Source organism: Condylostylus longicornis, unplaced genomic scaffold (genome assembly GCF_029603195.1).
Source record: "Condylostylus longicornis isolate FDR11 unplaced genomic scaffold, ASM2960319v2 ptg000038l, whole genome shotgun sequence".
Taxonomy (NCBI): Eukaryota; Metazoa; Arthropoda; class Insecta; order Diptera; family Dolichopodidae; genus Condylostylus; species Condylostylus longicornis.
This window is the reverse complement of record NW_026578007.1, coordinates 16,406,671-16,639,239: the sequence shown is the minus strand read 5'-3', so window position 1 is coordinate 16,639,239 and position 232,569 is coordinate 16,406,671. Positions and strand designations below refer to the sequence as shown.

Below are 232,569 nucleotides of genomic sequence, written 5' to 3'. Positions count from 1 at the left end.
TCAATAGTTTCTAATAAGAATAAGTGTTATATATAATATTTTAAAATTTTGAACTGTTATACAAAAGCTAATTTTAATCTTGACCTTTTCCCAATGAGAGCTTTTTCGCACACTTACAAATTTCCTTTATTCAGCTGGTAAGTTATAACGTGAAAAGAAAAAAAATTATATTGACCCTGAAAGTATGCAATTTTTCTTATTTAAATCAAAATAGAAGTTTTAAAGTTAGAATTGTTATTAGCTACGTTATTTTGTTAAGTTCAACTGTTATACTGGAAATTTCCTTATTCTTTTTGCTTATGCATTAACTCTAAGCAATATTTTGCAATAAAAAATTTGGTTCTCCAAGAAATATGCAATTTTCTTAATAATTTTCTTTCTTTCCTTCTTTCTTAGTATTTTCATATTTTTCTGTCATTTTTTCAACATGTTTGCAATTGTTTTTTTTTTTTTGATATTTGAATTTACTCTAAAAGTATATCTTGATATTCCATTTATAACTTTGAAACGTACACACATGTGTGCACTACATTTGAAGCTATTAAGGTTCTGAAGATCTAATAATTATGATAAAACCGCAACATCTTAACATTATTAATTTTTGAAAGCGCAAAATATTCCTCTATACTTTGCCCCCAAATCACATAACGATAAATATCAAAAATTACTGATTATCTTCAAAATTTTCTGAACTCAGATTTTTCGGCCAATATTTCGTTTCATATATTTTTTTTATTTTACATTACTTTAAAAATAATACTGGTATAAAACAAAATATTTTGGTCTTTAAATTCCCAAATAAAAATAACGTAATTTTGAGCTCACGAACGGAAGCCGATGTTTGAATAAAATCTGGTTTTGACGCTAGCCAAAAATATAATAATTATTTTCATGTCCTTATTTTAGAACATTATTTTTTAGCATTAGATACTAAAGCGTTCACATGGCTATAATAAAACCATTTTATGACCTCTCTGGTTTCTCTTTTTCATACAAAAATAGCGTAACTTTGAATTCAATTTACTCAAAATTATAAATTTGGAGATGCTGGCGTATTATTTTTAAGATGTAATAACATAGGCTTGTAAATTTGCAACACAACAACATTATTTTGGCAATATTTTTAACATTTTGTGTCTGGTTTGTAAACTAATTCTTAAATCTAAAAATATACATAATTGCACTTGAAAAGAATCAGAATTTTCTTCCAGATTATGAAGCAAGTAACATTAAAAAAAAATGCCGAAACTTTTAATGCAATTGTGCTTAAAAATTTAGCACAAAAATTTGTTTAACAAAATAAAATTATTAAAGCCTTTAATTTTTGCTAATTAAAAGAAGTTCTGCTATATTCCAAAATTTTTCCAGATTAAATTGATTTTATTCAATTAAATTAACCAATGGACAAAGATCTTTTCAATTCAAATTCAATTTCAAATCAATTATTATAGCAATCAACATTTTAAAACTTTAAAACACATTTGAAAAGATTTTCTTTTTTCTTCTATTCAAAAATAAAAAACTAGAAGTCCAAAATTTTTTAAAGATTTCTAAATTTTATTTTTAAAAATTTTTTCCTCTTTTCAATTCTTAAATAAAAAAAACAGAAGAAAATCTACATTTTTAAATCTTTATTTTCTACAATAAAAAATCAAATAATAATAAAAATGTCTAATGTCCTTTTTTTTTATATTTTTCAATTCTTATTCTTGTCTTTGCCACTTTGTCCATAAGTTTCATTGCAAAACTGAAAATATCAAGTGAAAAAAGAGAGAACAAATGTTTTTTTTTTTTAAATTTTGTACAAAATATCATCCTCTTCTTTCCTTAACGTACCCAAGTTTCATTTCAATTTAAAATGAACGTCTATTTAGAGCAAAGAAACAGAAAAAATGTAAAGGATTCTTTCGGTATTTCTAATAGCTAATATAAAATGATTTCAAATTGGCTATATTTTTTGTATGTATTTTGATTTTAATACATACAAACAAAACACGCAATGCATATTATGTGTACAAAAAAAAGAAAGGACATCAGTTTAAGTTTTAATATTGAAAAATTCTAATAAAAATTTATAAAGGATTTTTCTCTACCATAATGATATAGAAATAAAAAATCTAAAATTTTAGAATTGACTCGAATAAAGAAAATTTAAAAATACGATTCGAAATTCATTAGTATGGGTGAAAAATTTTGAGCAGAATGTGTACAATTTCTTAATGTACTCAGTCACTTTATTCATATTGGGTTCGGAAAAATTAAAGAGTTGGACCGGTTGCTACCAAAATACCGGTTTTTATCAAATGAAACCGGTTTGATTTAAAAGAAAATTTGTATTGGAATCAGTGAACGTTTTCCTACCAAAAAAAAAATTGTCTCGGTTTTGTTTTTACCATTCCTCATTAAATTAATATTAAAGACGAAAAGAGTTTTGAAATCACTAATGCGAAAAAATGACAATTATTTTACAAAATTAATGATTTTCCACTGCATCATAATATTTTAATTAAAATTCAGAATTCCCTCATAGCTTTATATTTATTCTAACATTACGATTACTTCATCACCAGAAAGTGGGAAAGGAAAATCTAAAATCTTCCATTTCAAAATTAAAAGCAAGACAAAACCCCTACTCTCCAAAGCCGTTGTACAGTTTTAAAACTGATTTGAAACTGATCAAGAGCCCCTATAATTAATTCATTTTCATCAGGACGAGTATTGTATTTTATACAGAACTTCCCATAGTATTCTAAAAATATCCTTAAATTTCACTTTTAAAAAAAAAATTAATTATTTAATTTAAAATAAAAGAATTGAAAATGGCTAATCTTTTATAATATTCTAACTTACAAACTTAAATTACAAGAGTGGCACAAGGCGCTTGTGTACAATTATAATAGAGTAACAAAATGAGAGAAAAGAAAATTAAAACAAAAATCGCATATACACAAGATTTTACTTCGAATTTAACATTCCAAGAAAAAGAAAACGACAAAAACAAGATGATGTTGGTTTCCTTATGTTTGGAGGAAATGGTCAGCCATTAATCGCAATCTAAATTGCATCAACTTTGTTATAATAGAAAAAAAGAAAATCTTATTTCTCCTTCTTCTTCCTCTTCTTCTTCTTCTTACATACAGAAATCTAATGTAAAATTTTTAAAATTTCTAGTGTATTTTATTTGTTCATGTGCACATACAATAATTGTGTGAACAAGTTTTTAAGATTTTTTATTTTTCTGCTCTCTTTGTTAGCAATTTGAAATTCCATTTCTTGCTTTCATAGAACAAACTATATACACAAAAACACACACATATGATAAATTTATACAACACATTATTTATGTATGAACATACATACGTACGTATATACCATACATAATTCAGTAGGTAGCTTATTGTTCATTTGTGACATTGATATAGAACCGCAATGGGATAATACGGAGAGTATACAGAGAACATTCATTTTCTATTCTTAAAAGTGCAATAATTCAAAGTGAAAGATTTTCTTATTTTGTTCTCTTTTTTGCTTTTTCACTTCTCATTCTCATTCTCGAATAGTTTTACATTTTTTTTTTTTTTTGTGCTACTCTACTTTAATTTTCATTTCCTGTTCAAATGTAAAAATCTATTTAAAAAAATAAAAATGAAGGAATTTGTAGAGAATGGGTTCTTTTTCCTCTCTTACGTTTTTTGTTTTTTTGCTCTTTTCAAAATTAAGACAAACTTTTTTTCATTTTTAAATAAAAAATTATTTTTATCTTGCATTTTTTTTTTTGTTCCTGTTGTAAGGAAAATGAAAATTTATATTATCCTTTTTGTTAAAAGCAATTTTAATTTATACTTTTAAAGAAAAAAAAATTAGAAAAAGTAGAGAATAATTTAGAAGGAAAAAAAACAAGAATTTTAACAAAAAATTATTAAAAATTCTAGTGATAAGAAAATTTTCTTATAATTCTTTCATTCTTCATTCTATTTTTTTATTGTATGTGATAAAATTGCATATATTACGGCGTAATTAACAATTTTAAATTATTTCTGCATGTAAAATAGAAAAAATGTGCTGTTTTCATACCAAAAATGTTGGAATTTAAAAAAAAAAACAAAAACCAATACAGAAAATTAATTTTAATTGAATATTTAATCTTTATTTGCCGAAGATGTGTGAATTTTGTCAAAATTAGACATTTAATCTTTATCATCAAAATTAGGACCCCTTATGATTTTCACTTAGATTTTGTAACATAAAGTTAATTAAGAGCAGATATTTGACAGTGGTTCTAGGACTGATACTCTGTTAGTGATTGGTACTGATCAAAGTGTTTCGATGTCCGAGTATACTTGTAATAAAGAATAAACTAATGTTCAGAGCAGAAGAAGTAAAATATTCTAAAATAATTGAAAAGTAATAATGGAATAATAATGTAAAAATTTGGAAAAATAAAATTCCACTACCAGAACCACTACTCATTCTGTAACAACAAAAAATATACAAATTGGCAATTAATTTTATTGAAAATATTGGAGTGATCGGTTATTTTTTAATAAAATAATTGTGCTGTGGCCTGTGTTAAATCATTTAATTTTGATTTATTAATTATTCATTTATTGCAAGACTGTCTTAGTTGCATTCTGTAAAAATACTTCAATTTTGCCCTTAGTTAGACGAGGGTTAAACATTTTTAAAATTTCATTTAAATTAACTTAGAAATGTTGTTGCTACATTATTATTTTAACGACTTTACTTTTAATTGTTCAAAAGAAAATAATTTTATTCTAGTAGACTCGGATCCTTACCTTAGAAACTGTATCATATTGCTAGTCACAGTTTCTGTTCTATATTATGTATGTAATATAGTGATGTTCAAGAAGTTATTGTTCTAGTTACTCACATGTAAATTATTAATTATAAAATTAAATAAAATTTTTGGAATTCACATTTATAATTATTAGAAATTAGAATGTGTGCTCATTGAATTTAAGCTGAAACTATAAAAATTTAATCTCTTACTAACAGATATTTATGATCTAACCTTAACATATCTTTTATCTCATTAACACAATCCCAACAATTCTTATATTATTTTTATAAAAAAAAAATATTGTTTTTCAAATCTCCCTGCCAACGCTATACAAAAGGATTAACAAAATGAATTTTCCTATTATAAAAAAAAAAAAATTTTCATACATTTTTTTTTGTTTCTATTAAATTTATTAAACCACTAAAATTCCAATTAATCAGATTTTTAATTTACAATTAGGTTTTCCAATTACAAACCCAGTTACAAAAAAAATATTATTAAAATTAAAATAGAAAAAAATACACAAAGAGAAATTTTTTAATCATTTCTATTTAGAGAAGAGAAAAAAAATATATAGAAAAAATTTTTTTATTATTTTAACCACGTAGACCACATTTTTATCAGTAAAATAAAAAAAATATAAAAAAATTATTATTATAAATCAAAATAAAGTAATTAAATTAATTAATAAAAGGAAAATATTAAAATATCACCATCAATACAACAAAATTCAATGAAAAATAGAAATTGATTGGATTGAAAATTAAATTTTATTAAAATCAGACCATAAAATAAAGTTAGACATGATAAAATTCCAAAATTGTGATATTAGGTAAGTCTTATAGGAGCACTTTTTCGACAGAAATTCAGTCAAACAAATATAAGTTGACGAAGAATACTGAACAACTATGAAATTGGCTGAAGAATAACAAAGAATGCTTGAATTTCCAAAATTATAATGAAATTTACCAGAAAAAGATTAAGATCTATAAAATATAAATTAATGCTTTTCGTCTTTATAAATTGAAAAATGAAGTCTACCTTAATAACTTGAGAAATTTAAAATTTTAGAAATGCGAGATTTATCAATGAAAATACAAAATTTAAAATTGAATATTTAAAATTTTATGTGCATCAGTTTAATTCATTAAATTTTAGTTATAGTCCTTGAAAATTAAACTTTATGATTAAAAATTAATTGTCGCTCAGTTTATACCGGGAACTTAGTCTATGCTATTTTAAGAATTTTCATTCTCTAACTATAATTCTATTTTAAATAGGTAATACATGACTCAATTTCAGACCCTATCGGTAAATTATAAAATTATCGAAATTTCAGAAATCAATAAGTGGAATTTTCCAAATTTTTTTTCCTGCTGATAATATTAAAATAATTTTCATCCTTGTTTCTGTTTTTTTTTTTTTGTTTCTCTTATAATAAAATTAATATTGTATGCATATTAATATGTGGTTAATAATAATAAATTATTTATGTAAATATTATGATTAAATATTTTGTAAAAAAAATTTTTTTTTCCCCAAATTGAATATAATATGGTAAAAATGGAATTTCAAATAAAATATTTAATTATTTTTAATTGAAAAACAAATATTTTTGCAAAACAATTATTATACGACAAGTACGAAATTTCTACTTTGCGTTCATGATAACATGAAAAAAATTTTTGTGATTTCAAGCAAGAATTGGCTAGTTCATATTCGCTAGTTTCAACATAAATCATAATTTTGATATTAAAATATTAATTAAATTTTAAGTACATATAGTTTCGAACACATTAATGCAAATGTAGTAAAAGATATCAAAAATTTCAAATGCAATTGCAATTAATTATTAAAAATTCAATTTAATTTTGCAAATGTAGTTGCAATTCATGCAATCAATTATTTCAATTTAATAAGTTCTTGTATAAAAATTTCTAGAATACCTTCATATAGCTAACAATATTTGTTATTAATATATATGAAAATTTATATGCAAACAATCTTTATAGGAGTTGCTATAACGAGGAGGAGGAGGAGGAAATAGTGATCCATCTGCTTTGCTCGTGTCCGATGTTGGTGAACTCCAGGCGGAGATTTCTTGGGTCCCACTTTTTTGGGCGAGCTACGGACGTAGCGAATGTAAATGCTAATTATATTGGCCGGTTTCTGAGGAACTCGGGCCGGTTCTAATGAGGGGGAAGGGGAGAATTCGGTGGCATCACAATGGGCTTTAGTGGCCTAAGTGTACCCTTCGGGGTGCCGTGCAACCTTACCTATACGAAAATTCAATTAAATTTTTATAAAACAAAATTCATCATATAGTTAAAGACTAGGTTTTTGAATAAGATTCCATATGACTTATAACATGCTCATGAAAAACAAAGAATGTAAAAAAGTAGAGTTAAAATTCTAAAAGTTACTAAAATGCGATGATTAATATATACGAATTGCGGTTAGATATAATTCTATATAGTTAATATTTGCCTCGAAACACATGAGTCAAAACTAGAAACAATTAAGATGAGAAGGATAGACTGAAATCTACAATATTATTTTCAATATCGTAAAATCGAATATACCAAAACAATAATATTGCAATTCAGAGAAATGAAAAATTTAATTTGAAATTAATAATAAATTTTCAAAATAAATGACAACAGCTAGGCTATATCCAAAATTCTTTTCTTAAAAAAAATATTCGAATATAATATTGAAAAATATTAAAAATAAATTCACCATTTTTTAAATATTGTTAATATTTTTTAGTAAAAATCATCAAGTTGACACCATAAAGTTTAATTATGTTATGATAAATAATTGACCCTAAAATAAAAATTAATATAAATATGGTAAAACCGATTGCCACTTCGGCAAAAAAAATTCTTTGGGGTTTTATTGCAAAAATTTTCATTTTTTTTCATATAATGATTACATACTGACCGCAGTTAAAATTTACAACCAAGTTCAAAACAAATCGGAAAAAAATTAACACTTAATTTTTAAAAAATATGAAATTTTAATAATTTGAATAATAGAGGCATAAATTTTTAGCTTAGAATATTAATGGTGTCATTAATTTTAATTTCGTACATGATTCTATAATTCAGAATACTGGTGGTAGAAACAGAATGATAACTAGAATTTGTTAGAAAAGTACACATTAACAGAATACCCTACTAAACTATTTTTACCATTAAGATTTTCATTAACCGGATACTTAAGAATAAAATTCAGGATATTTTATTTAAAATACGGGAAAATTGATTTATATCAAATATATGGAAAATTGAAGTATTTTCTTTTTTGTTTCCTGAATGTTCGACGCACAAAAATTCGATGTCAGACATAGAATAAGATTAAAATTACAGATAAAATTGAAAAACACTATTTAAATGTAAAATTTTCTGAGTGAAGATAATTTTCACATCAAAAGGTTAAAATTGGATTAGATTTGGAAGTTTCCTTGAAACAAAATTACAGTCAATATTATGTGCAAGAAAAGGAGTAACTTGAAAATCAATTGCTTTCATGGAATACAAAATATTTTTTACATATACAGAAACACTCGCAGAAAAAGGGTTCATTCAGCTTTACCTTAAACAGAATTTTATCGTAAACTTTGAATTTGAGCAATATTTCATTTTCAGAAGTTCAAGAATTCTATCCCGCACTGTATTTCTATTTCAGAGTCTATTAAATCATTAAAATATTCAAATAAATTTTAAATAATATTAATGTCAATTTCATGGAATTAAAATGATTTTGTCCTTATAAAATTATATTGGGATCCAATTATTATGGATCAGTAATTTTTATTTTTTGAAAATATAATTGAGAAGGTTCGAAAATCAAAATAATAGACCATGACTTTTAATTACAAATTATGTTTTTTTTTGGTGCCAAAAACCATTTTAATAAAAATCACCATTTTATATAATAATTGCAATCCAATTAAGTTTACAAACAATATTCTCATACTATAACATGTTGCTCTTGACAACATTAAATTTATAACATAATTTTTATTATAATACCGGCGATGCAATAATATTTATGGTTGCTTCCATGAATAACAATAAATTATGGTAGAATATTATTACATAATGTATTGTCCAATTGGTAAAATAATGGTGTAAGTCAAAAAAAAAGGTGATTTCTGAGGTCAAGATTTTGCGAGAATAAAAAATTTTCAAAGATTTTCAGTGATTTACTCAGAAAAATTTATGTCCCTCACTGTAAAAAAAAGAGACAAATAATGATATTCTAGTTCTATTCGTACAAGTTTCCACCTCTGGTTTGAAAGGTTATTAATTTTACTCAAAAAATTTTGTAATTTTTCCCTTTAAAAATTTCGAATTATAAGACATATTGTGATATTTTGTTTCAGTTCCCATGTATACCATATTTTTTATTTCTAACTGATAACTTTCAGCTCTTATTTAAGATATTCAGGTCTTATTTAAGATATAGATTCTTGTTAGAAAAATCATTTGAAAAATTGTTATAATTTTTTGATTAAAAACTGAGTTAAGCCTAAATTTATGCAAATTTTGCATATAATATAAGATAAAGACAATATTCCAAGAAAGACATCATAAAATTTAGTAGCGCGACAGTATTAAATTTGGGGTTATTGCAAAAATATCGCATTTAACTTAAGTTTTTAATTGCGGCAATATTTGAGTTAAAGAAGTTTAAGAATTACATACCGTATTGTAGTCAAAAATTCTGTATTTCGGTTAAGACCACTCTTAGGTTCATGCCTCTGAAATCAGGGATGAGGGAGTAGGGGGCACAATAGATAACAAGGTCGTAATGCGCTACTACCCTGGCTTTAAAAATTTACAAATTTCCAATCTAGAAGAACGTTCTTTATACCACTGCTTTCACACCATAGTGCGCGAAACTTTTTTTCAACAAAACTGTGAAAAAAAAATGTTAATTGTATTTGAATCAATGCATTTAATATTGCCTGTTAGCACTTTAATAGTCTCCTAACACTTAATAATCTCTAATTACAATTTATTATCGAAATTTGTTTTTTCCAGAAAATTCTATTTTTTGAGTTGTACCGTTAGGCTTTCCAATGTACAATGTACTGAGATTTTTAAATAAAATTTTAACTTTCATAATTAAAATTGAATCGAAAAATTTTTATTACAATTTTTTTTTGAATTGTTTTGCTTACCTTCTTACTCACATGCATAATTTATTTTGTATGTGTATTTGTATGTGTATTCCAAATAGCTTTTGTGTATTTTGCCTTTATTTTTTTGTGGTTAAATTTACACAATTTTTTAGCAATATTAATTTTTAATATTTAATTTTTGGTTATGGTTAATGAACCGACCACAAAAATTGAATTTTTTTTTATTTCTCTTTAATTTTATATCGTCCTGTGTTTTTCTTTTATTTCCTTTCGGTTTTGTTTTTCTTGTTTTCATTACGGTTATCAATTATTACATAAATATTACAATATAATTTTTACCGATCGTATTGTGTGTACAATAGGTAGGTTATGTAATGGCAACAAATTTTGCATATCGAGTTTTCGGTGGGAATGCACTTTTCCATAGTAGGGAAGTGTAAGTAAACTATTTTTAGCAATCTGTCGGTCTGTGTGTACACGCGTGTATCTCAAGTTCGGCTGTACCGATTTCATTGAAATTTAATATTTAAAATCTTCGCACTAGAACAATGAATATGAAAATTTGGAAAAATCAGGACTCGGAAACTGATTTGCGAGCCGATTTTACATTTTTCACCATATCTATGGAACGAATTGATGGAATTTCTACAACTTGGAAATTTGAGTTCTGGTTGTTACCGAAACTAACTGGCGAGCATTTCAGGGAATTCGGGAAGCACAAATCGAAATTCTACTAAGAGCCAAATTTACATTTTTCTAGGTATGTTAACTATAAGCTTACTAATGTCCTAAGAATTGGAAAGAAGTATTTAACAGACATTTTAATAATATTCTGTAACACTTTCACTTAACTAGAAAATACAAATTGCGGTCGGTTATGTGCTAATCACATCAGATTTCTTTTTTTATTTAATATTTAATATTTTTATTGTAATTAAAAATCGTTCAACAGTTTATTTATAATTCAATGATTTTAAGATTGAAATATTTTAACATTATTGTGAATAGTAGTGTGATGGAAATAAATTTAATTTAGTAAATAATATTGGTAAATTATTAAAAATTAAACAAGTTACAGACAGAATAATTGTAATATTGAAATGAGGTTAAGTACAATTGGAAACTTCGACATATCACTCAATAATTTACGTTTATTTATATATTAGCTTATATAATTAATATTGAAGGACAATATTTCATTCTATAGCATCAGTTTCATAATTAAATTTAGTACAATTTGAGACAAGGATACTCATAAGTCCATTAAATATCAAATACAAACTAGGTTTTCATAAAATTCCGTATTCGAAATTGAAATTGCAAAACTAAACCTCAATTAATTAGATTTCAGAATTTATAATCTCAGAATTTATAATATGAGTTTTTAAGAAATTCCTACTTATTTTCAAAATATAATCAACATTAAGAGCTTAGGTTAGACATTGAAAATTATAAAGTAAATATTATTTCATAAAATATTATTCCTAATTTTACTTTAAAATATAATAAATTACCAGGAGCTTAGCCATTTTATAATCAGAATTCTAAAAATTTTTTAAAATTCAATTAATTTCTTTAGAGCCTATAATATTATAAATTGTAGATTTCTAAGGGAACTGAATGGGGCAGGTGTATTCCCTCGGGCCACCACAGTCATTCACGACTTATTGTAGCCTTCCAAAATCAGAGTCTTATATACATTAAATTAATGATAACAGAAATTTTATAAAACCAACATTTGAAAAATTCAATTTAATTTAAAAAATTTTCATTTTTCTTTAAAGAATTTTTATTTTTAAAAAAGTTTTAAAATATTCCAATTAACGGGATACCACCATCCTTAACTGTGTTCTAACCTTCATTTAATTCATATAGAAAATTTTTGAAGGTTATAAGATAAATTTCCTTTTACTTTCGAATCTCGTTCGAGTAATAGACAGCTATGTATAATTTTGAGTTATTACATAATGCCACCCAAAAGTATGCAATTTAATATATTTTATTTTAAACTTAATGACAATAATTCAGGAAATAATTGAAATCGAAATATTTATTGGAACAAGAATAAAATAAAATTTTGATCAAAATATTGGCGTGTAATTTTTGTCCTTGTTGCGAAATGTTTAAGGATTAATAAAAAATGTATAATCCTTTTGATTTGCTAAAAATGTATTGAATCTGAATTTAAGTTACATAAAATATGTTGAGTGAAAATTTTCATATCACAGGAATTGATTTTAATTTCAATTTTACTTTTAATAATTTTGGTATTCTACTAGAAATTCTGTCGTAATTAGAAATGCTGAGTTGGACTATTATGAAAATAATCTTTAATTTTTATAAAATAGCTTTGACATGCTGCATATTATATTTCAGAATTTTAATGGAATTTTTTAAAATTTTTTAATATTTTCATATTTTTGAGAAGTTTACGCTAGATCTTACTCATGAAGATCACTTTTTAATAATAATTAGCTTCAGACAGAGAAATTACATATGTTGTTCGTTTCCTCTCCACTTGAATACGAAATTCTACTTTCAGTTTACTTATTATTAGAAACTATTGATCATAATTTTTCAAAAATAATTTTAAATTTCCTCATATTATATTTTAAATAGATTTTTATTCTTAAATATTATTAAACAAAATGTTATCATTCAAAAATTAATATCTAGGGCACAAAACACATATCTAAATTTAAAATTAACCCAAAAAAAAAAAAAAAAATTAAAAAACATAAAATATATAAAAAATATTAAAACAAAAAATTATTTTTTCATCCAAGTATAAATTTAAATAAAATTAATTAATTAATATTAAAATTTCTTATAATAAAAAATTTATTTTGTAATTAATTCTGTAGAAATTTACCAAAATCTAAGAACCAAAAATTCAGAATGCCATTTAAATTGTAATTTTTCAGGATGACAATTTGAAAATTTTTGAAAAATCCTCTTTAAATATTTTAAAGAAAACTGGTTTGAGAATTTTTAATTCGAAATTTTGTAAGCATACCATCCTGTATAAAAAAATATTAAGTTCTTAAAAATCATATTTTGCTCTTAATTTCCAGCATTAATAAAAATATCGGCCAATCAATCAATGGAGTATTGGTGAATCTCTACAGAAAACAATTTGTGTACATTTCAATATTTTAGTTTATTTGAAAATCTTATAATATTTTCACTTTTATTAAAATATAATTCTAATTATAAAATAATTGAACAGAAAAAATTAAACTATTGTAGAAAATATTTTTTTATTAGAATATTTTGAATTTGAATTGAACCAAGAAAATGATTTTATATATTAATATTACGCCATTCAATCGTAGAATAAAATTTTCATTTATAAAAAACCGATCAATATTAAATTCCGATCGGAATTCCAATTGGAAAATGCGATTAAAATTAAAGAGCAAAAAAGGGCAAATTTAAAATTCATTTAAATTAATTTAATAGTAAAAACAGACAGAGTTTTCAACTGAGCAATCATATTACAAATTTCCATATAACAATTTTTCCACACAATTTCTAATTTCTAATAATATTTTTATACTAAATTACATCAAATTAAATTTAAATTAATTATAATATTAATTTAATGCAGACAGATGCAAATCGGTACTAAAAAATTATTGAAAATCGGCGAAATTTCAGCAATTAATGGCAAAATTATTAAGATAATATTTTCAGCTCTGCCATGAATATTGCGTTCGTACTTCTGAAATTTTTGGGAAAATTACGAAATGTCATATTGTTAATTTCGAATTACTAAAATTCTGCTCCAATAATAGTAGTATAGCAGAGTAATCATAAATATTAAATTCGTAAGTAAAAATAAATTTCAAATAAGTTTACGAAACAACAATAAAATTAACAATGGCCATTTTATATTTTGAGCTTTTTATGTTTTCTGCTTCCTGAAGAGAAAAACAGCTCTCTGATAGGAGATTAATTTATATTTGATAAATTTTTTCTTACCAAGTGTTTGAAAATATTCAAATGTGAAAAAAAAACCACAAAATCCCCCTTCTAAAAAAATATCCTTTTGGAAAATGAAATTTGTTTACTTAAAACAAATAAAACTGTGAAAATAAAATACTGATTTTAACACTCCAAAAAATAGTGCTGTCATTACTAATTCATAAACTCTACAAAACACTCTATAACACTCTACATCTTAGCTAATTTCTAGGATTCTTTGAGTCCAATTCATTATAATGCTCTTTATGTATGAAATCTGAAGCTGAACATTAAGTACCAAGAGGCTCTTCATAGGAAATTTTTAACTTTTTCCAAAAAATATGCATTACCTGCAATTATTTATTCAATCCATCATAGGCGAGAAATCAGAACAGAACAAATTTTACATTATTTTACAAAATCTAATCTCAAAAAAAATTTTATCAGAGTATTGTTCTCAAAAAATATTTTCTACAGTACGATAAGTCCCAATTAATTTATCACTGTTTTCTCTCTCTCAATATCGAATTCATTTAATTTCAATAATTTTCCATATTTTCAATAATTTCCCTTTGTTTATTAAGGTGGTATATCCTTTATTTAAATTATTAAATAAAATTGTAAATTTAAATTAAAAATAATTATTTTAATTAAAATTTAATTAATATTATTCTTACGGTATCATCATCATTTATAAAACTTTATTAACTTTAAGGAAAATGGAAAAATCTAAAAAAAAAATTAAATTGCATAATAGTTATAATTAGAAATTAAGGACATTTAAAATTAAGTTAAATAATTAAATATTAAAATTAATTACAAAGTAAATTATATGAAATAAAGAAAAAGAGGAACGATAAAAGACAAAGGAAAAATTTATGAAAATTTAAAAAAAAAAAAAAATGTAAAATTATTTTGTAAAATATATTGAAAAAGGATATCAATATAAGAATAAAGACATATTCATTAATGGAAAAATACAAAATTTTATCTTTTCTTTTTTGGAATTAGTTAGAATTATTGCAGATTAGGTAAGTAAATTCATTGAACGGCAATAGTCAACAGATGGCTATAGTCATATCGAATATGAAGGCATATTTTATCACACATTGTCAGACAAAATACTTCGGATGTGGCTATAATTTCAAATATGAGATAAGACACCGTAAGGATTATGATATTAAATTATCGAGAATATCTATACTGAGTACATCACTTCTGAATAATTTTAATCGTATTTCTGTTCGATTATATGATCAATAAACTGTACATCTTATATTGTCTTAGAAGTTTACAAAATTATAAAAATAGAGGCAGAAAATTTTAGATTTTTGATACAACCACTTTTGCGATATTTAAATTTCTGAATTTTACACACAAAATACAATATTTAATCTTAAATTTTCCCAGAAAATAATTTGAAAATTCTCAATACATATTCTAAGATTTATGAAACATGAAGTGCCACACTTTTTTCAAAATTGGATAATGAAAATAAAATGTGAATAATCATAGGATTATTCAGCCTAATTAACAGCCTAATTTTAGTATTTTATAAAGTTGGGTCAAACCAATGGTTTGTATTGTAGCACTTTTCCCTTCAACAAGTGAAAATTCTGCTTTTAAATACAGTCTATGTATACCTATCACACTGTTAAAATTATTTTCATTCATATACAAAACTATTTCTAGGATTGCATATATTTAGGATGAACGATTTATGCAGTCTTTGAAATAAAGCAAAAATTAATATAAAAAGGGGTTAACATAATGCTCGATTTTAAGGGTTAATTGTATGAGTTAAGAAAAATAATTATATTTTTTAATATTATGTAATTTACCGTTAACTTTTTGCGTTTATAGAAATTTGAAAAAGCTTCCGGTTTCGGAAATATAAGGTGTCAAAAATTCAAATTTTACAAATTTCAAGAGGCGATAACTTGAGAGGGGATGGAAATGGAAATAATTTTTCTTCTTAAAAAATTAACTATTTGTTAATGTCTAAAAGCCCTTAAAATTTCAAGCTTCTACAGGGTGGGGTCTAGAAGAAAAATAAAATCAAAAATTTGGAAAAAAATGATTTTATATAACGGTAAATTCGAGCGGCAATTTTGTTTTTCTAAGGTTTATCTATAGTATATCGCGCTAGGGGAAGCAAGCCACTGCCTTTCTGCGTTTGCAAAATTTCAAAAATGCTTATGGTTTCATTGCAACAAGTATGTAGTTAAAAAAGGCCATTTTTTGGGTTTTTGGCGGTATAGCTCCTAAAGGGGGGGAGATATTTTAAATAGACCCATTTTCGATCCTCTAACCAATGCAATATGTTGTTGTATATATTTCAAAATAACCCTGTATACACTTAAAGAGAGCACACATAAAATCACGAATGAAAATATTTCGATTAGGTAATTGAACCTGTTCATTCAAAAATATTTTTCTAAAAAAATCAACTCCATTTAAAATTTTTCTAAATTCTAAAATTTTATTTTCATTTTGAATTTTTCTTCTTTTCAATTCAAATACTATTCACCTTACACAAGATAGGAAACCGTTTCTGTTCTATATTAAGGTTCTTACTAAACCATTATGCATTGGTTTCATTTCAATAGTTTAAGTGTACGATAAAATCTTTTTAAAATACTTTTCTCATCCTTGTAATTTTAGCATCCTTTTTGTGCATCACCAAAAAATCATTATGAAAACAACAAAGAACGTGCAACATTATTGAAGATAACATGACAAAATTTGAATAGAGCATTAATGTTAAAACGATTAATGAACATTATATGAGCGCATAACAACAATATGTGAACATTAAAAATGCACAAAAAATAACAGGGAAGCTGAGTTTTTTGTTTTTGGTAAAACATTCAAGAGGTAAGTTTTCGAATTTTAAATTTTTAGAATTTGGTTTTCTTCTGTATAAATAGGAGAAGTTTAATTGAATTAAATCTTTCCGGAAAATTTAAATTATTGGCAATAATGCGAAAATATTGCATTGGGCAATATCCGCTGAGAATTTTGAACCGCACCGCAGACTATTAAATTAGTCAAATTGCTTGTCAAATAGGTTTTGTCACAAGTTGATTTATAGAGAATTTAATGATCCTTTTCGTGAGACCAGTTTTAGAGTACGCATGTCGGACTTGGTCTCCTCTTCGTAATGTTAATATTGATCGTATTGAAACTATGCAGAGGCGTTTCCTTGGTTTCGCTACTCATGCAGTGGTCACTTCGTAGGATGGTTTTCGATATAGTTTTCATTCATGAACTTGTGGTGGATAACGTGGTTGCTCCGGCTTTATTGAGTCAAGTTTACTGCAGATAGAATCCCTGTAACTGAAAGACTGGTCAAGGTTTTCTTTATTGAAAGTGTTAGATTAATTTATTTAAATGGAAGCAAGAATAATTCTAAATTAAAAGAGTAATTTGTAAGTAACGAGTACATTATTTATTTTAATTCATTTCGTTCTTTTTCCCATTCTGGAGTCGTTTATCTAAATTTTTAGAACTACATATTTTTCTAATTTATTCTATATTATACTTGATTTTCACCATTAAACCAGAAGAAAATTCGATCAAATTTCGTTCAAACAAATTCCATTCGATTAAATGTTCTTTTTGACCCTGTAACAAATATATCAGGAAGAAAATACCTTACGATAACAATTTTCCTTACAAAAGAAAATATTGTCACTCACTTTATCCCATTAAATTACTTTATTTTTTTTTTGGATGAGAACAATGAACACATTATTAGCAGCTAGATTTTTAACGTTCTCATAACAATACGTAATCAAAGAAAATACCGAAAAAAAAACAAAAAAGAGAAAAAATGAATGTTAACAAATTCCTAAAAAGGATGTAATCTTTTTGTTTTTCATCTCTTCTATATATAATAGCTTGTATAATAAATTGGCATACAAATAATGTTATACGTAATCATAAAAGTTGTACTAATTAATGAAGATTTTGAAAAATAAAACTCAATTTTATATAAAGAAGATTGTAACATAAAATTTTTGTGTTCTTACAATCTGTTATACAAATACAATAATATACAAAAATGCTATAAATAATAATGTATTTTTAACTGATATACTGATGTGCTTTAAGTTATCGAACAATAAAAATGACAATAATAACGTACATATGTGTATGAACAATGTTAATGACGCTATAGTGAAAAATCTGTTTCTGATGTTAAAAAATTTATTTTCCTTTGATATTTGACCGTAAATATAAGGTTTTGATAACAAAATGTTTTAATCCTTATTTCGTAATCAATATAGGATCTATGTCAATAATAATTACTATTCGAAAAAAAAATCATGAATTAAAAAATCATTATTTAAGGTTATAAAGCTTCTTGCATGCTATATTAAAGTATTGATTAGGATTCCTAGCAGGTTGTTGTTAAAAAATTAAAGATTTTGGCCTGCTAAATGTGTCGATTTATAAATGCAATTCAGTAGTCTCCATATATCTCCATTCACTATGGTTCTTAAAATATTCCAAAATCAATAAAAATTTTCATTTATTCCGTCGAGATTTTGTATGAAAGAGTCAAAGCTCTAATATTGTATTGTCATTACAAGCCGAGTTCAACACATAGGTAATAGTGAGTATTCTTATCATTGAAATTTACAGCTTTAGAATATTGGCAGAAATGTTAAGCATTAAAGATTTTGAATTGCATGGCAGCTACTATCTATTAAATCATTTCCCTGAGATTTTTTAAGGTATATATCAGAATTATAAATGGATACAAGATTTTGTTCAGTTTTATGGTTGCTAATCGAACTAGTTGTCGAATTCAATTGTATATTTTCATTGGCAATATTTAATTTATTATAGTAAACAGTTCCAAAAATTGACAATCACTATAAAAGAATGTAATTTAGAGTTCTTATTCTATATCGTTGTAATAAAATTATTACAAGAAATCATTTAAATATTATACAAAAATATATTCCAAAAAATTGCATATTCAGAGGCAATATTAATATATCAATTAAAAAACTAGTTTAATTTATGTGTAATTTCCATATAAAAAATTTTTATAGAAATTTAATTACAATTTTTTAAAGAGCTCCCACTTAAATGACTCAATTACAAAAGACCTTGAAAATGTAAAATTTCAGAAGATAATTAAGAAAAACAAGAAAAAAAACTTAATATATAGAAAATATTCAAACACACTACACAGATCTCTTAAACCAATTCATGATTTTAATTGAAAATGATAACAAAATGAGAAAACCTTTTGAGACCCCATAAAAAAAAAAAAAAAACACAATTCGTAATAGATAGTAAACATTCGCACGTGTCCAATCGCTAGATAAAATATATAAATCTAATTATCTCATACTAATTTTCTATATAGAAGACAAGGTAATCAACAATAAATGTCTTAGAAAAAATAAAGACATATACAAGTCCTTTAAATAAAAATTTCATCTTCCCAAATAGAATTTATTGCAAAAAATGAAGAAAAAGAAAAAACAAAATTCTATGATAATCCCACAAAAATAAAAAGAAAATTTTAAAAGATTTTCTTGAAATAAAATTTTCTTCCTTATACTGGTACAAGTATGGTATGGTTTAGTATATACGGAAGGAAATTTTTGTGACGGAACACACACACACACAACACTTAATGCAAAATAAAAAAAAATTTTTTTATTACAATCACATTTTCCATTTTGAGGTAAAAAGTCAATCTCAAAAAAAAAAAGGAAAATTTTTCCCATTTTTCCTATTTTCAATTTTTTCTTTCTCATCCGAAAAATTAGATTAACGCTTTTGCCTATGTTGTCGGGGACAAGAAATGATATTGCAAAATTAAAAATGACTTCCGTTTTTTTTTTTTTTTTTTTTTGGGTTGGGAAAATTGGACGAATAGTCTCAACCATTAAATTAAATTTTTTGTTAACATCAACAAGTTTTGAATATTCTTTCTTCATTTTTATTTCTTTTTCTGGATTCAACCACAATTTACACACATAATATATTTACAGTTTGGATAAATATGTTAATATATTTGTATTATATACAATAACAGATGGATTGGGCGATAAGAGATCTCCCAGTAAGATATTGTGAATAAAGGATATAAAATTTTCCTATCAAAGTAATTTATAAAAATATTAAGTACGCTATTTTAATTCTGTGATAAATATACGAACAGCTTAGATAACAACGGCCCACACTAATTTACTAAGTTGTTTATTATATAACAGTATCTTAACTCGAATTAATAATGGATCGAATTACTGAAATTGTTTAAGTTGTATGACCACTAATCCGAGTTTTATCGTCATTATTTTGAATAAAGAGTTGACGAGAGTTGTCTAAATTGTAAATTTTTAGATTATTGAAAATAAATATGGACAAAGTAATTCCTCCTCTCCAATCAGCTATAGCTTGTTGTAACAAGAGCATTATAACGCCAGTCTCAAACAAATACCCAGATGTATCCTTTAGGGTGTTGAACGAGAGCCCCCAATACTGAGAAAATTCTGCCCAAAGCATCTGCACCTCCTGACGACCATACAAAAGAAAAGTCAAACAGAATATGTATGGCAATTTTTTCATCGTCCCGACAGAATCTACACGATCTATTAGATCCAGAATTCAATGTTGATGTATTTATATTTAATATATGTAAAAATATTACTGGCACTATTTTCTTTTTCTTTTCCCCCACTGAATTTGGACATGTTTTTTTCTGGTATAATTTTCTGACATAATTTTGTGGCTCAAGTCAAAATATTTTTTTTGTTTTTGTATTACAAATATCTGGCATTACTTTTGTCTGTAAAACTAAACTTGTTTCTTAGTATGACAAGGTATAAATTAGATAAATTCATCTTATATTCGCGTAGATCTGCGGTGTTGCGAAAAAATTTGAAAATTTCCCATTAAATACAATAAGATCCTTAATTCAAATACACTAAATCAAGATATCCGAAATTTTATTTTAGAAGAATAATCTTCTCATTCTTAGCTTTAGTGTAAAATTTTTCGAAAGTGAACCATTTCTTTTGATTACTACCAAAAATTTTAATCTACAATCCATATTCCATAAGAATTTCTGCAGAGATGGTGTCATTGTAATTGTACAGAAAATTCTTGTACAATAACAATGACACAAAAGGCTGATTGGGTAAGTTTTCATATGTAATACTTACATAGATCCTTGAATTTAGATTTTATTATCACATTATTGTTGTTTGGTATATCAACTTTATCCAATTTTCCTGTAATGTTTTCATTTTCTTTTTCTTATTCATTTCCCTATTTTTTGTTTAATTTTCTCACTTTCTAAGAAGATGAAAAAACTGTATAGATTTTTTTGTTTATGAAGCGTTTTCTGTTTATTTTGTTGTTGTTCTCGTAACAATAATCACCTTTTTCCATCTTTTGCTCAAATTATAATTTAAGCAAAAGTTAAAGATCATCACTTTTCTATCCAAATGATTTAAATGATTTCATTTGTTTTTCTCTTGGTTCTCATAACTAATGGGGATTTCATATTCTTATATAAACCTTAATAGCAATTATATAAAAGGTTTGCTAAAAAGGATTTACTATAATAGAACTGTAATGAAAAAATTAAAATTATAAAAAAAAAACGCAAAAATTTCGGATTAGAATGTAAAATTCATACTGAAATATAAAATGTGAACAAGGAAATGAGAAGTAGACAACGTCAAAATTTTCATTTTTAGATTTATAAGGTAAGTTATTTTCTATTAAATTGAAAAATAATAAAAAAAAAACTCAATGGAATCCCGATTGCACTCAAATTAATAGAAAAATTTGCATTTAATTGAAAACTTAAAGGATTAAATTAAATTAAATTAATTTTTTCTTTCCAAAATTTCAGCGAACTTAACTTAGCGAATATAAGATTAGCCAATATAATTTTTATTTGAATATAAATATTATAAATGTTTACCCCTAAAAGTATGCAATGTATTCGTAAGGTAAATACGAAACAAAAGTATGCAATGCATTTGTAATGTAAGTGCAATGTAAGTATGCAAAAATCATAGATAGCATGTTTTCAAGTCAACTCTCAGTATAGGATACATGAGGGCTTTACTAATATAACCATCGTCGAGTAATGAATTGCAAAAATATTGAGCGTAAAATATTAATCAATGTAAACCTATTCAAATATGATAATCTAAACAGTAAAAGCAGAAAATTAAATGTAAAATTTTATTGAAAAATACAAAAAAAATTTTTGAAGCAAAATATACATTTAATTTTCATTTAAACCCCATAAGGAACTCAAAATTTCAATAGTACAAAATGTTGCAAACCAAATACCATAATTTCGAATCCTTAACTTTAAAACATTTTGGAAATTATGAAAATGAAAGGAAACACAAACCATCCACACAAAAATCTATTATTAATAATAATTGAAAAATTTTCTGCATCTGTGGTAGCTAATCTAAAATCAAATGAAAAATAAAAAGAAAAAGATAAAATAAAAAATAATTTATCACAAAATTTAGTTCACACAATTTACTTACATTTTAATGCAATTTCATTTTCCAAATTCGTATTTTACCTCTTTATTATTTCCGACTTATCCTTCCTATCCAAAATAATTACAATATAAATTCAAATGAACTGAAAATTTATACACTCTATAAGAAAACACCAATACTACTCTACATATACGAGTAGATATATAAATATAGTAGTGGTAATAAAAATAGAAATTTATAATTATTTGCTTAACACAATATTTCTACAACAGAGGGGAAAACAATTTTCACTGTAAATAATTCAAAATTTCTGTTAATGGTTTAATACAAGAGCATCGTTGAAAACTTAAAGAGAAGAGAGTGGGTTGAGAATGAGACAGAGAGAGGCAGAGGAAGACAGAGTGAATTTATTAACACGAAAACAGCAAATTATACTTAATATCCTTTAAGAGAATTTATAGAAGGTGTTATAGGTACCATAGATCCGGTTAATTTTTTATCAATGATAATAAATATTAGATTGTGTTATAATTATTATAAAAATAATATAACAAAAATTATGATAAGGCGGTAATTTGTATATTTTGTTGAATGTTATTAAAATTAGATTCTTTAATAAATTTAAAAATATTTTCATTTTAAGAGGAAATTAAATTATTATTTGGAATTCTGATAAAATCTGTTATAAAATTGGAGTGATAAAATTTTGAATATGCCACACAAATTAAATTATACAGTTAAATAATTTTGAAAATTTTTGAAAATTTTATTTATAAAAAAACTAAAAAATTGGTAAGGATTCAACCATTCTATACTCTTATAATTTAAAGTTTTCGAATTATTATTAAAAATAATCGAAATTTTAAAATATTTACACTTGTCCGCTCTATAATAGGAGAAGTCTAGTCTGTTATTTTCATCAATGAGAGAGAAGATTCGAAATAGGCAAATTTTAAATATAAACAATATTTCACAAAGAAAATACCAAGCTCTGTAAATTACTGTAAAATTTTTTTCGTTTGGCAACATATCATTATTGTATTTTAATTTGCATAATTTTAGGAGGAGTTTGTTTGAATTTTAGAGTTTCCATACTTTTAGGAGAAACTCTATGGCGATTAACTTCGACAACTATGTAGTTTAATATCATTTGGCATTAAAATTAGAGGCGTTTTACATTTTCATAATTTTTACTATTCGGAAAATATTCAAAATGGCCGGTTATACTCGTAAGCTGTTAACACTCCTTTACAAAGCATAAAATAGTCTCAAAAAATGAAAAAAATAAATTTTTTAATATTATCAATTTTTTCACAAAAAAAAAATTTTTCTTTTTTTTTTTTTACTTTACAATTCTTCAGAATATTCTTTAATCATTTCATCAACATAATGATTCCATCTTGCTTCCCACATTGTTTCAGCACTATACAAATCCATATCTTTTAATGTACTATATTTTAATGAATTTATTGCTAATTTTTTTAAAAATCTTAAATCACTATGTGCCGATGATAGACCCATAAATGCAATATAAAAATCATGTGATAATGGTTTTGCATTCCAAAATGATGGATCATCTGATGATACAACAACTGGATAATTATCAGAAAATAAATGTGATGCTGGATGATTACGATTATCATTTACTAATTTTAATACTTGATTTGATATTGCATTTATTTCAATTGCAATATCACGTTTTTTAATTTCTTCCATTACTTTTGGATGTTTTAATATTGCATAACCATGACCGATACGTTTTGTACCCAATAATATTGCATCAATTAAATTTTCATCAGTATCCATACCATTCCAATTTGTTTCACCAGCATGAAAAAAGAAATCAATATCTAAATTACTTTGTTGTAAATCCAATAATGATTGTATATAATCTTTAAGTGGATTGCCTAAATCCTCTTGGGCAACCAAATCAAAACCAGCAATAAAATTTGGAAATTTTTCCTAAAAATAGAATATATATATATACATTATCATGTTAGTATTTATTATAATACATACTTATAATATTATATTGAGTCTTATATAAAACTGGATGATGAAAATAAAAATAAATAAAATATTATTATGTACAAAAATAGTGATATTGAATGGTGATAGCATTATAGATGAAGGAGAAAATATATATAAATCCAAGATAATCCTGATGAATATTGAAAAAGTAATAAATTATATTGAGAGGGTATTTTTCCATATATAATATTTTGTGCACATGCAGAATAGTGTTCAAGAGCAAATTCAAAAAATATTTATATTAAAAAATTCCCTATAAGATTTTAGTGTGATCGTTTCACTTGACATTAACACTCTCGGTGGTATTTAGGGAAAATAATATATCAAAGTAGTTCTAATTACTAGGCCTATCTAAAACTTATGCTTAAAGCTGAATGCAGCAATTCTTGCTAAAATGAATATGTATTCAAAAATACTGTTGATTTATTGATTTATTGTGGAACTAGCAGAATTCTTGTAATATTTTGAAGTATTCAGCTAAATCAACACCATTTTAACATTGATAATGTACCAGCACTGTAATGTTACCATATTAGAATATTAATTTGGCATAAAATACCTAAATTGATTATTTAATACTATGGTTCAAATTAATAAAATAATAAAACTGAAGTACAACTCGATCATCAAATTGCTTAATACTTAATTAGATTGCTGAATTATATTTTGAGTGGTAATTTCTAAATTCATAGTGCTTTGAGGGCCTTGTGCTTATTATGTAGGGTAACCTTATACGGAGTTTCGGGTTATAGTAATGTCAAGGGGAACGAGGTGGTAGACAAACTGCCGAGATTGAGGACAGCGGCCGAAACTGCGGCAATGGACTAGATGGTCGATATCAAAACATCGGAGTGGTGGAGGATTTGTATCGTGTGTTATGTTGGTGGCCCGCTCAGATGCAGAGAAGGGAACGCTTTTTGGGAGGATATCGGTTCGCCGGATCGAATATTACTAAAATTTGAATATTATATGCGATTCGAGATTATTATTTTTAAATACTGAATTTTTGTAATAATTACTGGATAGGTTCTTATTTTCCAATTATAGATACCAACTTAAATGTTACTTAAATATTATAAATTTTACACAATTCAGCTTAGTAGCGTTAGTTGCTGAATTATATAGAAACACATTATCTTTAACTGGAATCAACTTTAATACTAGAAATTCACAGCAAATTATTGTTATAATTTATTAACATTACATTATTGAATTATGTACTTATCGGTTTCGAAATTTTGCTCATTTAGTAATGTTCTAATTTGGTCAGTCGATAATAGAGGCATTCGAAATGTAGATATGCAGAGGAATGTTCAAAATATTATGGATTGAAAATGTATCCAATAATGAGGTTGTGCGAAGACTTACATCAAATTGGCGGGTACCAACGAACATTAAGCACAGAAAAATAGCGTACTTTGGAACTATAATGTGGGGCATGAAATATGAACTTCTACAACTCGTAGTGGAAAAAATCGAAAATAAAAAAGGAATTGGTAGAAAATAGATGTCATGGCTGCGCAACATCAGGTCTTGAACGGGTAAATCAAATTTCGGTGACTTGGTGCATTTAGCAATTGACCGAGTGGAATACAAAAATATGGTAACCAGCGTATTATGAAAACAGATATTATAACCGCTAACATCAAGTAATGGATAGGCAGTACAAGAAGAAGAAGAAGAAGAAGAATATTTTCATTACTTTCTAAGACGGACACTAGCATAACATATGACCTACTTACAACTCGTTAAAATTTAAGGCATTACAACTATTTCAATATTAATTTATACTATAATATTGCCAAATATTTATTTTGCATATATGTAGAGGAATATCTGAAAGTCCAAAATAAATAAAGTTATTTCTTCTGTAACCACAATTTTTTTTTTACCTTGGAAATTTTAATTTTTTTGACAAATCCTAAATAAACGGATTTAGAATGTGACAAAATACAATAATAGCCAGAAAATTCAGCATAAATGTGGTATTTGATTGTTAGTTTGATTTTATTTAATAATAGGATGAAAAAAAAAATGTTGGTTTTATTCGCCAAAAATAAAATTCAGTACCAATTTTACGTTTCTTAATGGTTATTTTTTCAAAATTTTGTTTTAGGATTTTAATAAACCTATACACATATGAATGAATATACTGTATAATATACAAACTTGTATACATATAAAAATGATAATATAACAATTGAATACTCGTAGAGAACACCTACACTGTTTTAATATAGAGAAATGATATGTGATTTTTGATTTTTTCTAAAAATAAAATAAAAAATATTTAATAATAATATACATGAAAATTAAATCAAGGATATGATTGAATAGAATCTTTTTTCTATATAGCGTAACAGGTACAATTATTGACACTCTAAAAATTCAATAGAATTATTGACACCACGCGCATTGGCTTTTCGTTTATTTATAGGGCTTTTCGAGTATTTCAAATTATTAATCAGAACAATATTAATTATGGATTCTAATTATTTGATATTTTCTTCATTCTTTGTTTATTATATAATAAATTTAAATTAATTGGTAGGCCTTTAAATTTTAAAAAATAAAAAAAGGAATATTACAGAATTTATTTAAGGCAAAAAATAGTGAAAATCATTAAGAACTTCAACAAGTATCTTTAGAAATATTTGAGGCCCATGCCTCATATTTTTATTCAAATTGTTGAATTTTTTGAATAAATAAATTTCCAATTTTATACTTATGAGGTAAAAATTAAAAAAAATTATTAAATAGTTATAAAATGGGGGTGTCAATAATTGGTGGAATTTTTAATGAATTCCTGTTATTGAAATGGGGTGTCAATTCCTTTATATTAGGATAATGTACAATCATTGACACCAGAAAAAAAGTTTGCATATTTTGCAAATATTTTAAAAGTTAACTTCGTAAAGGAAAGAGCTACTAACGCTGACACGCTTCTTTAGTAAATTAAAATATATAATTGTTAAAAATTGTAATAACCCCAATATTTGAGAACATATAGAGCACATGCATGCATAATCGTATTTTATAGTTTGTTCAAAATTTCGCCCGTAATAGGGTTTTGCAAGAATTTATGTAAGAATTACTTGTTATACATATAGCCATTATTTAGTAATTATGTAGTAGTATGTTTGATCTTATATCGGTGATTACATAGCAACTTTTGGGTCAGGGCATTTAAAATTAAATTCTCATTCCACATTTTCTTTTTGTGAATTGAGTTTTGGAAAATTTTGGAAAAAAAGTCTTACATATGCGTAAAATTATTATATCACTTCCATACAGATAAAAATAATGTTGCATACCTTCTTGTCCTAGTTGTATAAAATAGCTACAAACGAGCGAATTAGTTTTCAAATGTGATATTTTTTATATTCTCATAAAAATATGTTAATAATTGTACATTTATAAGATGTCAGTAACTATATTTGGGTGTCAATAATTGTACCATTAAGCCACGTCATTAGTTGTAATAGGGTGTCAATAATTGCACTTTTAAAATTTAATTTTTAATATTTGATAAATTTTGGCATATAATTTTGAAAGAGAAATATTCAATTTATATTTTACCATTGCCCAAATTTTTATAATTCTGTATAGAAAAGTTTTATGAGAAATACCGTTTAAGAGTGCCAATAATTGTACCCGGTACATTAAAACACTCAAAAATCAAAAAATAAAAAAAAATCTGTGTTATCCCCGCATAGCTACGAGTAGATATATCGAAATTATTGGAAAAAATTTTTCTAAAAACAGATTTTTGCTTTTGTTTTTTTAAATTAAAAATAAATATTCAATTTAGAATCAAAAAAAAAATTTTATATATTGTGGGTAATAGAATATAGAATATGGAAAATATAAATAAATAAAAATAAAAAATATTTTCAATAATAAATTTCTCAGTCGTATTCATTGACCCATTTTCCGAAAAAACAAAAAAAATTCATAGAAATTTGTGTTTGTGAGTAACAACACTGTCTAATTTGAGTTTGGTAAAATTTTGTTTTTTCTAAATTAGAATTTTTTATAGTCTAGTTTATTTACTGTTGAATTCTAGTTAGTGATCCTTAAAAATTTCCGAAAATTTTGAACAATACTGTAAGTGCAATTAAAACTTTTATCAAAAATTAAAATATTTATTCCGAAACTGAGCCTCACAATTTTTTTCTGAAAATTCATTTGAATTTAAATTTATTTTTATAATTTTATCTTAATCTTAGCAAGACTGGATGCTAATTTAGTTACAAATTGCAAGAATCTACTTTTCTTTTTTATTAAAATTAAATTTTGAACTCAACTATAAAAATATTTTTTTAAGACTTTGACAGTTTTCCCTTTAAACCACAGAAACCAAATCTAATGTTGAAATATAAATTTCTTACTGAATTTTAAGCCCTATGCAAAATCACAATATGAAAATATTAAAATTTCTTTTGAATTTCAAAATTAAAATTGAATTTCCTTTGGAAATCTCTTTTAAATTTTCCTTACAAATAACCTTTAAATCTTAATAATTATTTCTCTTACCTTAAATTTCTTAACTGATTCCATATAATTATTAAATGTTTCATTATCAACACGACGATATGGTGCAAATATAAATTTAGCTCCACTAAAATCAGGATAATCCAATTTAAAACGTTCCAATGTTTTATTATAAATTTCCAATGTATTCATTTGATCATGTTCATTACCATCTAAATCATAAAGCTATAATGAAATTTTTTTTAAACAATAATTCTTAATAATAACAAAAAAAATGCAGTCAAAATATGAATAATTGACAATGAATGATTAAAATTAGCACCTCTAAAAGTAGATAATTTCAATTAATTTTTGGTTTTCTTCTTTATATTGAATTTCTTTTTTTTCTGAATCATCAATAATCGAATCACTAATTCAAGGATATTTTTTTTATTATAATTAAATTTAATCATAAAATATTAATAAAATTTTAAGTCAGTCATTCCCTTAAATTATTGTAAGTCTAATCTCACATAACAATAATCTCAACAGATACATGTTTCAATAATTTTCGGAGTAATTTGAAACATGAAAACTAAATGAGACGAAAACTCATTCACAAGAGTATCCGAACTACTATTTTCATGTTTTTCATATTTTAAATGGTTGGGAAATTTAAATTAATTATTTTTGGCGAGATATCAGTCTGTCCATCTTTCGGTCTGTATGTGAATTCGTATATCATAATTAAATACGAGTTAAGCTAAACCATTTTTTGTTAAAATATATATCTGAACTAGCTTTGATTGTCACTCATTAATTAAATTTTGTCATATATCAGAATCAATTATTTCATACAGGTTTGGAAAATATTATACACAGGTTTGAAAATATGAAAGCAAAATATTTAAAATTTGGCAGTAGTTTTCAGATATTTTAAAAATTTATTATAGCATTTTAATATATAAAATGAAAATAATAACGAAATTGAATGCATAGAAAATAAAAACTTTAAAAAATTGAGTAAATTCTTGAATTAAAAGAATATACATTTGTTAAGGATATGACATTGCCTTTGCAATTCTAAGCAATTATGCAGGCTTCCTTCACGCTCATCTGTTATTCGGTAATTAATTAAAAATTTTCAATTATAAATTCATTCTTTTATTGCTCGTCCTTTTGAGATTCACTATTCTCTTATTAAAATTCACTAATTATTAAAAAATCTGCGAAATTTTCCTTCGAAATCATATAAAATTTAAAATTCAATATCAATTTTAAAATTATCTTCTTTTAGAAATAAAATATTTAAAAAATGCAAAAACTAATTATAAATTAATTAAAAATATTTTATATATAAAACATACCTTCGGTAATAAACCTCTAAATTCAATATATTGTACATTATCATTATAAAATTCCAATAATGATGTATAAAAATAATCTTCCCATACTGGTTCATATAAAACAATACCATCAAGTGTTAAAAATATATTCATAAATTTTTGCCATACATCATTAATATCCTTATAATCAGTAGCCGGATTATCAGTAAATAATGTAAAATGTTTATATAGAAAATCATTAAATATTTTTGGATCATAATTCTTTTTAATATCATTTAATAATTTCCAATCATTAAAATTATCCAATTTTTTTGGTTTTTCTTTTGAAAATAAAAATCGAATATGTTTTATATCTGATATTGATGTTACTGTTTCTGTTACAGTATCTGTTACAGTGTCTGTTACTATTTCTGGTGTTGCTGTTGTTGTTGTTTCAATATCATCTTCATCAATTTTCTTATCATCTTCAATATTAATTCCATCAAGAATTGTTGTTGTTGTTGTATTATCACAATACCATAATATATCTGAATAATTATTATTATTTAATATATTATTAATAACATAATCAATGCTAGCCATTGCTGTATCATGTGCATGTAAAACAGCACCTTTTGGCATTTTTTCAATAATATGAAATAATGTTGAATTTGTTATATTATTAACAACTTCAAAAAAATGTCTTGATGCCTTAAATTCATATGGATTTTTAAAACCATCATTAAATTCTTTTTCTTTTAATTTCATTATTATTTCATTTAATTTGATTTCATTATCATTTAATATTAAATCATTACCTAAATAACGTAATGATTCATTATTTAAAAATTCTTCACGTTGTTTAAAATAATCATCGATATTTGTTATTTTTAATATTGTTGTACTATTATCATTATTATTTTCATTATTATCATTATTATTATCATTATTAATATTATTATTTGTATTTTCTGAATATCTTGTTATTGTAATTGGTGTACTTGTATATGATCTTGGATGACCAATAACTAATTGATTTATTAACAAATTAATTAATAAATATATTATTAAAAATATATAACTACCTGTATTAATTTTATTGCCCATATTAATTATTATTCAATGCATTTATTTTTTTTCAAATTAATAATTTTTATATTTTATTTTGCTTTTTATAAAAATATAAAATTACAATTTTTTATTTTCGTATTTTTTATTTCGTATTAAATAAATTAATTAATTTTTATTTAAATTGTTATTTTAAATTTTAATTATGTTTTAAATCACTAATATCGTTTTTTTTTTTATTTAATAAATATTAATGTTAAAATTACATTTTATGGATAATTCCAAAGGATATGGTAATGTAGGTAGGATATATATGTAGAATGTAAAAAATCTGAAATGTAAAAATAAAATTTAAAAATTTAAAATATAAAAATATTTATTTGGTAATTTTAATTTAATTTAAATGGAATTAAGTTACATTACACTTGCTTTAGTTTTGAAAAAGTGGTAGAGAATAGTGTCTTTGGGGCGAATTACTACTCAAATTAAAATAAATTAGACAATCAACTTGATAGGTTCAAAATGTTCTCCTGAGCTTAAAATAATATGATTTTTGTCATTCTTATTGCAAAAATTCTATTGGTTCTCATTTACTAATTCTATTTTGTACTAATTTTTTATGTTTTTTTTGTAAAAAAATTCGAGTTTTTTACATTTTTGAAATGCAGTACAGAGTTCTTTGCGTTTTTCATGCAAAATATAAGTTTTTGACATTTTTCAGGTAAAATATAAAGTTGTTTACGTTTTTCATGTAAGATATATGGTTGTTGACATTTCTCATACAAAATACATAATTGTTTACGTTTTTCATATAAGATACAGGATTGTTTACATTTTTCAAGCAAAATACACAGTTGTTTACGTTTTTCATGCAAAATATAGAGTTGTTTACGTTTTTAGTGTAAGATACAGGGCTGTTTTCGTTTTCAAGCAAAATACAGAGCTGTTTACGTTTTTCCAGCAAAATACAGAGTTTTTTACGTTTTTTATGCAAAATAGAAAGTTCTTTACGTTTTTCATGTAAGATACAGAATTGTTTATGTTTTCCATGTAAAACACAGCGTTTTTTACATTTTTCATGTAAAATACAGATTCTAAATTTTCTTAAGAAAACATAAGGAACATTATTTATATATATTATTATTAATATTTTTAATAATATTATTTCCGAAAAAGGCAAATTTTTTTAGTTTTTCGCGGAAAATGTCTAAGTCTTAAAACTAAATACAAATATTCAGTTAACAATAATATTAATTTTAATTACACAACCATTTAAAATTTTAATACACAACATTATATTATACCTTATAAAATTAAATCAAAAATTTATTATATTTCATTACAATTTTATTAACACTTACAAATGTTACATTATGCACTACATAAATTTTAACACATTCTATATAACAACGCTAATTGCTGAAATGCATTCTCAATATATTGACTAAATTGTAAAGTCAGTATTTAAATACTGCACTTTGTAATATTAAGTTCGTAAATATGCTGTAGAGATTTTAAAATTAATTTAGTTGAAAATATTAAACAAGATATATTTATATGAGCTCATAGTATATGTAGGTTTCTTAATCGGATTAAAATGCCGTCATAAGATATTTTGTTACTAGAATAATTAAAATGCCTAATGAACTATGAAATATTCATATAGGAAATAACTTTATGATAAATGTATTCCAAGTGGATCTATTTTTAATAAATGAATGCACTTCTTTCTAAATTTAGTTTTAGTCTTCGAATTTACTTAAGGATTTTAAAGGTTTTCAAAACTGTAACATTATTAAATTTGTTGTTCTTTAATTTATTCTGCTACCATTATTGGCCTTTCATTAAATTAATAAGTTCATTATTAGTTGTCACTATTGTTCATTATTGAAATTCATAATAATTGAAATTCCGCTTAAATTCAAATTTTTTTGGGCAAAATGCTTTGAGAATTGAATAAATTTGTTTGAATGCATTTTCAGTATTTAATTGTATCATGATGACAATTAAACAATCATGTGTTTGTTACGCCAAATTATTCTAGACTGTTATATACCAAATTCTGTGCAATAAAAACTAACCTGTGATGCTATCTATACTTAATTAAATTTGTATAATAACTCTTTTTAGCTACTACTAGGGTGTTGTGTCATAGTTGGGAATCTTGTATATATATTGTAAGTTATACTGAATTATAACATAAACCTAACCTTATTTACAATGACCCTGACTTTAATAGGTTCTAAAATTATTCTAAGTGTGCACTCAAAATGATGCAATAAAAAATCTAATAAAATAATAAGAACTAGAATGTTATCTAATATGACCGACCATAGCGCGTTTATTATCAAATTAATATTGAACAGCTAAGTAAATATAATTGAATACGATTGAATACAATATGATTTTTTTTCCATTTTAATTAATATTTTTCAGTGATTTCAAGTGTTTTCTCACAAATATACAAAATTATCTTATCATTTTTCAAGAAGTTCATTGAAATTTTTATTTATTTTATTTATGTATGGTGATAAATTAAAATTTTCTTTTTTAAAAACACTTATAAATAAATTTATAAATAAATAATTTGGAAAGTATGTGTTTTTTTTTCTTTATTTTTAAATTAAATAAATAAATAAATGGAAACTTTAAAAATTTATTGATATTCATAATAATTGAATATTTTTAGCCTATAAATTAATAACATGTTCAAAAACTATTGTGAATTATGTTAGGAAACTTTGAATCTTAGCGCACAATTTTGAATTATTACGGTATCTAATTACAAAATTATTATATAAATGTTGGGATTTATTAAAAGAAACTAAAAAAAAAAATAAGTACCTAGGTAACGGCTACGACTTCTTGGAGAAAGTAAACTATTGATCTACAAAAAAAAAAAAAATATTAGAAGATTACATGCATTCGACAATGGAGTTGCGTTCTGATCGGCCCACAAGTTGTTCAATTTCATCAGGCTCTAGAAAGTGTCATAGGAGAATACCTTAGCGTTGCATGTACGAGGGGGTGCAATAGAGATCTGAATTACCAGATGATTTACACTTTATCTTCAATTCGAATTATAGAGCAAGTGTGATGGAAAAATCATTGCCCGGAAATCAGTATTGCTGTAGTTTGCATGTAGCTTACAGTGTATGAAGTATTTTTAAAAAAAAATATTATAAATTTTTAGAACCAGCATTTTTTTTGTGTACCGTTACTATAGAACCAGTGTCTCCGACAGAACTGCTCTTTGCTATACAGAAATATTTAATGTGAGCAATTGTTTTGAATCCAAAATTTATTTTTTTTTTTCAAAAACCGAAATTCTGTAATTGTGGAACGGTATACCTTGGGTATTTTGGCTCAAATTTTTTTACATGAATTTTAGTTATATTGAGTAATATTTAATTTTTGATACATTATATTATTTTCTCAATTATTTATTTACAGTTTTCTTATCTGGGTTAAATTGATCAAATTTACCTCTCGGGTGGCCCAAGTCTCCGATCCATTCGGAAAACATGCGAATTTGATTTTCTGAAAACGAATTTGCTGATCATACAAAAATGATCAACATATAAAAGGTTTAAATTTTGCATTTTAAATGGTAATAACAAAATCTTTGGTTGTGGCTCTTTTCCGTTTTAAAATAATTTAAGATAATAGAGAAAACTGCAAAAACAAAATATGTGGTCCACGATCACTATACACTTACTTTAGTTTAGTTAATTTTTTTTTTCTTTAAAGTGCCTCACAGTTATAAATAAAATCAACTTATCTTTACATTATGAATTAAAATTATAGTTTAAAATCACTGCAAAACTATGAAAACTATAAATTTTTTGTTATTCACAAGTTGTAGCAATTACCTCACGATAGTATTGTACAATAGTCCCCTTTTACAACTCTGATATTCCACTAATTTCGATCTGATTCAATACTCAAACTCAGTAAAAATCAAACTAACTCAAAAAATTGTAAAACACTCAATTTATTGAAATAAAATAAGCATTTAAAAAAAAATTTTTAATATTTATAATGACAGTATTGATTTGAACAATCTCTTGAACAATGTACTTAACTATAATTGATTATTATTTCAAAAGCAATAATTGATTAATTTTGATTTCAAATTAAAATACTTTATTTTCAACATCTTTTAATTAAAATTTAATTCTGGCACTTTAATACTAATTATTTTAACAATATTATATTCACATATCGCATCCAAAGATAAAACAAATCAAAGATCTGAAATGGGACTGCTTAATGTAAATATAAACTAAATTAATTCAGAAATTGGGTATAGAGCCAAATTCAACTGAGTTAAATAAATTAAAGTAATCTATGTTCTAAAGTGTAATCTACAATATAATTTATGAGTAAAAATAATTTATGATTTATGGAATTTAATGGAATCAAATAATTAATGACTGAATTAAGCAATATTAAAGAAAAAGTAAAGTTTTTACATTATTTAATTAATTTAAAGTAGACTGAAACGGAAATAATTAATATAACAATTCTCAATTACCAACATTTAAAGGTATGAGACCGCGGTAAAGTACAAATTTTATGTAAAATCCAATTGGATATTTTTAGTAATTATTCAAAATTTTATTTACTTATTCCAGAATCTTATTTAAAATTTTAACTCCATCACGATTTTAATGATTCGAACAATGCAATCTTAATTTCTGAATGATCTAGAACTTGTTTATTTACCCTAACTGTTCACAATAAATTCCTGATAAAACCCGATTATATTTTAATGCCAATTATTAATCCATATCATTATCACTTAAAATTGTGAAAATCATCACAAATTATGTTTTCTGTTATATAACATAATGAAAATAAAGTGATAAGTGACACGCACTTTTACAATGTTTTATTATGACGTTATACTGTTATTTTGCTCAACATACTTATCTTTAATAAATTTATATTATAATTAAAGAAAAAAAATATTTCACACTTTTATTTTTAAACACTTACAACAATGGATAATTATTATTAATTAAATATTGATTTTAATTAATGACCATTTACAAAAAAAAAAATAAAATAAATTTAAAAATGATATTTTCAACTTTATGGCTTCACAATCAGAGACTGACAATAGCGTATAAAAGAGGCTTGTCTATATCAACAAAAAAAAAACTGCAAAATCGAACTAAAAATTGCGATTAATCTATTAAAATCAGCTGTTTAAGTTTATAAATATCTGGGATTGAACAAATTTATATAATTGTTATGGAACGATGAATAGTAAAAGAAAGACCGTGTAGCTAAGCAAATCTGTGGTGTTCTAAATTTGACGTACGAAGTTCGTAAAGCATATATTACAAAAAAAGACTAAAAATTATTTTTCGTTCTCCATGTTATACTTGCACTGGATATTGCTCCTTTACCCTTATATTGTTCATCTACCGCTCGTTTTGTGGAAGGGGCGAATATATCGACGAATTTAAAGGTTTTTCTATAGTCTTGTAGTAACTTTAACAAGACCATTTCCGTATAATTGGAACGGTCTTCTTAAAAACGATCTTGAAAACGGCAAAAATTTACCAAATCTCATCTTAATACCAAAAAATTACAGTTTTCAAATATAGGCACATAATTTATTTACAATATCGAATAAAATTCGCAAAATCTTTCGATTTTCTTTATCCTCATTCATTCAAAATAATTTTGAATAAATTTCAACTCATTATGTTCAAACTTAATTCTAAATAATTTCGGTGGCATATTCGAAACATTGAACACAAATTGTCATACAGTATTCGTTCATATTCTTAATTTCTGCTCCACTTTTCTTACATTATAAACGCTTACCCATATTAAATACGAGTCTTAAATTTTATTTGAAAAGAAAAACAAAAGCTTGAGTAGAAAATTTATTAAAACCACACCTATACACAGGTGCAATATTTTAAACTATTTTTTTCCAGTATGGTAAACATTCTTTTTTAAATGATAATTATAAATTTTTCCCTTACACATTAACACATACATATATACTTATATTTAATCAATAAAATTATTTTATGCTCAAAATTAATATTATAAAATTTTTGTTATTTTTCGTCATCTGGAACATAAAACGAATGGTTAAATGTACAATAAGCAATGCAAATACAATATTGTCAAAAAGTTAAATAAATTTTAGAATTTCGAATTCTCATATTTATATACAAAATTGTATACCTACGTTATAATATACGTATATGTATATAAATGTTATACTGCATTAATTTAGGAGAATATTAAACATATTGTGATAAGTCACGATTAATTTATATTTAATTTCATACCAAAAATTTTATTGTTAATAATTTTTGAATTATGCAAAGAATTATGAGATAAATAATAATATAGTAAGGGACTGGATAATGTTAAAAATTTATATTATTAGATACAGAATATTGTTTACTGAAAATTTTCATAATAAAATTGGTTTTTAACCCGTTCCCAGCCCAATTAAATCTAGTAAGAATATAATTTTTTTATTATTCACCATAGTCATTATTCAGATTAGTAACAAAGTCGTTCACTCTCTCTCTAAAATGCTCGCCCTCTAAAAAAATGCTCTCGTCCTCTAAAATGCACACATGTCTTGCAATAATTCAAGGAATTGTATTGTCAATTTAATTATATAATAAAATTTCTTGCAATGTTGCAAGACATCCAAAATAACATCCGCTGCAAAGAGCTCGATTTACAAATTGGTTAAGAAGCGTATTGTGTAATGTCTCAAGTACTAATTTCAAACTCTAATTTTCCCATTAACTTAATAATAATGCGTCCCAAATCATATTTAAATGGAAATAGATTAAAATAACGTCTGCATGTGCAGAAAACTAAGCAAAATAGCAAAAAACGGAGTGCACTTTTTACAAAATCATCTTCGAAGAGCTATGAAAGTGTTCTTATCTAAAGAAGATCTTAAAGAAGTCTATGAAAGTGGAGTATCGATCAGAATTTAGGCGACGAATAATCATAAATAATGGTTCTGATTAAAATATTTTATTATTTTTGTTAAATCATTAATCTCTCTTTCTCTCTCTCTCTTTTTATCTATTTGATTGTGTTGGATGAAAGCAAATACTTTTTCTTTCTCTATTTTCTTGCATTAATGAATGCATATTTTTTTTTAAACAACAATTAATTTGACGGTTATTAAATTCGAGTCTATTAGCTTCTCTTGTTGAGAAGATCCTAATAAAAATCTTAAAGGAAAATAAACGTTACATTCTACTTGAGAAAAAGCTGCTCTTCCATACCACACAGCATTCTAAATTACAAACGATTCTGAACCACATTGCCAAAATTTTGAAGTCTTATCCATTCTATATGTTCCTCCAACTATAACCATATTCCAAACTATTAATAATTGTGGTGCAAAATAAACGTTAAAATTTACCTTAAAATATAATATCGTAAAATTTTTTTCAACAATCTTAAAAATTTAATCAAATTAAATCTAAACTTCAATTCATCTTAGAAGAATTTTAATGAAAATATTTTAATCTTAATAATATTTAAGAAATATTTGAGAATTATAATTTTAAAATAACTTGTTAAACATATTAAAATTTCTCCTTAATAAAAGAAAATATTTTAAGAAGTCAAGGAAAAAGTAAAGATGTTAAATTTCCCCAAATTATACTCTTTGAATTGAATAAAATTTTTAATTTTTACTAAAATCACGTATATACGATTGAATATAAAAAGAGTCAAACCCTTTTAACATAAAAATGCTGATAGCTTTCTTTTTCAGCTTCTTTTCATTTAATTTGAGAAAAAAAAGAAAATGAAAATTTTACAAAGTATGAAAGAAATTAAACTATTCAATTTTAATATTTTATATAAGAAAAACACAAATTAGGTGTTTTAAGCGTACATGTATGAAAATGACATTTGATATAGAGTATTATACAACAAACAACTATATACACATATTATATAATATTCCAATTTCCATCTATATTATAGCACTTATAACAAATTGTATGTACGTGTATATATGAACATTAAAAAGTCATTATAAAGAAATATTCTTGTTTCCATCAATAGATTGTATCAACATAGAAGAGAGAATCCTCTTTTATATAGAAATTCTTCTTCTTTTTCTACAACTTATTACTTTATATGACAAAAACTCAAATTATTAAGCACTTTATAAAGTTATAATGAAAATATTAGTGAAAAAGATGAAGAAGTAGAACGAAAACAACAACAAAAAAAATTTCTTTAAAAAGTTTTACTTAGAAATTTTGATTTTTTCTATTTCTTCTCCTTTTTTTTTTTTTTTATTTTGCATTTCATTTCTTCTTTGGTAGAAATTTCGGGAAAAGGAAGCCGTCATCACATAAAATGACAAACAACTTTTTTAACATCCTTTTTTTGATATAATTTAAAGACAGGTAGGTAATTAATAATTTATGTTAAAATGTTTGTAACATATTTTCACTCATGTTCTGAAAAAAAAGAAAGAAAAAATGAAAACTTTTTATATGTAAGAAATTTCTCGTTTGAATATGAAAGGAATAACATTTAACAAGTCATACTATTCAATATAACAAGATATTAATAAAAGAATACCGAGAAATTCGAATTCTTAATTTGTAAGTACTTTAATATGCATGCACAAGTTTTGAATATAACACAACTATAACACAGCATAGTTATTATTATAGCATTATACACGTCATGTGTAATATACTAAAATTTTGAAGAAGAATATTAGAAAAATTTAACAAACATTGAAACGAAATATTTCAAAAACAAATTGATTGCAATTTATCTGGAACTAGCACAGTTTATTTTACGATAAAAATATCTTTTTATTTGACATAACAACAGGCAATATTTTGTAAAGCGTATCACTAATAATTAATGGCTCTTATTCTGAGTATTGAATCACTAAGTTATCGTAAAAAGTTCGATATTATTATTGAAAACGCAAACCAATTCAAACAAGTGACTCATGTCTATAATAAAGTTTTTGAAATATTTACGATAAATATCACTATCACTTAAAAATTAGATCGATACGTAGAATGAACCCTAATACTAGTATTTTATCGTAAAAATTTAAATGTTATTATTGTAAAAACAAAACCAATGGTTTGTGTCTATAATAAAGGTTTAAATACATTACATATTTACATTTTACGATACTGTAGCTTATTCTGAGGTGTCAAATCACTCACTGTCAAGTTAGTGATAATGATATTTTTCGTTAAAACTAAAATAAAGTTTTTTATTATAGGCACGAGTCATTTGTATGATTTGGTTTGTGTTTAAAACAATGATATCGAAATTTTTACAATAATAATAACTATCAGTTAATAATTTGATGATCAGAAAAAGCCCCTCTATTCTTGCACTGTTATTCTCTTTTCAGAAGAAGGTCCAATGTGTCCAACTAATTTTCATATTACAATTAAAATGTTATGATCAATACTAAATAAGATTTGTAAATATTTCTTAAATTTAATTAAAATTCAAAAGTCTCCACAATTTTATAATAACCTCTTAGCTTTTTTTTTTTGTTTTTTTATAAAAAAATTTATTATTTTTTTTTTCTAATTAAATCTTGTTTATTTTTTTCTTAATTTACTTGTTTTTTTAATTAAATATTATTTAATTTAATTTTTCTGTATAATTTTTTCAGCTTTATTTGTGAATATATTTTACGATAAACTTTTTTGTACTCAAAATTAATATTAGAACCAAAAAAAAAAAACACAAAACAATAATAATTCTAAAAACTACAACACCTCACGCCTCTTTTGTTAATTTAGTTTAAAAAACAAAAAACAAAATTCTCTGCCAAATTAAAAAAATTAGTCTAAAATTGTTTTATTAAAAAAATCCAATTAAATATTAGATATTAAATAAATATTAAAACACTAATTATTATTAAGTATAATGTATATACTTAAAGGAAATATTGAAACAGTCTTATATCGAAAACAGTCGAACTCATCAAACGATGACAACAATAATATGCTTATCTGTAGGATGTTTAACATTCTACAAACTCTTCCTGCCACATTTAAAAACCAGTACAAGTATACAATTGCAAAATATCTAAAATGGACCTGCCTATATATTTGCATTCTTTCATCGTCCTTATTTTCTATTTCGCTCTCCTCAAACCCTCTTTCATCACTAAATATTGGAAAATTACATCAAACAACTGATTTGCAATTAAATAGGTGTGATCCATTGCCGATGGGCATATAAGAACATGCAATTCCACTTTTGAACGAAAAGGATAATTTGTCAAGTTAATTCGACTCTAAATAGTTTTTGAAAATAAAAGGTTCGATAGAAGTTTCTACTAAAAATTTAATTTAAATTCAAAACACCTAATCATACTTAATAGCTTTTTAAACTCTAAGCTGTTATATTTTATCAAATTCACTTAGAATTAATATTACTTATCGCATGTTATTTTTATTTAATAAATTAATGAACTATAAGAAACAAAGAATACCAAAGATGTTTATGAAAAATTTTGTATGTTTGTATGTAAATAAAATAGATCACTGATTCCAGGGAGATTTTGTTTCTAATATAATATTGATATTACGTCAAAATTTTATACCTAAATAATATTTATTTAAAAATATTTGTGATATTTTTATTATTCTCCTGGCATATTGAGAGAAAATTTTCTCATAGTGTAAGGAATTCATTGAACCTTCATATATACTACCCAATTTATACGAAATTTATGAATTTATTATCAAAAACACACCCCATTAATTGAATCGGACCATTTTGTGAAGACACAATGTATAAACTAGAGCAGCACATTCGTAATATTCAAATTTGTGGTTCAAAACTACAATTCTATAAAGGGTGTTATGGCACATAATGTTCTAAAATTTATGAAGACTAAACTTTTGAAATACTCTGCTATTTTGGAGATAATATTTATTAGAGTATGGCATAGTTTATCAGTTGCCCTTCTTGTCAAAATTCTGAATTTATAAATCTGTTCCGCTGTTCTAAACTAAACTCAAGCCCAATACTGACAAAGTACATATTCCTACGTAATACTAGCAGCTCGATTTTTAAACCTTTTTAAAATTCTTCATTATTAAGCATTTATAAATATAAAAATTATTAAATAATTTATCAATATTAATTTTTTTAATACAGATAAACATAAATTATTATTTACGATTCTTAATTATGATTACAAAGATGTTTGATCACGAGAAAGTAACGTAATATGGTAATCTATTTTTTAGCTCACATGTTTCAATATCTATTTACATTAAATGGTTGAACATATGGGCTATTATGAAGAATAAAAAATTTTTTAATGCATACATACGTACATACACAATAAATTATATTAAAAAATCAATAAATTATCAATTAAAAAAATAACTTATTAATATTAAAGAGAACAGCAATGAAAGAAAATAAACACAAGAGCTGATGTTTCCCATCATAAAGCAAATTTACATAACATTATTTAATACTCTTTTAATATTTTTGACTCTCTTAATTTCACTCTCATTTTTTATTCATTTTAACTGTAACCTATATAAGTTAACAATACTAAAATAATTTTATGTCTGCAATTTACTTTTCCGTTTATTATGCTAAAAAATAAGGGGTAAGAGATATAGAAATATTAGATTAGATTAAAGTACAAATGGTAACAACACACCACTACCCAAGAAATCGATTATGATCTATTGTGCCTGCCCCCCTTCCATCTATCACTCTAGTAGCAATCCTTGGATTTTTCCGATAAATTCGAGCTTCTTGTGTGAAATCAATTTCTCGCAGCTCTTTTTCAAGAACGTAACTACGCAAAAACTTTCATCTTTAATGTCTCCTTCTCTTTTCCACAGAACGCGCAAAGTGTCCCGGTCTTCCACAATGCTTTAGGCTAATGAAAATATCAAAAACTGCTTAAATAATTATTGCATGAACCCTTTTTAATTTGGACTCGATATAACAACGGTTTGATTAACAACCATACCAAACACCTCAAACTATAAAAAGTTTGGTGTCACAGTTTACAAAAACGAGTCCGATATAACTAAAATTTTATTGACATTCCGATAATAAAAAATTTACTTATAACTCGAACATTTTTATTTCTACTCATTACACAAAATAGTCGCAAGAACAAGTTTAGTAACAGAGCCGCATTCCTAACTAACAAGAGCTAACTGAATAATTCTTTTATAAGATACTAATATAGGCGTATACCATAGAGTTGACACGATCAACATTATTTTTCATTTTTTAATAATATATTTTGTTACCACTCAAATAAAACGAGTAAGTAACATTTATTTTTCTCTCTAATTCGAAAAAAATTTTTGCCCAAATATATTTTATGCCCTCACGTAGTCTTATATATTTTAACAATTTATTTTATACATAGGCACATATTTATTTATATTACACATTTACAGCTTAACAAAGTAATTAAATAACAAAATTTATAATACCTGCAGTTCGACACTAAAAAAATATTGCAATAAAAATATAACAAGCAAAATTAAAAAAAAACACAAGAAAAACAAACAAACTAATAATCCAAAATATCCCCAGGCGAATACTCTTATACAATAACGGTAAAATACTATACTTGTATACCAGTTAAGTGTACTTAAAAAGATTCACAATTAAATGAGTCGTGAAAAGATATTATGTATTAATGGTAGTTACACGTTTTAATAAAAAAAAAAAAATAAAAAATAAAAAAAGTAAAAGTAAAAACGTTTTGGTAACTCCCAAAGTGGCTGCAAAATTTCAAATAAAAAAAAAAATAAAATTTTTTTTTCGCGAATTTTTTTTTATTTTTTGGTTTTCCGCTTTAATGATATTTTACGAACCGGTGTACGGGAGATACTAAAATTAATATTAATTTTTTTTTGTATGAAAATTTTTTAGAAAAAGAAAAGAACAAAATAAAAATTTTACTTTCATTAAAATCAATATTATTTTTTTTTTTTAAACAATATTAAATAAAATTGTGAATTATAATAATTATTTGTGAACTATTAAAAAATTATATGTATGTAAGAAAATTATTCACAATATTTTATTATTGTATGAAAATTAGATCATTATCAAGAAGCTTAAGGCTGACATATACGAGCTAATCACGTAGTTTAGTAGATTAAAGAACATTAACATTATACTTTCTATGACAAAACACACAGTTGGGAAAAAAGAAAGGGTAAAAGGTTAATAGACTTTCGCAATTAATGCTTTCAATTTGTAATAAAATTTTGTATGATAACTGTTCTTTCTCTTTTTATATTTCTAACACTTAACAAGATTGAAGGCTCTTAAGCTTAATTTGACAAAACGAGTTCAATCATTTGTTTTTTAATTACTTTAAATTAAGTTTCTGAGCGAATTTTGGGAGAATATTTTTCATTAGCTGCTAATAGCTCGGTTATTAAAAAGAACAACAGCTAAGTAGTAATAAATGTATTCATTTTTAAGAGTTAAGTAGTATTAAAAGTATACAAGAATTTTATAAAATATTTAACAAAAAATGTAAGCCAAAGTGTTAAAATTTTCGGTAAACAAAATTAATATTGGAGTGAATCAGAAAAATCGGGAAATTCCTGTGTATAAAATTTTGTCGTCTCATGCCTTTTAATTTAAATATGCATTGATTTTGGGTTCTTCTGTTTATTTTATTTGCTATACTTAATTTTTATTTACATAATATATTGGTTTTTTTTTTGGAATTTTATTAGATATTTTGTACGAATAGTTTAGATTATACTTATTTTAATTGCAATCTTTTTGCAATAGTATTCAAAACTAATAATTTAATAAGTTTAACTAGAACATTTTGTACCTACATATATGTTTAAAATCTGTTCGGTGTTTTAGCACCTACTATAAAAACAAAATTAATTAAAATTAACTTATATGAAATTTAAATAAAGTTTTTATTCGAGTAGCAATCGTTTATTTCGCATAAATTTAAATTACTTGTTATACTGATAAATTTTAAATACTAATCAAAAATTTTGAAAATTATTTCGTCTTCAATAATACAGCAACACCGTGTTAATAAACAATATTCAGCTATTATAAATTAGAATAGTCTTGCATACGTAATATAATATTGTTTGTATTAATATTATATTAAGTACGTAACATACGTACTCAACAGCTGATCTTCTTCTGAATTTTGTATTTATCATTGCCATAGTCATTTTATCGTCAGAAATACTGTTATATTAATATTAATAATGTACAATTTGTTAAATTATTCTTATAATGTATAATAATAATTTATTAAGAACAAATTGTTATACTTTTTATAATTATTATTTCTATTAATAAAATTATTACCTTCTAATGTAAAATTAACAAAAAAAAAACTCATATTTTATAACAATTAATATTCTTATATTATTTATTTACTTATATAAATTATATATTTATTAAATTAATTTAATTATTATTTACACATACAAATTATTTACATATAATATCAAACATATGATCTCAATTTATATTTTTAATCAAATATACACCATATTTATGAATTTTAAATATTCATAAGAATTAAATGGGACAAATTATATTAAAAAATTATATTGCAAAAATTTTTTTGTATAAAATATTACGTTTCAAATTTATTTTCAAATTTATTGTTTATTTGAATATATAGTAATATATACTTGAACTGATAACCACATTATAATATGTAAATTAAGTATATATTAAACGTAAACTTTAAATGTCACAAAATTTCAAAATTATTTATACAAATATTAAATATTTAAATAAAGAACGCGTCAATAACTTTGAATCAATTTCATTGAAAACATTCAACACAACACAAAAAAACAAAAAAAAAACCAAATTCATTAGACTGTTGCTTTACATACCGACACAAGTATTAGAACGGCAATTATAGAAAGACGATGATTCTTTTCTTCTTATTAGAATTTTATTTATTTTTCACAACTTTACACATTTCTAATATTATATTCTAGTCGCATATTATTATAGTAACCATAGTAATAAAGAATAAAACTATAATAAAATATTTTAATAATTTCTTTAAAATTTAAAAAATAAACAAAATTAAATAAACCATAAAATTTTCTAATCACGTTTGACAACAGAACGCGAATTGAAATTTAAAATTTTTAAAGCACACACAAAATGTTAAAAGGTAAAAAAAAAAAAAAAAAAAGTAAAACAAAATATTTGTGCTAACCATTCCAATATTCTCCTATGCATAATATTTTTTTTTAACATTTGCATTTAAAAACGATATTAAATTACGATATTCATAATTAAATACACACAATTACATCTGCATAATGTTCCTTACATCTTTATTTTAATATTATTACTTGCGATTCGACACACAAAAACTTTTGTATACAAAATTGTAAAATAAAAATGCGTACGTATCAAACGATTTCTTAATCTCGACTAAAGAGTCACACAAAAATAAAAATTTTAAAAAATTTTTTCAGCTTATTTTTTAGAGCTTAAAAAAAAAATTTTCAATTCTCACTCAATATTTTTATTACTGTTTTTTTTTTTTTTTTTGTTTTCATATTTATTTTGATTTTTATCTTATACTTTACTGTTTACTATTTATTTTCGTTCTCTCAGATGAGCCACATGTTAACGGTAAGTTCATAGTGTCAATTTTTATCTCAATCAAATTTAAACATTTTAAACATACATATATACATATTTATTTTAGTTTATTAACATTAGTATGATGCAATTGGTATGATCAAATAAATATTTTGAAAATATTTTATTTAATTAAAATTGCAAATATATCAAATAAGTATTGGTCAACAGGTACCGTACACTAAAATATTCTTATTGCAAAAATATAATAATTCATCGATTTACGGTATAGTGGAAAAGTGCTAATTTGTAATAGGAGTAATTTTCCACTCTGTATTAACTTTAAATTAGCAATTGAAAAATTTATAAATTTACGATATAATACGAATTTTCTTATATCGTAAGAAACTTTCTTCAAAAAAAAACTTTGTTTTGATAAAATTCAATTATATATTCTTACGATATAACGATGAATATTAGATTTTTAAGTAGCATAACGTAAATTTTTAATATGGTTACAATTTTATTTTATAGGTACAATATAATGTTACATATACATGCTTTCAAACTAGAAATGTGCCACGTGAATGCCATAGAACTCATGATTTAAAATTTTTAAAATATTAATGATATAACAATTAGCTCTTTCATTACAGATTTTTTAAAATAATAATAATTTCCTGAAGAATTTAAAAAAAAAATTTTTAATATTTTCAATTTTTGTTTAGCAACACTGTTTTGTGTTAATAATATTGAAACTCACTGTATACACATAAATATTTATATTATTTTAGTTAGCAAGTTTCAACTCTAATTTCGTACAATCTCATATTTTATTACAATCTAATAATTTTCCTTTCGAATAATCCTAATATTTTAACCCATAAATCGAAAAAAAAAACTATTATTTCAGTAATAATTTTTTTTTATTAAAAATCTCTTAATTCAATAATTGAAAGATTGAAAAAAATTATAATTGAGAATAAAATATATACAAAAAGATTTACAAATATAACACTTTAAATATTATCCAAGTTGTTCATTGCCACATTGACTGTTAATACGACTGTGTATAAGGTCTATAAATAATATTAACTTCAGATTTGTTGTAATCAACATAAGTTATAATAATGACAATAACCGCATAATATTTTACAATTGAACATAATGTAATACAAATAAAATAAAAAATACCGTCATCATAAAATATTTTTTTTTAAAATACAAAGTACACATTTTTTTTTTGTTATTTTTAAATCAAATATAATTGGTAGGGGGAAGAATTTAAAGAAAAGCGACACTCAGTCAATGAATGATCACTTATTGTACTTATAAATGGGTTCATTTATGTATGGATAATATGTGTAGATCTACCAAATAGTAGATTGTAATAAATTAAGTTGACTCCCATAATATAGATACTCTTAGTAAAATGAACTTAAGAAAAAAAAAAATCATTCATAATTCATTCATTATAAAATTATTATCGGAGTAACAACAAAAAAAAATCAAAATTGGAAATATAAACAAACTTGGAGGTCATTAAAAATTAAAAGAGGGTATAAAAAGATTAAAAGGAGCACGAGTAGAAAAAAGTGTGTAAGACATGTGTATATTAAGTTTTTATTATAAAGGTTAAAATGTCGAAGTTGCACATGTTTTAATTCAAGATCAATTAATTTTCAGAATTTATATTTGAATAAAATAAAAGTTCTTCATAGTCTTTTAATTTACTATATTGTATAGTCAAAAATTTAAGAATACTTAAACTTTAATATGCGGAGTATAACAAAATTTATAAATTTTAATATACAAAGTATAACAATAGGAAAAAAAACGGCGTAACTCAAATATACCACAATTTTCACAACAAACAGACTTTATTTAGTTTTTAAAGACTTTATTTAGTCTGTTTACCCAAAATTACACTGAAATTCACTATTTAAACGTAATGCTACAGAAATGAGCAATCTTTCAATGTTGCTGTAGGATACTATTAAAGAAAAATTCATAATTGAATACTGTTAAAGAAAAAATTAATCTAAAACTAGTAAATTTATGAAAATTTCTGGTCCAAATTTTCGATTTTCGGATTAATTCCAAAATAACTTCAAAAGTTAAACATATTATTGTGGATAACAAAACCATAGGCTTTTTATATAATTTTCAAATAAATAATATTATGTAAGTTACATAGAAAGAAAACAAATTACACTACAAGAACAGTAAAAATCATGAGCTCTGCTTTATTTGGAAGACGGCAAATGAGTTTCTAGGACTGAACAGATATGAAAGTTCTCATCTTCATGCCAATTTTGATGGTATTCTGGAAAATAGTCAGCAATATACCTATTCAATTAAGGTTATTGAAATATTAATCAATATTACATATAAACCTAAATATTATAAAGTATTTTGAATTTAATTTTATAAAATTGGAAAAATTATAAATATTTTCAAAAAATTTTTAAATTGTTCCACTATAATTATTTATTTAACATTTTCCTACCACATTATATCTACATAATCTGTATACATTCGTTCAACACCTAAAACGACGATTTCCATTGCACTATTTTAACCGCACGATTTTCTTTTAAAATCAAAACTGCCATAAATATAATAATAACTTACGCATAATAATAAATAAGTACATATATACAAAGGAATATAGCTAATAGTAAAATATTTAAAATTGCATACTTTTAGGATAAAATAATAAATACTACGGTGTGGTGAATTATAAAATAAATTTATTATTGTTTGAATTTAAGAGCATAAATTTAACGGAATGATTAATAAATGAGCAAGAACATATTTTAGTTGATCACAGACTGTTAACAGTCTATTTATTGTTAACAGTAACAGGTTTTACTGTACATACCATTATTCGGCTATGATAAACCATAATTTTAATATAAAATTTAATTTATTTCAAAATTTTTAATTGATAATGTGAAAAAATTAAACTGAGTTCATCAAAAATTAAATTATAATGCAATTAATTTGTTAAATATATAAAAATGTTATAAATAAAATTAAAATAGTAATAAATATTTTTTAATTGTTTCATTAATTTCAATTTTTTTTATACAATAAAATTGTCAACTAATTTTTTTTTAATAGAAAAAAAAGAACATAAAATTTTCCAATGTTTCAACACAATTTTTCTAAATATTTTTTTTTTTGATGGAATTTAAAAATGCATCATTTATTTGCTTATTTAACACAATTATAAAAATTTAAACGATTTTTTTGGTTATTTAATTTAATTACAAATCAAGTGAAAATTATTATAAATAATTTATTAAATATTACTCATACATATATATGTACATATTATGTAGAATAAATGTATTAAATGAATGTGATCTGCGGTATACTACTATTTTGTTGAGCAAAATTAGGTATAGATACAGGAATTTCATTCTCGTAATAATTGAAACGATTAATGGTATATATAGAATTATTATAAATTTTTCACTGCCCATAAATACTATAAAATATGTGCAATGCAATGATGTAAAAATATCTTTTAAATTGTTTGGAAATGGGCTCTGTAATAGATCGGAAACGGTATTAAGAATTGAATACAAATATTTATTAAAGTTAATAATAACAAATTCGCTTGGATAACAGCCTATTTCAATGAAAAATTTTTAAAATTCGCAAATATGTCCACTTAAAACGAAATTAATATGAAAAAACTTTAAAAGTTGCATATACGCTTGCCTGGAACTCAATTTAAATGAGATATCGTTAAAATTAGCAAATACACTTACCACTCTGAAACATATTTTGAATGATATATCGTTAAAATTTCCGAATACATATTTTGCCTGTCGTTCCAATTAAAATGAAGAAATTAAATTCAAAATTAAATTAAAGTTAAAATTCAAAACTATTTGGAATAAAATTTGTTTATGGTTTAAACGAATTGAATTTAAGAAAGTCATCTTAAATTCCCTGAATTCCAACCGGATGATGAATTCAATTTTTGGAGTCGAATAACTCTAAATTCCTACTCCAGGCTATATTTGTATTTTACCAATATTTTAATAACTAAAACCTGTTAACTTGTTTTAAAAAAACTTATCCTCTTCTTAATTAACTATATAAATTTTTGTTTCAATAAAACAACTTTAAACAAAATATTATATAACAATTTTTATTCAATACAATATAACACAATTTCATATTCTTTTCTTCTTTTATAATAATTCATAATTAATGTTTTCATTACAAAAATTTTTTATGTCCAAATGAAATTTTCAATAAGAGATTTATTATAAATTATTGAAATTTGTCCTAAAAATAAAATTTGTTGAATGCATCTATTGAAAAATTTAAATATAAATTTTCGATTTAATATAAAATTATTTAATATGAAGAAATTTTTATATATAAATTGTTTCCTGTAGATTGCATTTTGTACAATAATCTGAAAATAAAAAAAAAAAAAAAAATTAAATTCAATTAATAAATAGCATATAAGTAAGATGTTTGAAAAAAAAATATTTTATTGAATTTTATGACAATAAAAGTTAAGAGAAATAAAAAATGAAGTAAAAAAATTATTAATATTTTGAAACCCTTATAATGTATAACAGTTAAGTGTTGCACAACATTATTAAAATTTCGTCATTTTATTGGTAATTTTCGTTTTTCAAAAATTTGTCTCATTGGTTAAATAAGTCAAATTTTCTAAGAAAACAAAATTAAAAGTTTTCAATTACAGCAGTTTTTGACATAGCCATATTTAGAACACTGTCAGATTCAGAGAGCGAAACGATACTATAGGCAATCGTACTTTCACTTTCCCATTTATTTTCTTTATACCATTTGCAACATTTCATAAAATTATTAATTTTTTAATACTAACATTAAAACAATCAAGGCGCATGAGGAATAAGATGAAGTGAATTTTGATACTCTTATTGTCTCAATTGTAAATTGAGAGTCCTTAAATTAAAAACAAATTTTTTGTACAATTATCAAAAGACACAAGTAACTTCCTTTCAAACGCAGATTTCTTCTTACTAATTTTTAAATAATAAAATATTTATTGTGAGAATTTAAAATTTTTTTTTCATATTAAATAAAACCGTACGTCTAGGGTCTATAGTAGTGAAATTTATAAACCGAATTATAAATTATTTCACGATTATTCATCATAACATTTAAATTTTTAAAAAATTTTAGTCCGATAGCTCTCATATTATATTATGTATATCAAAATTTATACGATCACGAAAATGCATTTAAATTATTTGGTTTCAATAGAAAGCTCTAATATGACGATATTTTAAAATGGCGGCAACACTACTTACAAATACTATATTACAATTTGCCTTAATATTATTATTCAAGTAAAATGTAAATTTTAAAATAAATATTGTAATTAGATTTTGTAATGGAAATTTTAATACTCAAAATAAAAATAAAATCATCCTAGCTATACAAAACAAAACATTCACTCTTTGAATACAATTTTTTCTCAATAAAAGTTTTAATTAAAATTTTCTAAATTAAATTTTAAACGAAAATTTTACTTACATTTTCATAAGAATTTTCGATAAAATGATTCCATCTTAAAATATTATCATTATATAATTTAACATAAAATAAATTTAATATTAAAATATTTAAAAAAATTATATTTAATACATTGAAAATTTCCCAAAAAAATTCTATTATAAATAAATTATTTTCATTGAAAAACATTACATAAATAAATAGAAATTTTGTAATTGAACACCATTTTACTAATAATCTTAATAAAATTAAAATATTATAAAAAAATAAAATTAAATTAAAATTTTTATTAAATTTTTTTAATAAAATATCAAATTTACGATAATATTTTATAATTTTAATAGATCTCGAAATATTATTATTATTATCATTATTGATATTATCATTTATTTTATTAATTTCAAATAATAATTCAATATAATTAATAAGTAAATTTTTATTATACATTTCAATCCAAATTATACAAAAATGAAAAATTAATTCAATTAAATCATTATCAATTTTATAAAGATTTTTATTTCCTTTTAATAATAATAGTTGTAATTCAATAATTATATATAAAACTTCACTAATAAAATTAATTAATTTTAGACAAACAATCTTATAGTTGCAATTATCATTATTATTATTATTATTATTATTATTATTATTATTATTATTATTATTATTGTTATTATTACTATTATTATTATTACTATTATTATTATTATTATTATTATTATTATTATTATTATTGTTATTATTATTACTATTATTATTATTGCTATTGTTATTAATATTACTATTATTATTAATATTATTACTATTATCGTTATTATTATTATTCTTGTAATAATTATCATTAATTACATTGTTACAATTATTACTGTAATTATTATTGTAATTATTACTGTAATTATAATTGTTATTATTGTAAGTATTATTGTTATTATTACTACTGTAATTATTACCATTAATATAATTGTTATTATTACCATTATTATCATTATTAATATTGTTATTATATTTTTTATTATTATAATTGCTATTATTGCTATTATTACTATTATTATACAATAAATTACTTGATTTCAACAAATTTTTTATATATTTAGTAAATTTAAATAATTTTGAACAATAATAAATTTTTATTATAATTATTATGAAACAAATTAACATTTCTATAGTCCATATTATAATTATAAATTTTGAACCACTATTATATTTATAATGAAATTCTAATATGAATGTATTAAATTTTTCAATATATGTAATTATTAAAATAAAATTTAATATTAATTCAATAAAATAAATCCAAATTTGTATATAAAAATAATTATTAAAATTATAATAATAATTATTATTATTATTTAAAATCATAGATTTTATTAATTTTTTCAATGTAATTTGTGAAAATAATGATAATGGTAATAGAAAAACAATAAAATTTAATATTAATTCAAAAATATTAAAAATATTTGGAAATTTATAATAAATTTTAATTAATTTTTGCATTTTTTTTTCTTCTTAAATTTAAATTAATTTATAAAAATGTAGGAAAAATAATTTTAAAATTTCATAATTTAGCTGAATGAAATTTTTTTAATTTATATTTATTTTTGTATAATTATTATGTAAATTTATTACTGTCTAAATAAAATAAATAAAATTAAATGATTATTGTTGTATAATATTTGAATATTTCTATATTATTTTTAATTTATTTATTTTTTTTTTCATAAATAAATTGCGGTGTTAATCCAATCAATCAAAATTTTAAATGTTAAAATAATAATTATTTTATATAGATCATAATTCCGTTATATGATATTTTAATCCATTAATAATTGATTTTAGAATATTTAAATAAATAAAATTCCAAAATAAAAGGTTTTTCTTTTATTTTATTTCCATAAAAATATTGAAAAACATAATGATAATGTAAGCATATTATTATTTGGATAATAATAACCACCATCACATAATTCTAACAGCAATAATTAAATTGGATTAAATTTTTTAGTTGGTGTGTATACAGAGTGTCTTGTGTCAAAGTGTACTCTTATTTTCCATTGTATAGACCCTTATGAGTTCAATAGTTTGGGAAATACAGTCAATCAATTATTAATTAAAATCAATTTGCTTCTGATTTTTTACTTTCGGAAATTTTAAGTATAACTCTGTGCCTGTGTAAGAGAAGCGCATTATTAAATATGAATTGGAGACCTCACCTTATGCAATTTTTTATGAATTTCTACATTACTTATAATCTGTTCAGATTTCGAAATCATATGACTTTAAAGTTCGCAAAATTTGAAATTTAAACTTTTAATTTTTAAAAAACTTTAATTTTCTAGTTGACGTCATTTTAAATTCCACAATTTTAGCACAGCTGGAAACCATGTATATTGATCTTTAATTTTGTATATGTGTCCTCTTCCTACTTGGTCTAGTTTAGGAGTTATTGAAAAAAATGTTATTTTATACCAAATTTTTATCTTTAATGACTGAGAAAAATGTAAAACATTCGTCCAAAATGGTGTCTCCCTTTAGTTATGAAAATGTTCAACTTTTAGGTTAAATGTTTTAACACAGCTCTTTCTTAAATAATAGAATTAATATTTTCTACAACTAAATGAGTATTTTTGCATTAAGGAACAAAACTTCCATTATCAAAATTAGAACAAATTCGAAATATAACAATATCTTAATTGTTTTTATCAAAATTTAAGATTCAACAAAAGCTATAGCTCAATTCGGACAAAAAATATCCTAAGATATTCAAACTACAGTAAGAAATTATTTTAAAAATTTAAACATGAAAATAATTGCAAACAAATAAATCCATTTAAAAGAAAATTAAAATATTTAAAGGGTCAATAATTTTTAAAAAGGTTTCTAGACGGTATTCTATAAAACTCTTAAATTAAATATCCTAAGGCATTACGAAATAGCGCATAATATAATAAAATAATGTGAATTAATTAATTAAGGATTAAAATATCCTTAAAAAAATTTCAAATAATAGCAATTATGATTATTAAAAATTCAGAAAAAAAAAGATTTATTTTTAGCTCTTTCAAACAATCTGCAATAATTTTAATAAGATTTTTCGCCTAAAGCTATGCAAAAAATTTAATAATTAAAAATTTCAATAAGAGAATTAATAATTTTTATTTCTATAATTCCTATCCAACGTAAAATGAAAACTTATTAATTGGAGATTGTTAGCATCCATTATAAAATTTACGTATGTACATACATGCATACATACATATATATTTTTCATATGAAATTTGAATATTGAAATTATTTTCTTAATTGAGTGCTATCAAATTATATAATGCAAGTATACGTGGTATAGCATTGAAATAAAGCCCTCAAAATCATCATATGGTACAATATTTTTAATGAGTTGAAAAAAAAAATCTATTTATATTTTATATTGATTTCCATTATACATTCACACATACGTGAATAACATTTAGATCAGCTTAGAATTACGTAATAATATTTTCATTATGTAATAAATGAAATATATAATAAATATTTCATATATGTATAACAATTTTTTAATTCATTTATTGTATAATATGAATTTCATATATTGAATCAGGTCATTCCCATTTATAGTCTGTAATATTCTTTGGTTTTTTTTTTTTTTGGGGAGTTTTATTCTATAATAGTTTGCTTTTATATAAAACATAAGCTATTATACAATTCAATGAATTTATAAATTTCATAATAATTTTTTTTTATGTAATTCAAGTATATAATTATAATAATGTGAAAATAATAATGAATATTTACAATATTGTAATGATTACATTCTTTCCAAAATTATTATTTATAGAAAATATTATAGCCTCACGGCATATTGAGGTTTTATTTAGTTACATGGTAGATTCTATTGTAATTGAGTGCTCATATTTATTTGAAAAGTAAGTATTTATTAATATGAAAATACCGATTTTTAATAATAGTATAACTATATATCATATAAATATGAATAATGATGTTATAACGATGTTATTCTATAGTTGGAACAGGGAAACAAATAAAAAATTCAAAGAAAACATGATTTTAGGTGCAATTTTAATTTAGGGACATTGTTTTATTATCAAAAGAGCTTGCTAAAAGAAAAATTTTACAAAATGGAATTATTTTCGAAATTATAACTAAAAATACTTATGTAACGGAGTGAAAAATTAGCATACTAAACATTTTTCTGTTCAAAATTTAGGTTACTTTAGGTGCTTATCGGCCACAAAACCCGGCAATCGTAATTAATTCTGCTGCTCTAGTTTTAATGTTACAAATATAAAAAAATACTACTGATAATAAATTTTTCAATTATTTAAAATTTGAGTATTAAATTGAGTTTAATTTAATCGGATAAAAAAATAAAAGTATAAATAAGTTCGGTTTCTCTATTGAAGAGAGTTTGAAATAAATTTGAAATAACTGTAAATGGACAACGAATTGTAGTACAAAAGTTACAAATTAAAATGATGATTTTCCAGAAGAACAATTTGCTAATTTCGTGACTTAAAACCGTAATTGGCGCTCTAATCACATTTTTATTATTATACCTTAAATTCCTTGTGATATATGGCAATAAATATGAAATTTCCAGAGAATATTGGAAACACTTCGGACTCATTTCATTCACTTTAAATAACAAAATATGTGCCCTCACAAGAATTAGCTTCCAAATTATTTGAATCAATATAAAAATTTATCAATTTAATTATTCTCTAGATTTACCAGGAATTCACAATATTGATTCACAATATTAAAATGCACATTCATTGCCAATCATTCTCACTTTATTTTTATCTCTCTCTATATCTATCTATGAATTTTAAAATTTTTAACAAATTCATCTCACTTATTTTAAAATTATGCACTAAAAAATATTGTTTTATAATTTATTAATAAAGTTTTTTATATATTTTTAAAACTTTGTTTAATTTTCCAATTTAAATACGAAATTTTAAAACTAGAAATTTTTTGTTTTTCAAATGAAAACTCTCTTCAAACAAATTTTTATCTTGTTTTTTTCTTAAGAAAAATGAGAAAAAAACTTTTAAATACACCATAAAACTTAGAATAATAGCCTTAAACCAATTTTATAAGATTTTATCTCTATTGTTTCTAAAATAGATTTTATGTTTCATTTTATTTTATTGTATTTTTTTTGTGTTTTTCTTAAATAAATAATTCATTTAATTTGTATTTAAAAGTTTGTTAATATTTTTTTATTTTTTTCCATTCCATTTCAGGAAAATCTAAACTTGTTTCTTCTTATAAGGTATTTTAAGTTACGCAGCTCTATTTGTACAGGAAATCTTACTTGTCTTTATTCTTTAGAAAATAGAACTGTTTTAAACCAAAATTTTAATACAGTCTGTTCTGGAATTATAGATCTAGATTTAATAATATTATGTGTACTGTATACAGTTACGCAGCTATTTTATATGAACCAAATTTTGTATGCTTAATAATAAGTTTACATAATCTATGGCAACAGTAAATTCGTATGATGCAATTTAATAAAGAAACCTTACAGATATACTGTACAATCTAATAATCTAATCTGATATACTATATAAGATAATTTTAACTATATAAATACGAGTAGTAAAATAGCACAGAGTATATGTCAGGGGCATAGAAGCAGAGTAAAAATATCCCACATTCACATTATTTTCCAGAAAATGCAATTGAAAACAAACGAAATATTAAAGAGCCAGCAAAATTAGTATTACAGCCTGTATTGACTCAAAACAATATGTTGTCAAATTCTCAGTTTTATTCGTACTTTAGCTGGTTTATTACAATTTTTTTATATAACTTTAAAAAATCCAGTTTTTTTGTGAATAACGTCGCTCTGCTCCTGAAACTCTCATAAAAAATTAGGATTACGAATAAAATTCGTATTTTGCATACTTCATCTTTAGTTCAATATCATACCTACTATTATGCTACTAAACTAAGATTAGGAATATAGATTAACACTATAGAGTCGAGCATAAATTCAAATTAAAATTATTTATAATCTCAAAATATTGTATAATGCGATTGGCTAGTAACCCCAAAATTTTCTGTAATGTAAGTGGTAACTGAGTACCATGTCAAAATAATATTAAAAAATTATAAAATAATTTTTTTGTTTTAAATTAAACTTTTAAAACTAAAACTTTTTAAAATCTTTATGTAATTGTTATTATATTAAACACAATAGTATATAACCCTTTCAGACCTGCTTGAATGAAAAATCCTTATATTTCTCTAAATTGAATTCTAACACATTTTTTTTTAAATGTTAACATGAAACTTGAGTTTCATATTGTAATTTTCCCTCAATTTTCAAGGATACTTGGAGTAATGAACTATTTCGTGTGTTGTAATAGCTGTCCAGACGTCACGCTGTGCCAGACGTCACGGCGTCTCAGACTTAAATTCAACAAAAAAGTGTATAGTTACTTTGAAATTTAAAGGTTAATTTCTAAGGTGTTTTATTTTTTAATTTTGAAATGGTATAGAGCAACGGAAAGGCCTCTGTTTTATTAAAAAAAATAAGAGATTTTAGATAAGTCCCGAAATCAGAATAGGGTTTAATATAGAGAATATAAAATGTTTATTTCTTTTCAAAATATTTTAAAATACACTTAAAAATTAAAGTTAAAAAAAATTTTCTTAAAAAACTTGACTCAAAGTCATTGTAAATTTTCAATGATAGTACACATACATGAAAACATTTGTATACACAAAATGTAAGTATTTACACAACATACAATGCACTTAAAAATGTCCACTCCACGTACATAACAAGAAATGTTTAAAAAAAAAATACAAAACTCAACAATTTGTTACTTAAAAATTATCTTTTAAAATTCTTTTAAGATTTAGAAGGAATAAGGATAAATTTTTCTTTTATTTTCGTCCTTTTAAATAGCCTTTTATTCTTTGTTTCAGAATTCAATTTGGATAGAATTAATGGATAGCGAAAACAATGGATTATTTATGGCTATAAAAATTTTATTTTTTCGTATCTCTTATTTTTGTTGTTCTTTTTAAGAAGGATTTGTTTAAATTTTATTTTAAAAATTCACCGCATTACAAAAGGATTTGTGTATAAATTAAAATTTCCGTCGAGTTTCCAAAATTTATTTTTAGTTCAGTTTCAAAACCCCATTTGTTTGTGTTATTTTATAAATAGGGTAATGAAGATAACATTGACATGACATGACAACGTGACGAGATTTTGAAACGCTTTTTTAGAATTTAACCGAACTAGAACTAAATTACTCATAAATGAAAAAAAAAGTAGTAATGCTGGCTATAAATCAATCAAGAAAACCAGCTCATAAACCTTAAAATATCTCGAAATGCTTAAAAGCTTAATTGGTTTATTTGTTATTAATAATTGAGCTCACATAATTAATCTTGGCTTGTTTATTCAATTCATATTTCAATATTTTTAAAAAACCAATTTAAAACTATCAAGTCAAAAGCAGAAAATGAAATCCTCATGCTTAGTACGAGTTAATTTTCATTAATATCATCTTCTTAACTTGATTCTAACCTTTTGATATACGATATTGAGCTTACAGCAATCTTAAGTAAAAATCAAAGAATAATATAAAATTTTCATGCAGATATTAAAATTTAGAAAAGCATCCATTCTAATTTGAATTATCCATTTTTTTAGCACTTTTCCAAAAAATTTTTTGAAAAAAGTGCTTATTAGTTTCACTCTGTCCGTCCGTCCGTCCGTCCGTCCGTCCGTCTGTCCGTGTGTCTGTTTACAAAACTTCTACACCTTTGAAGATAGAAAGCTGAAATTTAATACGTACATAGATCTTCACCAGAAACTTATTTCCGTAGAGTAAAATTTTTACCTATCTCCCCCCCTCTAGAAGTTATACCCCCCCAAAACCCTAAAAATGGCCTTTTTTAAATATTTGTTGCAATGAAACCATAAGCATTTTTGAAATTTTGCAAACGCAGAAAGGCAGTGGCTTGCTTCCCCTTGCGCGGTATACTATAGTTCAACTTAAGAAAAACAAAATGGTCGTTCAAATTTACCGTTATTTAAAGTCCTTTTTTTCCAAATTTTTGATGTCGTTTTTCTTTTAGACCCCAGACTGTAGAAGCTTGAAATTTTAGGAGCTTTTAGACATTAACAAATAGTTTATTTTGTTAGAAGAAAATTTTTTTCCATCTCCACCCCCTCTCAAGTTATCACCTCTTGAAATTCGTAAAATTTGAATTTTTGACACCTTATATTTCCGAAACCGCAAGCTTTTCCAAATTTTTATAAACGCAAAAAGCTAACGGTAAATTCCATGAAATTAAAAAATATAATTATTTTTCTTAACTCACACAATTAACCCTTAAAATCGAGCATTATGTTAACCCCTTTTTATATTAATTTTTGCTTTATTTCAAAGACTGCATAAATGGTTCATCCTAAATATATGCAATCCTAGAAATAGTTTTGTATATGAATGAAAATAATTTTAATAGTGTGATAGGTATGCATAGACTGTATTTAAAAGCAGAATTTTCACTTGTTGAAGGGAAAAGTGCTACAATACAAACCATTGGTTTGACCCAACTTTATTTCTTCTTAACTTCAAAGATATTTATCTCTGTGTGTACATGTCTATTCCACAATATCATAATTTACATCACAATTAATTTTTAATGATTTTAAATTACACTTATGAACACCGCAAAAATTTTCCATTTAACTCGTATTATTTTATAATTCATACACACTTTAATAACTTTATTCTGCTATCAGCCATTTAATTATTATTTTTACAGAGATTTTGATTTGAAGATTAGAAAAACTACAAAATGGCCTCATAAAATTATAGTTAAATTATACTCACGCAATTACTCTTTTAAAATTAAATTAAAACAAAAAAAAAATAAATGTTTTCATTACGAATATTAAACGCTCTCCAGTAATTTATTTATTTAATTTAATATTTGCTATTACTGTAGGCAACAAAATATTTAAATTTAAAGTCATTTAAAGAAAAATTAAATTAACTTCAAAAAAAAAAAAATGCAAATGAAATAAAAATTAAAATAAATCCGAAAAAAAAAAAATATTTTTTTAAACCAAAAAATGTTTGGGTTTCGGATTTTTTACCCAACACAAAAAAAATAAATTTATTTATACCCTACCTTAAAATAAAGTTTTCATGGATTTCATTTTTAAAATCATACCGTGACTGTACAAGCAACAACGAAGTTGATAATTTCCTCTCTACTATTTTATCAGGAACAAAGAAAAACTTTAACAATAGCGGTAAGCCAAAGGAAATACGATAAGTGACCCATGAAGGATCAGTCGTTTTTGCTTAGTCGTGAGCTTTTCTTTCTCGATAATATAGTATCTCTCTCAAACCGTATTGAAATACAATAAAATTCTCCAAACAATTTCTTTTTATCCTATTTCTCTTCTTGGAGGAGTATAGAGTTGACGTATGATAACCATTAACCAGTTTCTTGCGTCATTGAATTTATTAGATAGGTCACGAGTCTACCGTAATATTCAAACAAATAAATTACATAATTAGACTAAAATATGTAGAATTTAAGTAAATTTTCCCTATCTAATTCTAATCGCAAATATTACGAAAATATTGCAGATTGTATTTCTAATGGCAAATGTTCGAAATTATTCAAGTTACAGCTATTGTAAGGTCAAAGTCATTAATTGATCATAAAAACAAGAAAATTGTACTTGAAAATTTAGCCAAATCGAAAATTTAAACAGTTGTACAAATATAAACTAAATTCTAATAATGAAAAACTTAATTTGAATGTTCCAAAAAAAATTTGTTTTTGCAGTCCTTAAGATTTAATAAATAGGCAGCCATTTTTTACCGAATCATGACATTAATTTTTAAATTATCATTCAAATAAATAATAAAGCTTTATAAGCTTGAAGGTGTTTTTGAAACTTTAGAACTACATTATTGTATTATCTTAGTTTAAACGATTATAGGAATGAGATAAGGAATTCAGAAAAATTTTTAAAAGTGGTAGCCCTTTTTCATAAACCCTTCGACAGTCAAATAAAAAAGAAATTATAACTGAATTTCTTACAGTTCTGCCAGTAATAGTACTGATTTTTTAAATACATATTTTTTTGGGAGTTTGACTAGCTCCTTACTCTGAGTTTTTTGTCAATGTACCAGAATGGTATATGATAAGTTAAGGCCACAATTTAAAAATCAGTTAAATATGAACAATGTAGACTGATTACCTTCAACAAGACTATATTGTTTCCTATCCATTATCAAACTTAATTTTCAAGAAAATTTTGGACTACAAGTAAAACTTCTGCTTTTATAACTTTGACTAAAATAAAAATTAATGAAATCAATCCAGAATATATTTTAAAAAAAAAGCTCAAAAGACCACCCGGTGCTCACATATCTCAAATTTACATGTAGGGTATAACAATAATAGTAAAAAGTAAATAATAACCATTTTTATTTACATTATTCTATATACGTAAATGCATTTCATTCGCGGTCAAAGCATATTTACTATGAATAATAAAAACATTATGGCTATACAAAATGGCTATACATACATACAAACAAAAAAAAAAAGAAAACTTTAATTTACCAATTAGTTTTGCATCAATAAATATTAAGGGAACAACAATGTTTTTTTTATTTTTATACTCAACCACTTCTGTTTTATTTGTAATACGAGAATGCTGCATTGTCCATGGTTCAGACTCATAAAAAGTTCAATGTATGTATGTGTATTATAATACTTTAGTGTATACCTACTGGTATATAGCTATAATATGCGTATACAATAATGTGAGCACATAAAGGCCAAAATTATGTTTTTTTTTTGTACGTATGTAGATGGTGCAATAATTTCTCTTTATGGAAACCTTTTGTTTCAAATTGCAGCGCTTTGTTTTCTTCTTTTTTTTTTTACAATTCAATCTTATAAAATTTATCAACCATGACATTATACATAACGTACGTCCACAACACAGGTGATTTCTTTTTCTTTTTTGAATTCAAAACTTTCGTAAAAAAAAAAACTAACAATAAAATGAATTTATAGCCTGAGAAAATCCAATGAATCATAAATATTTTTGTAGATTTTAGGTGTAGCCGCACTTACATATTTCACTAAGACTGTTATACATATATGAAAATAAAATGTGTTCAACAAAAACTAAAATGTGATCGTTATAAAATGTTAACCAGCTGTATGGCATCGAATATTTTGTTTTATTTTGTGTATTTGGTTCATAACTCACCTGTATTTTTTTTTTCAAGGCGATTTCTTTCTCTTGACAAAAATATAAAATTTTAATTTCTAAATTTCTGTTACATAGTTTTGTTGTTATATTCATTTTGAATTCTCAATAGTGGACTAGTTTTGAATTTTTATTTGAATATTTTTCATTTGAATGCTCAAAAGCATCTTCCGCTTTAAAATCCCCTTAAAGCCATCTAAAATGACCAAAATTATGATGGTGTTGCCAATTTAAGCACCTCTTCTTTTAAAAATTCTAAAATATTTATGACATTATACATTGAATAACAATTTGGCAGAGAACATTGAAAACCATGGTTCAAGTATAGAAGGCGAATTTACTGGATTTCTATTCCAATAAATTACTGCAATGGATATTCGCGAGACAGAATTTTTTCAAGCCCATTTTTTTGAACACAACATAACTACCCTTAAATATCAAAGTTCACTTACCGCCATCCACACTATGTTTTTGTTAACAAATTCCAAAGAATCAACCTCCAAGTTCGTTTATATCAGAATCGGACCACAACTATATGTAATATTTTTCAATTATAATATGAAATGAATATATTTGTTTTTTAGTAGTTCTCCGATAAATTAAACAAATTTTTCAATTTTTGCTAACCAATGATACCGTAATAATGGTACCGCTCCTATAACTGATGTGTCTTAGACTCTCAAACTTTTGCCATGAGACTATAAAATTAAATCTTAATATAAAAATAATTACCCATATATCTAGAATATTTTGATATTAAATGCCACCAAAAATAAAAAACTACGGTAAACTATATCCACGCACCTAGTGAGCTCAATGGAAGTCAAATGGAAAAGTCAAGCGAAAGGACCTAATCTTCTCAGCTGGAGTTAGAAAAAAAAAGAAAATATTAAATTTTCATCTTTGAACAAACAATATCTTTAAAAATTATTCTGTATCCTAGGATAGGATTAAGAAATTCCTAGAATAATCGATTAGAAAAATTTCAATACTAGAGTTACAACTCTCATAACTTCATAAATTTATGTAGAAAACAAAAAAAAAATAAAATCTCTTTTGATTTGATTCAATTTTTATTGAATTTGCCTGGCAAAAGAAACGAACCAACCAACCAACTTAAAAAAAAATAAATTCAATTTATTACAAACATGGAAAATCCTTATTGAATTACGTAATAGAACAAGGTAAAATAAATGCAAAATAATAAAATTTTTCAGTAAATAAAACAAAAAAAAGTAACTATGAATTGATTGTTTACCTTTTTAATGTCAATATTTTTTACCAGGAAATTTCTAAAAAGTTTCATCACCACAATGAACCATTATTGGATTGTTTCATTGATTAAAAATGAAAAAAAGAACTAGTAGTTTAAAAAAACATTTTCCAATAAAAATTTTAATGAAAAAATTTAGAAATATTTGAGGTTAACATTTTTCGAATTAACTTTGAAGGTGCACGATCATAAGAATTTAGAAAATTCGAAAATTTTCTAATAAAATTTTATAAATGAAAAACTTACCGAATTTAAAAGCTAACAAGAATTATTATTGGGCAACTAGATATTTTTCTCATAAACATATTTTACATACCCTACAAAAATTTCTCACAATATCTCTGCTAGATAATTTCATTTAGTTCCAGTAATTATTTGAATGAAATGTTGAAAACTACTAAAATTGCATTTCAAAATGCATAACGAAATAATTTTGTGTATTAAACAATTTTCATGGTGTACCAAACAATTTTCCTATAAAATTTCCGATGAACTTCTTGCAGCATATTCTAAAAATAACCAAAAATTAGTCTTTGTTTCAAAGATTTTAAGCAATTTTGTCTTAAAATTTAAAATATATTTTGCACAATGGAATAAGAGACCTAATTACCGAATAATACTTTCTCAGATGAAATAACTATGGCAGTTTATCATGAAAAATCCAATATTTTCCATGGTAAATGAAAAATATTCCGTAAAACTGATTTGTAAATCTTACTGAATCGCAGATTTCAGATGTTAATTTGATTGTTAAATGCGATTATTTAAATTTTCAGTTCTCAATTTAAATATTATGATCTGGTTCAATCGAAAATATTAAAGTTAACTGCTGAACTAATCTGAAGGACACTTTTCATAATTATAGAGAAAATTTCATATAAACGGGATTAAAACTTTAGAATATAATCGCGATTATAATTAGTTAATATTTATCAAAAAGTATGTTATGATTGAGTAACAAAAATTAATTACAAAAAAGATAATGAAAATTATATTGGAACTATTATAATTTGATGAAAAATCGGAGGTATTTTTGATATTTGAATTTTACATTTTTACATCACTTATAAAAAATCTCGTTATAACCACATAATTTATACTATTACCAATTTTAAAATTTTGCTCTCAATCAAATATTTACTTTAATTATGTAACAAAAAATTTTGGTAAAAATTTATTATGCCACCCTCTTTATTTACACACTCAATTACTCATATACTCCCTCACTCGTTTACTCACTCACTATATGGCATATGTTAGTTTTACTGAATTTCACATATTTTTTTTCAACTTGAAATTTGGATTTAATTGTAAAGTTTTTTGCTCTTAATAAAATTTGATGTTATAATGAATGGATAGTTTTTTCAGGCTAGATTCAAATATACAATAGAATTTTTTTTAATGATATGTTATATTTCCGGCTTAATTAAGGAACCAGAAGTTGAACATCAAAAATAATAACTATTCTTATTAATAGTAATTGCCAGGATGTTATATATATGAAATATTTAGGTTCCGAAAGAAACAGCGAGAATGCAGGCGATTGAAATATGTAAGTAGCGTAATATCAAAGATTAGCTGACTGCTTACTACAGATGGTATTCATTTCACAGAACACCATTTTGTCATGACCATCTTCCATTCCTCTACATGATCTACTTCTATAAAAATCAATCGACTGAAACAGAGGAAAATTTATCTCAAATTTTCCATTATCCTTGATTGAATATACATTAACAAATTTACGGTAGGCTGTAATGTGCTTAAAAAATTTTTTTTAACCTTTTATTTTTATTTGTATAAAAAGTTATTAACACCAAATTAATGATTTTAATTTTTTATTATACAAATAAAAAAATATAAATTTGTACATAATTCAATAAATTGTATACATAAATTTTAATTATTCATTATAACAATTGATGCAAGATTGATGGCTATAATTAAAATATCACCATTTAATAATTATGTATTTGAAATCGATAAATTTTTTTTGTTACTTTTTTCGCGACATTTTATATATTGTTATTATGTCCTTTTTCAAGTATTTTTATTTGTATAATAAAAAAAAACAAGGTGATCAAGATATCGAAGTTTTTAGAAGTATAGAGATTAAATTTCACCTTTTTTAAGCTTAAGTCCAAAATTGTTGATATTTCAATACCGTACTATGATAATTCATAATTTGTGTTTGCCATCTCAACATTATGCAGCTTGCTCTGTGAAATATTACTCGCAAATTATTTCAAGAATATTGTTTAGACTTAAGATATATAGATCTTCTAACATATATAGTTTTCTCTAAAGTTCCTTATCTTATTCTTATTCCAAATAAATAGCAGGAAAAATCGTAAACGAGACGAGTATATTAATAATTTAGTCGAAGAAATATCTGAAGGCCCACATCGTATTTCAAAAAAAAATTAAGACAACTTAAATACTAAAAGAATTGAATACCTAATCAGAAATAAAATGCAGAGGTACGAAATTGGAATTGAGGAGTTAGAGTCAATAAGTCGATGTCTATAAGGGAAGACAGAGTATAAGAGACTGATTAGACGAATGGGTGGATAAAATTAAAGAGTGTTTTCTCGAATAATTTTAGTAGAGGAGCCAAAAACGGAAATTCAAAATTAATTAAACCAGATTTTAAGTAAATAATCGGAACTGAAGTGTTAGAGTCAAAGAGTCAAATTAAAGAGTTGAAGTTGAAGAGTTTGAGCCGAACTAAATAATTCGAAGTTGCAGCTGAGAAGTCAGAATTGAAAAACCGTAATCAAGAAATTATAATAACCTAACCATTGGTGCAGTTGTTATAGCACCGGCCCTTTAACCGAAGGATCTCGGGCTCAAACCCCGGTCAGGTTACTATAAAAATTATATTCAATATTATATAACTTATAATATACAATACTAATAACTATTATGCAAGTAATTTTCAAATATTCATAATATTAGATATACTAAAGACTAAGAAAAATAAACAGTAAACATTAATAAACTGAAATATTTAATACAAATAAAAGAAAACTGCGGTAGGCTAGTCGCCTACCTAGCTAACTCTATGACTATATGAAACTAGTACTTGATATCATGCACTAGCCCTATACTCCTCCTAGGAGTGCAGAAACAAAAAAAAAACATAAAAATTGTTCCAATTTTCTTCCGTTCCGGAAGAATCCGAACCGAGGACTCCGAGTTTAGGAAGTGAAGTCACTTATCCGAGTTAAGGCGTTCTTGGTATGGGAATCGAAAACTCGAATTATTAATTTTTCATAGTATTTACAAAAACACAAAGGTATTGGAGTCAAACGTACGAAATTGAATTTTAAATTTAAAATAAGTGCAATCGAACGGGTGTCTTAGTAGTAAAAATTTATTGACAAACTCCACAGTACTGATAAAATATTTGATACATATGATCACTCTATTTTATAATTTCAATTATTAACCGTCAATTAATATCTGATATTTTCAATTTTAATTCCACTAAAAGAAAAAAACCAAAAAAACACAAACAATATTAATAAATGAATGGTCGATAAAAATATTCACAGTTTTAGTAATGAATAATTAACTTCAAAGGACATAATAAAAATAGATTACTAAAATGCTTTTAATGTAATTTAATTTATTGAAAAGAAAAATATTAAAAAAACAAAAAAACTTCATTTAATAAAATATTTTTATAACAAATTGTATATTTTAAGATTTCTGCAAATAAATAAAAATTTTAATTCATTATTTTTCAATTCTTATTCCACAATTTTTTATTAAATTAATTTACCAAAGCATATATATATATTTTTGTCTATATACATATATTGTAATAATTATTTAAGAGCATTAAAAAATTAATTTTATCTCTCATATAATGTCACCGACTTAAAACAAAATTTTTGAATTTTATGAACTTTAACAGTTAGACTCAATAATTCAAGTTAGACTCAATTCTTTAAATACAGCCGCGTTTATTCGAATCAAGAAAATTCGGATTTCAAATTCGGTTGAAATAAATCAACAATGCTTTCTAATCCAGGTTCCAGGTCTATATTTCGGATATCAAATTATTCAGATAAGCACAAAATTTCCCTAAAAAAATATAAAATTTTATTTAAAATTCAGGGAGTTTTTCCAATTGAAGAGAAACTTTAAGGAAATTACACATAGCCTGATATTATTTAAAGTTCAGCTTCGAAGTGATTTAATTTGTAAACAAGACAACACAAAATTTTTATTCGAACTGCATTAAAATCATAATATTCTATACAAATTAGAATACAACGCCATGTGTGTTCCAGAAACAATGAATGTGCTCTTTTGTAAGTATCGAGTTGAGAATACTAAATTATTTTCTTTTTCTTGAAATTATTATTATACTAAATTTTATAATTATTTTCTTATTATACTAACGTAAAACCATAGAAGTACTAGCGTCTACAACAAAATCGTTATTTTATACGTTCTAAACTAACAATTTTTAAAATTTTCATGAAATAAAAAATAATTTTGTATTGTTAACTCAAAATTTAAAAACAAATAAATTTTGGCACACACAAAACTAGTTAGAAAATTAATACCTATTAAAAATTATATTTTTAAAAAAAATTGCATATTTACAGGCTTTAAAACTTTTATGGTAATTGAAAATTAAATAAATATCAAAATTTTTTGGTGATATTATTTTTGTATAACACAATTTCAATTTACATTCATTTGCCAACGACTCCCGGGAATAGTTTTGAGTTAAACACATCTTCAAGAGGAACGCAACGCAACAATTTCAATAAAGTTTAACGAATTTTCTAAGAACAAAATTTTAAAATGAAATTTTTCAATTACAATAAAAATTAAATTAAAATCATTAAAATTAAATAAAAAATAAAACAACAGGAATTTTATTTTCTTTTTTAAACAAATTTTTTAAATTTAAATTAAAAAAGGATTTTCATAGTTTAGTTTGATTGCCATTTTTTTTTTTTGTTTTAAAGGCGACATTTTGTTTTTTTATTAAAACATCGAAATAAAAACTTACCAATGAGTGAATCATTATGAAAATTTCTCATTTTCATTTTAATGACACAAACAAAAAAAAAATTTTTGTTGAAACGAATGACCTTTATTGTTAAAATATTCTAATTTTTACTCATTTTATGTTTTTTAATTTTATTAAGGTAATATTTTTGAAATTAAAGTTACACCCAAAGGAGTAATAAAATTTATTTTACAATCATACAATGGGTATAGTAAATTTTATGTACTTTTAAATAATATGTTTATGTTGGTATATAAATTAACATATTATAATGCTATATACTAAACTATATAGACTTAAAAAATAAAATTAATGTTTAAAATATTTGAAGGAAAATATAGGTCATAAATTAAATTGTCCGATTTGAAGAAAAAAACGAAATTAAATATTTTTTTTTACAAATTTTCCTGTAGTCTTTAAAATTGGGAAAATATTTCGGTTTTTAACATTAAAGAGTGATTCGATACTGTTATATTGACTAAAATAATTTTGAAATTTTGATAGTATTTATACTATCTTCATCACGCTTTACTAAGTGATCTCAGTAGAATGAAAGTGAATTTTTGTTTTCATTATTCGTTCTAGTGCTTTAAAAAACTTCCGGAACGCAGTTTATTTTTAGTACTCCCATACAATTGTACTAAAATTTTCTTCATATTTATGATTTTCAGAGATCCTAAATACTTCTCCATGCTTACGAGTGATCTCCTGATTATCTTTTTCTTAAAACTAGTAAAATCTTAAATATTAATGTTAATAATATATTTTTCTGAATCTGTATTACAAGAATTTTTGCCAGAGAAAGATGATTTCCACTATTTTCTCAAAATAAAAATTGTAAATTTTGCTCAGACATTTTCCACAATATTTTGTAAGTACATATTTTGTCAGATATCAATTTTAGTTTAAGAAATGCTGTAATGTATTTGAAAATATGATTTTATCAATAAAACAGAATTTTGTAAAAAATGTTTACGAAGAATCGGAGTGGAAGAGCCGAAACAAAGAACTCTGACTTTAGGAAATGTAAGTCACGTTTTTCAGGTATTAAATAAAAAATTAACAGTAGAAGAACAAGACTACAAACAGTGCTATATAAGAACAATGAGAAAATATTCAAAATATAGGAGGCAATTTAAGAAAATTCCCTTGTTTTCAAAAGCAAGAAAAGAAAATGTTTTCATCCGGAAAAGGTGTACTAACAGGCACACAATTGTAGAACTCTTCAATGAATATTTATGTGAAACCTATTTTCACCACTTTCATGCTTATCAGCACCACTTTCAACACAATTTTCTCTTAACCACTTTTACTATCTTTATTTTTAATATAAAAGAAATTTCTTTTACATTATAGTTTAATATTTTAAACTTATGCAGCAAATCTTTACCAAATATTTTTTTAGTAAAATTAAAATTACATTAGAATTTCAATTAGCGTTATTACTATAATTGAAATTCACCTTTGATTAAAAATATTTTGATAAAAAACACATACATAAGGTTCTTAATACCATTATACGCCACCATTCCATTATTACAATTTTCTATTTATTATTCTTAATAAAACTATAATATTATTAAAAAAGAATGGAATATGTTACCAACCACTAATATAAACTTACGAATACTTACTATATAATGTTCATTAAAAAGAAATTTTCCAAATTATATTATGAAAAAACAACAGAAGTCTTACTTAAAAATTTTTCGTTCCGAAAACTTTTTTTAAAGAAAAATCATAAAAATAAAATTTAAATTACAAAATTTTTGGAAACTTTTGTAAAAATAAACTATTTAAAAAAAACGAGAATAGATATAGGTAATCGTGTCAACTCTGTGATACCTGTACGAATAACTGATTTTAAATGTCAGAGATAATTAATATAGAATCCCACACAAACTGAAAGAGTTTTACTGAAAATAATGGCACCATCACCATTGTAGCTTTAATAATTTCTAAGCTAAGAACAGACTGCTTATGACATTGTATGGCAGCACTACCAAACATAACAGCTCTAACAACATATTTCCTTGTGCAAATTTTTAAAATTATGAGATGAATAATTTCTGAATATGGAGTTGTATGGCAGCTATATTAAAAGCGCGCATGAAATCTCGAAAACTTTTACCGAATATACCTACCATTTTAACATATTTATTTTTGTAAAATATCAGTACTGTAAGTTGAACAGTTTCAAAGATATAGCCAAATCACTTTTCAATTTGTTAAGCAGTTACCAGAAGGGGTCAAGCAATTTCAATGACTTTTGCCAAACACATTGACCCTACTAATATATTCACTTGTACGAAATTTCAATACAACAGCATCTATAATTTCTGAGATATAGGCAAATAAATTTTTAAATTTTACGGCATCTACTCGATCCAACCAAATTTAAATAGAGTTCTGCCATTTACTATAATAAATCATTTGTGTATTTTGGGTAACTTAGATCAATTGGTTTTTGAGTTATCTTTGATGCAGCCGAACCGACAAGCAGACGGATACACATGATTAAATTGATACAGAATTTGACGCAGATTAAAAACATACACTTATGCCCATACCTCAGGCCATTATTTCTTAGCGTTACAAACGGTAAGTCAAATTTAGTATACCCTTTGAACATACGTTCATACGGGTATAAATATTATGTAAATTTTATGTAAATTTTTCAATTATCCTACATATATATATAAAAAATTTTCAATTAAGAAATCCTAATGTATAAAAAGCCATCTGTTTAAAATCATTGCCACAAACATACAAAACTTTAATTGAACAACAAACTCTATTATCGTAATTAACTTTTTAATAATAAATGAAAAGTATGGGGTTTCCTTTTTTTTTTAAAAAAAGAACAAAATTCTCTCTTAAGGACTAATTTAAAAATTAATAGAGAAAACCAAAAACATAATTATTACAGTAGACCTATATATATGGACTTATTTGTGTAAGATTTGTATGTTTTATATCGTATATATGATTTCGATATGAACAAAATTTTCTTAAAAAATTTTACATTGCAATACAAAATTTTACTTTATTTTTGAATTCAAATATCTAATTTCAAATCAAAAATTTTAATATTACACTAAAAATAATGATCAGTATTGATTTTAAAGGACATTTTGTCATAATAAAGATACAAGAACTCTAGATTTTTTAAATTAATAAACAATATTTACAATTTTCCAAATAATCTCCTTTATTTATTTTATTTGTGTGGCAACAATAATTATTTTTACCAGGGGGTATACATTGGTACATCCAATACTCCTGTGTCTTCTGTATTAATGTGGTAATATTATCTTTCTTGTGGTCATTTATCATTCTTTAAATACTTTTATAGTAATAATTTTAGGTAATAAGGCCTATCACTTAATTAAACCTAATTATAAAAAACAATTCTGTTAATTGTAATGATATTGTAAGAACAGTAATCCGTAAAATTTTATTTTTACCAAATATCTTTTCAAAATCTAAAATTTTCAAGTGAGATTTCTTTTCAGATCATTTAATAAATGCAGCTGAAAATTAATTGTAACGTAACTATTTCAATTATTAACTCGAATTCCGATGAATCTAGTGAATTTTTAAGTTACCACAGGAAACGAGAGTTTATTCCGGAGCGAGTACACTTTCATCAGTTCAGCAATTCGCAGCACATTGACTTAAATTCGCAATATTTCGACATCATACTTAAATAATTAGAATCAAAACCGCCAGACTGATCGTTTTTGCCTGTTCTAAAACCTATTTCAACAAAATTCTCAAATTTTCATTCTATAACTTTTACATTTCTTTCTTTTCTTTCCATTTCTTTCTAAATTACTGTATAAGCACCAAGATACTACCTTATAATATTATAGATTATTCTTGTAGAATAGTTATGTATAATTTTTTTCTAAAACATTAAGAGTTACTAAAACTGTTGGTTATTAGTAAGAGTTTTATTTCTAATTTATAACAATATTTTTTACAGTTATTATCATTTAAGTACATTTACATGATTGTGATAATTACACGCAGAAAAGTACTATATGGATACTAGTGCACTGTATGATGAAAAAGTACATAAAATCCAAAAATCGTAGCTATACAAGTACTCGTATTGTTATTATAGAAAAATAAGTGAAAATTTTAAAAATGATTATATACAATTATTATTCTATCAAACACCTAAAATATAGGATGCAATACACAAGTATACAAAAAAATCTAGTATCTATTATATTTACAATAAATAACAATTGCAAAGTACTAACACTATATAGACTTAGTTAAGGTGCTTGAGATTCCCAAGCATTGTACAAAACAAAAAAAAAATTATAAAGGATAATTTTTAATTGTAGTTTGTAATGTTGTTATTATTGCTGTTATAATGTCTAAAAGATGCAATATTGTAGGTAAATAAGCAGTATAATACCCCAGAAAGCTACATTTCTCTAATGTTATACGAAATGTTAAATAGTCGTATAAGAAGAATACAAATGAAAAATAATAGAAAAATCAGTAAAAAATTTACAATGGGTAATTATAATTCTATATAGAACTACATATTATATCTATACATAATTATTATATATACATATTTATAACTGTTATATTTATACATAGTAATAAAGAATGAAGTAAAAGATTAGTAATAATCATATTGAGTTTAAAAACCCATAAAATCCTTCTTCTTTTTCGAACAATTACAATTATATTTTCATTCTTCAAAATGTATGTGGTTTGTAAGTTTATTTTCCTATATTATACCTATATAGAAAATATTATATATACATAAATGCTTATTATTCTTCCATTGTAGATTGTAGATTGTAGATTCTAAGGGAACTGAGTGGGGACAGGAGCATCCCCCCAAGCCACCGCAGCCATTTTTGACTTATTGTAGCCACCCCACCCTCCCGTCTATAATATCCCCGTCCCAATCACAAAGCCGGAGATATCCCTAAGGGAGTTGGACAATAGTTCCCGAACACTTAGGGACCCATGTCCAAGACAATTGCGGCGCCGAACAGCCAGTGCCGGACAGTCGCAGAGAATGTGCACGGCGGTCTCATCGCCACCCCCACAAAATCTGCACAGGGGGGAGCCCGACTTCCCCAGCCTGTGCAGGTGGTATTTCACCGGGCAGTGCCCCGTGAAGAAATTCGCAATAGTGCGAACCCGGCTCCTGCTCATCCCCAGCAACTCCGCAGCGAATCCGCCGGAGCACGCCGGAACAAACACCTTCGCATGACGGCACCCTTTCGTGTCCCGCCAGTGACGACTGCATTCCGCCGCGAGTAGGCAGGCAAGCCTGGCCCCCACGGCGGAAGAAGGCAGACCACAGAAAGGCAGCGGCTGCACAAAGGCAGCCCCAGATCCCCTCCGCGCCAACTCATCGGCAACTTCGTTGCCCGCATGGCCACTATGGCCCGGCACCCAAATGAGCATCACTCTGTTTTCCGATGCCAATTCCATAAGTGCAGCAAGGCAGCTCCAGACCAGCTTGGATGTAACCTGAGCTGAACGGAGCGCCAGCAGTGCAGCCCTGCTGTCTGAGAACACATAGATGGTGCGGTTTCTATACCGCCTTTCCAAATTGATTCTCAGACAGATCTCTATTGCATGTATTTCGGCCTGGAACACTGTGCAATACGGGTCAAGGGTTGCATATACACGCGTGTCCGGGCGGACACCGTATACGCCCGAGCCCACACCCGACTCCGTTTTGGATCCGTCCGCATACCACACGCTCGAACCCGACCTAAGTACCGGACCACCCCGATCCCACGTCCATCGATCAGGAAACAGAACCCCGTACCTGTGGTCGAAGTTGTACCGCGGCAGACAGGTATCTGACATGGTTATCCTTAGAATCGGATCGCCCTCAATGAAGTCTCTGTGAGTTCTGTGGGCCAACTTTAGCCCTGCCCCGTCCTCGCCAGAGAGAAGTCGGTAAGTCACCAGCCGAGCTTCCTTCAATATATGGAGGTGCAGTGGCGGCAATCCGATCATCACCTCCAATGCAGCGGTGGGAGCCGTCCGAATCGCCCCGGTCACTCCCAGGCAGGCCAGCCTCTGTAGCTTTTCCAGCTTGGCCCGCACACCCGCCTGCTGAGCTTTACGGCACCATACAATCGACGCATAGGTGACGATGGGCCTAGCAAGGGCCGTATATAGCCACAGTTCTATTCTGGGACCAATTCCCCAGGTCCCCCCGATGAAGCTCCTACACGTCCACAAGGCCGCCGTAGCTCTCCCGATAACTCTATCGATATGGGTATTCCAAGAGAGACGATCATCCAGGGTTACCCCCAGATACTTCACCTCCCTCGAGTAACTGATACGTTCACCAAACAGAATTGGGCTCGTTAATCTGTCCCTGCTTCTGCGTCTGGTGAAGGCGACCAAAGTGCTCTTGCTTGGATTTATATTTAACTCAACGCCTTTGCACCACCTTTCCACAACACGTAAATTTTGCTGTAGAAGATCAGAAATAGTGCTCTCAAATTTTCCCCGCACGACGAAGGCCACATCGTCAGCGTATCCCCAGACACGCGCCCCGGAGCCCCTGAGAGCAGCTATTAGATCATCCACTACAATGGACCACAGGAGGGGCGAAAGAACCCCGCCCTGCGGACATCCTTTTGCAGCGGAGATGAAGAGTATATCGTCAGCTATGGTGGACTTAATAATCCTATCCTGTAGCATCCGATTGACCCATCTGCTAGTCGTCGCATCAATCCCTCGTTTGTGCAACGACTCACAGATGACATGATATGGGGTGTTGTCAAAAGCTCCCTCTATATCAAGGAAGCAGCCAACTGCTACCTCCCGCACTTCCAGTGAGTTTTCAAGGACCCCCACCAGACTCTGCAGAGCGAGTACAGTAGACCTTCCCGACTGATAGGCGTATTGAGATTCATGCAAGGGATTGATTCCCAGTGCACCGTCCCGTATAAATCTATCAATCACTTTTTCCATTGCTTTCAATAGAAAAGAAGTAAGGCTGATTGGACGGAAAGACCTTGGGTGGTTGCTTGGTCGCTTACCCACCTTCGGAATATACGTCACTTTAGCCACCCTCCATGCCTGAGGGATGTAACCCCACGCATAGCTGGCGCGAAAAATTCCCAACAGTGCTCTAGCGATATGTTGGAAACCCCTCTGCAAAAATGCAGGATATATCCCGTCATCACCTGGAGATTTGAAGGGCCTGAAAGAGAAAACAGCCCATCTAATCCTGCCCATAGTGAAGACTAGACGGGATCGTTGCCAGTCATCCCTCCTGGGCCAGGGTGCCCCCGGTTCGATGACTGCATTTGAGTGATTCCGAAGAATCTCCGAGTCAGGAAAGTGCGTTGACGCCATAAGCTCCAACGTCTGCCTTCCGTTCTCAGTCATGGAGCCATCAGGACGTTCCATTAGGCCCAACCTACTAGCATACTTTTTGGAAAGCACCCTGTGAAGACGCGCACTGCTGGGGAGTTCATCAATGCCCTTGCAGAACGCCCTCCACGAGATTCTCTTCGCTTTCCTAATTTCTTTATTGTATTTTGTGAGTGAGTCCTTATACTCTTCCCACGAACCTGACGCCTTGGCCTTATTGAATAGCTTTCTGGTCTTTAGTCTAAGCCTTGAAAGCTCTTCATTATTCTTCCATATCCTGTATATAATTCTGATATTTAAAAATTCATAAAATGACACCTTAAAGGAAATGGACTTGGTATTTACAATTTTCGTATTTAACATTTGAATAACTTAATCTATTTTAAAATTTCATATATAGAGAGAGAGAAAGAGAGAGAAAGATGCAAAAAAAATCATAATAATATTATGAATTGGACATTTGGTATATTAGGACGATACACTGTCTAAATTCCAAATTACAATAGAATTTAAGTATACAGAATGTAGATATATGGTCGAAGCATCCTCATATATAAAAATAATAATTAAAAGATTTTAGTTGCATCTTTAAAATTTTATTATTCATAATTATTGTTGGACATTGATTTGAATTTGGAAATATTGAGTTAATTTTCAGGGAGCTCGATAATTGTGTGGTTTTAAATATAAATTGTTTATTTTAACATAACTTTAAGACGATATCTTTAACCAATTAATTGCCACTGTTACGTAAATAAAAAAAATAAATTGATCGTACTAATTTCGCACGAAAAATAACTAGACCAGGCGAGATTGAAAAAACACTCATAAATTAAACAATAATAATATAAATTAATTTATTCAATTCGAAAACTAGACAGTTTATGGTTGCAAAACAGTATAGAAATCTGTATAGAAACTATACATATAAATCGAAATAAGTTAAAAAGCATGGTATAAATTCTGAAATTTTGAACTTTTAAAGCATCATTTTGGAATATCTTTGAATAAACTAAAATTAATTTTTGGCTATGCGCTACAATTACTTGCAGATATCTATTAATAGAACAACAAACACCGTAACCAGAAAACGATAACGATAAATAAGTCTTCTTCGTTTGGGAGATTTTATATCAATACTGCGAGAAGAATTATAGCAATTATAATAGCACATTATCCGATTGATGAACCGTAAAGGACTTAGACTAAGTGGTGGCTCATCTCCACTTCTCATATTTGTTTTTTGATAAAATGCAAGTCTGATGATTTATTTGGTAAAAATTTAAAAACTGTTTATATAAAGGCCTGCATTATAAAATTTCAGGAGTATCAAAATAAATCTAATTTATATCTGGGTTCGCTTCGTTAAACATGCTAATCTATTAAACGTTAAAATAAAATCTGTTGTTTATAATTGTAAAAAGAAAAAAAAAATTTCCAAATTTAAAAAATTTTTTAAAGAATTTTCTAAAAATCTCAAAGTCTGTAAAATACGTGATTTGAATATTTCGTAGTAGTACGGGTTAAAAATAATTGACAAGCTTTTTGTAAATGTTTTGCTTTTGATTCCGAAATCTGACACTATTCGATGAAACACTTTATAGTATTAGAAATGAAATTCTAGAATCAGCATAGCTACAACATATAGAATTTTTCTTTGACATAATAAACATTGTTTTGTTTGTTAAAAGCACTATGTCATGTTTGTTTTCAAAATTTTTCCAATAAATTCGAGGTAGGCATTCATTCACATTATTTACCAATAAAAATATAGATTTAAATCAAAAGACCATAAAAAAACCCAATACATAATTTTTTTCTCCCAATTACAAATTTACTTTAACAAATTACCTTATTTCATGGGTCATAGAATTCACATATGTACACGAACCTTAATTTAATTTCACATAATAAATATTTTAAAATAAAAAAAAAAGATCTAAAATGAATGTTACAACAAAATTTAAACACACCATTGCTAACAATTTGTTTTACATTATTTAATCATTAATCTACTCACACATAGTTAATATACTCAATACACATTTAGTACACATTATTATTTTGTTATATTGTGTAAAAATTTATTACCACCTTTCGATATTCTAAAAATTTAATGGAAAAACAAATTTTTAACATATAAATAAGTATTTGTTCTGCCATATATTAAGGTAATAAGAATTGATTTTAAATTTTGAGGTTATTTTTTCTTTATTGAATGATTTTAAAATTTTAATTAAAAAAAATGCATTTTGAATATGTTTTCAAATAGTTGCTGGATGTAATAGATGTAGTCATTTCTTCCCAAATACACAACCATCTATCGGAATAAATATGTGTTAATGCCTTCCCCAGCTATATCATTATAATTATGATTATAAATTTTCCATTAGTCAATTAATTGGCAAGTCCATTAATTTACACATATATGACATTGTTATTTGATCGGAAGCTTAAATTATTCAATTTTGAAAAAACTTTTTCGAAAATTTCCGAAATAACAGTGTGATGTTTCTATAGATGTCATTCTCTGGTGTGAGTCGTAGTCGGAGTCGGAAGTGGATTTACAATCTGATTCTTAACAACAATAAGAGTGAGGATTGAAATCGGAACCGACATAGCACTCACAGTCGGAGTAAGAGTTGGAATCGAGTCCGTGTCTTAGTAATTAATTCGGAGTGTTAGTCATATTCGGAGTCGTATTAGGAATTAAAATTGGAATTAGAATTGAGATTCGGCATTATATGGCCTCAAATTTCTGTCTCAAAATTTAAAAATTAAATTACTCTGCCATCTGTGAGATTTATTTCAAATTATTTTTCAAAAATAATTGATTTCTCAAATATTATAAATGAAAATTAAAAAATAACACTTGCATTATTTTATATATAGTTTTCAAATTAAAAGATAGATTTAATTTAAATTCAAAAAAGAGAAACCAAAAATATTTTGTATTTTAGATTTTAGGAATATTCACATTTTTTATTTATTTTTTTTTTCGGAGCAAAAATTAATGAGGATTAGTTTCAATATTAATGTTCTTTACAAATTTTTGTGATTATATAATAATTAAAATAATGCTCAGTTCTATACTCTAATTATATTTCATTAATTTACAAAAACCATTATAAATTTTACTGAATAAAAACTAATAATGTTTTACACTATTTTTCAAAGTATACTTAAATTACTATTTTAGTATTAAATTATAGTATATGAATTCAGTAAATAACCGCTTTTTAAATTAACTGTATATTTTAAGAAAACAAATTTAATAAATCCATTATATTTGGGAAAACTGAACTCTTTGAACATAAATCATAAATCGTTGAATTATAAGCAATAAATTCGATATAACAAATTTTATAAGATCCAAAGCAACTTGTTTATTAAAAGAATTTCCATTATAAATTTGAAATCCAAATGTATACATTCCAGTATTTAATAATGCCAATTCAATCTGTAACAAATTTAAATGATTAAATTAAAATTGTTATAAAACGAAAATAATTATTAAAAATTTTATTTTTGAATTTAAACTTGCTCTCATTGTACGGGTATCGATTCAAAAATTAACACATAAATTTATTCTTAAGGACTGAATTAGAAGGGTATTTAGACATATAGTACTCGTATATTATGTATTACAATATAATGCAATAGAAAATAATGTACGGTCTCACTCCATGCGACAGATACATTCTACTAAAGAACCCATATAAATTAAGTTGAGTCAAACCGTGAAAATATTCATTTTAAAAACTGTATTACAATATTAAAATTACTTTCATTCATATTCCAAAATGTTTCAAGGATTGCATACATTTAGGATTAGGCAAAATAAAAAAAATGAAAGAGACGTTAATAAAATGCTAGAATCCTAGAGTAAATTGCGTCAGTTAAGAAAAATAATTTTATTTTTGCACTCTGACATAGAAGTTACCTGTAACTTTTTGCATTTATAAAATTTTGAAAAAGCTTTTACACTTTTGGAAATATAGAGTACCGAAAATTTAAATTTTACAAATTTCGAGAGCCATCTGGTTGTGAAAAGTCAAAGTAGATCTAGCTGTCCTTTATATTCATAAACAATGCATACGTCAGTCATTTCTAATATCCTAAATTACTAATATAAAGTGTAGTTGTTTAATTAATAAGTATTTATAAATTTAATAAGTTTCTAGGAAATATTTAACAATAGGATGAGAATAACAATAATAACAGTTAAATATATAAAAGTCATAACAGAAGGCAATAATTTCTACAAAGAATATTTTTAATATAATAAAGAATTATTTTATAAAAATTATAAAAATTTTTTTACCTTTTTAAAATCAAAATTTTTTTCATATACGAAATTTTCTTGTAAAATATTAAATACTTCCATTTTATATTTGTATATCATTGCCGATGTAAACATTAATAATAATATATCAATTAATATAGCCAAAAGCGACAGGATAAGACATAGAAAATTATATGTATGAGTTAAACTATACAGTACATACCATAAAATCAGGTACGTTAAAAAAAATAATCGTATTAATTGACAAAATAAACATGTTTCGAATAAATTTCTTAAATATTTCCCATAATTTTCAAATAATTTATTATTTAAATAATATTTTCTTAAAAATTTAAATATTTCTTTTGAAATTTTTAATTTTTCACTTTTAAATTCACAATTTTTAATATTATTAAAATATTTCCATTTTAATATTAATTTTTTTAATGAATTTCTTTTAAATTCTAAAATATTATTGAAAAATATTGTTATATTTATAATAAAATTACAGATTTTATTTTCAATAATAATAAGTAAGAATTCAAATATCAAGTTATTTAAAATTTCTTCATATAGCATTGAATATGGCATTCCAGTTATACTTTTTATAACTATTATAATATTTAAAATAATTACTAATATTGTTTTTAAACATAATATTAATAAAAAAAATTTTGATTTTCTACAATTTGTTATTAAATTTATTGATAATTTAAAATAATTAATTAATTTTCTACGAAACTGTGATACATTTCTGACAATTAATAAAAAATATAATAATAAAATTGCAATAAAAAATTTTTCAAAAAAACAAAAAATAAATATTACAAAATTAAAATCAGACACAAAAGTATTAATATTATTAATAAATTTAATATACTTTTTGCGTGTAGCTACAAACGCATTTATAAATAAAAAAAATATTAAAAAATCAATTATAAATTGAATATAAAAATTTAAATTTTGTGAATTTTCATAAATTCCAAAAAAATTTTTTATAATATTTAAAATGATTCCAATAAATAATTTAAAAGCTTTTAATTCTGACATTAAATAAACGTATATAACAGTTCGAAAAGAGCTTAATACTATAATAAAAAATATACTTGTGGAAATTTCAACTATTTTAATTTTTTATTTTCTATATACTTAATTAAAATAAATGATTACCCAAATAATATTCTAAAGGCAATTCAATTTATACCTTCAATTTAATGTTATGAGCGTATTTTAATTTGATGGTTATTTTGAGATATCCACCTATGAGACATTATGTTTTATAAGTATAATATTATAATTGAGAATTAGAAAATTTTATTTTTAACTGTATAAGGCTGAAAGGCGTCAAAATAATGTTTTAGGATAGATATCAGATAATGAAGGTCTATTAAGAATCACTTTTAAATGGTTTTTTAAGGTATATAAACCATGAAGGTTAATAATTCTCTAAAAATTCGAAATAAATGCTTAAAGGTCTTTTTACCCTCCGCATTGCATACAATATTAGAAAAGCTATAATAATGATGGGAATAAATTTTACATGTCGAATTTTCAGTAGAAATATTCATTTCTCTATGGTGGTGCGTAAATATACTATTTTTAAAATGATCATGATTTGTCGGTGTGTCGGTCTGATTTTCATGAAAATTTATATATGGGTTTACTTTTGGAATATGTCAGGACACAAGAACTGTAAAAATTGTTTAAAAGGCATTTTCATAATCTTGTAATTATGAAAATGACCTCTTATATTATTTGCTGATAAACTTATTAGTTTTGTAATAATTTTTATGGAATTCAAGTTACAAATCAATTTGTGTATTAATATTTACACAATTTTGTTTTCATATTGAATTTTTATGTTTTAATAATTAAATGCTAAACTTTACGAATTCATACAAATCAAATTAAGTTAAAACTTAAAACCTAAGTTATGTAAATAATTACAAATGCAATAATTTTATTAAAATGTTAATTTTAATAGGTAGTATAAGTTCTACAGCAAACATTACTTATTTTAGAAAATATTATATTAAAATATTATTAGTGCCTAGGTTCTTGTTTTATACGTTCCATTAATGTCGGTACTCAAAATTTTCAAATTATGCAAAAAATTCAGTTTAAATTTTTTAAAAAATCTTTTAGGAATAAATGAAAATTCAGAAAATTTTATTTTTTATATTCAATTTATATTTGATTTTATAATATTTTTATTATTAGCTTATATTTTATTTATTTGTATTCTAATTTTTATTCGGCATTTTAATGAAATTTTCAATACTGATATTAATTCTATAATATTTTATTTACGTTTTCTTGAAAATTTTTTTATTGTAATTTTATTATTATATTTTTTAATAATTGTAAGAAATTTATCACAGTTTCGTAGAAAATTATTAAAATTTTTTAAAGTGCCATTAAATTTAATAGAAAATAATAAAAAATATAGAATTTTTTTAATAATATTATGTTTAAAAACAATATTTGTAATTATATCACAAATTATAATATTTAAAAAAAAATTAATTGAGATTGAAATTTCCTTACAAAATGAAGAATTTTTAGATTTGTTTGGAACTGATTTTCTAATACCAACAATTGAAACAAAAATTACAAATTTTATTATAAATATAACAATATTTTTTATTATAATATTAAAATTTAAAATAAATTCATTAAAAGATTTAATAATAAAATGGAAATACTTAAATAACAAATTGGAAAATAATAAAATTAATAGTGAAAAATTAAAAATTTCTAAAAAAATTTTTAAATTTTTAACAAAATATTTTTTAAATAATAAATTGTTTAATGAATATGAAAAATATTTAAAAAATTTATTCAAATTATGTTTAATTACACAATTTTTACGTTTATCTTGTATAACACATTTTATTTTAATATTAATTATGTTTGATGCTCTTATGACATTTAATTTTTTATATGTAATTTTAATTCTATTTGGTTTATTAATTGATATTTTATTGTTAATATTTTCAATTGCTGCAATATGCAATTATAAAGAAGAAATTTTTTATATTTTAAAAGAGAATTTTATACATGAAACAAATTTTGATTTTAAAAAGGTATACAATAAATATTAATTATAATGTTACTTTTAGAAAAATATAACAGTTTCATCTATTATGTATAATATCGATTGGGAATATTTTATAAGTATATAGAACGTTTTCTTTGTATGAAAATTCTTTGATATCGGAAAATGAAATTAATCTATAAATTTTAATATAGCTGTTGTAACTACTCCTTTATTGCAGTTTTGTATTAAATTAAATTATTTCTATTATAAAATAAACTATTGTCAGCTTATGATGTTTTTTTTATTATTTGTTTATTTTAAAATAAAACTAAAGAACACCGTTTATCTTTTACGATATACAAAATTTTTATTATCGTATTCATATCTACTTTCTTATTTTGAATCAATTTTTCTGATAATCTTCTGAAGTATGCAATATTATACATGTACTGTAATTATTTTCAGTATACTCTGTTAGATTAAATTTCTGTTAATTAAGTCAGACTTTTTTTTTTGTACAATAGTATGCAAAAGGGCCTACTCAGTGACCTACGAGTTTTCTAAAATGTTAGCACACTCCCCCGCCCCCACCCCCTTTCGGGCATTTTTAATTAGAATATTTTTATTTTTAAAAATTTTTTTTTTTTTTTTAAGTTTTTAATGTCGTCCCTGTTTTTCGACCTTTTTTGCAAATGCTTACTTTGCATACATGATAGATCCCTCGCTATATACGAATATCTATTAGATCCCAAAATACGGATTTAAACATTATCTATGGGTAACATATTTTGTATAACTCAAAAATTCTTATACTTCGAATTGTGTTCTACAAAATTTCTTTTCAAATAGTAATCATTTTCACAAAACTCCCACTTTTATAGCTTAAAATAATTAAATAACTAATGACTAATTTTAATTTTATTTAATTTCATTTCAGATTGAATTAGCATTATTAAGTACTGGAATATATAAATTTGGATTTCAAATTTTCAACGAATATTCTTTTAATAAACAAGTTGCTTTTGATTTCATAATATTTGTTATATCAAATTTATTGCTTATTATTCAACGATTTATGATATTTGTACAAAATGTTTTGGCTTAAGAACATATTTACGGACACTATACGCAGAAATTTATATTTTATACTATATAAAAATTTAATTTCTTTTCTTGTATAATAATGTAAGAAATTCAATTTATTTATAATATCGTAATGTTAAAATAATATATTAGAAAGAATAATATAATATTTATTATACAAATTGATTTGACGCTTACATATATGACTTCAACTCCTTATAAATTACCTAAATGCAAATTCTACTATTACAATTTCAGAATTACAATAGTCTAGCCATAAAGTTCCAATTAAGGTCGTTGGTATTTATAAAAATTCTTTCAATGTCATTCTTAAAAAATTTCAATTTACTTAAAAGGTTTCTCGTCAATGCAGTCAAAAATTCTTTTGGAATTTATGAAAATTCACAAAATATTACATTTTATATACAATTTATATTTGATTTTATAATATTTTTAATATTTTCATACATTACATTAATTATTTTGTATACGTATATTCGAAATTATGAAGAATTTTTTGATTATGGTTTTAATTTAATAATTTTTTCATTACGTTCTATTGAAAAATGTTTTATTGTAATTTTATTATTATATTTTTTAATAATTGTAAGAAATTTATCACAATTTCGTAGAAAATTATTAAAATTTTTTTATGTACCACTAAATTTAATAGAAAATAATAAAAAATATAGAATTTTTTTAATAATATTATGTTTAAAAACAATATTTGTAATTATATCACAAATTATAATATTTAAAAATAAAATAATTGAAATTGTAATTTCGCTAGAAAATGAAGAATTTTTAGATTTGTTTGCATCTGAATTCCTTATTGTTATAATTGAAACGAAAATTTCAAGTTTTATTATAAATATAATAATATTTTTTAATATAATTTTAGAATTTAAAATAAATTCATTAAAAGAATTAATATTTAAATGGAAATCTTTAAATAATAAATTGGAAAATATTGAAATTGATAGTGAAAAATTAAAAATTTCTAAAATAATATTTAAATTTTTAACAAAATATTTTTTAAATAATAAATTGTTTAATGAATATGAAAAATATTTAAAAAATTTATTCAAATTATGTTTAATTAATCAATTTTTACGTTTATTTTATATAACTTATTTGATTTTATGGTGTTTTTTATTTCATATACTTAAAACACCACATTTTTTATACATTATTTTATCACTTTTTGGTACATTAATTGATATTTTTTATTAATGTCTTCTGCAGTCATAGTATGCAAATATAATGAGGATATATTTTATATTTTACAAGAGAATTTTTTATACGAAATAAATTTTGATTTTAAAAAGGTAAATAATTATTATAATTACTAATTAAATTAAATTGTAAGAAAAATCACCGTTTTCTGATACCAAATTATAAAAGTGAGAATGTCTGGAACGAAAACGATATTCAAAAGCATTAAAATTTGTAAAAATATTATTCTAAAATGCAAAATATATGAACGTAATTCTAATGCAGCAGAGATGGAAAATGTGATACTATTGTAACAAATATGTGATGTTTTCAGTACCAAATGTGTGGTACTGTGGTATGCTCAACTAAAATATGACATATTCTACTTGTGTATATTCATTATACATCAAAATCCTTCTGTATAATATGTCGAATTTTACTATGCCCTATAATCTAAATCATAATAAAATATAACAGACATGATGTAATTGTACAAAATGCTGCGTTAGTTTTAAAATGCACTGATGCTTCATAGACACAGAAATCATAAGGGACGCCAAAGGAAATTGAAGCAATCTTCAAAAATCAAATCGCTAGATATTTCTAATCCCAATGAAGTGTAATATATGTATATAATATTCTGTTTGCTGGAAACGTTTCTCACATTCAAAAGCATGCTAATTCAGATACGCGTACATTTAAACACTTTACTTGCAACAACATCAATAAACAAAATTTATAGCTGCATGAATATTAAAAATTCCTGACACTAACGTTTTTATAACAATAGTATAGATATTATATGATTGCCATTATAACGTATTAAATAATAACCAGATTGATAAAATGGGACTCTCAGCTCTGGGTTTAATACGTTCAGTAAAATTAATTTAATACTTCAAAATTTTTTGTATTTCCATCACTGTAATGTAGTAAACATGTAAAGCTATTAATCTTAGATATCTTACAATAAAACATTACGTGACATTAAAAATTCTTTATAATTTTGTATAATAGAAAAATTTTAATTATATAAGAAGTTTCTTTAATTTCTTCACAATTATCAATGATAATATTAATAATATTTTCGTTTCAGATTGAACTGGAATTATTGAGTACTGGATTATATAAATTTGGATTTCAAATTTATAATGGGATTGTTTTTAATAAGAAAGTTACCTTTGATCTTATAAAATTTATTACATCTAATTTATTGCTAATTATTCAACAATTCATAATATCAAATGAATATTTTAATTATAATTTTAAAAATATTAATATATAATAATTATTATAAAATAATTTTAGATCATGTTTAAAATTTATAAGTAAATTTTTACTAAATTAAAATTGTATTGATGTGAAAACACATTTGTATTATGTTCTATGGCACAGTTCAAATTGATTGTAAGACCAATAATAAATAGTAATTAGAACAAATAGCTAGAAAACCTGTAAAACTAGCCGCTGATAATTACTCTATGTGGAATAGTTCCGAAGTTATAAGCTTTTGTTTATATGCATTAAAAATTTGTTAACTCTTTTTTTCAACAGGCTATAGCTCGGACACGAATACACCTGCAACTTCTCTCACTAACCGACCCCACCATACAATTTTTTGTTTGAAATTAATCAAAAAATCATCTAAGAAATTATTTTCCACCTTTTGCCAAACACCCTCTATATTACCAGATTCTGATGTGAGTCCCTGGTGATCATGAGAAACACCTAGAATAACTCTTCTATCTCTTCTAGTAAAGCCACAAAACGCGTAGGTTTTCAAAAGAGTTTTTCAAATATATCCAAAAATATTTTTATGACTTCGGAATCTAGGACTGCAATTTTAGTAAAAATTTCTTTTTTTGTTAAATCTCATAGTTGATAACTAAGATAATAATAATTACCAGCCTTATTCGTAATATTTATTATGTAGGCATCCGCCAGCTGTAATAATTTTGCCCAAAAAAATTTTAACATAAATTTTGGGAATCAAAATACAACTACATTAAAATAAGATTAAAATCAGTTTAATTTAGTATACACATTTTAATTAATTACAAAATAATATAAAATTTTTTAATATTACAAAAATTTTAAATATTTTTTACGCTTTACAACCGTGATCATTACCATTGTAGAAAAGTTTAAAAAATTTCGCAAAAATTATAAATTCTTGAAATAAAAACATTGATTGAATTAAAAGATAATTAGCAATTTGTAAAACAATTTTATTATTTATACCAAGACCTTCAACAATTTGAAAACCTATACCATAAATTCCGGCAATTAATAGAATAATTTCAACCTGAAATGAAATAATATTAAAATTCTTTTCATATAATTAAAGATAAAGATTTTAATTAAATTTTATAAATTTTATATATACTCGTACTATTTTATAATGTATTAAATTTTGGAAACTTATTTTAACACACTTCAGTTCCACCCTGTAACAGTACAATCCTGTTACACTCAGAACTGTATTACAGTTCGTTTTACCGTTCTTTTTGCGCCCAACCAAAATTTGATCAAGGTACCACTTTTGGCCCTGTTTTATTTTTGGTAAACTAAAAAATTTATTTTTTAAAATTAAAACTCAATATTAAACTTGATTTACACGAAACACATTTCTTAACAGTTGAAATGACTGAGTACATTTTATATCAAATGCCATTTTAAAAAAAAACCAAACTATAGTATTTCAATTGCATACATTTAGAATATGATTTTTTCAAAAACTAAATTGTAGTTTATTCGTATTCCGTTATTCGTATAATGTTATTGCAATTATACTATGGGAAAAATACATAATTAAACTATTGAAAAACTTTAAAAATACAAAATTTCGTTGAGTAAATCAAAATTTCGAAAATTGCAAAATTATTAATTACGAGTATATAGGATATCTTGTATCTAAATGCATTTTTATGAAATATTTTATGAACCCTAGAGAAGTATGTAAATGAAACTTAGACTTAACAATGTTGTAGACTTAAGTTTTCTTCAAAACGTTTCACAAAACGATAATATTATATTCACTCTCATAACTGCCATAATTATATTCAGTCTCATATCAAAAATAGCATGTAGAACAATTCCGTCCAAAGGGGGGACGAGAAGCTGCCTCCATATTACATTTTAATTTAATACATAAAGAGTAATTCATTTTATTGTACCGGCTCAGGTAATTTTTTTCAATATGAAAATATTAACCTGTGATTTGTAATTCTCATAACAAAAGCTTTCCCATAATTTCTCATAATATCTGCATTAGCCATAATCTATTCAAATTTCGGAATTACATGACTTTAAAATTCGAAAAATTTTAAATTACAATTTTTCATTTTTAAAAGACATTAATTTTTTAGGGCACATAACATTGCAGCTTTCTCTAATTTTAGCACAGCCGTCAACCTTGTAAGCGGAGATAAGTCATCTTCCTAACGACTTTGGTTTTGAAATTATTGAGAAAAATAAATCACTGCATTTTATACCAAGGTTTTTTCTTCAATAATTTAAAAAAGTATGGAATAAACATTCAAAATGAGAAACGTTATTCTGTAATACAACTATACAATTTAATAGCTAAGTTCCCTTTACATTTTTATATAAATTAATGGCTAAGGGTTTAACAAATGGTGCCTTTCATTGACACAACCCTGTAAACCGACGTTGATTAAACTTAAATTTTCAGTAATTATACATTTATTTAAAAAAATTTCTGATTACCTACCTTTTTATGAAATAAACTTTCATTATAAATTAAATTTATATATAATAATATTAATATTTCTTTTTTATATTCATTTAAATATGATACCGTTAATAATAATATAATAATTGTAATTAAAAAACATAAATTTGTTATAAATAATGGTAGAAATGATATTAATGTATCATATTCCCAATTTAATGCAATTGTAAACCATAAAATATATTGTGTTATAGCAAATAAACGTAAAAATAAACATAATAAACATAATATAAATAATTTCATTATATAATTTAAATATATTTTAAATATTAGATTATTTAGAAAATTTTTTTTCATAATAAATAAAATTATTTTCATTTTATATTTTAAACGTTTCTCAATTATATTAAATTTATAATTATAATTTATAATTTTATTAAAATTAATTAATTTTAATATAAATTTTTTTAATAAATTTTTATCATAATTTAATATTCTTATAAAATATATTGTTAAATTAATTAAAAAATTTGATATTTTCATTTCAATAAATATCATTAAGATTTCATGTCCCAAATCTAAATGTGGTCGTATATTTTTCATATTTAAAAATATTATAAATTCAGATAAGGTTTTTAATATATTTATTATATATAAAATAATTTTTAGTATATTTAAATTTTGATATTTTTCAAATAATTTCATATTAATAGAATAGATTTGTATTAATTTTTTATAAAAAATTTTTAATTTTTTCATTTTTATTAAATAATAACCATATAAAATTAAACATAAAATTGTTTCAATTAAATATAATATTGGTAAGATTTTATCTAATTCAGTATCTAAATTTATTTTAAAAATATCATTAAAATATTGTGGTAATAAACATATTGATAAATATATATATATTAAATATAATATTAAATCAATTAAATATATAATATTAAATGAAAAATTCATTATGGTATTATTATTAGTCTCGTAAAAATCATATATTCCATAAAAATTTTTTATAAAATTTATTAATATTGAACTCATATATAAAGCTATTTGTCTACTCTAAACGATATTTGAAAATTTAAAATATTTTTTTTTTAAATTAAAATATTATTATTAAAATTTAGTATAACAGTTTAATTTAGTTATAATTTAGTAATTATATAAAAATTTTCAATAAATTTCAATAATATTTCGAACAATTTTCAATAATATCAATTTATAATATTAAAATATTATTATTAAAATTTAGTATAACAGTTTAATTTAGTTATAATTTAGAAATTATGCAAAAATTTTAAATTCTCTTTAAAAATCCGTGAATAAATTTTAAATAATTTTAATTTATAATATTTTTAATATTGTTATTAAAATTTAGTATAACAGTTTAATTTAATTGTAAGTTAGTAATTTTATAGAAATTTTGAATTCTATTTAAAAATCCGCGAATAATTTTAAATAATTTCAACTTTTAAATTTATTGCAATATTATTATTAAAATTTAGTATAACAGTTTAATTTAGTTATAATTTAATAATTGTATAAAAATTTTTAATCCTCTTTAAAAATCCGTGAATAAATTTTAAATAATTTTAAATTATAATATTTTTAATATTATTATTAAAATTTATTATAACAGTATACAACTGTTAATATGATTGTACTAAAATTAATTAATACATATAGAGGAATATAAGAAATATATAGAAATTACGGTCTAAAATAATTTCTTTTGTTGATGTAAAATAATAATTAATAAAAAAAATTACTATTATTACTCGTATTATTGTTACAATGCCAGGTGTTTTGGCATTTATATGACACTTTAATGCCGTTATCACCTTTAAATAAACGATACGATATTGTTGTAATATAAATATTTTTTTTTTTTTAATTTTTTTTTTGTATTAATGGGCTTTTAATAAAATTAATTTATATTTTAAATGAGGAGATAAATAAATAAAAATATTTTGATATTTTAAATGAATATACTCTTTATATAATTCGAAAGTTCAGGAATTTTAGTTGAGGATTAACGTAGCAAATGAAATTGCAATAAAAATGATAATAATTGGTATATTATCATAATCGTTTAAGCAAAATTTCAGCATTATAATCTCAATAGTTTTCGTAATATAATTGCCAAATGACTTCCGTAGTTGTATGGTATCACCTGCCATCACGACTCCAGATATTTCAACTAGTCTATACAAAATTTTGTATACCTTGTAGTTTCTGTAATTTCTAACATATGCCCGAATTACTATTCCGATCACACCAAATTCAAATAAGTTTTTAGTGGTTATTGGTTTTTTGAGTTATAGCTGTGATTTAAAATTTTTGGAGTTATAACTGGCGCTGACGGTCAGATATGACTAAATCGTTTCAAAATTTGGCACTATGATTAAAATCATATTCTTGAGTTTATATGTCAGACCGTTATTCCTAATCGTTACAAACGATGTGTCAAATTTATAACATCCTTCGAATATACGTTCTTATACGAGTATAAAACAAACTTCTACAAAATTGCATACTTTTTGGATGAGAAAAAGAATTTAAATGAGAAATGACGTATTTGTCGGCTCATTGAGTTGGTTAAAATAAATAATTATATATTTTAATGTGGAAATTTTTACTATTTTTTAAATTTGAAAAAAATTTACATTTCCTATAGAAATTTCTACACAAGCCATAGTTTAATTTGTATTACAAACAAATATTTACTATCTTAAACCTATTTTGTAGTACTTTCGAGTATTGAGGAATAATTCTAATAACTTAAGTACGAAATTTTTTATATAATTATAACAATTTCATTATTATATACAATACTTAATCCCTTTCTAAATTTCTAATGTGATTGCTTTCATCATACTTAAAGATATTAGACTAACTATCATTTAAAGTCCAATATTAATAATTCAATAAAATACTTGATTTTTACGTTCTATTTAATTATATTACTAATTTATTTCTACATAATAGTAAATCAATGCTATCATAGTAAGTATAAATCAATGCAAAACAACTACTTAATTTAATAAGGTTATGTGACGGTGATAATTTTCTTATCGAATGATTACGAATATGATAAAGAGAATTATAATTTTTAAATACATCCTTTCCAATAAGAATAATTGTACTTAATAATAATTAACACTTGTATATCATACCGGTAGAGTATTAATTTTATTATGTACTCGTATAATAGAAATAAGTTCAATTATTAAGTATTCTCATGCCTCAATTTAAATTATTATTAGTAATTGAGTATTTGATAACATAAACAAAATAATTCTTTTATGGAAAAATGCAATAAATTTGAATGGAAAATTAATAATGAAATAATTAATGACGAATTTGAAAAAAATACAGTGGAATTCTTTTGATTTAAGTACATATGCACGTATATAATAATTAACCTACAAATTTATTATGGACCTAATAATGTACCTAATAATAAATCCCAAATTGTTATATTTAATTTCACTCTACAGTTTTGTATTTAAGATGCTAAATTTAACTTGCAATTATATCTAAAATTTGATTGCATTCAAAAAATATTTTTAAATTTTCATAATTTAAAGGGTTAATCTGAAACTTGCGATTTAAGATCATATGTGGGTTTTAAAATGATTCCTTCACTAATGTTTAAGATTAGGGACACAATAATATTATTTAAACTTCATTATGTATCAGAAAGGGTTAATTGGAAAATTTCAATAAATTATTAATTTTAATACGCTTGTATTCTTATTAAAATTTTATTACAAGAATCTTGAGTACCTTTACTTTTATTATATTAGAAGATTATATTTTTTTTAATAATTATTAATATTATTGTTTTCTGATTTTAATGGAAATATTGAGGTCAATAAAATAAAATTAAATTGCAATATTAAATTGAGAAAATCATTGAACTTAAATATTTTCCATTGTCTTGTCATATTTTTAAATTCCATTTGACACATAACAAAAATTTATATTATAATAATTTTGTTTTTAATAAATTTTAACCCTAAACATAGCAATGGGATCAATTTGAGTCTGGCAAGCTAGGTTATTTTTTTAATTTATGTTTGACTTGTGATTGCAATAATTTTGACCTCCTGAATTCCATTTAATCCAATATCTTCCAATTAATTGTTTTTAAATATCTTCACTTTGAAATTATAATTCTCAAGATGAGATCCATTCCATCATCCATATCCTGAATCCTTACTAGTTTAGCTTGTCGCTTTAGGAATTAAATCCCAGTTTCCGGTTTTGTATAACATTATTTCGTAGACTACTGTTAAAACATATTTTTCACCAATAAGTATAACAACGAAAAAAAAAATCATTTATTTTAATAACTTAATAATTTTATATTTGTTTAAGGGTTAATTTATAAAATAAAATATGTATTTGAAATCAAATTTTCACAATTCATTTTAGAGTAATTACAAAATGAATTCGCAAGTGTAATATGCAAGTAATCAAATAAGAAGTAAGTAACTTTTATATACAAAAATACAAAAATATTGACATAATTAACAAAACATATACAATATACATTTATACAAACTTTTTTATTAATATTATTATTCAAAACTTATCAAAATTTAATTAATATAAGCCAATTTTTTAATTAAGTTTCTTAATACTCAATTTAATTATGATCAATTTTCCGGTAATCAAGTACTGGTGTTATCGTAAATTTTGAATTATTTGATTTTTCTAATGTACTTGGTGCCGATGTTTCATATGGTGATGCTTCTATTGTTGGTAATCTCTTAATAGATCGTTTTGTTTTCGGTGATCTTGTTAAAACTTCAAATGGCATTGATGAACGTCTTACATAATTTGAAAAATCATCTAATTGATGACGAATTTTTTCAGCACATAGACTATTTGCTCTATATTTGAAAATGAAAATTAAATTATTATTAGTTATTACAAAAAAAAAATAATTATAGGAGGAAATTTCAAATTTGAAAGGGTTTACAAATCAAGGAGTTGTATGAAGGGGTTAATGATGAAGGAGTTATATTTAACTGCTTTACTCCTTCGTTAATCAACTCCTTTATATTTAAATAACAAAATCAAAATATTAAATACCTTCCGCCTCCACTATATCTAGATGAATGTACTGTTGTTGAATAATATCTTTCTAAATCTTGTAAATTTTTATTAAATGGTAAATTTTGTAAATTAACTGGTGACCATGTATTTGGATGTGCTAAATCATCCAATTTTAATGAATTTAAACGTTTTATAACATTTTGTTCCTCTTTTGGTAATTGAGAATATTCATCAGGTAATGATGAATCATCATTAAATGGATGTTTATTATAATCACGAGCAATTCTAATATCATGACGCCAAAATTGTTTATCAATTGATATTGGAGCAATTTCTTTTATCTAAAATAATTAAAATTAATTTTAAAATATCATGTATTACGATAATTAATAAAATTTTACTTTTAATATAACAACTCCAATTACATACACGCATATAATATTTGATACAGTCAGTAATAAACTCATAAAACCTAATATTCCTAATTCTGTTGCAATATTATCAGAATAAACTCCCATTTGTGTATGTATTTTGGAGCTTTCATCCGGTACATGTGAAATGTAGATACAACTTAAGGCCCAAAGTAATCCCTATAGAATTATAATTTTCAAATTAAAATTAAATAATTAATTTAGGTAAATTAATTAAGAACAAATAATAATTACCGCATTTACAGCTGGTGGTAATAAACTGGCTGATATTGCAACACCAACTAATGATCCAACATTTCCACCAAGGATACCTGAAGTTTGAAATGAGAAAAAAAAACTTTTAATTAATAAGAGTGCCATAATAACTCGAATTATGAAGTTTTTTATTGCATAAGCGAAAATATTTGTTTTGGACCACATCCAAGTCTAAAATTCGAATTTAAAATCCAAACTCTACAAAAAACAATTTAGACGAAGTTTCATTTTAAAATCCGGTACTAAAAGTTTAGAATGAGAGCTCTCGAACAGGATTTGAAAATTCTGACCGTAAATATATTTAAATTAAAATTTCGCCATATTTTGAAAGATTTTTCAGATTTTGGACCCTGAATTTAAAATTTATCAAAAAGAGATAATTTTCAAAATTTTAGTATAGAAAGTTTCAGTCAGAAAATTCATGGAGTTTATGGAAAATTGTTAAAAATTTTTCAAAATTCTTGAAAATTTACTTCTATTTTATCGATTGCAAGTCCTGTTTTAGTGAAGTTACACAAAAAGCAGACGATTTACTTGTAATATGACTAATTATTATAATACTAATACAAAAAAAATATTTAAAAATTTTTACCAACAGCAGCTGCTGCTCCTGAAACTGTTGCTGTTATTATACCAACACATATTGAATGTAAACTTGTTCTTGATATCATTTCAATTGTTAAACCATCATCTAATATATTATATTCAGTTTCAGCTAAACATACAATTAAACCAAAAACAAATCCAACTAATGTTGCCATTAATAAACCAATTAATTCATTTTTAACACCCAATAATGTTAATGGACCATCTTTAATAACAGTACCAAATATTCCAGCTATAATTGGTCCCATTAATGGTGATATTAACATACTTGATGTTAAAAATATTGTACTATTTTCAACTAAACCAAATGATGCCAATACACTAAAATTTAAAATTATAAAAGAAATTTATCAATAGTTAGACATAATAATTTATTCAACAGTTAATATACTTACGCAGCTGATATAACTAATATAGTGAAATCAAATGTTATTGTAGCATCCTGTCTTACATCTCTTACAACTTGTGCTATATTTAAACGTGCTGCTAAATTATTCATAAAACGATTCCAAACTCCACTTTTTGTTGCCGTATAATCCCTAAAATATTAACTCTTATTAAATTTATGTAAAATTTATTTTTTAAAATGAATTCTGCTGATGCAGAATGAAAAATTAAAGATTATACTTACTCCGATGTTGTTGAATATTTTCGATCCTCATCATCATGCCTATATGAATTAAATGTACAATTTGCAAATGTTACTTCTGATCCTTTTCGATATCCTATACCCCAATCATTAAGCATTAATTGTAAATTTTCATATTTATGATCACAATCAATTGTAAACATTATCTATAAGGTGGTAAATCAAGAAGAAAATAAATATTTAAGGTAAAAATTTAAGATAAAGGAGAGGTGTTCGAATATCGATGTCAAATCTCAGCAAAATATGTTGCAGAATTTAATTAAGTTGGTGACAGGAAAAAGGAAATGAGAAAGAAAGGGGAATAAAGAAAGGAGAACTGAGAATTATTAAAAAAGAGACGTACAAAAGAGGAAATCGCAAAGAAGGGAGAAGTGTGACAAGGACGGGTAATGAGGTAGAAAAAATTAACAAACTCACCTGATAATATCTATTATCTCTAATTTTATTCCATGATATATTTTCAATTCTTAATTTTCTGAAAATTTCTTTTAAAACAGTTACCATACTCGACTCAGTCACCAAATCCAAATATAATGATGAAGAATTAAGTTTCTTTTTTGAACTTTGATCACTATTGCTATCCTAAATTAAGAAAATAATTTTTAATTTAAGAAATGTCATATTTAATTTATTCATAATATTTCAAAATAATTACCTTAATTGTAACTTCTTTTTGTATATTTTTTAAATCATCTGCACTTCTATTAATTCTATTTTGTAAATTATTAATTGTATAATCCATTTCAATTTCAAATGAATTATTATCGATGCCAGTAATTTTTGAATTTTTATCAAGTGATAATGTACTGTTCTGTAATATATATAAGAAAAGAATTTGAATGTTATTAATTTATAAAACAAGCAATTAGATCTTCAAATTTGAATTAAAATTCAGCTGTAAACGAAAATTAATTTAAAATAACTATATAATGACAGAAATTGCAAATATAAATCTAATTCAGGTACTAACGCGAATGTGACTGGAAGAAGTACGATATGGCTTTAAAAAAGAAACCTGTTGTAAAAGATGTTCTTAAAATCTTTTCTATCAAATTGCTTTTACAAAACACCATGATTTTTTTCAATGTCAAATCTTTTAATTATGAATTTTTCTCATTTATTTTAATCGAAAAATCATAAAGTTCTTGAACCGCCACTTTGTAACAAAATCTAATCCGCTGTTATCTTCAAAATTCAACATCCTCCTATCCTAAAATTCTCTTAATGACCCACTCAACTGCATAATAATATTCTTCAAGTAATGGTCTTAATGTAATGCTTATCTTAATATAAATTCGGACTTGTTTGAGGTCAATATAATTGAAACACATTAAAATCATTCAGAGTGTTTCGGTAATTTTCCGAGCTTTCTAGCTAACTAATTTTTATTTTAATAATGTTTTGTTTAATGTCTTCAGTTTACTCCACTAAATAAAAATTATCGTTGACGTAATGAATGGCAATAGTTACGCATACATGTCCAAAGACGTCGGTAAGTAATATATATAACAATAAGTAATCAAAAAATATTCTGATTAAAGTAGTTCCACTCAAATCAAATAATTTGTGACTAGCTTGGTAATTTAATCTTGTATTACTCATTATTAGTTACGCAAATATAATTTATTACTATACTGTCTTTTTAGAATTAAAATTGACTTTAAACATAATTTCTTCATATACATGTTTATCGTAAATTATTAGTGTATTTAATTTTTATTGAATTATTTTATTAAAACATAATCATTCTAAAATTCTTAGAATTACGATAATAAGAAAGCGAAATCAGTTCATCTTTCAAAAAAAAAAAAAATGCAAAAAAAATTAAAAATCAAGAACGATTAAACGCGATTTGAATATAAAAAACGTAATTTTTACACGGAACTTTACCTGTACTCGCAATATAAGATAATTATGTATGTATAAGAGGATTGTATTAATCAATAAATCGTAATAAACATTTTTTTTATTTTACTTTTAATAAAAAATTTCGAAGAAATTCAAAAGAATAACATGGAAAAATTTTATTTTTTTTTTTATTTTAATTGAATTTCTTCTATATTGAATAAATACAGATGAGCTGATTTTAAAATTCTTATGATATAACAATATCATTCTTTTTGTTAATATTATCTTAAATATTTTTATCTAATTTAAATATTAATTGTATATATATATTTTAATTTAGTAAAGAAATTTATAGTTTTAAAATAATTGAGCCAATCAACTATAGGATAAAAATTTTTCTGAATTGGTAATAGTTCTCATTTGAACACTTTATTAGGAGTCGAAGTACAGGAGAGCGGAACATTTTGGTAAAAATTTAGACTACTTACTAGCGTTCTAAATTAGGCACAAATTATATATAAGGCAGGCAAGACTTTTCATTCCTGATCCGTCCTGCAGAAAGGCCAGTGAGCTGTTGGCGTTAAAAAGGGGGTAGGCCAAATTGGTGGTCGGCCTCACTGGGCACTGTATAATGGATTATGACTTGCAAAAATTGGGACAACCATTTGCGTAAATTTTGCCATGATGAAGATAAGACGGCTAAGCATATTTTCTGCTTTTGTGAAGCATTGGCCAGAAGGCGTTTGGTTTACTTGGGGGGATACATGGTGGCACCCTTATACTTGTGAGAAATGGCACTTTGACAAATCTGTAATTACATGAGGAAATGGTGACATGTTGCAATAAGTTTGTAAGGCTGCTGTGACCTGACCTAAGGTTGACTCCTGGAAATCTACGAATTTAATCTAATATAATCTAATATATAAGGTGCACATGAAATTTTTTAATATACATATGTATGTAACTTTTCGCGAGCAGATTCTCCCCACGAGCAGAAAAAGCTCAATTTAATCTTGTTTTAAATATTAATTATGTTAGGGTCACTAAAATAATGTAACCTTGTAAATCGAAACTGCCCCCCTTTTATTTCTTACCCCGCCTAGAGTATTACAGTGCCGCATTTCAGAACTGAATTGCAAGCTTTTCATTATTATTATTTGCTAAATTTATTTGTTGAGTTAATAGTTGAGTGACAGTATTGAATTGAGTTGTCTAATTAATTTACTCACGAACGTGCAGTTAAATTCTTCATTTCATGCAACTTTCATTCATACTATTAAAGTCCTAGCAGAATAGAATAATTTTTATATTAAATAAAATTAATTATTAATTCATTTCATTTCTTTTCAATTAAATTTATAACATAAGAAGATTTACCGACCATAATTAATTAAAAAAAAAATTCATCACTTACACAAAATATTTTTATACTATAAATTGTATAATATAAAAATATTTTCAATAGTCAGTTTTTCAGCAATGACTTACTATTACTCTTATTAAAATTAAAAGACAGTTAGGAAAATTTAATTTGGCGAGTAATAAATCATTGAATTCATATATGAAATTTTCCTTTTCTGTTTATATATTTATTTAATTTAATTAATAACACTATTCAATCTTAATACAAATTAATATTATTACCCATTAGATTATAAGATCATTAAAAAATTAAAAAAAAAAAAATAAATCATTATCACACAACCCAATTTAGGTTTACCATAATTAAATCTCAATAATTCGTTAAAATAAATTTTTCCAATTAAATTTTTTCAGGTGAGATCTTATAATATTAAAACATTGTAGTTAAATATAAACTAAAATATACATTTGCAAACAGGGTGGAAAAAAAATTGTATTCTTCTATGAAACTTATGTTATCGCTAGGCAGTAAAGATCCAATTACTAAAAATCATATTGAAATATTTTTATTCTAGAAGATATTACGAACAAGTAGACATTCAAAAACCGAGCCATTGGCTCTTTATTTCTTATAGATCTACAATAATTTGATAATTTTTTGACATTGCAAATCATATGGTCTAGTGTTGGCAAAATTTTACATGAAAATATTTTTGAGGAGATTTTTAATTATAAAGTTTGAAATTGAAGGTTCTAAATGACAAATTTTTCGAAATTGAATATATATTATCATTCTGCATTATTTGGAATTGTTGCTGGCAATTCGCTCATTTATAAACTTGAAATGCGATCTCAATTTACAGAAAAAATTATAAAAAAAAATTATTGTTTTTTTGGCAACCAATATTTCAGTTCTTCAGGTTCTTTTGCGAAAAATTATTTTCGGATTTTTCACAAAATTAAAATTAAAACCGAAATCTGTTTTTCAACTTTTTATCGCAACTGTATACATTTCGATTATTTTTCTTAATAAAATTTATTAATTTATATTATTAAACTAATAAGAAGCTCAAAAATATTTTAAAAGTTTTAAAATAAATTCCAATACTAATAATATTTATCCAATTTCCAATAAATTGAATAAAATTATTATATAGTTATATAGGTGAAATATTACAGTATATTGTACAATTGTACAATATGAAATTCTCTAATAAATAAACACACTAAACACTTATTTGATTGATTTATATATGGAATTTTATGTATTGTGGTCTCTTAAGTCATTAAAAATTTTGTTTGTAAAAATAAAATAAAAAGCAAATTCAAAAATCAATTTTTCTCTTTATATAAGCTTTTATCCATTCAATTAGTCTAAATTTCAAATGCATTCTTATAATATTTTTCCATTAGTTAAAAAAAATAATTTATCCAATTAAATATTAAAAGTTTTAAATTTTATTTATTTTTAATTTCGTATAATTATTAACCCGACATAATTATAAAATATAAGTATTTATAGAAAAAATTGATTATTTTCTTATTTATATATGTACATATACATATATTGACTGATTGTTATACGATTGTATTAACTTGTGTATTGTTATATTGTGATATTTTGAACAAACTGTTGTTATTTTAGGGTGATATTGAACAAATTGAGAAGAGTCTTTGCGAAAAAGTTATTATAATTATATTAAAATTAATTTATTAATATGATTTAATAACGTATAATAAAAATTAATAAAATTAATTAATGACATACCCTGATATCGGAATTGTAATAATACCGCATTTATACACAATGCAGCAAAATCCGTTTGTAAGCTGAATTCTGCATTAATATGGTATTATTACAATTCCGATCTCGGGGATATTCCTATTTGTAGTGTAAATTAGTATAATGGTCTATTCAATTACAAAATTTACTTATTATTATCCCACAACAATAATATTGCTGCAAATAGTATAACAGCAATTTGTCGTTCCCAACTGATTTTAATTGATTGCCCCGTAATAAATGACTGATTTCACTGAAATTGATACAAGGAACTTTTAATTTTAAATATTTCAAATGAGTTTTAAAGGCATTACACTTTTAATTTTTCTTATATTATAAGACCTTAAATTCAAATTCGATGAAAATTATAATTACAAATTTCCAGAGATTTGTAAGAGTCAAGATGCTTTTCGTGATCGAAAAATTTCAGGAAAAACCGGGGATTCTATATAAACTCAAGTTATAGTAGCTTATCTCGGAAAAACATTTTATATATAACTGCAAAATCTAACTCAAAATTTTTCATACAAAATCGAAATTATTAAAATCTTAAAGTTTCCCATCAAATGAACTCAAGCCTTCTATCTTTGTCCGCTTCTAATTCTAGATTTTAAGAATTTCCGAAAAAAAATAAAAACATAATTGCTTGATTTTATATACACGAAATTTAAACTTAAAATATAAATATAATTTTGCACATTTTGAAAATATAAAAAAAAAATCCAAATTTGACCTCCAAAAATCAAAATTTTTCCATTTTTTATTAAGTTTTGTCATATGTCTATTTAATACTTTCGTTGCAGCTTGTAATTACATATGGAAATTTTTCTATATAGTTTTCTAGTAAAACAAATAAATTTAACAGATCTATCTGAAATCCTATAGATGTTATAATAACAACGTCATCTTCTCAATATACAAAAATCTACAAGTAAACTAAAAAACTTCTACTGGCCCAAAATAGTACAATACCCAAGCAAAATTAATGAATTTGCTGTTCAATATTTAAGTGTATAATAATTAAAATATACTCAAAAGTGATGACGGTTCCTTTTTGTATAAAAAAATTATTGACTTTTACAATTAACACAATTAATTTATTTCCAAATTTATGAAAATATAGTTAACAAAAATATAGTTTTGTTCTCAATACCGTGTGTTATAGATCGTATAGCTGCAGCGCTAAATATTTTTATTTAATTTACGGTCACTAATATTTTATACAAATAAAAATTTTAGGAAATTAACTAAAAAATTCCAATTTTATTTTCTATACATAATAATATTCAAAATAATTGTTAAGCATATTTTGTATTATTTATGACTAAGATCTAAAATGTTAGTATTGTTATATAAAGTTGATAATAATGAAGATGTGTCATAAATTTAAGTACAATTTTATTTCTTAATTCTGATTAGGCAAAAGAGTAAACTTTAAGAATAAAAATATCAAGATCATATTAAATTTAAAAATAAATAATATTTAAGAAGATAAAAAATACTGTAATCAAGAGCAATAAATACTCTAACGCACACGACATTCTCTAGGTGGAGTTGTTTATCACAATATATATCTATTCCTTCTTTCCTAACTTTTAAATAAATCTATGGTTATTAGCTTTTTCTATTTTAATGACGACTTTATAAAGCCTGCATACAAAAATTTTTAAAAGCCGACCGTTTTCGCCAATTCACATGCTCTTACTATATCAACTTGACGACATCAAGAAGTATAGTGACACCCCTGAGAAATGCCTGAACTTTATAAATTTTAAGGAGCAAAATTAGAATTCGTATAATTAGAATTTGATTATAGTATAACAATAACGCAGTAACATGTAATAATTCATAAATTTAGTAATATTTAAGAATTAGAGGTTATACTTGTAAAAACTTAATTTAATAAACAAACAACATTTATATTTACCAGTACCTATAAATTTTCCTTAAGAACTTTATTAGTAAATTGAATTTACAAATTAAAAGCCATATAAACAACTAACGGAACAAAGCTTACTAACTAATTGTTATGAGAACATCGAGTTTTCTGTTACATTTATTGATTATTAATGAGTTGAACTAATAAAATTTAATTTTAGAATAAAGAAACACGAACATATATGGCAGCCCAGATAGTTGACAATTCACAATTTATTATAAAAATTTAAAATTGAAAATCTAATGGCTTATAGACCCCTAACCTATAAATTGTAAATTATGCTCTAAAATGTAATATAATCCTCATTCTGACAATCAAACTTACCTCTTTAGATGATTCATTTTGATTTTCATAATTTGATCCAATTTTATTTTTATTTATTAATAAATTATCATTATTATATTTTGTATTTAAATTATCTTTATCTTTATTTAATGAAATTGGATTGCTAGATGTTGTTAATGTTCCAGCAGATGATGATGTTGATAGATATGTTGCTGTTGTTGGTATGAAATTATTTTTTTCATTACCTTTTTGTTGTTGTTGTAATTTTAATTCTTCGGCTTCAGTTGGTATAACAATAACACATAGTGCACCTAAACTCATTTTTATAAATTTTTAGATTTTTTTCTAATTTCTCTTTTCACACACTTTTATTTAATTTTTCTTTTTGTTGTTTTTCTTAATTTTAAATAATTTATAAAAAAAAACACGTTTTCTTTTTCTCTTATATTTTATTTATTATTAAAAAATTTAATTTTTAATCACTTATATTTTAATTATTAAATAATTATTTTTTAAGTATTAATTAATCTAGTTCTAATAAAATTAATTGAATTGTTGGTTGCTCTCCGGCTTTCACATATCAAAAAACATTCTGTCTAACTAAATTAAATTAAATAAAATTTGTGAAAATTAAATTAAATTATTTTTTTTATACCATTATTATTTTAGAAATTTTATGTATTTAATTAATTTATTATTAAATATATTCGTATAAAAGTTAGATGATATTAAAGTATTGGCTATTCATTTAATAGTAAACCGATTAACTGTTCAATTTTAAATGTTTGTTGGTAATATTTATTGTCAGAAAATTTTAAATAATAATGTACAGGTATATTTAACTCATATACATGTATATGAATATGTATAGCTATACCATATATAGTACAACATATTGTTAATATACTAGCACATTGTAGTATGTATATCAAAAGAGTACCGAAAATGAGAGAGTAAAAATAAAAAAAAATAACATTTCTTCTGTTCTGCTTCTCATATTTTATGAGCATTGTACTTAATTTTTCAGTTATTTGAGAGAAATTTATTTATATAAGTGTTATACACAAATTATAATAGCAGTTTATTTAGTTTAATATAAAAAAATAATTAAATTACTCATTATTAATATTATAATATACTCAATATGTTTAGTTATTACCAGAGCTTATCACCGGAATATTAATATTATTACCATATTAATACAAAATTTACTTTAAAGAATTTATTCTTTTAAGAAAATAATTTAAAATTACAAGCAAGATTTTCGAATTTGAAACGATGCCATTATAACAATATGTACAATAAATGAGGGTTTGTTTTGAAAATCTTGAAATTATTAAAATTTAAAATATTTTGTAAATGATATTTTAATAATAAAATTAATTTTAAAAATCATTAAAAAAATATTTTAAAATTTCTTAATTGTATAGTTCATGCTATCTTTATGTCCAATTAATACAAACACCTAGTAAGTTGTTGCAGAGGCGTGAAAAGGCGTGGTTATTAAGTCAAAAATTTAATTTATTATATATAGTCATAATTCACTTAAAATGCAATTAAAATTTATTTAGATCTAACTAGATTAAGTTAGAATATTCTCGTGATATATTTTTATATCATAATATTGTATATATTGTATATACTATTAGTGAAATTGAATTACATAATATTAGTTAATTATTACCAAAAATAATAATCAACTAAATCTATAAACAATATTTAAGAATATAATCTATATAATATAATTAACTAATTGTGATTTATTTTTAAAAAATTATTTAAAATTTAAAAAAAATTTATAATATTAGCGCACAAAACTTGGACAAATAAATATTTATTAGATTATTATTTATTGTAAATATGTATAACAAATTTTAATTATAAACTATTAATTACCAATAAATATTATTAACACTTTTAAAATTATTTTATATTTTTCTCCTTAAATTTCTTTTATTACAATATTATTGCACAAAAATTTAATAAAGAATCACTCTTAATTTTTTTATATATACATTATATTAACAAATTTATATTTTTGGATATATATTTAATTAATTTAATTAAATAATTATTTTCCTATTCCGTTTTTGTTGAAATTGGATTAATATAAAACAAAAAAATCAACAGAAAGTTTCAACTGATAATTTGAAAAGTTAAAAGCAAAATGAAAAATAAATTTTGTTATACATTTTAGTGATCATATCGAAAATTGAAAAATGTTCATATGATTTTGTTTTTCTACACATATATATGTATATGTATATATAATTATATAATAAATAAATTCACAATTTGCACTTGTCCGATATTTGTATTAAACAAAACGTATTAAAAAAAATTTTTTCTGTACTCTTAAAAATTTCCACATATTAAGTATAATTATGATTCGAAAAGCTTTAAAATTAATTGGGATCAAATCAATGGTTTGTAAAATAGCACATTTCAAATTGAACAAACACAAATACTTTAAAAACAAAATCCAATTTCTATATTCAAATTATTTAGGTTCTTCCGTTTATTTTGATTATCAAATCACTAAGTGATAGTGACAATTATCGTAAAAAGTTCGAGATATGATTATAAATACAAACCATTTCATACAAATGATTCGTGTCTATAATAAAGTTATGAATAATATCACCATTACTTAGTGACTCTATATTCAAAATAAGCATCAATATGCCTATCAAAATATTTTATAATTAATGCATATACTTAGGATGACAACAAAATTGTCAGATGGAATAAGGCTCATTGACTCATTTAAAATAAAACAGTCTTAAAAATTAAAACAAACTTCGTTCAAAGTAACGCTTAATATCAACAACGATTTTTTTATTGAAATGTTTGGTTATTTAGAAAACGTAAATTTCTGCGGCTACTTTTCTGCGTATTAAAAAAACATTTTGGGGTAGGGGAGGTATACTACAACAAATTGTCAAAAATTATGTTATTAAAATGTAATAAGTAAAAAATTTTCATCACATGAAGTAGAAATCCCCCAGCATAATTCATTTCAGCTTGAGCTAATTAAATTTGAGCTTGAGCTTGAGTAAATTTGCAGCTTTTTCCTTTAAAAAGAGTATAAGTTTTGTTGAGAGAAACGGGAAGACAGAGTGATATTAATAAGCACAATTTGTTTTTCCATTTGGTTAATATAGTATACTTATGGAAAATTGAACGTTATTAAGAATTAAAAGTATATAGTCAGATATTTTTATTTTTCAATTATATTTAATTAATTGTTTAATTTAAGATTAACAAAAAAATGTAAGTATATCACGAGAAAGATATTGAAGTGGTGAGAAATTTCAATTTTGATTTCAATTGTACATGGAATTTTTTTTTTGTTTTTTTTTTCAAAATCGTAATATGTAATTTCATACATATATATACTTATATATTTAATAACATATACTTATTTAATTGTCAAAGTAAATATTTACAAAATTAAATTCTACACCCTTATATTATAATATGGCCACCTTTATCTTATCTTATAAATCATGAATGAAATTTTTTTGTGTAACACATAATTCTTAAATAAATACTTGTGATTTAATAAAAAAATTAGTCTTAATCTTTTATCATTTTAAGTATTTGCAACAATTATAATTGTTAATAATATTGTTCTTATACAATAATAATTATTGTTCAATTATTTTACATGTGTTTATAAAGATATGAAATAAATACCTACTTAAAATATTAAATTGAAAAAATTAAAATAATTATATACAGGATGTTACGAATATTTTAGTTGAGCTACTGTATTTACAGTATATACAGTTTTATCAACCTAGCCATCTTTGAAATTCAAACTATTGTCACTGTTGTCTCTATCATACTGTTGAACAAAGCTTTACAAATGGTATTGTATGGAGACAATATTCATAGTATAACAGATTCCAAAATCTTACTACTCCTTAAATCTAATCTATACTATGTAGCTGTTCAATTTATTTAAGCCTTTCAAAATGTGAAAATTAATTTTAAGTATAATGAGAAATTTCAAATTAGTCTCAATGTGAAGTTGTAAAATGGCACATACTTTGAAAATTGCTCTAATACAAAAATATAACAATTTATAAGAGTTTGTTTAAGTGAAGCTATATATGTATGTATCAATAAGCTAGTGCACCCTGTTTCCGTAAACAATGTTCAATTATATTATTTATTTGAAAAAAATACATTAATTATTGTTGTATACATGTATAACATATACAAATATTATAATATGTAATTACAGATTAGAATGTGTGAATTTTAATTCTAGATATTTTAATTTTGTTATTAAAGTAATTATACATATATACCTATATATAAAGTAATTATACATATAACTATATATAAATTCAAATTTAGGGAATATTTATTCGTAATAGAAATTTTACCTATTATGTACAGTTATAATTATTTTTCAGTATAGTTCATTAAATATTTCTTTAAAAAATTTTTTTAACTAAAATAATTTGGCATTTTCGCTGAAATTAATAAAACTTGTATATTTTATATTCTGCATAAAATCAAAAACTGGTTTTAAAACTATAAAATATTATAACAATAAAAATACATAATAATATACGCATATATTCCATTATGTTATTATTAAAACATTGTATGTGCATATTATGTAGTTTGCTCTACATTATTATGTAGTTTGTTCTATATAATATTATAACAATACTAAAGTATACTGCAACAATAATTTATGCAATGTCCAAGAGAAATAACTTTAAAGTTTTTTTGAGTATTTCTTATGAAATCATTAATATTAAGCACAAAATATGGGACTATATTGAGTTTTTGTAAAAAGAAAAATTTCATTTTATTTGATTCAATTAATATAAAATATGTGACAAAATTGAACAAGTCGACTTTGCACAAAATCAAGATTTTATAACATTCAAATTCACCAACTTTTAATTTATAATCTATCGAAATTTGATTGAATTCAGATAATTCTATTACAGTCAAATTAAATTAAAAAAAAAACACCCATTAAAAAATTATCACATATTAACAGTATTCTTCGGTCTTCCAACAACACTGCGTTACAATTAAAAAATTATTTGAGAGTAGAGAGAAATTACGTTGAATTTATCTGAAAAATCCTCAAAAAATATTAAATTTATAAATAATTTTTAATTTATAAAAAATGTTTTATTTTATTAATTATGTTTAACAAAATTTTCATACAAAAAACTGCTCTATTTACGGACAGCTCTCAAAATATTTTAATTCCTTTTCATATACATACGAGTATAAGTACATAATTAGAGCGAAATTCAAAATATTATTATGATGTCAACAAAAACTACATTTTTGTATAACACTAATTTAATGTCACCAAATCAAATCTCTTTCTCTCTATCTCTCACTCTATCTCTCTCTCTCTCTATTCACTATCAACTGTTAATTTTCTATATTAATGAACAATATAGTTTCATTTACGCTTTATTTGTAAATATAATAATGAAGATATTAAAATGTAAACACTATAAAATTAATTTCATATTAATTTTAATTATTATAATACAAATATGTTAATTATAATACAAATGAGCATATGAAATATTTTATTTAAATTTTACAAGTGCAATGTATGTACATTTAAATAAAAAAAAACTAAAAATTGTAAACACTTAATTTTGACAATAATATTGTGTCGCACATAATAATTATTATAATTTTACTATTTTGAACTCATCTACATATATATATATAATAATTATTAAAATTATATTGTCATTATTAAATTTGAATGAAAATAATATTGTTTTGAAATTAATTTTCACTTTTAATTTTAGTTTTTAATACTAAAATTTTTAAGCTCACAAAATTTAATAATTAATTATAAACAACACTATAATATTATTCTGTTTTTAATTGTTATACAAAATGCCATAATTATTATTATCTATTTTGATTTGTCATTCAAATCTCATGATGGTCATTTATTGTTTATTATTTAAAATAAAATTTTTTATCTTTGATTAAATGAAGGAAATTCCCTATTTTAAGTTTATAATTGAATATTTTAAAGTTTTATACAAACATATCACGTATACAAGATATATAATTAAGGTTTTTGTTGAAAATGATTTAGTTATGCCCTCATTTTAATTATTATCAAAAATTTAATGATTTTCGCACATATCTACTTATAATATAAATTTTAATATAATCTTTCTCACGTGCTCAAAAAATAATTAACAGTTTTTCATTATAAAAATATTTAATTAATTCTTATATTTAATTATTTATTAAAATATTGTTGAATTCAACAATAAACATTTTGTTAATTAGGTATTAAGAAATTGGCCGACACATAGTACTCGTACAAATAATCGTGAATTTTATAACTAATTTTAATAATGTTTTCTATCCAAATAAATGTATTTGAGGGCCGCCAGAGACAATTTTAAAAATAAATTCAGCTTTCTTATTATACCATATATTAAATTCAATTTATTAAGACTTATACTAATATATATGCATAATAAAGTTCAATAACCAAACAAAACATTGAAAAATTTTATAACAAGTTTAAAAAAAAATTCAAAAATTCTCATTTCACCTTGACCGTACAAAGGAATAATACCAACTAAAATCTTTACAATTCAATTCAAAATACTATACTTATGACACATTTAGTTAAAAAAAAAATACTATTGCAATTTAGATAGATTTTAAATTATAAAATCTTAAAAAAAAATAAGCTTGAAAAAAGAAAAAATATATATATATATTTTTTTTCTAATAATTCATCTTTAAAATTTGTAAGCAGAGTATTTAAGTTTTTATTGTAAAATTGTTATGAACACGCTTTTATATTTATTAAATATATAAATTCAATATAGTGCTCACAAATCTTCAATACACATTGTATATAAAAGTTTTTAAGTTATATATGAATTATAATATTTCTATATATACTACACAATAAGAGATGAGGAAGAAAATATTTTCTATAGTAAATGAAAAGAAAAATTATTATTTTATTATTTATATTATATTTTAATAATAAGGTGTTCTTAACCCTGCATTATGACTTCAAATTATTTATTATAGTGTGTGCTATACTAGAAAGAAATGTAATGGGGTCAGCGCATAACCGACTGCAATTTTTATTCTCCAGTTAAGCCTTTATTAAAATGCCTTTTAAACACTTATTTAATGGCATAAAGACGCTAGTAAGTTTTACGTTTATATACCTAGAAAAATAAAAAAAATGATTTTTATTAGACATTCACATTATTTCCCTCTTCGTCAGTTAATTGCCAAAGCAAACTCAACTCAAATATTAAATTTCAAGAAATTTCATGAATTAATTCCTTAGATATGGTAAAAAATGAAAAATCCAGTTCCCGAAGTCTGACATATTCCAAAGGGTTCGTTACATAACGAAAGTAAATTTATATAAAAAATTTCATTTAAATCGGATGTACCGAACTTCAGATATACACAAGCATTAACAGATCAACAGACCGACATTTCGCTAAAAATAGTTTATTAACGCTTCTCAAAAATGCAGAAGTACGTATTCACCGAAAACTCGATATACGACGTATATGCCATCACATATCCTCCCTCATTGTGTTGAATGCAGTAGATAAAAATTAAAATGTTCCGTAAAGCTTTCTGCAAGTAAATTGTGACAGATCATAAAATATGCTATAATTCCATGTATTTTTTAAAATTTCAAAGCTTCTCATTTCTTCTCGATTTTTGAAAAAATAAAAATGTAAAAATTGTTAAGAATTTTTGATAAATTTTTTGATTGATGTTACATTTTATTAAATTTTTAGGAAAGTTATTTGAACTAAAATGATTGATGATGAAAATTCGGCCTTCCTTTCGTTTTAAGCAAATATTTAGCAATAAATTTTGTGAAATCAGAAATTATTTAACCAAAATATCTAATATAAATTTGTGGCCCCGAAATATCCTCAATGAAATATGACTACAGCATGTTTTGGTCTATCAAGTTATTTAGTCGTCGGAGGAATCGGAGGTAGGAGTCAGTCGATCAGAGTAAACGGGGAGGAGGGTTGATATTATCAATTTGAAATAAACAAAGCAATTGATTTATATGGGGCATTACGGTTTGTTAAGGCAGAAAAGAGGCGGGCCGATATGTAGATTAAGGGTTAAAATCATTGTAATTCTTTTTTTTTTTTAAATTAGTTATGTGAATTATATTGAACAATCCTAGTAAACAAAATTATGATTAACCTTCTTCTACATCAAAATTCAATATCAATAATTTTATTTTTATCATAATTTTTAGATATTGGAAAAAAAAAATCAGGTCATTGCGTGTTAAAGTGGTTATTATCATATCGAAATCAGACAAAATGCATTGCTTTTACGGCTGATATACGCATACTTTTATACCATAAACTTGATTAATAAATTATATATATATGAATACATAACTAATATACTGTTATAAAATTATTTTTAAAATATTTAATTCTAAATTAATCATGTTTAACATTTAGATATCAATAATTATCTTTGTATTTATCTTAACAATTAAAAACTATATAAAATTAAATAAATAATAATTGTAAATTGTGTAGAAATTCTTATGAAAAGTTTTCTTATCATAATAGTGATGAAGATGAACCAATTATAAAAATTTGTTATTGAAATTATTTTTTTAAAATTATGAAATATTGTGATATGAAATGAAAATTACTTTAACTAAATATTTTCCCACAAGTACACTGTAAATAATGAAAATCAGAGCACTGATTGACCTTCTTAATTAGTCGGATTAATAATCAAGGGTATGATAATAATCAAGGGTATGATATCAATGAAGTTTAGGGCTTGAATTCAAAATATAAGTGCAATGAAAGCTGTCAAACAATTAAAAATTATAAATTTAATGAAGTTTAGTTTATAAGGTTAGAATTAAAACTTCTTGAGATTTTGAATTTTTTTACAAATAAATTAATTTTATACTTTCCTAATCGTCGAAATATGCAATACAATTATTGAAAGACCAACTTGATTTCATGATGACTTAAATTTGCAAATCAATAATTTTATAAAAGAAATATTTAAAATGAAATATTTTTTTTTATAATTTTATATTTTAAAATATTCCAGTAGTTCTACTAGTTTTACAAATAATATTAAAATTGTGAATGATTATAAATTTTTTTAAAAATTCACACTGCTCATTGCATTTTATAAAATGTATATGAGACCTTGTCAATCAAAAATTTTTTTTTTATTAATAATTTTTAAAAATATTTTTTAATAAAGTAAAATACTTTAACTTTGAAAAGTAAATAGTTGAAGATTTTTAAAATGACATTTTAAATACTTTGAGTGGCAGTTCAAATTGATCATACTTTAAGTTTTAGCACTCAATATTTATGCATGATATTAATGACAAAATGTCTTCTTGTCAAAAAAAATACTGACGTTTTTTTTATTATAAAATTTATTAATTTAAGTAGTCACCTACATATAGTTGTGTTAAAAATCATCCGTTTTGTGTTAAAAATTTTTTAAAAGTTTATTACAATTAATTATTGAAATTAAAATTGAAATTTAAGCAATCAAGGCACTATAATGTATCAAGTACAAATTGAAACATGTAACAAAAATGAATTGCATTGAATTTTTTTTAAATCGGAAAATCAATCATTGTTATTTATTTTTTAAAAATAATTTAGTGTAAATCTTGGTCACAACTATATTTTTAGTGGTACTAAAATGTTAAATTTAAAATGTTAATTTTTGGCTACCATTTTCCAAATTTCGGTAGAAAATATTACAAATTATACGATCAACATTTTTTTTCAAAACATTTTTCTAATAATATCAAATTAGATGACGTCGATGATGAATTGACAAGTTAAAAACGTCGAACACACTGCTCACTGAACGTTTTTTGAATTATAATACTATTGTTAATAATATTGAAGCTTTTCTTAGCCATCAGGCTGCCGGTCAGGAAATGGTAATCTAAATCGAGTAATTTGAAGTTGGCAACTAAAATGAATTACGTGTCATTGTGCGAAATATCAAAAACAAAATTACGATTAACAAAATAGTAGAAAAAAAATATTTCTACACTCAGCTACTTACTTATTTATGTAACATTAAATTTATGGATTTGTACAATTTATTTTTAAAATTGTTTTAAATTTCAAATTAATATTTTAAAATCAAACATTTCCCACTTTAAAACATATAAAATATTTTATACAAACCCAAATAGCATAATAAACTTAAAAATATTTTAAAAATTCAAATTTAATGCTCAGTTAAAATAATTGTTCTCAAACAGAGAATGTATGATAGTTTGTAATGCAACAGTCTAGCTATTGTGAATAACATACAAAAATTGTGTTATTCACAATAGCATCCTAAAAGTATGCAATTTATTCTATTTCTAATTTGTCATTAACTTTGTTAATTTAAAATTTTAAATTAGTATTTACTTTATTGCGGAATGAAAAAATAAAATATATTAATATGCATAAATACGAGTACTATTGTTATAGTATTTTACTGCGAGATTTGATTGTCATAAATCCAAAGAAGATTATTGTCAAAAATTTGAAACTAGTCATAAACTCAACGAAGATTGTTATTAAAAATTTCCAAATTTAAAGAATCCAAATATTATTATTCTATACTTGAATTTTTACGATATAACAAGAGATTTTTTCAATTCCAAAATTAAAATTTTAATAAAGATTAATTGTTACCATATCTCTTTTTGAAATTTAAAATATTAATATTGTGCCACTCTATAAGTGGTAATTACTCTATTTAATATTTTAACCACTCTACCTCAGATAATTTTATTTTAAGCTTTTCAAGTATACCACATAATATTTTATTTAATTGCAAATTCAACGAAATCGTTCCTACTAAAACATTTCCAATATTTTTAGTTATATTTTCCTTCTAAAAATAGAATATACCGAAATTTTCACAAAGACACAATTTTAAGGTTAAAACCCATATAATATGTACATATTTTTGAATATAAATTTTATTTCAATTCTAAAATGTCATTCATAGCTAATCTGACATTAAAAATGAATATATGGCACATACGCCTTGTTATAACCTAAAAATAAATTACTATTCTTACAATATTGTTTTTAACATTAAAATAAATAACTTATATAATATAATCCTAAATAAATATTTCTTATAATATGCATTTATTTTTAAATTTTCAAAAAAAAATTACGATATTGAAGTAAAAGTGTAGTTAAGCTTTCAATCAAATTCAAAAATTGAAAACGTATGGAAAAAAAATGAAAAATTCATGAAAATAATTTTTCTGGAAATAGATGTTATATGTAAGTAGAAATGTTAATATTAATATTATTTGTAAAATAATGATGACGTAAATAGAAATTCAAAAGTTAAAATTTCTAAAAATAAAAATTATGGTTTTAATACATTACATTTTTTACCTCATTTTGCTTACGTAAGTTTCACACCCCTGTAAAATACAAATACAACTATAATCACTCCAGTAAAATATAAATATTCTAAGAATTTTAAGATTTATAAGAAAATCTCTAATGTATATTATTATGTGATGGATTATCGTAAAAATGAGTTCATGACGAAATCATCGCTTAATATTAATTCTTATTCTCGGTTATATACGATTAAATAACCTAGAAGATAAATACACATTTAGACTCTTCTCGGCTAAATTCCAAGGATCTGAACATCAAGAATTCAAATATTATTCCTTATTTTGAAGTAGATAGAGTACTCTAAAACCAAAAATTACTATACAAAAACGAAGATTTTTATACTCGTATCAATATGAAAAGCCAGTACATGGCATAAAATTATATTATTATATGTATAGACATAGTATAGACATAGACTATTTCGGTAACCATTCATATTTAAATTTATTAAATATCCAAATTGTTATACTTACCCTTTCGTTAACTTAAATTTTAACTCATATATTATAGTTTATGATTCTCCTATTGTATGCACATTTATTTTTAATATTGGATATTTTATAATCCTATTGATTGAATATTTGATCGTAAATTGAAAACATATTATACCCCATACATATTAAATATTTTCAATAAAATTTCAATTTTATGATTTTCATATTACTGAAGTTGAAGAAGTTTTATTACAGACCTACTTAGAGTACAAAATAATATAAAATGATTCATAAAAATGAAATATTTCAATAAAAAATTTGCAGTTAATATTATTTTCTTCGAATAGGTCAAGTATAGTACAGTTGACGTTATACTATTATTATTTTAGTTTATTATTATTTCGACAGTTTACTTTTATATTTTAGGATTGTATATCTCAACAATATACTATTTTATACCATATACATTAATACCATATATGAATATCATGAAAGTAATAATATTTAATGACATAAAATTATATTTGCATATATATGTTATTCCCCTCTCTTTTAATGATGTATAACAGAATTTAATAACACAATACATATATATATAGGAGTAAATCTATGTGTTCATAATTAAAAAAAAATTTTTGAAACTTTCTATTAAAGTGTCTGGGATTTCATACAAATATAGAAAAACTATGTTGAATACCATCATATTAAAAACCAACAATAATGAGAAATATTGCCGTTATTAATAGAGGATATAGGGTAGACTTCAAGAACCAATGAAGGAGCATTATAATTTTTTAAAAAAGAATTTCAAAAATATTATTAAATTCGAAAAATTCTGCGAAATTGAACAATCTACGTATTAAAATTAATATTAAATATGACGACAACAGGGTAACTAAAAATTTTCAATTTAAACATTTGATTTTTCATAAACCATCAACTTAACGAATCATTTTCGCCTAAACATATGCAATAAAATTGTGTTTTAATTTATAATAATCTCACCTTTCTTGTTTTTCACATTAGCAATAGGTATGATAAGAAAAATATTGGCTACATACTACATAAATAAAAGAAAGCGCGTACATTTTATGTTCTTTTGTAAATGCAGAATGAGTACGCATCTACTGTTATGAAACTTTCGTTTGTTTTGTAGTAGCAGAAAGATTTTAACAGATTTTTAGCTAAGTTTTTTTACAGTACTAATACTAAATTGAAGGTATCATCATTACACTATTATATCTTACATAGATATTAATTAAAAAATAGATTTTCGATATTAATTAAAAAATAGATTATAACTTATTATAGATATTAATTAAAAAATAGATTATAAGTTATCTTGCAGAAAATAGAGACAAAAGTTTACGACATTTTAGGGTTTGTAATGCTAGTTTGTAGTGTTTGCAGTGGTTATTAAGAATTATTTATTAAAATTTATAGAATAGCAATTCCAAAGGCTATATTGAACTTGTTCAACCATTTTGAATTTGAATTGTCAAATAAAACAATTTAACATTATATTTGCATCTAGATAGCTTTATTCTGCTTTTAATCTTGGACTCAAAGCAAAATAATAAAATTTTATTGTAAATATTATGTTAATAAATAAGAGAAAGTCTAATTCATTTACGATTTCTTCAAATTTCGAATTTAAGTCACGGGCAATTTCAATGTAGACTAAATTAAAAAATAAAGAAGGTGGAGAATGTTTCTAGAATGGATTCTTCTAGTAACTTTAACCAGTCTAACTTCACATTTGTTATTTTATTTAGGATAATATAACCAAGTACTTTAAATAGGAATAACATTAAAGACTTTTGAAGCCTAGCTTACAATATTTTATAAGTATATTGTAGGGATTTAATAAAAAAGAAATTTCAAATGACTGATGTTGAATAATAAAAACTACAAATATGGCTTAAAAAATAAATTCAATTTTAAACAAAATTTATTTTTAAATCCGATGGATTTTTAAATTTTAAATTATTTAACATGAAAAATAAAATTATTTACATAGTAAAAAATTATTACAAAAAATAAATTCATATGGTATTTTAGTGAAATTTTACGCAATGTTATTTTGTTTCAACAAAAATTTCAAGGTGAATCTTTATATATACATGTACATATACCATATAAATATATCAAAAACTATTTTCAACTTCATTCTTCAATAAAAATATTCAATTAATTTAGAAAATAAAATTACAAATGGCATTTTTTTTATAAAATTAAATTATTTGTCCTCATTTTTAAAATAAGTGTTTTTTTTTTGTTTTCTATTTTATTCTCTTTTAAATTTATTCTCTTTTTTTTTTACATTTCAAAATGGACAACACATTTGACCTATATCATTTGGATCAAAACAACCCCATGATGGACATGCACTTCTTGTTCTAACAAATTTATTTATTCCAGTATTATCAGTTGCCAATATAATTTTAGTCCAATCTAACAAATCCTTTGAGAAATTATCATATGTTGTAATGTTCTGTAATAGAAAAAATAGAAAAAAATATAAGTAAAAATTTCTGTTATATTTCTTATAAAGGAATTTAAATATGCATTTAATAAAATTTAGTATAAAATTTTCGTAAATAACGGACAAATTTTCGGGGGACTAATAATTTGTGTAAATACGGATAGAAGAATCAAACTATGTATAACAGAATTTCCTATCATTTTCTAATAGGAAATTCTGTTATACATAGAATGACAACCAAGCCAAATTTAAATATTATAAGAGTTTGGACGTTTACTTTGTATATAATGTGCGCCAGATCTATTATATACGAAAAATAAACATTTTCAATGAGTTTACCGGAAAATAGAGGTAGCATTGAAAACTTGAAAAAAAAACTTTAGATTTTAGAAAATTAAAATTCTTTCCAAGTTTTTCCGTTACGTATATAACTTGATAACTTGATAAGTATACTAAAAGTATAATTCCAGGCATTAGTTCCATGACTAATCTTGCATTCAGCATAATAAAATTACACGAAATTGATATATCAGGTGCAATGTTTATTGCGAATTATTCATTGCTTTGAGAAGAAAGAAGGGAATGGGAACACTGTTTTTGAAAATAACGTAGGGCACCAAACAAGCGGCTGACTCATACCCGGGCATGTATGAGTATAATCTTGTTCATTTTAAGAACACGTTTATAACATTCTATTTAAAGGCTATATTATATCGGAATACAACACTTTAAGAATTAGAACAGCCTATGCAAATTAGTAGTAGATTTTGGGCTTCCCAATTTAATATGGAAAAGAAATATTAAAAGTTTTCCTGTTTTTAAAATTTTTTTCTGTAAAATCTTTTCATTTAAAAATTGCTTAATGCTCATAATTTCGAATTATTTTTAGAATTAATTATTTTATTTGAAAATATTACGTATTGAATTACAAAAATATTTTGTTTAAATAAAGTAAAAAATAAAGTTGGGTCAAACCAATGGTTTGTATTGTAGCACTTTTCCCTTCAACAAGTGAAAATTCTGCTTTTAAATACAGTCTATGTATACCTATCACACTATTAAAATTATTTTCATTCATATACAAAACTCTTTCTAGGATTGCATATTTTTAGGATGACGCATATATGCAGTCTTTGAAATAAAGCAAAAATTAATATAAAAAGGGGTTAACATAATGCTCGATTTTAAGGGTTAATTGTGTGAGTTAAGGAAAATAATTATATTTTTTAATGTCATGGAATTTACCGTTAGCTTTTTGCGTTTATAGAAATTTGAAAAAACGTGCGATTTCGGAAATATAAGGTGTCAAAAATTCAAATTTTACAAATTTCAAGGGGCGATAACTTGAGAGGGGGTGGAGATGGAAAAAAATTTTCTTCTAACGAAATGAACTATTTGTTAATGTCTAAAAGTCTCTAAAATTTCAAGCTTCTACAGGCTGGGATCTAGAAGAAAAACAACATCAAAAATTTGGAAAAAAAGGACTTTAGATAACGGTAAATTTGAGCGGCCATTTTGTTTTTCTAAAGTTTAACTGTAGTATACCGCGCTAGGGAAAGCAAGCCGCTGCCTTTCTGCGTTTGCAAAATTTCAAAAATGCTTATGGTTTCATTGCAACAAATAGTTAAAAAAGGCCATTTTTAAGGTTTTGGGGAGGTATAACTTCTAGAGGGGGGGAGATAGGTAAAAATTTTGTTCTACGGAAGTAAGTTTCTAGTAAAGATCTATGTACATATAAAATTTCAGCTTTCTATCTTCAAGGGTGTAGAAGTTTTGTAAACAAAAAAAGTGTCCACGGACGGACGGACGGACGGACGGACGGACAGAGTGAAACTAATAAGCACTTTTTTCAAAAATTTTTTTGGAAAAGTGCTAAAAAGTTATGAATTTTGCACCTACATTCTTATAATAACCTTCAATTGTCATTTCAATTAATTAGTATGCTATAAAATAATTTCAAATAAATAACTCAAAATATTTATACAAAATTGAATTTCGAAAATATTTGAAAAAAATATTCTATTTTCGAGGAAATTATTCCATAATAAATACACAACACATAGAACACATAATATGCTGATTTGTGCATGTGTACGTGCTGTAATTGTTGTATTCCGGTGTGTGTATAAGTATAAACTAATTCTAAAAAATAAATTATTACTTTTGTTTACTATTTTATGTATAAATTCAAATTTTTCGTAAACAATTACAATTATTGTCATTATTTCGATAATGATGTGGTTATTGTATTAAGAGTTATAATTAATTTACAAATCAAATTGAATATTGTGAAGATTAGTTTAGATAATATACCCATATATCCGCATTGATTAAAAGGCATCGTATTATTGGGATAAATTTAAAAATATTGAATAAATTGAGCTTAGCAACTTCTCCTGTATAAACCTAAATTTTATAAGATATATATAACATTGTTAAGAATGTCGAAGTTTGTCTAATTTTAATTTTAATGAGAAATGAATAAGAGAATTATGTACTGTTTAAAGCGGATTGCAGCGTGAGCATTAAGCATTTAATCAAAAAAATTTTCTATAAATAAAATCAGTGTGAGAAATATTTAATTTTATGCAAGCCTCTCTTATATAATCCATTAAACTTGTCAAGCCTTTGCAAATAAATCCCTCGTGGAATGCAGTACGCCCAATTTCTGCCATTCCTCAGGGATCAGTCGCAGACCAGACAGCCGTCCATTTTGTATTAGACGCTTCTGAATTTGTACTGGATTTTAATGGACTCTTACCACAAGCATTCCTACTGCTGATATTTCGCACCACCATCCGCCGGGAATGTTCTTATAAATAGTTCAAGTGAACCTACATTTAAGTAGACTCAGAAGTCGTCATTGAGAATGATAAAAATAAAGCAATTCCAACTAAAATACAAGGACTTATTTGAGAAAATTTTAAGAAAAACAATTTCACATGACTTTGATAATGTTTCCATTTAAAAATTATTACTCAGAGTCAAAAAATAAATGTTAAACCTATTTTTATTTAAATTGTGTTTGCTATTAATATGGAACTTTTAAATAGTCCGCCAATTTCCGACCTAAATTTTTCAAAAATTTAATATAACAAACAATGTTAATTCGAAATTGTTTTACTATTCATACTATTATAATCTTATACATAAGTATTATACTTCCAAAACCTTCTTCTAAATTACTTACTACACAATATTATATACCAAAAATTTTTCTATATACAATCTATATCAATTGAATTAACACAAAAATTATTGCGCCTAATTGTATTTGGATACAAAGTAAATTTCAAAGTACACCGGAATTAATAGAAAATTAGAAATTAAAGCCTTTAATAATACCCAAAAAATACTGATAATTTTTAATTTTTTTTTACTATAAATTTGACAAATTAAATATAGAGTTAATCATGTGAGTTTTATTAATTTATTATATAGCCATTTTTAAATAATTTCACACTTAAAATTGTATATAGCAATTTTTTATTTTATGCCAAATCTAATCTGCGGATATTTTCCGTATCAAGTCAGAAAAATCAGATAATTATTTAATGAAGTTGTGCTATTTAATTTTTATTTTGGATTAATTTTTGAATCATTTAAGCCTAGCTAAAGAATAATGCAGTTAGAACTACTTATGTTTTAAAATTAAAAATTTTCAGCACAAAATATTTTAAAATTTTCCTTTCATATAATCTTAAAATTTATTAAGTAAACTTTAATTATCAGTTAATTAAACCCATAATTACTTAAGTATATACTTAAGAATATTAGAGAGTCAGGTGAGATAATCACACGTTTTTTGTTTCTTTAAAAATTTTCTTTAAAAATTTAAATAAATACTTAAAAACTTATTAAAATACTTAGTCTATATTTAAAATGGCAACAAACTACTCTGTAATTAGTGTACAGACAAAATCAATTGAAAATCTACTTTAAATATTCTCATTCCTTTTAACATGTACTTGAAATATATTAAAAACCAATTTGATTTTACAAATAATATGGTAAATAGAAAAGGTCAATAACATAGAAATTTGTTAAAAATTATCAAAAAAAAATTTTTAAATAACAATTGAAAAAATCTGATGTGGTCAGCACATAACCGACCGCATTGTGTATTGTCTAGTTAAATGAAAGTGTTACAGAATATTATAAAAATGTCTGTTAAATACTTCGTTCCAATTTTTAGGACATTAGTAAGCTTATAGTTAACATACTTAGAAAAATGTAAATTTGGCTCTTAGTAGAGTTTTGCTTTGTGCTACCCGAATTCCCTGAAATGCTCGCCAGTTAGTTTCGGTAACAACCAGAACTCAAATATCAAATTTCAAGAAATTCCATAAATTTGTTCTGTGGATATGGTGAAAAATGTAAAATCGGCCCGCAAATCAGTTCTCGAGCCCTGATCTTTCCAAAAAAGTTATATGTTCATTGGTTTAATATGAGGAATTCATATATTAAATTTCAATGAAATCGGTTGATTATTTCTCTTTATATACACAAAAGTGTATGTTTGGCCCGTAGTAAACGTCTAGTTGCCGATGCCTGATCTTTCCAAAAAATTTACATGTTCATTGTTTTAATACGAGGAATTCATGTATTAAATTTCAATGAAATCGGTTGATTATTTCTCTTTATATACACAAAAATGTATATTTGGCCCGTAGTAAACGCCCCGTTGCTGATGCCTGATTTCTTCCAAAAGTTAGGAATTTTTGCGTATGATCGAGCAAAGCTTATATATGAAATTTCAAGTAAATCGGTTGAATACTTTCTTCAAAATGGTGAGAAATGTAAAATCGGCCCGCTAAAAAGTGCAGTTCCCGAGGCCTGATATATACCAAAAGTTGATCGATCCGTGCCATGGTGGAAACAAACTTACATATAAAATTTCATCAAAATCGGTTCAGCCGAACTTGAGATACACGCGTGCACACACAGACCGACAGACCGACAGACCGACAGACCGACAGACCGACAGGTTGCTAAAAATAGTTTATTTACACTTCCCTACTATGGAGAAGTACGTTCCCACCGAAAACTCGATATGCAAAATTTGTTGCCATCACATAACCTACCTATTGTTTACACAATACGGTCGGTAAAAATAATTTATGATTAAATAACTAACCATAGGTACATGAGTTCTGTACTTAAAATATATAGAAATAATATGTGCTTATACGAAACAGGGAAGATATGAAATTAAAACAACAATAATTTGGAATAAAATTTAGTTCAGAGAGCATATACATAAATTTTTAGTTACTTACCTCGAAAGAGACTAATCAAATTCTGTGATATAAGAAATATGGTAAAGAGCAATTAAAAATTTAATGTTTTCCGAGCGTTTGACCTCGGAAACAAATATTTAACAAATTCTAATAAACTGCTTTATAATATTGAATAAGGCACTAGTTAAGGTTTAGTTTCTGAACCTTAATTTCTCGAAGAATGTGTTAATTTTTAAGTTTTTCCATTAAACTTTTATGTCTTATTATTTTTAGTTCTTAATGCTAAAATAGCTCGATTTTGAAGATCTTTTAACATTTTATAAAATTTAGAACTTAAATCAAAAATTGATTGGCCCCATTTGGTATATTGAGCCATAATGAGCATGTCATGAGGCCCCATTTAGTAAGTTGAGCATTAGTGACAAAATCTTTGACATTCATTAAAATCTCAAATTTCAACTTAAAACTTAAAAGTTCTTAACAGCTTTTTTCCATTATGTAAATAAAATCCAATCGACTTTTGATGAGCTACAACAAGCTATATAGATACGAAAGGATGCAGAATTTTTAACAAGATTATATTTATCTACAAAATATAACAAAAATCTCTTTATAAATTACTCAATAAATTTTTGAAATAAATTTCAAAAAGCGACCCAATTTTTATAAAATATTAATTTAAAAATTTGTTGAAATAAAAAAAAAAGAATGTTCAAAAAATAAATTGTTAAAAATGTTTCAAATACAAAATTAAAAGAAATTTATTGTAAATAAAGAGAAAAAGTGTCAAAGAAAGTTAAAAAAGAATAGCTTTTAAATTTAATGCCTTCCTACCCTTTTGAAAATCGTTTTCAAAAGCAAAAGAATAAAGAAACTTTAACGCCGCATATAAAAATATACGTTATAATGGATCTTCTGCTTTACTCATTAAAATGCCATTTAAGTCAGATAAAGAAAAAAAAATGTCAAATTATTATTAAATCATAAATTTATTTAAAAAAAAACAAAAATCCCAAAATAACAACAAAAGAAAAAGAAAACATTTTAAATTTTACGATTGTCCTTGTTTGTATTGTGCTGCCTAAAGGTAGGCTATACAAATTATTTTCTGGTTTATTTCTTTTTCTTTTTTATCAATAATTATCTTTAACAGGTAGTCGTGCATTAGTATAAATTCTGAATAGTACAGTCTGGCCAATTTTGTTGTAGAAAAAGAAAATTACAAGAAATTTCAGAGAGGCGCGAAAGGCGGTGCAAATAACATGAAATAACATGATATAGACTCATGAGCTAATATGAAAATGTAGAAAAATGCTTCAGGTGGAAATCTTTAAATTGAAATGTTCAGTTTGAACAAATTTCGAGCTGACTGTGTGAATTTAAAACTTAATCTTAAAGTTATTGAGATGGCACTGGGTTCATTTCTATTGTATGAGTTAAAGAAAGCCTTTTCCATGTGAATATTCGAAATGTGTTCACAACACTAACTGTGCATATTTTCAAAAATTGTGTAATTTGTAAATTGTGATAGAATCTACATAGATTTTTAAAAACCGTTTTTCAAATATTCGAATGAACAAATCTAAGGTGCCATTAGGAAAACGCAGTATTTTTGTTTTACATAGATTCATAGTTTGTCGCAAATTTGAGAATATAAACCTAACAGGGTGATTTTATACTCGTATTAAATACTTGAACGTAATTCCATTTAAAAATTAAAATTTATTAAATTGCAATTCTCATTGAACTTGTCTATATGGTTTGGACTGTAAACAGGTATGTGTACTAAAAATTATTAAAAAATTTAACATTTATACTTAGATTTTCCTTTTGTTTTTTGAATTATTTTCTTATTTCTTGCGATTTCTTACGATTTGTTAAGAAAAAAATTTATTCATAAAAATTTTATAATAAATTCTTATCCTTTTTCCCTGTCATTATTTTATTGTTTTTTTTTTTTTGCATTTTTTCTTCGAAATTTTCGTCTAACTAATACAATCATAATAAGAGAATAAGATTTAATAATAAAATGCACTCAAGAACAAAATTCAATTTCCGGACTTTTACAAACAAAAAATGAATAACAACAACGGCAAACAAAAAACTGAAAAACAAAAACCTTTAAGTAATAACAAAAAAAAAATAACAGTTCTAAAATTTTAAGTGAGTCATTTTAACTGTTTTCTTACCAAAAACAACAAAAATAAATGAAGACCAAAACAGAAAAAACAAATCACAAACAAAAAAAAAACGGGAGTAACGGGAAAAATTTTTTTCTTTTATTTTGATTTTTTCTTTTCTCCTTTTTTTTTGATGTGCCTTTGCTAAATAATTTTTATGTCTAAATGAAATAAAAAGAAATTCTTCTTTCTCTTAAAAAAAAAAAACAATCTGTTTTTCTCTTCTTCTAAAATTGTCTCTCTTCCCTCTTCTCTGCAATACGTCATAAACTGTTATACACAAAAAAAAAATAATTCTATACACTTATAATTATAATACAGTTATTAGAATTGCCGTTAAAGAACAGGCAGTAAAAGCAATAAACGTACAAAAAAAAAACGACCTTTAATGTATGCCGAATGAACTCATCTTTTACCCCAAAAAAGAAAAAATGAACGGAAAAAAAAACAAAAATATGCGATGAAGGATTTTTTCATTTTTATTTTTTCAAACTTCCTTTCTCAATTTCTCTCTCTTTCTCTCTCTCTCTCTCTCTGCTTTTGCATCCAAATAACAACAAAAACAAGAGAATAAAGAATACAATCAAAATAAAGTAAGCAAAATAAGAATAATAAAAAGGTGAAAAATGGGAAAAAAAAATTTCCGGTTTTTCACTCTTTCTTTTTTTTTTTCTTTATTGTGTTACCGTCGTCATGCGATCATACGAACAACGAAAATAAATAACAAAATGAAGTAGTAAAAAATAATAAAAAAGAGAGAAAATAATAATATATATATAAAAGTTTTAGTACAGAGTGTTAAAAAAATTCTTCACACTGGCAGTCTAGGAAGTTTTAATAGGAACAATCGACTGTAATAAATTGTAGTAGATTATCATTTAATTGTATTTGTATTTAGCTCGTTTAAAGATAATAACATAAACAAAATCATACTCTATTTAAAGAAATGTCATGAAAAACTTGTTCTTGTGAGAGTTTTCATTTCTTCTACGATATTTTCAAGTCGGCTTCATATTATATTTGTGTATTGTTCTTAGTCATTATAAAACTCACTAAAACCATAATGTTCCTTTCTGTACTATTCAGCATTTGCACCACAAACATTACCAGTTTTACTTTACGATATTTAATCTACATCATACGTGAAAATTTACTTCTCATAATATTAAATGTATAATGTTGTTAAATGTAATTATGTAATAAAAAATGTCAGTATAACATTGAATGTATGTAGTTAGTTTAGTTACTACACTACATTCAATATTTGTGTATAAAGTATAATGCAATTTAAAAATTTAATTCAGCTTTAACATAAATTTTTAGCATATACGAGTTTAACATAAGCTAAAATAGGAAATCTCTCATTAAAATAATATCAAAAATTTAAGACTAACTAAATTTTCAATTGATATACAAAATTACAAAAAATTTTTAAAAGTATACCAAAATATTATTAATTTTAATTTTCAAAATATTTAGTTCAAAAATAAATCCAAATGTTCATCCAAAAATTCATCCAAAATGCTTGTTTATATTTTTATTTTACATCCTTCTCTAACACAAATGACTAAGTCTTTTTATTATTTTACTTTCTCATATATTCACAATTATTAAACATTTTATACAATTATTAGAACTGCTAAAAAAGTATAACCTACATAATAATATAGGTATGTATGCATTAAACAGAATTGGTAAAAAAAAATTTTTGATATCACACCTATAAGATAATACTGTTATAACTCAAAATATCATAAAAAATGAGGTAATTTTAATATATGGAACTCTAATTTTCTTCTACCCAAATTTAAGTTTTTGATTAGAGTAATTTTACGATAATATTATAAGAACGTAATTTTACTGAACAAAACTGTCATATTTTGAATTATTACAGTTAAAAATATATTCGCATTAGCAAAAATAATAAACTTTCATAACAATTAGTAATAAACACCACCCTCTATCTCGATATGTTCCCAATTCCTCTTAAAAATTATTAAAAATTAAATATCTTATTATACAAATTTTTGACATACGACAGGATCATTTTGTAAGCAATCAATTCATGCACATAATTTAAAATAAAATAATATAAATAAAGAAAGGAGAAGAAAAACAAAACTCATTTTAAAAAATATTTTCCAACACTTTCATACAAAACACAAAAAAAAAATCAAAACACAAAGGGGAAAAAAAAGGACTAACGAATAAATTAACAAAAATATTAAAAAAAAAAAAAATTTAACCAGCCAGCATAAATTTATGCCATTTTATTGCTTCAGAGATTTGTTTTTAACGATTAAAATTTAATGGGTGAATTTTTATATATACCAAGTAAAAAATACCAAGTTAAAAGAGAAGTGAAAATATAAATGAAAAAAAAGACGACCTGCATATTATAACTGGTTATTAAAATGGGTGGTAAAGCAAAATGGTAAAATATGTAAGCACATAGAGTCCTTTAACAAAAATATTACATTTACATCTTTATTTTTTATCACCATTCCGGAAAAAATAAAACGAATAAACGCTCTTCGTCGCTCACGTCTTCTAATCATACATTACACGTACCTTCACACCACAACACTTTATCACCTTCTTTCTATATTCTAATATTTTCTTTTAACTCTTTTTTTTCGCCCCCCCCCCCCCCACCTTCTCTCTTCCCTCTCTTCAAATCTCCCTTATTCATTTTATAACATTAAAAAATTTTTATTTCATGGAGAAATTTTTTTTTCTTATATAAATACTTAATAGTTATAAAATGAAAAAAAAAAAAAAAAAATTATTGTCATTGTATTTTTAGCATCATAATTTGAAATGGAAAATTTTCACCTAAAATTAGGCTAATATAATTTCTTTTATAACGGTAAAACAAATTTAATTATATACCGTAACATATACATACATTATTATATTATGTTGTATAAGGATATATGTATGTAGGGCCGGTATATATGTTGTTCAAATTTTATTTAAATTTATATTTTTATCGTGAACAGGAACTTTTTTTTTAGAGTAAATTTTGGTTTTTCTTTTTTATGTTGAGAATTTCAATTGTGGTATAAAGTATTTAAAACAAAAATAACTGTAAAAAAGAATTCTGAATTAAAATTTCCAGTCAACTATAAGATTCAAACATAAATATGTACAATAGAACTCAGTGTATGACCAAACTACTTAGTATATTTTGGCTAATTATTTGTTTGAGAGCTAGTAAATTGGCATAGATTGAAATCAGTTAACATTGATACGCTGTTTATATGAACGAATGTTTGAATGGGGAAAATTTTCTTTGTCATAGGTATAAATTAAATTTTCTTATATAGTATCGAAATGGGTATAAATTATATTTCTTATATTATATAGTAGTGCCCTCACTCTGAGGACTCAAACTCTCTGCTCTCCGCTGGAGTTGACAGCAATTATACTGGTTAAGGAAAAGAATACGATAGTTTCCAATTCGAAATTATGAACACTCGTACTAGCAATATTGCAAGGATATTCTGCAATATTGCATATTCTGGTCGTATACGAATGAGAATAGGTTGAAATAATATTATTAAGATAAATAACCGAATAGATATAAACATTCTATATTGAACCAGCTCACAGAATAGAGTGAGATGGAAAAAATATCCGTAATATTCACGATTAACTCCACAAAAATTTGTTGGGACCGTCACAATCGAGGACATATATCAGAATATGTTATTTGCAAATGTCCGGCATTCCTGATAGATATCAATAGCCTATATACATAAAGTTCTTATGTTTATAGGCTTGCTCTTAAACGAACTATGAAATTTTTTTTTAGATTTTTTTAGTAAAATTAGATTTGCTTCTAATTAATAAGCATTAAATATTATGAATTTTGTTTTAAATTACAAACATTAATTTTTTTTAAATTACACTTAATTTTTTGGAATTATTGATCTTCCCTAAAAGATTTGCGAATTTTCCTTCTTATCTTAAATTTCATACCCATTTTTTGCAATATTATACGTAATTCCCAATATGTATTATAGTTGGATTAACAAATTCATTATACTATTTAAAAAATATTTACATAAATTATTTTTTTCAGATTCCAGACTACATTATGAAAAATATATCATGGTCTCGAAGTATTTCATTAAATTTTAAATACTATGAAATTTCTTTTTCAACTAAAAATAACACACAAAAAGCACACTTCTAAATTAAAACCACAAACAACAGAGACATTAAAAAATAAAAAACCAAAGGTGTATGGGTACTTTTTTTTTTAATTTAACTTTATTTTTTATACAAAATAAAAAATAAATTTTTTATATAAATAAAAAAAAAAAAAATTCTTTCAAAAGAAATTCAAGTGAAAAGAAAAATTCACAATAACACCAACAAAAAATTTTAATTTTATAGTCGCAGTCATTTTATTTTACTCATTTTTAATGTTTTAGTCCTTAATGACATCAATTCCAAAATGTAATTATAAAATCTTTTGTTTCCTTCCGTTTTTTGAAGGATTTTCTCATTTAAAATTTGTTGATTTTCACTTCAGTTTTACTGTTTTCAATAATAATTATGTGGTTGATTGCAATTAAATATAAAGATTTTGTCACAGACTTTGTTCTACTTTCGGTTTTTTTTTTGGTTTATTTTCCTATATATATATATATATAGGAATTTTTAATTCAAAGCAAAATTTTTGGTTTTAGAAAAAAAATATTTTTCTATAGTTATTCTAATTATTTATTATACATACATAAAATTATAATTAAAAAATTTTTAAAGAATACATTCAAAAATCAAAGCAATTCAGAAAATTTCAAAATTTATTTCGAAATCAAAAAGTTTTGTTGTTTTGTAAATTGAAAAGAAAATGTGAGTCTATTTCTATTAAAATTTAAAGTAGACTAATGCAAAAAAGTTCAAAAATATAGAAATTTTAAACAATATTTTGCAGGGCTTGTAGCTATTTTAGGACATTTTATTTATAGTTCGGCTAAATTTCCCTCAATTACAAATTGTAAAGCATCAGTTCACATTGTCAAAGAGAGTGGAGCGTAGATTTTTCATATAACATATTTTATAAAGGATAATTTCTTCAACTTAATGTCAATTGCTTTCGGGAAAAATTCTAACAAAAAAATATACAGTCCATTAAACCAATATTTTGTAAAATATCCCATTTCTCTTTAAGAGCTCAAATCTAAAATTTAATGCGTATTTGCAGTGCCTTCGTACTACGTTTTAAAAATAGCGGGTAATATTAAAATAATTCTCGTATTCTCTTATTTTGCATAAAATTAAAAAACTTTCCGTAAATTTATGAGAATTTTTAAGGTTATAATTGAATTAATTCAGCATATACTCCCTTAAACTTTTGGATAGGAGGACAATATTACGGTAAATTATTTTGTCTTTTATAGTTAATCATTAGAAAGCCTTAAATTCCACAGAACATTTAAATCGCAGATGTAGGCGACCCAAAAATGGAATTTTGAGAGTTAACCGCTCTTCAGAGAGAGTAAGTACAAAAAAATAATTGTGTTGTACTAAAAACATATTCTTTAATAATTAATAAACTTTAAATGAAACTTTGACACACATGGAAGATTCGAGTAGCCGTGCAGGACACATTATGTGCCGAACATAGTGAAACTAACTAGCATATTTTTTTCAAAAATTTTTTTGGAAAAACAGAAAAAATTTTACTCAAAAGTATTTTTGTGGGAAATCTTTAATGAATACACTCAATCTGAATTTGTTACACAAAATATATAAGAAAAAAACGATAAAAAAATTTATGAAACATCAAAATCTCACAGTACTTATTCTTTTTAATACTGTCCTGTACAACATACATCACAAAACACTAAAATATTTTTTTCCATATCATCTTAAAAAAATATTATTATGAAAATCCATCAACTCAAATTTTATAAATATTCAAAAAAAAAAAAAAAAAACATTCTCTAAGGATATTTATTTAAAAATAATAAAGTTCATAAGGAAGACGAAATAAGAAAATTTTCTCTTAATATCACGCTCTTTTTTTTTTCATTTTGAAACAGACATGACAAAGAGCACAAAATTGCATTTTATAAGTATAGAGTACACACACTCTTAAAATTAATAACCTCTAAACCCTAAATCGATACTAAATTTCTTATACTTGAGATTATGCCGGGAATATAATAAAACCGCATAAATATACTGAAACCTTATAAAAGTATATTAAAAATGCTAATGAAACTCTTTTGATAAAAAACGTTCATACGTCGGCTCGTTTATTATTTTTTTTTTATATTTTAATTTTATTCCACATTTACCACTTCTGGGATTGAAAACATGCTCTTGACGGTTTGATGTCAGTAATGTGGTAATAGGTACATTTCAAAAACAAAAAAAACAAAAAAAAAACAGAAAAAAATTTCATATGAAATATAAAATTTATTATTACAGTATACTATATACAAACACCTACACACTTTGAATGAATATTTGCCAACTTTAGTGTAATGAACAGTATATTTTGAATATGAATTTAAGGCAAATATTTTATGGTTTTAGTGGCGATAAAGTTCCTATATTGTTATCCGTATTTTGAGCACGGATTGAGCTCGAAATACGAAGTTATTTTAATAAGGATAGTAGAAGCTTAGGTAGTTATAGTAGCAGCTGTAATAGTAGAAGTAGTACTAGACACAGTATTAATCATCAATACTAATTAATAATTGAAGTAAAAATAGTAGTAGTAGTCTTAGTAGTAGCTTTAGTAGTAGTAATAAAATAAGTAGTAGTAGTATGGTATAATAATAATAGAAGTAGTAGCAGTTGTCTTAGCAGTGGTAACAGTAGTATTAATAATAGTATACTGCGAGTAGTACTAAGAGGAGGGGTCTCTTTACACTAATTCAACAGACCTACCGATAACGTATGAAAAAACATTACACGTTTCTGTTTCGAAATTCTTGAAACAGCATGCAAAATATTAAAAATAATTCCAATAATTTTTTTTGTAATATTCCTGATTTAGATTATACTCAGTTGAAAATGTATATATCCTTGCACCATTTTACTTCGGGAAGGAACTAGAACAAAAAGTAATTTTCAATTAAATTAAAATACTAAACATAATTTCAAATTAATTTACAATTTAAGATTCGTTTCTAAATTAAGGATATCGTCCTTATTTGGGGACTGTAGTTCTTACCGACCATAATTTCTAGACAAGGGCCAAAACTATAAAAAATATTTTCTGAAACAATTACGATATTATTATCATTTCCTATTTCATTTAAAATGTAATAATACGTTACAGAAGTTAATTAGTTTATAATTTGATCACCTAAAAGTATGCAATTTTTTCATAAAAATTTTTCAATATATTAGAAAAGATGTTTACTGAATTTAAAATTTAATAAAATATTTTAAGTAGCTTATATGTTAGACTGAATATAATTTTTACTTATGGCTCCTTTATATTTTTATTAATTTTTTATTTTTGTTGTTTTTTATTCCTATATTACTCGTGATGACTTCTAATTCCATTGTGGTATTTTACACTTGAGAATATTTGAATTAGTGATGTGATATTATTTTTATATTACAAGAAAATCACAAAAAAAAAGTACAAAATAAAATAAAAATTTCAGAGGAAAAAATAATTTTTGTTCATTTTGAGTCTAAATTTGAGTGATTTTCATTTCATTTTTAATGTTATAGTCACGTATAATTTGCAATTTTTAAAGATTTTTATAGAATAATGAAGAATATAATTTAATATAATTGAGGATATTCGTAGAGAAATTTTTATATAGCTATTTTAAAGTACCTTAATTCAATAAAAAAATTAGAAATTCAAATGATTTCATCTTAAAACTCCGTTTTCTTTTAAAGAAAATTTTGAATTAGGAAAATTAAGGTACCACAAGTTGTATATTCATATATTTTTGTTTTTCTTTAATTTAATTCAAAATTTCGGGAGTATGTTCAACTATATATTAAAATATGCAGCCTAGGATGGCTCTGTATCTGTTTTTTTTAATTGACTTTAAATAATATCTTAAAATTTTAATTTAATTAAATTCTAATTTTTCCTTAAATTTTCAATGTTAAACAATCTATTAAATGAATGAAAAGTAACATAATTTTACGAATTATGAATATTAGCTTTTAAGTAGTTTAAAATTAACTTAATTATTACAATTAATAATTTATATAAAATAGAATTTTTAAATTAAATTAATTAAAATTTTTAAATTCATCTTATCTATACATAAAATACCATCACAACGCAATAGCGAGTGGTTTGATATAGAATGCAAGGCGGCAATCGAAACTAAAAACGAGGCAAGGAAGAAAGTGTTACAAAGGAATACTAGAGCAAATAGAGAACAATACAAACAAAAAAGAATCCTCGCTACTAAAATATGCAGGAAAAAGAAAAAACAAATGCTACAAAGTAAAATTCAAAATATTCAAGAAGAGCACAACAGAAACGATATAAGAAAATTTTATAGGAATGTAAAGAAAATTACAAATGGGTATCAGCCAAGGTTAAATGTTTGCAAGGATAAGGCGGGCAACATGATATCGGACGAAAATGGGGTAATGTCGCGTTGGGTTGAGTATTTCAAAGAATTATTGAACATACCACAAGAAATCCAACAAAATGATGAATACGATATAATGACTGGAAATATAATAATGAATGCAAATATTGGCATATGCAGATGATATAGTTATAATTGGAAGAAGTGTCAGTGCAATATGCGAAACTTTTATAGCTATTGAAAAAGAAACATCAAAAGTTGGTCTTAAAATTAACGAAGCCAAAACCAAGTATTTGGAAATGTCTAGGGCACCAAGGCAACAGCTGCAAAATATAACCATCGGCGAATACAATTTCGAAAATGTTACAAGTTTTAACTACCTGGGAACTATAATTCGCAATGACAATAATATGCACTATACGATAAACGACAGAATTCAAGCAGGTAATAGAAGCTATCACGCAAACAAAAAACTATTACATTCAAACATAATATCACGACACACGAAGCTAATTATATATAAAACAATTATACGTCCTGTCGTAACATATAGCAGTGAAACATGGTCAATGACAAATAGTGATATGCAGAGCCTGCGCATATTTGAAAGAAAAATATTAAGAAAAATTTTTAAAGCCAGAAGATTAGAAAATGGTGAATACGAAAGGCGAAGTAATGATGAGTTAGAGCAGCTAATAGAAGGTGAAGACATCGTTAGATTTATAAAATCGCAGAGACTACGGTGGGCAGGACATGTGGCGCGAATGAGCAGTGATAGAGCGCAATACAAAATATTTAACAGCCGGCCGTACCTCAATCGAGCAAGAGGAAGACCAAGAACAAGATGGCTTGACAACGTAGAAAATGACGTTCAAACGCTGAGAATAGACAATTGGAAAGCAGCAGCGCAAGATAGAACTACTTGGAGGCAAATCGTGCAGAAGGCCAAAGCCTACCCCAGGCTGTAGCGCCAAAAGATGATGATGATGATGATCTTATCTATACAATAAAATTTTTACTATAATTTTCGTAATTCAATTAAATTTAAGCAAATTCAAATTAAAATCCATTAAAATTTTAATAATATTTAAAACTAAAATTACTTTAATCAATTTTAAATTCATTGTACTAATTAATCCTTAAAATTTATTAAATTTATTAAGTTAATGTTTTTTAAAAACTTTTTATATCTAATATTTATTATAAAGTAAAGTAAAACTAATTTGTTTTCATAAAATATATGTACTACACATAGGTCAGAAAATTTATACCTTAATTCCCTTAAAACTTTAATTCAACTTCTTACAAAAGGTATAAAAAATATTTTAATAAAAATGAAAATCAGGATGAATTCATTGAACTCAACACTATCAATAGCTCATATCATTATACATCTATGGTACATACATATATAAAAATAAATAATAATAATTAAATGAAGAGCACGTCCTCTTTAAGGTTAAAAGTAAGAAAACAATATTTTATATATACTTATGCATATATAAATAAATTAACAAGCATTCATATAAAAAATAATTAAGTATATTACATATTTATGGGGGATTCTCTATAAAATTTACCTTTAAATTATGAAAAAATACGTTCGTATTCAACAGTAAACCCATAAAACATGATGATCTCATAAAAATTTAAGAAAAGTTTTGTGATGTGAATTTTAAACCTTACTTGCTTTTAGCTTAAATTATTACATTTAATGTTTCAATGACTTAAAGCTTCATACTTTAAAAATCAAAAATTCTGAACTGATTTCTTTCAAATTGTTGTGTTCTAGCAATTAATTTAGTTTTCAGAATTGTAATTTGGTTTTAACGATTCGTGACATATAAGACTACTCTCTCGCAGGCGAATAAATCCTTCAACACAAATCATACCTCATTGAACATAGATATTTACGGTTGTTGTTATTTCTCAAATAAGTAATTTAATTCTACATGAGGATCAACTTTTAGATTCAATTTTAGATTTAATTTTACATTAACACTGATTTTTAAATATAAAATTAAAATATATATAACTAAGCTCTCAGAATATCCCATAATAAATTATAAATAACAAAAATTGCACATGAATTTTATGTAAATACATAAGTGTGCAAGTACTTAGTTACTCTATATTCATTTTCAATAACACTTAATTTATGTACAATGTTTCCATTTTTTGATAATGAAGACAATTTCTTTATATAAAATTACTCTTTTGAATAACATATTTTATGTACATGAGTAATAATATTTTGTACATACATTTATGTAAGTATAATTGTACGTATATTAGATGAATATAAGTAACAAGAGAAGACCATTAAAATTTTCCAAACCATAAACAATCATTCATTTAATTTACTTAGAAAATAAATTATTCAAAAACAAAGAAAAAAATTATTATAAGAAAATTTTTAAGAAGAGGTAAGATTTTTAACATGTGCAAGGATTTGCATAAACATTATAAATAATAACGTTGGAATTATGTATGTACATTTATATAAATATAGGGTGTCAAATACATGCGAGAGAATACCAAGAAATTCCAATTCATATAGTCATAATATCAGTAAATTTTATATTCTCACATTTGATAACTGCGAACTATAATAAGCTCTCAATCCAAAATTAATTGTTTCATTTCAAAATTAATTGTAAAGTCACAACGGTCAAATCAATTCAAATTCAATTTATCATTTCAATGAATGGAAATCTTCTTTATCTTACTTTAATTCCAAAACTGGACCTTGAAGGCTACGTTTCCCTTTTATTAATAAATAATATATTTTCATCAAAATTAATATTAAAATTCCAATGTACCATTGTTTTTTCATTAGAAATTTTATATGAAAATTTTATTCTCCTCCCAATATTCCAAATTGTATTTTAAATCACAATTGACTGGAATTTCAATATATAAAACATATTTTCTAAGAAATTTTACAAGAATTTAAAAAAGAAATTTATTTAGTATAAGTGAAATAATGAAAAATTGTTTGGTACAAAAATATTTGGTCAATATGCAAAATTGTTTTCATTCATCATTTTTAATTTACAATTTGTAATAAACCTGAATTTCCTCTAAAATTTGTTATTACTCGTTATACTATGGGATTGAAATTAATTGAATAAAATCTACACAGACGGGGGCTTACGATTTCGATTACAATAATGAAGGAAAGCTTTTCATATTTTCAATACAGTTGAAAATGTAACCAGTACCTTATAATTTAGTTTTAACTTTCTATGAGACATTTAATATACAGAGGAGAAAATCAGCCTACATATATTGAAGTGAACATATATTACACGAGTATCTAATACTTATAAATAATAATTTTTTTTTTTATTTTTATATTTTTCCCTGTTTTACTTTTATATAAAAAATATATAAACCTCTTGTGTTTTCTTTATGATACCAAAAGTGATGCCAAAAGTGATGCACTCTAACATTCTCATCAATCACTATAATATACTATTATAAATATACACAAAATCGTACATACTCTTTATTTTCTTACTCATTTAACATCGTCATCTTAAAAACTCTTATGTATATTTTATGTTGGTTTTTTTATGCAACACAACACAACACAATAATAACATTTCTTATACTCTTTTACAGAGAAATAAAAACAGAAGAGAAAAACAACAACATAGAATGGATGAACTTAGCTGAGTTAATGACAATGTAAAAGAGAGTTTGGTTAACAAGAAGAGGAGAAGGGGAGAGGTGAGTAAATTTTAGTATGATATTAAAAAGTAAGTATCAAAGTTTTGTCTGAGTACCTTTGCTGTACACAACATACATGTACTTAAAAAATTTAATGAGAATAAAATTATGTGTTTTCTTTAACATGATTTTTATATTTTTTAATTCTCTTCTTATTTTATACCATCCTTCAAATATAAAATATGAGACATTTTAATGTTAACATTTTAAATATCCTTTTTTTTTTAATAATTTTTTAATAAAATTCAAAATAAAACAACAAAATCATACAAAAAAAAAAGGTTTATTTCGGTTATCATTATTAAATTCTCTACATAAGAGTTATTAAAATGAAAATGATTTTCTTATGTCCTGAACAATTTTAAAAGGAAAATTTTGGATATTAATTCATTATAAATAATAATAATAAAAATCAACTTCATACAACTACATTTGTATATACTATACATACCATATACTATACATACAATAAATACTACTCATAAAATATAATTTAAGACTTTACATAAGGATCAAAATTACCTTAATATTAAAATTTTACTTTAATAATCAAAAATAAAGCAAAAAATTAAATTAAATTTCAAGTTTGTCTATCTTAGAACACAATGATTAATTTTTAATATATAAGCAAAGAGCACTGAACTTGCTAGAGCTTGAGTTACCGTATATGAAAAATATTTTATGGTATAAAATAAAATTTAAAACAAAAGAAGAGAAAATTGTTAATAACACTTTTAATATTTTCTAATAAATCTTTCTTTTGATTTTTCATTAAAATTTTAAAGATAAAGTATATTTAGTCTTTTATCTAGTCGTTATATCAAAAAGGATATTATCATGAATAATAATTAAATCTCAAAATGCCAAAATTTTAGAGAGTTCAATTTATATTTGAGACCGAACATTAATTACAAATTAATTAATTAAACCTTAAAATATTAATAAGAAGTAAACAAATTTACACTTGAGGTCGAAAATTACTAATTAATTAATTAAACATAACAGTAATTGAATATGGCATGACAGTATCACAGTATTATATAATACAATATAAAATGCATTTAATCAAATCAATGATAGAAACAAACAGCACACTTTCATTGAATGATTTAGCCATCAATTAAAATTTTTTCCAAAATAAGAGTCTTCAAAATTGAAACTGAACTACATAAGTAAAAAATATTAATTTTAAGCATATTTAGAATAAATGTTAATATATCCAAGTACATCAATGTTGGATAGAACATATTTTAAGGTTGTATCAAACAGAATCACTTGAAAAACGTATTCAAAAAAAAAAAATGGTTCGACACATTTTAAAAATTATGGGAAAATATTAATATACCAGTATAAAATGATGGGTAGACTCTTGAGTATTTATATGGGAATATTTGTAATAACAAGAATTTTTTTAATTAACCTCACTAGATTCTGACACAATATAAAGATTTAATAGTTTACAGTCAATTTGAGTAACAAACTAAAATTAGTCCAAAATTATCGGGTTTTGGAAAATTTCACATAATTAAAAATATTCACGGAAGATGCTTAATTTAATTTAAATTATTTTTATGCTATATACAAAAGCATTATATTTGTATTCTCATAAACCCAGCAAACAAAAAATGTATTAGAATGGGCTCTACAATGTGGGTGTCCCTGAACTTACAAGGTCCCGGAATACAGTACCATTGTGATATGTCAACATAAAAACAAAGATATTGAATAAAAAATTAAATAAAATTCAGAAATAGACAAAATACTTTAATTACATAAATCATTTATCATTGATGTGGTGGGGCTTTGGTCCGTGAAACAAGAGAGTTTCTGTCTCAACAGCGGTAAGACTGTAATGAATTTATTCTCACAAAATTATTCGAATTTATTGAAAAAATATGTGTCAGGGAGGCACTTTAAGCGTCATGCTTGTATTTAGTCTTAAGGCACAATTATAATCCAACTAATGATGAGTCTATAATGACACATTGTCAACCTGTTCTTGCAATTTATAATCTAAAATATCTTTGATACAACGATTTTTTTCTATTAATATACGGTTTCTTTACATATTTAATACTTTACATTATTGAAAAATTATTCGAATACCAATATTACTCTTATATTCTATAGACAAAACCTCTTCATATTTAAACAGAAATATTTCTAATCTTCATATGCTATAAATTATTCATATAAAATGCGTTCGTACATGCAAACTCCATATTATCTATTTAAGTATACACTATAAAAAAGGAATAGAATTTGATTGAGACGCACTGCGGAAAATCAACTGCACTCATCATCTATAATTTACTCATCTATATAAATTACATATAAACTGACCTAACCTTAACCTCTTTATCAACATAAATTAAACACGACAAAAAAAAAATTCATAATATGCGTATAAAAAAAAATTCCTTAAACATTTTCTTTATATAAAAATTTTAAATAAATTCTATAGCAAAGAAAACAAAAATTACCAATTTAATAAGTGAAAGATTATTAAAAGAAAGTTTATTAAAACTACTTGAGAAAAAAAAACTAGTTAACTTTTTTACATTCAATTTAATTCCTATAAAGATTTAGTGACCTTTAAAATAAATATTTTCCATATTTTCTTCAATTTTCTTTTATTTTTCTATATATACTACATACACACATTTGTTATGTGCAAACATTTAATATTCAAAATAAATTTTCTTTTCTATTCATAGTTATGTAAATAATCGCCACTTCTACTTTGAGTGGAAGAAAAATGAAAAAAAACAAAAACAAAAAATTTGTCCCGACTATATTCACATACCATAAGATACTCTTTTCTTTCACTTCTCTTATTTATTTCTTAGAAAATAATAAGTGTATTAAATGAATACACTTAGAAAAAAAAAATTATGAAAAAAAAAAATATAAAAAGAATATTAAATGAATTTGAAGAGTTCTTTGTTTTTCTAATTTTTTTTTCTTGCTCTTGTTTTTTGTCTACTAGTTTGTTGGACTTTCGAAAAAATCATTAAAATTTTAAATTTAGAAAAAAAAAAAATATGTAAAATAAATAAAGATCTTATTTTAGTCAAACGAACCATAAAATAATTGAAATATTTAAAATGAAAACGCATTTTGTCGAAATATAATAAAAATAGAGTTGCCAAACGATAAAAATTTCTAGAAAAAAAAAATTTTCTTTAATATAAAAAATAAAATTTATATTGGTAACAACTTCTTTTATATTTTAATAAAAATAGCAAATAATATTTTTTGCCTCTTGTTTTACTTGCCTCGTGAGCCTTGAGTGCTATACTTCTTATTAGAAAACTATTCTGGCCATGTCGATTTATTTCTTACTTCACTTTCATTCCAATACCTGCCTTAAAATTATGTCATATAGCTGTCGTTAATATACGGCTTATCATTTCCCATATTTTCATATCTTAATTACCCTTACGATTGGCAAATACTGAATTAAGGAGCAATGGTTTGTGTTTTTATTTTTCTTTTGAGTTAGAATACTCAAAAAATGTTATTTTTGTTTATTTTATTATTTATTCGAGCCATGTTTTATGTGTATTCATTAATTCTAGCCATGCTTCGAAGCAAAATTACACACATGTGTTGAATATTTACAAATAGCGTCTTAATCAGTTTCAATGTATGCTCGATGTTTTCTTAAACACCTTCTCCGGTTATCGATATTATACTGTCGATTATATTGTATTGTTAGTAATATAGGTGACTTTTAAAATTTTTTTTGAAACTGAATAATAATATTATTATTAATTTTTATGCGTTTGTATATTCTAAAGATCTAATGAAATTGAACTTATAATAGTTTTAGATAAATTTCGAAAATTAACGAGATAATAGTATTATTAATTAAAAAACTCAGAGTTTAAAAGTTTTCAGAAATTTTAATTGGATTTTCACACTAATTTTAACCACATTTTGAATACAGTTAGAACAACCATGAAATTACTTGGCTTCGACTATTAGTCGGACTGCAATTTTTTTATTAAAATTTAAATTTTACTTACAGCTAAATTTTATGTCCGTCATTTGCAATATATTTGGAATAGAGTAAAGATTATGAAATTTTGTGACTCCTTAAATCGTTTGGAGGCCAGTATGTCGTTTTTAAGGGCAGCCGACAATCTTAACTTATTACAGGTATGTCAATAAATAAATTTTCTTAAAAAATATTTTTTTTTTTTTTTTGCTTCATACTTCACGTACAATGACTGCCTGTTTCTGATTTTTTATGTACTCAGTGCCATTTTTTTTTTTTTCATTTTCTTTAAGAGAAGTGAACTTTTTTCTTATTTTCTGTTTTTGAATTCTTCTTGTTTTTTGCAACAAAATGTTTGCTTTCTTTTATAATTTTCCTTATATTTTTCTTATGTTTTTCTTAATTTCAACTTGAGTCAAATTCTCATTATAATTACATGACAAGACTGAAAGAATAAAACTAAAGAAATAATATGAAGATATTTTGTTGCTTAAGAAAAAAAAAATAAGAGAAGGATACGACCTGCAGCATTCAAAAATTATTCAAAAGATTTTTGTTTTTTTTTTGTTTTTTTTTTTTTGTAGGTATGAAAAAAAAATAAATAGCAATTTTTTCTTTTATTTTAATTTCTTTTTCCTTTAAAGTGTTTATTTTTGTCGCTTATTTTTATACCATATAAGTATGAAGAAAAAAGACAGGATAATAAAAGGAAAAATATTTTTTTTTTCTATTTTATTTCGTTTTCATCTATACTTAAGATAAGTGTTATACATACTTATACAAATATATTTGAATAGAATAGGATTGGTACACAATTAAATACCTACGTAGCATATTTTTTTTTTTCATAAGAAATTTACTCATTTTTCTTTGTATTAAAAACATAAGAGAGAAAACTTATGCAAAAGAGAAAAATGAGTAATTATTGAAAATTAAGGGAGGGCGAGGGTGTTAAATTTACTGAAAAAAGAAAATGTTTTTTTTTTTTTTTTTTGAGAAAATATTTTAGTCATTAATTATAGCTAGGTGCTTGTATTGTGTTCTTTTTAATTTTTCAAAATTCACAAAACGGAGCTACATAACAAAGTATTCAAAGAAAGTATTGCATATTTTTAGGGGTGCATTTATTTTTTAAACGTAAAATAAAGAGATTTCATTTTTCCGATTTTTAATTTGAAAATCGCAAAAATTTTATAATTCAAATCGAATTATATTATTAATTGTATGTTGCAAGTATTAATTATTTGGGTGTATATAACACCCCACAAAGTTGGAAATAGTTTGTGAATGGAAAGCTATTTTGTATATGAATTTTCGCTCCAAAATATTTCCAATAAAATATAGCTTTCCACTCTAAATACAAATATGGCAAAAATTATGAGAAAATTTTAAATAAATTTAAATTGGTTTCTCAAAGTTGTCAGAGGTGCTCAAATCTAGCTTACATAAAATTAATTATTAATATAAGGATTTCTTAAGGATTCAGAAATTCTTTTGTTTTCAGGATGATTTGATCCTCAAATTTTTATTCCATTTAAGCATTATAAGTAAAATTTTTAATAGATTAGTAGCAAAGTGAATATTAGGTTAGCATTTCGTGTTCACCACATGAAAAACTTTAAAAAAATAAAGCAATAATTTAAAATTTTGAGAAAACAGCGGATAAGGATTAATATTTTTCTATAATTTCTATTTTCTTTTTTAACTGTTTCGGTCCCCATCATTCAGGAATACGATTGAAACTGTTATATCTTAGATTTTCATCCTAAAAATCTAGTACTTAAACGCAAGTTCCTTTACATTAAAATTATTTCTAATAAAAAATAAAGACTAATATCCCATTTAACACTTTTGATTAATAAAATTAAAATGTAAATATTTATTAAATTCAAAGATCCTCATTATTTTATTATTCCTGATATATGACATGATTCCTTACTTATATATGATTATAATTTGTATATTTTCTTTTTTTAAAGCATATTTAAGTACTTACACAACATAATATGAATATAAAGTTTATAACAGAGAATATTATAATTTTGTTTTTATATGAAACATACAATAAATTCAAGTCAATATTAATTATATCATATCTGATAATAAAGTACACTTCATGAGCTCTCATATGACACATTTTATATATGTACCCTCTTTAATTTTTAATTTAAAATGCTTATTCTTTTTCATTATGTTGTGATTATAAGCATGTGATGTTATGACAATAACAATTTTAAAAAAAAAATTTAACACAATTTTTTCTTACATTCTAAAAATTATAATACTATATTGGAATTATGAAAATGAAATTCCAATTGTAAAATTTTTGAGAATTAGGGTATCATGCAAGTAAATGTTTACCTTTTAAAACGCAACAAGTAGTTGCTTTAAAGATTATTACCTTCCAAACTCTTTCAGTTTCAAATAGGAATTAAAAGAAATTCTATTATTAGATAGATAATAGATAATACCGGAAATAATCACGTGTTTATGTTAATAATATTTTTTCAAAAGCTATCCCACAAAGAAATTCATTAAAATAGCAAAAACTTGTTTTATATTTCCTCCATCAATAATAAATTCGTGGGAAATTTCTCCGATTATTAAGCAAGAGACGAATTCACATAACAGAATTTCTCCACAACTCAAATATTAATTAATTAAACTGAAATACTCATACTGAGTCAGCTTCTACCAAACCTTCTAAAAATTCTCAAATTTAAAGACCTAATTATCTTCAACTAATCCATTAAATATAAGCCATAGACTTAGAACTTAATATCTCTTTTCTAGTTGTCATAGTACAGATATAATGTCATAATTTCGATACAGAATCCGATGGTGATAAGTTCAATATTTTCAATTTAATCTTAAATATAATTTTTAACAACTTTATAAGCAAAATTAATTTTAAACATGTTTAATTGTATTTCATATTTTATATGTACAATAATATTTTCAATCAACTATATGTACATAATAATTACTCAAATTTTAAATATGTGAACAGACTTTCAAAATTGATTAATTGCTTGTCATTTATCATAATTTAAAATGATAAGTGCGTTTCTTTTTTTTTTTTTTTCTGATTTTATTTAAAGATTAATTGCATTTATCTGCGATGGCAATAAATTAAATTTTAATTCAAAATATTTATTATCACCTTAAAACAATCATATTTAATATTTAATAAAAATTTTAATAATTATTATATAAGGATCAAATAATATCAGTAGGTGAAAACACTGTTTTTTTTTTATAGCATTAAAGTAGTCAAGATTTAATGATATACTCGTATAATGGAGCAATGACATGTAAAGAAATTGTAATGTATTAAAAAAATACGCATAAAAGGACTTTGATTAAAAGGTATAATAAATGATATTTTATAAGAGGATTTTAATTTTACTTAAATTCGCAGTAACACAAATTAGTCATAATAATGTCCTTACAGTAAATATATTGAAAGATAATGAAAAATAATATGATTAAATAATATTAATATTTTAGATTTTATTAAGATTTTGAAATTACGTCTACAAAATATACTAAATTAAAAAATATGTGAACAGACTTTCAAAATTGATTAATTGCTTGTCACATTTACTTGCTTGTATTAGTTCACATATTAAATGATATTTTGTATATATTTTTCCATTTAATATTCAAAGGAATCCGGACTAAGAAAATAAAATTTTAAAAAATAAAAATTTAGAAAATAAATTCTTAGAAAATTTTGTTTTAAGTAAATGAAGTGTACAAAATTTAAATTTGATAAAGCTATATAGAAAATATTGCATTTCTTTAAATTTTTATAAACAAAATCGGAACTAATTAAGAAACACAAAATTTAAACGAAATTCAGATTAAAATTTATGGCGAACCCATAAATAAAATTCAAATCGAATCAATGACTAACTGTTAAATTAATCTTAAGCAATTCTTCTTCAGAAGCACACAATTGAAGAGAATTGAAATAAAGGCATAATTCAACTAGTATTAAAGAACCTTGGCGTATAAAAATTAGTTCATATAAAAATAAAAATTTTTGGTCCAACCATAGCCATATATACACAGTCATCGTCTTCGTGCAGCGAAAAACGTATCAATTTTTTTTATCCGTATTTAAAGCACATTTAAAATTTTCCTCTTTTTTGCGTCAATCGAGACCTTAAATGCGATTTTTATTAGTGTGTTTTTAATTTATATGCTTTAAAATTTTAAAAAATCAGACATTTATTCGAGGATAACTGTATATTTCAAATTCTAAATGAAAATTATTTAAAAATTTCATTCATATAAGTTTCACACTTTTTAAAAATTAAATTGATCTCGTACACTCTGAATTACTAGAGAATTAAATTAATTGATACAATTTGGACAATTACACTTAATTAGATTAGTATCTGAAATTTATATACTTCACCATGCTCAGGTGAATAATAAGGTATTAAGTGAATTTTTCAATCAATAAGTAAAATTTATACGAAATATTTGTTAAAGGTTACTTTTAATCTCTCACAATTCATAACTATCTAATACAAATTCATTCACATATGTTACTAAGATTTAATTTCAACAATTTTTACTTCTCCAATTTCAATTAAAACTCAATAAGCAAAAAATCGAAAACAAATGCAAAAAAATATTTACGAAATGTCACAATATCTCGCCTGTTAAATTAAGTTCTAAATCTAAGACTTAAGATTACTTATAATAACAAATAATAAAATCACAATTTTTATTTTATAATTTTTAATTTTCATATGAAAACGACACAGTAAAGAAAATCTTCTTTTTTCTGATGATTTTCCATTTATTATACGCGCACGAACGTATGTTCAAAGGGTATACTAAATTTGCCTTACTGTTTGTAACGCTAAGAAATAATAGTCTGAGATATAAACTCAAGTGTATATTTTTGATCAGTGTCCAATTCGGAGTCGATTCAGCTTTGTCTGTCTGTCTGTCCCAACGATAACTCAAAAACTACTTCAGCTAGGTTCATCAACCTTTTTGCAAATGATATATTATAGTAAATGCGAAAACCCTATATAAATTGGTTATGATCGGAGTACTGGTTCGGGTAGCTGCCATACAACTTCAAAATTTATTTGACTATATGTCAGAAACTATTAAAGCTGTGGTATTGAAATTTCGCACAAATAAATATATAAGTAGGCCTAATGTGTTTTATAAAAGTCGTTGAAATTGCTCGACTCTTTCTGGTAACAGCCATACAATTTCAACAGTAGTTTGGCCATATCTTGGAAAACATTTTCACTTAAAACACAGTACTAAAATTTTGCATAAACTATTATGGTAGTATGGCAATTTAAAGTCGTAGTCTGTCTCATACTCAGCTAAGGCATGTTTATTCGCACATAGGATAATAAATTTGTACACGGGTATCACAGAGTTGACATAGTCAATTCTATTTTTTCTTGTTTTTATTTAATTTTAATTTTGAAGGACTAAAGACAACATACAAAACAAAAAGAAATAATAAATATTAAATAAAAGAGCATAAATAAAGTGTAAAACAAAGATAAAAAGGAAGAAAATAAAAATCAACAGTAAGAAAATGAAATTACATTAAAAAGGACAATTCTCTGTTGAATGTGTCCTTCAAAACGAGTAATTCAATTAAGAAATGACTAAAAAGAAAAAAATCACAATATAAATTATGAGTTTATAAGAATAAATGAAAAATTAACAAAAGAAAGTTAAAATGTTTGTTGATTACCGCTAGGCACAGTTCGTATTCTTAACAAATTTGATTTTGTTTTTCTTATTATTCTTTATCTTATTGTCCTTTTTCTTCCTTTATTATGTGGAGAGAAATTGGGCAATTAAAAGGTTTTTTTTTTTTTTTAATTTTAAGGTAAAAAAAATTCAATTAAAGTATAAAATTTTCAGACGCACAAATTATTCACGAAAATTGTGCATTTTTCAGCATATAAAATACGTGATTTCATTAAACGTGTCAGTTATAGTAGTATTAAATTGTGTTAATAGTAATATAATATCAGTAATAGTTATAAAAATAGTTATTAATTACCGACCCATTCTCTTACTTTTTGTAACTTTTGTGACACCAAAGATAATGCTTTAGAATTTTATAAATTAAAATGTGAGAAACCTCTGTGAATACTCAGTAACCAAGTACGCGATATGACCAAGGTGCATTGGCTCAGGAAGACTATAACGATAACAGGAGCTCTATTGGCTTTGTACAGGGGCGATATCAGTCTAGTGGTCGGAATTTTTCTAGAGCACTGTCTCTTTGTATCACAGCATTGGACATTTACTGAAATTACCAGTATGTCGGTTGAGTGTTCGCGGGAGGCGGCCCTTTTTTTGTATTAGTACTACTGCAAAAAAGTCAGTGGATTCTAAATTATTTGAAATGCATGTGGGTATAGCGTGCTCAAATCTAATTTTTAGCAATTCTTTAGTTAACTATACTTATTTATTAACCATGATGACCTAAACTCATTCACTCTATCACAATACAAAGTTTAAAATAAACAAATCTTTAAAGAAAAAACTCCCAATTTAATTTTATACAATATTGTTTTCATAGGTCTTTGTTAATAAATAACAAATTTTTCTTTTAATTTACAGTTATTTTAGGTCCAGTTTTCTTTTCAAAAAGTAAATTCTTAAAAAACAAACCAAATTAAAATCTGTGTTAGGGCAAAAAACAAAAAAATATCAAAATGTAAATAAAAGGTTTGATTTCTGTTTATACTTTTAGGAGGCTTGTTTATACTTTTAGGTAATTTTTTTTTGAGGTATTGTTTTCGAAATTTGTAACATGATCATCTCATTTTCATGCATTTATTAATCATAAACGTTGAAAATTATGGGTTCTTTGTATTAAGCCATTTAATATTAATATGAAAGTTTAATTGTAAATTAATTAAAGAATATTTTAAGAATTTTAAATAAAAAATCTAATTGAAATTTTGTATGAAATTTGTCAAATAATTATATTGCAGGTATTATTCCGTATTATATTGAAAATGTGGGTAAAATGACAAAAATACCCTCTTTTCAATTAATAGAAGTAAGAATTTCAATCATAAAATTTTTTTAAAATTATGCACATTTAATTTAAAAAATATTTTATGTGATGAGCAGAGAGGTTTCATAGGAAAACATTTTTGTGAAACGACTTTAAATTTGGTCCTATATATGATTAGAAGAGGGCTAAAGAGAATAATTTAGTAATTTTTGCAATATTTTTAGATTTTAAAAGGGAATTCGAAACTGTTGATCATTAAATTCTACTGATCAAATTTGAAAAATATTAAATTCAAGGTAATTAGCTAAATTTGTTCGAAAGTTTTTTCGAATGTAGAAGGCAAAAAAAAAATATAATTAACGACAGATTATCAGATTATCCGAATCAGAATCAGAGTCGTGCTCCAATTCATGTCAATAGAATTACTGTAACTAATATGAATCAAAATAGAATTTGATTAATAGGGTAGAACTGGATTCCTCGGAATTTTTTGATGTGCGTAAGGGAGTATTAAATCTGATTACGTAACATCAAAAATTGCAAAAAATATTGGTTATTTGGAGAGATTGAGGAACCAAATATATAATTCAACAATTTTGCCCCATTTACATTATATTGTTCGTCTATATTGTTTCTTTATGGTGAAAATAAAAAAAAAAATGTCTACAAATTTTACGAATACCCATAATGAAAAAAAATGCCCATTATTTTAAGAAGAGAGATAGAAGAACAAGTATGCTAAATGTAAGAACAAAATATGCTAAAGTGGATGTCAATGCGTCAGCGTTTAAACTCCAATGTATTACAGTTTGTTTTAATGATGAAATATAATTTATCACCGCAGTATTTATGTCATTGTCTTAATTATGTTTTTGTTATTTAAACTAAATGCCTTACCGGACATCTTAGTAATAAAAACAATATTATTTATTTCATTTCTCATATTAAAGTAGAAGTATCCCCCAATATGCTTCATATTATAATAAAAGTCGTCTAAATTAGAAGAGAAATCGAATTCTGCTCATAATATTCGTTTAATTTAAAATTATACTCAAAATTTCAAGATCATCCATGAAATTTCTCATGTATATAACTCACATTCATTTATATTTAATGTATAATTATCATAAAATTTTACTGATCGTAAATTTCACTCAATTATTTCAAGGTTTTCTTGTCTATATATACTCAATTTATTATTTCCTCATTTCATTAAGCTCTTAACTCTTATTGTCGTTGTTTATCTAAAACAGAAGACAATTATTATAAAAAGAGAAATTTTCTCCAAATTAAAATTTTTCTCAAAAGTTTTTCTTTTTTTTCATTTTGTCTTTTATGCATTTTGTCTTTATACTTAAAGAGATTATAGAGAAATATTAGAAGTATATAAAATATATAAGAGATTTAATAACAGCATATAAAAGATTTAATTTAATTTTTATTATAAAAAAATAAGATACAAAACAAGAACTGAAAAACAAGGAGCGTCAAGAAAAAAAAAAGAAAAATTTAATAATAATTTTTTTTTTCTTTCTCTCTTGTTTTTTCTTTTAATTTAATTAAAAGATTACAATTAAAAATCCTTCGTTATGTACTTAATTCATTAAAAGTTTTATTGTGCAGTAGTAGTAGTAGGAAAAAATAATTGCATACAACAAGAAGTTATACAATTTTTTTTTTTTTAACAAAATATCCTTGTGTTCTAAATCCTTCTAATTTTTTGTGTATAATAATAAAAAAAAAGGGGGAAAATTTTAAATTTATCTTCATCTTTTTTCTTGTTTTTTTTTTTAATTTAATATTAAATTTACTAGGATTTTTTCACTACGTTTATTTCTGGTGTTTTCCATAATTTCATTTTATGATTTTTTCACACTATAATCCTTAATTTCTTAATAAAATTGCTATCTATATTTCGAATATATAAATACGAGAACGTGCGTTAATTACATACAGATAGAGAACAAAAAAACATACCCATGTCTAACATACCCATTTTATTTGGAAGATTGTATGATATGGAAAATACTAATTAAATTTCGTAATTATTGGAGTTTTAACAGACCATAATTCATTTTATAAAGTCAGCATGGCCTAGAGAAGATTTCTACAATTTCCAAATTTCTAGTCATGTACAAGTCAATGGACGCAGTAAATGGACTACATATTTTACAAAAAAATCAAATAAAATATATGTTAAAATCCATTTAAAATATGAGGTCTTTGAAGAACACAACAAAAATTTAATTGAGAACTCTGTATGAATGAAAATGTCGCTTAAAACATTTTTAATTCTGCGTGTAATTGTTCTTTTTTAAAGCAATATCATATGCAGATTTTTTGTATATATTTTTTATGATATATATACTGTTGTACGGCTTCTAAGAGACAATGTAACATTCTCCATAATAATATTTACGATATGAGTTAGCAATTGAAATTTGTTGATGGGACTTAGTCATTTTATACTGTATTCGAAAACGTGTCTTGATAACATTAAATCTGGCCCGATAAGTCTAATATAATTCTAAATAAAGAATTATTTTGAAGCTAAAATAAGTACACTTTAACAGCGGAACGTTTCAATAACAAATTTATTTATTAAATATTGCATAAGTGAAAAATTACATTACATTCCATTCTATAGTCTCGTATGTTAAAAGGTATTTATGCCTAATCTAAGGTAAACTTTCAGTAATACCGAAAGGTACAGTTATAGGAGCTCTTTTCAGAATCACAAATGAGTTTCTATTGCAAAATTCTAATACTATGGTCACTTTATACTACCCTAAATTGCATAAAATTTATGTACTTGGATAACATTTGCAATTTGGATAAAATAAAAACGAAATCCTTTCGTTAAGCTTAAATTTTTTTTAATTTTTTTAATTTTGTTTTGTAAACAGAAAAAGACTCCCTATTTGCTTCAAACTATATATAAAAAATAAAACAAAATATAAAATATAATAATAGGAATGTCATAAAAGAAAATCCTCTCCTCTTAGATCCTTGCTGTAATCTACATTTAAATATTAATGACAGAAAAAAAAATAAATTGTTATTTCTATTACAATTTCATTTCTCAAGGATTTTGTATGCAATAATAAAACTATAAAAACAAAATGCAATATAAAAACAAGTAAAAAACAAAGTTTACACCTTTAATAACAACCAGTGTAACAACACAACAAAAAAAACAAAAAAATTACAAAGTCCACAATAAAATTTAGTTACCAAGTAAATCAAAGAAAACCACAATTAAAGACCCAGTTATATACGTTATTCATGCTTAATAATTTGGGTACTTTGTAATTTAGGCAACATTTGAATTTTTATTGAGATTTTTGGTAAAAAAATAATTTGAATCGTTCTTAGTGTCATTTGTACTTGAAATCGAATTTTTGTACAATCGAAACAAGAAATCAAATATTTACGATTTTCATTTTGGTTTTGCATCAAGATTATCCAAGACTACACTAGGCCAGACAAACATGACATAATATTTAACAAAATTTTTTATGATTTGAAAACAAATTTTGAAAACTTTTCGGATTATTTCAGAAAAATACATTTTTACGTAAAACTCTTAGATGTATATCACTTCTAAACGCACCAGTGTTTTATTATTGTGACAACTATCTTGTAAGGAGCAGTTACGTTCATTTATTTTCAACCGGTTCGGGGTTTTTGAGTGTTATAATGCTGTAAAAGAACTGTAATATTTTAATTAGGTTCATAGCCTCATACTAACAAAATATGCCAGCATATATTGTGTAAAATAATTCTATATATTTTGATGTTACATCTGCATCTACCCATACCCCTAATATACTATCCAAAACTACCTAATTCCATTCGATATAACTAAAGCGTATTTTGACACTTACATTTTAATAAAATATTTTTTAGTTTAAAGTTGAATTTAAAAAAAACAATACACTCGTTAGTGCCTATAATTACTATGCGCCTATGCATATGCAAATCTTATATTTACAGTTACAATTATGCAGTAATAAATCTTTTTAGAAAATTTAAAAAGGTAGAAAAGAGTTTATGTACACAATTTGTTCTCTTTTTAGCAAAATAAACTAAGACAAAAAATATGAATTAAAAGGATATGTTCACAAAAAAAAAAACAAGGTGTTTTAATGAAAGATTTCAAATAAAAATGACTTTATTCAAAGAATAAAAATGAAATTTTACTTCATGGTATAAGATTTTTTCTATCCAAACTTAATTACAATTAAATACAAGGAATTTTACCCTAAAATATTTTTAATATTTATCCTAGACTTAATTGAGTTATGAGGTCATGTTTTTTTTTTTAATTTTTTTTTTTATTTGTTAAAGGCTGTAAATATTTACTAACGAAATTAGATTTTTGTTAAATTATTAAATACATTCACAGAAGGTATTCGAATTTATTATGATCTCGAGGATATTTGTTATAGTTAATAAAATTTGATTGGAGAGTATAATAGACCATTATGTTTAGAAGCAGTGCCCCATCGTAGCACATTAAAATCTACTATTTACCCTCTTTAATTATTTGCCCTCTAAAATGATTAAATAATTATAGAAGCCTTAAAAACGTTTTCACTACCGGAATTCGATCACATATCGGAGCAATATCGGATAGAGTTACAAATTTTATAAATAAAAAAATATTGCACAGACACATACGTAAACCATTTATATTTCGTTTTCTTATTTTCTCTGGATAACGAAGAGCAATGCTGTCAATATCTGCAATCTTAACATCGTTCATATTCTCACTTTTTAAGGAAATTTAACACAGTAACTGGCTACAATTTTTATGTCTCACAATGAAAGCAGATCCTTGTTCCATATTTGAAGGAGAAAATCAAGTTGTAATTTGATGAAATTACGAAAAAATGAAAGAACTATTCAAGAAACTACAATTTTTTTCATTAAACGATAACAAGAAATGTTTACACATCAAAATTAATTATGAATTTTAATTAAATCAAAAATATATGTAAAAAATGCTTGATTTGATCATTAATCCGAAATACTAAATAACTCTAATTCTAGAAAATATAAAATAATAAGTTTTCAATCCTCCAACTTACAATCTGTACAAACCGACCATCAGTTTCTCAATTGAATAATATCAATATGAAAACAATCTAAAAGCAATTTTTAAATAATCAAAAAACTTCAAATATTATACATAAAAATCTTGAATTTGAAATTCGCTCCGAAAATGGCAGAGCTAAAAAATTTCATCCTATGAGCTTGTAGAAAAAAAAAAACGAAAATAATTTCAAAAATTTCCCTAAATATTTCCTTCCTATCCTTTTCTTTAAAATTTCTTCGTATAAAATTATATTAAAACTTTTACTAATGTTCTGTTATATGCTTGAAATAATTTAATTCAGCAGGACCTTCTGCTCCTTAGCAAAAGAAAAATACATTTTTCTAAATAGTTAACATAAAAGCAAAAAAAAAATAAAATACGAAAAATGCTACTAAATAACAAGGAAAGGAATTAACTGTATAAGGAAAATACAGTGTTGCCGTTGAATTTTATTTGAATTATTGCGATATTTAAAAAGTTTACAACAGAATATAGTTATTGTAATTACATAGTTTATAAGTTTTGGTTTAACATCAAATGAAAAGCTCGGAATTAAACTGAACATTATTCTCTTACTGATTCGAAAATGAAGTAAATTCACTGGCCTTTTGTCAATGGTATATTTCTTATAATTATTATTTATCTTTCCTCTAAATTAATTCTGAAAACTTTTTAACTACTCTAATTCTGAAGATTTCTAGCTGTTAAATCTGACGATATTCTTTGCAATACCACACAAATCACACAACTGCAGCCAAATGTAGTAAATTTTCTGTTAAAGCAATAACATACCCGTACGATTATTCAAAAACAACAACACTAAATCGGGAATCATATAAAATTAGAAAGAAAACAAGAAAAAAAAAATGATATTTATTAAAATATAAAAAATATAGAAAAAGAAAACCCCTAAACAAACCTCACAAACCCAAACAGTTGGAAAATTAAAAACAAAAGAAAAACTAAATAAAGTGTAGACAAAGACATAAAAATTACTTCACCATATAATTTATAATGGAGAAAAGAAAAACTGTTATTAAGTGTGGAACTGAAACAATAACAAAAATAGAAAAGGATAAAAGTGAGCACAGTGTGTGTATATACGTGTGTGTGGTTTATGAAAAATTTTATACTAGAAGAAAAAAATTACACAGTAAACGAAAGGAAATTTTTTTTTTATTCCATTTACACTACTTTTGTTAAATTAAATATCTTAGGGTAATTTGTTGAAAAAGAAATTGTTACTATCTACTGTAGGATATCGAGAATTATAAACTACTTCTTAGGGGTTTAATCAAAAATAATTTCATAGCATTGAGTTAGATAATTAGATCTTGTACTTCCAATACCGCTTCCAAGCTGTAAATTTTCTATTGCACTTATTTATATTGATTTATTATTTTTATATATAAACTAGTACATCTACCAACAGAATACCTAAACCAACTTAGAACTTTTGCTTAGAGCATCGTTTATATACGTTAATGTTAAAAACAAATTATAGGTTACAACAGTGTTGCCAATTCGGCCCAAATTGAAAGCAAAAATGCGGCTCATATTTTTTATTATAATTTTTTTTTACAGTTTCTTTTTCATATTTAATCGTATTTTTGTTGGTTTCTATCAAGTTTCGGAATATGTCACAACTAACAATAAGAAATTTGAAATAAATTTGAATCTTTTGAGTTGGATAACTCTTTTGCTCTAAAAATTTGACTGCATTTTGCTCAAATTTGCCATTTCATTTTTGAATATTTAGCCATTTGCTTTCTAAAAACGGCAAACTCTGGTTGGCTTAGGACACCTTGACATAAGGCATAATTACAATTACAATATGTAATAAATGAAAAAAAATAATTGAAAATATTAAAATAAATTCGACAAAATTTCAAAAAATTAAATTAATTAATAAATTCAATATTAATTTGAATTATTAAATTATATAGTAAAAAGTTTCACTAAACAAAATATTTTATGAAATTTTTTAAAATTATTTTACAAACGAAATCTAAAAATTGAAGTAAATTTGCTATTCCTCCATTAATTCTTTAAGGAAACTGTATCATTTTTATATTAGAGTCAAAACCATTGTCCATTTTTATTCAAGATTTTTACTTAAACTACAAAATACATTTTATAAATATTTGGAAAACAAAATTTATAACCTCAAAATTTATAATTAAAAGGGAACGACAATATCAAAGCACAAGTAATTTAACATTAAAAAAAAAAAAACAAATTGTGGGTATTTTTGAACAAAATTTTTGAAATAAAAAAAAAATAAAAGGGAAATAAATAATATTTTAAGTCTCTATAATTAATTGCAGTCTAATATAAAATTAAAATGGTAATATTTTTGTATGAGTAAAAATCTTTTAATATTATGAAACGAGAAATTATAATTATTGTACAAAAATTATTTAAGGATATTTTCAAAAAAAAAAAAAAGAATAGGAAATAGCAATTTTGCCTTTCTTAATTTTTCCAAATTTTAATAATTATATTTTTGCATATATGGAATAAAACTTTTGTGCATTGTAATTTTGAAAATGTGGGAATGTATTAATGGGTTGGAACGTTCTTCTTATTTTGCCGCAAATTTCATAAAATAAATTTTCAAGTCGAAGTTATTAGTCGCTGTAAATAAAATTGTAGCTATTCTCATACATTCCAAAAGTCTCTTGCGCAATATATCCTCGGTATAGAGTAAATTCCATATTAGTCACTAAAATTTTTAATATCATTTCCTTACTTATAGTCATTTAAACCTCCCTTTAAAAATCATTTGTTCTATATAAATAACTCAAAATTAAAGAGTTAGATTTTCCTATATAAAAATTTGCTATGAACTCCGCTTTCAACCAATTTGCTTAAAATCGTAAATTTTTGGTGAAAAAAATGACTTTACAGGAGACGTTGCTGTATATATATCCCAAATTTATACTGTGAATCCCTATATACTATATATTATAACTTTACTTTCAATTAAAACTGTGGGAGACTTTGTGTTAAGACCTATAGAATTATGTCATAGATTTATCAAAAATTTTTATTCTTTTATATTGGAAATTTATTAAAACATACAAGACTCAGATATGGAGCCGATTTCTTTTCATTTTAAAATGATATTGCAATTTTGGATTTAGATCAACTTATAGGTAATATAATTACCTATATTCCGTATGAAACTGAACAAAAGAAATTTTGTGTTTTAATACTAAACGCCATATATTAATTCGCTTCAAAGAAAACTACAAGTAATTCGTAGTTTTACAATAGAAATTTCACCCCAAAAAAATAATATACGAGTACTGTACTCAATTACAGCCACACCTATTGGATATTTTACACCGTAAAAAAATAATTTTAAAATTTCTCAGTATTTGAGTCAAAGTATTTATTTTATTTTCATTTTTACATAACATTTTAATTTAGAATATTGTAAATTAGTTAATAATTTCCACTTATAATAAAAATTATAATTATTATAAGATAAAATATTTTAATTTATTTTAAAATTTAAGAGGGTGAATATTTAAAGAATTATTAAAAATAATATTATTAATTTCAATTAATCATATTTTTAAAATCTTTAAAATTATATCGCGATTGCTCAATTTTTTCCACCTTACATTATTATAAATTAAATTTTATATGTTTTCCTCTACAAACAACGGGATGATATATAGCTCTTATATAGCATAATTATTATATATAAAATGTAGTTCATTTTATATTTTCAAAATCTTTCATGTCATCATAAAGATATCAATTTTAATTTAAAATATTTCTTTAAAAATATTTTGTGGTACATCGTATGTACTTTTACCGGATTTCTTTAAATTTGTATTTAAATTTTGCATCCTTGTTCTATATTTATTCACCCCCAATATAATATAATATTTTCTTTAGTACATTTTAACTATTAGTTTTCCATCATTCATAAATAATTTTCATATACAATTCTAATTCTAATATAAAAAAAAAATATTTAATGCTTTCATCATCATATTTTTGTATTTGGTCAAATATTTCTGCAATCTATTTATTTTATCAAAAGTTTAAATATGTATATGTACACTTATTGTAGACACAATATTTAAAGTATATACAATTCAAATGCATTTATTCATAAAGATTAGGTATTTTTATAAGGTCTCTTGTATGTCCTTATTATTTTCATAATATTGTATTTAAGGCGAATTTTAAATAGATATGAACAGGATTAAATGAATTTGAGTGGAAATTTCAAGGTTTTTTCATTGCTGCCATTATGGCCGGAGCTGCCATTATGGCAGAATTAAAAAATTGAAAATTTGTCATAGACAGAAATGGGGAATCGAAATTGTTGTCGAAATCCGAGTTGGAGCCGGAATCAGAATCAGAGTCGGAGTCAGAGTCGGAGTAGGAGTCGGAGTAGGAGTGGGACTCGGATCTGAAGTCGAAAATGGTATCAGTGTCGCAGGCCAAGTCTATATCGAAGGCATAGCCGGTAAACTACTTAGAGTCTGAGACTGAATCGAAGTCGGAATTAGAGTAGATGACAGAATCAGAATTTTAGTCATAGTTAGAATCACTGTCGGAGTCAATGTTGCAGTCAGCGTGACAGTCGAAGCCCAAAATTTAATATATGTAAATTGCTATCTATTTGCTCCAATTGTATATTAATTGACACTCTTTATATTCCGTACAACATTTCCATATTTATTAACACTTAAATCCAATTTTCATATTTTTCATTATATAATATAAATACGTATAATATATACATATATTATTTGTCCACATTCATATATTATTCTTATACAATTATTTATATTTTATTCTGATTATAATTAAACATTTTATTTTATATTCTAACATTAAATAAAATATATTGAAATACATGTGGGTATTATTTGTATGAAATTCTTATATGATAATAACTACACATACATTCATACTAATTTAGTACATATTACAAATATATACTCTATTTTATAAAAAAAAACGTTATATATTATAGTTTCCAATTGCAAATACACATTATATTTATTGTATTATATAAAAAATTCATAAATATTGCAATTGACAAAAAATAAGACGACCATTAATTTTTTCCTTGAATAATAAAAATTCGACATTTTTGTTTTCGACATTTTTTTTCTTTATTATGATTTATGTCATTCGATAACGATAAATGATAATAAAATTAATATTCTTGAAAATAACCTTGTAAAATTCATACCGTTTTCTGTACCGTTTTTAATGTAGTTATACACAAAAAAATTTTATTGCCATTGAATTTTTAATATAAATTATATATCGTAAAATAATTGTTAAATACATTCCAGTGAAATTTTATACAATGTTGAAGTTATTTATCATTTGAGTGCTCTGTGAAAGAGTGTGGTCACGGTAAATAAAAAAATTTTCACTAATTAATTATAGAAAAACTCAGAACCAATAGTTTAAGATGCAAAAATTCCTTAAAATTTGTATATTTTCTCTCAACTCGTTGAATCGTGCACTTCTTTTCAAATAAAGAACTACTTCTCTTATATTATTTATACACCCTTTTAAGTTGGAAGATAAAAAGCGGAATTTATTGAAAACGGTATTTTTTTCATGATATAAAAATAAGAACCGTATTTTATCAAATTGAAATTGAAAAGAATACGAATAAAGTACAAAAAATGAAATTACAATATATTGCAATGCTCCCTTGCTAATTTTAGGAGCACTAATTTCTACCGAATTCATTAGAAGATTTCTACCGAATTTACACTCTCTGGAGTGGAGTCTGGTCTGGAGACTGCAATTTTACGGTACAACTACGATATAAACAATTCACGCACTTAGCCATCAATCAGAACATTTTGAATTTATAAAATTATAATCAAATTTTTTAAAATTTAATTATTAAATTTTAATTGCATTAGGCTGTCATTGAACCTCGGCTCATTTTTAAAATAACTGGATATGAGAAATAAGAAATATAACATGAAGAAATTATAAAATCTTATCTATACCGTAAATTAGTCACATGTCAAATCAAGCTATATTTATATTCGCACATTTATAAAATAACACATTAAATTAGAAATTTCATAAAATTTATAACATAATTAAATGCAATATCTCGAAGGGTCTCGGGTTCAAACCCCGGTCAGGTCACTATAAAAATTATATTCAATATTATATAACTTAATATGCAATACTAATAAATATTATACTCGTACTAGTAATTTTCAAACATTCATAATATTCGATACTAAAGACTAAGCAAAAATAAAACAGTAAATATTAATTAATAAACTGAAATATTTAATATAAATAAAAACTACGGTAGGCTAGTCACCTACCTAGCTAACTCTCTATGACTATAGAAACTAGGGCATGATAGATATCATGCGCTAGCCCTATACTCCTCCTAGGAGTGAAGAAGGAAAAAAAAAAATGCAATATCTAAATTTCGAAGTCACTGTTAAAAAAATGTACAAGACATTTATAAACTTTATTAAATAGATTAAAGACTCAGAATTAAAAAAAAAAACTGAAGAAAAACAAAAAATTAAAATTAATATTCTAAAATAAAAATTTAATGAAGAAAATATTGTTATGATGTTACAAGTACATAAATTTCTTTATATAATAGAGAATATAAGACAAAAACAGAACTAGATCATTTCAAAATTAAGTTAATCACTCACTCACTGTTATATATAAAAATTCTTTCTTCATATTTTATAGGTTCATTAAAAGAGAAAAGCAAAACATTTCTTTTTTTTTTACATATTTTTTTAATAATCTTTCTTTTTCTTGCTTTCAACATGCTTTCATACTCAGAACATCATAAAATCATTATTCAACTAAACTAGAAAATATAATAATGTAGGCTTTATCCTACATTTCCTTTTAAAAATAAAAAAGTATAAATAAAAAAAAAAGAAAAATACAAGTTCAAAAATTCATTATAATTTTTTTTTTTATGCTTTTTTCTAAAACACACACATTTATTTTATCGTAAATATTAAAAAAAAAAAACATTTTCCTATTTTTCATTTTATTTTTAGGTTATTAAACTGAAATTATCTTAATTCCGTAGATATTATATAATAATTGTAGAAGAAAGTGATTCAAGAAAAAGTTTTTGGGGGAAAATAAATTCGGATCACACATCATTCGGATTTAAACAATTGGTTTGAAAAGTAGCACAATTTTCAACTTGTGTTGCATACTTTTAGGACGAAATTAAAAATTAAAACAAGTATTAAACAATCAGCCGGTTTCGAAAGCTATTCTAATTATAAGAAAGTTGAATCATGAAAATACTTTTGGATGAAAATAAATTTACCGTTATACTTTATTATTTTTACAGAAATTTGGAAATTTGAGAAAATAATACCGGAAAATGAAATTTTGCAAGAGTTGGAAGCAGGAAAAAAAATTTTTCTTCCATTCCAGATCCATTCTTGTATGATATTTCAACTTTTTATATTAATTGAATGAGAAGTTTTATAAACTAGCGCACAGACACAAGGATTAATGGACAGACAGAATGAAATTAATAAGTACATTTCCTTTTCTTCAATTTTCTTGGAAATTATATTAAATAACAAGAATACTTTGTATCAAAAAATAAAATTTATGAAAATAATTCAAAAACAAAATGTTATAAATAGCTTTTTAATGCGTTAGAAATTAAGAAATAAAAAAAAAAAGATATTAATTCCTTTATTTTCGCTTATATACACACCAAAATTAGAAATATTTTTGAAAAGTTTTCGCTATTTAACAGAAAAAAGTCAGATCCGAAAGAAATTTAAATATCAAAAATTAAAAACTTTCATCATAATTTTTATAGCATACACTGAAAAAAAATTTTAACGAAATTTAATTAAAAAAGTATAGAAAATATTTGATAGTCAACTTTGGAATTATTTTCTTGGCATCAAATTACTCTACCGTAATTTTAGTTTCTCATACTTTGAATTAATAATGCAATATGGTATGTTAGCGTGCTTAACGAGGAATATAATTTGTATAAAATCATTAATTTTTGTATATTGTTCAATAAATATTTTAGGAAAATTGCATTTTTCAATTTTAGTGTATTTATACCATATTTGTGTTAGATTTTTATACCTAATATAAACTATTCTTTATTTTTTACTCATATTTTTCTTAGCCAATTCAGAAAAGAATTCAAAATCACACAATAAATTGAAACGTGAACAAAAACAATTTCTAGTAATTTAAAGATGATTTTTTTTTCAGTGTAAAATCTATATCATTCATACATATTATTATTAGTTATATCTTATATATAAGAACACGTGTCTGAGTATAAATTTCATACAATTTTCTATTACAAATTTTTTGAAATTTAATAATTTTTTAAATTGATTGAAATAATTAATTTTAAATATCCTTATTTACTCAATAATAAAATATGTAAATAGCTACGAATTTGTATTTTCCGGAAAGCAGTATTCAATAATATAACCTTGACCTAATAAATTTTTACAATAATAAATTTTTAAAATTTCAAAAAACAGGGAAAATAATATTGAATTCCAGAAAATTTGTTCAAAAGTTTATATATTTTTCGTGTAATTATGAATCAATTATTATCATAGCCCCAGGGATTTAACCTATACAGCTACAATAAAATTTATAGGACAAAAGGAATAGAGCTAGTACTTCCTTGTTTTCAAAATATTTAAAGGGAAAAAATTCAATTTTCTTAATCAATTTAAAGTAAGAATTATTGTTAGTTGCCATTACTATATTTCAGACTTTTATTTTATTTTAAAAAGAAATTTGTAATACTTTTGATTTTCTAAGAAATGTTCAAGAAGCTTCGGAAGTGGAACAAAATTTAATATAGTACTTCTTAAAATCCGCAATGTAATAATACAGTATTAACACGCAATTCAACAATTCATACTGTTAAGCCTGCATCAATACTGTTTCATTGCATTTATCACACCCTACTATATGTAAATCAATCTGTCCCTTTTAATATTCAACAATATTGAGTAAATTTTTTTTCTTATTGAAATTTTTATTTAGAGACAGATTAAAGTCAATCGTTTTTCATTTTTTTTTAAATAAAATTGCAAAATGCACTCATAAAAAATAAATTTAACAGAAAATTGGTAAAAAATTCAACAAGTTTTTTTTTGTGATCCCCACGTTGAAAGCTATAACATTTAAATATAAAATAAATTTTTATATTATATGCAATAAAATTAAATTAAAAGTTTCTTTTTTTTTTTTTTTTGATAAAATAAATAAACTTTTAAATTATTTGCTCATATTTTATTGGAATTTCATATAATAATATTTTATTTTAAAAATATTTCTTATTTGTTCATATAAGAGTAGATTTTTATAATCCCATCATTTTATAACTATATATGGAAAATGCATACAAATTTATTGAAATTTTGTATATTACAAAATATTATTTCTTTAAGGATTCTAACAGTTCTCATTTTCATAACATTATTCATAATGGATATTTGAGCAAAAATATGTAGATTTTATGTAGATGTTGAGCATCTCCATTGAATGCATCAGAATCAAGTTAAATGAAATTTTTTTTAAATAAAAGATTTTTTAGTAACTTTTTACTAAATAAGCTACAATATTATAGAAAATATTCAATTAAATAAGTGCATTATACTACTAGATAGAATTAACTATTATTATATTTAATTTTCTTAACGAATTTTAACTAAGAGAAAAAATTACAGTTAAGAAATGATTTCACTATCATCAGTTTACCGAATTATTAACAGACTTGTTAACGAAAATTATTTTAATTTAAATGACTAATTGTTATTAATGTAATAAAATTATGTTTGGCAGGGTTGCCATGTAATAAAATTAATGTTATATTTTATTTTTGATTATGTTTTCCCTAATGGCGATAAACGCCGATCTATCCAAGTTTGGCACTACTGCCGATTTGGAGAATCTTCAGTTTTAAAAAGAAAAACAAGATGTTTGTAGTTTCGATTCAAAACTTTGATTGTTTATTTTAAAAACTTATTCTACTATTTATACTAAATTCTTATTCTAAATTTACTTTAAATTGTTATTGTAATATTTACAATATGTTTCTTAAAATCTAGGTTTCTAGTTAATTATTTCTATTTCCTGGAAAAGAAAGTGCAATTTATATACCTTCATTCACTCATTACTTAAAATTACGTCAAACAATAATAATGACTGAAAATGCATAGGCTTGCATTTTTCATATTAACATTATGCATACCGCTTTATACTCTAATGTATAATATAAACATAAAGGTATACATTGTTGTTATACACATCATAAAGTGTAAGCGAAACATATGTTCACCATATGATAATATGCCGCTTGTTTGCAAGTAATGAAATTTTAAACCGTTTAGGTAAGTATATAGCAATGTATGTATGCTATGAATATATTATGGTAATGTACGTATATCGTGAATAGGTAGGTATATAGTAATGTATGTAATTAATGTATGTATATTGTATATGCACTACATTAATTCTTCAAAAATTTATTACTCAGAAAGACGGCAGTGAAAAATTCACTTCTGGATAAAAAAAACAATTCTTCTACCAGCTGCATATAATAATGAAACACAAAATCTGAAAATTCCTGCATTAAAAATTCGAAAATTTCTTTTAAAAGTTCCCCCCTAATAAATATTTTTAAATTTAAAAAAAAAATATATAGATTTTATGCATAAATTTTCATCACATATTTTAAATAAATTAAAAAAAAATGAAATCCCCTAAAAGTATGCAATTTTTTATAAACGATATATGATTTTTTTAACTTTTTAAAAGATAGCTATAATTATATAAACTGAATGTCGAATTGTGACAATTATTTTAAAATTTATTGAAATTTAAAGGGATTTAAAACGAACCTTTATCAACACAATTGAATTCCTTACTAAAATTTTATAAGAAATTTTCATTTAATTCCTACAATCTAAATTAATTATAAGTAATTGTTTTTTTTTTTTCAAATATACTTTAATACTTTTGCACCGACCACTCTAACATAATCCTTCGCAAAAAATAAATTCAAGATACTTGTGTGTTCTTCCAAACATTTTAAGTGGCATAATGACTAATTCATAAATATTCTTATTACGTACATATTTACTATTATCAGGAAATCTTAAAATTAAATAAACAATACTCTTTCTCCCTAAAAATTATTACTCAATATGCCGACAAATAAATTAACATGAAAATTTTTAATTTTTAATTAGAAAAATAAATCAAAATAATGAAAAATAAAATTCTTACCTTAAATTCCAAATATTTGTCATATGGAATTCCCACATCATTTGGTAAAACAATTTGCGTTCTTGATCTTATTGAACAATTATTTAATTCTTCTGCTAAATGATAAACTATAAAATGAGCTCGATCTATAAATATTAAAGAAAAAAAAAAAAAAAAAAAAAATAAAAGTGGAATTAAAATTGCAATGAAGACAAAAAAAAAAATATTAATTTTTATTTTTCCCAGTTTTTGGCATAACGAAATCTATTGTTTGCAAAAATAGCACATTCTCTGTTAAAATTTAAGTCTAGAGCTTTATTATGCTTTGAATTATGAAAGCAATCTGTTGTAATAGACAATCTCTTATTATGTATCACAAAATAAATTTTGCATATATTTAGGATAAATTTTGCATAAATTTCGGATACATTTTAAAATGATACTAGTAATATTCAAATTTATACTAATACAGAAGCTGAAATTGAATTGTAGATTATACAAATGCAGATTTATACAACTTGGGCAACCGTATCTAGTGACAACGAATAAGGATCTATTGTGCACTTCCCATCCTGAGTGCGGGACGGGATATGCCCTACAATACGCTCTCAAATTGACAATGGAAATTCAATTGATTATTAATTTCATTTCGGCACAAGAATATAATATTTACAAAGTAAGAGGATGATTACGGTAACATTTTCGCTGCTACTTACAATTACAGTGATTAATTAAGTTGAAGGTATCAGGACCTAAAATATAACGTTCAACAAACTTTATGGAATAGCAATTCAATAGAAAGAGAGCAAAATATTTAATTTTTAATATTTTTAAATTATAAAATTCTAAAATATATCCAAAATATCGCGTATACGATCCTTGTTTTTCAAATTTTCGAGCCTCATTACTCGTTTTTCAGATTTTTTATATTTAAAGAATCTGCAAATTCTTTGTAACTTGAATAAAATATTCAGCCCTTGCACAAATTATATGCAATAAGAGAATTGCAACTATTGTAGTCGAAGATGGATACACGAAAAATTTAGTTTTAGAGAAATAACGAAAAATTCAATAATGAAGATTAATTCAATATTTTATTTTTCTATTTTAAACGGTGAAGAAATTTTGAAATCAGATGATCAAATTTAGAATAACACGAACAGACAAAATGATCGTAATATGACCATATTTTTTTTCGGGAAACAAATTAGATCTAATTTCAAAATTAAACAACCTTTTAAAAAATTCTAATATTACAACTGAATTCTTCTCTAATTATGTAAAACCAAAAAAAAAAAAACACAACACAACAACAAAAATCAAAGAATTTCAACCAAATACCGTTATTTAATTCTAATTAACACAGGTATTTTATGATATCTTTTATTTATTTTTGTTTTTTTCCACCTTTTCTCATTCTTTTTTTTTGTATTTTGCTTCGTTTTCAGTATAATTCGAATACTCTCAGATACAAAAATAAAATCAGAGGTGTACTTCAAATATTTTTTACAACGTGCTTATTTTCTGTTATTTTATTCTTATTTTTGTTTTTTTTTTTTATACCTTTTAAGTGGTATTAAAAAAAATTCTTAAAAAGTGATTTAATTTTTTTTTCCATCTATAAACATATGAGCATAGATATGTATATATAGTATGTCTACTGTAGTATACAAAAGTATGGGTTTGTACATTTTTATGTTAATATTTAAAACCTTCTTATTAAGCCAGTTAATCTCCTTTCAAGTATTTTTCATTTCATTATGTGTAGGTATATACGAGTATTTTAATTCCATTGTGTTAATTAGCTTTTATCGTATATAAATTTGTTCAGGAATATATTATACGGTATATATTGGTATACATAAGTGTTATGTTGTTGTTAACAGAGTAGAACTGGAGTAGTATGAAAATATACTTTTCTATATACATTCATATATATATATATATATTAATTTGTAAAAGTCTCTATGATATTCCTGTCTAAGAAAAAGAGAAGCAATAGCTATAAAATTAATTTTAATTCTATGCAATTCCTATGCAAAAACAAAAAATATATTATGTAAGGCAATAAAATGGTAATCCTAAGAAACAATAATTCTATAGCTGCTATACGAATTAATTTTTTATTATTAAAATTTTCTATATGCACTGTTATATTATTTTGAGTAAATTACAAACTTGTATATACATATAAGACAATAATTAATTATTGCATTAAATCCTCTTACAGATATGAATATTACAACTATAGATCTAGGAAAATGTTAAAGATTCGTAGACTTAAATAAAAAATAAGAATGTAGATCAAATAATATTATAATAATTAGAATAAAATTTTGTGATAATCTACCGTAATGGAAACTTAATAAAAATAACAATAAATAATTTCTGTTATATAATATCCTTACGAATAAAGTGTGTGTGTGTGTTATTCAACTCCTTTCGACTTGACTGGTTCCCATATTTACCAGCAAAGTTCAAATATTTCTATTAAAAAACCGTGTTGAAATAAATAGATAAGATAATTTATGTGCTAGTTACACCAGATTTTTTTTTAATTAAAATAACTGAGGTTAAATTTAATGCGGCTTTGCCAAATGGGATTATATGACAAATTGTAAGCATGAAATTGATATCGAATCTTAATATTTGACTATATGCCACCAAAATAAAATTGTATATGATATTCAATTCAATTTTCAGAAGCTTAATATCAAAAATAAATTATTTACTTTCGATTGTTATACAATGTATAGCTTAATTTGATTGAATTTCAATAATTTCCAAATATTTTCAATTACACATTTATTGCACAAAATTGAAAATATTCATTAATTATACATTTTAAAATCTATCGAAATTTATCGGAAATGATTTAGGTTTTATATTTAAAACAAAAAAAAAGCGATAATTTCTTAAAGACATTTATAAAAGTAAAAACTTAATTTTATTCAATATTCTACGTCATTTTTATTTTTTATCTATATTTTGTAAAAGTAAACTATCTAAAAATAAAAAATTTATTATAATTTTCTATAGAAATCATGATCATGTCTGTAAGCAGTTATTTTCTTACAGATATATTAAATAAGACATAAAATTCAATTTAAAATGACAAATACAAATATTTTTTTTTTTTATAAATATAGAAATATGAATTTGTCGTATAATTAAAATTATATTTGATCAATTTTTATAAATGATAAAATTCTTAATGCTCATTGATGATAAAATAAATATATAAAATATTATTTTATAAGATAAATATAAGTTAATTTTATATATTTAGGCATTTCAAAAAATAAATAACCTTTTAACACAATTAATAATTATTATTATAAAGTTTTCTTATATGTGTACTTTAAGAACATAATATAAATATTATTGAGCAAATTCCTTGATAATTCCTTAGAAATAAAATTTAATGAAATTCTAATAATATTATACAGGATGATGTAAAATTAAAAAGTAATAATTAAAATTTTAAAATTTTCTTCGAGACCTATAGTGCGATAATACGGTATTTAAAATTAGATACATAAAAAAACAATTTTTCTAAAAAATACCCTCATATAGACTGCTCAGAAATGATAGCAATAACGCTGTTTCGTAGCTAATAATTATTATATGCATTATTTGTGTTTTTCTTGAACCATTGCCATGTTCCTGAATTTCCTACTATTCATTGTTGATAAAACAAAAATTCTACTATGATAAAACAAAAAAGAAGAGACGTTTTAAACCAGCTCTCTCTCTTCAGGCTACATTCTCTCAAAACTAAATTATTAGAATTTAAAATTTTTGACTATGAGAAAAAAAACAATATCAAAAAAATTTCTATTTTAAAACTCAAATTTGCCAACTCAAATCAAAATTCAAATTAAAAATTGTATTTTTAAAAATTTCAAATGTCTACACACACAATTAGAATCAAACAAATCAAATTAGCATTTTGAATGAAAAGCGTAAATAAAATTGGCGAGTACTATGCTCTCTTGGTAATATATTCCTTGATCTATGATTCTATATCAAAAAACTTGTTGTTAATTATAATTATAATTAATAAATTAGTCTGTTCGAAATGAGAATAATAAATTTCAATGTAATAATACTTAGTAATCATGCAGATTATAGTATAAGGCAATGTAAAAAGCATTTCGTCGGCAATTTCTTCATACCTCAGTAGCTCAGTTGATAGAACGTCCGCCTAAAAAGCAGTATGTCACTTATTCGAGTCCAGTTCAATTTTTTTAATTTTACTGCTTTTAACTTGTTTCTTTGATTACGTCATCCATCTGTTCTGCAGTTGTATGAAGAAATTTTCATTAAGTTCAATTAATATTCAATGTGATAATAGTTAAAATCAAAATTAAGAATGTAATCCTTGGGTTTTACAACAAATTGTAAAATAAAATTGCGCAGTTTTACATTTACCATTTAAAAAGCTTAAATTATAACACAAAAATATGTACAATTACAAGGCTTTTGAAACATGAATAACTAGCGATAACTTACACGAACAATTCCATAATAAAATGTATATCATTGCAAATCAGAGTTGGACATCGTATTCAATTTGATGAGAGAAGAGATTTCAAAAAAAAAATTGTTTTAATAAAAAATTTCTAACTAAAAATGCAATATTTCGTAATAATAAATTCAAACTAATAATTTTACGCCACCTTGTATTTTTTATATATTAATTTATTATTGTATACAAATTTTATTCAATCTTGAAAAATTTTCTACATATTTTCCATGTCAAATTAAGAACAATTAAAAATTGTATTTAATTATTATATACAAAAATAAAAATATATTAAATAAATAAATATATACATTTATTTATTTATTTATAAATATATTACAAAAATATGAATTTATTTGTAAGAAAAAGAAAATTCAATTTTGTATTATTTTATTTATTAATATTATTTTTATTCTAAATATTATTTATGTATGTAAATACAAGGATCTTTAAATGAAATCTCTATAATATAATAATATCAGCCTCTATATACAAAAATTTATAATACACGCACACATATACGCATGAATTTCATTTTCCGTAATCTGGAATTTTCTTATCTTCTCTTATTTTTCTGAAATTTTATTTAACATAATACAATTTGACTCTTTTATATTTGACACCTTAACAAGAAACTTGTAATAATAATAATAATAATAAACAAAAACTAATTTCAAAAATAATATTTTTATTGACAGAAACTTGAAGAAAAAACAAAATTATTATTTAAGAAATAAAATAAATATTCTTATTTATTCGTTCCTATATTTATTAATATAGGGTAAATATACAATATTTATGCACTTTATATTTTATAGTTTTCTTATTGAATAGTGAATATTTTTAAATAAATTCGCTATAAAATATTTAAATATAGAGAATATATACAGTGATTCACCTACCCATTGTCATCATTTTAATTTTCATTGAGGGCTTTCAATTAGCATTAAAATTATGGACATGAAATCATTAATTAATTATAATAATTTTATAATGGAACAGCAATAATTGCAACGATGTACTTAAATTTATTTTAAGAAGGCAATTTTAAAATTATTGAATTTTTTAAAATTGTTTTCAATTACTATCGGTATACCACAATTCCGAATTGCCACAAATATTTAATTGCCCGTATATTTTCGTAAAGAGAAAAACAGAAAATGTAGTTGATAAATTTCGGAATTCAATTTAAATGAAAATCTACAATAAAAATTCGATGAAATAATTAAGATGAGATCTAAAATTTTACAATGAGATAACGTAGCAATCTTAAAAGATTTTCAAGTTTTTAAAATATAGATTGTATATTTGTGCGTATAATACAAATTATATTTTAAATAACAATTTATGTTTAATCCAAATTACGTTCAAAGTCAACTAAAATTATTTACGATATTAAAAAATTGTAATACATATTTTGAGATTAAACTGTTTATTACTAAAAACTATAATATACAGGGTGATTGAGAAAGGTATACAACAACATATACCTTGTTAAGAGGGTCGAAAATGGGTAAAACTTTTGTTTCGGAGTAGGTGCGAAATCTCAAGGGTTTTCGAAATACAGGGGTTTTAACGAATTTTCACGAAATTTCTAGTTATCTTTGATAAACTTTTTTGATTATAACTTCCGTTCCGAAAATGATAGGTACTTTAAACAAACAGTTTCTGAAAGGTTTAGTAAAGGACTTAAAATAAACCCCTTATTTGATTATTTATTTTATGTAGTTTCGGAATACCAATCATTCGAGGTTTAGGAAAAATCAATTTTTTCCCTTTTTTTATTTTTTTAATTTTTTTTAAGCAGGTACTTTCGTTCGAAATTTTTTTAAATATTGAAATTTTTTTTTAAAAGAATTTTGGCCACTTTCTCAAACCTTAATTTTAGTGTGTTGTCACCAATTGTTGAGAAATCTTATATGGTACAGAACATATAGCACGAAAACCATTTCTATGTCAAGATTTTAAGGGCCCTAATAACATCTAAAAAAACCAAAAAATTGTCATTATTTTTGATGTTTATTAATTTTAAAGCGTTTAAAATCTAGTCAATTTTGCAGATGATATTCATAAATTTTGATCTATTTGTTCAATATTTTCATATGCATCACTGTATATAACCATACTGTATACTTCATTTTAAGAAAATAACTATATGTAGATACTTTCATCTTAAATTCGATTGTATTAAATATCAAATTTCTTAAATGGTTTTTGTTTTATAAAAAAAACATTTCTCTCAATATTTTTATTTAATTTTTATATTATATTTTTTTTTTGTATTTACTCTTATATATATTGTAGTATTTGTGCTCTTGTATCATTATTTACTTATATTTTATTTATATATTAAATATAAAACAGAAGATTTATGTATTTTTACATTTTCATCCTTTGTTTTCTTTTATACATACTTAATGTTTCCTTTAAGCTATCAAGTCTAGTCATTACATATTGTTTATATTTATTACTATTGTTGTTATTATTGTTTTTTCCTCAAAAAAAAGGATAAGAGAATAAGATTCAAGGTATTTTATCAATGAAATTGGATTAACAAACCTATCTATTACAATTTAATGGACATATCCTGAAGATAATTTCTCTAAATAAATTTATGTATGCGTATCATAAATACAGGATGATTTTTGGATTTTTTTTTTTTGTAATAAATTGCCCAGTATGAAGCTTAATATTCATTTCAATTATTTTGAAAAAAATATTTACAGTTTGTTAAAAGAGATTTAATTATCAGGCCCCGTTGTTCCATTTTTAACAACAATCCTTATCTACATCAATGTTATTTCACGATTTCTAATAAAATATCTGTGTTGTATCTGTATAGAGCCGAAAAATATCAATAGAGTGACCAGATTCCTAGACCAAAATATTTCAGTCTAAACCGAACTACCGTCTCACACTTGCGAAATAAATTCACTATACAATACCGCATCCTGCACGAGAATAAGATAACAAACCTCATTTTTCATTTCTCCCTCCTTAAACTGTTATACCCAGTTATAAGAAAGCGCCATAAATAAACGATTAAACGATATTCATTCTGATTCAGCTGAAGTTTCATTTACAGTTGACTGAAATAAATGATTAAGGAAACGTAAACAACAGCTTACAGTAAAGCGGGATTAAATTTACTGCATAATTCGACTTAAACGTGATGAAGTGATAAATTCAGCTCAAAAAAATAGGAATATAGCAGTAGCATCATTACTACACCCTATGAAACACATACATGTACACATAATATAATTGTTTAATAATGTTTAAAGCATATTTCCTATAAATAAAATGTATACGTAATATAAAGAATTTTCTATAATAGATTTTGAAAGAATGAGAGAAAAAATAAATATAAAAAAGAAAAACCTACTAACAATTAATTGTTATTAATAGTTGAAGATGACTAGAAATGAAGGCTAATTTAAAATGATATTTTAGTAAATATTTATATACCACACCATATACATACATAAATAGATATTTCAATTGGATGCGTAAAATTGTATTTAAATAAGAAATATTTTGACATAATAATAAATTGTTATACATATATAACAAAAATAAATATTTATTTAATTATAATATTCTTTGTAATTTTTTTTTGTACAAAATTTAAGGATGTAAATTAGTCAACTATATATTATTTGCTATCGAAACAAATAAAAATAAGATCATTTTGTATTTTAAATATTCTAGCATTAAGAATAATTATCGAGCTTATAGGGGACATTTTGAGGAATTCAATTAACTCTAATTGTAGTTTATTTGGTTTTATAACAAATTTAAACTTCAAATTTTATTTTTAATTTAAAACTTTGATTACAATTTAAATTAAAAACAAGTTTATTATGGAAACGAATTAATATGAAATATAATTTTTCAAACTGCGCTCAGCAATTCGGTGAACACCCTTCTCAATTACAGTCGCTGGAATTGCTTTTCAATTTACAGTAAATAAATTTATAAAATATTCAGTAGTTGTAACATAGTCTCCCAGGAGGAGTACTGGAGTCTCCCTATTTTCACCACAGAAGATCTGCAAGTGTCTTTACTTTCCAACCAAAGTCTGTTAAGATGCCCCCTTAGTTCTAAGTCTGCAGTCTACCTGCCCATTCCTATAATCTTGATTCACTGATTGCTTTCTTAGTTCTCAACAAATAGCATGTGCCCGTTTCCGCACACCAAAATCAAAAGTAAACCGGTTGCGTCTACCGAATTCATTGAGTTTCCCAAGATAGCCCCATACTGCCTCATACTGAAAACAAATTCATCGCTTCAGTAGCATTCCAACTATCCAAAGAGATTTTATTGAAAGTGAATATTTCATTTCAACAGCATTAATACACATCTCTGCTTATTATTAAGGAACAATTGTTAAATTGTGTTCAACAACTACGATATTATCACATCTTTGAACCGAATTATAAAATATTTTAATTAATGAAAAAAAAAATAAAGTTTTTAATAAAATTAAAGCATTAATAAATTTATCACTTTGCATCAATCAAACCAAATTAATAGAAAAATTTTTGTTTTACAATTGACAAAATCAATTCGAAAACAAAAGGACGTGGATTAAGTGTTTCCTAATCCCCTTAATATCTTTAAAAATCAAATCAATAAAAATGTGTACAAAAAACAGAATAAACTTAAATCACTTTTTGATTACATTGAAACTTTAATAAATCTTTTTTTCTATTTTATTTATGGAAAGACACAAAATACACTCTCAAATAGCATATAATCAGGCAATTTAAAAATTCCCAAATTGCCTTAACAAAAAAAAACAAACTACAAAGAAATACGAATAAGGAAAAAAAAGAAGCACCACTTTCTTTCCGCAAAACTAAATATTAAAAAAAATGCAAAAAAACTTTTTCCTCATTTTATGGTTTAACTCTTTTTCAAATGAAATACAAAAAACAAAAAATACACCCCACATATGCCAATAATTTAAATCAATTCGTTTTTATTGAAAATCTCTATGGTATTTCAACTTTCGCCCATATTTACCATTCACATTATTTTCTTTTTTTACCGCAACAATCGGAAATATCATGAAAATCCAACAAAATTTTTAACCCTTCAATGAACACCAAAGTATATGTACTATGAAAAACCAAAGTATTTGAAAAAAACACAAAATCAACCAAGTCTATAACCATCTTTAAATTTCACTAAACTTAAGGACACTCTAAGAGCTATAGAACAATATTTTTACTTATTGTTTTTTTTTTCATCCTTTCTTTATGTTGGTTTTTTGCATTTGTGATTTCAGTGAAAATTACAATTCTCACAGCGACAATAAATTTAAATTTATGTATCTGTCTCTCTCTTTCTCTTTGTTTGGTTCAGGTCAATAGTTTTCTGATTGTTCAACTTTTCCATGTAAATGTTAGAATTTAATAACACACATCGGTATATGTTTTCTTTTATGTAGTAATATATTGAACCTAAGATAGCAGCTATAATATAGAAAAAAAAAAAAAACGAGAGCTTAAAGGACATAAATTTGTCACGGAATAAAAGTATATAGTTATATGGCTGTTTTCTTCAAATATAGCAAAATAAAGCTAACAAAATTTTTCACGCTAATTTTGATTTTTAGTCAAATATTTAAATTTATTTTTATTTTTACTCATTTTTCAGAGGCAATCAAAATGGTAGTGGTATTATCACAATATCTTCGTTCATATTACAAGTAACTCTTAAATTAGTAAGTGGTATTATGGCCGCTAAATTTCAAAATATCTCTACGATTGATATGTATTATTATCTTAACACACTGGTTTTGGTATTCAAAATATTTAATATATTATTGAAGACTAGCTATCTTGATTCCTTTAAAATTTTTAATTATATTTGTGTAGTAGCCCAAATATTTTTAATGATTTTAATAAAGAAACTGATATATGAATTTTATTTGTTGATTTACAATAATTCTAAAAAATTACTTGAATTTTTCTATATAAATTACATAAAACCCATTAGAATGCACCTATATGAATCCACAACATGTACATACATACTACGTACACACTATCAGTATTATAGTTATTATATATGAATAATCAATATGTTATTCAGAGAATTTCATGAAATTTTACAAAATTCTAATTGGTTTCGTTATAATTTTCAGGTTAGAATTACTGGTTTTTTGCATATCAATTGCAAATAACTTAAGATAGAAGCTTGAATAAAAAATAAGAGGGACCATATTTGAAAAAATATTTTTAAAGTTAGTAAAATATTTCAATTGATTAGAGATATGAAATCAATTAAAAATGTATAATGAAAGTTAAAATTAAAAAATATTTGATTTTTACTAAATTTAAAAAAAAATTTTATTGTAATTAAAAATGCATAATTTAAAATTTAAAAAAATTGCATACACCAAGGGGTAGATAAAAAAAAACACTATGCAAATTATATATTTTTAGCGAAACAACTGCAAATTAGAAAATTTTGACAGTAAATGTAACAGATTGGAAGAGTAAAGTTTTCTATCAGTACAACCCGTTTTTATATTCAGCAACAAATTTTAGCCCGCTTTTCAAGCCAAAACAATTTTAAATGCTAATAAGTTTCGAAATTAAAATTATATTAACATTTATTCTTCTTACACACTTCATATACTTAAAGGAGTGTCTAAACGACTACTTTCCTTCTTATTTCTGTTAATTTAAATAATACTCTAATATTATACAATTCAGCTTATAAGTGTTAATTGCTGAATTGTCTAATAATATTGTATCATTTCAATTTTAATGCTAAGAATGAAATATCTGAATCAGGAATAATGAAATTGGGAATGAAACATCTTTTACATATAGATAATTTTTAAAAACACATTTCAACAATATGAATCTGGCAACCAAACTTTGGTACTTTCAGTCTGAATTGTGTAGTATATTTTAGTAATATCGTATACTGCTATACAATTTAGCAATTGATGTCTTCCAGCTGAATTCGGTAGCAATAGAATTTTACTGCAATTTGAATAAAGGCATATAGCTTTCATTCTTATATTCTAAAGGACAAAAAAGTAATCAATTCAATTTAAGTATGTTTAAATAAACCTGCAGATTGGAAGATTTTTATGAACACAGAAAAAGTATTTCCCTGATTTATAACATTATTCAGCTCACAAGTTCCTTGTATTATGCAACAATATTATTTTGCTGCAATTTTAATGTTGCGATTCATTTGTATAACGTAGGTATGTAAAAATTTACAAACACATAATACCATCTTCAACCTATAATACTTTAGACACCTATAGCGCTAAAACATAAAAAACTAAGACTATATATAGTAAATTTGGCAGAAAAGTTAATCCTAATGTTATTTTAAATGCATAAAAGGAAAACTAAAGTTTAAAAATAAAGACAACAATCGAAATAAAATGAAAAAAATTTTTAACCACCGCCATTCATTTAAAAAAAAATATATAAAAAGTTCAAAATATTCACTTACCTTCTTTTGGTATTGAATGAATTAATTTTTGTCCTGGAGTCTTAATTTCTAAATTCAAATCTTCTTCTTCCTTTATTCTTTTATTGGAATCGTTGTTGAATTCATTTTTCGATGAAATTCTATTTTTAAAGTCATTGTTTACTTCTCTCATATGGTTCAGTGATTTTATATTAAATGATTCTATATTATATTGTGTATTTAATTTTAGTGGCAATGGAATAGTTGGTATTTGTAATGACAATTGAATTGTTGCCAAAAATCCTAGTATCAAAAGGATTACTTTTGTATTAGAGAAGGTAATTTTATTGTCTAGCATTATGTTCTTCGCCATATTATGTGTGTATAGTTTCTTTTCTTACACCTGAATTTTTTTTTTATAGCTGTTAAAATTTATTTGTATTTCTGATGCTCACTCCAACGTATGTACGAGTATAATGGTTCTTATGTATGATGTTTGTATATTTATAGCACAATATAAATTGTTATTTATGAATATTGTAAATTGAATCACTTTTTGGTAGCTTTTTCTAAAACTGTAAGCAAAAATTGTAAAAATGTTTAATATTTAGAAGTTTAATTTTAAAAATGAAAAAAAAGATAGAAATTTCGACTGCAATACAAGTAAAATTAAAGCATTAAACCTAATTTAATACAAAATTTAATATATAAAATAATATGAGCTACGATAAAAGAAACAATAGGGCGATCGGATCGAGAAATAGCAACTGAAATATTCGGGTTATTGTGGAACACAAAATTATATAAACTAAAATATATACTGAAAAAAAAATTGTTGTAAAACCGTTTAAATAAATAAAGAAATCTAGGTAGATTCCTTACAAAAAAAAAAAGCAGAAGGATGCGCCTCCCAGAAGGATGTGACGAGCAGGAGAAGGAGGAGGAGGCTTTAGTGGAAATAAAGCGGAGATTTTTTGAATTATTTTTCTTTTCACGGACTACAGATTTGGCAAATGTAAATGCTTGAGGCCTTACCTTGCAGCAGCCGCATTAACCTTACCCAACATTACTCAATAAATAAGAATCCAGAGTTATCACAATTATAAACAGTTTTAGTTAGAAATTTACTTTTGATAAACAATTATCTAAAGTAAATTTCTCTCTCATACGAATGATTTTTCAACTGGTTTTTTTTGGTGTTTTGTAAATTATATTTGTATAAAATCGCTTATGGTCCATAAATTTCTTCGATTTTATCGTAAATCTATTTGAATCAAATTTTATAGCTCATTTTTTGCAATATCTATAGAATATGTATAATCGTACTTTTCTAGTCATTATATTTAACATAATTCAGGATTTCCGGTAATTCAGACATGCAAGGAAAGTTCTAAATTAAATCTTAAAAATTTTAATTCTTGAATAACTCTTTAATATCTAACATATTTATATTATGCTCCTCTTCTAATTTTAATTTATTTTTGCATCATTTATAGAAATTAAAGCACAGGATTTATCAAGCATGCTTTATATTAAGATTAGAACTGAATTCTCTAAGTTAGAACTGAATTCCCTTTGCTCTTACCAGTTCCCTTTGTTAGATTCCACTATCTCTTCGCATAAACGCTTTCTTTATATTATTTACAGCCAGAAAACTACTCTATTGTAGCTAGCATAATAATAACGAAAAAAAATAACGAAAACAATTATTACTACTTATATACTAACCAATTTATTAATTGATTATCTACATAAATAGTTAATTAAAATTTAAAAACAAAAAAAATAATTTGAAATTTTAAATTCAATGTCAATTTAAGATTTCAAAATTAAATTTATTTAAAAATTTCATGACTAATAATATTAAAAATATTATTAAACACAAATTAATTAACAATATAACAATGATTTATTACATAGTATTTTAATATGGTGTATGTATTACCGATATACATATAAGGTCATAATGAAAATGTTGCAAGATAAGTATGGAAAATTTTTATCAACATTCTCGATTACAATTGATATCACGCATTGATAATGAAAAATTCAATTAATTTAAAACAAAAAAAAAAACATTTTGTAAATCTCAACAAAAACATATGTTTATATATTAAAATTTCGTTATTGTTATACAAAAATCAATAATTGTTATAACGTATATATTTTGTAATCTACAATTCTATACAAAAATATAATATGTGTAGGAAGATTGTATGTAGGTGGAAAACTCGAAAAATTTCATGCCTCATTAAAGAATATCAATTTTACAGAACTGATTATGTGAAGTGAGTTGTTTATAGCCTCAATTAATGTATAGATTATATAAAAGTTTGCAAAATTAAAATAATATTCAATTAGTTTTTAATAGTTTTTAATTATTCTTCACAAAGTATAAGAATTTTTTTAATAAAACATGAAAGCAGGGGCCCTTTTGCTCTAACTACTTATCATTTATTTTGTAAACTTATTGAAAAAATATTTTAGTCTTTAAATAGTGTTTTGAATTCTGATGCAACACAAATTTTGCAAAAAATTTATTATAAATTAATTAAAAAATAGTTGGTGCAATAGAGCTCATAGCACAAAGAAAAATATTCAGATTTGTCACCCAATTCATATAGATTTAAAATTGGAATTACAATTAATTTATTGAAATTACATAATTCACTGTAATTAATCAAAAATGAATTCGAAATTGAAACGAATACCATATAAATTAATTACAGAATTTACTTTAAAAAAAATAATATATTCGATTGCGTCTTAATTCATTCGAAAATGTCATTTCTTCTTGTAAGTAAGAAATGTAACGTAAAAAAAAACTCAAGTCGCCCATACTAATACTCCCATATTACAATATTTGGCCATAACCTACAAAAGTTTACCGACGGTTAATTGATATATATGATTTTGTAGCCTGCACACGCTACTAAAAAAATATAGTAATTATTTAAAACATTCAATCGAAACAACAAGCAAATTTTGAATTATAAAATTAATTTTAAATAAAATTTTAACTACACAATTTCACTAATAAATCTATTGAAAACTAATATAATATTAAAGATTTTCAAGTACCGGCACAGCCTTTCAAACATTATACAATATTATAGAGCCTTCTCAAGTATAGCACACAATTTCTTAGGAGCAGACTTTCAATTAAAAACTAAAACTTTTTTAATTTTCTTATTAATATTATAACTTGCCATTTATACAAGTATTTTTTCTTACTTACTTTCAATAATTTGCCACTTATTAATTTAAAAAAAAAAAAGAATAGGAAAACTTTAAAATTTAATTATTATTTTATTAAAAAAAAACTTTTTTAAATAATTATTTCTTTGAAATTGAATAAAGGAAAAAATTAAATGAAGCAAATATCAAAGCTTAATAATCAATAATTAATTATTATTAAAAAAAACGAGAAAAAATAGAAGTGACCGCACATAAAAGCCCTAATAATATCCTTGTTTTGTCGCGGATGAGGTCTGCCGGAGGAAACGGAAACCACTTACTGTGTAAGTGCGAGGCGGTTGCTCGCCTACGTCAGAGGTGCTTCGGGGAGGGGCTCTGTGACCCACGGAAGGATTTCGCAGTGTGATGTAGCTGCCATATCGCGGTTTGTCAGGAGCCTAAGAATAGAGCTAATGTAGTGGGGATGGGAATCACAAAAGATCCTATGGGTCGACGTGAGGGAGGCCTAAGGCCCTCATTCCCTGTGGAGAAAAAAAAAATATCCTTGTTTTTACGAGATTTCTATATTATAGTTTCAATAACTTGTGAGATAATGCCAAATAACTTTTGGAATTGTATGGCTGCTACCAGAAAGAACCAAGCAATTTCAACGTGAAATTTCAATACTATAGCTTTTATAGTTTCTGAGATATAGCTAAATAAATTTTGAAGTTGTATGGCAGTTACCCGAACCAGTACCCCGATCATGTTCAATTTAAATAGGGTTCTGGCATTTACTACAATAATCATTTGTGAAAATTTGGTGAACTTAGCTCAATTAGTTTTTAAATTATCGCTGCGACGGACGGATGGGCGGACGGACAAAGTTAAATCAACTCAAAATTCGACGCTAATCAAAAACATACACTTAAGTCTATATCTCTGACTACTATTTCTTAGCGTTACAAGTGGTAAGGCAAATTTAGTATAACCTTCGAACATACGTTCGTACCGCTATAAAAAATCTATTTTTCTTTGTTAAAGTAGAAAAGCGTAATAAAACGTTTGTATTGTGTACTCATACTTTATTTTTTTTTTTGTAGCCGTATAATAATTTACAAGGACTTATCAGGTCTGGACCATTATGAGTAGTAGAACTACTAGAAAATACATAAAAAATAAAAATATTAAATTAAAAAGTTTTTTTTTTAAAGTTAAAAGTTAAAAAACAAGTTTTTTTTTTTTGGATTTTATGAAAAGAGAAATTCAATTTAATTTAATATTTTAAATTGAAGTCTTCTTTTGCCTATTAAACTTTTAATAAATTTTAATTTTTCCGTTTGTATAAGCAAAGGAAAATTAATTTTTTTTTGAAAATAAGAACAATTTTTGTCCAATGGACTCGTCCCATTAATAATGCAAAAAAAATGGAAGCACAAAGTCAATCATAAATATTGTCAAAAATTAAAGTAATAACAATATTGTCGTAAATATTGTAGTAATAATAATGTGAGTGGTAATTTAATTAAGAATAATTTTAATAAATTGAAGAAATATTATAACAATCTTGTAAATATAAGCCTAATTTACGTTCTGAAGTTGTTAATTTTAATTGCTTATTAGAATTCTTTATAGCTTAGTCTAAAATTTTATCGAAATTCCGCTAATATTCTGTCAGTATTTCAAACTGCTCAAAATTTTAAATAAGAAACTATGCTATTTTTAAGATAAATTTGGCTATTTTTTAAACATTTAATTTCAAACCGATTTGAACATTAGAACAATGAAATATTTAATGCAAATTTTGAAATCTTTGTCATTGAATTTGCTCGGTTTTTCAATTAATATTTTTAATTTTTTGTAGCTTCATCTCTATAATTTTATATTCTAAATAGAAATTTCATTCATTAACCTTATTTTATTTTTTTTGCGAATATGAATTATTGAAAAATTATATTTGTAAACTTTGACTTTGACTGGAATTTTTTATTTAAATCACAATAGATCAGCTTGAAACAAATTTATTTAATTTACCAAATTCTTATTTAAAATCTCATAAATATAGATCAGCTTATATTCAAAAAGGATTTTGAGCTTATATATTGAAGAGATTTCCCAATCAACTGCAGTCTATTCCAAAAATATTACAACTTAACAATTTCTTATTTAAAACCCCATAGAACAGTTTAAGTTTAAAGAGATTTTTAACTTAAATTCAAAGAGATTTTATCACTAATCACAGTATGTTCCAAAACAAAATTTTACTATTTAACAAATTCTTATTTAAAATCTCAAAGATCAGCTTCTCAAAATTCAAAGGGATTCTATTATCAATAACAGCAGTCTATTCTCCTACATAACCACAATATATAAAAGAAATTTTAAAATTTTTCTTAAACTCAAATATTATTTGTGCTATATAAATAAAATTATAATGAATGCTACAGTGAAAACTACAAAAACTATACACTTAGTTCGAATTTCAAATTCTATTTCAAATTATTATTAGGAATACAATATTATAATTAAAATTATTGAAATTTTTAAATAAATTTCAATATAAATTCTACATATAAAAATAATTATGAATTCAAAATATTGAAAAAATATCACATACTATAATAGGCAACTTTACTAATAACATGTGCAATTCTAAAATATTTTGAAAATTATTAAAACAAAATTTTCACAATAAAGTTTGGCTTTTCAAAAATTAAAGAATATTTTTTCCATAATATTCAACACAGCACATCACCATTACATTTTTGAAAAAAAATTTTCACTAAAATAATTATTTTATATCAGAATTGTGTATATGCTAAAAATAATGAAATTATTGGTATTTAATTAAAATTTTAATTAAATTATACACGCGGACTATGCACCTTAAATTTAAAAAAAAAAAATTTTATATACAATATACTAACCGATAGAATGTCTTTCTTAATTCAAACTAGTTAAATTTTTTTTAAAAACATTGTATATAAAAATAATTTGTCCGTTTCTTTTAATAACCATTTTATTACCAAATATATACACACTTACATTGTATACGCTAATATTATGATAACATGTCACGATAATAAAAGTAAAAATAAAATATAATCTATATATAATGTTATAATATATGTATAAATATACATATATATATAAAGCTAATTAAAATTATATCAAAATACTATAAGTTTTCACAATTTACTCGTAAAAGCATTATAAACTATTATATTAACAGTAAAACCTCTATACAATTTTTATTCTTCTGAAATAAGGTGATTTTAAGTGAGAACTAATACGAGTATGGAAAGCTTATTTAAAATTTTTTTAAAAGAAGAAATGTAAAAAGTAATTTTTTCATAAATTCAGAACGGAGTACACATATAACAGTATTAATTAAATTATGACAGAATACAGTAAAATCTTTCAAAGATACACAATGTGAGGAGCAAACACTGCAATTACCGGATAAAATTAACGCATTAAAAAATCTTATCATAACACATTGATTGTATTTCGACAGAAAATAGTAAAATTTGTGAAAGCCGGACCCTGTGAGAAGCGAATACTACCATTACTAGATAAATCGGCAAGTTAAAATGGAAAAGTACATAGCAGTGAAAAGATGGAAAAATTATCAAACACGAAAGCCGAAAAAAATTTCACAGACAATTTTACACACTTTAAGCATTTCCAAAGATTTTGACAGAAAATAGGTAATCAGAAATTTTTTCAATTTTGTCTATAACTTCAAAAATAATTAAACTACATTAACTAAATTTTAAAAGTATATAAAATAAAGCATTATAAACTCGAATATTAAAATTCAAAAAATTCCACTTAGACAGTTTCACTTTTCAATAATAGAAATATTAATTAGGAAAATTTAATAGAAAACTAAATTTTTTTAATTCTATGCCATTTTAGAATAGCAAAATTCACTAGTTTTAATTAAATTTGCATAAATCTAGGGATATTACTTTGAATTAATGGAAATTTTGGAGGAAATATAGCAAAAAATATTAACTAAAATTTGGCTAACTTATATACTGAATGCATAAACACAATTTTTGAATTGAAATTCAATAAATTTTAAAGAGAAACATTCTTTTAAATTAATTAGATATTATTTTAATTTTAGAATCAATTATCAAATTATAATAGACCTTCTTCATATTTCATACTGAATTTTTAAAAAAGACTTGATTATAATATATTTAGAATGCATGAATAACATATACATTGCTGTTTCTTGCTGAAAATTTGTGTTGTTTAAGTAGAATAATTAAATTATCTATAAACAATTTAAGAGAAAATAGAGAAAAGCATTCATCATTTCTGTGACTCAGTATGTTACTCCTATGAAATGGATCTAAAATAATTAACCATTATTGTAAGAGTTTTACTGTATTCTGCAATATATACATATTTAACAGTACATAACATAATTATTTTTATATAAATGCAAAAAAAAAACAAAAAATTTATTATAAGTACGCACTCTTAAATTTTAACACCATAATTAATGCCCATATCAAGTTATCAATAAAATGATAATAATCTCAAAGATATTATTATTATTAATGGTTTTATTATGCGACATTGTATATATACATTATTTATAAACATTTTCATAATATGTATTATAAAAAAAGCAATTTTATATCATATATATACGTTTGTATGTCAGTATAAATATTTACTTTTCATTTTCGTATTTATACATTCATAGGATATATATATAGTATATATCCTAATACTATCCAGGTACACACATATTATACATACAGTGGAATCCAAACAAAAATTACATCGGATGGCATCACTATATAGCTGCTTATTATCAAACAAACGTCAGAACACAAAAAATTCTATGTACAATGTTACACGTATTTGCAATCACGTAACAGCAACTTTTTTATTTTCAAAACTCGCTTCAAATCATCGATTATCGTTTTTAAAAAAGTTCAACTTCATTTAAAGTACGTCGTTTAAAATCACGCTTACCAAAAATTGTACTAAACTAAAAACGAATAATTTTAGTATTTGAATTCAGGGTGTTAAAGCAATGAACTTATAAATTTTTTGAAAATACTAGGATGCTCGAAATTTGAAGAAGCCGTTTTTATATTTTTGTCATATCTAAGGAAATAATTGACGGAATTTCTTGAAATTTAAAGTTTGAGTTCTGTTTGCTGCTACATCTAACTTATAATATTTTAACTTATGGATTTCGGATGTCATAAAACGAACCTCTAGTAATAGCAAAATTTACGTTTTTCTATATATAGTCTTTGTTAACATCTTAGCTTGAAATTTGAAAGAAGTATTTAAGGTCATTTTCACAATCTTATGCATAATTTTCGTTAAACTAGACAATGCCTTCTGGGTATATGGGTAGATTTTTTTTCATATGGGTAGATTTAATTTAATGCCAATTATTGACTGAATTTGAAAAAGCTCACACCGTGCTGTATAAATTATATATACTCTATATTTATTTTCACAAAATATGTGAAATTAAAATATTAAAAATTCTTGTATTTTCACAAAGTTTAATATTAAACAAACTCAGACTTTGTATGCATTCTTTACTGAACCAACGTCACTAAATTCTATTCATTTTTCGATGCTATACAACTTGGATTCTACTGTATATTACCAAATTCAATAATAATATTTTTTGTTAAAATTTTGTTAATTAAATAATAATTATATTGATTTGTAAATATAAATAGCTTTCATTTAATATTAAAAGAAAGCGCAATAAGATTTTCGAAACACTGGTTTGATCACACCTTTTCCATATATTACGTATATATACATATAGCATTGATTTATGTATATACGACACATACTATAATCGGCAAATCAAAGTAAATTTTATGCTATGACGTTGATTATACATGATGTTTGATAATGATAAATAAATTTGATTGAGATTTAATCACGTAAAGTACTTAAAGTATAAATTAATTATGAATTAATGTTGATTTTTAAAAATAAAAAGCTAAAAATAGAGGTCGAGTCGAAAAATTATTGCAATTTTTTAAAGAATATTTCGTAATATATATATAAGATACTTAAAAATACAAGTATAATACATAATAATATGAGAGCGGCACTTGAAAATTTCAAAAAAAAAGCATTTACTCGTACTTACAAAGTTGTTTGTTCATATCGCATCATATTGCGTTTAAGGGAAACGTAAACTTTATAAGTATTCCTAACTGCACTCTTCTGAGGAAATGAGCTGAGAGGAATAAAATGTAACTTGATTCATAAAAATTACTTTTACGTTTACTCACAAATCTGTTATTTTTACTTATTTCACTAATTCTGAATATTCTGTTGAGCTGTCTTTAGGTGTATTCTTTACCTAATGTTATTCGGTTTTCATGAAAATATTATGGTATTTGTGGCATTACCCTTAAAAATTTTTAATTGAGACAATTCAATTAGAGTTTCAGGGTTTTATAATTCATTTTTATTTGGATATTTGTACCATAGTACTTACTAAATGAACACTGTAAGGACATTAGCTATACTATGCAGTTTGGATGTTACGCAACTATCGATATATTGCAATATAATTTTGCAACGATGTATACCGAGGTTTTATTGTATCAATATTTCTTCTACGCTCTATCCCTATACTCCAAACCTTGAATATAGCCTTTGAAAACAAGTGTATTATTAAGGCTGTTATGTGTAATAAAAATCATTGAAATTTCTTGACTCCTTTTAGTTGTTGCCATTCAACTTCAATAATAGTTTGGTCATATCTTAGAAAATATTGAAATCATAGAATTGAAATTTTGCGTAAATTAATATGTTAACATAGCAACTTAGAATCTTAGTCTGTCCTATAGTCAGCTATTGCATATTTTCTCATACATAAGATAAGAAATTCGTACGGGTATCACAGAGTTGATATAGTTTTTTTTATATTTATTTATTTTCAATTACAAATTTTATTATACTGTAATTTAATTTACTAGTAGTCTGTTATACTAGTAATTAAATAAATAAATTAATTGTTACCATGTAAAAATTAAAAGGCATTTATAACTTTTATAGGAAATTCAATTTTAATTCTTGAAAAAAATAATTCATTTTTTATTAATTGATATTGAATTGCTGAATGGATTCAAAATAAGTTTGACTTTGATTTAATAATAAAATTTTATTATTACACTTAATTCAAACAATACACAAATTTACTGCTACCACATGTTTTTTATCAAACTACTCATATACAAGCCAATCATAAATTTTATCTTCTATTTACCCATATAGAAAAATATTTGTGCTTCCATATTCGAAAGTCTAAAACTTTTACATGTTTTACAATTTAAACATTTTATTATTTTTCTATTTGAGAAAACCAAAATTTATCTATATTTAGTAATTAATGACCTTATTTATTACAACTCAAAATAATATATAATTTGTGGAATAATATATAGAGGAAAATACTTGAACCTTAGACAAGTTGTGTACTTTAAAAAAAATTTTTTTCTATTATTTTATTGGTGTATGATTTGTAATTAAATTTAATTATTAATATCATAAAAGCGAAAACTTAATTAGTTTTACTAGTAAAATGAATTGATATTATTGGGCATAAAATAATTGTTATAATAATAAATATATATATATATAATAAATTTTAGATTTTATTGTTATATTTATTGTAAAATTATATATAGACTTTGTTTATACTTATTATTATTAGGTTAACAACACTATATGAAGGTCACCTATATTTTCTAATTAAAAATTATTAAAAATAAATTTATATTATTATTTTCGAAAACAATAATATTATTAATTTAATAATAATACAATAAACGAACATTATTGTTATATTTATACTGTATAATTGTGGAAATTATAACAAAATTATTTTGATCATATATAAAACTGTTGCAGTTTCGGAAGTCTAAGACATCGAAAATTTAAATTTTGACACATAAAAAGGTGACATATAGAGAAATAAATATAAAATAAATATATAAATTTTGACATTAAGGTGACATATAGAGAGAGAATGGAGGTGAACCAAAATTTTCTTCAAACAATATTCAGGCTTTTACAACTTACTGCCTATAAGAAAACAAAAACGATTCAAAACGATCAAAAATTTAGTAGCCATTTTACAGTCATAATGTTAGACTATACTATACCAGGTTAGAAGAAGCCTCGTATCTACGTTCTTACATTAGCAGAATTTGAAAAATATTTGTACTTCCGGTATAATAATACGTCAAGAAATGGCATTTTTAAGTATCTTGATAGGGTATATAGCTTTTGGAAGGGATGTAAGGTGAAGAATAATTGAAAATTGTTTTCAGAGAAGTAAGTTTCTGTAGTAAAGATCTGATTTCTGAATAAAATTTCAGATTTTTTAATATTATTACACTGATGTATCTGCTACTAATGAAAAAACTGAATATGCTTTTCCTTTTGGGTCAATAGCTACTAAAAAATATCATTTAACAAATTATATGTGCTTCAATTTTTTGCCGAATTATTTGCATTTGGTCTCGTACCGGTGTTATCAGTTCGAGTGGGTCAATTCTACTTTATTTTACAATTTTACAATTGTGTAATAAAAATATGCATCTGTGATATCCAAATTTATGCATCCAAATTTAGATAGATGAACATAACAGTTGTAGATGAACTTGGAATTTAATTTTGAGCGTGAATTGTTATTTCTTCTTGGTGTTACATATATCGTGACAAAATGAATATACCCCATCAACCCCTGTATGTACTAATACAATAATAAGGAAATGAATCACACTATTAAAAGAATTTGCTCTATACAATTTTTTTAATGAAAATTTTCAAATATAATAAGTATATTTAAAATTTTTTATGTATTTTTCAGTATTTTCCTGCAATTTCGAAACTTTAAAAAATTATTTTAAAGGTAAACTTCAATTATTTTTATAACAATAATATGTTTTTAAGAGAAACATCAATATATGACTGGATAAGATCACATTCACGAAGGAAAAACATTATGTTAACAACAAATTAAGAGATAAGAAAAAATTTAAATTTCTACTTCCTTTCCTCGTATACATACAGCGAAAATTTATAAAATGCTCTCTCTTTTTTTCTTTTTCTTTTGGATTTTCATCTACACTTAAAATACTGAAAGTTTATGTAAACTTATTCTAAAGATAATATTGATAAAACATTTTAGATGGTATACATGTACATGTATTTATATAGAGAGGATTCTTAATATTTTTAGAACACCATAGAGAATAAAAATAAGAAATCAAAACAACAACAACAATATGTTTAGGAAATAGAAATTTTTTTCACATATAAAATTGAGAATTTTATTTAAAACAAGTTAAAAAAATGCATAAATGAGTGAGAGATAAAAAATAATTTTTTATTTTAAAATTTAAATTTGATTTTGCATATACGTATATATTCTATGTATTACATATTATGCCCGAAGGATGCATATATTGATCTTATATACGATTGATGTACATAATTTCAATTTACATAAAAAATATACAAATTTGTTTATACCATACTCGAATCGAAATACAAAATTTTTACGTTATAGGACTTTTACGGTTATAGGGTCAGTTACGGTATATTACCATAAAACTGTATCTCTGTATAAAGTTATTCTCACTACCAGGTCAGTCAAAAAGGACTGACACATTACTGTTAACAACGACTGCAAAAAAAATATTAAATGGTTCCCGCTTCGGCGATCATTTTTTGTGGGCGATATCGTACGATAAAAAAATTTAGAAGTATCGTTTTAACAGGTATCTAAAAATCAGAAAAATCCCATTCCAGAGTGAAAAATTTTTCTTAATTTATCTATAATGAGCCTTTATCCTGATTATCAACAATCAGTCTCTTAAAATAATTAAAATATATTTAAAATTTAATATTTTTATATTATATTATATAAAATTTAATATTTTTAATATATTATATTAAAAAGAGCGACTGACGAGGCAATTTTTTAATAGCTCTGTGTCAGGTCGAAGTGTCTAACAAAACAATTTTGTAGTTTATTTTTGTCAGGCATTTTTGACTAATAAAAACCTATTCAAAAAAGGCTCAAAAATGTTGAGTGAGAGTGTTAACGGAATAAGAACATATGTTCTGAATGTGGACAATAAATGAAAGATGAATTTGACATATGAAACAATCATGTAGGAATTTGATTCTTATATTTGTGGTTATGACTACACTGCTTCAAGGATTTTAGTGATTTTCAAGGACAATAACTTAAAAGGATAATGAAATACCCTAGTTATTAATCTAACAGAATTTATTCTAAATTAACTTATTTTCATAAATATATCCTATAGTTGTCTTAAATAGTAACCATATACAACATACAAATTATATATATTTTTTGCAATTTTATGATAAGATTTAGCAAAAATATGCTAAGTGTATATTATATATAACAGTTTCATAGTAAAAGGGATGCATTATAATCTTTATCTCGTATTATATACTTTAAATATAAGGTGAAAATATTTTGAATAGTTTCATAAAATCGTATATGAGGGGCGGAAAATAGAAAATATTTTGCTAACATATACAATTTTCTTTATTGTTATTATTATTGTTATTATTATTTTTTACTATTATATTACTATAAAAATACTAAAATTACAATATTATAATTTAAACATTAATGTGTATATAACTATAGAATAGAATAGAAAAGATTTTTTAATATCTCATTTTGTTGCCGTGATATTTAAATATCCTTAAAATAAATGCATATACACCGGAAGAAAGTATTCTAGAACGTGCAATTAGATATTATTTTTGTTTTTGTTTTAATGTATTTGTATATATGTAATTTAAATTTCACACCTGTGTACATTAAAATCAAAATTTCGAATAAGAATAATATTCAAGTTGAATCAAAAGAATGGTTTGTAAAGAAGCTTTTTTCCCCTTGAAACAAGAGAACAAAAATATTTCAAATTATTGCATACATTTAGGATGAGCAAAAGAAAAATTATTAAAGAAGCGTTGATATAATGGTCGTATTTTATAGTTCAATAAAAAATTTTTTCGTTTTATAACAAATAGAACGCTTAAATTTCGGATAGCCCTAAAAATTCAAAGTTTATGAATTTCAAGAAGCGCTTGGTTGAGGACGGAATGGAGGTGAAAAAATGATTTTCTTCTATCAAAAAATTTCAGACTCCTACAATTTATCGTCCAGAAGAAAAAAGATATTTGTACAAATTTGGAAAAACCGGTTTTAGATGACGGTTAATTTCAACGGCCATTTTGTCATTTTAATATTTGGCCATATATTACGCTATAGAAGAATCCAATCACTACTAGGCTTCATTTGTAAAATTTAAAAAATGTTTGTGGTCACTACTCATTACAATGGCATTTTTAGGACTTTTGAGGAGTTAGAACTTTTAAAGGCGGCGGTTTTATGCCCTTGTGAGCCTAGAAGTTTTAGACAGGGTGGAGGCAGATAAAAATTTTTAGTAAAGATCTATTTATATAAAGAATTTCAACTTTGTATTCTAAAGGGTGTAGAAAATTTATAAATAGATACAGTGGAATAAAAATACACTTTTTTTCCAATTTGTTTTTGGAAAAGTGCTAAAATTGAAATTAAAATGAAGTGAATGCATTAAAAATAATATTTAAAATAATATGTAAGGTATAATTTTAACATTAAAATGGAAAACTTTTATTATTTTTGAATACATTTAGGAAGGTTATAACTTCAATTTATTTGAAAGCATTACGTGATATTCTAATATTCAATTCTAGCAATTGAAATAGTATAGTATTTTCAATGCTGGCCAGAAAAGAAAAACAAATAGAATTGATTCTGCATTAAAATTAAAACAATTGAAATAAAGAACGAACAGGAATTGATTAGGTCGGAATACTCTATTTGAATAAATTGGCTGTTCAGTTAATTTCAACTAAGCAATTCTGATAGTAATTGATAAAATGGAAGTCTCCTTTACACATGTTAAATTTGTTTCTTTAACTTAATGGAAATTTCTTCATGCAACTCCAGAACTGCAGAAATTTCCATTAAGTGAAATTATTAGTGTAATAAGCACATTCTTATTAATTTCGCAACTATGATGTTGTATTAGTAAAATTCATAATTTTGTTTTTTTACTTACTTCTTTGTTTTTGCAAAAAAGAAGCTGGTGGTATTTGTTACTTCTTTGTTACTTATACATATGAGAGATTATTTAACTCTAATTAACCAATATATGGTATATAAAAATTTTTGATTGACTAAGAATTGTATGCCATTTAAATAATTACAATATTATATCAAGGATAATCTATTGTTTATTACGTAAAACCTTCTTTTCAAAAAAAAAGAACAAAAAGTCTATATTTCGTAAATCTTCTTCTGCTTCCATAGCCTTAAAATATAATTAGGGTGCAATTTTCTGTAAGATTTTTTAATTTTAAATTATTTTTTGTCCTGTATTTGCCTCACCTTTTTGGTAAGAAAGAAAAAAGAATATTCTTTTTCTTAATCAAACCACAGAGATAATTTTAATAAAGGTTTTTTTGTTAAAACACAATTCCTTTCACATATCACACACGTTATTATTTTTTTAAAGTAAATTAGTCAAATTAAAAACTAAAAAATAATTAAGAAAAATTTAATAAAATATAAGAAATATCGTTTTTGTATGAAAAATTTTCATTGTTTCCTAAATAATTTTATGGGCTATAAAATATAAAATTTTAATCTCCTTCTTCCTTTTCCTTGTTATTGTATATGGTATATACAAACACACGCATTTTATATATATAGATCAGTTTTATATTAATTTAATTATAACCGCATATTATTAAGATTATTTTTTCTTTAATTAAAAAACAAAATTTTTTAACAAAATAATTCTTTTTTAATTTTATGATTTTTTATATTATTAAAATATTTCATTATTATAAAATTATTTCAAAGTTTTTTTAATTAAAAAACAAAATGTGTAATGTACATATGAGGCAGTCAGCGCATTAATGGCCTATCCAACATTTTTGCAAAAAATGAGTTATTATATTCAACAGAACTGTAATGGTCTAAATAATATTTTTATATTTTCAAAATACTTAAGTTTACTCCTCTTTTCTACTAATGTGCTGAGCGCCCCTCATATGTGTATCGTAAGATTTTATACAATTTTTTTAATAAATACACCGTACTTACAAGTTGTTAGTTGATTAACATTTACGCAAATATTTATACTCACACATTTAAACTTACATAGTATTTGGGTAGCATAATTACGACCCGAAATATGATTAAAATTTAGATTCTTAATCTAGAGGGTACACCCTTAAATTAATTTGAAATAGAAAATTCAGATCTTGTATGGGTACATTTACACTGAAATGAAATTGTCATTATTCTAGTCTGTATATGTACAAGGTCATAAATAATATTATGTATTTGAAAAATTAAAATGTCTTCTACCATTATTTATCTTCGTTTGATAATTCAATTAAAATATCCCAGCTTCAGAATAATTTATTATTATAAGGCTTTAAATGGCCTTTAAAAACAAAATTGAAACTGTGTTTTTTTCCTATAATTTTGAAAACAAATTATAAATTTTAATTATTTTTCGGAGTTTTAAATTTTTCGGACTATAATTATTAAATTTTAAATTAGAGCGGCAATCACTACCTCTACTGGAGTAGTACCACTTATGCTAATTATATTTTTCACTAATTTTTAGTAGTTTTGAAAAACAATTACTGGCAGGCTAGAAGAAAAAATAAATTTATATGAATGACACTGTCCTAGTTAGTAAATATATACTATCATACTAGTTTAGTAATTATAACTATTATATTATACAAGTGTAGTATTATCACAGTGTTAAAAATTGAATTTAATGAAACGAAAAAGAAAAAATTTACATTAATAACAAACAGCTTGTTATTTACTCACAGCAATTATGTAATAAAGATTTTAATAATTTTTAAAATATGTATCTAAAATTTGCTTAAGACTTTGGCTTGAATAATTGAATTAAAATTAATTTAATAATCAGCCCTATTATGAGTTCCGCTCGTAGAATCCCTACTATTTACGAACTTAGCTACAACATAAAGAAATTATCACAAATTCCTTTCGTAGAGATTAAAATTCGTAGAGATTAAAATCGTAGAGTGTTAAAATCGGTATTTTATTTCAGCTATCAAATATTTATTTATATTTTTACCATTCCCCTTTAGTTGCTTGTTACGTGTAATTATTTCTTTCGTAGACTTTTAAGGGTAGTTTTTACTATACCAACGTAATTTATGATTAAATTACACTTTAACGAATATTCGGAGTAGAATTTTAGTAATTCGTAATTAACAATATGATATTCGTAATTTTCCGAATTTCAAAGCTACGAACGAAATTTCATGATGAGGCAGAATATGATTTCTATCCTTACGTTTGAATTGAGTGTTTATAGTGCAAAATAATGAAATATAATAATTGTGCAGAATTTTTTAAGTATAATTTAAGTAAATTTCAATATAATTCCTAATACAATAATGAATATACAGATCTATACAAGTTCCAATCTACACACATTCCAATTAAAATACAAACAATATACCACTATAATATTATAAAAATATAAAAAAAGAATTTAATTATTTAATAGGAATTTCATATTTAATTTACTGTTGTACATTGAGAAAAAAAAAAATTTTAATATTTTTTAATATACTTCTCATTTCATTATCTATTTTATTTTATATTATGTGCAGAACGCATATATGTATACACATATATATTTGCATATATGCACAGTAGATAGTTTAACAGTCGACTTATTTAATTCTTAATTATAATTGAGTTAATTTTTAACCACATAAAAGTAAACTTTTATATTTTTAATTATTTATATAAATATATAATTTATTTTATATGTATAGTTGCTACATATACATATGTACAACCATAAAGTAATAAATTCATCATTTTCATATTATTACAGGGAGATTCTGCAAACAGTCGAATATTTTATATTATATCCCCCTTTCGGACGATCGAAAAGATAAAATTGACAAAAACTTTGTTTAGATAAAGGTTTCAATCCTTAACAGTTTCTAAATTTCACAAATTTTAAGAAAATTTCGGAATATTAATTAATTGTTCACATTTTTCAATAGCTACTCATACATATAATCATCATTCCAAAAGGAGAGTAACCTTAAAATTAAAAAAATTTTAAAAGGACTACTAAAGATTTTTAAACTAATTTCATAGTTTAAATTTGTGCTTTACATGCCTTTAAAATAGTCACCATTACAATATTCTTCAAAAAATTCAATTTTATAATGTATTAATTATTTTTATAGCTCGTAATTTCAATTTTTTTGTTCTTTCACATAAAAGCACAACTCTATAAAGTAGTAGATTTATTTACAAGTTAAAAAAAAAACATTTTCGGCAAAAATTCTGAAATCCCATTCACATAATATGCAAAGCCTGTTCCGCGTCAGGAAAACTCCCTCGACCAATAACACTTCTAAAAAAAATCACTATAATTCCTTCAGTCAACAAGATATCCAAATTTAATACGATTTATAGATTAAATTGTACACTTTACAGAATCACCACGTACAGTTACAAAATATATTAAAATATTTTACTTTTTTTATACTTCATTTAAATTCATTATACTGGTATATTGTGCTATATAACATATACCAACTATATAGGTGCTATGGTAAACCCATATACTATCCTTGTAAATTTTATTAAATTTACAATACACATACTATATGTTAATATAAATTCATGTATATATATATATATATATATATATACACATATATATATATAACATATATGCAGTGTAATTATTTTATTAAAAGAGAAAGTTTACTAAAATATTGTTATACCATACATGTACATAATATATTATGTAGGTATATATAGATAATAGTGAATATATTAAACAATTTTTAAGCCTCCAATGTACCATAAATAAAATGGACAAAGTCATTAGTGCAATTAAATTGATATTTTTAGTTCTTTATATATCCGTAGGGAATTTTTTTTTTTTTTTAATACAATATATAACATATAAAAAAAAAATATACTATTTTAACCATTTAAATAAAAATTTTTTAATGTTATACGCTATTTGTACATATATATCATGTATATTAAATTGTACTGTACATGGTACAAAAAATATATATATATAATATAATATATAGTACATTCTATTTTATAATTTATTAGAAATATATTTGCGTAGATAATACCACTAAAACGTTACACTATGCTTTATAAACTATTATATAATATATATACTATATATACCATATATATAATATATATACTGCATATATATAATATACTATAATATACTGTATATATATACTATATATACCATATACATATATAATATATATACTGCAATATACTATGGTATTGTTATAATAATATATATACAGGGTGATTTAATAATGAGTACAATATTATATAGACAAAAATGTGTTTGTTTCGAACTATATATCAAATATCAAATTCCAATAGTTTTCGAGATACTGCGCGATTTTAATTAATTTTAACGAAAATTTTAATTGCCAAAGCTTTTTTGCTTATATAACTTCCTTTCTATAAAAAATAGAAGTAACAAACAAAGAGTTTTTAAAAAGGCTAACAAAGAGCTTCAAATCGACATAATATATGATTTTGTGTTTTAATTACTTTCGGAAAATCAAGCATTCTAATTTTAGAAAAAAAAATCAAATTTTATTCCTTTTTTTTATTTTTTTTAGTTTTCTCTAACCCTACAATTTTGCACGAAATTTTTGGAAACTGTAAAATTTTTTTTTACAGAATGTTGCCTAGTTTCTTAAGCTTTAATTTAAATCATTAAATGTTTAAAAAATCTTTTACAATACAAGAAATATTGCAAAAAGAAAATCTTCAAGATTTTAAAGATGTTAATAAAATGCATAATTTCACCGGCGTTTTCGATTTGATACCCTAAACGATTACATTTATTACTGAATCACCCTATATATTAAGAGTTAATGAAAACTGATCTATTTATCTAAAAGTTATAAATATAAGATATTTGAGAAATATTTATATTATTAATAATAAATTAAGAAGAAGAAGATGAATTAAAAGTTTTATATTTCATCTTCAGGTACTTACCTACCTACCAATAAACTATTATTAATTAAGTTGATGTAAAATTACCTCAACATAAAATTTATTAAAGATGATGTTTTATATATGGAAGTTTACAATATAAATATAAAAAATTTATTTTGCGATTAAGAGTACCTACAAAATATATATAGAAAGTTATAGAAATTAATAAAACTAAATCTAATTATAATATGAAATATGATTGATTATTCGGAAAATTTTAATTTGATTTCATTAGGATTAATATGGGTTATTCTTCTGAAACTGCTGTTAAAATTTTTCGATACTGATTTTTTGTTATATTTTAAGAATTTTCTGAAAAGTATTCATTCTATTTTCGATATTTTAAAAAAGTTTGAATAATTGTAAACAGCTGAATGGCAAGAGTTCAACGAGAAGTTCTACTGAAGAATTAATTGAAGTGCATCTCCATAATAACATTATCAATGATTTAATTCAGAAATCACTGAAATAATATATTCTGTATTAATATAGACATAAACACTAAGATGTATCTTCCTCTTACAAATTTATAACAATTGGATTTTGAATTTTTATATTTTTGAAGAATTGATTTTTTAAGGTATCCTTGCCCGATTAATTTAAAATTCTCTTCCGTTTTATTCAATTTAATTTTCGGAAAATTGATATTTGATTTTACATGTTCAATTCCTGTAATTGAGTCCACATTATATGTGGATTGATCTTCTTTTTTTTTCTCAAATAATTTATTCAAATTGCCTTGAGTTATTTGTTTGAGTTATTGAAAGAAATTGCAAGCAAATATGAGATTAATTGAAATCTTTAAATTTTTTCAATATCCTGAAATTTATTAATCTTCGATTTCTATATCTTATGTTACTATACAATTATAGAATACCTGGGCCCTATTTTAATAACCACTTTTTATTTTTTTTAAGCAATTAATCAAAAAAATCTAAAAGTTTCAGTTGTATCAGGAGTCAAAACACTAAAAATTAAAAGCACTTGGTGCAGTAAGGTCCTGATAATATTAAATATTATAAAATCATAAAAATATTTTACAAAAATATTAAAAATTTAAAAATTTTTCAATTCTTCTATAAAACAAAAATTTAATTTTCGAATAATTTTTATCTTTAAATAAGCTTAAATTCCTTTCTTTTAAGATATTGAAACTCTTATCATAAAATGGACTCATAACAAGCTTTAAAATTCTCTGCTTTATTTTAGTTGAATTCTTTTAAAACAACCTTGGCATTTGTGGATATGGCATGGCTAAAGTATTTGAAACAAGGAAGAATTTAATTTTACTCATATTTCTAACAAAAAAACAAATATTTTTCTTCCCTTAAAATGTTTTAACGTAATATTTACGATTTGTCTCTTTAAGAAAAACCAAAAATAATCTACTAATAAAAATGACCAAAATAAAAATTTTATAAAAATGAAAAATGGCATTCCATTAAATTGTTTTTGTGTCACTTTTCATTTTTTAAATGTTTAAAAGAGAAACCATAAGAAAAAAAAAAGAACGGAAAGTTCATCATATTTCTACCGTTAATTCTACTGTTATTATTTTTATTATCCTTTGTATTTCATTTTATGTTTGTTTGTTTGTGTTTTTTGTTGGTATGATTTTTGTTACGAACTCCGTCATTATTGTTTACCCACTTTATGTTATCCATATTAAATATTTCTTCTTTGTTTTGTTATTATGTAATTTTCATTATCAGAATGTGACAATAAATCCAGGATAATGCAGAGTTTATTTTATTTTTTTTTGTTCTTCTTTCTTTTTTCAGTTTTTTTTTTTTCAATTTTAATCTTTAAAGACAAATATATATGAAGGAAAACGGAAATGGTGTATATTATAAAATCTGTTAAATTTTTTTGAAAAATAAACATGTGTATTACAAAGGCAAAGTATTCATTTTATTATCCTTGCCAATATTAAGGATATTTTGTGTATTTCGGTCTAAAATTTCTTTAAATTTTCCATAAATTTCTTTTCAACAATCACTTCTTTTTCTGATTCGCAATAATGGCTTATTATTACCGCCCCACCCCCTCTTATTCCAAGTTACTGCAATATTTGGGTCAAACAATATGGATTTACTACGAATTTTGATTTCATATGCCTTTTATTAAGCTATTAAAGCAAATTTTTTTATATTTTATTTAATTATCTAGCGTAAAAAATATTATGGTAAGAATAAATCTCTTAAGAAAAATGTCTGATCTTATCAAATACAAAAATCATTTTGGTATTATAATTGAAAATTCTACTATGTATTAATACACATTTGAAATTCTATATGATCTCATGAGATTTTGAACAAAATATTAAGATTGACGATGGTTTTTTGGTTATCGTTTTTATTTTTGTATGTTTTTTTATAATTTTTTAAAAATTTAACAAGTTCCCTATAGTATTTTCGTTATTTTTATGATGATTCAAATGAATTGTTTGTAAGTTGTATATATGATTGATTGGTATGTTGGAATTTTTGGCATTTTTTAATAAAATTCACAAGTTATGAGAAGTTATTAATATAATGTATGTAAGTAGATATAGATTAGACAGGTTCAGTTGGAAGTTAAATTTAAGATAATTTTTATTTTCTTAATTTTAATTTACTCTACCTTCATTTATCTTATATGAAATTTTATTTAATTTTATTTAATAGCACTAATGAAAGTAAAAGGAAAAATTGGTGGGCATTATATTAATTAAGGTAAAGAAAAAAATTGAAAGAGCACTTCCTTACAATTTTAGATGAAATTTAAAGAGCACCTACTTCACCTACTTACAATTTAAAATGAATAAATAAAAAAATAATAATGAATCTTAAAAAAAGTAAAGAGAAAACTATAAAAAATGTTTATACGCTTCTTAAAATGTCGTTCGTCTATTTCTTAGTAAATTTTTAGCAAAACAAATTTTATCTTTCGTTATTTAATCATGGTCATCCTCCCGGTTTCTTTTTTGAAACATGATACATGCATACATATCATAATATATCGACACAATTATTCCCTGGGCTAGTACAGAATGGTTTAATATGAACGTTAAATCAAGTGCAAGCATTTACGCAACTACGTATAATGAAAATAAAAGAAATTACATGAAGTGGCCACAAGGCAAGATAAATCAGATGATAAGGCAATTTCATTATAATGTCATTTAAAATCATGTAAGAATCCCTACGAAGTTAAATAAAATTTTAAATATTGAAGTACATGCGAAGTAAAATTTTTTAAATTGTACATATTTTTGTGTAGACTGTAAACACAAAATCGGCCATAAAATCGAGATAGTTCGTGAAATATTAAATTATTGTAAAAGAAATAATGTAGAAATATTCAAAACAAAATCAAAACTTTGATCTTAAAACTTAAAAGTTGATAAACCAAACTTAAAATTCAAGGCATTGTAATAAAAGTTGTATGTACAGAAAATAGAGATGCAAACTTACTATGATTTTCAAAACACAAAATCACAAAAAATAAAAATTATAATCATCAAGTAAACTAAACACGAATTGTTTTACATCAAAAAAAATTTCAGCCGCTTATCACAATTTTCCCAAATAATTTACGTAATAAACGTAATATATACGTAAATATAAGAACTTACATTTTATGTATTTTATCAAAATTTTATTTAACTTTTCTAAATTTCATTTGTTCTTAAATAATCATTATCTTGTTTTTCTGGTTCCTCTAAAACAGTTTCAAAAAATTCTTGAACTGTATCTGTATTCCATTTAGTTATCGATAATGTTTCCTTAACATTACCATGTTTATCTAAAAGTTTAACCATTGGATCCAATCCACGTACATATTTAATTGTAAGATTTGGAAATTTAGAAGGTCGATCACTTTTAATAAATGCCTGAATTTGTGGATAAGAACCAAATTTACATGTACATACTTCTAAAATAGCTTTAGCATATTTTTTCTCTACAGCAGCAATTTTATCTTTTTGACAACATTCCAAACAATGAGGTCTAAAATTAAGAACAATATTATTTAATGTGATATGCAAATTTTGAAATTAAATTTAATTACTTAAGTTGATCTAATCCAAAGTCATGTAATTTTTCACATGAGGAGCATAATAATTGTGATTTAATAAAACCTAATTGTTTGCAATCATTAGTTGTGAATTCAGCTAAACTGCTTCCCTGAAAATGTATTAAGTATGGAATATTATTAAGTGAATACATACAACATTAAAAGAAACAATTAAATTTTTTACTTACCACATAGATTACAAAAATTGTAAACTTTGCAATACTGTACATTCTTTAAAAATTTATTTTTGACTAATTTTTCTAATTTTTTAAATCTTTCTATTTTTTATAAAGTACGTTTTAATTAATTGATAAAATATTACTTTTTGCACTATCTGCACCAATTTGAGTAAGCGGAAAAATCAGATTAGAATATAAGATTATTTAGTTTATAAGTACATAAACAATCTTCAATTGTCAGCTGTCAAATGTCATAATACGTGTTTTATATTTATTTCATATTGTGAATTGAAAGCGCCTCTAGTATTATTATAATGAACTAATGACTTCATAAAAATTTTCCTTTTAATAGTTTTTTTGCCATACTATTTTTGAATTAGTTTTAAAATTTAAATTTTAATTGGAGATAAACATTCAAATAGAGTAAGTAATTAGATAAACTCGAATAATTGTAATTAATAGAATATACTGAATGAGAAAATCTCACTCTTCCGTGTCATAAACAAAACTGCATTTCAAGATTATGATCGCAAATTTTGTTGCGATTAAACAAAATATGAATATCTTTTCTAATTTTAATATTCTACAATAGCTAATTTGGATATCATGAACATGGAAAAACTTTTCCTTGAAAATAAGTGACTTTATCAATTTCGAGATATTATACATACTTAAAAAAAAATTTATATAGGTTTGCAACAATGTTACAATGGTTACGAAAAATATTGTGAATGAAAATTTTTTTAACATATAACGATTTTTATTTGAATACAAAAGAAAAACGGACAAAGAATAAAAATTTCTTTTAGATTTACAATAAAAAGCATTCAGTTATAAAAAAAACAATGATATTTATAAATGTAAAGCAATATATAAAGATATACAAATATTATTAAGCTGCATACAATATGCTTATTTAGAGTCGAAATTTATTGAAAACCTATGAAGAATGAAATAAACAAAAACAATGAAATTTTATAATTCTATGACTATGGAATATGTAGTTATACACATGGATTGGAAACTATAATAAAAGACAACAAAGAAACAATAAATTTATTTTAACTAATCAAAATCTAGTAAATTGCAAGCTAAAATGATAATATGCATATTAGTTTTTAGCTATTATTCAAATGTAGGTTTTGTTGTATTTTATAAGTAGGTACTTAGGCACCTACCTTTTCAAAAAAATTGATTTGAGAAATCAAATCAATAAATGTTCCATTGCTATTTGCTACTTTATAAGAACCTCCCTAAGCTTTTGTTATTATTTTGAGCTCAAAAGAAAAACGATATATGTAATTTGCTTTTAAATTGCTTGATTTTTTCTGTTGTTTTATTTTATACCTACTATTCAAAACAATAGTAAAAATCGAAAATAACTATACCTATATAATATCATATAAAATGTACGCACATTACAAGAAACATAATAAAAAAAAAATAATGTTCAAAATATATTATTAAATCTAGTTGCAAATACACTAATCTATTATCTCATTATAACTACAAGTCAGTCTTAAACTGCTAGTTACTTTTCACTTTTCAAATATTTCAGAATTATCATTTAAATCCTCCCATTCTTCCATGCTAGAATTAAGTTTTTCTTTAAATTCGGCCAAATTAATTTTTTTCAGTGCAAATCTTTTACCAAAAAGTCTTTTGATCTTTTGTCGGCGGTTTTTAATTGTTGCTTTTGTTATATTTAGACCATCGGAACATGATAAACTACGTTTTAATTTCCTTTTACCTAATAAACCTTGTTCATTTGAATTGGTCACATGGATAGGTTCTTCAAAAATCGTTTCTAAATTGGACGGTTTAAATCTACCAAGTTTTTTGCCACTTTGTATATATAATTTTTTTATAGCATTAGGAGTTAATTTTATTTCTTTTGTTAACTTCTTTGGTTTTGTTATTGTTCTATGATTTATTTTCATAATCGATTCACATGCCCGTGATCTTAATTCACGGAATTTAGTTTTAAATGGACTTTGTTCAATCTCACTCTTTCTATAATTTTCAGATTCATTTTCATCATCTGAACAGGAACTAACCGAATCTTTAAAATCCCTATTTTGTGGATGAGTATCTGATGTTGATGCTATTGAAAATACTGCTTCTGATTGGAATGTTATGGAATTTGATGATGATGATGATAATGATGATGGTGACGATGATGTTATACCATCCATTTTCAAACCAGACATAATTATTGGCAAACTTTGATAATTTAAACTAATAAAAAAGAAGAGAAAAAGTTTTATTACAATTTTGTAAAAATTTAATACACGTATATATTATATGTATAAGTACATACGTCCAACTATTGTTCTCGTCGCAAAACCTTTCCTTGCAGTTAAATAAATCTAGTTGTATTTCATTTTCCATTCTAATTTCCAAAACAAAAAATGTATTTTTTAGGTTTAATATAATGATACTCTTAAACCATTACTTTTTTTCAGGAATTGATTCTATAACAAAAATTTAATGATCACAATTACTAAATTTTTAAACTGACATATTATTATTGCTCAAATGTTTTTTTAATAGTAAAATAAATTTTGACTTCTGGCCTTCTGATAAAATGTGGCTCAGAATTTAGATGCTTGTATTTTAGTAAAATTGAATGTCAAAATTTTTTAAATATTGCCATAATACTAAAAATTTTATAATCTACATTTTAAAATTAGCTGTCGATTTAGAAATTTTTACAATTTGTATTTTGCCAGTGTTGATAAGTTCTATTGTATTTATTTCATAAAATAATAGATTTTTACTCATAAATTTGAATTCTAGATAAAAATATTTATTTATTGAAGAATATTGAATCTCGCAAAAATTTAATGTAAACTCAATTAATTCATTATTTTTGATATTTTACAGGCTTGTTGTTCCATTTGTTTGTAATGATGTATAACATTTTAAACCAGTCAGAGAATTGCAAAACTCTATAAAAAATTAGTTAAACTTATAGAAGTAAAATAATTCGATTATTTTGTAAAATAAAAAGATTAGCTAAGTTATGTAGCTTTAAGACTAGTTTTCATATAACTTAGTAGAAAAATATGTAATTTGATTAAGATGTGGTAAACATAAAAGTTGCTACTTGTTCAACTATGAATTTATATTTAATTTTAACAATGTAGTCTTGTATTTGAAGAATAACAAATTGCATAACAGCGAAATCAAGACAAAATTTTAATTAGCAAGACACTATTGCAACACTCAATTAAAATTCTGACTGAATCTAAAAGCAAAACGAGAAATGTCATAGCTATATTATAGTATTAACGGTTATCATTGCAGCCAAATAAGTTGAATATGATTTAAATTGATCTGTCAAACACAGCTGTTTACAAACTTAATTAAAAAGCAAAAAAAAAATATTTTGGGGTTGTTAACATTTTCGTATTTCATATTTAAAATTTCTTAATAAAAATTAAAAAAATGTCTGTTGTTAAATATGTTGGTAGAAAAACAGATTTCCGAGGAAAAACTCTGTGGGAAATATTAGGAAATTTAAAAAATTTTGGTGTAGGAAGGATTGTTGTCAGAAGCATGTTTGAGAGATATCCAGAACCATGTTTTTATAAAGTACTTAAAGTAGAAGCTTTACCAAATGAGGTCAGTAAATAGTTGTGTTATGATAACAGAAAATTAAATTGAAATTTTTTTACAGGAATGTCGCAAAGTAAAAGTTACAGTTGAAAAAACTTTTCGAGGTCATACTTATCCAAAACCATCTATTATTATGAGTGCATCATATAAAGCTGATTATCGTTTAATACCCAAAGATGAAGAAGCTCAATATTGTAAGATCGAAACTAAATCACCTGAAGGTGTTGTGTGTAGAGAAATGGATTTTCCACCACTGTTAAAGCAATTTATTGAAGAAGAAACCGGAATTAAAAATCCGAAACTCCCTGTACATTTCAAAGAAGGGAGAGATAAACGTTATAGACTTGCAGCTGAAGGTGAAACTCCTACAATAAAAATTGAAATGGGATTAGGAAAACCAATAAGTCCAAAATTATACGAACACTTATAATCCATATTAGAAATTTATTTACATTAAATTTTGTACATTAGTTTTTAAAAATATAGAGAAATTATAATAAAAAGAATATAACATTAATAAGTTTGGAAGATAAACTTTCGATTTTATATTCGCTATTTGAATGTTGTTAAAATGCCAGCATCATTTTAAACTTTAATATTGATGTGAAATTCAATATTTTTTATTTTATTAATCAATTACACTTAAACTGAAACATGAAACAAATACCTAAAACATTATAACCATTCATTTATATAATGTAATGGCACTTAACTGATAATAATCTAATTATAATAATAAATGAATAGTGGAATATATAAATATATTTAGTATATATTTTCAGTCTATTTCTTTTGCTTTTGCAATTCTCTAGTTAACTTATCCACTTCAAGACCAAGAACATCCAAATTTTCCTAAAACAATTATTTTAACATATAAAAATTACTTTTTTTTATTATTTTGAATATACCTTTAAAGTAATATTTTTTAATAATGTGTCTTCGAGTACTGCTTGCAGTTTTTTATTTATTTCAAGAGATAACTCTAAAGTCATACTTGTATGGTTTGCACCTTTTATACCACCATAAATTGCTGACATAACACCTCCATATTTTGCTAATTCTGTTTTATTTTGATCGCTTTTTGTTGAGGTCAATGCACCAACCTGATCTCTTACCATATAATACTGTATTAATTTCGATTTCTTTTGTAATTCAGCAACTAATTGCATTGTATGATTCTCCAAAAAATCAATTTTTTCTGTTTGACGTGCAGCTGCTTTTTGAAGTTTTAAGATTCTATTTACCAGATATTCTTTTGATGGTTCCTTAAAATTATATGGTTTCAAGTTAGATATTTTGCTATATAAAAATTCATAAAAAAATTCTAACCATTGGTAGTTGTCCTAAAGATGAATTACTTTGCACATCAGATTCACTATCACTTTGTTGACTTTGACTGCTGCTTAGTGTTGACTGATGTAGATTAATTTTATCGTTATTTAACAACTCATCACGATTTATCTCTTTATCATTACTATTATTAACACAAGCTGTAGAAATTTCAGCCATTTCATTTACTTTACATTGATTTTCTTCATAAAGTCTTTTGTATTTATGAATTTCTCTATTTAATTCCTAAAATGCAAAACAGACTATACTTTCAGAATTCCAAAGTTAATATTTTATATTCACCTTAAATATTTGCGAATGTTTCTTTTTTGTTGCATCTAAATCACCAAGAGCATCTTCTAATTTGATTTTAACATTCTCGTATAATTTTGTTTTTTCAGATAAATGCTTAGAAAGAAGAAGCCGTTCTTCATTTCGTTGTTCAATCTCTTTATTCAAAGAAGTTTGAAGAATATCATATTTCGTATCGAAATCTTTCTTTTCTTTTTTTATTATTTCATACTGAGTTTCTGCTGCTAATACCTTTGAATTTTGTAATAATATATGATTTTGTAAATTTGCAATTTTTTCACTCATTTCTTTATTAACACCCAAAAATTCCTTTTCCTTGTCTCGTAAATGTTGAATTTCATGAGAACAATCTTTAAGTTTTTCCTCTAATTCAGACACGGTATCATTTAAGTTGGAAATTTTTTCTTCATTTCTAAAATAAAAAATAAAATATTTGCATATTCTTAAAGCAAAAGGAAGTGAGCATTTATTTTTAATGGTTTACATAGTATTTCGAGCTTGTAAAACATTTAATTCTTCCAACTGTCCTCGTAATTTAGCAGAATTAAGCATTTCTTTACTCAATGCATTTTGTACAGATGTATGCTCTTCTTTTAATTTTTCTAATTCCGTAAACAGTGAATTTTTCTGCGAATTCAAAATTATTTTGAATTGTTTAGTACATATAAGAAACTTTTTAATAGAATTACCTCTAAAATTTCTTTACTCAAATTTTCTTGTAAACTTAAAATTTTTTCCGAAAGAGATTTATTTTCTTTTTTAAAACTATCTAGTTGCTTATCTTTTACATCTACGTCATGTTTTAATAAAATCATTGAAGCCTCATTTTCGATTCGTTTTTGCTCTTTAAATTTCAATTTCAATTTATCAAATTATTGAAAATTATACATAATTAAAATAATGTAAATACTTCTACCTGTATTTTTCTCTTCTGCCCTCGGTCCAAACTTTTCTTCCTCTAGTTTCTTCTCAAGAGCCTAAAATTAAAATTGATATAATAAAAACTCAGTTCTAAATATGATAAATTAGAGTTCTAGCATACAATTTTCGCATCAGTTTCTTGATTTAATTTTAATGTATTCCATTTCAATTTTGTTTCTAAATTACTAACATCTGTCTTCAATTTTTCTATTTCTTTTTGATGTTTTCGTATATCAAGGCACTTTTCAAATACAAAAAAAAAAAAACAAATTAATTTAAAAACTTTTGTATTTGAACGCGTTCCTATTTACCTTCTCCTCCAGCATATATTGAATTCTTGATTTTTCCTCATTTAATATCTGATATTTTCCTGTAATATTCTTAATCTCTTTTTTAGCTTCACTTAATTGTTTCTCAGAGTGCTCCGTCTCTTTTTTGGCATCAATCAAAGCTTTCTCATTGCTAGCAAAACGTAAAACTATGGTTTCCTTTTCTTTAATTGCTAAATCTGCTTGCTTTTTAAGCTAGAATTAGGAAAATTTATATAAAAACTAAAATTTTTGTTAGTAATTTTTAATTACCGCATTTTTCTCCTTCTCTAATATAGATTTTTCTCTGTCATAGAGAGCAATTATGTTGTCTTTTTGATTTAATGCTAGTTTCAGTTGTTCTAGAAATTTTTCATAATTATTTATTTTTTCTGTTGCTTGACTTAATTCTTCTTGATAATTCAAGCTTATTATACTGTCTACGTTTTCATGATCCTCCTTCTGATTTTTCTCTACAATATTTTGCACAAGTTCCGGGCTATTGTTTGAAGTATCAATGTTTTCGAGTTCTGACACAATATTGTCCTCATTTAGTTTTATATTTTCTACATCTTCAACAATTTCTCTATTTTCTTCTGATTCCATTTCATATTACAAATTACATTAACATAAAATTATTTTACAAAAAATTACAAGATTGTAAAAAGCTCTAAATCCAACATCAACAACTATGCAAACTTTCCTGTCAATTTCAATTTCAAACAAAGTTGCCAGATCGAAAAGTTATAGACAACATAAAACTATTATTAAGATTTTAATAGAATAGCAGAGCTTAGCATGAACTTCGTCAACATTTAATATCTATTGTGAATCTAATTTATAGTTGGCACTACTGAATACTGATTGTTTTGAAATATGACATTATATATATATATATATATATACTTCAAAAATGAGAATAATTGACATTTGTAATTTTATTTAACCATAAATTGCAATTTCGTTACTGATTGCCGGGTTTAGCTTAAAAATTAATCAATAACTTTTTTTTTCATATTATCTTTGGCTTTATTCCATAAATATGACAGCCTTCGAAGAATTTGGTGTACTCCCTGAAATCGCTAAAGCTGTAGATGAAATGGAGTGGAATTTGCCAACAGATGTTCAAGCCGAAGCAATACCACTTATATTAGGTGGAGGCGATGTTTTAATGGCCGCTGAAACTGGATCTGGGAAAACTGGAGCATTTTGTTTACCAATTGTGCAAATAGCATGGGAAACTATACGCGATATAATGGAAGGAAAGGAAACAAAATCAAATTCGCAAGGTGCTATAGTACCGTGGACTATGTCATTTTTTGATCGAAGTAGTGCTTTAGCTGTAACGCCAGATGGGTTGAGATGTCAATCTAGAGAATTCAAGGAATGGCATGGATGCCGTTCTACCACTGGAGTTCAGGGATCTGGAAAATATTATTTTGAGTCTGTTGTTACAGATGAAGGCCTTTGCCGTGTTGGCTGGGCTACTACACAAGCTAAATTGGATTTGGGAACTTGTAAATACGGTTTTGGATTTGGAGGTACAGGGAAAAAATCCAACAACAAACAATTTGATGATTATGGAGAAGCTTTTGGTATGCAAGATGCCATTGGATGTTGTCTAGACTTAGACAATTTTGAAATCCGATATACAAAAAACGGTGTTGATTTAGGTACAGCCTTTCGTATTGAAAGAAATTTACAAAAGGAAGCTTTTTATCCAGCTGTTGTTTTAAAAAATGCTGAGATGTCATTCAATTTCGGAAAGACTGAATTTAAATATCCTCCCCCAAAAGGTTACGTGGCTATTTGTAACGGTGAGCAACGAAACGTGAAAATAAATCCACTTGCTTCATCGACTGCCAAAAGTGAAGACAATAAAATCAAGCCAAATGCTCCTCAAGCAATTATTATTGAACCAAGTCGTGAATTAGCTGAACAAACTTGCAATCAAATAACTAAATTTAAGAAACATTTGAAGGATCCTGCTTTGAAAGAATTATTACTAATCGGTGGAGTAAATGTAAAAGACCAATTGGCACAACTGCAATCTGGAGTAGATATAATTGTTGCGACTCCTGGACGTTTAGAAGATCTTATAGGAGGGGGGCATGTTTCATTAACGCATTGTCGATTTTTCGTTTTAGATGAAGCTGACGGGCTTTTAAAGCAAGGTTATACAGACTTGATTGATAGGCTACATAAACAAATCCCAAAAATTACATCTGATGGTCGACGTCTTCAAATGATTGTATGTTCTGCAACATTACATAGTTTCGAAGTAAAAAAATTAGCTGAAAGATTAATGTATTTCCCTACTTGGGTTGATTTGAAAGGTGAAGATGCTGTTCCAGAAACTGTACATCATGTGGTAGTAAAAGTTGATCCACAAGTTGATTTGCTTTGGCAAAATCTTCGTCAGCATGTTCAAACAGATGGAGTACATGCAAAAGATGATGTTCGTCCTGGGGTAAGAACACCAGAAGCTTTCTCTGAGGCAGTGAAATTGCTTAAAGGCGAATATTGTATTCGTGCAATTGAAGAACATAAAATGGATAGAGCCATTATATTTTGCAGGACGAAATTAGATTGCGATAATTTAGAAAGATATCTTAAGCAACGTGGTGGTAACAAATATTCTTGTGTATGCTTGCATGGTGATCGTAAACCGAATGAAAGAAAGGCTAATTTAGAGAAATTTAAAAGAAAAGAAGTGAAATTTTTGATATGCACCGATGTTGCAGCTAGAGGTTTAGATATTACTGGATTACCCTATATGATTAATATAACTTTGCCAGATGAAAAATCCAATTATGTGCATCGTATAGGTCGTGTTGGTCGTGCTGAACGTATGGGTCTTGCTATAAGTTTCGTTTCGACAGTACCAGAAAAGGTTTGGTATCATGGAGAATGGTGTGCTTCACGTGGTCGTAATTGTTGGAACACAAATTTAACTGACAACGGCGGTTGTTGTATTTGGTATAAAGAAAAAAATTATTTAGCTGATATTGAAGAACATTTAAATGTCACTATTCAACAAGTTGATACTGATATTAAGGTTCCGGCAAATGAATTTGATGGAAAAGTGGTATATGGACAAAAACTATCAAATAATCAATCAAATTATCAAACTCACGTAGATCAATTGAAACCAGCTGTCATGAAATTAAGTGAATTGGAATTGAAAGCGCAAACTCTTTTCCTTAAACATGCAGGCTTTTAAGGAAAGAAGATTACTGGGATCTCATAAAAATTGTAATTTTAATTTTTTCATATATCATTAAATTTTAGCTAACCGGCAGAAGATCCAAAAAAAAATTTATTTCTTTCTATTTATTTCTCTCCTACTAAACAATTTGGTTATATAAACGGGGGATTTGTTAGACCGAATTCGGATGTAAATCCGTAATAACTGCTAAGTATAGAATTGTAATATGTAAACTTATTTTTCAATATTGTGTATTAATAAAATTGCTAATTTTTAAATTTTCAAATTTACATACCGTAAAATGAGTTTTATTTCATGCATTTTTAATAGCCAATAATTAGGAATACCCAAGTTGATCCCCTTATATTATTCTCATATTATAATCCTTTATAAATTTCATCCTCATCTGATAAATTTTTAGAAAAGACAAATCTTGCTTTTAATGTAAACAAAAAATAACATTTGTTATTAAGTAATTACCTCAATAATGTTTTTTACCTGTAATGTTATCTTCAATCATGTAAGAGCTTTCGAGTGAGCTTTCATTGTTTTTATTTAGTTAACAGAAAAACATTCATTTTTTCGTTAAAAAAAGGTAAAATTTCGTTAAAAAGCTTTTAACACGATTTAATTAATTTCAACTTGACTATCATACTTCATAAATTAATTTTACGTATTAATTCTGCATTATAACTGGTGGAAGTAATCTTGTCATTTGGTTATTTTATTCAGAATATTGTTTAATTTTCTTAATATATTTTATTTTTACAATAATGGCGGAATCAGTACCTTTAGTAAAACAAAATGATGGCATCAAAATACCGGCGTTAGGATTAGGAACATATACTGTAAGTGAATCTTATTTACATTTTTTTTACTAAATTTTTTAAAAAACCAAATTGTGATTTGTATTTTAATTATTGCTAAAAATATGTATGTACATATGTACAGTATGTATATACTTTTCCATGCATTCCATTACGAATAATATGGATTTAAAACTTGTTTTTGAATAAAGTTAGATTCTACGATATTCTGACAATAATATGCAATTAATTACATACAATATGCATCCGTAATATAAATTTATATTAGAACACATTAGGTATCTATACTTGCATACATTCACATGCATATGTATATATATGTAGTTATAAGAATGTTTTCAATGTGAATTTCTTTAGAGTAACCTTGAAAATACTATATACATAATATGTACATGCAAAATAAACCTATTCAATGATAAGAGTGTTTATTGAAGATGATAATATTATAAGGGGGTGCGGTAAATATGTTTTAATTTTCTAAAATTGTTAACAGCAAGGTATTAAATTACATTTTAATATTTTAAGTTTTAAACGTTATGTAATATGCGGATAATTTGTTGTTTTTCATTTTTATACTATATAAATAAGTACCTAGGTAGGAGATAAGTACATATCTTCCTACATTATCAGAGAATTTTTTGAATATTAATTGGTTTAAACAATCGCTTTAAAAATTAAGTATGTTTTATCTGAATTATTTCGTTAGTTATCAACAATTAATGTTCATATGTATGTTTTTAGGTTTGTAGGTAGCCATTTATAAGTTTACAAATTCACAAAAAATTATTGCTACTATTTATTAAACATAGTTTTTGTTTTTCTTATGTACCTAGTCTTTTTTCCAATAATATCCCTAACCTTGCACAAGTAAGACAGTTCTAAATACATACATATGTAATTATAATAATTTTATTATTAATATATGTACATACATATATACATATCTACCTATCTACCTACTTATCCACATATTTTTAGTCTACTGGTGGAGATTGCGAAAGAGCAGTAAAAGATGCAATTGATTTGGGGTATCGTCACTTTGATACCGCATATTTCTATGAAAATGAAGCCGAAGTTGGTGCAGCTGTTCGAGCTAAAATTAAAGAAGGTGTCATTCAAAGATCTGATGTTACAATTGTCAGTAAGGTAAGTATAAATATCTAAGTATTTGAACATCATAAAAATAAATTTTATTTTCTATCTATTTTAAGCTTTGGTGTCACTTTCATGATCCAGAAAGAGTTGAAGATGCTTGTCGTAAATCTTTGAAAAATTTTGGTTTAGATTATATTGATGTTTATTTAATGCATTGGCCATACGGTTATGAATATCAAGGAGATAAAGTTATGTTTCCTACAGATACTAGTGGAAATGTAATATTAAGGTTAATCTAATTGCTGTACTATTATAATGCATTATTATTATAATAAGTTTTCTGACAGAAAAAAAAATTATAATTTTCAGTGATGTTGATTACGTTGACACTTGGAAAGCTATGGAAAAATTAATTGATTTGCGTCTAGTTAAAAGTATTGGAGTTTCTAATTTTAATAGTGAACAATTGACAAGATTACTTTCTGTTGCTAAAATTAAACCAGTTCATAATCAGGTTTACTAAATTTTTACAAGATTGTTAGAAGTTTTTTTTATTTACCTATCTAATTTTTCAATTAACAGATTGAATGTCATCCTGCTTTAAATCAAAAGAAATTAATTAAGTTTTGTAAAGAACGTGATATCATTGTTACTGCTTATTGTCCATTAGGAAGACCAGATCCAGCTAAAAAGACGCCTAACTATATATTCGATGATAAAGTTAAAGAAATTGGTGAAAAATATAACAAGACCGCTGCACAAATCGTTTTAAGATATCTAGTATGTAAAATTATGAAAAAATGTCAAAATTCGATAAAATTTAATATTTAATTTTGATTAAAAAATAATAATAACAATTTCAGTACGAAATTGATGCTGTACCTATTCCAAAATCCGTAACCAAGGAACGTATCCGCCAAAACATTGATATTTTTGATTTTAAATTAACGGATGAAGAGCATAAAATTTTGGACTCATATAATACCGGTGAAAGGTTAATTCCAATGGATCATGCTAAAAATAGCAAATATTATCCTTTTAATGTTGAATATTAAATATGTACCTGGATATGTACACATGCATGTATGTACGAAATACAGTTATATATGAAGGAATACATAATATAGACCCACATACATACATACATATCAATTTGAAAAATTGTACAAGTTTTTTATATCAATTTGAAATCAAAATTTTGTTATGAACAATAAATATTTAAGTACTTATTAAAAAAGGTTTTTTCATTGAAAAATCTTGATTTATTGACTCGTTTGTTCAGATTTTTCTACGAAATTTTAAAATTATATAGGTTGGGTATGAAATATTTTGGTTTACCAACAAAATTTAAGCATATTTTTGATTTTCTGTCAATTCTACAATTTTATAACAGTTTGGCAGCTCCCCGCAAAAATAATTTACTTTGAATTTTTTACTATAAATGTCAAGTTCTAGTTTCATATTTTGAATTCTTTGGAAGTTTTAAATAAACATCATAAAATGTTATCCTTACAATGGTAAGATAAGAAAGCGAAGTGATTACTAATTTATATTTTATAAACAACTTAAATGAACAGTCATTAATATATCTTTAAATTTGAATTTGATAAACATATCTATTAATAGATAGAATTTTTTTATTGAGATAATTATTAATTGATTTTTTTTGTTGTTATTATAAAAACAAGTTTGATTTCAAATATTTTTCATTTATTAAAATCAGAATTACACAGTTCCAAATACTTATATGCTTAATCATAAAGAAGAAAATACTTTAGTTATAAAATCATTCAAATTTCTTAAAAAAAAAAAAATTAAAAATTATTAAGTGACAAAATTGTGACGTTTAGTTGAGACAGTTTATTTCAGCTGTTTTTTATTTGATGGGAACTCTTTTAATTTTAATTTTTATCAATTTGGCAATTCTCGCATTAATATTTTTAGTGCACTTTTTTGTTTTAGCCAGAGCATTTCGAATTGGATTTTGAAATTTCCGAAATATCATAAAACAATTATTGCTAAAAACAAATTTTGGACATTTGGCTCGAATCCAATACATACGTTTGAACGAATTTCAACTAAGGAAATATTGAATATTCCAAAAAGTGTTACATCAATTCAGTGCAAATTTTTGAGCAAAATGAGTTCTAGTGGAGCACAAAAATCTGAATATTTAAAAGCACCAAAAATCAAATTAAATAATGGTTTGGAGATGCCGGTTTTTGGTCTTGGTACGTACAAGGTAAGTTTAAAAAAAAAAATTCATCTAGCAATATGTTTTAAACCCGTGTAACCAAACGTGATTATGTATGTATGTATACAAATATGTATGAGTGTGCATTTATGTACATATATGGATATGTTTGCATATGCATGTAATTAGTTGAATAATGAAAGAACAAAAACAAATATTTAAAGTCGTTGTAATTTTTATGTGAAAACTTAAATTTAGTTGTAACTTTTTGTCATTATGCCACGGCTGACAGAAATACTGATAGAATTTGAAAATTCATTCAAAAATATTTAAATCAGGAACACAATTCCACTCTACTGATAAGAAAATTATAAACATAACCTTATAGCAATATCTGTAGAAATATGAAAATCTGATAAATTTAATCAGTGTTACAGAAAATCATCACCTTTATTAGTAAATATGATTTTGTTTACTTAACTGTCTAATATTATTATGGTTCCTGATGAGTATTTTCATGCTCCCGTTATTCCTTATTGCATTTCTTATTTTTATATATTTTTGGAAAATATTTTAAATATAATTAAACAAAATACAAAGATAATATTTATTTGTAATTCTTAAATTAATTTAATTCTGTAGAGTTTGGAAAATGAAGGAGAAGAAGCTGTAAAATATGCCATAGATTTAGGATACCGACATATCGATACAGCATTCTTTTATGAAAATGAAGGAGAAGTTGGTAAAGCAGTCCAACAAAAAATTGCTGAGAATGTTATAAAAAGGGAGGATATATTTATAGTAACAAAGGTTTGTAAATTTTAATAAGTATTAAATAATTTATTTTTTATTTAATCCATAATTTATTTTAGTTGTGGTGTACATTCCATGAACCACAAAGAGTTGAATATGCCTGCAAAAAATCATTAGAGAATCTTGGATTAGATTATATCGATCTTTATCTAATGCATTTGCCAGTTGGTTACGTTTATATAGATGATAAAACTTTACTCCCTAAGGATGATAACAATAAATTAATGCTAAAGTAATTTATTTATTATTTATATGTTTTATTAACTTTATATTTTTAATTAATATTACATATTTTTTTTGTTGCATTTGATAACAGTGATGTGGATTACTTAGATACTTGGAAAGCTATGGAAGATTTAGTTAGAAAAGGTTATGTTAAATCAATAGGGATATCAAACTTCAATAGCGAACAGATTGAAAGACTACTTAAGAATTGTGAAATCAAACCAGTTACCAACCAAGTAAATACTATAATAATTTTAATTTCAAATAAAATTTATTTTTTAAATTTTAATAAATTTTTAAATAGGTTGAATGTTGCCCTACATTGAATCAAAAGAAATTGATAAAGTTTTGTTTGGAACGTGATATAACATTAACTGCTTATTGTCCACTAGGTAGACCAAGACCTGATGAAAAAAAACCAGATTTTTTGTATTCGGAAGATACTTTAAATATAGCTAAAAAGTATAATAAAACACCAGCCCAAATCATTTTAAGATATCTAGTAAGTTTTATCTCTTGAAATCGCAATCGTCTTCTATTGTTCGGGAATATTCTATATACATATGAATTTTATATTATAAATCTTTATTGAAATTTGCTTAAAATTTTATTTTTATACAACAAAACTGTTTTGATATTTTTTGGTTTTGATTCTCATATACATATAAATTTTAAAAATTAAAATCCTAATTTCTGTTTATTTAAAATTTGCTTGTCAGCTAGCATTTGTTTTATTTAAAGGCATACATGCAACGTCTTTAAATAACATAGATGCTAGATAAAATTTACAATTTTATTTTTAGACATATTTAAACAGCTATCCACATATTTTATAATTACATATTTTTTTTACAGATTGATATTGGCACCATTCCAATACCGAAATCATCTAATAAAGGAAGAATATTAGAAAATTTTGATATATTTGATTTTAAATTAAATGATGATGATATTAAAATAATTGATAAATTTAATACTGGAGAACGTTTGGTTCCATTTGATTTAATAAAAGGGCAAAATCATAAATATTTTCCATTTAATATTGAATTTTAAAAATTCGTAGAAAAATTTTGTTTTTATAGAAATGTTAAAATCAAAGTAATTATTGTAAAGAAATTTTGTTATATATGATTTAACATGAATTGATTCTTAAATTAAATATAAATTTTATAGAAAAAATATATGCATGTACATATTTTATATGAAATATTTATTAAAAAAAAAATGTTATACAACACAATGTAATTTTATTTAATATAAGAATCTTATACTTATATTTGATTTTTTTGAGTAAATAATATTTTAGCATTTTCTTCAGAAATGATTTTGTTAGAGCAAAATAAGGGATAATTTTTTGCTGATTTCCTTACTTTCAATTAAACTAATAAAAATTAATTTTTTAGGTATAACAAGTGTTTGGGTGATTTAATTAACTCCGATATCACTTATTTTATAATTTTTAAAATATCAACATCGCAACACTTAAAAGATTTATCCTACATTTTTATATTATTTTTAATCCATTTTATTGAAATTTAATGATATTTAATCACACTTAAGTTCAACTTTATATATAATAAAAAAAAAAAGTTTTCTTACGTTTTATACTCCAAAAATGCTGATATATTCAAACTTTCAACACATTGTTTCCCTTCACAAATAAAGCATTGGCAATTGGCATTTTTGATTTCCCTCATAGAGCTTGCCTCGCCTGATTTGTTATCAACTAACGTCATCATCAGAAAATTAAAACTTGCTCAATTTGTCTAGTTCATTCGATATTGAACATATAAAATAAAAACCCTACCTTTCCGATTTTTATTACTACGAATAATATTTCAATTATTTAAGAATATTAAAGTTCATTGCGACGATTTTTTGTTAAAAATCTTTTCAATAATAAAATATACATATATTTCCAGATCGACAACATAAAATTACATTTTGGAAAATATTCATCATAATAATGACTCTAATTAAACATTATTTAGAATTTAAAAATTAAACAGTAACATTATCAAACTCAATTATCATAATCACATTCCATTTTATATTCATAAATACATACAATTTATATTTATTATTTTTCTAAATATAAAGCGGAAATATTCGATTACAACTTATTATTTTATTAAATAAATAATTTTAAATGTACTTGAAAAGGTCTTCACTTAAACATTAAAATTGGGTCAAATACAAAAAAAAAAAAAAGCATACATTATAAATGAATGAAGATTTGAAGAGCTATTGACTCTATTATTACAATGTATTATATAATAGCAATGATAATTAAGCCTCCAAAATCAAACAAGATAAAAATATTGAACTTTTCCTTATAAATTTTCTTTTGTTTTTGCTCTTTACCAATAACGGTTATTTTAGTTTTTTTTTTCGTATTTGTTTTTGTTTTTTTTTTCTTGAATACTAATTTTAAAGTTCTCAATAAAAAGGCAAACAACCTACACCAATATTATTATTTTGATTTATTATTTTTTTTTTTTTGTTTTTCTTATTTTTTGATTAAATTAAGAATTCAGTATTATTATAAATGTATTAAATTTTTGTTTCACCTGTGATGTTTAATAAAGGTGATAGCACACTATATCTTTTGGAATAAAACTTGTTCGTTACATAATCGTAAAATTTCAGCTTAATTTTCTTACAAAAATCTACCAATACAAGTAAATATAGCAATAACGTTTTATTGTTTCTTATATACACGATTTTAATCTTTATTGAAATTTAATAAAAAAATCATAATTACATAATAGCTACATAATTCATAAGGAATATTATTTTAAAAAAATTTAAGTTACCAAAGTGTTACCAAATTGAATAGTAAGCAAATTAACAAAGTTTCTACAATATTGAAATTATATTAATTCCAATATCGTTTATAATGTCGTTTCCATATCAGCAACTACATATCAATAATTAATTAAATTTTTTTTTTTGTAATACTTTAAAGAAATACTGTGTGTTATTTCAATGTCCGATTTAACTAGCAATTACAATACAAGCATCGTACTTACACGAATTGCATAAAGTATTTCAAAAAATATGATCTAGAGTCCTGTACAAAAAATATATTCCCTATTAAATTAGTTTATTAGATAAGTTTTTATATTAAATTCTTATATAAGACTTTTATTTAAATATATATCAATTTAAAAATATATATCAATCAAGACAGAATACAAAAAGATTAAGATTTCTATTAGTAATTTTTGTGTGGAAAAATAATAACCCATTAAAAAACGAATCCGAAACTTAAATTTGTTATTAAATTTTTACAATACCTACTCAAAGCCATTGTGTACTCATAATAAAATAATAAAATACCTACTCAAAGCCTACCGTGTACTCATAATAAAATAATTAATGCTTAATAAGCCAATGAGTAAGGCAAAAAAGTAAATAAACCTACACATATTTTTTTTTGTGCAATTGAACGCCTTTAAATTTAGGTTTTAATAAAATTAGTTAAGATAAAATATTATTAATTAATGTATGAGTAAGAGTAAGATCAATTAATTAATTTTAATCTTTCAATCTAATTTTAATTGAATAAAGTGCAATTTTACATAATCGAATTACCAAAAACAAAAAAAAAATTATTTTGTAGCTGCCATTCCTATACTTTATTGAACTAAAATTGTAAAACAATAAACATTGAAAAAAAAAAATGCTACATTTTATTAGACCAATGTGTTTTCACCTTAATATTAGAAAAAGCAAAATATCAACAATATACATACCTATTAATTAATAGCACCAATAATGTGTGCATAAAACTTTCTAAGTTGTATTTACATAAGCATAACATACATACATGCATGTGTGTATCTTTTAAAAAAAGTGCAATATTATGACCATGAACTCAATTGGAAATGACAAATTATTTAATATTTTTTTTTTTATTTTATTTCTTTTAAATCTTCATTTTACCGGTTTATTGAAAAAAGCAATAAAAACACACACAAACACATACAATTTATACCGAAAATAACAAAAAAAAAAAATACGGAATTAAAGTGCGCTTGTCCATCTCAAAGTGAATTTTAAATATCATCAAAATTTTTCAAATTTATTTTAATAAATTTCAATGAGTATTACAATTTAACCTACGTCTATTATGCTCAATGAAAATTATTTTGTACAATAAATCAAATTTATATACATAATTAAATTTGACTAAAAATAATGTGGAGAAGTAAGAAGAAAAATAAATTGAAGTTTTTAATATTCAATATGTTCCATTATTATGCGCAGTTTAACGCAATTTAACGCACTCTAACGTAATTTAACGCAATTTAACGCAATTGAACGCAATTGATTTTGGTTTAAAAACACAAAAGTCTTATACATAATTTAAATTTTTTTGGAACATAAGCACATACAGAATTTTTTTTTGGAAAAATATAACAGTTCAACTTTAATTATTAATTAACATTAACTTGTTGAAGAAAATGAAAAAATTTGTTCAGAAATTTATATTTTAAATATTATTGTAATTTTTTAATATTTTGCCTAAAGCCTACTACCATAGGAATTATTTTCAATGTTAATTATTTTTTATTATCATATTGGAAATTTTTTATACCAATTGATAATATAGGTTAACTTTCGAATTCTAATTGTATACCATTATACATGTATGTATACTCAAATATATATATATATATATAGGTTAAATTATCCAGTTTATTTTTAAAGACTGGTTACTATTTCTAATCTTAAATTTAGAATGTCAAAACCTGTAAAGTATTTCCTTTTTTTTTGTGCACGCATTGCATTGTATACCTATCAATTGTCAAATAAACTGAGGCCGTATTTTATATATGTACATGGGTGCGTATTTTCCAGAATAATTGTCATACGATAAAAAAAACTTTATTCACTATATTATTATTTTAGTTAGTTTTTACATACATATACCTGAATAAATATTTTAAAATAATAAGAGATTATTGTTTAATTTATTGTAATTTTTGTTTTGACATATTTCCGACAAATTATACTAAATACATGAATATATAATATTGAACAAAATTAATAATATAATTTTTATGGTAGCATGTTAAGGCTATTTAAAAAAATTAGTTTCCATTTTGTCAAAATAAAATTTCTTTCCTTGTTCATTATCAAGTAATATTGCTTTAATTCTAATACATTAAAAGTAGCGCATAGTCACGCCAATACCTGAAAAATCTCTGAGTTCGTATTATAAACTTAAACCAAAAAAAAATATGTCTCATGACGATAAGTCAAAAAAATTGTGTTAAAATTTTTAATAAATCATAATTTTTATGAATTGATGGTGATATTGAAATGCATAGTTTTTCCAATATTCCCGAGATTCTATATTTAATTTAAATAATTTTTCGATCCCCTATTATGGAACGCTTGAAAAAATGGGTAATTGTTTTAAATTCTTAAATTATAATGGAAGGTTTTGTTATGAAAATTGATATCGTACTTTGTCAGAATAAATTTCCGAGGTGGAAGTACGACAAAAGAAAATGCCTAAAATTGTGAATATGCGTCTTCCAAAATACGTCATTTATAATTAATATTTATTTATTTTTTCTTAAATTTAAAATATTACATAAAATTTTTATTTTGGATTTCTCTATTTATAATATTGTATATATATATATATATTTTATTTGCAGGCACATAAAATATTTGAAAAATAAATCCATATCGAGAGAATTTTAATATATTTGCAAAGTTTTATATTCTGCTTTTAAATTTTCAAAATTAATTATATTAAACAATAAAAAATGTACAATAATTTTAAAAATCAAAATAAATAAAAAATCCGGAAAGAGATGAATTGTGTTGCAAATATAAAAATAATATTTGAACATTATACATTATATTAATGGTAATTATAATTGGTTCATTAAGATGATAAATGGTAATAAAAAAAAAAATTATATTATTTTTAAAATATTAAAAATTTTTATTTCTTCTATGCTTAATTTTTTCGGCAAAACATAAAAATCAGCTAACCGAAATAAAGGCAACTTATAACGTATACTTTGTTTTTTTAAATACAGAGGGTGTTCATTTGCTAAATTCTTTAATTGACCTCCATTAATAGGTAAAACTTTTGTACAGAATCCTAACTTTTGTACAGTAAGCCTAATATCATATGAAATTTTAAATGTAACTCCGTTTCAGTGCTAGTTAGACTTGTAACTGAATATGATTCAGAAAGCTTGGAATCAACAATTTCTCATGAAGAAACACATTACTTAAAAATTTTTTAATTTTGATAATTATTCGGTTGAATAGTTGAATATTGAAAATCCATTGGTTTACGCAAAAGGTGTATTGAACGCTTATTGAATATTTAGCCGGTTACTACTAAATAATTCAATAAAAATTTTAAATTTTTTAGGTTTTCATTTTTTAAAAACGTTGCAGCTTTCTTTAATTTTTACACAACTGCCATTTTTTGCGAACTGAACTTTAATTCCGTATGTTACTAACCATCTTATTACCTACTATGATTTCGGTGTTATTAATGTCTGTTATTGCCATAAGCATTCTGATTTATTCGTTATGTATTGGTCTTTTAAAATTGTTTCTCTCTTAGAAATCGAACACCCTGTAAAGAATTGATACAAACATTAAAAACAAAAAAAAAAATCCAAGAAATCAAATAAATTATGATTGTAATTGGTAGTTAAAAATTTTTATTATAAAATTTTTTACTTATACATACTTTTTTGCTTTGTTAAATTTCACGTAATACGACACGGCACGTATGTAATGTTAAAAATCATTTAAACATTTTAATTTTTATTCCCGTATTATCTTGTATGCGATATGACATTAATAAAATAAAAGAGTTAAGAGAGAAACTGGAAACATTGAAAATAATATTTTCATTTTAATATTAATTCAAAAGAAATTTGTAAATGGTATTTTATTGTAGGTTGATTTAATTGTAACCAAAATAAAATATTATTTTTAATAATAAAATTTTAGAATAGAAACTGAAATAAGAGAAAAAAACCTTTATATTTTTGCGGATGTCCTTGTTTTTTTCTCCTTGTGTTTTTCGTTTTGTTTTTTTTTTCACAAATTTAATTGTTAAAATCATTGAAAATGCTATAGAAAAATTTATGTGTAAAGTAAAAATGTGTAAATATAATTATAGAATTTTTTTTTTTACTAATTTTCATTCAAGATTTTCAATGAAAAATTTCTTATATAAACACTTTGCTTGCGTATTCAAATACTATGGCTTATACAATGAATTTGTTGAACAATGGTCAATGAATTTTAAATAATTTTGAGAATTGTTGATATTTTAAGCGATTGACATACGAGATAGTGACACATGAAATAACATTTTAAAGCTTAATTTGCTGATATTTCAAAAATATATTAAAAAATTATGTATTAAAAATATATTATATTAATTAATGATTTTAATTTTAAAATTTTCATAAAAATTATTTATGCATGTTTTACAAAAAACCTTCGACCCATCTTTGTATATAGCCAAATATACGTAATCTAAAACAATTTCATTATAATAATTAATAAATAAGACTATGACATTGTTTGACAACTGTCATATAATATTCGAGATAGAAGTAAAAAGTACGCACTTTATTTATTAAACTTATTGTAGGTTAAGATAATGCTATTTGTTCTTCCCGCCTGTTATAAATGCTCAATGTTGAAATATAAGACCTATTGAGCGATGAATAACATATAACATCAGTTTACAAGTTCCATTATTCGTTGTCTTTCTTACCTATTTATACTATATTAATTACACAAATCCATTAAAAATTTCTAATTCAAAACAAAATTAATACTAAATGGATGGTTTATTTCAAAAGTGACCTAAGTCCATTTTAAATAAAAAATGGAATATTGCTATATTATTTTCCATCTCAATAAAAATTGTCATAAAAAATCACTTTTAAAATATTTATTAACTAGATATATATATAATTAACACATATATCTATTTCGATTCAAATTTTCATGCTTTAAAATTCAAAACATGCTTATATGCATGTATGCCTAACAAATAAAAATTAAAAACAAAGCACATTTTATTTTGAGATTCGCAAACGCAAATGAAGATTTTTAAATAATGTTGACTTTGAGAAATGTATAATATATACATAAATCACTTAATAAATATTTACTATTTACTTGTAATTTTCTAAAGAGTACATTGTACACAATGTGTAGTTCTTAAAATATTTAATAATTTTTTTAAGATCTGCTCGTTTTGCTATATTTCACTTGTATATATTTGCATCTCATATATGACGACATAATGTGAAATTTAAATTATTCATTTATTTTTTTTTTATTATACTGACAAATTTGTTAATATAGCGTAGAAAAAGTTTACTGTAGAAAATAGTTAAGTATATGTTTAGTAAATTTTTGTGTCTAAGCATATACATAAATTATTAGAATATAATTTTATATAATTATTTCAGAATCTGAAGTTAAAAATTTTCAATTATTCGATACTCTTGTTGATCAAAATTATTTAAAAATATTGAATATATAGAATAATTTTCTGCCGTTTATTCATCTCACCAAAACTTCTTTAACAAGTCACCTTATACGTATAATCATTTTAGAGAGTAAAAAGTTGTACGGTACAGCGTCAAGACTTATGTGTTAGAAATGCTTATTGTACATTATATTTCACATTTTATGTGTCACTTTTTGCGTTTTATGGCCTTATTTAAATATTAACTGTCAAACTTTTGTGATTTATTGAAAAAAAAAATTGTTAGCTTTTAAAATGAAATGACTGAATGGTGACAGAATTTTATGTGCATTTTGAAAAAAATTCAAAACGTAATACTAGTACAATAATATTCTTCTAAAAAATTAATGTGAATACACCCGACTCTAACTCACTTTTTTCTTATTTACTAAAATTCATCGGATCCGAATCTCGACCTTTTTAAAATCGCAGTTCTCATAAATTGAGAAAATTTGTTTATACTTCAATTGTATAGGAATTATGCGATTTTTACATTGCTGCGATACTGCGACAGCGGGAATTATAGAAAATGTCGCAAAAATATCATTGTTGCAATTCATTTTACATTGGCAGCAGCAGCAACAGTAATTTAATCAAAAACAAACCAAAAAAGTTGTATTAATTTTTTTATTTCTTTTTTTCAAATTGTCTTTGTTTTTGTGTTGCTGTGACAAAAATTCGAATTTCCGAAATTCTGCTACTGTAGATTGAGGTGTCGGCTACTACTATTTAATTCAGTGGATTAATTAACATTTTCACATTTCAGCGGCTGTCACTGTCACAGTTTCGCAAAATGTGAATTCTTTAATTCCATTAAACTTTATGCTTTAAACATCACAATTATTTGTTTTTAAGGAAGAAATTCTTTGATCCCATATAAAAATTTTACACAATATTAATTTTTGCATTATACACACAATAAATTCTTTTACCACAATTTCCTATATTTTTTTTATATTATTTAAATGCATAATTTTATTTTATGAAAATTATGAAAAATCAACAATTGTTTTCATTTCTTTTCTTCAATATTACAATTTGTCACAATTTCCCAGTTTTTGTTTTCTCACCATACAAATATACATAATAATTCTATTTAATAATTAGTCACAAAATATTTATACCGTATATAATTATTATACCTGTTAACCAAAAAAACCATAAATTAATTAAAAATTTAAAAAATTAGAAAAAAAAACACAAAAATGGCATGACAATTTTCAAAAGATTTTTGAACCAAGTGAATGACTTTTGATACCAATTAAATAATCACAAAACAAAAATAATAAAAGAATTGAAAATTATTGTTAAAAAAATTTTTTGACCTGGAATATTTTTGTTATGCGAGTGCATTTAAAATTATAAATAAATTTATATAATGAAATTTTCTTAATATTTTTCATAATTGTGTTGATAATATAGAAATAAATAAGGAACTAGGAGAAAAAAAAAATTAAATTTTTCTTACACGCTAATTAAAATTACTTAAGAATTACATAAACTTTTCCGGACAATATGAGCTTATAATGTAACACGTTCTGATTTTATCAGAGATATTTACATATTTAATATTAGGACATTTTTCAAAAATCCTAAATGAGGTACAACGCACATAACATATAGGAAAATTTTATTTCAGTAGCACAAGTGATCCTTATAATTTATAGTTTTCGATTTAAAGGCATTTTTCGAAATTATTAAGCCTGACATTAAAGCCTGAAAGTATAACACTTTAAACAACACCGTTCCATTTGCAAATTCCTTTACTAATGAGTAATAACTATTAACTAGAGTAGTTTTTTTGTGTTGAATCCTGTAAAAGAAACGGAAACATTGTTATTGTTGCGATTGAAACTAAAATTTCATTCACTAAATTAATTTTGGTTCAATTAAAATTTTTAAAAAATGTTTTATAAAATTTCCGGGAGGACATTGCTTAAAATTTTTCCTTAAGAAACTCAGCTATTAATTTTCTATATAATATGTGATATTTCTTATATTTAAAATATAATTTTATATTTTTTAATAGAAATTCTAAAATTGAACATTTCATCATTCAAAATAATTAAATTATTCCTCTTCAATAAGAAAAACAAAATATTATGTTTAGAAAAAAAAAAAAATAAAGTCGTAAACAAAAAGAGGCAATGTACTTCCGCTTTCAAATCATGCATAATGCATATGTCGTATTCGAATATAGAATAATTTAATATGCCAATATTCAGATTTACACACATTTGTATTAATTATTTTTTATGCGAAGTTATTATTTGTCATTAAATTCAAAATATTAACAGATAAAATTCTATGCCCACAATATAATTATAAACAACATATAAGGTGGGCCAATAGGACAAATTGATTCAATATCCGTATTTAGCTCATTATACAGATTTTTTAACTAAAGTATACCAACATTCTGTTCCATAACATACCAACGTTCAATTAATGTAATATAACCCTAACGTATCCCTAACGTAATAAAGAAATTTTATTAAGAGAGATTTTTATTATCGATTAAAACCCGAAGCAAAATCATATTAGATCCTAAAAAAGGCATAACAAAGAAGTTTGTTTTTATTCTATTTGCTATACATAAATAAAACCATCTGGGTATAAGAAAACGAATTAATTAGTTTGTCTATATACGAAAAGACAAATATTAATTATCCCACCCTTTACGTGTATATAAAATTAGTAGAACAAAATTTTAGTACTATAATATATTATTATTATTTAAAATGAATTTCAATTTTTTCATTTATACTGATTCAATATTATTATACCAAAGACGGACAAAAAAATTTTAAAATATTCTAGTCAAATAAAATACTAATTACTCTAATTTTACGTTATAAGTAATTAATATTTTCTTGAGTACGGAATGATTTCATTAAAACGTAATTATAACATGATGAACAAAAATTTTATTTTTAATAATATGTTATTTGAGGCGCTACTACCATAATAAAATTGTTTAAGTCGAATTCTAAAGCTTTCTGTTATATTGCATATTCGAATTATCCGTGTTTTGTGTTCGAACTTTAAATTGCAGATAATTTAATTAATTACAAATATTTTTTCATAGATAATTTATTAAAAATGAATTACACTTGCTAAGCACACTTAATAACACAACAAAATATTTTACAAAATAATTTATATATAAATTTTTTATGACAGTATTTTGTCAACATTCTGTCAAAATTTAATAAAAAGTTGAGCTTCTGTATAATTTTCAAAAACTTTAATTTAGGCTCATATCACTTGTATGAATTGGTTTGTGTTAAAAATAATAATATCAAACTTTTTACGATAATTATCACTATCAGTTAATGATTCGACAATCAAAATCGGTCTCAGTTATAAGGAGTTGAGCAGTCAAACACTGGTATAAAAATATAATTTTTTTTTCCTATTTATATTTTCCATATTTTTTTCGACTTAGCAAATTTATCCCTAAAACCATTGTTATACATAAAGTAATTAAGAATTAATTTATTTTTAGCTTATCGTATGTTTTTCAAGAAAGTCAAAAGTAAAGCAATTTATTTTTGTTTTAATTTTTGTCTACAAATTCTAGCATAAAAAATAATACGTCTGTTTATATGCAATTAGATTGTATTTTCTGCAATATAACAGATATAAACTGTTATACAAACGGGCAGTTTAAATTTTTTTTTCTTTTATATTTTGATTATTGATAATTTCAATTTAATATCTATCCAAAATTAATTATGACATTTAAATAATTGAATATAATAAAAACTTTTATACTGTAATTATAAAAATATGTGATTGTGAAGAATGCAATTATGTCAAAATTATAATAAAAAATATAATTAATTTTTTTTTTCTACAGAATATTAAATAAATTACAATAACGTGGCTCGCGTAAAATTAAAACAATTACCAATATTTGAATTATCGTATACTACTCATAATATTAAAATCATCGATAAAAAAAGTTCAAATTTTAAAATTTATGAATGTATTTAAAGAAACTTAATCTTATTTTTATAATATTGGTAAATATACATATATATATATATATATATATATATATATATGTATCAGTTAATTTATTTTTGTATAATTGGCACATGTTTAAGATTTTTGCAAAATTTTGTGCAAAAAAAATTTTTTGCTTGTAAGAATTCAAGCTAAATTTAATTAATATTTGCAAATATTAGATATGTATGTATGTATGTATGTAATAAAGTATTTTGCTACGGCGATCTTAAATTATTTCTGCATATTATTATATTTTATTGAATACATGTATATGTAACAACGGACTTTAAAATTGCAGTAATAAAGTATTGACACATCATTCAGTGCAATTACAACTCATAAGTTAATGCAATATCACTGCAATTTTCAAGTCATATAAAAGCTTATATTTATTTATTTCTATTATAATATAAACTTCTGTACTATGCATTAGTGTATTTATGTATACAACATACGATCTTTACATATATACTACAAATTTCAGAAAATTTATTGAATTCAAAATTACAAAGTTGAGTTTTTAATAAACTCAAAAACATCAAAATTAGAAATTGTAATATACACATAACTGTGTATGTACATATATTTTATAACTAAGTAAATGAAATAGGAACGTTAAGTATGTATATATATAACATTATTTTAAATATATTTAATGTAAATATTATATATATAAGCAATTCTAAAGTAAATATGTGCATATCTGTATTACTACAGATATTATGTACAAGGTGTACAAGTGTATACCTTACTTATTTAAGTAAATATAGAATAGTTTTATAAGTTTAACAAAAATTTTTAAAAATTTTTTATAGTTTAAATATAATGAATATATAATTTATTTTAATGTATGTATGTGTGTATGTAAATCTCAAACTACAATTTAAATAATCTGTGGTGATACATCATAATCATTTAAATGTAGTATATTTAAAGTATTGCTTATAAATATACGAAAAAATCTAAAATTTAATATGAACTTATGAAAGTCGTATATGTAAAAGACTTTCATATTAGATTTTATCCAGCGGCAAATAACAGATATTACTTTATTCTCATTAGATTTACAGTCAGATTTTTGAAAATGAGAACAATTAATTTTTTGTAGAATTTTTAAAAAAGCTATCAGCACATTTTTAATTTATTTATAAATTTCATAGCAAATTGTTAAATTTTAACGTAAAGTCTGAGATAATTTAAGTTTGACATATAAGTATAGTAATTAGACTTTGTCGTAAATACTATTTATTTATACGACAAAATCTAAAATTAAATCTATTTATACATAAATGACTGGATTAAGTATATTTACTCATATTAATAGAATATATTTCAATAAATTACAATTCTATAAATTAATTATATAAATTGTGATATAAAATTAACTTAAAATTTTATACAATTATATTATGTAGTAGACAATAACAGCACTGATATCAGCTGTTGTATCTCATAATTCAGCAATTAGTACAAGAAAATATAATCATACCAATGGTTATACATAGTCATACCGAAAATTTTGATAATTTTTTTTTCATAAAATGGTAGTTGAATAGAGAAAAAATTGTTCAATAATGTATCCATTTAAAAAATAGAGGATCATTGATTCGAATACAAACTTCAATTTGTTTATGCTCTCTGTAATTAATTTATTTTCTTCAGTATTGCTGTAAATTTAAAATGATTGAACAACTTTTAAATGAAGACTTGTCGAGAGTAATCAAAACAAATGTCACATATATTTCTATGAATATTATTAAATGTTATAATTATATTTAATTCATGCAACAACAAATTGTAATTATCACTTTACATACATATGATTATTATTTCTTTTTTTGTATACAATACATATTATTTTCCAATCAATTTATTTTGTGATAATATGGAAAATGTCAAAAATTTGGTTTATGAAATTATTTTGAATATAATATTTGACATTCCATTTTGAATGTCACAAATCAAATGAGTGAAAAATAATTTTTGATTTTTTTTTGGAACAAGTTTGTGATTGTCTTACCCAGCATTTACACG

The 232,569-nt window shown here is 24.0% G+C and overlaps 10 protein-coding genes across 10 annotated transcripts; 4 read left to right on the top strand and 6 right to left on the bottom strand.

The window, feature by feature from the left end:
• Window positions 1-23,721: 23,721 nt before the first annotated feature.
• Window positions 23,722-31,654, bottom strand: LOC129609096 (adenosine deaminase 2-like). The gene is made up of 3 exons (XM_055520962.1): window positions 30,298-31,654; window positions 28,994-29,176; window positions 23,722-24,388 (listed from the first exon to the last, which is right to left on the bottom strand). Exons 1-3 carry the CDS (start codon window positions 31,360-31,362, stop codon window positions 23,774-23,776), a joined length of 1,863 nt encoding a protein of 620 aa, XP_055376937.1. The 5' UTR covers window positions 31,363-31,654; the 3' UTR covers window positions 23,722-23,773.
• Window positions 31,655-95,421: 63,767 nt separating this feature from the next.
• On the bottom strand, window positions 95,422-105,613 carry LOC129609154 (uncharacterized). Its single transcript, XM_055521052.1, has 10 exons — window positions 105,057-105,613; window positions 98,456-98,611; window positions 98,218-98,382; window positions 97,783-97,946; window positions 97,547-97,690; window positions 97,138-97,472; window positions 96,525-96,601; window positions 96,261-96,449; window positions 95,896-96,200; window positions 95,422-95,693 (listed from the first exon to the last, which is right to left on the bottom strand). Exons 1-10 carry the CDS (start codon window positions 105,336-105,338, stop codon window positions 95,447-95,449), a joined length of 2,064 nt encoding a protein of 687 aa, XP_055377027.1. The 5' UTR covers window positions 105,339-105,613; the 3' UTR covers window positions 95,422-95,446.
• Window positions 105,614-119,006: 13,393 nt separating this feature from the next.
• LOC129609153 (uncharacterized) lies at window positions 119,007-179,075 on the bottom strand. The gene is made up of 3 exons (XM_055521051.1): window positions 178,548-179,075; window positions 166,550-166,674; window positions 119,007-119,422 (listed from the first exon to the last, which is right to left on the bottom strand). The coding sequence occupies exons 1-3, from the start codon at window positions 178,876-178,878 to the stop codon at window positions 119,255-119,257; spliced, it is 624 nt and encodes a 207-aa protein (XP_055377026.1). The 5' UTR covers window positions 178,879-179,075; the 3' UTR covers window positions 119,007-119,254.
• Window positions 179,076-202,461: 23,386 nt separating this feature from the next.
• Window positions 202,462-203,335, bottom strand: LOC129609197 (selenoprotein F). Its single transcript, XM_055521123.1, has 3 exons — window positions 203,133-203,335; window positions 202,939-203,054; window positions 202,462-202,877 (listed from the first exon to the last, which is right to left on the bottom strand). Exons 1-3 carry the CDS (start codon window positions 203,172-203,174, stop codon window positions 202,541-202,543), a joined length of 495 nt encoding a protein of 164 aa, XP_055377098.1. The 5' UTR covers window positions 203,175-203,335; the 3' UTR covers window positions 202,462-202,540.
• Window positions 203,336-204,567: 1,232 nt separating this feature from the next.
• Window positions 204,568-205,693, bottom strand: LOC129609183 (protein tantalus). The gene is made up of 2 exons (XM_055521102.1): window positions 205,444-205,693; window positions 204,568-205,361 (listed from the first exon to the last, which is right to left on the bottom strand). The coding sequence occupies exons 1-2, from the start codon at window positions 205,512-205,514 to the stop codon at window positions 204,662-204,664; spliced, it is 771 nt and encodes a 256-aa protein (XP_055377077.1). The 5' UTR covers window positions 205,515-205,693; the 3' UTR covers window positions 204,568-204,661.
• Window positions 205,694-206,554: 861 nt separating this feature from the next.
• On the top strand, window positions 206,555-207,319 carry LOC129609055 (uncharacterized). The gene is made up of 2 exons (XM_055520911.1): window positions 206,555-206,750; window positions 206,806-207,319. Exons 1-2 carry the CDS (start codon window positions 206,574-206,576, stop codon window positions 207,172-207,174), a joined length of 546 nt encoding a protein of 181 aa, XP_055376886.1. The 5' UTR covers window positions 206,555-206,573; the 3' UTR covers window positions 207,175-207,319.
• Window positions 207,320-207,466: 147 nt separating this feature from the next.
• On the bottom strand, window positions 207,467-210,311 carry LOC129609056 (coiled-coil domain-containing protein 186). The gene is made up of 10 exons (XM_055520912.1): window positions 209,888-210,311; window positions 209,618-209,830; window positions 209,428-209,547; window positions 209,302-209,362; window positions 209,075-209,229; window positions 208,870-209,012; window positions 208,377-208,797; window positions 208,074-208,319; window positions 207,653-208,009; window positions 207,467-207,596 (listed from the first exon to the last, which is right to left on the bottom strand). The coding sequence occupies exons 1-10, from the start codon at window positions 210,218-210,220 to the stop codon at window positions 207,528-207,530; spliced, it is 2,118 nt and encodes a 705-aa protein (XP_055376887.1). The 5' UTR covers window positions 210,221-210,311; the 3' UTR covers window positions 207,467-207,527.
• Window positions 210,312-210,556: 245 nt separating this feature from the next.
• Window positions 210,557-213,009, top strand: LOC129609044 (ATP-dependent RNA helicase Ddx1). Its single transcript, XM_055520898.1, has one exon. The coding sequence runs from the start codon at window positions 210,657-210,659 to the stop codon at window positions 212,835-212,837; it is 2,181 nt and encodes a 726-aa protein (XP_055376873.1). The 5' UTR covers window positions 210,557-210,656; the 3' UTR covers window positions 212,838-213,009.
• A 493-nt stretch (window positions 213,010-213,502) lies between these two features.
• On the top strand, window positions 213,503-215,981 carry LOC129609296 (aldo-keto reductase family 1 member B1-like). Its single transcript, XM_055521234.1, has 6 exons — window positions 213,503-213,670; window positions 214,628-214,795; window positions 214,861-215,033; window positions 215,114-215,258; window positions 215,327-215,524; window positions 215,608-215,981. Exons 1-6 carry the CDS (start codon window positions 213,596-213,598, stop codon window positions 215,797-215,799), a joined length of 951 nt encoding a protein of 316 aa, XP_055377209.1. The 5' UTR covers window positions 213,503-213,595; the 3' UTR covers window positions 215,800-215,981.
• Window positions 215,982-216,183: 202 nt separating this feature from the next.
• On the top strand, window positions 216,184-219,075 carry LOC129609295 (1,5-anhydro-D-fructose reductase-like). Its single transcript, XM_055521233.1, has 7 exons — window positions 216,184-216,261; window positions 216,707-216,986; window positions 217,581-217,748; window positions 217,811-217,983; window positions 218,068-218,212; window positions 218,281-218,478; window positions 218,832-219,075. Exons 1-7 carry the CDS (start codon window positions 216,245-216,247, stop codon window positions 219,027-219,029), a joined length of 1,179 nt encoding a protein of 392 aa, XP_055377208.1. The 5' UTR covers window positions 216,184-216,244; the 3' UTR covers window positions 219,030-219,075.
• Window positions 219,076-232,569: the final 13,494 nt, after the last annotated feature.

What these genes read in the sequence shown, in the direction of transcription:
- LOC129609153 (XM_055521051.1), bottom strand. Translation starts at nt 178,878, where the DNA reads ATGGCGAAGAACATAATGCTAGACAATAAAATTACCTTCTCTAATACA. An exon ending in TCATTCAATACCAAAAGAAG is followed by an intron (nt 166,675 to 178,547) that starts GTAAGTGAATAT and finishes TAATATTTATAG; the next exon opens with ATCGAGCTCATTTTATAGTT. An exon ending in ACAAATATTTGGAATTTAAG is followed by an intron (nt 119,423 to 166,549) that starts GTAAGAATTTTA and finishes TTTCTATTACAG; the next exon opens with AACATTACAACATATGATAA.
- LOC129609056 (XM_055520912.1), bottom strand. Translation starts at nt 210,220, where the DNA reads ATGGAATCAGAAGAAAATAGAGAAATTGTTGAAGATGTAGAAAATATA. An exon ending in TAGAGAAGGAGAAAAATGCG is followed by an intron (nt 209,831 to 209,887) that starts GTAATTAAAAAT and finishes TCCTAATTCTAG; the next exon opens with CTTAAAAAGCAAGCAGATTT. An exon ending in TGAGTAAAGAAATTTTAGAG is followed by an intron (nt 209,013 to 209,074) that starts GTAATTCTATTA and finishes TTGAATTCGCAG; the next exon opens with AAAAATTCACTGTTTACGGA.
- LOC129609197 (XM_055521123.1), bottom strand. Translation starts at nt 203,174, where the DNA reads ATGTACAGTATTGCAAAGTTTACAATTTTTGTAATCTATGTG. An exon ending in CAATTTTTGTAATCTATGTG is followed by an intron (nt 203,055 to 203,132) that starts GTAAGTAAAAAA and finishes ATACATTTTCAG; the next exon opens with GGAAGCAGTTTAGCTGAATT. An exon ending in TTTGGATTAGATCAACTTAA is followed by an intron (nt 202,878 to 202,938) that starts GTAATTAAATTT and finishes TCTTAATTTTAG; the next exon opens with ACCTCATTGTTTGGAATGTT.
- LOC129609295 (XM_055521233.1), top strand. An exon ending in TTGGTCTTGGTACGTACAAG is followed by an intron (nt 216,987 to 217,580) that starts GTAAGTTTAAAA and finishes TTAATTCTGTAG; the next exon opens with AGTTTGGAAAATGAAGGAGA. An exon ending in AAATCATTTTAAGATATCTA is followed by an intron (nt 218,479 to 218,831) that starts GTAAGTTTTATC and finishes TTTTTTTTACAG; the next exon opens with ATTGATATTGGCACCATTCC.
- LOC129609044 (XM_055520898.1), top strand. Translation starts at nt 210,657, where the DNA reads ATGACAGCCTTCGAAGAATTTGGTGTACTCCCTGAAATCGCTAAAGCT.
- LOC129609183 (XM_055521102.1), bottom strand. Translation starts at nt 205,514, where the DNA reads ATGGAAAATGAAATACAACTAGATTTATTTAACTGCAAGGAAAGGTTT. An exon ending in GACGAGAACAATAGTTGGAC is followed by an intron (nt 205,362 to 205,443) that starts GTATGTACTTAT and finishes CTTTTTTATTAG; the next exon opens with TTTAAATTATCAAAGTTTGC.
- LOC129609154 (XM_055521052.1), bottom strand. Translation starts at nt 105,338, where the DNA reads ATGAGTTTAGGTGCACTATGTGTTATTGTTATACCAACTGAAGCCGAA. An exon ending in ATATTAGTTATATCAGCTGC is followed by an intron (nt 97,473 to 97,546) that starts GTAAGTATATTA and finishes TTTAAATTTTAG; the next exon opens with TGTATTGGCATCATTTGGTT. An exon ending in AGGAGCAGCAGCTGCTGTTG is followed by an intron (nt 96,602 to 97,137) that starts GTAAAAATTTTT and finishes TTCAAACTTCAG; the next exon opens with GTATCCTTGGTGGAAATGTT.
- LOC129609296 (XM_055521234.1), top strand. Translation starts at nt 213,596, where the DNA reads ATGGCGGAATCAGTACCTTTAGTAAAACAAAATGATGGCATCAAAATA. An exon ending in TTAAACCAGTTCATAATCAG is followed by an intron (nt 215,259 to 215,326) that starts GTTTACTAAATT and finishes TTCAATTAACAG; the next exon opens with ATTGAATGTCATCCTGCTTT. An exon ending in AAATCGTTTTAAGATATCTA is followed by an intron (nt 215,525 to 215,607) that starts GTATGTAAAATT and finishes TAACAATTTCAG; the next exon opens with TACGAAATTGATGCTGTACC.
- LOC129609055 (XM_055520911.1), top strand. Translation starts at nt 206,574, where the DNA reads ATGTCTGTTGTTAAATATGTTGGTAGAAAAACAGATTTCCGAGGAAAA. An exon ending in TAGAAGCTTTACCAAATGAG is followed by an intron (nt 206,751 to 206,805) that starts GTCAGTAAATAG and finishes ATTTTTTTACAG; the next exon opens with GAATGTCGCAAAGTAAAAGT.
- LOC129609096 (XM_055520962.1), bottom strand. Translation starts at nt 31,362, where the DNA reads ATGGGCAATAAAATTAATACAGGTAGTTATATATTTTTAATAATATAT. An exon ending in TTAGAGGTTTATTACCGAAG is followed by an intron (nt 29,177 to 30,297) that starts GTATGTTTTATA and finishes ATTTCATTATAG; the next exon opens with CTTTATGATTTAGATGGTAA. An exon ending in AATCAGTTAAGAAATTTAAG is followed by an intron (nt 24,389 to 28,993) that starts GTAAGAGAAATA and finishes TTCTATTTTTAG; the next exon opens with GAAAAATTTCCAAATTTTAT.